Source organism: Bufo gargarizans, chromosome 2 (genome assembly GCF_014858855.1).
Source record: "Bufo gargarizans isolate SCDJY-AF-19 chromosome 2, ASM1485885v1, whole genome shotgun sequence".
NCBI classification, from domain to species: Eukaryota; Metazoa; Chordata; class Amphibia; order Anura; family Bufonidae; genus Bufo; species Bufo gargarizans.
In genome coordinates, this window is record NC_058081.1 from 239,311,505 (window position 1) to 239,599,862 (window position 288,358).

General features: G+C 43.9%; 1 long non-coding RNA gene across 1 annotated transcript; it reads left to right on the top strand.

The window, feature by feature from the left end:
• Positions 1 to 33,752: 33,752 nt before the first annotated feature.
• On the top strand, positions 33,753 to 235,013 carry LOC122926650. The gene is made up of 4 exons (XR_006387697.1): positions 33,753 to 33,821; positions 225,773 to 225,962; positions 234,463 to 234,790; positions 234,881 to 235,013. It is a non-coding gene; the product is annotated as an uncharacterized LOC122926650 (long non-coding RNA).
• Positions 235,014 to 288,358: the final 53,345 nt, after the last annotated feature.

Genomic DNA, 288,358 nt, shown 5'->3' on the forward strand with positions numbered 1-288,358 from the left:
TAAAACAGCCATAATCATGTTTATGTGAATCCTGATTTCACATAAGACATCCACAACAAACGAGTAATCAATTCGGAGAAAACAAGACAGGAGTCAGGAAACAACCGACTAGTTCTACCATGGTACGTTTCATGCAAAATGCTAAATCGATAGTGACCATTTTGCCCACATCATTCGCTCCTGCTTGAAAAATAATAATGTGAGGATCTGGATAAAGAGAACACTTTTCAAGAATTACATCCATCAAACCTTCCCAACGGAGCCCCCTAACCCCGTTCCAGTAAATCCAAAAGGTTATCACCGTATGATCTTTCCAACGCTCTTTGATGGGCCCAGTGCACAAAGGAATGGCTGACAATCCATATGGTGATCCCTGTGAAACAACATTAATGGATGAATATAAAGCTGAAAACGACTAGAGGACTACCTCACAATCTGTTTAATCAGTGACTTACTCAAACCCGACCGAGCAGCCGTAGTTGCAGCCCCGATCCTGAAGGAGTGTGAAATAAAATTAAAACTCTCTTAACCCAATTCCTGCAAACATTTGAAAAAACAGAGCGAAAATTATACTGCGTTAATGGCGATGAATCAGCATGAATAAAAAACAGGAAACCACCGGCAGACCTACAGTACCAATAGCGAGATACATACTTACCGGGCAGATGTCACCAGAACTGATTCTGCCCACACGGATCCATGAACCCCTACCCGACCGTTTTAGAGTTCGGAAGAAAAAACAAAACATATTTATCATAAATATGCACATTCCCCAAAAACAGACCCAACCTGGATCCCCTATTTCTTAGCAATAGTTCACTGATCCTAAAAGCTCCAAAAAAACATGCAAGTAAAAGCAGTGGAAAAAGCAGAGCCTCGTAATCATTAAAACATACCACAGACGTAACACGGCATAACATTGATAACAAACTAGGTGAAATAGGGCCTATAACCATTCAGCACTTGCTTAACCATAAAATAATCCAAAACTGCAGGAGCACCCAAAACCTTAAGAAAAAAGGAAACACCAGCTAATACCCGCACAACCATTGCATGGGCTAAATGATCCTTAAAAAGCGATAAACAGAAGGCTAATGACGAAACTTCGCTTCCTACAAAAGGAGACCAAACCCTATCTTCCGCAAACTGACACCACCTACCCCAGAAACAAACATAATTCCACCAAGTAGCAGGGGCCACAGAAGACCGCAGATATGACATACCTAAGACCAAATCAGATTCTAAAGATAAGGAGGGCACAATTCCCCTTCTAGGTCTGCCCCACTCTCAAACATACGAAATTCCTGAAACTGAAAGCGAGAAAGTGAGTCACCAATAGAGTTATTCACATCCGAATATACTGTGCCTTAACCCAAATATTAAATTTCAAACAAAGGAGAATGAAATGACATAGCAATTTAACAACACGGACACATGGACGACAAACAATGCATAAACACTTATTTATTATCAGTATGCAGAAAAATACGCTTATTAGAGAAAAACTTTCCCCCATAGAACTAATGACACCACAACTGGGAACAATTCCAATAAAACAATATTCCTTGTTACACCATTCTCTACCCATGATGGATGCCATTTCGAGGCACACCAATGGTCCTGCCAAAATGCTCCAAACCCACAAGAACCAGCTGCATCTGTAAACAACTCCAGAGAAGGAGCCAAAACAAACTCCTGCCAAAAGGAACAACCATTATATTGCTGAACAAATTCTAACCATATGGACAAATCCTCCTTAACTTCCTTGCACAGTCACACATGAAAAACCGGATTACGCACTCCAGAAATTTTTGCAGCCAATTGCCAACAGAAAACACGACCCATTGGCATAACCCTGGAAGAAAATGCCAAAATACCCAATACAAACTGAATGTCTTTTACTGTCGCTTTTCTTCTACCCAACAAATCAGATATGCTGTAGCAGAACGTATTTTAGCAACCTTTAGCAACGGAAGACGAAACTCGCCCTTCACCGAGTCAATGACAATGCCCAAATAGTCTAAACAATTAACCGAATAAAAAGTCTTATCAGCTACTAAAGGAACACTAAACTCTGAACAAATACCAAAAATTAATTTAAGAGATCTGAACAAGCTGACAAATCACCTGGACCGATAAACAAAAAATCATCCAAATAATGCGTTACGGCTCCCCACATGCACCGCACTGCAATGACCCACTAAAGAGAAAAAAAAACTTCCAAATAAAAAACAAGATAAAAAACACCCTATTGGTAGACACTTATCAAAATAAAAAGAACCCTGAATATGAAAACCAAGTGAACTAAAAGCAGAAGGATGTACAGGCAACAGGCGGAAAGTCGACTGAATGTCCGCTTTAGTTATTAAGACTCCTTTGCAGAAGGTACGCACTAGATCCACTGCAGAATCAAATGTAGCGTACGTAACAGAACACAATGCCTTATCAATCTCATCATTTAGCGATGCCCCATAGGCAAAAGACAAATGATGGATTAAACGATAGGCATTAGGCTCCTTTCCCGGTACCACACTTAGGTAAAAAAAAATTAAAGGAGGAAATGTGAAAGGACCAGCAATCCTATCCAATGCCAACTCCTTCAACAATTTTGTCTGCACTACCATTGGTAACTGTGCAACTGACAATAGATTATTTACCCACTCACAACCTACTCCAGAAAATGAGCACGCTTCTGCCACCCCTCTTCTTTTAGAAACCAAAGGAACAGGTAGGGAACCCTTTCTATCAGAGTCCTGGCCCTCCCTCTGCTCGGTCGGCCGATAAGCGTCCGCAAGATCACCCCCCAAAGCAGCCAGTTCAGTAGGAGGAGACATGGGGGGGAGGGGCTAAGCTTTGCAATGAGGCCAATACACCAGACAGGGACTCAATTACGGGGCTAGCCCATTTAGGCACTCACCACTAGTTGCTGCCCCAGTCCGAACCAGAGAAGGAGAAGAATCCCCAGGATGCAGGGAAGGATCCTCCTAGCACGCATCCGCCCGCTGCTTAACACAAGAGTGGAGCTGCTGGACTTGATGCTGCACCAGTGGAACCCGACTCCTATGCTGGCGTTTCTTCCAATAGTAGGATGCAGATGATGACCCTTTAGACACAGGACCCCCATGTGAGGCTGGCTGGGAACTCATCTGCAAAGCAGGAAAACCAGAACCCAAGATCTGTCCAAAGTTACCGGGAGACCCTTCTTTCTGCTGCACTTCTGGACGTGACGTCATCCCACTGATGCCACTTCCAGTTCGGGCATCAGACGTCGACAGCTTCTCTCCTCTGCGCCGCTCCGGGATGGACCTGCAAAGAGATGGAGAGAAAATTGTGCGCTGCCTCCTCTCATGCTGTTAGGAGCGCAGCGCATGGAACACAGAGGGAGCACCCGCGTCCATTGCCACATGAGCCACCAATCCGTCCTCATCCATTGCCACACAGGGCTCTAGCGCTTCAGACGAAGGAGTCGCCAGATCCCCCAAGCAAACCTCCAGCCAAGCAGTGGTATCCCCATCACCAGCGTGCATCCTGAGCTCTGTGACGATATCCTCCATGGTAAGTAGAAGACCGGAAAGACACAGGCAGCCAGGCAGCAGTCTTCACAAGGGGAACGACACGGGCAGGGCAGCAGTCTTCACAAGGATGGCAAGCAGGCAGCAGCTCCTCCAACATGACTTGGCAGACAGCCAGAATATGTCCACCACCGCACATATAAACCCTTTGGGCAATTACAATCCCTAACTCTGCATCCAATGCCCTAACTGTTGCTGGGTCCCCCAAACACCTTCGCCCAGCAACAATCCCACTATAGGACATCCCCCTAACCTATCCCCTGTTACCTGCACTAGCCTAGTAACCCAGGCTATTTTTTAGCCATCCTGACCACTGATTTTTGGAGGGAAATTTCCCGCCAAACCAGCTATAAACCACCATTGGGATAATCATAATCCAATGAGGATCCCTCCATATGGCATTTTTGGGATTCTGACATTATCATTATCAGTCACTGTCCTCATTGAGCTCACAATCTAAGTTCCCTATCATTATGTCTTTTGTAGTGTGGGAGGAAATCCATGCAAACACAAGGAAAACATAAAAACTCCATGCAGATGTTGTCCTTGGTCTGATTCAATCTATGACCCCTGCGCTGCAAGGCACCAGTGCTAACCACTGAGACACCGTGCCCGCATATCAGGTCAGGGATATCAGGTCTTACTAATGAAATTGTCCATCCAATCACAAGGATACTGTATTTCACTCATTCATAAAATGGCAAATATGTTGATTTGAAGTGCATTGCTCTTATAGCATAATTCTTTATGGCCTTATATCTGTTCTTAAGTACAGAATAAAACTGCCTGGTTCCTAGGTTACACATACTTAATAAATCACTTTATGTCGCTGTTTGTTTGTTACTCAGATATTACTATAGAAACCATAGCTCTATAAATCCACAGCTCTAAATATGAGCTACTGAGTACTTCCTAAACCCCCTCTGTGTACACATGAACTTTCATCTTTATAGAAATATTTCCCGGGTAACTGGAGTAAGAAATGATTTATTTCTGTTTGATATCATGTTGTTCGCCATTTATAGTTAAATCTGGAACAGCATGTTTAATCAACCATGGTTTGTCTAGAGGCTAGCTCAGAGTTCAAGTCTAACATCTAACCACTTCAATGGTAACCAGGTGCCTTAAAATTCAGTTCTGCAACCAGACTTTGGAGGTCACCATTCCTGTGCACCTTATTAAGTTATGGCATGTAGGAGATCCATATGTGTTATTGAGGTACATAGTCATGTAATGTGTGGGTCAGTTGTGCACAGAGGCCCCTTGAGACTCAGACTTCCAGGGCAATGCCCTAACTAAGAACACTATATGTAAAGGAAATGCATAGGCTTATGCACTTTAAGGATTAGGATCGATTTTTACTATGTATCAATAAAGGATCAGTTTTTATTTTCAAATTTGTGATATCTTCTAATATCACAAATTTGAATATGACCCCTGCCACTCATCACTAGTGATTATAATAAATGTGCCTATGCTGGGCTCCTTACCACCCGCCCAACTCTGCTCACATTTTGGAAAAGTCCCCGGAAACTTACTAACTTTTGCGTAAACGTAGCTTACTCCAAAACATGCACCGTTTTGACACAATAAAACTGGCATAGGAAAATGACATGCCTCCTACAGTATGTGCACCCTCCGCTGACCATGAGCCATTAGGCAGAGCCCAAATGTCCAGTCCACTGCTCACTGTAACCAAATCTCAGTGAAACAAATGTCACAGAACTTACTGTATCACATAATAAAATAAATGGGTATTATGGAAAAATTTTATTTGGAATATCTGTTGTCTAGCTCTTCTCTTCTCTATGATAAGTGTGACACAACTTCCATTATTTGTTTGAAAAAGGTGTATTTATAGCCTTCTACATGTAAAGGAAGCTACATGATTTAAAATGGATATAAGATTTCAGCAGATCAGTTTTACAGCTCAGAAATTCCATAGACACATTCTGCTGCACCTCACCAGTCCCACTAAACATACCCTTTTAACCATTTAATCAGAGGCGTTGCTAGAGTATCAAAAGATTCGGGGCCCAAGCCCCTATGCAAATGTGCCAAATTCTTTATCCAACTCCCCTCCTCCCCTCTACCCCAGTGCTATTGACATATTTGGATGGACATTACATTCAGGACTAACAAACATTAAGGAGTACAGAATATAGCACTACATACCTGTTACGTCCAGTTTTCAATTTTCATCTTCTCTATTCAGCCCAGGTTATTATGCCATCTTCTTCCAGTCATGTCTTGTCTCTGCAGAGCTTGCCACAATGACATCTTGGAATCCTCACTTTTCTATCATCCTCCCTGGTGCCAAAACAGTGTTATCCAGCTGTAACCCCAATGCTGTGCCCACTGTGCTCCCCAATGCCTCCAAAATGCAATTATGGAAGAAATAACAGTGCCATACAAATAGTCCCCCCATATTAATAGCACCCCCAAAAAGGCCCACAAATTGTAATCTTCTCCTAGAGTGCCCTCATTAATAATAGTTCCCCCTACAGTGACAACGCTCCCTGAGAGTGCCCCCATTAGTAGTACTGTCCTAGTGTCCTCCATATTATACCTAACAATAATAATGCCCCCACCGAACCGCCACTTATAATAATGCCCCATAGTGCTCTCAGTAGTTATAACTCTCCCTTCAAATTCACTGAGTAGTAATAAGGCCCCCCTGTATTGCCTCAATACTTACAATGTGCCCCTCTATACTGTATTACAGTTTGAATGTGCCCCCTCTATATTATACTTTGAATATGCCTCCTCTCTATATTTATAGTTTAAATTACATCCTCGCAAAGCATATTTCTTTGTATGTAGCAGGTGCAATGACGGGGAACAACCAGAAGCCTGGGAATGCAAGATTACCCATAATGCTGCGCATCCAGCCAATCCGTTGTTAGCCATCCCACTTTGGTGTCACAGCCCTATAAAAATCTCATCCCGCGTGGTCTCTGCCATTTCACTATGAGCTGAGCATAGAGAGAGATGTGGCAGGAGCTCATGCGCTAGGGATAATGTTTCTGAAAACAATTTAAAAAAGAATATTGGATAGGGAGAGTGCAGGGACAGTACAGGGAGATCATAGGGAGACAGCGGGGACACTGCAGGTTGAGTATAATCGCCGTGGCCATTTTGTTTAACTGCTTCAACATTCATAGTTAATCTGTTACTTTACAGATAGATTTACAGTGCTTCAGTATCTTAGAGCATTACTGCCCTCTACCAGGACTATTCTTATTTTTGAACTGCACTTTAATCACAATTTTTCTTTTTTGTGTTATGTTTTATAATTATGCTGTCAGCTCCTTTGATTAGGAGTGTAGCCAAAATTCTGTCATTATTGTAAGTAACTGTGTAACCTGTATGGTTCTCACTGTTTGTTTATTGTAAGACTCAATGCTGCTTGTACAGTACTGGTGTTGAAAAACTAATAACTCTTTGGAAATTAAAGGGCGGTCTAATATATCGCCGCATGGATCTTATTCAACAGGTGCGACATTCTTAGTTAATCCAGTATTTTACAAATAGACATATAGTGCCTCAGTAATAAAGGGCAGACTAAGGCTCCTTGCAGACGAGCATGTCCAGATTAGGTCTGGATGCGTTGCGTCTGTGATTAGGGAAAATCGTGAGAGTAGGTATCCAATTGCAGTCAGTTTTGACTGCGATTGCGTTCCGATGTTCAGTTTTTATCGCGCGGGTGCAATGCGCTTTGCATGTGCGTGATAAAAAACTGACCGTGGTACCCAGACCAAACCCCGAACTTCTTCACTGAAGTTCAGGTTTGGGAACGGTGTTCTGTATATTTCATTATTTTCCATTATAACATGGTTATAATGGAAAATAATAGCATTCTTTAATTCAGAATGCTAAGTAAAAGGTCCATTGTGGGGTTAAAAAAAAAAAAATGTAACTGACCTCACCCACTTGATTGTGCAGCAGGGCTCATCTTCTTTCTTCTTCTTGCAGGACCTGGCTGGAAAAGAACTTTCAGTGACGCGATCACTACGTGGTGAGCGTGGTGGCATCAGCGCAGGTCCTGCTGATTGAAGATAGATTCTTCTATCTTTATTCAGCAGGACCTGCGCTGACGTTACCACGCTCAACACGTGGTGAGCGCGATCACGTCACCGAAGGTCCTTTTCCAGCCAGGTCCTGCAAGAAGAAGAAGGAAGACAAGTCCGACTGCGCGATCAAGTGGATGACGTGAGTTACATTATTTTATTTTTTTAACCCCACAATGGACCTTTTACGTTGCATTCTGAATTAAAGAATGCTATTATTTTCCATTATAACCATGTTATAATGGAAAATAAAAAAGTAAATGGGGTCCCAGGTAACTCATCCCTCGTCTCCTTAGCAATCATGCATGAAAATCGCATTGCATCCGCACTTGCTTGCGGATGCTTGCGATTTTCACGCATCCCCGTTCATTTCTATGGCGACGGCGCTGCATGAAAAACGCAGAATATAGAACATGCTGTGATTTTCATACAACACACAAGTGATGCGTAAAAATCACTGCTCATCTGTCACGGCTGTTTAAGGGTAACCAGAGCATACACAGTAAGAAGAGCTACTGACCGGACCCAAACTAGGGAAGAGAAAGGGAGACCCCTGTCAGACCCTCAACACTCTCCCTATGCTGCTAAAGCACATGCCCGGATCCAAATGGTGGAACGAGGCATGCCCGCGTACCTTAGACTGATGAGCCCTGTAACCCCTACAATAGTGGAAGGGGCACGGCCACCGATGCCCTGCTCAGAATATGGAGGGAACCGTGGCCACCTCAGATCCAGTCAGGAAATCACCAGGTACACAACAAAGTCTGCACACTTAGCTGATGGAGCTGCAGCCGCAGAGAAGACGGATCCAAGGGCCGCTGGCAATATCCGGAGTGCTTGCAGCAGCAGAACACAGGTCCAGAGAACTAGTAGCTAAAGAAGTGAAGATACTCAAGGCAGCGCTACAACTGAAAAGAGAAATATAATCCACGCCCTGCAATAGGAGGAGGGGTGATTTAAAGGCAGGGAAATCAAACGCAGGAGAGACAGCTGGGAGTAATGACCTCATTACAGGGGCGGAGAAACAGAACAGTGAGAACACCTCCAAACTCTAAGTGACATCATCACAGGGGTGGAGACACAGAGCTGTGAGAACGTCTCAAAGCTCTGGTAGTGACAGTACCCCCCCCCCCTCTACGGGTGGACTCCGGACACCCAGGACCCACCTTCCCAGGATGAGCCCTATGAAATGCCCTGATAAGGCGAGTGGCTTTAATGTCCGACATCGGAACCCACATCCTCTCCTCAGGACCATAACCCTTCCAATGAACGAGGTACTGAAGAGAACCGCGGACAATGCGAGAGTCCACAATTCTGGAAACCTCAAACTCCAGATTGCCATCAACCAAAATCAGAGGAGGAGGCAAAGAGGAGGGTACCGTGGGCTGGACATATGGTTTTAAGAGAGATCTGTGAAATACATTATGTATCTTCCAAACCCGTGGAAGATCAAGACGGAAGACAACAGGATTGATGACTGACAAAATTTTATAAGGCCCATTAAACTTGGGACCCAATTTCCAGGAGGGAACCTTCAGTTTAATATTTCTTGTAGACAACCACACCAGATCACCCACATTCAGGTCCGGACCAGGCACACGTCTCTTATCAGCCACACGCTTATACTTCTCACTCATCTTTCTGAGATTACTCTGAATCTTTTGCCAAATGGTAGACAAAGACGAGGAAAATCTCTCCTCCTCAGGTAAACCAGAAAGAGCCCCTCCCGAGAATGTCCCAAACTGCGGATGGAACCCATATGCACCAAAAAATGGTGACTTATCAGAAGATTCCTGACGACGGTTGTTCAAAGCAAACTCAGCAAGAGGGAGAAATGAACACCAATCCTCCTGGTTCTCCGCCACAAAACAGCGCAAATATGTCTCCAGATTCTGATTGAGGCGCTCAGTCTGACCATTCGACTGCGGGTGAAAAGCAGAAGAGAAGGACAGCCGAACCCCCAGGCGAGAACAGAAAGCCTTCCAGAACCTGGACACAAACTGCGTGCCTCTATCGGAAACAATATCAGAGGGAATGCCGTGCAATTTAACAATATGGTCGACAAAAGCTTGCGCCAACGTTTTAGCATTGGGTAAACCAGGGAAAGGAACGAAATGAGCCATCTTACTAAAACGGTCCACGACCACCAGGATCACCGACTTCCCCGAGGAACGAGGAAGATCCGTGATAAAGTCCATGGACAGGTGTGTCCAAGGACGGGAAGGTATGGGTAACGGGAGAAGGGAACCTGAAGGTCATGAACGAGGGACCTTAGCGCGAGCGCACGTCTCACAAGCAGCCACAAAACCCTCCACAGACTTACGAAGAGCCAGCCACCAAAATCTCCGAGCAATGAGATCTACCGTGGCTCTACTCCCGGGGTGACCAGCAAGAACCGTATCATGATGTTCCTTAAAGAGTTTGTGACGTAGCTCAGGAGGCACGAACAACTTCCCGGAGGGACAACGGGCAGGTGCCTCAGTCTGGGCAGCCTGGACCTCGGCCTCCAAATCGGAATATAGAGCAGAAACAACTACCCCCTCCGCCAAAATGGGACCCGGGTCCTCGGAGTTTCCTCCTCCCGAAAAACAGCGAGAGAGAGCATCAGCCTTCACATTCTTGATCCCAGGGCGGAAAGTAACAACAAAATTGAATCTGGAGAAGAACAGAGACCATCTGGCCTGTCTCGGATTCATACGCCTGGCCGACTCCAAGTAAGTCCGATTCTTATGGTCGGTAAAAACGGTGATAGGGTGCCTGGCCCCCTCCAACCAATGGCGCCATTCCTCGAAAGCCAACAACTCCCTATCTCCCACATCATAGTTTCTCTCTGCCGGGGAGAGTTTTCTAGAGAAAAAGGCACAAGGTCGCCATTTGGCAGGAGAGGGGCCCTGGGACAAAACTGCACCCACACCCACCTCGGAAGCATCCACCTCAACAATAAAAGGTAAGGAAACATCGGGATGCACCAAGATAGGAGCAGACGCAAAACTCTCTTTAATCTTAGAAAAGGCTGCAAGCGCCTCCTCCGACCAAGAGGAAAAATCCGTCCCCTTTTTTGTCATGTCAGTAAGGGGTTTGACAATAGAGGAATAATTCAAAATGAACTTTCTGTAGTAGTTAGCAAAACCCAGAAAGCGCATCAATGCCTTCTGATTTTCAGGAAGCTCCCACTCAAGCACAGCACGGACCTTCTCCGGATTCATGCGAAAACCAGAAGCAGAGAGGAGAAAACCCAGAAATTGAATCTCCGATACCATAAAAAGACATTTCTCCAGCTTGGCATACAGTTTATTCTCCCGCAGTATCTGCAGGACCTGAAAGAGATGATCCTGATGGGTCTGAACATCAGGGGAAAAAATCTAAATATCATCAAGATACACCAATACAAATTTCCCCATTAAATGATAGAAAATACTATTAACAAAATGCTGAAAGACGGCCGGAGCATTCATCAGGCCGAAAGGCATAACGAGATTCTCGAAATGCCCGTTAGGGGTATTAAAGGCCGTTTTCCATTCATCCCCCTCTCTGACCCTGACCAGGTTGTACGCGCCTCTCAGATCCAATTTGGAAAACACCTTGGCCCCAACAATTTGGTTGAAGAGGTCCGGGATCAGAGGAAGGGGATAGGGATCGCGAATCGTGATACGGTTCAGCTCCCTAAAATCTAAGCAAGGTCTCAGAGAGCCATCTTTTTTTTTAACAAAAAAAAAACCCGCGGCAACAGGCGACTTTGAGGGACGAATATGCCCCTTCTCGAGACTCTCGGAGATATAGGTTCGCATTGCGAGTCTTTCCGGTTGTGAGAGATTGTAGAGGCGTGCCTTTGGCAGCTTGGCGCCGGGAATGAGGTTAATGGGACAGTCAAACTCCCGGTGAGGAGGTAGCTCCCGAACACCGCTCTCGGAAAACACATCCGAGAAATCAGAGAGAAATGATGGCACAGTTTTAGTAGACACCTCTGCAAAAGTCGCTGTGAGACAATTCTCTCTACAAAAGTCACTCCACTCATTTATTTGCCTTCCTTGCCAATCAATAGTGGGGTTATGTCTAGTGAGCCAGGGTAGCCCCAAAACTAGAGGAGAAGGCAATCCGTTAAGGACAAAACAAGATATCTCCTCCACATGAGTGTCACCTACAGCTAGCCGGATATTGTGAACAATGCCTTTCAGAGATCTCTGCGAGAGTGGAGCAGAGTCGATAGCAAAAACAGGTATATCCTTTTCTAATGTACAAACCTGAAAACCATGCAAGGCTACAAATTGAGTGTCAATATGTTTGACGGCCGCTCCACTATCGACAAAAATCTCACAAGGAATGACTTTGCTCTCTAGCGCCATCCTGGCAGACAGGAGAAAACGGGAACTGCAGGTCAGAGGAAAAGCATCAATTCCCACATCAACTTTGCCCAAAGTAGCAGATGAAGCAGAACTTGATGATCTACCTCTTGAGGTTTTTCTCTTATTATCGCTCTTAGTACAGTTCAGGAATCTCCTAGACGGACAAACATTTGCCAAATGACCTATGCCCCCACAACAAAAACACACCATATTCTGAGGACTAAATCCTCTTTTATCAGGGGCAAGTCGGCCTAGCTGCATGGGCTCCTCCTCAGAGGGGAGCGAGACAGGATGAGACCCCTGCATACTGAATGAGTCCGCACCATTGCCCCTAGACTGACAATGGCTGGACGGAGAGGTCTTGTTTCTTTCCCTTAGACGTCTGTCAAGGCGTACCGCCAATGACATGGCAGACTCTAAGGACGTTGGTCTCTCATGGAAAGCAAAGGCATCTTTCAAACCCTCTGAGAGACCATGACAGAACTGACTTCGGAGTGCAGCATCATTCCAGCCTGAATCAGCTGCCCATCTCCGAAATTCAGATCAATAAAGCTCCGCAGACAGTTTGCTCTGGCATAAAACACGTAAGTTCGATTCTGCCAGAGCAACACGATCCGGGTCATCATATATCTGCCCCAGGGCCCCAAAAAATCTTTCCACGGATCGAAGGGAGGGATCCCCTGATGACAGCGAAAAAGCCCAAGTCTGAGCATTACCCCTGAGCAGGGAGATGACAATCCTCACCCTCTGTTCCTCATTACCAGAGGAGTGGGGACACAAACAAAAATGGAGTTTACATGCCTCTCTGAAGCGAACAAAATTCTCACTGCCCCCGGAGAACGTTTCCGGAAGTGAGACCTTTGGCTCGCAACAGACTCCATGAGCCGGAGCAGAGCCCAATGTTTATAGCTGAGTCACAGATTGACGGAGATCCGCTACTTCCAAAGAAAGACCCTGCATGCGGTCAACCAAGCCAGAAAGCGGATCCATGTCAACAAGGATGGTTTTGGTGGATTATAATGTCACGGCTGTTTAAGGGTAACCAGAGCATACACAGTAAGAAGAGCTACTGACCGGACCCAAACTAGGGAAGAGAAAGGGAGACCCCTGTCAGACCCTCAACACTCTCCCTATGCTGCTAAAGCACATGCCCGGATCCAAATGGTGGAACGAGGCATGCCCGCGTACCTTAGACTGATGAGCCCTGTAACCCCTACAATAGTGGAAGGGGCACGGCCACCGATGCCCTGCTCAGAATATGGAGGGAACCGTGGCCACCTCAGATCCAGTCAGGAAATCACCAGGTACACAACAAAGTCTGCACACTTAGCTGATGGAGCTGCAGCCGCAGAGAAGACGGATCCAAGGGCCGCTGGCAATATCCGGAGTGCTTGCAGCAGCAGAACACAGGTCCAGAGAACTAGTAGCTAAAGAAGTGAAGATACTCAAGGCAGCGCTACAACTGAAAAGAGAAATATAATCCACGCCCTGCAATAGGAGGAGGGGTGATTTAAAGGCAGGGAAATCAAACGCAGGAGAGACAGCTGGGAGTAATGACCTCATTACAGGGGCGGAGAAACAGAACAGTGAGAACACCTCCAAACTCTAAGTGACATCATCACAGGGGTGGAGACACAGAGCTGTGAGAACGTCTCAAAGCTCTGGTAGTGACATCATCTGAACATCTCCATTGAAGTGAACAAGTCCGGATTCAGTGCGAGTGCAATGCGTTCACCTCACACATTGCACCTGCGCAGATTTTTCACCCGTGTGAAAGGGGCCTAAGGCCTTATTCACACGACCGCATGTATTTTGCGGTCCGTAAAACACAGATCTGCAAAAAATACGGATGACATCCGTGTGCATTCCGTATTTTGCGAACAGATGTCTCTTCATAGAACAGTACTATCCTAGTCTGTAATAACACTAATAGGACATGTTATATTTTTTTGCGGAACGGAAATACAGACATATAGAAATGGAATGCACACAGAGTAACTTCCGTTTTTTTTGTGGAACCTTTGAAATTAATGGTTCAGCATACGATCTGCAAAAAAAAGTAACGGAAACAAAAATATATATACGGTCGCCGCATGCATCCTGTACAACTGCTGTGACATTCATAGTTAATCCATTATTTTACATGTAGACTCACTGTGCCTTAGTATTAAAGGGTGGTCTAATATCTCGCTGTGTGCATCTTGTTCAACTGCTTCTACATTCATAGTTAATTCTTTACGTTACAGATGGACTTACAGTAGGCTTTATTCACACAGTCAATGTTTGGTCAGTGATTTCCATCAGTGATTTCGGCCAAAACCAGGTGTGGGTCTAAACACAGTACAGTTGCAGATCTTTCCGTCATACCTTATGCCTGTGGAGGCTCCAATCCTGGTTTTGGCTCACAATCACTGATGGAATTCACTGACCAAAACATTGACGTGTGAATGAGGCTTTACAGTGCCTCAGTATTAGGCCTCATGCACATGACCGTGGCCGTTTTTTGCGGTCCACAACCGCGGATCCACAAAAAACGGAAGCCGCCCGTGTGCCTTCCGCAATTTGCAGAACAGAATGGGCGGCCGTCAATATAAATGCCTATTCTTGTCCGCAAAGCGCGGACAAGAATAGGACATGTTATTTTTTTTTGCGGGGCCGCGGAATGGAGCAACGGATGTGGACAGCACACGGAGTGCTAACCGCATCTTTTGATGCCCCATTGAAGTGAATGGGTCCGCATCCAAGCTGCCAAAACGGTGGCTCGGATGCGGACCCAAACAACCGTTGTTTGCATGAGGCCTTAAAGATTGGTCTAATATGTAGCCCTGTGCATCTTGTTCAACTGCTGCCACATTCATAGTTAATACATTACTTTACAGATAGACTTAGGGTCCATTCACACGTCCGCAAAATGGGTCTGCATCCGTTCCGCAATTTTGCGGAATGGCTGCAGACCCATTCATTTTCAAAGGGGCCGGAACGTGTAGTCTGCATCCGCATTTGCGGATCCGCAATTCCGCATCCGTGCTTCCGTTTCCGCAAAAAAAATTGTGCAATTGTGGACAAGATTAGGCATTTTCTATTATAGTGTCGGCGATGTGCGGTCCGCAAATTGCGGAATGCACATTGCCAGTGTCCGTGTTTTGCGTATCCGCAATTTGCGTATCCGCAGAACACTTACGGATGTGTGAATGGACCCTTACTGTGCCTCAGGTTCAAGGACGATCTAACATATAGGCACGGGCATCTTTTTCAACTGCTTCGACATTCATAGTTAATGTTACATTACTGATACAGTTACTGTACACTATGGCCAACAGACAGTTGCCTGGGCACTCCAAAGGAATGGGCAGTGGCAAAAATGTTGCTGTAGCTGGCACAAGTAGCAACAGGCCAAAGCTGCCACTGTCATCCAGCTGTCGTGTTTTGACCAACAATCTATCTGTACTGGAATGGTTGACTTGCTTTTCAACATTATCTCAAATGACAACAGATACACACAGCCAGGAATTGGTGGGTTCCCCAGAAACCATGCTTAGTTGGCATGGCCCAGGAACTGACAAATTTGGAAAAGAGGTCCACTGCGATGAAGACAGACTGTGGCTATGCAGTGAGAGGGAGGCAGGAAGGACCTCCGAGTCTCTTGTGCAAATGACCAGATGCATACTGTCATGTTTGTGTAGTAACAGCAGCATTGTCACAATTCGGAAGATGGGTGACTACTGGCTATTGTTAGACCCTCGCTACTGGTGAAAAATGGGAGCGTTTTAAACTTTCTGAGAGGGATTCAAAAATGGACTTCTATAGAGATATGCTGTGTTAGTCGCTGTCTTCAAGCGCCATCACCCATCCTCAGGAAGGTCTGACCGGGGGGACTCTCTGCCATGCAGCAACTTTAATATGGAGTCTCTGATGGCACCCAGCAGCAGCAGGATAGGCAACATAACTTCAACCAGCAGGTGGTGGCATCCTTGGACTACATCCTGTCACCTCTAATCCAAGATCCCCTGGACAACTGGGCATGCAAACTTGAATTGCGACTGCAACTGGCTAGATTTTCCATGGGCATGCTTTCCTGCCCGGCCAGTAGCGTAGCATCAGAGCATCAAGTGTTCAGGGAGGCAGGGGCCATAGTTATCCCTAAGAGAACTTGCTTTTCCTCAAAAAAATGTTGAGAGACTTACCTTCATAAAGATGAATCAGGCATGGATCAGCCAGGATTTCCAGACAGAGGTACCTGATGCAACAGAATAGATCATTCTGCCACTAATGATCATACTGTAGTACGCTGGCACACCGGAATATTCTGCAAAATCGGCCATTACTTCTGGCCATGTGCTGCTGCCAGCCACCTGATGCCAGCCAACTGCTGCCTCTACCGCCATCCCCATCCCCACTCTGTTATCGGGCCACTATTGTCACTGACCAAATACTGACCTACTGAAAGAGGCCATTAAAGTCCAGCATGCATGACTTTCTTCCTTGTTAAAAAAAAAAAAAACATATTTCAGACATAATTGTAAGTAAATGGCGGGGCTCACACAAAATTTGTTTGGGAACCAAAAACCCAAACCACCAAAATGGAAAAAAAAATGTGTGATCAATATAATAGGCAAAAAATGTGTGATCAATAAAATAGGCACACCACCTTTTCCAGAAGGTGGTGTGTAGTGATGATCGAGCATGCTCGGCACATGGTGATATTCAAATTTTTTTTACCACCAAAACTTTTCAGAGACCCAAAAGTCCTTTTCAGGACTATTGTGTGTGGCAGCAGCAAACTATATTTTTTAGTGCAACCTGCGCTAAATTGCTAAAACTTTACAGACCCAAAAGGCCTTCTAAGGACTATTGTGTGTGGCAGCAATATCTATTTTTAGCGCATCCTGCGCTAAATAGCGTACAATAGTTAGGCTGCTACAGACAGCGACATTAGCTGCGCCACATCTCCAGTGTAAAGTGTGCACATCCCCAAAAATCTGTGACATCCAGTGTACTTTTTCCGTAGACGGTGTCCGCTGTGGACAGTGACATTAGCTGTGCCACATCTCCAGTGTAAAGAGTGCGCATCCAAAAAATATCTGTGACATACAGTGTACTTTTTCAATAGACGGTATCAGCTTCTGTTAGTGACATTACCAGTGCCACATCTGCAGTGTAACATGGGCGCTGAAAAAATGTATATGAGACATACAGTGTACTTTTTCAATAGATGGTGTCTGCTTCTGACAGTGACATTATCAGTAGTGATGAGCGGCAGGGGCAATGTTCGAATTCGCTATATTTCGCAAATATTTGGTAGAATATTCGCAAATTCTAAAGAAAAAAATATTGCGAAAAATTGGCGTGGGTCACTATAGCTGCATTTCTTACGCAGCTAGAAGTTTCCTGAGACTGGAGAAAATGGTTGGCACGGCAGAACATTACAATAGCTTTATATGCAGATGGGGTGCTCCAATATATTTGCGATTGCGAAATCAGCAATTAATGATGCAAATATTTTGGCGCAATACGTGCAACTTCACATTTTAACAGGTTTGACTACATATTAGTGATTGGTGCACTAAGTATTGTTGTGAACTTGTACATCACAGCACTATGTCTGGAGCATGTATGTATACAGGAGAACCTATCAGCTACACTCTATCAGGATATAACCTACACTGACTATCTCCCACTATCTGTATTATATATATAAGCTAACTAACTAACTATCTAATGTAATGACACGGGAAAGCAGAGACCACAGCAGGGGCGTAGCTAGAAATGACTGGGCCCCATAGCAAAAAAATGTATGGGCCCCCCTCCCGGATCTCCCACCCCCACATACCTCTCAGACCTCCCACCCCTTCCAGAGTTCCCACCCAAACACCCCTCCAGTACCTCCCACCCCAGCATCCCCACATTCCTCCAAGACCTCCCACCCCCACACCCATCCTAAATCTCCCACCGCCAGTCCCCAGATATAATGGTCCAGACATCAAGTGTCCTGCTCCCCCCACAATTTAATGGTTTAGACCTTGGAGATCCTGCAGCTCCCCCCTCAATAAATTGGTCAAGACCTCCAGGGTCCTGCTTCCCCCTAAATATAATGGTCCAGACCTCCAGGGTCCTGCTCCCCCTCCTCCCAAGATATAATTGTCCAGTGTCGTGTTCCCCCCTATATAATGGTCCAGACCATACCTCCAGGTCCTGCTCCCCCCTTCTCCTTAAATGTACTGGTCCAGACCTCCAGGGTCCTGCTCCCCCCCTCCCTAGATATAATGGTCCAGGACTCCAGAGTAAATTTTACCAGTCCCAGAGTCAGCTAGCCCTCACCTCACAGCCACTTGAAAGTCTGCGCGCCCACACTCCAGCAGTGCTGCCAGGCCCAGCAGCACGCAGCTTCGCTGTACGCTCCGCCTCTTCCACTTCTGGCCAGTAGAACTGCCGCCCAGACTGGGAGCGGGACGACTCCCTCTCCTCACTGCAGGTACGCCTCTCTGCCTCCAGCCGCCCCCTATCGAACTGCCCACAGCCTACAGGCCCTGCAGATAGTGCTTTCTCTGTCTGTCCTGGAGGGGCCTGCGACCCCTGTAGCTATACCACATGAATTTAAAAAATGATAATAATCCTCAGCAGGCAGCCCGGGCCCCCAGTGGTGTAGGGCCCCATAGCCATTGCTATGGCTGCTATGGTGATCCCTACGCCCATGGAGCACAGCAATAACACTGCTGTTACTTTCAGATCTGCAAAATACTGCATACAAGGTTCCTGTATAGTAAGGGGTAGGCAACTTTCCTATTGGTTGCCAGGGATCTTGCTAAGCTCAGACAAAGACATTGCAGCCTTCTCATTGGCCCACAAACAAGAAGGAAGGTTACTGTTAAAAATAAAATATAGAAAATTCAAAATTGCGAATATATAGCACTATATTCTAAATGTTTGCGAATTCTCAAAGTGCCGATATTCGCGAATAATATTCGCTATTTGAATATTCAAGCCCAACACTAATTACCAGCGCCACATCTGCAGTGTAATGTGTGTGCTGAAAAAATCTATCTGTGACATCCAGTGTACTTTTTCAATAGACGGTGTCCGCTTCTGACAGTGACCTTACCAGCGCCACATCTGCAGTGTAACGTGCGCTCTTAAAAAATGTATCTGTGACATACAGTGTACTTTTTTGCGTAGATGCTGCGGACAGTGACATTACCGTTGGACCTTTCCTGTAAATTGTTTCCACATCTCAAATACCTGTGACATTCCTTGTAATTTTTCATTAGCCTCTGGTGACAGCATTGACATTATCTGCGGAATATCTCCTGTGTGACGTTTCCACATCCCAAATACCTTTTTAAATTTGTTTGTGCATACACTTCCACATCCCACGCTACTGTACGTGTGACAGACTTTCAATCATATATAACATTTAATATGAAGAAGGCGAGCAGTAAATGACAGGGCAGTGGCCGTGATGCTGATGGTGCACGAAGAGGCCGTGGCCCTGGGCGCGGTGAAACTGTGCCTGCTGCCAGAGCACAAGAAAAACAAACATCCACGATTACTAGCTTCATGTCCCAGTTTGCAGGGCGGCGCAGGACACCACTCCTGAAGTCAGACCAGTGCGACCAGGTGGTCGGTTGGATTGCAGCAGATAATGCTTCCAGTCACTTAAGCACCACCATGTCTTCCACCAAGTCCAGTCTCAGTAGCCAAGAGTCTGCTCAACCTAATCCTCATAATATGAAGAAAAGGAAAAATATCAGGCACTGGAATGATATTCAGTAAATACTTCCTCTTTATTGAACGTAACATAAATCCAATTACAAACAGATCCTCGCACAAAGTGGTTGTTGACGAGTTTCGGACAGATGTCCTTAGTCGTAACATAGGTTGATGTTGGAATGGGAGATTTTATAAATCCACCAAAAACCCACCCCCCGAAATGGGAGGGGAAAAAGGGAGGAAAATCACCTCTCCAGCATCAACCTTCTGATGTGAATTACATGTAGGTGTGGTGCCAGGAGCGTGCAGTTGCCCAGCATGATGCAAAAACACACCCTCCTCGAACACAAACAAATCTGCATGGTGTAAATGAAGACATGAAAAACATAAAAAATGTGGGAATACATATAATAACAATAAAATCTAAAGTTAATTCACTAAATGGCATTCAAATGCGACCTCTAATGCAAAGTACAAAAGCAAAAGGCATACATAAGTGATGCAATCAGATCATTGATAAAAATACATCAACTCTTTTCTTTGATTTAAACCTGAAGGCATTCTAGTGTTTAATCGAAAAATCCAATAGACTTCTCTCAACAGAATCCTCTTCTTATAATCTCCTCCTATGGGGGAAGAAAATGCTTTTTCAATAGCAAAAGCACAAAAAGAGTTAACTCTATGATCATGTATATGTGCAGTGAGCCAGACCGACAGGGGAATTATGTTTGAGGTCATGGTGTGGGCCGAGGTAAATACAGTTCTGGTTACTCACGGTTATGTCGTCCCTGGGCAGGCCTGCACAAGTGAAGAGGAGAATGGCACAGGAATTCTCTGGGGCACACTCTGGTGAAAGGGACACAGGCCAGATGGTGATTCGAGGTGCCCTAGATGGTCTGTATTCATGTGCCTATGGCAAGGTCCCTTATAGTCATGACGCCAGTACCTTTTGTGGTGGTACAACCATTTACTGTAGTGTTAACTGAGGAATTAGAGACTGAGATAGGGATGGTGAAATCCAGCTTATAACTGTTACTGAACGTTGCTCCTGATAACGGTTACATCTAAGTATAGAACAGTCTCTATTACAACCAGATATGAAATGCAGTCTCTAGTACATCCAGATATGAAATACAGTCTCTCATGCATACGGAGTAGGATATTGTAAGTCCTCAGATAAGACAGGCTCTTTGTCTTTTATATATATGAAAGCTACTGCTTCAGACTAGGCTTTTAAAGTATAAAAAGTCTTAGGCTGGTATTAACTCTTGCCTTATTCTAACCTGAATTAAAGGTGGTTTTCAGAATCCTTGAATCTCTATTTCCAGTGCTTTTCTGACAGTTGGCCTAACTGTCCTCAGGGTTTAAACTGGAGGTGTGGATGCCGGAAGCTGTGTCCTACACCTAATTGCAAAGGTACCTGGGAAGTCTTTGAGTATGGCCGTTTGCTATCCTTTGACTTTAATAAAATACACTCACCTAAAGAATTATTAGGAACACCATACTAATACAGTGTTGGACCCCCTTTTGCCTTCAGAACTGCCTTAATTCTACGAGGCATTGATTCAACAAGGTGCTGATAGCATTCTTTAGAAATGTTGGCCCATATTGATAGGATAGCATCTTGCAGTTGATGGAGATTTGAGGGATGCACATCCAGGGCATGAAGCTCCCATTCCACCACATCCCAAAGATGCTCTATTGGGTTGAGATCTGGTGACTGTGGGGGCCATTTTAGTACAGTGAACTCATTGTCATGTTCAAGAAACCAATTTGAAATTATTCAAGCTTTGTGACATGGTGCATTATCCTGCTGGAAATAGCCATCAGAGGATGGGTACATGGTGGTCATGAAGGGATGGACAAGGTCAGAAACAATGCTCAGGTAGCCCGTGGCATTTAAACGATTGCCAATTGGCACTAAGGGGCCTAAAGTGTGCCCAGAAAACATCCCCCACACCATTACACCACCACCACCAGCCTGCACAGTGGTAACAAGGCATGATGGATACATGTTCTCATTCTGTTTACGCCAAATTCGGACTCTACCATTTAAATGTCTCAACAGAAATCGAGACTCATAAGACCAGGCAACATTTTTCCAGTCTTCAACAGTCCAATTTTGGTGAGCTCGTGCAAATTGTAGCCTCTTTTTCCTATTTGTAGTGGAGATGAGTGGAACCCGGTGGGGTCTTCTGCTGTTGTAGCCCACCTTTCTTTCCCATTCTGACATTCAGTTTGGAGTTCAGGAGATTGTCTTGACCAGGACTACAACCCTACATGCATTGAAGCAACTGCCATGTGATTGGTTGACTAGATAATCGCATTAATGAGAAATAGAACAGGTGTTCCTAATAATTCTTTAGGTGAGTGTATACTAGTCCCCTTTGAGTATGGCCATTTGTTATCCTTTGACTTGAATAAAATATACTAGTCCCCTTGAATACTTGCTGTTTGCAGCTTATCACTGGTCAGCCCGGAGGAGTGAGCTATAGAATTAGATTTCTCACCTCTAGGCTGAATCCTGTAGGATTTAACCCTGGACTGTGGAGCCAACAGGGAGAGAGCAGAGAGGCAGGAGGCCTCTCTCCAGTAGGCAGCTACATCATGGCTGCTCACTGACTAGACTTCAGGAAAGACTGCCCTCTGGGGAAGAACTGAACTAGACTACCTAACTAGGCCTGAGATAAGCTATTTATACACTGTAACACTGCCCCATCTAGTGGAGAAACTAGTGTAGTGCACACTAACTAGGCCTGTATAAAGGATCTTACACATAGAATCACATAGTGAGGAGATTATGACATGAGATGAAGTACAGCATACAGGCATAATATATGACAATAAAACACAATCAAACTAGTTTGCGGTGCGAACGATCACGAGTGGGACACTGAATATGAATAAAATGTTTGGCAGCATTAGAAACATTTATTGCCAAAGGGTTTGATATATAATTCCAATGCTCCAGAATCCTATTCTTAAATTTGCGCGAAGTTCTTCCGATGTACATTAAATCGCTAATATTGCAATGAATAACATAAATAACCCCTAGCACATCTATTGAATCTTTGATATAACCTGGTACTCTTTTGTCCATAGGATGGAGTAAAAAATCCAGCCATTCACCTAAATGTTCGAGAAGAGAACTAATGCCTGACATAATAGGACGTAGCGGGGGGGGGGGGGGGTAATACCCTTGTGGATTTTGTGTAGAGCGTGTATTATAGGCATGGTAGGATTCTCCACACACAGGAAATTGTATTGCTTATGATTGAAAAAATCTAGAGCATAACCTTTGCATAGAAGCTCATTATATAGTCCTGATCAAAAGTTTAAGACCACTTGAAAAATGGCAAAAAATCATATTTAGCATGGCTGGATCTTAACAAGGTTCCAAGTAGAGCTTCAACATGCAACAAGAATAAATGGGAGTGAGACAAAACATTTTTTGAGCATTCAATTTAATGAAAACAACAAATAAACTGAAACAGGCTGTTTTTCAGCTGATCAAAAGTTTAGGACCACACCTCCAAAAAAAAACTAAACCCCCCAATAAACAGAAATCCAACTTCCAAATATGAACTCAGTAATGAGTAGCTCCACAGTTATTGTTTATTACTTCAAAAATTTGTTTCGGCATGCTTGAGGCAAGCGTTTCCATGAGGTGAGTGGGAACATTTCTCCAAGTGGTGAAGACGGCCGCACGAAGGCCATCTACTGTCTGGAACTGTTGTCCATTTTTGTAAACTTCCCTTGCCATCCATACCCAAAGGTTCTCAATTGGATTTAGATCAGGGGAACATGCAGGATGGGCCAAAAGAGTGATGGTATTCACCGGGAAGAAGTCCCTTGTCCTGTCGGACATTGTGTACTGTAGCGTTGTCCTGTTGAAAAACCCAGTCGTTACCACACAGACGAGGGCCTTCAGTCATGAGGAATGCTCTCTGCAACATCTGGACATAGCCAGCGACCGTTTGACGCCCCTGCACTTCCTGAAGCTCCATTGTTCCTCTGAAGGAAAAAGCACCCCAGACCATTATGGCGCCCCCTCCACTGTGGCGCGTAGAAAACATCTCAGGGGGATCTGCTTGTCATGCCAGTAACGTTGGAACCATCAGGACCATCAAGGTTACATTTTTTCTCATCAGAGAATAAAACTTTCTTCCACCTTTGAATGTCCCATGTTTGGTGCTCTCTTGCAAAGTCCAAAAGAGCAGTTCTGTGGCGTTCAAAGAGACGAGGTCTTTGAAGACGTTTTTTGTTTTTGAAGCCCTTGAGTCTCAGATGCCGTCTGATGGTTATGGGGCTTCAGTCAGCACCAGTAAGAGCCTTAATTTGGGTCGAGGATTGTCCAGTGTCTTGACGGACAGCCAGTTGGATCCTCCGGCTCAGTGCTGATAAAAATTTTTGGGGGAGTTTAGTTTTTTTTGGGAGGTGTGGTCCTAAACTTTTGACCAGCTGAAAAACAGCCTGTTTCAATTTATTCGTTGTTTTCATTAAATTGAATGCTCAAAAAATGTTTTGTCTCACTCCCATTTCTTCTTGTTGCATGTTGAAGCTCTACTTGGAACCTTGTTAAGATCCAGCCATGCTAAATATGATCTTAAACTTTTGGTCTTAAACTTTTGATCAGGACTGTATTTTTTTTAGTACTTTGTAAAAGGATCTCGATCAAATTGTCTGTATGTGGAGATGTCCAACAAAATGTCCAGAATCTGTTGTTGATATACGCTCTTGTCCAAAATGACCAATGTACCCCCCTTATCAGCCATTTTTGATGATCACCTAATCTAAATTCGTTAATTCTTCTAAAGTTTTTTTTTTTTTGCATTGTTCAGATTGTTGCGATTTCCAGGATGGCAGCTTTGAGCATGCAGAATGGATAACTCTTTGGGTGGTGGATTTTTGGTGTATTCTGAAAATCTCCCATTCCAACATCAACCTATGTTAAGACTAAGGACATCTGTCCAAAACACGTCAACAACCGCTTTGTGCAAGGATCTGTTTGTACTTGGATTTATGTTACGTTCAATAAAGAGGACGTTTTTACTGAATATCATTCCAGCGCCGGATATTTTCCCTTTTCTTCATATTACCTGGATTACCTGTTCCTTCCATGCACGCTGAGTTTCATGGAAGGATATGTAACATTTTGGACAACCTAATCCTCACCCTGATCCTCCTTCCTCCCACCATGGAGAGTCTGGGCAAACAAGTGATCCCACACTCGGATATTCAGAGAAGCTCTTTCGAGCGCCATTCCTTGATTTGGCCCTCTAGCAAAGCACGCTTGAAGAGTGACAGATCTTGTGCCTTGATTCCCAAACTCTTGAGCATCCACAAGCACAAGAAGATGACGGTGGGGAATGGTAATTACTGTTTAATGAGGTGGATTATGATGAGGCACAGTTGCCAATAACTCAATGGCAATTACTGTCTCAAGAGGTTGATGAAGAGGATGAGACACAGTTGTCAATCACTAAGGTAGTGGTTAGGTCAACAAGTCAGGAGGATGAGCAGAGTGAGGAAGTGGAAGAGGATGTGGTGGATGATAAAGTCACTGACACAACCTGGGAAGGTGGAAAGCAGAGTGAGGACAGCAGTACAGAGGGGAGGGATCTTCTGTACTGCAACAGGCTTGAAGAGGCAGTGTGGTGGCAAAAGGGAGAAGGCTGACCACACAAAACAGGCCTGCAACTGTTCCCTGGAGCACACCCTTGCGGAAATCTTCCTTGCCAAGGGGTAGATATTCCGCAGTCTGGCGCTTTTTTGAGGAAAGTGCAGATGACAAAAGAATTGTAATTTGCAACTTGTGCCATACAAAAATTATCAGGGACGTGAACACTCGCACTACCAGCATAATCCGCCACATGGCATCAAAGCACCGTAATAGGTGTTCCGAACGCCTGGGTCCACAATCTGTGTCTGCGGGTCACACCACTACCTCTTCTTCCGCTGTGTTACATGCTGGCCAATCACCTGTCGAAGGCACAGGCCCGGATGCCTCCTGCCTCCCGTCCTGCACTTGGACCTTCGCAAGCATCATCAGCAACCACATCCACTTTCATGTCCCAGCGCAGCTTACAAATGTCCTTATCCCAGGAATTTGAACGCAAACGCAAATACCCAGGCACCCACCTACAGGCCATAGCACTAAATGCGCAGCTTTCCAAATTACTGGCCCTGGAAATGTTGCCATTTAGGCTTGTGGACACTGAGGCCTTCCGCAGCCTAATGTCGGCGGCCATCCCGCGTTACGCAGTCCACAGCCGCTACTATTTTTTAAGGTGTGCCGTGGCAGCCTTACACCAACATGTGTCCCGTAACATCACACGTGCCCTGACCAACGCAGTTACCAGGAAGGTCCATTTAACCACGGACACATGGACAAGTGCATTTGGCCAGTGACGCTACATTTTCCTGATGGCACACTGGGTGAATGTTGTGGAGGCCAGGAGCGAGTCGTACCCTGTGATGGCACAGGTGCTACCAACGCCAAGGATTGCAGGCCCTACATCGATCAGGGTTTCTGCCAGCACCTACGTTAGTGGCTCCAACCTCATCTTCTCCTCCTCCTCCTCCACTTCCACCTCCGAATTATCCACGTGGAGCACCAGTCAGTCATCAGTCGGTAGATGGAAGCAGTGTAGCACTGCAGTGGGGAAGCGGCAACAGGCCTGCTGAAGCTGATCTGCTTAGAGGACAAAAAGAAGACCACCGCAGAGCTTTGGCAGGGAATAAGAGACCAGACTGAGCTGTGTCTTTCGCCACTCAACCTAGAACCGGGCATGGTTGTGTCTGATAATGGCAATAACTTGGTGGCGGCTTTGGAGCTCGGCAAGCTCACACACATCCCATGCCTAGCCCATGTCTTAAACTTAGTGGTTCATAGGTTTCTCAAAACCTTCCCCAATTTGCTTGAGCTATTAGTGAAGCACATTTCCGCAATTCATCGACCGCTTCTGCCGGTATGTCGACGCTGCAGCAGCGCTTGAAATTGCCAGCTCACCGGCTGTTGTGTGACGTGAGCACACGCTGGGACTCCACGTTCCACATGTTGGCCAGGCTTTGAGAGCAGCAGAGGGCAGTAGTGAAATACCAGCTGCAACATGGTCGCTGCCTTTCTAGTCAGCTTCCGCTATTCACAAGCTAGGAGTGGGCATGGATGACTGACCTCTGTGAAATTTTAAGGAATCAACACAGATGGTTAGCGGCGATAACACTACTATCAGCGTAACCATCCCACTTCTGTGTCTACTCAAACACTCGCTGCTCACAATTAAGGATGCCGCTTTGCATGTGGAAGAGGTGGAAATGGTGGAAGACATTATACAGGGTGATAGCCAGACCACCTTCAGTTCGTCTTCTCAGCGCGACTTGGACCATGAAGAGGAGAAGGAGGAGCACTGTTGTCTCCGCTACAGAGGGTAGTGCCCATGGAAGTTTTAGTCCATCAGTTCAGTGTGGGTGGGCAGAAGAGGAGGAAGAGGATGAGGAGATTGAGAGTGATCCTTCTGATGACGACAGCAAAGTCTTGCCTTTGGTACTCTGGCACACATGGCTGACTTCATGTTAGGCTGCCTTTCCCTCGACCCGCGCATTATACGCATTTTAGACAACACGGATTACTGGTTGTTCACCCATCTCGACCCCCGCTACAAAAATAACTTCTCATCTCTCATTCCTTTGGTGGAGAGGATGAGCAAAACAGTGCAATACCAGAAGATCCTTGTTGAAAAATTGCTCCAAAAATTTCCATCTGACAACGCTGGTGGCGTTCCTTGGCCAACCGAGGAGGGGAGACAAGGAAAACACACAGCAGTTCCAATAGAGGCAGGGCAACACTCTCGAAAGCCTGGGACAGTTTCATGACACCCCACCAAGACCCTTACCCTGATGCGCGGCCTAGTGTCACAAGGAGGGAAAAAGTTTGGAAGATGGTGAAGGAGTACATAGCAGACCGTGTTAGCGTCCTCATTGATCCCTCAGTGCCTTACAACTACTGGGTGTCCAAGCTGGACACGTGGCACGAACTGGCGCTCTATGCTTTGGAGGTGCTGTCCTGCCCTGCCTCCAGCGTTTTGTCTGAGTGGGTATTTAGTTCTGCTGGTGGCATTATAACAGATTAGCGTATCCGCCTGTCAACTGAAAATGCTGACAGGTTGACTCTTATAAAAATGAACAAGGCCTGGATTGACCATGACTTCTCGACTCTACAGGAGGAAAGCTGATGAACATAAAGGCACTTTAAATGTGTTGTTAATAATGTACTGAATTCACTGTATTCCCATGCACCCCTTCCAGCACAAACAAGGGTATATGGTTGAATCTTCCTATTCCCATCCTCCTCCTCCTCTTTCATCATATCAACATGCTTATTCATCGCATATAATGCCCTCGCATATATGCCCTTCGCATATAATGTTTTACAGGGTCAGCTCAGCTGCAGGCCCTCACATATGTTTTACAGGGTCAGCTCACCAGCAGGCTCTTGCATATAATTTTTTACAGGGTCAGCTTACCAGCAGGCGCTCCCCTACAATCTTTTACAGGGTCAGCTTACCAGCAGGCCCGCACCTAAAATCTTTTACAGGGTCAGCTCACCAGCAGGCCCTCGAATATAATGTTTTACAGGGTCAGCTCACCAGCATGTCCTCACCTACAATATTTTACAGTGTTAGCTCACCTGCAAGCCCTTGCATATAATGTTTTATAGGGTCAGCTCACCTGCAGGCCCTCACCTACAACCTTTTAGAGGGTCAGCTCACCAGCAGGCTTTCACCTACAATCTTTTACAGGGTCAGCTCACCAGCAGGCCCTGGCATATAATTTTGTAGAGGGTCAGCTCAGCAGCAGGCCCTCAACCATAATTTTTTCGATGGTCAGCTCAGTAGCAGACCCTCACCCATAATATTTTAGAGGGTTAGCTCAGCAGTCCCTTGCTCCAAATGTTTTAGAGGGTCACCAGCAGGCCATCAATCATAATTTTTCAAGGCTGTGTATGATGCCCTCCTTTATGTGTAACAAAGGGTGTATTGGAGTGCCGGTTCCTTTTAGTGTCAGCCCTTTCACTTAGTGCATAGGCTTTATGAGTGTAGGAGTCCAACTACAAGAACTATTGTACCACAATGTGAATGAGACCTTCCTTTATGTGATATACAGGTTGTGTCGGAATGCCTCTTGCTTGTAATTTTTGGCAAACCTTGCACTTTATATACAAGTAAATATACAGGAAAGAATGTTTCCTAACAATTTTCCTCTAAAATCGATTTTCTTTGGCTTTGTGCATATTATTGTCAGTTTGTAAAAGTAGCGTACTACTTGGACAACATCGTTCCCAGCAGTGACCTGGGAGTCCAAAATGCATCTAGACATCCTCCCCATGTTGTTCCAGAACCATTTAGGTGGTGTTTCCATCAGTTCCTGACCTTTTCTAATGAACCAGGCACCCTCCCCTCTTCAGAGAGGGGGGGAGCCTGGTTTAATGCTTGGGTTCTCCCATTGACTTCCATTATACTTGGGTGCTCGGTTGAGCACCCGAGCATCCCGATGTGTTCGGCCAGAGCACCCGAGCACTTTGGTGCTCGATCAACACTAGTGTTGTGCCTATTATATTGATCACTTATTTCAGACATAAATGGCCGAAACGCATTAAAATTGAGCATAAGGCCTCTTTCACACGGTCAGTATTTTGCCTCAATATTTTATCAGTATTTGTAACCCAAAAGCAGGAGTGGGTCCAAAACACAGAGGAAATATAAATATGTCTGTTACATTTCATCTCTATTTTGGACAAACTGCTGTTTTTGGCTTACAATTACTGATCAAATTTTGATGCAAGATACTGAGCAAATACTGATCATCTGAAAGAGGCTTTATGGATGCTCAAAATAAAGGATCTTTTTTTAGTTTTCAGTTTTTCTGACAGATCAGTAGAACAGAAAAATTAACTGTGATGAGAACACAGCCTTACTACCATTGCTGCCTCCCTCTCCTCTCTGTCATGGGGCCACTATTGTCACTGTCCCTACTGCCGCCCCCCCCCCCACTCTTTCATGGGGCCACTATTGTCACTGTTACTGCTGCCACCCTCCCCACTCTGTCATGGGGACACTGTTGCCACGGTTACTGCTGCTGCTGCCACCCTCCCCACACGGTTAGGTCCATGCTTATTTTGCCAATTTGAGATTCTTGGCAAATGGTAAAAAGCAGAGTGGACCAAGCATGCATGTAGAACCTGCACTCCCTGAATTTTATGGTGGCCATTATGGCACATAACAGGTAGTATTTGGTTTTTTTCTTTATGTTTCTAGCCATGGCAGCGTGCACCTGCATATTGGGATGTGCTGACTGATCCCCTTTTTTTGAAGTTGTACTAGAGCTGGAGGTGTTGCTGACTCCTGTTGGTCTTGCACTCCTGACTAGCCTGTCTGCCCCATAGGCTGATTTTAATTAGAGTAAATATAAAGTCGTAGCCTGCTCTCATTGTATTTATTGCAAGTAGTTTATTAGGAGAAGTATATAGTGGGCTCAGCATGCATGTTGGTACCTGCATCCCTGGATTTAATGGAGGCCATTATGGCACCAAAAATGGTAAAAAGCAGAGTGGACCCAGCATGCATGTGGAAACAACACTTCCTGAATTTTATAGTGGCCATTATGACACATAACAGGTAGTATTTAGTGTTAGGTTCCCGTCTTATAGAGATCGATTTGACGTTTGGCAGACGGGCCCGAATAATTTTGTACAAAATGTATTTGCCAAGAATCTCAAATTTACAAAATAAGCATAGCATTATTGTACTTTATTTGTGTTTGCAGAGTGCTGTTGCGTTGTCTTTTTTTCTTTGTTTCTAGCCATGGCAGCGCGTACCTGCACATTGGGATGTGCTGACTGTCCCCCTTTTTTGCAGTTGAACTATATGTAACCATTAATTAGTCCCACAAGTGGACTATGACAATGTGGTTTTGGCCTCATGCACACGACCGATGTGTGCATCCGTGGCCATTGTGCAGTTTTCCGTTTTTTTTCGCGGACCCTTTTCGCGGAATGTAAGTCAATGGGGACGGATCCGTTTGAAGATGACACACTGTGGCTCAATTTTCAAACGGATCCGTCCCCCATTGACTTTCAATGTAAAGTCTGGACGGATCCGCTTGCCTCCGCACGGCCAGGCGGACACCCGAACATAACTTGAAGCGTCCTTATCACCATGGGAACACCTCTATGCTAGAATATACTGTCGGATATGAGCTACATCGTGAAACTCAGATCCGACAGTGTATTCTAACACAGAGGTGGCACAGAGGCTACTTTCACACTTAGAAATGTTTTAACAATATAATGCAGACGGATCCGCTCTGAACGGAGCCACCGTCTGCATTATATGAACGCAAGTGTGAAAGTAAAGGGACTCCTGACTTTACATTGAAAGTCAATGGGGACGGATCCGTTTGCAATTGCACCATATTGTGTCAATGTCAAACGGATCCATCCCCATTGACTTGCATTGTAATTCAGGACGGATCCGTTTGGCTCCGCACGGCCAGGCGGACACAAAAACTACTTTTTTTTCATGTCCGTGGATCCTCCAAAAATCAAGGAAGACCCACGGACGAAAAAACGGTCACGGATCACGGACCTACGGACCCCGTTTTTGTGGACCGTGAAAATTAACTGTTGTGTGCATGAGGCCTTACAGTAAAGCGTGCAGCGTTTAGACTGGGCTGCAGTAAAAAGCTAGCGGCCTAACCCAAGGCCTCTTAGTGACTGCTGTTAAAAGGTTTATTGGTGGTCACTAATGGGTTAAGGTTGTAGAGAACCAGCAGCAACTTCTTGGTATCAGCATGTCAGTGATTATGGAGTTTTAGTTTTGTAATTACTGACCCCTCTAAGCTGCGCAGCAGCATGGGTATGAAGCTCATAAGATGTCCCTACTCAGGAAAAGTGTACCCTTTGCTTTTTCCTTAATGATGAAGCATAATCAACAATCATTTTACTGTGTTTTTCAAATTCTTTAGAAAAGCCTATAGAAGAAAAGTGTCAGAAAAAACATGATACCTTCAGTATATTGTGTTTTGATCTCTGACCCCAACGATGCTGCTAAAATGACTCAAACCAAAACACTGTGGAGGTCATTTATTGCATTTATTGATCTGAAATATGCCTAAATTAGGTGTATTTCAGGCGCATACTTCTCCCTGCTCACGCCAGATCTAAAATTTTGGGGCATGGCATGGGCGGAGAAGGGGATGGTCTGACAGGCCCATCTCATTTACCATTTTCTACACCTGTTTTAGGTGTAGAAAAAGGTCTACAAGTAAGACAGCTCGGAAGCTGTCTTACATTTAGAACTGGCAGAGGATCCACTGAAGTTATCAAGAGCCCAATGACGTTACATAACTTCAGCGAATCCACCGCCAGCGCAGGGCTTTATTAAGACCAATATCTAAAACGCCGGTCTTAATAAATGTGCCCCTGTATGCATAGATATTTTCATATTTCACAATATACTCGTAGTAAAATCTGGATATAATGTTATGTCTATAAAATGCAACAAACACTTTGTAAAGCATTCCTAATTGTGTGTAGAACCATCCTAAAAAAAATGATTATTTTATTATTAAGTGTTATTCCCATTTGACATTTACAGGATATTGTGTGAAAAAGCGACTGGCACTCGCTATGTGGGTCACAACATCGGCAATTTATTAACATAAAATGATAAAAATTACAGAAATATAATTATATCAATATAATTAAAAACTCTCTATATCCAAGAGTCATTTCATAAAAGATATAAAAAAATATAAAAAAAACAATAGGGCCAGCAACAGCTGATCTGTTAGTCTTATATAAACAATATGGCCTGTCCTGGTGGCTAAATCCAGTTTCAATATCCGCTCAAGATGTTTGCGGATTCAAGACACTGTCCCTTTAAATCAAGGCAATGTATATCCGGATAGTATTTTCGATCCTAGAGTTCAGATCGCAATGTCCGCAAAGTCCACAAACTGTGGTGTCAGATTTCTCTTTCACTGTCGTTAACTAGTATTCAGTGGTCAAATGCTGTGGAGAGATGTCGCTTACCGGTATCCCCGAATGTCCGGCACTCTCGTTCCCCAGCTTTCCACACCACGCTGCTGCACTTGCTTCCGGCGTCCTCGCTCTCTGTTGTGAGTTACGTGTTGTTCCAGAGATATCGCGGGACTTGGTAATTCTGTTCCGGTGTTTCAATGCGATTGTACTCGCAGCGGGAGGAGAAAAAAATGGAGCGCTCCAAATTTAAAAAATGAATTAGATGATCTTAATCATATCCGGAATAGTAGTCAGGACAGGGATTTTACGCCAGACGCGTTTCGGGGACTTCACTCCCCTTCCTCAGTGGCTAAATCCCTGTTCTACATCACATCCTTTTATATCGCCGTAGGTCCATTGCAAACTCTGGACTGGAGTATGTATTATACACATTGCGGTATTCTTGCGTTTTGCATGCGTTTTTTATGTCACACATGCGGTTTTTCTGTATTTTCATCATGATGTTATAATCAATGTAAACAATGAAGGACAAGTTACTGCCAAGTTGCTTTTCAATAATAAATATAAAAATATATATAAAATATATAGAAGCTGTAGACACCCTTTATAAAATCAACATATAATATTTAAGAGGAAATTACTGTTCACTTCTAAGGTCTATATCAATATAGATGACTTATTTATAGAGCTAAAATGAAATAAATAACAGAGACATCATTGAAATCACATAATCTCGATTTTAAAAATTCATCATTGCAGACTAGTCTGATGTAATATGAGTAGATATAGTCTAGTATTGTATAGGTAGCTATGGGGAAGTGGGCCTATCACCAAGGGGGGTCACAGCGCCGATAAACGGCCAGACATGTGATCCCCCATTGGATGAGAGGCGCACCGCCAAAACTCATAGAAAGCCAAAGATCTCTAATTCTGCGTTGAGACCGACTGGCATCATACTTCCAAATATAATTTTGATATCTCTGGAACAACACGTGACTCACAACAGAGAGCGAGGACGCCGGAAGCAAGTGCAGCAGCGTGGTGTGGAAAGCTGGGGAACGAGAGTGCCGGACATTCGGGGATACCGGTAAGCGACATCTCTCCACAGCATTTGACCACTGAATAGTAGTTAACGACGGTGAAAGAGAAATCTGACACCACAGTTTGTGGACTTTGCGGACATTGCGATCTGAACTCTAGGATCGAAAATACTATCCGGATATACATTGCCTTGATTTAAAGGGACAGTGTCTTGGATCCGCAAACATCTTGAGCGGATATTGAAACTGGATTTAGCCACCAGGACAGGCCATATTGTTTATATAAGACTAACAGATCAGCTGTTGCTGGCCCTATTGTTTTTTTTATATTTTTTTATATCTTTTATTAAATCACTCTACAGAGTTTTTAATTATATTGATATAATTATATTTCTGTAATTTTTATTATTTTATGTTAATAAATTGCCGATGTTGTGACCCACATAGCGAGTGCCAGTCGCTTTTTCACACTTTTCCACTTTATTCGGACTGATTGGGTGATCAGTCTTTGACTAGAGCACCTCTAACACACTGAGAAAGGTGGTGAGCTATCCACAAATACTTATTCTTTACAGGATATTCCCAGTAGTTGTCATAAATGTCCAGAAGGTGTGGATCCCACATATGCGTCTCTCCATTTACGTCAGTGAATGGAGAGAGACACACATGCCTGGCTACCTTTCCATTCCCACCGGCATGAGACAGGGCTATGTTCTTGAGATTTCTGTGGGTGTCAGAGGTAGGACCCGCATCTATCAAACATTTATGGCATATTCTGTGGCTATGAACTAAATACCCAGATGGGAACATCATTTTAATATTTTGACCTGACCTATTTTCTGAATGACATCATCCTACACCAATGTTCCCATATTTCATGATCTCTGACCTTGAAAAAGTGTGACTAAACTTCAGCCTTTGCAAAGTCATAACTTTGGTATCACAGCTCAGCTCTATTCAATTGGGGTTTTCTGGTCATACTTACAGTGCCAAGGAATAGTTTTAGTTTATAAAAACATATTAAATATATTTGGATTTACAAAAGTTAGTAACTATAGTTTCAGATAAGTATGTTTTCTATCCAACTTGTGCAGCTGCAACTAATAAGAGAGGAAAAGCTTTTTTGTTTCCCCTTCCTTTTCCTGGTACAAGGAAAAAAAGCTATTGTTAGTGATATCTATTCTATACACTAGTAAAAAGATCTTTTTTTTTTATTAAATATGTCATATAAATGATCTTATTTGTCCTTTACAGTTTAGATTTTATTTGTAATTATCATACAAATTTGCAACGCTCTGCACTTCTGCAGATGTTATGACAAGGAGACATAATTGCGCCATATACAAACCATTACAGACATTATTATGCCATCTAGTGGTCTGTAGGATACATTGTTTGATGTTTCAGCGTTAGCAATGTGGGGCTGGGGTAAAGCTGGCTATAGTGTTCTTCAGTGTGATCAGTGACACAGTATCCAGGAAAATGTGTGCCTCTATAATTGTTTCTTTATTTCACACGTGTCCAGAATCATTTATAGACATGTGATGTATGGGAAATTAAAGTAGAAGCTCTAATTTACTTACATATTTTAGTGGCTGACATTATATTTAGTGATGTTTATTTTTATGTGATTTCTATGCCTGTAGACATTAGGCTGCAACACTGGAAATAACAACCTAATTGGTAATTATGGGTATGCACTTTCATGTCTTTGCCTATGTGATACATTTTTCACTAATGTGTCTGTTCTGTATTGTTTTTTAATGCCATACACATTTTTTTGGGTCCCTGGCTTTCTATAGAGAGTCTCTAACTGCTTCATTACCAGGCAATTTTCAATTGTTACATTACATTCCCTGCCTTTCCGGAGTTATATCCTAATTTTTCCTTTCACATAGCTGCATGAGAGATTGTTACTGCAGGACAAGTTGCACTTTCTAATGGCACCATTTAGTACTGCATACAATGTAGTGGGTAACTAGAAAAAATAATTAAAATTGGGGGCAATTAAGGAAAAAAAAGTGTGATTAGAGCAATACCACATTTAGCTTTTTTTGTATTAATACTTTGGCTATTTTGATTTTTTTTCCCCCATTATAGCATTCACTGTATGGGATAAATACATTTATATTTTAATATTATAGCCATTTTGGGACACAGCGGTGCAGAATATCTTTATTTATTCTTGTTTATTTATTTTTATTATGGGGAACAGGTGTGTCAATTTTTGAATTTTTAAAATATTTTTGAAAAGTTTTTTAACCTTTTTAAATCCCCTTAGGGGACTTCAATATGCAATCTTCAGAATATGGGATCTTGTTGTAACAAGGAGCCGTCGACGCGCTTCCTTCTTGCGGCGGCGCCGGCATCCGGCATCTGTGCAGGACCGAGGATGCGGCCTGTGGCCTGGTCTTCATGGGGACCAGGGGGCGGGGAGTACCAGGCCGCGCAGGCCTCCTGAGCGCGCCGGCATCCTCCTAGCTGAAAGAGGTACTGAGAGTCGATCACAATTTATCGTCGCTCAGATGATTTGGGCTGGACTTGGGTCACGTGACGCTGGCCACATCATGTGACCCACTTGTCCTGCTATTTAAACAGGCAGCCTGCTGGCCACAGGTTGCCTGTGAATGGTCTTGCTACCCTCACAAGCATTTTCGTATTGTGCCTTCTGTGTGTTTTTGACCTCGACCTTGTGACTTCCCTGGAATGGACGTGACCTCTTTGCTTCAGACTACGGATTGTGTTTTGACTTCGTTATCGGATTGCTCCCTGTGTACCTGCGTGACCTCCTGGCTTTGACTTTGGCTTGTCTGACTCTGTTACAGTACTTCTGTTATTTTCTTAGGCCCCTGCACATATCTAAGAGAGGAACTGCTGCCAAGTTGTACGCCATCGGTTAGGAGTGGGGTGGAGTTTAGGTGGGGTGGAGTTTAGGTGGGGTGGAGTTTAGAGCTGCACTTATCCCTACCGTCTGTCGTGACAGATTCACAAGCCTTACCTATACCATGGACCCTATGCGATTCCTCACGGACCAGGTACATAGTCTCGCCCAAATGGTGCAAGATTTGGTAGAGAGGCTACAGCAGCAGGAATTGCACCAGGCCCCACCTGTAGTGGCCTCCTCCGCTCCAAATCTTGAACCTCATGTCAAACTGCCTGACCATTTTTCAGGGGATAAGAAGTATTTCCTGACAATTATAGAATGCTGCAAGCTTTATTTTTGTTTACGTCCACATTCTTCGGGTTCCAAACAGCAAAGGGTAGGCATTATCATCTCTTTGCTGCAGGGAGTTCTGCAAGAATGGGCCTACTCCCTCCCCGTGGACTCCCCCTGCCTAACTATTGTTAAAGCATTTTTTCAGGCCTTAGTGGTACTGTCATGCCCTGGGGGGATGGGCTACTGAGTCAGAGTGGAATGACCCCGCGTTACGTAGTCGGTTTTGTCAGGGGTTATCAGAGAGATTGAAAGATGCCCTAGTTTTTCATGAGTACCCGGATACATTGGAGAATGCTATGTCTTTGGCAGTACGGTTAGATAGACGTATTAGAGAGAGGTGTAAGGTTCCCTCTGCGCAAGGGATCCCTTCTGTGAGTGGTTTCGTCTTACCTGCTCCCCAGGGTGATATGACATGTAACTCTGGGGTAGGGGAGGAACCCAGGCAGTTGGGTCAGGTATATATCCGTTCTGGTAGTAGGAACTTTAGGAGGTTGCATAAACTATGTTACTACTGGGGAAAAAAGGGTCATTTTATTTTTGCTTGTCCTTTTGTTAAACCGCATGTTGATGAGAAAGAATCACAAAGAGACACTGCCCCTGCATGCTATAACCACAACACGTTGCCTAGGGCAAGCATGGCAAAAGTGTCACGACGCACACAGCAAAGGCTGTGACACTGACACTTTAGAACAGACTATGACCCTAGCTGTCAGAGTAGATCGACGTATTAGGGAAAGACAGCGAGAAATTCTGACTTTTCCACAGGTTGTGGTCAAACCGGGCCTTGCGGTTCGCCCGGCGGTCTTTTCGCCGCAAACTTTGCTCGTTCTCGGTTCACCATATCCTTTTACATTGTGAAGAACTTTGACCCATGACACAGCCATCAGGTGGTACAGGACAGCCAATCGAGACGTTTCAGCACATGAACATACCCCTTACCTTATAAATAAACCTGATCTGGCCACCATTTTGCATTCAGTCTTTTGCCAGTGTTGCTGTGTGGAGCAGGAACAGATTGTTAGGGACACCAAACGCTAGCTAATAGGGCCACAAAAGTACTGACTCACACTGTAGCGCTGGCCAATCGCAGCGCTACAGCATGGGAGAATGAGACGCCGGCAGGTTCCCCTGGGTGGTGCCTAACATATGAAGATACCGGAGGCTATACCTGGGAGAACGGAGTGGCGCCCAGGTATAACACTAAGTGCAGGGAGATCCCTGGGCGCCGCTCTCCATGTCTGTATAGTTTAGATGTTTTATTCTAGTGAAAGGTCCTCTTTAAAGTCAACTTACTGTATTATTTTCCATTATAACATGGTTATAAGTGTTAGGCAAATTTATTTGCCAGATTTGTGGCAAGGGAGGCTGGTGAACGCCGCTATTTAGGGCTGTCCTCTGGCCCTACGAGTCGTCAGCCCGCTGACTTTTCACTTCCGGGTCTGAGTGTCGGCAGTCTCGGTCAGAACTCGTGACATCAGGCAGCAGCGGTGCTTCAAGTGCGACGCAAGGGGAGCGCTTTGCCGGTTCCAGCAACATCGACAGACTGGTAGTAGGATCGGGGTTGCTGGGGAGGGGGAACGACACTCATAACGCCAGCGCTGGTTGGAACATGTGGGCTGGCGGTGACGGTCCCGCTATGGTGCAGCGGTGCCTGTGCTCGTGGGGAGTCTGGCTCTCCCTGGTGCAGGGCCTTCTCTGTGGTGCCTACAAGCACAGTCATAACGCCAGCGCTGGTCAGAACATGCGGGCGGTGACGGTCCCGCTATTGTGCAGCGATGTCTGTGCTCGGGGGGAGTCTTGCCCTCCTTGGTGCAGGGCCTTCTGTGTGGTGCTCTACCATATGTTTCCCAGCGTTGCGTTTGCTCACGTTACAGGCATTAGGTAGCACGGGTTCATTAAAGAGGTCACGAGTAGGCTCTGGTTAAGGTCGGTCATTTCTCATTTAATGTCATTAATTTTGTTTTAGTTACCTAATGTCATACGCCTCCGACATCGAGGGAATATCTTCGTTACATAGCAGTGTTGATCTCCAATCTGAACAGGGTGCTGTTCCTTCAATGAGGCCTTGGACTATTCCTAAGTTGAAGGCGGAGTTGTTGAAGAGGGGGATACCTTCTCCAGCAACAGCTAGGAAGCAGAACTTTTCCGCCTCCTCTGCTTAGAGGTTACAGGTCCCAGTCAGGAGATGATGTCCATGAACACTATACAGACATCTCATACCCAACTTCATGCAGTGTAGAACTCAATGGCCACGTCCAGTTCAGACATCTAGGCTAGGCTGGAGACGGTGGAGAATAGGGATGTTTCGTCTAGCTTAGTGGTACAGAGACTTCAAGTAGCCTCAACATCACAAGCTAGGTGGCTGGTGGGTCGGTTAATTGTTCCCAACATAACACTGTCTCATTTTATTCCAGCTAACATTCGTCAGGACGTCTTAAGGGGAAAGGATGGTAATTTAGCTTCACTACTTGCAGCAGTGTATGAGGTCCCTGACAATAAGATCATAGCCCGTGGGGAAGTTCCATTATTCTCAAATCCCAAAACGTAAGACTTAATAGGAAGTTAAATGTTCTGTGTTCGTTCTAGCATTTAGTCTATTTTGCGATGTTATCTGTTTAGTCAGTCACATAGGAGGGTAGAGTTGGTCCGATATTTATATAAGGTGGTGAATTCAGGTCATTAATACGGGGGTACATCTTTTTATGACTACTACTGTTCGGTTCAGCTAAAGCAGCAGCTGTTCTCTCTCAGTTCCGGCACGTTACTGGTTGATCTTATATCAACACAGAATTGTTTTGTTGCCACTTCGCGGGTCTTAAGGCCCGGCTTGTACTATGGTACTATGTGTAATTCTTTCTCGCATACAGCTAAATGGTGTTCCACTCTTAATTTACTGCCAAGAAGCGACACAGATTAGGAATGTTCCAGGTCCATCACCTAGCAATAGCAGGGTCAGTTCAGGGGTTGATAAATCAGGCCGGCCGATTAAGTATCCCGGTAGATCACGAGTTTGTAATAAAGTTTAATCATACAGCATGTCACTATAGTCAGTGCAGGTTGTTACACTTGTGTTCCATACATTTTAGGGCCCATCCCCGTGTCGCTTATCAACGAAAGTACAACCACACAGCATGACTAAGCATGATAGACACTGTTCTTGACACTCATTTGAGGGACCATCCTGAGTCCGGCGGGGTTAAGGATGTACTGGACGGTGTAGCAAATGGTTTCCACACGAGTTTGGTCTTGTTACCTCAGTCATATGATGACTGTAGGTACCTTCAGTCGGCCTCAAAAACCCAAGGTCAGTTTCAGAGCTGATTCAGACAAAGTTAGATAAGGAATATCTGCTAGGACCATTGAATCAGCTTCCTTTTGACTGTAGGAGAGTGAGCCCTGTCGGGGTAGTAACCCCAAAAAAAAAATATATGAATAAATAAAATAAAGGGGACTGTCATACGATTTGTCAGCCCAATGTTCTTGGTCTATCCCTAGTCTGTACTCCTTGATACCATCAGAGGAGTTCTCTATGAAGTGTTATTCTGTTGACAAGGCCATTCGGATGATTCTCCTTTAGGTAAAGGTGCATGGCTGTCAAAATCAGACGTTACAGACGCTTTAAGTTACTCCCGTTGCTACCTGAGTTATGGCAGTGGCACGATATTAGGTGGGAAGGCCAATATTATTTTTCCGATATTCTTGTTCTGGGCAGATAATACTTAGAGTTGAGCGTACTGAACTTTAGGTTTTTCGGCACCCGGACCCGAACATTTACATAAAAATTTGTGTTCGGTGTTCGGCGCTTTCTTGGCGCTTTTTGAAAGGCTGCACAGCAGACAGTCAACAAGCGTCATACTACTTGCCCCAAAAGGCCATCACAGCCATGCCTACTATTGGTAAGAAAAAGGATTGCGCTGCAGGAGAAGATTCTTTTAAATGTTCCTTTTTTCTTCTTACATTCGAAAAAATCTTCAATCAAGGAGCTCTAGTTGTTAACGCCCCAGACGAAGCATTATGGTGAAACCCGGGTCGGGCAACATAAATTGTTCTCAATACGATTTTATTCCTGTAATTTTGTGAGTATATTAAACCATTTTTATCCGCAACTATTGGTACGTACTTCACTATTCCTGCGCCTTCCTTCCTTTCCGAGTTCCATGGAAGTGTGAGACGGGTGATATCTCAAAGTGACACTCTGCTGGTGGGATCGTGGTTCAGATTAAGATCCACTGAATCGACGGATCCTGGTTCATGCCTGCTCCACAGCTAGAGCTCCTTGATTGAAGATGCACATGAGGTCTCTTTCTATGCGCGTTACGAGTGGAATTTTGTGAGTATATTGCATGCACCCGACGCGACAGGTGTTCAGAACATACTACACCATAGTGCGTTTTGTTACTGCATTTCAGGTTTCCATGCCACTGTTGAGAATTACTGATTGAATGTGGTCCATCTAACTGAAGATTTTTTCGAATGTAAGAAGAAAAAAGGAAAATTTAAAAGAATCTTCTCCTGCAGCGCAATCCTTTTTCTTATCATTGTGTTCACCGGACTTTTTTTTCCCACATTGTCCTCGCTCCTGCACAGATGCGGGATGCCGGCGCCGCCGCAATAGGAAGCACGTCCCCGGCTTCCCGTTACAGTACCCCCCCTCCACGAGGGGCCACCGGGCCCATAAGTACTGGAGCGCGTTTTTCCGGGTGAGTAAGATGGAACTTTCTCACCAGCCTCGCAGCATGCATGTTACTACCCGGCAGCCAAGACCTCTCCTCAGGACAAAGCCCGTCCAATTGTCCAAATATTGCAGAGAGTTCCGGACCTTTCTCACATCAATAATCCTAGAGATCTTGATTTCTGGTTGACTGGCCACCTCCACTGGTGGTAGAGCTTCTTGTGAAGGGGATACAGGTGACACAAAAGGAGTCGGGTAATCTTAACTTAAAAGATACAGGATTAATAATGCCCACAATCTCATAAGGCCCAATGAACCATAGTGTAAACTTATTCGAAGGTACCTTGAAAGACAAATTCTTGGTGGACAACCACACTTTATCACCCAACCCAAAATCTACTTCTCGAGAGCGCTTTTATCTGTTACTTTTCTGAATCTCCTGGGCTTTTCTCAGATTCGACTGGACCCAGACAGTTCTCTAGCCATTACATCAGCCTCTAGAATTTGCAAAGAGGACGGCAAAAATGAACTAAATCGCGGAAAACCAAGATTACAGTAAAATGGAGACATACCAGTAGATGAATTCACCTGGTTGTTAATGGCGAGTTCAGCCAGAGGCAGATGTTTCACCCACAGCTGTTGGTTATCGGAGACATAGCACCTTAAATACTGCTCTATAGACTGGACTGGTTCAAACGTTCAGTTTGACCATTGGTTTCCGGATGAAAGGCCGAAGAAAAAGACAAAGATGTTACATTTACGACAAAAAGCCCTCCAAAACCTTGAAATAAATTGGATACCTCTATCCGAAACCACATTCTCTGGGATTCCGTGTAAAAGTATAACATTATCAACAAACAGGAAAGCCAGAGTCTTGGCATTAGGCAATTTTGACAGAGGGATGAAGTGTACCATTTCACTAAATCTATCCATCACCACCCACACAACTGACTTACCCTCAGAAACCGGTAAGTTGGTGATGAAATCTATAGAAATATGGGACCGCGGTCTATTCGGGATGGGCAGTGGTCGTAACTCACCCACAGGACGGAACCAAGAGTCTTTGACCTAGCACAAACCTCACATGCGGAAACACATGAGTGGATATCTCGCAACAAAGGAGGCCTTAATACCCGGATGGCCACTAAAAACAAAGTTGTGGCACTTACCCAACAGTCGGAGATGTAAACGACAAATAATTTATCACTAGGAGATTGTACCGGAGCCAAGTGTTCCTTAGAAATTTCAGTCGTCAAATCAGCGGAGACCGAAGCCACAATGACTCCTGCTGGCAATAAAGATTCAGGTGGAGTGTCAGGAGGTTGGAAAGCACAGAAACTTCAGGACAGCTTTAATATTTTTACTTACTGGCCTGAAAGTAATACAGAGATTAAAACGTGTAAAGAACAATGCCCATCTAGCCTGCCTGGAAAAACCTTCACATTTTTTTTTTTTGCTAGGTGGAGCGCTTAGCAGCGTTTGTGCAGAGTGTGAATGCGTCTTGACAGCTACTGACGTAGTGTCAGACAAGTGTGCTGTGCTGTGAACGTTCGTGTGTAGGAGCACAGTCACCTATTCCATTTGATCAGTTTTTGCGGGCAACTACAGGTAGTTTGCTTGCATTAGTCTATCCACACATTGCTCCCCTATGTTCAAACTCTGCAGATATAGTTGTGGTAAATAGGAGATAGCGCACATCTCCCTCACCCTGGCAGCAACTAAGTCATCAACTCTTTGGGGTGGAAACAAAGTGTTTTAATTGTTTGTTATGGCTCACAGCTGTTTTATCATTATGTCAAATTAAAAGTGAAGATTTAATACACACTTTATACCTGGGTCAAGATAGGTCTAGGCCATTCTTGGCATTAATATATATGTGTATACAAATACCTTTACCCAGGTAAGGTTCCGTCCCCCTTTTTTGTAAACAGTGAAGTGTTTCAAAAGCATTAGTGGCTTCGGGAGACCAATTCACTAAATCCTCTACCTTTCTAGTTAGGTCAGTGAGAGGCTTAACGACAACTGAATAATTTTTTATAAATTTCCGGTAGTAATTGGAAAACCCCCAAAAAAATTGTAGCGCTTTTAGAGAAGAGGGCCTCACCTATTCCAGAATCGCCTGCACCTTCCCTGGATCCCTCTTAAAGGATTGGGGAGTGAGAACATACCCAAAAACAAAATTTCCTGTACCCCAAATATAAATTTTTCACCTTTAGCAAATAGTTGGTTTTCTCAAAGAACCTCTAGTACCTGTCTAGTGTGGCTAACATGAGAATCCCAATCAGATGAATAAATCTAAATATCGTCTAAATAAACAATCAAGAGTTTTCCAATAAATTGCCTGAAAATATAATTGACAAAATTCTGGAAAATCGCTGGGGCATTGCTTAAACCAAATGGCATCACTAGATATTAGCAGTTTGCACCACCAAATTCAGCACATGAGCCAGGCAAGGAATGTGTGTCAAACCGGCTAGTCCCAGAGCTGCAACGAGATTTCGCCCATTATCGCACACCACCAGGTCGGGCTTGAGGCTCACTGGCAGCAACCACTCGTCGGTCTGTTGTTCTATACCGCGCCACAACTCCTGCGCAGTGTGGGGCCTGTCCCCTAAACACATCAGTTTCGGAACGGCCTGCTGACATTTACCCCTGGCTGTGCTGAAGTTGGTGGTGAAGGTCTGTCACTGACCGGATGAGGAGGTGGTAGAAGAGGAGGAGAAAGCCGAGTAGGAGGAGGAGGCAACAGGAGGCAAAGAATGATTCCCTGCGATCCTTGGCGGCGGAAGGACCTTGCCACAGATGGCATTGCGCAGTGCACACTTGATTTTATCCGATACTTGGTTGTGCAGGGAGGGCACGGCTCTCCTGGAGAAGTAGTGGCGGCTGGGAACGACTGTGGGACAGCAAGCGACATGAGCTGTTTGAAGCTGTCCATTTCCACCAGACTGTATGACAGCATTTCAAAGGCCAGTAGTTTAGAAATGCTGGCATTCAGGGTCAGGGATCGAGGGTGGCTAGGTGGGAATTTACGCTTTCTCTCAAAGGTTTGTGAGATGGAGAGCTGAACGCTTCCGTCTGACATGGTGGAGATGCTTGGTGACGGAGGTGGTGTTGTTGGTGGCACATTCTCTGTTTACTGAGCGGCAGGTGCCAACATTCCTCCAGAGGTGGAGGAAGAGGCCGAGGCAGCAGCAGAAGAGGGAGCAGGAGGGGCCTGAGCCCTTTCTTGGTTTTGAAGGTGCTTACTCCACTGCAGCCCGTGTCTCGCATGTAGATGCCTGGTCATGCAGGTTGTGCTAAGGTTCAGAACGTTAATGCCTCGCTTCAGGCTTTGATGGCACAGCGTGCAAACCACTCGGGTCTTGTTGTTGCACATTGTGTGAAGAAGTGCCATGCCAGGGAACTCCTTGAAGCTGCCTTTGGTGTGCTCGGTCGCTGGTGACAGTGGCCAGTAGCAGGTGAACTGTTTTGGCGACGGCTGCTCTGTTTTTGCACCCTGTTACCTCTTTTGCTACGCTATTGGCTCGGTCTCACCACTGCCTCTTCCTCCGAACTCTGAAAGTCAGTGGCACGACCTTCAATCCATGTGGTGTCTAGGACCTCGTCGTCCCCTGCATCGTTTTCCACCCAGTCTTCCTCCCTGACCTCCTTTTCGGTCTGCACACTGCAGAAAGACACAGCAGTTGGCACCTGTGTTTCGTCATCATCAGAGACGTGCTGAGGTGGTATTCCCATGTCCTCATCAGGAAACATAAGTGGTTGTGCGTCAGTGCATTCTATGTCTTCCACCCCTGGGGAAGGGCTAGGTGGATGCGCTTGGGAAACCCTGCCAGCAGAGTCTTCAAACAGCATAAGAGACAGCTGCATGACTTGAGGCTCAGACAGGTTCCCCGATATGCAGGGGGGTGATGTGACAGACTGATGGGCATGGGTTTCAGGCGCACCTGTGTGCTTTCTGCAGAAGACTGGGTGGGAGATAATGTGAATGTGCTGGATCCACTGTCGGCCACCCAATTGACTAGCGCCTGTACTTGCTCAGGCCTTACCATCCTTAGAACGGCATTAGGCCTGACCAAATATCGCTGTAGATTCTGGCGGCTACTGGGACCTGAGGTAGTAGGTTCAGTAGGATGTGTAGCTGTGGCTCCACCAATACCACCACCACGACTGCATCCCTTATTAGATGTTTGCCTCATAGTTAGCGTTTACAAAGCAAAGTAAAAAGTGGTTAAGTACTGTTAAAAATTATTAACCGCCAATAAAAACCCTGATGTAGGGTCTTGCTACCCTCACCAGCATTTTCGTAATGTGCCTTCTGTGTGTTTTGGACCTGTTTTTGACCTTGACCTTGTGATCTTCCTGGAATTGACGTGACCTCTTGGCTTCAGACTCCGGATTGTGTTTTGACTTCGTTATCGAATTGCTCCTTGTGTACCTGCGTGACCTCCTGGCTTTCACTTTGGCTTGTCTGACTGTTACGGTACTTCTGTTATCATCTTAGACCCCTGCACATACAGTTGCAAGAAAAAGTATGCAAACCCTTTGGAATGATATGTATTTCTGCACAAATTGGTCACAAAATGTGATCTAATCTTCATCTAAGTCCCAACAATAGACAATCACAGTCTGCTTAAACTAATAACACACAAAGAATTAAATGTTACCATGTTTTTATTGAACACACCATGTAAACATTCAGGTGGAAAAAGTATGTGAACCCCTAGACTAATGACATCTCCAAGAGCTAATTGGAGTGAGGTGTCAGCCAATTGGAGTCTGCCCTGCCCTATAAAAAATACACACCAGTTCTGGGTTTGCTTTTCACAAGAAGCATTGCCTGATGTGAATGATGCCTCGCACAAAAGAGCTCTCAGAAGACCTACGATTAAGAATTGTTGACTTGCATAAAGCTGGAAAGGGTTCTAAAAGTATCCCAAAAGCCTTGCTGTTCATCAGTCCACAGTAAGACAAATCGTCTATAAATGGAGAAAGTTCAGCACTGCTGCTACTCTCCCTAGGAGTGGCCATCCTGTAAAGATGACTGCAAGAGCACAGCGCAGACTGCTCAATGAGGTGAAGAAGAATCCTAGAGTGTCAGCTAAAGACATACAAAAGTCTCTGGCATATGCTAACATCCCTGTTAGCGAATCTACAATACGTAAAACACTAAACAAGAATGGATTTCATGAGAGGATACCACAGAGGAAGCCACTAAAAAAAAAAAAACATTGCTGCACGTTTACAGTTTGCACAAGAGCACCTGGATGTTCCACAGCAGTACTGGCAAAATATTCTGTGAACAGATAATACCAAAGATAATACCGAAGTCGAGTTGTTTGGAAGAAACACACAGCACTATGTGTGGAGAAAAAGAGGCACAGCACACCAACATCAAAACCTCATCCCAACTGTGAAGTATGGTGGTGGGGGCATCATGGTTTGGGGCTGCTTTGCTGCGTCAGGGCCTGGACGGATTACTAGTATTGAAGAAAAAATGTATTCCCAAGTTTATCAAGACATTTTGCAGGAGAATTTAAGGCCATCTGTCCACCAGCTGAAGCTCAACAGAAGATGGGTATTGCAACAGGACAACGACCCAAAGCATAGAAGTAAATCAACAACAGAATGGCTTAAACAGAAGAATATACGCCTTCTGGAGTGGCCCAGTCAGAGTCCTGACCTCAACCCGATTGAGATGCTGTGGCATGACCTCAAGAAAGCGATTCACACCAGACATCCCAAAAATATTGCTGAACTGAAACAGTTCTGTAAAGCGGAATGGTCAAGAATTACTCCTGACCGTTGTGCAAGTCTGATCTGCAACTACAGGAAACGTTTGGTTGAAGTTATTGCTGCCAAAGGAGGTTCAACAGTTATTAAATCCAAGGGTTCACATACTTTTTCCACCTGCACTGTGAATGTTTACATGGTGTGTTCAATAAAACATGGTAACATTTAATTCTTTGTGTGTTATTAGTTTAAGCAGACTGTGATTGTCTATTGTTGTGACTTAGATGAAGATCAGATCATATTTTATGACCAATTTGTGCAGAAATCCATATCATTCCAAAGGGTTCACATACTATTTCTTGCAACTGTATCTAAGTGAGGGACTGCTGCCAAGTTGTACGCTGCCGGTTAGGATAGGCCGTGCAAGTAGGCAGGGACAGAGGTGGGGTGGAGTTTAAGGCTGCACTTATCCCTACCGTCTGTCGTGACAGATTCACAAGCCTTACCTATACTATGGACCCTATGCGAGTCCTCATGAACAGGTACATAGTCTCGCCCAAATGGTGCAGGATTTGGTAGAGAGGCTACAGCAGCAGGAATTGCACCAGGCCCCACCTGTAGTGGCCTCCTCCGCTCAAAATCTTGAACCTTATGTCAAACTGCCTGACTCTTTTTCAGGGGATAAGAAGTATTTCCTGACATTTATAGAATGCTGCAAGCTTTATTTTTGTTTACGTCCACATTCTTCGGGTTCCGAACAGCAAAAGGTAGGCATTATCGTTTCTTTGCTGCAGGAAGATCCGCAAGAATGGGCCTACTCCCTCCCCGTGGACTCCCCCTGCCTAACTACTGTTGAAGCAGCATTTTTTTCGAACCTTAGGGGTACTCTATGACGAACTGGATAGGTCGATGGTGGCAGAGTCCCAGTTAAAGTAGCATTGTCAGGGGGACAGACCTGTTGAGGAGTACTGCACCTAATTCCGGAGATGGTGCGTTTCCTCTGGCTTGAATGACACAGCACTTAGGTGTCAATTCAGGAATGGACTCTCCGATGAACTGAAGGACATGTTGGTCTGTTATCCCACCCCTGACACTTTAGAACAGACTATGACCCTAGCCGTCAGATGAGATCGATGGATTAGGGAAAGAAGCCAAGAACTTCTGACTTTTCCACAGGTGGTGGTCAAACCGGATTCTTCACCCTTGAGAGTCAAGTTGGAAAGTAACCCAGAAGAACCCATGCAACTTGGGATAATCAGGAGGGATCTTAGACGTCAAATGGGTGCCTGTTTCTACTGCGGAGAATCTGATCACTGGGTATGACTTTGCCCCAAAATTCCTCCCTCCAAGAGATCATCCAGGCCTGATGATCAGAAGGATAAGGTTCTCCAAGAGGCAGTAAAATAAAAAGTATTGTTGCCAGTGATTATTTCTTTGGGCATGTGTAAAGGGTCTGGGAAGGCGTTCATTGATTCTGGGTCCACCTCTAATTTTATCGACTCTAATTTTGCCTTGTCATTGGGATTAACTATTTTTTTGTCTCTTCCTAAGCCTATACACATTATAGCTAATGATTCCACACCTTTTGTGGGCGGTACTGTGGTACGCCTGAGGTACCCTTGATGGTGGGTGTTAGCCATATGGAGAGTTGACCCTTTTTGATATAAAAAAATTTACCCGTGAAGTAGTTTCAGGTATGCCCAAGCTTCAAATTCATAATCCAATTATCAACTGGTCCACAGGTGAATTCGAGAAATGGGGACGAAAGTGTGAGTCATGTTGTTTACCAGTTATTCAAGCTGAAATTGCTTCTGAATCGAATAACCTGCCCCCGTAACATCAGTGACTTCAGTGATGTGTTTTCCAAGTCTGATGCTGAGTTCCTTTCCCCTCATAGACCGTATGATTGTGCTATTGAACTTATTCCAGGATCCAAGTACCCTAAGGCCCCTTTCACATGGGGCGAGAATTCCGCGCGGGTCAAATGCATGAGGTGAATGCATTGCACCCGCACTGAATCCGGACCTATTCACTTCAATGGGGCTGTGCAGAAGAGGGGTGATTTTCACGCATCACTTGTGCGTTGCGTGAAAATCGCAGCATGTTCTATATTCTGCATTTTTCACGCAACGCAGGCCCCATAGAAAGGAATGGGGCTGCGTGAAAATCGCATAGCATCCGTAAGCAAGTGCAATTTTCATGCATGGTTGCTAGGAAATGATGTTAGTAAATTGATTAAAGTCAATTTACTGTATTATTTTCCATTATAACTTGGTTATAAAGGAAAATAATAGCATTCTTAATACAGAATGCTTAGTAAAATGTTGCTTGAGGGGTTAAAAAAAAAAAAAATAACTCACATTCACTTGATCGCGCAACCGGCATCATCTTCTTTCTTCTTCTTTGAGGACCTGCAAAAGGACCTTTGATGACGTAATCGCGCTCACCACATGGTGAGCGCGGTGACATCAGCGCAGGTCCTGCTGAATGAGGATAGAAGGATCTTGTATCTTCATTCAGCAGGACCTGCGCTGACGTCACCGCGCTCACCACGTGGTGCGCGCGAATACATCATCAAAGGTAATTTTGCAGGTGCTCAAAAAAGAAGAAAGAAGCCATAAGAAAAATCCCTGACAAGCAAATGCCTAGTGGACCACCCAAAGCCCTTCTCATGGCCACTGGCTGGGCATATAATAATCTAAAGAACACTGGGAGCATTAGGTACACACATTAGCCACAAGTCTCCCTCCTGAATTACAATCCTCAGAATGATGCTACAGTTGAATACCTTAGGGGGGCATAGGAGCCAATAGATTCTTGCCATTTATCCTTATAGACTTCAGGCCTAGTGTCCTGTGGTCTATGAGAAGGAAGAAAGGCAGAAGGTTGTGAAGGCTGAACTTGTCTGTAGAGATTCAATTGGACATTTCAAGGAAAGCTATTTGTTTTATGTCAAAGTTCTCTTTAACTTCCTTGTGTCCTCGGATGTAGCTAGAAGGTTAATAACCATTTAAATGTTTTGGAGACTTTGTCAAACCCAAATCAAAAATATATTCTGTGGCAGTTACTGCAGCGTCCCACTCAGTCCACGTGGGAACTGCAAAATAGCTTTAAAACTGCTTTATCATATTGCATGTTATTTGCATTATATCCAGGGGCGTAGCTAAAGGCTCATGGGCCCTGGTGCAAGAGTTCAGCTTGGGCCCCCCTTCCCTCAGTGCTTGTTGGCAAGGGGCAGGGGAGCACATAGCCTTCCTGCTGCCAGAAGCAAACATTGAAAGGGCACCCCCCCAATCTAAATTCTTGACCTAACCCCTTTCCTCCAGCCAGAGGTGTAAATTGACCAGCATGCACTTTCTATAATGCCAGTGTCTTATGTGGCACAAGGGTTTTTGGGCCCCCTCAGGCTCCTGGGCCCGGTAGCGACTGCTACCTCTGCACCCCCTATAGCTACGCCCCTGCTTATATCACCTGTTGTATCCCTGTTCATAGGCTGGCTAGGTGTAATTTATACATCCCACCACTAGATGGGGATAGCACTACTCTGGGATATCCAGCCCAGCTCAGGTCTTATCTGCGGTCAGTTAGTCTGTTGTTGAGTTTGAGAGAGTGCAGATCTAGCATTTCTGCTCAGGTAAAGGTCTAGTCCAGGAAGGGACAAAGGAAAGAAAAGACTTAAAAAAACAAAGGATAAAAGCCATTATCCAGGCATCAAAGACCTTTGGGAATCCAGGTGAAGGATACTTTAGCCGCAGGCAACCTCACTAAATTACTCTGGTTTACAAGGGACCTGCAAGCAAAGTCACCTACCAGAAATACTTATACAGAACCACAGCCTGAGTCAAAATGCAGCCAAACCTATTAACAGTGGATCAACAGAATTCCTCTAAATTGCAAAAGACTGTATTCTGTCTGGCTGTATATGCCGCAACTAAAACCAACATCAGTAAAAGTTGTGAGTTGTATCCTACCACTGTCTACTTCATTCTTACAACTGGTTGTACCACCATTAACGGTACTGGTGTCACGACAAATAACACCAAGGGACCCAGCCGCCACAAGCACCCTAAACACCACTGCCATCAAGGGCACCTTAACCTCCATCTAGGCTGGAGCTTCCCTACTACAGAGTGTGCCCCGGAGGATTTCGTGCTGTCTTCCTCAACACTGTGCTGCCAGCCCAGGGAGGCTTTCTGCTAACCGTGAATAAACAGATGAACTGTTTTATTATTTGGCCCCTCATCGGCCCACCGTGCACCTCATGTGTTGCCCCTGCGGTTCTGGCTGGCTGCATATCTTTATTGGCGTCACAAACAGGATATTGACCCCTGTGCCATATTTGAAAGACTGTCGCATTAGAATAAGCCCCTTTACTTTTTTGAGAGACTTTTACTTATTGCACACTCTATTGGGCTACAGAACTGTTTAAACTGTTTGGGAATTACATGGAAGTGCTATACTAGTCATCAGCATAAAAATCACTGTGTTAAAAGTGAGAAAAGCAGACATTTGTGTGTTACTAAAACGGCTTGCTGTCATTGAATAGACTGTTTCTATACACTTAAGATGGCCGCCGGAGGCCTTCTTGTTTAAAACAAAAAAGTACAGTACTGCGCGCCATCACTGTGGATAAGTTAGTGACACCCCCTGAAGAGCGGGAAAGCCTAGTGCCGCCCATTTATGCAAAATTGTTCGGCCAGCCCGTCCTACCTTTGCTGTGTCAATTCCGAGAGGCCAACCCTGTATGCAAACGCAGCGCCGCCTCCTCTGCCTGTAGCCACATCAAAGTGAGACGACGCGAGGAGGAGAGTGTGACTTGCGTATATCCTAAACATCGCGAGATTTCACATGCGAGTTAACGGAGAGGATCGCATTGCTTGCCGTACCCCAAGTAGAAATCACAACCTGTGAGTACTCCGATTTTCCCCTGCTAACCATAAGGGAGCATCGATAGCTAGGAGCACTGTTCAAGATTTAAGCTAGCGCTGTTCAAACACTGTATTCAGCCGGCACCAAGTTCCTTAAAGGGCCATACACCCGCAAGATAGCGGTTGCCCATAGCAACACAGAGCAAGAAAAAAAGTGTCTACAGCCACATTTAACATACCTAATCATAATTCACCTGCTGTTACCATGTCTGTGCAGGAAGATAACGTGCAGCCTGACCTCCGCGGACCCCCTGAGGCAGCCGTAGCCGTTCCCAGCACAATACCAACTGCTGCAGCACCAATCTTAATGCCTTTAACCATGCCTTATTATTTTGGGGCCACCTGGTTCCAACGATATTCTGGAGAAGTTCATACTTTAAGGGACTTTAAAGAGAAAATTCTTGCTGTGTTCAGATTGTACCCTGTATCCCCAGAACAACAGATGGAGAGCCGCCTTGCGCGATTGGAAGGAGCTGCTTTTAGAGAAGTGAAATCCTGGCCAAGCTCAGAGAGGAGGACACTGGAGCAGATATTTGAACATCTCTACACCACCTTTGAACCCAGGACTGTGTCGGAGGTCAAGATGAGGTTCTTCAGCAAGAAACAGCAATCGGGTGAGTCACTCATAGACTTTGCATTATCTTTGCAGGCAGCCCTTAGAGCTGTTGTCCAAGTAGACCCCCGTGAGGCAGAGAATCAGGATAAAACTCTGAAAGAGCAATTTATTGAAGGTGTCAATACAGACAATTTAAAGAGCCAGCTAAGATTGTTAGCCGCTCAGCATCCAAATAATTAGCTATCAGTATCCCGGGGAAAAGTCCACCAACAGAGCCTGTTGGGTTTGCTCCAGTGCCAGTAGCACAGCTGGTCACCCCTGTAAAACCTTTACTTGTCGTCAGTCAGGCAACTCAAGCCCCAATTCCTGACGCAGTTGCTGCCCTTACTGAGCAAGTCCAATTCCTGACTAAAAGTCTGGAGAAAGTCCACCAAAAGTTGGAACAGTGGGAAAAACCATTATTGCTGGAGGATGAGAAACCTGTGTCCAGAAGGTTTATTCCAGAAATTCGGGTGGATGCCCACCTGACCGCACTAGTACCCCTAAGCGGCCTATCTGTACATACTGTCACAAGCCATGCCATACTGAAGCAACCTGCTGGCAGTTAAACTGGCAACCCCCGAGGCCAAGGACCACACCTCGGGGGGTAAATCAATAGGTCCAGAAGATCCCTATTGGATGCCAAGATATGAAGGATCCCGTCCAGAAGTAACACTTCAAATAAATTGAGTTCCTTCTGTTGCCCTAGTTGACACTGGATCCCAAGTCACTACCATCCAACAAACAGCATTTGAAAAATATTGGGACCAAAATCAGCTTACCCAGCCCCCAGAATCCTGGCTGAGTCTCATAGCCAGTAACGGCAAACCTGTACCAATACTTGGTTATTGAGAACCTACCATTCAATTAGGAGGAACTACACTATCCCAACAAGGCATTATTGTGGTACAAGTCAAAGAAAATAACAAAAACCCTCCAATAGTCCTAGGAATGAATGTCCTCAGGAACTGTTATGTTGAGATGCTGGAAGCAATGCACCAGTCAGTGCCTACTGCCTCTTCTGCTTCTAAGAAGGTGATCCAACAAACTATCCGTGTACTAAATGTGCAACAGAGATTCACCAGTGAAAAAGGAGAAATCTGCTGTGTCCTCATCCGAGATAATCAACCTGTGATTCTCAAACCCAACACCGAAACCCTCTTGTGGTGCAAAGCTGTAGTCGGAATTCAAGGTCAAGACTAGCAAGCCTTGGTAGAGCCGGTTGTTTTGGAAGACTATCCTCTAGTTAGAGCTGCAAGAAGCCTAGTAACCGTCTCTGAAGGTAAAGTGTCTATTTGTCTCCTAAACTTGAGTAATAACAGTGTAACATTAACAAAATATCATCCCATTGCACAGCTGATCCAAGTTACATTTCAAGATGTCATCAGTGTGGCTACAGATACCAAAGAGCAACTTACTAAGAAACAGCACCCACAGGACCAAAATTTAAGCACCCCCTGGTGGAAAGAACTTCATGTGGGAGATGCTTCAGCACCAGAACACCAATTGGAGGGAGTACTGAAAATCATGAAGGAGCATCACCGTGCCTACAGTGAGCATTCTCTGGAGACTATGGAGAAGTAGATATCATAAAGATCTCCATTCCTACAGGTTCACACCCACCGATCAAGGAAAGGTATCGGCCTATACCACCAACTATGTACCAATCCATAAAGCAAATGATCCAGGAGATGAAAGACTCCAATATCATCAAAGACAGCCATAGTCCATGGGGTGCACCACTAGTCCTTGCCCGGAAAAAAGATGGTAACATCATATTCTTTGTGGACTACAGAAAAATCAACCAAATCACTCACAAGGATGCTTACCCTTTACCACGCATAGAGGAATCCTTGACAGCTTTAGGATCTTCAGCCTATTTCTCTACTCTTGATTTAACCAGTGGATACTGGCAAGTATCAATGGCACCTAATGATCGTAAGAAGACTGCATTTACTTCCCCTATGGGCCTATTTCAGTTCAACTGCATGCCTTTTGGACTTTGCAATGCACCTGGAACTTTTCAAAGATTAATGGAGCGTTATCTGGGCCACAAACATTTTGAAACTGTCCTCTTGTACTTAGACGATGTCATCATCTACTCCAAATCTTATGAAGATCACTTGAAACATCTGGCCAAAGTTTTTCAAGTCCTCATTAAACATGGACTCAAAGTCAAACCATCCAAGTGTTATCTACTGAAGCTGGAAGTCAAATACTTAGGGCATCATGTCAGCTCTGAAGGTGTTAAACCGGATCCAGAAAAGATAGCCGCAGTCCGAAATTGGCCTACTCCTACTACGGTGAAAGAAGTGAGAAGTTTCCTCAGTTTTGCAGGATATTACAGACGCTTCATTTTTTTCACTTTGCCCAAATTGCAGAGACAATATTAGAACTTCTGAGAGGCCATCCTAAAAGGTATCTGAAATCTCCAATACCAGTTAAATGGAACACTGAAAGAGAAATTGCCTTCCTGAAAAAGAAGTTAACAGAACCACCAATCTTAGGCTATCCGGATTACCAACAGCCATTTCATCTTTACACAGATGCCAGTAAGAAAGGCCTGGGAGCTGTTTTGTCACAAATACAAGAAGGTAAAGAAAGAGTCATTTCCTATGCTAGTAGATATCTTAGAGATACTGAAAGAAACAACCAAAACTATAGTTCCTTCAAATTGGAATTCCTCGCACTCGTTTGGGCTGTTACAGAGAAATTTAAATATTACCTTGCCGCAACACCCTTTATGGCCTTCACAGATAACAACCCGCTAGCGCATCTTAACACCACCAAGTTGGGAGCATTAGAACAAAGATGGGCCTCACGCCTTGCTAACTACAATTTCACAGTGAAATACAGAACAGGAAAAGCAATTGAAAATGTGGATGCATTATCCCGTCTGCCGACCCAAGAAAACCCTACTTCACAAGAAGATGTTCGGGAAGAGGTAGAGATGCCATCCTTCTACAAAAACTTTTGCCCACCAAGACATTATCACCATCAAAGGGAAAAAGGTCCTTAACCTTCAACAACAAGTGGATCCAAAATCCCAAGTGGACAAAGAAAGATGGATCAAGTTGCAAAATGAAAGCAGAGTGTTGGGTGAACTGTAAGATTTCATTACCAGCGGAAGAACACCAGAAAGAATCCGCAGGAGAAATGCTGATCCAGAATTGTCAAAACTATGGAGACACAGAAAACACCTCTTTCTACAGAAGGGCCTACTATTAAGAAGGACTTTAGATCCAATGACCTGGGATCATCTGTATCAAATCTTAATACCACGCCGAGATGCAAGAATACTTCTTGAGATGTATCATGATCAATCAGGACACTTTGGCATGCAGAAAACAGAAGCCACCATCCGTAGAAGATTCTACTGGATCGGGATAAGAGGAGACATATAAAAATGGTGTCGAGAATGTTCCACCTGTGCTGTTGGAAGGAATGAAAAACATGACCAAAAAGCACCCTTACATCCCATTGTAAGCCGAACACCGCTAGAAATAGTTGCAATTGACCATGTGAAGCTGGAACCAAGTCGCTCAGTTTACACATATGACCATCATTGATCATTACACTAAATTTGTTGTAGCGGTACCTGTCAAGGACTTGACCGCCAAAACAACTGCAGATGCTTTCTGGAAACATTTCTTGTTGCAATATGGATGCCCAGAAAGAATCCTTACATATCAGGGATCTGCGTTTGAGTCGAAATTTTTTAAAGAATTTTGTACTTTTCACAACTGTCAGAAAATCAGGACCACAGCATACCATCCCCAAGGGAATGGGCTTTGTGAAAAAATGAACCAAACTTTAATTGAGATGTTAAGAGCGGTACCACCTGCTACAAGAAATGATTGGCCTACTCTACTGCCTCAGTTGATGTATACCTACAATAACACTATTCATTGTTCTACTGGGTATACACCCTATTATCTTATGTTTGGCTGACAAGGTACACTACCTGCTGATCATATTTTGGGCGTACAAGTGCCTGATGCAATCAAACCTCTACCAAAATCTTATTGGGTGAGTGAGCACCAAAGAAGTTTGATTGATGCAAAAGAAATTGTTCAACAACGCATGGAACATGCTAATGAAAAACAACAGAAAGATTATAATCAATCAGCCAAAGCAGAATCTCTAAAAATTTGTGCTCGTGTGTGTTTAAAAAACAACCATCGAAATACTACCTGTACCACGGGCCATACAAGAAAGGCAGAAGGAGATTAGGGAGATTAACAAGTGGCTCAAGAACTGGTGTAGGAAGGAGGGATTTTGTTTCCTGGAGAACTGGGCCGACTTCTCTATCGGCTACAGGCTCTATCGTAGGGACGGGCTGCACCTCAATGGGGAAGAAGATGGCTAGAAGGTTGGAGGAGTGTTTAAACTAGGGACTGGGGAGGTTAATTATGTTATAGGAGGGGAAGATAGTGAAGATAGAGACCGGGGGCAAGGTAGTGGGACGGGGGGGGGGGGGGAATGGAACAGTTCAGAAGAAAAGGTGTATGTATACTAATGCCAGAAGCCTGACTAATAAAACTGGGGAACTGGAATTAGTGATGTATTTCGTCGTCGGGGCTCAATGCCGGAAGAATCCGGATCAGTTTTATCCTAATGCATTCTGAATGGAGTGAAATCCATTCAGGATGCATCAGGATGTCTTCAGTTCCGGAACGGAACGTTTTTTGGCCGGAGAAAATACCGCAGCATGCTGCGCTTTTTGCTCCGGCCAAAAATCCTGAAGACTTGCCGCAAGGCCGGATCCGGAATTAATGCCCATTGAAAGGCATTGATCCTGATCCGGCCTTAAGCTAAACGTCGTTTCGCGCATTGCCGGATCCGACATTTAGCTTTTTCTGAATGGTTACCATGGCTGCCGGGACGCTAAAGTCCTGGCAGCCATGGTAAAGTGTAGTGGGGAGCAGCATACTTACCGTCCGTGCGGCTCCCAGGGCGCTCCAGAGTGACGCCAGGGCGCCCCACGCGCATGGATCACGTGATCGCATGGCACGTCATCCATACGCATGGGGCGCTCTGACGTCACTCTGGAGCGCCCCGGGAACCGCGCGGACTGTAAGTATACTGCTCCCCCGCTCCCCGCTCCTACTATGGCAACCAGGACTTTAATAGCGTCCTGGCTGCCATAGTAACACTGAAAGCATTTTGAAGACGGATCCGGCGTGTAATTCCGGCAAGTGGAGTACACGCCGGATCCGAACAACGCAAGTGTGAAAGAGGCCTTAGAGAATCTCAATGGAAATAAGCAAATAACGCCATATCAGAATGGCTTCATGAGGGATCGGTCATGCCAAACTAATTTAATCAGTTTCTATGAGGAGGTGAGTTCTAGACTTGACAGCGGCGAATCAATGGATGTCGTATATCTGGACTTCTCCAAAGCATTTGACACTGTACCACATAAAAGGTTAGTATATAAAATGAGAATGCTCGGACTGGGAGAAAACGTCTGTATGTGGGTAGGTAACTGGCTGAGGGATAGAAAACAGAGGGTCGTTATTAGTGGTACACACTCAGATTGGGTCACTGTCACTAATGGAGTACCTCAGGGGTCAGTACTGGGCCCTATTCTCTTCAATATATTTATTTATGATCTTGTAGAAGGCCTGCATAGTAAAATATACATTTTCGCAGATGACACTAAACTGTGTAAAGTAAATAACACTGAAGAAGACAGTATACTACTACAGAGCGATCTGTATAGACTGGAGGCTTGGGCAGATAAGTGGCAGATGAGGTTTAACACTGACAAATGTAAAGTTATGCACATGGAAAGGAATAATGCAAGTCACCCGTACATACTACAGTTGCAAGAAAAAGTATGTGAACCCTTTGGAATGATATGGATTTCTGCACAAATTGGTCATAAAATGTGATCTGATCTTCATCTAAGTCACAACAATAGACAATCACAGTCTGCTTAAACCAATGACACACAAATAATTAAATGTTACCATGTTTTTATTGAACACACCATGTAAACATTTACAGTGCAGGAGGAAAAAGTATGTGAACCCTTGGATTTAATAACTGGTTGAACCTCCTTTGGCAGCAATAACTTCAACCAAACGTTTCCTGTAGTTGCAGATTAGACGTGCACAACGGTCAGGAGTAATTCTTGACCATTCCTCTTTACAGAACTGTTTCAGTTCAGCAATATTCTTGGGATGTCTGGTGTGAATCGCTTTCTTGAGGTCATGCCACAGCATCTCAATTGGGTTGAGGTCAGGACTCTGACTGGGCGACTTCAGAAGGCGTATATTCTTCTGTTTAAGCCATTCTGTTGTTGATTTACTTCTATGCTTTGGGTCGTTGTCCTGTTGCAACACCCATCTTCTATTGAGCTTCAGCTGGTGGACAGATGGCCTTAAGTTCTCCTGCAAAATGTCTTGATAAACTTGGGAATTCATTTTTCCTTCGATGATAGCAATCCATCCAGGCCCTGGCGCAGCAAAGCAGCCCCAAACCATGATGCCTCCACCACCATACTTTCCAGTTGGGATGAGGTTTTGATGTTGGTGTGCTGTGCCTCTTTTTCTCCACACATTGTGTTGTGTGTTTCTTCCAAACAACTCAACTGTGGTTTTATCTGTCCACAGAATATTTTGCCAGTACTGCTGTGGAACATCCAGGTGCTCTTTTGCAAACTGTAAACGTGTACCAATGTTTTTTTTGGACAGCAGTGACTTCCTCTGTGGTATCCTCCCATGAAATCCATTCTTGTTTAGTGTTTTACGTATCGTAGATTCGCTAACAGTGATGTTAGCATATGCCAGAGACTTTTGCAATTCTTTAGCTGACACTCTAGGATTCTTCTTCACCTCATTGAGCAGTCTGCACTGTGCTCTTGTGGTCATCTTTACAGGATGGCCACTCCTAGGGAGAGAAGCAGCAGTGCTGAACTTTCTCCTTTTATAGACAATTAACCGTGGACTGATGAACAGCAAGGCTTTTGGAGATACTTTTATAACCCTTTCCAGCTTTATGCAAGTCAACAATTCTTAATCGTAGGTCTTCTGAGAGCTATTTTCTGCGAGGCATCATTCACATCAGGCAATGCTTCTTGTGAAAAGCAAACCCAGAACTGGTGTGTGTTTTTTTTATAGAGCAGGGCTGCTGTAACCAACACCTCCAATCTCCTCTCATTGATTGGACTCCAGTTGGCTGACACCTCACTCCAATTAGCTCTTGGAGATGTCATTAGTCTAGGGGTTCACATACTTTTTCCACCTGCACTGTAAATGTTTACATGGTGTGTTCAATAAAAACATGGTAACATTTAATTATTTGTGTGTTATTAGTTTAAGCAGACTGTGATTATCTATTGTTGTGACTTAGATGAAGAACAGATCATATTTTATGACCAATTTGTGCAGAAATCCATATCATTCCAAAGGGTTCACATACTTTTTCTTGTAACTGTAAATGGTAAAACACTCAGTAACACTGACATGGAAAAGGATCTAGGAATTTTAATAAACAGCAAACTAAGCTGCAAAAAACAGTGTCAGGCAGCTGCTGCCAAGGCCAATAAGATAATTGGTTGCATCAAAAGGGGAATAGATGCCCGTGATGAGAACATAGTCCTACCACTTTACAAATCATTAGTCAGACCACACATGGAGTACTGTGTACAGTTCTGGGCTCATGTGAACAAGGCAGACATAGCAGAGCTGGAGAGGGTCCAGAGGAGGGCAACTAAAGTAATAACTGGAATGGGGCAACTACAGTACCCTGAAAGATTATCAAAATTAGGGATATTCACTTTAAAAAAAAGACAACTGAGGGGAGATCTAATTACTATGTATAAATATATCAGGGGTCAGTACAGAGATCTATCCCATCATCTATTTATCCCCAGGACTGTAACTGTGACGAGGGGACATCCTCTGCGTCTGGAGGAAAGAAGGTGACTAAAATAATAGATGGAGGAGGTGCAGTAGACATCGCTTATCTAGACTTTAGTAAGGCTTTTGATACTGTCCCACATAGAAGGTTTATCAATAAAGTGCAGTCTTTGGGCTTGGACTCCCATATTGTTGAATGGATTAGGCCAGGGGTGGCCAACCTGTGGCTCTTGAGCCGCATGTGGCTCTTTGCTTCTTCAAGTGCGGCTCTAGCTGTGGAACCGGGAAGCAGTCAGGCCGGCTCATTCTCCACCCCATGCTCAGATCTCTTTTCCTGATCGGGCACTGTTGCTACTTTGCAGCTCCAGCTCACTCTCCACTATATCCTGATGCATATAGTGTGAGAACGTAGTACCTGGAGACATGCACTATGACCTGACGTTGTGCTCATCAGGTCACAGTGGAGAGCGTGTCAGACCTGCAGAGTAGCAGGTGCCTGAGCAGGAGCCCAGTGCCTGATCAGGAGAGGGAAGAGATGTTTTTAAATTATAGAACTGAGCATTGGGGTCTGATCTAAGCATGGGAGGTTCTGATCTGTGCATGGGGGGTATGTCCTGATATGGGCAATGGGGGTCTGATCTGAGCATGAGGGGGTCCTGATCTGAGCAATGGGGTTCTGATCTGAGCATGGGTGCAGATCTGAGCATGGGGTGTCTTGTTTGAGCATAGATCTGAGAAAGGGGGAGATCTTAGCATTGGAGGGAGATCTGTGCATAGGAGGGCAGATCTGAGCATTGGGGGGGGGATCTGAGCACTGAGGGTCTGTTACTGGCAGTATGATTTGCTTTGTCTGATCCGAGCATGGGAGTCTGATTTGGAGGTCTGATGAGGTTTGGGGATCTTATTTTAGGTAAGATGAGGATTGGGGATCTGATTTAGGAGTCTGATCTGAGGTCTGATAAAAAATATATTCTTTCTCTTATTTTTCTTTGTTAAAACCTAGGTGCATCTTGTAGGGTGAAAAGTGCGGTGACTCGTGTAAAAGTGTAGCTCGTGGCTCCTCATAGTCATACAGTAGGTGTTTTTTTTTGGCTCTTTGTGTCTGTAAGGTTGGCCACCCCTGGATTAGGCAGTGGCTGAGGGACAGGCAACAGAGGGTTGTAGTCAATGGAGTATATTCAGACCAAGGTCTTGTTACCAGTGGGGTACCTCAGGGATCTGTTCTGGGACCCATATTGCTTAATATCTTTATCAGCGAAATTGCAGAAGGCCTCAATGGTAAGGTGTGTCTTTTTGCTGATGACACAAAGATTTGTAACAAGGTTGATGTTCCTGGAGGGATACACCAAATGGAAAAGGACTTCGGAAAACTAGAGGAATGGTTAAAAATCTGGCAACTAAAATTTTATGTTGATAAGTGCAAGATAATGCACCTGGGACGAAAAAACTCAAGAGCAGAATATAAAATCAGTGATACAGTCCTAACCTCAGTATCTGAGGAAAGGGATTTAGGGGTTATTATTTCAGAAGACTTAAAGGTAGGCAGACAATGTCATAGAGCAGCAGGAAATGCTAGCAGAATGCTTGGGTGTATAGGGAGAGGAATTACCAGTAGAAAGAGGGAGGTGCTCATGCCGCTCTACAGAGCACTAGTGAGACCTCATTTTGAGTATTGTGCTCAGTACTGGAGACCATATCTCCAGAAGGATATTGATACTTTGGAGAGAGTTCAGAGAAGAGCTACTAAACTGGTACATGGATTGCAGTATAAAACTTACCAGAAATAATTAAAGGACCTTAACATGTATAGCTTGGAAGAAAGACGAGACAGAGGGGATATGATAGAAACTTTTAAATACATAAAGGTAATCAACAAGGTAAAAGAGGAGAGAATATTTAAAAGAAGAAAAACTGCTACAAGAGGGCATAGTTTTAAATTAGAGGGGCAAAGGTTTAAAAGTAATATCAGGAAGTATTACTTTACTGAGAGAGTAGTGGATGCATGGAATAGCCTTCCTGCAGAAGTGGTAGCTGCAAATACAGTGGAGGAGTTTAAGCATGCATGGGATAGGCATAAGGCCATCCTTCATATAAGATAGGGCCAGGGGCTATCCATAATATTTAGTATATTGGGCAGACTAGATGGGCCAAATGGTTCTTATCTGCCGACACATTCTTTGTAAGGTTTGTACACAAACATAGAAGAGGATTCTTTACGGTAAGAGCAGTGAGACTATGGAACTCTCTGCCTGAGGAGGTGGTGACGGTGAGTACAATAAACGAATTTAAGAGGGGCCTGGATGTATTTCTGGAGTGTAATAATATTACAGGCTATAGCTACTAGAGAGGGGTCGTTGATCCAGGGAGTTATTCTGATTGCCTGATTGGAGTCGGGAAGGAATTTGTTATTCCCCTACAGTGAGGAAAATTGGCTTCTATCTCACAGTTTTTTTTTTTTTTTTTTTGCCTTCCTCTGGATCAACTTGCAGGATGACAGGCTGAACTGGATGGACAAATGTCTTTTTTCGGCCTTATGTACTATGTTGCTATGTAGAAGAACCAATACAGTCTTTTGGAAAAACGTTATTAGACTCTGATCCTTTACAATGGTTCTTAACTCCCTGGCTCAACATCTTAGTGCCTGCTAAGACCAGCACCACCGCACTTCAACCAGAGGTTGTAACTACTACAGCTCAGGAAACCCCAAGTTCCCTTGAAACAAGGCCCGCAGAGTCTCAGCCGCTTCGTAGATCCATCAGGATTACAAGAGAACAACCACCTGTCCGTTATAGAGATTTCCTGCCCCAGCAGCCGAGAAGACAGCTTCCAGCTCTGCCGATTCAACGTTGAGTACATCCTTACATTGTCAGGAGTTCCAGAATTTAAGAAAGAGACTAATCTACATTTATTATGTTCTATTTTGCTTAAAGGACTTTTTAAGGGACTATTTGCCTTTCATCCATTTTGCAACGTTCAAGCCTGCTCCCGGATATAGACTATCACGCACCTGAGCCTCCGTGATATGCTTCTTTTGACATTTTCCTGTGCCCAGGGAACGGACTCATACCCTGTGAGCCTCCTTAGATGTTATATATTTTTTTTATCATTATGGACTATTCTGGCTTTTTCAATACATCACCAGACTTCAGAGGAAATTGCTACCCCATTTGTCACATTTCGTTTTTGCCTGAGATATGTTTGCCTAACCCATTTCACTTACAGATACAAGGAGTACAAGAATTATGGTATTATTTCCTATGCATGCATGCTTTTCCCTTTTCTTATATCTTACAGGAAGATACAACATCGAGTCCAGAATGTGTCAAGGTCGACTCATGTTTTACCATGGGGGTATGCAGCATCCCACTCAGGACACGTGGGAACTGCAAAATAGCTTTAAAACTGCATTATCATATTGCATGTTATTTGCATTATATCACCTGTTGTATCCCTGTTGATAGGCTGGCTAGGTGTAATTTATACATCCCACCACTAGATGGGGATAGCACTACTTTGGGATATCCAGCCCAGCTCAGGTCTTATCTGCGGTCAGTTAGTCTGTTGTTGAGTTTGAGAGAATGCAGATCTAGCACTTCTGCTCAGGTAAAAGTCTAGTCTAGGAAGGGACAAAGGAAAGAAAAGACTTAAAAAAACAAAGGATAAAAGCCATTATCCAGGCATCAAAGACCTTTGGGAATCCAGGTGAAGGATACTTTAGCCACAGGCAACCTCACCAAATTACTCTGGTTTACAAGGGACCTGAAGCAAAGTCACCTACCAGAAATACTTATACAGAAACACAGCCTGAGTCAAAACCCAGCCAAACCTATTAACAGTGGATCAACAGAATTCCTCTAAATTGCAAAAGACTGTATTTTGTCTGGCTGTATATGCCGTAACTGGAACCAACATCAGTAAAAGTTGTGAGTTTATTGCAGTTTATTTTTCAATGCAGCATATGGTTTTCATGTTGTTTCTTAGTGAAGTTTTTTCTCGACAGCTTTGTAAAACATGTTGCCTTTTGAAACAAAAGCCAGAGACCCAAAACATGCTATCTAGTAGCAAAAAATTATGAGGCACACTTTTTAACCACCTCCCGACCGCCTAACGCGCCGATGCGTCCGGGAGGTGGTTGATTTGTTCCTCCTGGACGCATCGGCGCGTCATCTCGCGATACCCGAGATTTCCCCGGAACCCGGAACAGAAGGTAAGCGAGTGGATCTCCAGCATGCCAGCGGCGATCGCTCTCTGGCAGGCTGGAGATGTGATTTTTTTTAACCCCTAAAGGTATATTAGACGTTGTTTTGATAACAGCGTATAATATACCTACTACCTGGTCCTCTGGTGGTCCCTTTTGTTAGGATCGACCACCAGAGGACACAGGTAGGTCAGTGAAGTCGCACCAAACACTACACTCCACCCCCCACCCCCCCTGTCACTTATTAACCCCTTATAAACCCCTGATCACCCCATATAAACTCCCTGATCACCCCCACTGTCATTGATCACCCCCCTGTCATTGATCACCCCCCTGTCAGGCTCCGTTCAGACGTCCGTATGATTTTTACGGATCCACAGATACATGGATCGGATCCGCAAAACACATATGGACGTCTGAATGGAGCCTTACAGGGGGGTGATCAATGACAGGCGGGTGATCACCCATATAGATTCTCTGATCACCCCCTGTCATTGATCACCCCCCTGTCATTGATCACCCCCCTGCAAGGCTCCATTCAGACGTCCGTATGATTTTTACGGATCCATGGATACATGGATCGGATCCGCAAAACACATGCGGACGTCTGAATGGAACCTTACAGGGGGGTGATCAATGACAGGCGGGTGATCACCCATATAGATTCCCTGATCACCCCCTGTCATTGATCACCCCCCTGCAAGGCTCCATTCAGACGTCCGTATGATTTTTACGGATCCATGGATACATGGATCGGATCCGCAAAACACATGCGGACGTCTGAATGGAGCCTTACAGGGGGGTGATCAATGACAGGCGGGTGATCACCCATATAGATTCCCTGATCACCCCCTGTCATTGATCACCCCCCTGCAAGGCTCCATTCAGACGTCCGTATGATTTTTACGGATCCATGGATACATGGATCGGATCCGCAAAACACATGCGGACGTCTGAATGGAGCCTTACAGGGGGGTGATCATCCCATATACACTCCCTGATCACCCCCTGTCATTGATCACCCCCCTGTAAGGCTCCATTCAGACGTCCGCATGTGTTTTGCGGATCCGATCCATGTATCCATGGATCCGTAAAAATCATGCGGACATCTGAATGGAGCCTTACAGGGGGGTGATCAATGACAGGGGGTGATCACCCATATACACTCCCTGATCACCCCCTGTCATTGATCACCCCCCTGTAAGGCTCCATTCAGACGTCCGCATGTGTTTTGCGGATCCGATCCATGTATCCATGGATCCGTAAAAATCATGCGGACGTCTGAATGGAGCCTTACCAGGGGGGTGATCAATGACAGGGGGTGATCACCCATATACACTCCCTGATCACCCCCTGTCATTGATCACCCCCCTGTAAGGCTCCATTCAGACGTCCGCATGTGTTTTGCGGATCCGATCCATGTATCCATGGATCCGTAAAAATCATGCGGACGTCTGAATGGAGCCTTACCAGGGGGGTGATCAATGACAGGGGGTGATCACCCATATACACTCCCTGATCACCCCCTGTCATTGATCACCCCCCTGTAAGGCTCCATTCAGACGTCCGCATGTGTTTTGCGGATCCGATCCATGTATCCATGGATCCGTAAAAATCATGCGGACGTCTGAATGGAGCCTTACCAGGGGGGTGATCAATGACAGGGGGTGATCACCCATATACACTCCCTGATCACCCCCTGTCATTGATCACCCCCCTGTAAGGCTCCATTCAGACGTCCGCATGTGTTTTGCGGATCCGATCCATGTATCCATGGATCCGTAAAAATCATGCGGACGTCTGAATGGAGCCTTACCAGGGGGGTGATCAATGACAGGGGGTGATCACCCATATACACTCCCTGATCACCCCCTGTCATTGATCACCCCCTGTCATTGATCACCCCCCTGTAAGGCTCCATTCAGACGTCCGCATGTGTTTTGCGGATCCGATCCATGTATCCATGGATCCGTAAAAATCATACGGACGTCTGAATGGAGCCTGACAGGGGTTGTGATCAGTGACAGGGGGGTGATCAATGACAGGGGGGTGATCAGGGAATCTATATGGGTGATCACCCCCCTGTCATTGATCACCCCCCCTGTAAGGCTCCATTCAGACATTTTTTTTGGCTCAAGTTAGCGGAAATATATATTTTTTTGTTTGTTTTTTCTTACTAAGTCTCATATTCCACTAACTTGTGTCAAAAAATAAAATCTCACATGAACTCACCATACCCCTCACGGAATCCAAACGCGTAAACATTTTTAGACATTTATATTCCAGACTTCTTCTCACGCTTTAGGGCCCCTAAAAAGCCAGGGCAGTATAAATACCCCACATGTGACCCCATTTCGGAAAGAAGACACCCCAAGGTATTCCATGAGGGGCATATTGAGTCCATGAAAGATTGAAATTTTTGTCCTAAGTTAGCGGAAAGTGAGACTTTGTGAGAAAAAAACAAAAAAAATCAATTTCCGCTAACTTATGCAAAAAAAATAAAAATTCTATGAACTCGCCAGGCCCCTCATTGAATACCTTGGGGTGTCTTCTTTCCAAAGTGGGGTCACATGTGGGGTATTTATACTGCCCTGGCTTTTTAGGGGCCCTAAAGCGTGAGAAGAAGTCTGGGATCCAAATGTCTAAAAATGCCCTCCTAAAAGGAATTTTGGCACCTTTGCGCATCTAGGCTGCAAAAAAGTGTCACACATCTGGTATCGCCGTACTCAGGAGAAGTTGGGCAATGTGTTTTGGGGTATCTTGGTCAAATGCCAACTTTGTATAAAAAAATGGGAAAAGTTTTCTTTTGCCAAGATATTTCTCTCACCCAGCATGGGTATATGTAAAATGACACCTCAATACACATTCCCCAACTTCTCCTGAGTACGGCGATACCAGATGTGTGACACTTTTTTGATGCCAAGGTGGGCAAAGGGGCACATATTCCAAAGTGCACCTTTCGGATTTCGCAGGCCATTTTTTACACATTTTGATTGCAAAGTACTTCTCACATATATGGGCCCCTAAATTGCCAGGGCAGTATAACTACGCCACAAGTGACCCCATTTTGGAAAGAAGACACCCCAAGGTATTCCGTGAGGGGCATAGCGAGTTCCTAGAATTTTTTATTTTTTGTCGCAAGTTAGTGGAATATGAGACTTTGTAAGGAAAAAAGAGAAAAAAAAAATCATCATTTTCCGCTAACTTGTGACAAAAATAAATAAATTCTAGGAACTCGCCATGCCCCTCACGGAATACCTTGGGGTGTCTTCTTTTCAAAATGGGGTCACTTGTGGCGTAGTTATACTGCCCTGGCAATTTAGGGGCCCATATGTGTGAGAAGTACTTTGCAATCAAAATGTGTAAAAAATGGCCTGCGAAATCCGAAAGGTGCACTTTGGAATATGTGCCCCTTTGCTCACCTTGGCAGCAAAAAAGTGTGACACATCTGGTATCGCCATACTCAGGAGAAGTTGGGGAATGTGTTTTGGGGTGTCATTTTACATATACCCATGTGAGGCAGCGGGGCTGAAGTGGTTAATAAACCCCTAATGCTAAATTAGAAATATTTCTGGTGCAGATCTGTAACTTCTGGTGCAGATCTGTAACTTCTCCCCACAGGTCTAAAAAAGTGGGTGCGGCGTGGGCGCACAATTTTCTATGCCTGTTTTAGGCGTAGAAAATGGTCTAAAGGTAAGACAACTAGGAAGCTGTCTTAAATTTAGAAGCAGTGGTGGATCAGCTGAAATTATGAAGAGGCCGGCGCCTCTTTAAAACTTCAGCGGTTCCACCGCCAGGTATAGGGCTTATTAACACCGACTTCTAAAACGCTGGTCTTAATAAATGTGCCCATTAATCTCTTTGTTTTTTGTCCTAATTTTTGTTTCTGTTACAGTAAAAAATATTTTACACCTTTAAATTGGTAGGCATGTTGTGTAAATCAAAAAGTGCAAACTTCCGAAAAATCTGTGAAAAAAGTGATTTTGGTCTGGCATTTTTTTGTTCACTAAACCCCCTGGTGTTTCTTAGTGAAGTTTTTTCTCGACAGCTTTGTGAAACATGCTGCCTTTTGAAACAAAAGCCAGAGACCCAAAACATGCTATCTAGTAGCAAAAAATTATGAGGCACACTTTTTAATAAACCCCTAAACTGGCAGTGGATCTTCCACTGTTATGAAGAGGCATCAGCCTTTTAATAACTTTGGCGCATCCTCCGCCAGTTCTAAATGTAGGACAGCTTCCAACCTGTCTTACATTTAGACCTTTTTCTGCACCAAAAACAGGGGTAGAAAATAGTAAATGAGATGGGCCTGCTGGCCCGTTGTTATGCAAGTGGGTGTGGACCCACTGCACCACTGACCGGCTATACCCTGGAAGGGCATGGCTAAGTAACTACCCGGTCTTCACTAGAGCCTCTGATGGTGAGGATAGGCTTGGGCCATTAGGGTAGTTACCAGGTACCACTCCAGAGCAATCCCTTTGCCAGTGGCAGCTGACCAGGGGGTCAGAGATACTGGTGCAAGCACTGAGGGAAAGACATAGTCAGGAAGTCCGAAGTCAGGGCAGGCAGCTGTCAAGCAAAGTCTGTAATCTAAGTCCAAGGTCAGAGGCAGGCGGCAAACAAGCAAAATTCGTTAACTCGAAAAGCATAAACTTCCAAACACCTTCAAACCAGGAACTAGACAAGCTAGTGACCAACATTGCCCCCTTACTAGGGCAGGAAGCAACTTTAAATACTTCCTGCAACCCAGCCATAGGTTGGGGAGATAGAGGGCATGTATGTGCTGCCTCACAAGGGAGGAAAGACACGACTGTGCACGCCCTAACAAACAGTACAGGACTAACGCAGGAAGTAAGCACTGGCACTGAGCACAGATACAACAGTTTAAGCTACCTGCTGCACATGCTTGTCAGCACGGCGCAATGCAGGAGGAGGGAATGAGGGAGCAGTGAAGGCACAGAGTATTGGGCTGACACCCATCTCCTTTCCCACCCACGCCACGTCCACATGAACAGGAAGAAGTCGTAGATTTGCGCCTAATAGACGTATTTCAGATTAATAAATGACCCTCTCTCTCTCTCTGTGTATATATATATATATATATGTCTATCTAAAGAAGGTAGGTACAAAAAACGCCACTAAAAACCTATGTGTGTGAACCCACCCTAACTCCAGGTCTATCTATCTATCTACAACAGAAAGAAACAACGGCACTTGTCAAAATACGTGAGGTGTGGGGGCAATCCCTTCAAGTCGAGAGCATGGTTTATTGACCAATGAATATTTACTATTAGCTGGTGGTCATAATAATGTGACTCGACTGTGTAGATAGCTGTAAAGATGAAGAATGAGGCAGCACTCCAAAATAAGGTGGAACCACTTTATTAACCCCAAAAGCAACTTTTCAGCTGAACACAATGTGACCTTTCACAAGTCAGAGCTGTGTAGTTCTGACGCCAAGGTGCTGCAGAACAGCTAATCGTCAGGCGTACAGGTTGTCAGATCCCCACTGATCAGATATTGATGGCCTATCCTGAAGATAAGCTATCAATATAAAGTGACTGGAAAACCCCTTTAAAATGTATATGCATGCTTTAATGTGATATAGTTTTTACTTTTTTTAGTTTCAAAGTTCTGTGCTGATTAACTTCCTAATTTATATTTCTAAGGGTCTGAGTGCCCTTTTCTGACATAGAGCTCCAAATTCTCTACATAGACATGAATATAAGGGCTCATGCACACAAACGTATTTTCTTTCTGTGTCCGTTCCGTTTTTTTTGCAGGCCGTATACGGAACCATTCATCTCAATTATTCCGCAAAAAAATAGAACATGCCCTATTGATGTCCACATTACGGACAAGGATAGTACTGTTCTATTAGGGGCCAGCTGTTCCGTTCAGCAAAATACGGAATGCACACGGACGTCAGCTGTATATTTTGCGGATCCGTTTTCTGCGGACCGCAAAATACATACGGTCGTGTGCATGAGGTCTAAGACGTATGATTCTGGAATGTACTGCATACAGTTATTATTATTCTCTCTCTTTTGTTTTTAATTAGGCCCTGGGAGCAATGAGGGCTTCACCTATGCTCTTATTGCATCCAAGCTCCACCCCTTTGTGGGGCCAGCACATTCCTGGCTGCTTCATTGACAGGGCCAGAAAGTAGCAAAGCAGCGGAGGAGGGGCTGGCTGCAGAAATGAGTGGAACTTGCGCAAAAAGAGCAATGATAACACGCTTATTGCACCAAAAGCCTAATTTGCATATTAAGAAAAAGTATAACTTGGGAATGGAGCCTCATTTCAAAAAAATAAAAACTGCTTTTTAATTAGGTGAAACACAGCTGGCTCGGCTATTTCTATCGACCCCATAGAAATTAATGGGAGTGCTGGCCGCACAAGTGCAGTGTGCTCACATTCACTTATATGGGGAGAGCTCTATGTGGTGACCGGACCCCAGAAAACCAGGGAATCTCAGTCCACCATCTTCCCCGCTCCATTCTCGGTGTAGGTGCAGGTCCCAGAGGTGGGTCCCGCACCTATCAGACAATGGGGGCATATACTAGTGATATGCCCCCATTGTCTAAGATGGGTATACCCCTTTAAAATCTATATCTAAGCAGGGGATTTGAACTCTGTTACAGAAGACCAAAACTATGACTGCTATTAAGTTATACATTATCAAATTAAAGGGGTTGTGCAGTGCTAGTATACTTATATCCTCTGGATAGGTCATCAATATCAGATCGGTAGACATCCCAGGATCCTCCAGTCTGCTCTTTGAAGAGGCTGTAGTCTCTTCACTTTTTAACTGCGCTAACTTTCACTTGAATTGGATGAACAGTTGTAGCTACACTGTGCCACTGCTATGATCTAGACACTGGCATGCCAATTGGGATGGGGTACGGTCCATCCTGGGTGCCCTCTGTCAGGGGGGAAGGAAAGCAAACCAAATACAACAAAAGCAACAAAACACCAGGCTAGGCCCCAAAGCTAGGGAACAGGGAAATGTCACCGCCTGACAATCCTTGAGCCTTTCCCTGACTGCTGACAACATGAGCAAATCCTTAGGGTGGAAGTGCTCATGCGCTGGACTGTCAGCCTAGCTGAAACTGAAGCAAACCCTCAGCTAGGGAGCTGGAGATAAGACACCCGGTTCTTAGCGCAAGGTGCAGGAACCAGTGTCTTCCTAAAACCTAGCCAGAACACACAACAAAAGGGAAGGAGTAGGACTTAGCTTAAGATGGACGGGGAGCAGTAGATCTACCAAACACCAGCTGAAAACTCCAGAAGGAAATATAAACCGCAAGGGCTAAAGTGAGAGGCGGGTATAAATAGTACCACTAAATGGCTAATGAGCAGAACCTGTGGGGAGGTGGGATCCACAACAAATAGAAACAGAACAATCTGTCAGATAGACTCACATGTAGCAAGTCTGTCAGATCTTCTCAGGCCTCTCACAGGGCAGGGCGTGACAGTACCCACCCCCTTCAACGGGTGACCTCTGGGCACCCAGGACCAACCTTATTCTAGTGTGCCCTGTAAAAGGTCTTCACAAGGCGACTAGCATTGACATCAGTCGCTGAAACCCACATTCTTTCCTCAGGGCCGTATCCCCTCCAATGCACGAGGTACTGAAGGGAGCCACGAAGAACACGCAAGTTGAGTATTCTGGAGATCTGAAACTCCAGATTACCATCTACCAAGACAGGAGGAGGTAGCAAAGGAGATGGTTCAGCAGGTTCAACATACTTCTTCAACAAAGACCTGTGAAACTAATTATGGATCTCCCATGCCTGCGGAAGTTCCAGACGAAACGCAACCGGATTAACAATGGCCAAGATTTTTTAAGGATCAATAAATCTTAGGCCCAACTTCCAAGAAGGCACTTTCAACTTAATGTTCTTAGTGAACAACCACACCAAATCGCCCACACATAGGTCCTGGACCAGTCATACATCTCTTGTCAGCCATTCGTTTATATCTTTCACCCATTTTTTTCAAATTAGTGTGAATCTTCCGCCAGATAGAAGACAATGAAGAAGAGAATCTCTCCTCTTCAGGTATACCAGAAGATTCAGTTCCAGAAAAAGTACTAAACTGAGGGTGAAAACCATATGCATAAAAAAATGGTGACTTATCAGTAGACTCCTGTCTACAGTTATTCAAGGCAAACTCAGCCAAGGACAAAAACGAAGACCACTCTTCCTGATTCTCAGCGACAAAACACCTCAAATAAGTCTCCAGGTTCTGGTTAGTGCGCTCAGTTTGGCCATTTGACTGAGGATGGAAATCAGAAGAGAAAGACAACTGAATACCCAGACAAGTACAAAACGCCTTCCAAAACCTGGAAACAAATTGCGTCCTCAAATCAGACACAACATCAGAGGGGATGCAGCGTAATTTCACAATGTTATCAACAAACACCTGAGCGAGAGTTTTAGCATTGGGCAGACCCGACAATGATACAATGTGAGCCATCTTACTGAAGCGGTCCACCACCACCAAAATCCCAGTTTTCCAAGAGGAACTCTGTAAAGCAGTGATGATGAAGTCCATGGACAAATACGTCCAAGGACAAGACGGGATGGACAACGGAAGGAAGTGATCCTGAAGGCCAAGCCACCTTAGCACGTGCACAGGTCTCACAAGCTGCTACATAGCCCTCAACACATTTACGCAAACCTGGCCACCAGAATCTCTGGGAAATAAGATCCACCGTGGATCTACTCTCAGGGTGTCCTGCAAGGAAAGTATCATGATGTTCCTTAAGCACCTTGTGTCGAAGTTCAGAAGGCACAAACAACTTCCCTGAAGGACGGGAATCAGTTGCCTCACCTTGAGCCCCCAACACTTTCGCTTCCAGTTCGGGATAAAGAGTGGATACAACCACCCCATCAGCCAAAATCAGAGCGGGATCCTCCAAATCTCCTCCCCCAGGAAAGCTAAGTGACAAAGCATACGCTTTGACGTTTTTGACACCAGGGCGATAGGTGACCACAAATTTAAATCTGGTAAAAAACAATTACCATCTGGCCTGCCTAGGGTTCAGACGCTTTGCTGATTGCAGGTAAGCCAGATTCTTATGGTCAGTAATTACCGTAATCAGATTAATCGCTCCTTCTAGCCAATGACGCCACTCCTCAAAGGCCAATTTAATGGCCAACAACTCTCTATTCCCAACATTATTTATTTCGGCAGCAGAAAGTTTCTTTGAAAAAAAAAAGCACACGGGTGCAATTTGCTAGGAGAGGGACCCTGCAACAAAACTGCTCCGACTCCCAATTCTGATGCATCAACATCCACAATGAAGGGTTGAGACAGCTCGGGTTCCATAAGAATGGGAGCGGAAGCAAAACATTCCTTTATAGCAGAAAAAGCCTGTAATGCTTCTTCCGACCAGACTGAGAAGTCCACACCCTTCCTAGTCATATCAGTCAAAGGCTTGACAATAGTGGAATATTTCAGGATACATTTTCTGTAGTAATTAGTAAAACCCAAAAAATGCATCAGAGCTTTCTGATTCTCTGGCCGATCCCTTTCCAGTACCGCACAGACCTTTTCAGGATCCATGCGAAAACCTGAGGCAGAAAGTAAGTAACCCAGGAACTGCAGCTCCCTGGACAGCAAACACACATTTCTCCAACTTAGCATACAATTTATTCTCCCGAAGTATCGATAATACTTGTCTTAGATGATCTTGATGAGTCTCCATATCGGGTGAGTAAATTAGTATGTCATCGAGGTAAATAACAACAAACCTCCCCACCAAATGATGAAAAATGTCATTGATAAAGTGCTGGAAGACTGCCGGGGCATTAGTCAAACCAAAGGGCATGACCAGGTTCTCGAAGTGGTCCTCAGGGGTATTGAAGGATGTCTTACATTCATCCCCTTCCTTGATTCTTAGCAGATTATAAGCCCCTCTTATATCCAACTTAGAAAACAACTTTGGCTCCGAAAATCTGATCAAATAAATCTGGGATCAAGGCAAGAGGATAAGGATCACAGACAGTAATCAGATTCAGTTCCAGGAAATCTAGACATGGTCTAACGGTCCCATCTTTTTTTTTTTAGCAAAACAGAAGCCAGCTGCCATAGGTGACTTAGATGGCCTAATATGCCCTTTTGACAAACTCTCGGCAATATACCCTACTCTTTCGGGTTGGGAAAGATTATATAGCCGAGATTTGGTCAATTTAGCTCTGGGAATAAGATTGATCGGTCAATCATACTCTCGATGAGGGGGTAACTTCTGATCTCCACCCTCAGAGAAAACGTCAGCAAAATCAGAAAGAAACAAAGGTAACACCTTAGTGGAAACCACAGAAATAAATGCACCAAGACAGTTGTCCATACAAAAATCACTCCAATTACTGATTTGTCTAGTTTGCCAATCAATGGTAGGGTTATGTTTAATGAGCTATGGTAAACCAGAGGAGCAGGCAAACCTTTCACAACAAAACAAGAAATGGACTCAACATGAGAATCGCCCACCCTCAAATGAATATCCTGCACAATATGAGTTAAATACTTCTGCGAGAGAGGAGTGGAATCAATAGCAAATACTGATATACCTTTGCTTAATGCGCTTGTTATAAAACCATGACTCTGAACAAATTGATAATCAACAAGGTTAATCCCTGCACCACTGTCCACAAATACTTCTAACTCCATATTTTCAGAGTCTAGCGCCACCATGGCAGGCAGGAGAAATTGGGTACTGCAGGTAGAATACAAATATACCTTTTCTGACTCCCCATTCACGCTACCAAGGGAACTCGTTTTATTGAAAAGAACCCCCTTTTTTTTTTTAACTTTGAAGCTTCCTAAAAGGACACACATTAATAAAATTTCCTTTTTTACCACAGAAGAAACAGAATCTTCTCTGACCCCTAGAGTTCCCATCACCAGGGCAAGAAGAAACCTGAGCTAAATGCATAGGTTCATCCCTAGGCATTGGTTCAAGTGTCACTGTGCCCCCGAGGGACAGGAGGAACAATTTCCCCACATGATAGTGCATCCTGGTTGAGGGGAACCTTGCACCTCTCCCTCAGACGTCTATCAATCCGTATGGCTAGGGACATGGCCGCCTCCAAAGAATAAGGGTTTTCATGAAATGCAAGGGCGTCTTTTAGTATCTCAGACAGCCCCTGACAGAACTGACTACGGAGAGCTGGGTCATTCCACTCTGAATTAGTCTCCCATCTTCTAAATTCAGCACAATATGACTCAGCAGAACGTTCTCCCTGACTCAAGCTACGCAGCTTAGATTCAGCCAGAGAGACCCGGTCTGGATCATCATAAATCAGGCCCAGGGCTCTGAAAAATTAATCCACCAATCGGAGGGACTGAGAACCAATAGGCAGAGAAAAGGCCCAAGACTGAGCATCACCTTTTAGCAGAGAAATGATAATCCCCACTCTTTGATATTCGTCTTTCAGATGAGATTGGACGTAGACGAAAATACAATCTACAAGATTCCCTGAACTGAACAAAGTTATCACTTCCCCCATAAAACCTATCTGGGAGAGCGACCTTAGGTTCAAGGCTGGCCTGGTTCCCACCAGCGGAGCCAGATGCCAGGAATCTCTAACACAGTATAACAGATTTACGGAGGTCAGCTAGCTCCCAAGATAATTTCTGCATGCGATCCACCAGTGCATCAACAGCTTCCATTTTGCACAGAGCAAGAAAAAAAATAAGTATGGGCGGTTTATAATGTCACGTTAGGTGAGGGAAGGAAAGCAAACCAAATACAACAAAAGCAACAAAACACCAGGCTAGGCCCCAAAGCTAAGGAACAGGGAAAGGTCACCACCTGACAATCCCTGAGCCTTTCCCTGACTGCTGACAACATGAGAAAATCCTTATGGTGTAAGTGCTTATGCGCTGGAACCTAAGCCTAGCTAAAACTTAAGCAAACCCTCAGCTAGGGAGCTGGAGATAAGACAACCGGTTCCTTACGCAAGGTGCAGGACCTAGCATCTTCCTTAGGCCTAGCCAGAACACACAACAAAAGGGAAGGAGCAGGACTCCAAACACTAGCTGAGAACTCAGAAGTAAATATAAACGGCAAGGGCTATAGTGAGAGGTGGGAATAAATAGTACCACTAAATGGCTAGTGAGCAGAACCTGTGGGGAGGTGAGATCCTGCCCAAAACCACAACAAAGAGAAACAGAACAATCTGTCAGATAGACTCACATGTAGCAAGTCTGTCAGATCTTCTCAGGCCTCTCCCAGGGCAGGGCATGACAGGCACATAGGGCATTACTACTGTGAAGGGGACACAGAGGGCATTACTTCTGTGAAGGGGCATAACTGTTATGGGGCATAGAGTGGGCATTACTACTATGAAGGGGGCACAATGGGCATAACTACTGTGAGGGGGGCACAATAAGGACATAACTACTGTAAGGGGGGCACAATGAGGGCATAACTTAACTACTGTGAAGGTTGTACAATGAGGGCATAAATACTGTGAGGGAGCAGAGTGTGGGCATGACTACCACAAGGGAGTACAATATGGGCATAACTACCGTGAGGGGGCACAATGTGCATATTGTTAGGGGGAACATATTTGGACTTAACTACTGTTAAGGTTCTACAATGATGGCAATACTACTGTGACTGGGCACAATTTTTTAAAGTATTGGGGGGGGGGGGGGCAGAAAAAAGATCCGCCATGGGTTCCAAATACCTTTGGCAAGCCACTGGATCTAGACAGGATGCATTTAAATGGCACGAGTGTCTCAACGTCTTCAAGTAGCTAATCAGTAGTGTTGAGCATGAATATTCAAAAAGCAAAATTTTATCGCGAATATCAGCACTTTGAGAATTCACGATTATTTAGAATATAGTGCTATATATTCGTAATGACGAATATTATTATTATTTTTTTTAAACACAGTACACATCAGGTGATCATCCCTCCCTTCTTCTATCTTGTGGGCCAATGAGAAGGCTTTGTCACAGCTTAGCAACATCCCTAGCAACCAATAGAAAAGTATTTAGCACGCATTACGCGAATAATACATTGGCGATTTTTGCAATCAAAAATATAATCTCGAATTCACGAATATATGACAAATATTCTACAAAATATTCGCAAAATATAGCGAATTCGAATATTGCCCCTGTCACTGATCACTACTAATCGGCGAGGGTGTCAGGAGGTTGCTGATCTGATATTTGATGACCTATCCTGGGGATAGGCCATCAATATACCAGGGCTTCACAAATAGAACATCGTTCTGTTCAAGAGTGGACATTTACCTCCCCACTGGATTCTTATGTGGCGTTTAGATGAGGCTTTCAGTGGGATCTTAGTTTGTTGTTTTGTTTTTTGTTTAAAAGGCAGTGGAGAGGTGTTTGCTGCATTCAATATCACACCTAAATAATACACTATGGCTACCTAAATATAAAATATGTGAAAACTGCATTTATTCAGGAAATAATTAATCAAATATAGTAAAATCAGTACAATGTAAGCTGGTTTACCACACAGCGTTTTTCTGAAAAGCAACCAATTTATCGTAGAATTTTATTGGTGTATCTTTATTGCAATAAAATCTTTAAGTAAAAAAATAGCAGGCACTCACCATCTGTGTTCAATATATATATATATATATATATATATATGGAACACAGATGGTGAGTGCCTGCTATTTTGTTACATAAAGATTTTATCTCAAGGAAGTGACCGGGTGAACCACTTTAAAGCACTATTGCCATAGTGTTAGGAGGGGTGAGCCACTATAAACAGGTTATACTAGCTATTAATAGTATTTTTATTGTATTATTTTGTTGTGGCGTTTTGTTGGTGTTTTTGGGCTTTTCTTTGGTCAGTGTTTGTTCAAAATGAAGCAAATGCTACAAATATAGAAAAAAGGAACAAAAATGCTTGTACAAACACACTATTAAACAGACTTGAAATCTATGTTTGTTGTTTTTTTACAAGCAAAACCAAATACAGGGAATAAACGGCATGTATGAAGGGGGCACTTTAATCAGAGTTTCTAATTATTAACAATTGTCTATTGTTTTAAATGTATATTCATGCAGCCTATTTATGTACCTGTATTGCAGTCTCATACAAAACTTAGGGAAGAGGAAGTTGACCAAAAGCACATTTCCAGGAAATGACCTAATGGGAAATATATTATACAGTTGCCAGAGTGAAACAAAACTGGTGAATCTGTTCAGAAGTCCATTAGGTTAATGCAGGATGCAAAACATCTGTTTTTATTAACTTGCGCAAGGCAGGAAATGTTTACATCATGCTATCTAATTAGTCAACCTGAAACAGTCAATCTGACAAAGAAATAATGGCTGAAGGGAAATCTATTGTGCTTACCAATTTGCTGTATACCCCAAAATGTACTGAATTTCTGCATCTTATAGTTCCCTTTAGAAGTGAATTTATGCAGTAATATTTTAGCAGGTGGATTATATATATATATATATATATTATTTATTTATATATATATATATATATATATATATATATATTCGGTAGAATCTTTCCATAAGTGAATTTGTGAGCTACTTTTTTTTTTTTTTTTGCTAAGTTTGTGAGTAAAGTAAAAAAGAGTGAGAAATGTCGAGTAGAAGTAGATCTTCCTCGGGTAGTTTTGGTTGTATATCAGTTTCATTCTTTATGACCATTATCACTCACCTCTGATATCACCTTTTTGCCACCCTGGTCCAATTCCCCAGGTCCTGTCCAATCATCATCATTGTCTTCTTCATCATCCCCACCACTTTTCTCAGACTGTGAAATATCTTCATGGTCTCCTTGCCCCATCACAACTTCCACTTCTGTATTCATTCAGAATGCTACTAACACCACAGCTACCAATGCTCCTATCATAACCACTATCATGGCTTCAAAGTCCACTACTACCACCAACGCAGCTTTGCATTTTAGTTTTGCCTCCATCTGCTCATCGCAGTCCAATTGCTGATTCTTCTCACACAATCTAACAGAAAGACTTGAATATCTTCCTTGCACCCACTAGGAATCCTATTTGGGAACTCCATTCCATAAATATTCAAGTAATGCAGGTATTTGTCATGCCCCACTCTGACGATGTACGGAGGTCGGCCAGGATAGCAGCACGAAGTTAGTGGTTGCTTTGGAGCCGCACTGGATCCGCCTCTCATCAGGTGCACTTGGTGGAGTCATTAGTTTAAATAGCACACTGCCCAGTGCCCTGAGCGGATTATACTGTTCATTCTGTCTGGGAAGTTTGGAGAGAAGGTTGGCTGTCTGTTCCTGCTCTCAGAAATAAGTGTAATTGCTTGTTCGGTTGTTTGTGTCTTCTTGTCCATCCAGGTTCTGTGCGAGCAGACTGCTCCTATCTCCCCACTTCACCATCTTAGGGAGTTCAGGGTTTTTGTTAGCCCAGGCTGGAGGACACTAGTACACCTACCTTCAAGGTCTGCTGTGGGCTGAGCAGTGCAGGGAAAGAGGTCAGGGATAAGCTAGGAGGTGACCCTTCCCCTGTCTCTCGTCCAGAGCCTGGTTGGTGTGTTATCTTTGATACTAAGTGTACGTCCGTCGTGACATTATAATCCGCCATACTGTGACGGCCATTGCTCAGCGCTTTTGTGATGGCGTCAATTGATGCACTGGTTGACCGCATGCAGGGTTTATCCCTAGAGGTTGCGGATCTGCGTAGTTCGGTCACACAGTGTCAGAAGGTGCTGGCAACAGGTACAGGTCAAATTGTTGGGGAGCCTAAAGTCGCTCTTCCTAAGAAATTTGCAGGGGGTACTGATGATTTTTTTCGCTTCAAAGAATCATGTAAGTTGTACTTTAGATTGTGCCCATTTTCTTCAGGTAATGAAGATCAGAGGGTGGGTATCATCATGTCTTTGCTTAAAGGGGACGCGTAATCCTGGGCTTTTTCTCTGCCGCCCGGTTCTCTGGCCCTCCGGTCGGTGGAGGAATATTTTAAAGCCCTGGGATTGATTTACGATGACCCAGATCGAGTTTCGATGGCAGAATCAAAATTAAGTAACTTACTACAGGGTAAACATACTGCTGAGGTTTACTGCACAGAGTTTAGGAGGTGGGCTACTGAGTCGAGGTGGAACGACCCCGCGTTACGTAGTCAGTTTTGTCAGGGGTTATCTGAAAGGTTGAAAGATGTCCTGGCTTTTCATGAATACCCAGATACTTTGGAGAATGCAATGTCTTTGGCTATACGCTTGGATAGACGTATCAGAGAGAGGTGTAAGGGTCCCTCGGTGCAGGGGATTCCTCCCGTGTGTGGTTTTGTTTCACCAGCGGCCCAGGGTGATATTGCTTGTTACTCTGGGGTAGGGGAGGAACCCATGCAGTTAGGTCAGATTTCTGGCCATTCTGATAGTAGAGACTTTCGAAAAGTGCACAATCTATGTTTCTATTGTGGGAAGAAGGGTCATTTTATTTTTTCTTGTCCTTATGTTAAACCACAGGTAGAAGAGAAAAAGAAAAAAGAAAAAAAAAAACTCCCCTCACACTTGGTTGTATGAATGGTGTGGTGGAGCAGATGGGTATGCAAGCTCCCTGCAGTTCCAGTTTTCTCCTTTCAGCTATGGTGGCGCTAGAGTCTAGAAATGTGTTTGTTGATGTTTTTCTTGATTGTGGTGCTGGGGTGAATTTAATTGACTTTCGTTTTCTTCAGGACCTGGGACTAAGTACTTGCACGTTAGAGATTCCTGTTTTTGCAATTGATTCTTCCCCTCTTTCTCAAAGGAGCGTTACTCACATTGTTCATGGTATTTATTTAAGGGTGGGTGATTCACATGCTGAGATTATTTCTTGTTTTGTCATGAAGGATTTGTCAGCGCCAATAGTGTTGGGGTTGCCATGGTTGTCTAGACATAACCCAATTATAGACTGGCAAGCAAGACAAATCATTGGCTGGAGCAAGTTTTGTTCGGATAATTGTCTTGTCACATCTATCGCTGCAGTGTCCATTACGGCCTTGCCTCAGTATCTCTCGGATTTTTCGGATGTCTTTTCGGAGGGTGGGGCTCAGGAATTGCCCCCTCATGGAGACTATGATTGTTCAGTGAATCTTATTCCGGGGGCTAAGTTGCCTAAGTCTCGGCTTTACAACCTCTCTCAACCCGAGAGAGAGGTCATGTGAAAGTATGTCGCCGAGAGTTTGGCAAAGGGTCATATCAGACCATCTAAGTCTCCAGTGGCAGTACTTTTGTTCTTCGTGAAGAAGAAAGATGGATCTCTGAGACCATGTTTGGACTTCCGGGAGTTGAACCGTATTACAGTCCGGGATCCATATCCCCTGCCTTTGATCTCTGATCTTTTTGATCAGATTGTTGGAGCCAAGGTGTTCTCCAAGTTGGATTTGAGGGGAGCATACAATCTGATCAGGATCAAGGAGGGGGATAAGTGGAAGACGGCCTTCAATACGCACGAGGGTCATTTTGAGAACCTGGTAATGCCTTTTGGGTCAATGATATTTTTCATCACTTGGTGGGGAGGTTCGTAGTAGTTTGCCTAGATGACATCTTAATTTATTCTCCTGATCTGAAGACCCATCAGGATCATGTGAGACAGGTTTTGACGATCCTTCGGGAGAATAAGTTATATGTTAAACTGGAGAAATGTTTGTTTGCGGTGCAAGAGCTTCCGTTCTTGGGATACATGCTTTCTGATTCCGGTTTTCGTATGGACCCCGAAAAGGTCCGGGCAGTTCTGGAGTGGGACCGACCGGAGAATCAGAAAGCTTTGATGCGGTTCTTGGGGTTTACGAATTATTATAGAAAATTTATTTTGAATTATTCCACCCTAGTCAAACCCCTTACTGATATGACCAAGAAGGGCGCTGATGTCTCTGTCTGGTCGGATGAGGCATTGCAGGCCTTTTCGACTATTAAGGAGCGTTTTGCGTCTGCTCCCATTCTGGTGCAGCCGGATGTATCTTAGCCATTCGTGGTGGAGGTTGATGCATCAGACGTGGGGGTTGGGGCGGTGCTTTCGCAGGGTTCTTCTCCTGGCAAGTGGGTCCCGTGTGCCTTCTTCTCCAGGAAGCTCTCGGTCGCCGAGAGGAATTATGATGTTGGAGATAGGGAATTGTTGGCTATCAAGTTGGCCTTTGAGGAATGGTGTCACTGGTTAGAGGGGGCGTCCCATCCCGTTACGGTGTATACAGACTGTAAAGGGGGAATATTAATCACCAATATTATGCGGCTATCGGTAATTAATATTCCTAAATAGGAGGAGCCGTCTAGTGAAGACTCCGCCTATTTATACCTTTATATAACAATAACAACAATATTTTCGCTATGCTTACACTGATCGCTACACTAGCTGCATGCGCCTTACTCACTACCGCTAACAAGTACACACTACCCAAAGGGTACAAATATAACGGTATTTAATACACCAAGCACGCAATACAGTAATTACACAACACTACACATATACAATCCTAAACTACACTACACGTTCCCAATTCCACCCACAAACTAACTATACAATACACACATACAAGTATAACAACCCACCCACCTAGCTCTATACTGTCCCTACGGGGTTACAAGAGGGTTACACACAACAATGGCTCTGCAGGGGTTAATACCTGCAGGCCATGAAATATTGTTTGCAGAGCAGCTGCATGCTCAACAGTCTTAGGTTTGTTTGCAGAGCAGAGGCATGCTTTACAGCACAGCAATGCAGGGGTTCCACCAGGGTGTACAGTAGGTTGTATACAGGGTGGCGATAGGGGGTCACAAAGGTTTACCAGAGGATCAGAGGTGTAGGAGAAGGGGTACAGCTGGGACCAGGGAACAGAGGACTGGCAGTGAGGGGGTTATCTGCCAGGGCCTCAGCAGGGGTTAATACTGCCCGTGCATTCTGTGCTGCAGGGCAGCAGGACCAGGGGTGTAGGAGAAGGGGTACAGCTGGGACCAGGGAACAGAGGACTGGCAGTGAGGGGAACCAAACGGTGGTCTTACAGGGGTGTAAGCCGACCACAAACACAAAGGATTAACAATGGGGTGAGATACAGAGGGGGTCATCAGGGGGGAACCAGTGGGATCAGGGGTACAAACAAGGATACAATAAGGCAAGGGTTTGGGGGGTCAGGGTGTAATCAGGGCCCAGGGTACACATCAGGGGCAAGGGTAATAAGGCAGGGCCCAAGGTGCACATCAGGGGCAAGGTTTATAAGGCAGGGCCCAAGGTGCACATCAGGGACACAAATATAGGGGTTACAGGACCAGGGGTGAGAGATATAGCGGTGGGGGTCAGGGGATATACTTAATCCTTCCAGCGTTAGTAGGCCTCTTCCAGACGGTCATCATGGAGCCGCTCTCTCCCATGTGTCTCTGAATCTAGTCTGGTTGCAAGAGGCCCACCTCTGTTCGGTTTGGGTTATTATAGCCCCAAAACAGCCCCCTCCTCCTTCCTCAGGCATGTGACATCATAGTGTGGTTTTTGATGTCTCTGGTTAGAAGGTCCCCTCACAAATGGTGCCAAAGAGTCTGATTGCTTTGGGCCTGAACAAAAGGGGACTAGATGCTAATCAGCTGTTATCCTACAGGCTATCAGCAACAACTCTGTTGATAACAGTTGGAATTGAACCGGGGGTATGAATGGGCAGCAATAAGCCCACATACATACTGTCATGCTGACATAAGTGTATATACATAGACACGTGTGCAAATACATACACACATATCTATATATACACACACCCTCGCATATATCTGGGGCATCACATACAGGGGACATGCATATATCCCCACTTGCCATACAGGGCCAATATATACACGGTCATACAGGAAATATATACTAACTATAAGGGGACACATATAAGGGGGCACATATATACTAATATAAGGGGGATTATAAGGGGGCACAGCTTCCAGGGACCACATATTTCCCACAGGGGCCACCATGAGCCCCTGGGGATCACCATGGGCAGACGTGCGCAGATGCTGGGCACATCTGCGCACATCACCCCATGATGCGGTGGTTAATGTATGCATATATATACCATACATGCCCGCACGTGTTTGCAGGCATGCATGGATATATATGCATACGTCTCAACCCTTCCTCAACACAGACCATAAGAATTTGGCCTACCTGCAATCTGCCAAGCGTCTGAACCCTAGACAGGCCAGATGGTCATTGTTTTTTTACCAGGTTCAATTTCGTGGTTACCTTTCACCCAGGGGTCAAGAACGTCAAGGCAGATGCCTTGTCTCGCAGCTTCCCTGGGGGAGGTGATTCAGAAGATCCAGCGCCGATTTTGGCGGATGGGGTGGTGAGCTCCGCTCTGTACCCTGAATTGGAGATGGAGGTATTGGGAGCTTAGGAGGGGGCTCCTGGTTCGTGTCCTCCAGGGAGGTTGTTTGTTCCTGAGGGCCTACGATACAAGGTGTTCAAGGAACATCACGATACTGTTCTCGCTGGACATCCTGGTGGTAAGTCCACCTGTAATCTGGTGTCCCAGAGGTTCTGGTGGCCAGGGTTACGTAAGAGTATTGCGAATTACGTGACAGCTTGTGAAACCTGCGCTCGGTCAAAGGTTGCTCATACTCGACCGCCTGGTTCACTTCTTCCATTGTCTATTCAATCTCGTCCTTGGACGCATTTGTCCATGGACTTTATTATGGACCTGCCGAGTTCCTCCGGGTGATTTTGGTGGTAGTTGACCGTTTCAGTAAAATGGCTCACTTTATACCACTAACGAGTCTGCCTAACGCTAAGAATCTTGCGCAAATCTTTGTGGATAATATTGTGAAATTGCACGGTATTCCTTCGGATGTGGTCTCTGATAGGGGCTCGCAGTTTGTCTCCAGGTTTTGGAGGGCATTCTGCTCTCGGCTTGGCATTCAACTTTCTTTTTCGTCGGCTTTTCATCCACAGTCGAATGGTCAGATGGAGCGTACCAATCAAAACCTGGAGACCTACTTGAGGTGCTTTGTGGCTGAGAATCAGGAGGACTGGTCCTCATTCTTGTTCTTAGCAGAATTTGCGTTGAATAACCGTAGGCAGGAGTCCACGGGTAAGTCGCCATTTTTTGGCGCATACGGTTTCCATCCTCAGTTTGGTACCTTTTCTGGGACTGGTTCCTCTGGGATGCCAGAGGAGGAGAGATTCTCTTCTACCTTATCCTCCATCTAGCGGAGGATTCAGGGGAATTTGGAGAAGATGGGTGAGAGGTATAAACGAATGGCTGACAAGAGACATGTGACTGGTCCGGACCTGTGTGTGGGTGATCTGGTGTGGTTGTCCACTAAGAATATCAAATTGAGAGTGCCATCTTGGAAACTGGGTCCAAGATTTATTGGTCCGTATAAGATTTCTGCGGTGATCAATCCGGTGGCGTTTCGGCTGGATCTTCCGCAGACTTGGAGGATCCATGATGTCTTCCACAGGTCTTTGCTAAAAAAATATGTTAAACCGGTGGTACCATCGCCATTGCCTCCTCCTCCTGTTCTAGTCGAAGGAAACTTGGAGTGGATTAGTGCCCCCCAGTAATAGTCATGCCCCCATTAGTGCCCCCAGAATTAATAATGCCCCTATTAGTGCCCCCAGAATTAATAATGCCCCCTATTAGTGCTCCCCAGTAATAGTAATGCCCCCATTAGTGCCCTTCAGAATTAATATTACCCCCATTAGCACCCCTAGTAATAGTAATGCCCCCATTAGTGCCTCCCAGAATTAATAATGCCCCCAGTAATAGTAATACCCCCATTAGTGCCCTCCAGTAATAGTCATGCCACCATTTGTGCCCCCCAGAATTAATAATGCCCCCATTAGTGCCCTCCTGTAATAGTCATGCCCCCATTAGTGCCCCCAGTAATAGTAATACCTCCATTAGTGCACCCTAGTAATAGTCATGTCCTATTAGTGCCCCCCAGAATTTATAATGCCCCATTAGTGCCCCCAGAATTAATAATGCCCCCCATTATTGCTCTCAGTAATAGTAATACCCCCATTAGTGCCCTCCAGTAATAGGCGAGTTCTTTTTTTTTTAACACAAAGGGTGTACTAATGAGCGTTCCACAATGGAAGCACTCAATAGTAACAGTTCATATAGGGAAATTCCAGCAATTATTATTGCTGGTAGAAAAAAAATTACAGGCACTGATAGGGGCACTAAATTACCAGCTTGGCCGGTGTGTTAACAGCCGGGTGGCAACCCTACTCGCAGCCCCATCCTAAACCATTTCCACCCCCAGAGCTGAAGGGTTTAATTACGAGCTCATGCAAAGGACTACTAGTTGATTTTAAGTATTGACGAGATCTCCAGGATTCTCGACTCAAGAGTTCTTCGGGGCTCCCTCCAGTACCTGGTGCACTGGAGGGGATACGGTACTGAGGAGAGGATGTGGGTTCCGGCGTCAGATGTCAACGCCAGCCGACTGGTGAGGGCCTTTCATAGGTCCCATCCGGATAAGGTTGGTCCGGGGTGTCCGGAGGTCACCCGTAGAAGGGGGGGTACTGTCATGCCCCACTCTGACGATGTGCGGAGGTCAGCCAGGATAGCAGCACGAAGTTAGTGGTTGCTTTGGAGCCGTGCTGGATTCGCTTCTCATCAGGTGCACTGGGTGGAGTTATTAGTTTAAATAGCACACTGCCCTGAGCGGATTATACTGTTCATTCTGTCTGGGAAGTTTGCAGAGAAGGTTGGCTGTCTGTTCCTGCTCTCAGAGATAAGTGTCATTGCTTGTTCGGTTGTTTGTGTCTTCTTGTCCATCCAGGTTCTGTGCGAGCAGACTGCTCCTATCTCCCCACTTCACCATCTTAGGGAGTTCAGGGTTTTTGTTATCCCAGGCTGGAGGACACTAGTACACCTACCTTCAAGGTCTGCTGTGGGCTGAGCAGTGCAGGGAAAGAGGTCAGGGATAAGCTAGGAGGTGACCCTTCCCCTGTCTCTCGTCCAGAGCCTGGTTGGTGTGTTATCTTTGATACTAAGTGTACGTCCGTCGTGACAGTATTATCAAGCTGTGCTATTATTATGGATTTGAGCAGTATCTATCTATGTGGTTGTAAACTGCTGTATGAGCATAATGTGGGTTCATAAGGTAAAGAGCGCCGTATGGTTTTTGGAGGGCAGATTTGGATGGAATAATTTTACGTTGCCATGTCGCATTTGATGAGCCTCTATGATGCACCCTACAGTAGAAACTCACAAAAAGTAACCCAATTTTGGATACAGGATAAGGTAACAGTTTTACTGGTACTATTTTGGAGTACATATGATTTTTGATTGCCCAATATTACACTTTTTGTGAGACAAGGTAGCCAAAAATGGCTGTTCTGGCACAGTTCTAATTTTTGGGTTTTTACAGGGTTCACCTGACAGGATAGATCATGTTTTATTTTTATAGAGCAGGTCTTAACGGAAGCGACAATACCAAATATGTGTATTTATATATATTTTTTTGTTTCAGTTTCTTTTTTGTTTCAGAATTTTTGAAAAAGAAATCATGTTTTTGTGTCCCCATTTTCTGAAAGCAATATTATTTATTGTGGGAAGATCAGTAGATGTTTTTCTTGGTATAATTTTTGGGTAAGTATGATTTTTGGATCATTCAATATTGCACTTTCTTGGAGCAAGGTGACCAAAATATGGCTGTTGTATTTTTTACAGCATTCACCTGAGGGGGTAGATCGTGCGATATTTTTATAGAGCAGGTTGTTATGGACGCAGCGATACCTAATATATCTACTTTTTAACATTTATTTCAGTTTTGCACAACAAATATTTTTGAAAAAAAATCTTGTTTTTGTATCTCAATTTTCTGAAATCCATATTATTATTTTTTGGGTGATTGTCTTATGTAGAGGCTTGTTTTTTTTTTGGGGGGGGGGGGGGGATCAGGTTATAGTTTGATTGGTATCATTAAGGGTACATACGACTTTTTGATCAAGTGATATTACATTTTTTGTGAGGCAAGGTGGCCAAAAAAATTGCTGTTTTTGCACAGTTTTATTAGATTTTTTATGATGTTCACCTGATGGGTGGATCATGTTATATTTGTATAGAGCTGCTCATTATGGATGAGGCAATACTGAATATGTCTGTTTTTTACAATTTTATATGTCTTTATTATGGGAAAGGGGTGTTTTGTTTTTCACTTAATACTTAGATTTTTTTATTATAAAAAACTCCATTTTTTTACTTTTTATTTTTGTCCCACTGTAGGACTTTTGGGGGTCTGATCCCCTCTGTAATGTATTACTATAGATCCGGTATTGTAATGCAGTGCCTGCCAGTGTATTACACTGACATCATGCCTATTAAACACAGCCTGGGGGCTGGATCTCATAGGTTTCCGTAGAAGGCAAGCCCTGATGCCTGTGCAAGGCATCATGCTGCCTTCTCAGCTATCGGGTCCCCATCACCACAGCGCGGGGACCCGATGGAGACGGGGAGGGAGCCCGTACTCTCCGCAATCCCTGTAAATGCCATGGTCAGAGCTGACTGTGGCATACAAGGGGTTGATACGACGTATACAGCAAGGATTCGGCTGTAAGGAACAGCTGGGTCCCTGCTGCTGATCGGTGGGCCATACCTGTACAGAGCTGGGACTTGTCACGTCCTGCAGTGCCGTACAGTGCTGGCATGCGGGTTAAACAGTAGGAAAGAGATTTGGGGTCATTTAGAAGCTGATCTTAATGAGTCCCTGCACTGGCGGTGGATCCGCCAAAGTTATGTAGAGGTGCAGTATTTGTAGAAGTTATGTAGAGGCGGGTATTTCTGATTGTAAATTACCCCCATGTTTGCATCAGCTCCTCAGACCCTTTATACAGCTGATTGGCTGGGGTGTGAGAATCAGACACCCACCAATGTGATATTTATGACCTACTTTGAGGATAGGTCATCAATATCAAAAAATCGTAATGCCTATATAAGTTGGGACCCCTTCTGGACGTTTGCTATGGGGTCTTTTAATTTTTGTGGGAGCCCCTGTATTTAAAGGGCTTCTGTCACCCCCCAAAACTAATTTTCCCAAACTAATTTTTCATTTTTGGGCATATTAAAATCCTTATTGTACGACTATTCCCTATATAGGGCTCTTACCTTGTTCTGTGGCTTTGTTTCATTAAAAATCGATCTTTTAAAATATGCAAATTACTTTACTACCAGCAAGTAGGGCGTCTACTTGCTGGTAGCCGCCGTATCCTCCTTTTAAAAAAACGCCCCCTCCTCCAGTTGATTGACAGGGCCAGCGAGTGCTCTCCTCCTCCAGCTGGCCCTGTCTGCAATTCAAATCCCACGCCTGCACCTGCACCTGCACTTCCTCAGTGCGCCTGCGCCGATGACGTCTTCTCTTTCGGGTTTAGAGGTGACGTCATCGGCGCAGGCGCACTGAGGGAGTGCTGAGGAAGCGAGCGTCCTTCTCTCAGAGTGCCTGCGCCGAATGAAGACACATAAGGTGCAGGCGCGGGATTTGAATTGCAGACAGGGCCAGCCGGAGGAGGAGAGCGCTCGCTGGCCCTGTCAATCAACTGGAGGAGGGGGCATTTTTTTTAAAGAAGGATGCGGCGGCTACCAGCAAGTAACCTCCCTACTTGCTGGTAGTGAAGTCATTTGCATATTTTAAAAGCTTGATTTTTTATGAAAAAAGCCACAGAACAAGGTAAGAGCCCTATATAGGGAATAGTCGTACAATAAGGATTTTAATATGCCCAAAAATGAAAAATGAGTTTTGGGGGGTGACAGAAGCCCTTTAAGCTTTTTTAGTTGGTTTAGTTAGTGAGATAAAGGGATATAGAAGAAATAATGTTTACGGTCTCTTTACCCCTTCTCGATATCCACCGTACATGTAAAGCAGATATTTAGCCTGTAAAGATGACAAGTGCTTAGGAGCTGAGCAGTCACCATAGCCGCTGAGTGCTTGCTGTTTACTTGGTGGCCGTGATTGCTAAACGATTACTTCTAAACCCTCAGAAGCTGTGATTAGTTGTGACCACAACATCCGAGCTGGGACAGAATGGCTCCCCCGTGATGAGATTTTGGGAGCTGGTCGGTTGTTATGGCAGCCTCAGGTCTTCTGGAGCTCTGAAGTTCTTATCAAGCCCTGCCTGTGCAAAGAAAAAAATTATTAAGTGTTTTTTTTTTAAGTATTAAAAAACAAAAAAATATATAAAACTGTGGTATCCCTGAAAATCTGTTAACCCACACAATATATTTAACATGCCATTCTTATCACATAGGAAATTCCTTAAAATCAAAACCCTTAAAACTTTTGCTTTTCACTTCTACTCCATTTATATATTTTTTTTCTAGCTTTCTACTATATCATATACAATATTAAATGGTGCAATTAGAAAGTACAACTTATTCAGCAAAAAACAGGCCATCATACAGCTATATGAACTGAAAAATAAAAAAGTTATGGTCCAGGCAAGGAGTAAATAATAAAAACAAGGAAACAAGGACATCACTGCATCAAGAAGGGGTTAATTCAGCAAAAACTCATACCTGAATGGTGTCACTTCTTTAGGCTACGAACACATCCGTGTTGTGAACTCCTGAGCAGTGATGGCCGGTTCGCAGCGTTCGCCCGCGAACACATGCGATCTGCCATCTTAACTGACAAGTCCAGCGAGGCACAGGTAAGTCCTTACCTGTGCCTGTGCGCGAGCCGGTCTGAAATGAAATGCGGTCTCCAGGAGCAGGCAGTTCCTCCGGGGGCCGTTCTCGGAACTGCCTGCTCCCGGTGACCACATTTCATTTCAGACCGGCTCGCGCACAGGCACAGGTAAGGACTTACATGTGCCTCACCGGACTTGTCAGTTAAGATGGCAGATCGCATGTGTTCGCGGGCGAACACTTCGAACTGGCCATCTCTACTCTTGATTTCAACGTATCTGGCATAGAGTACCATGCACTGCTGGATCCCTATTGACTACAATGGGATCCGCTGGGGATCCAGCCACTGTCCAGTAGAAATGACAGCTTTTGGCCAGCAATTATGCTAGTAGCGTCCGGATACCTGTAGTGAGCGGGGATCCGGAGGTTCCCAGTATTATCCGATGGCAGGACAACCTGTCGGATTTGTAAATGTGAACGAATGTGAACATAGCCTTAGTAATCACAGTGATTACTCTACATGGATTTCAAGTTTGATTTAAATTTTACACATGTAATAACCTCTTCAGCCTGTAGATGGCAGCATGTTTCCTTGATTGAAATCCCTTTTCTATGGAACAAAATACTTTAATCTCATAAATGTAATATGCCTGGATCTATAAGAGAAAAAAAGATTGGCGAAACCTCTACTGAATGTAAAGTATTTCATTCTTGATTTCAGAAAGTTACTGCTGTGAAAAAGGAGTTTATAAAATGTAGACCTTCTGTTGGCATAAAAAAAACATAGCTGAGTTTGAATCTGCATTTACTGCTGCAATAAGGAGTTGGGGAATATTTCTGAATATGTTACATATTTACTAGTAATGTCGCTCCTAAAAATGAAAATAGTTGACCAGTAAAAATGTTCATTTCTGATACTGCATTGCAGAGGAATGTCAACCTTATGCAGCTACAAGAGACCCAGCAAGTATGGAGACTTTACAGCAATGGTCCCTGGGAAAAGTCTGAAAGTTAGGCCTCATGCACATGACCGTTGTTGTGTTCCGTTCCGCAAAATGGGGTTCCGTTGTTCTGTGATCTGTTTCTGTTTTTGTTTCCGTGTGTCTTCCTTTATTTTTGGAGGATCACCAGACATGAAGGAAAGTAAAAAAAAGTCTGTCAAGTTTGCCATGCAAATGATAGGAAAAAAACGGATGCGGATGACAATCTTGTGTGCCTCCGTGTTTTTTCACGGTCCCATTGACTTGAATGGGTCCGCGAACCGTTTTCCTTGAAAAAAATAGGACAGGTTATATTTTTTTGACGGACTGGAACCACGGATCACGGACACGGATGACAAATGGTGCATTAGCCGAGTTTTCAATGGACCCATTGAAAGTCAATGGGTCCACAGAAAATCACGAAAAAACGGAACAACGGACACGGAATGAAACAACAGTCATGTGCATGAGGCCTTATACTGTGTCAGCAAACCAGAGACTCCAAAAGGAGGAGTGACTCATCTGTAGATAGCTGTTTTGGGGTTTTGCCCCCTTCTCAGTACTGAGTAATGTACTGGTTGACTGGGTGTGATTCCTATACAGCTTAGGGGGTTACAGGGGTACCCAGGATCCAGCTCTGTATTGCTAAGGGGCAAGAACCCTGATGGGTCAAACTTTCTTTTGGAGGAGTCTGAATTAATGTTCATAATTATTTATTATGGAGCATTGCCTGAAAATAAGGCCTCCATATGTCTGCTGGGTCTCTTCAATGACTTCAGCCCCCTTCACACCCTAGGGCAGGTCAGATATAGTCATATAATGGGCAGAAATAGTGCTAGTACTACACATTGTTAAAGTAATCTCAAAGTTTATACTTAAGGGGTTAATTATTTAAAAAAAGAATTGTACTACAATATAGATTGAATTTGGATAAAGATACAAGCTAGTGTCCTTTAGATACTTGCTGAGACATTTTGCTACGGGCCAAAAGCACAAAAGATAATCATGCACGGTGCTGCCAGAGCAATTCTTTGGACATTACAGTCCCAATGATATTATTTTAGCTAAGGTTGCATTCACATGAAGAACAGCCGCAGACAAGCTTGGAGCTTTCTCAGCAGATACGCCAGGCATATTGAAATTTCAAGGTCTAACTGATTAAGGTGCTCTCTCCCTAAGGAGAGTTAGTTCCCCCCTTGCTCGGACACAGGCCTCCTACCCAGTTAAGCCAGTACTCTCTGCTCTGCACTGATGGGGGGTAATCACCCTAAAAACAGCTGTCTGCAGATGAGGTGCTGGGTCATTTAATATCAAAGTCATGTCTCAAGGCTTATTTTAAGAGCTGAATATTGACTTATAGGATAGCTGCCTTACATCTGGTGGTATTAGAGGCAAAGCTTGTTAGGAGCTCATTTGCATTTCTTCCCTCCCAGAATTCCAGAGGAGCATGTATGGGCTATAAGTCTCCTCACAGTGATTAAGGTGCTCTCTCCCTAAGGAGAGTAGTGTTGAGCGGCATGTCCCATATTCGAATTGGCGAAATTTCGCGAATATTCGAAAGAATATTCGTAAAATATTCGCGAATATTCGAATTCGTTATTATTTCGCATATGCGATAATTCGAATTTTCGCATCGCATAATACATATTATGAGATGCAAAATTCGCATGTGCGCTAATGAAATCGCCTTACGAAGATTCGCAACTCAATTCAATCACTAATGTAAGAATGCAAAGCCCTTTGCCTCTGTTCTGGAACAAGTGCCGATATTCGCCTGTGCGCTAATAAAATCGCCTTACAAAGATTCGCGCCTCAATCACTTTCTAGGCAATGTGAGTAAGATCTGAGCTTTTGGACTTTTGGGAATCAATCGAGAAACAGTGGGGGGTGATAACAGTAGTTGACAGAGTACAGATCAATGTCATCTGTAAGGTGGAAAGTAAAATAAAAAATACGAATATTCGTAAATCGAATTTTACGAAGTTCTACGTATTCGCGAATATGGTGCTATACTATATGAATGCACAGGCCTTTGCCTCTCTGTTCTGGGGACAAGTGTAGATATTCGCATTTGCATTAATAAAATCGCCTCACGAAGATTCGCAGCTCAATTCAATCACTAATGTAAGAATGCAAAGCCCTTTGCCTCTGTTCTGGGACAAGTGTAGATATTCGCATGTGCGCTAATAAAATCGCCTTACGAATATTCGCGCCTCAATCACTTTCTAGGCAATGTGAGTAAGATCTGAGCTTTTGGACTTTTGGGAATCAATCGAGATACAGTGGGGGGTGATGACAGTAGTTGACAGAGTACAGATCAATGTAATCTGTAAGGTGGAAAGTAAAATAAAAAATATGAATATTCGTAAATCGAATTTTACGAAGTTCTACGTATTCGCGAATATGGTGCTATACTATATGAATGCACAGGCCTTTGCCTCTCTGTTCTGGGGACAAGTGTAGATATTCGCATTTGCGTTAATAAAATCGCCTCACGAAGATTCGCAGCTCAATTCAATCACTAATGTAAGAATGCAAAGCCCTTTGCCTCTGTTCTGGGACAAGTGTAGATATTCGCATGTGCGCTAATAAAATCGCCTTACGAATATTCGCGCCTCAATCACTTTCTAGGCAATGTGAGTAAGATCTGAGCTTTTGGACTTTTGGGAATCAATCGAGATACAGTGGGGGGTGATGACAGTAGTTGACAGAGTACAGATCAATGTCATCTGTAAGGTGGAAAGTAAAATAAAAAATACGAATATTCGTAAATCGAATTTTACGAAGTTCTACGTATTCGCGAATATGGTGCTATACTATATGAATGCACAGGCCTTTGCCTCTCTGTTCTGGGGACAAGTGTAGATTTTCGCATTTGCGTTAATAAAATCGCCTCACGAAGATTCGCAGCTCAATTCAATCACTAATGTAATGCAAAGCCCTGTGCCTCTGTTCTGGGACAAGTGTAGATATTCGCATGTGCGCTAATAAAATCGCCTTACAAAGATTCGCAACTCAATTCACTAATGTATGAATGCAAAGCCCTTTGCCTCTGTTCTGGGACGTGCCGATATTCGCATGTGCGCTAATAAAATCGCCTTACGAAGATTCGCGCCTCAATCACTTTCTAGGCAATGTGAGTAAGATCTGAGCTGTTGGACCTTTGGGAAACAATCAATTATATGTGTACTGTAATTTTGTGAAAAAACAAAACAAAAAAAAAACGAATATTCGTTTTTACGAATATATAGCACTATATTCGAAATATTCGCTTTTCGAATATTCGCGCTCAACACTAAAGGAGAGTTAGTTCCCCCCTTGCAAGGTCTAAAAAGAAACATACAAGTCCTAAAGCTATTCCCAAATGGTGATTCCCACAGCAAATGGACTTGCTTCAGTGTAATAGTCCTCTATTAGCTAAAAGCAATAGCTGTTGAACAAGTCTCTTTTCCATCATGGACTCTAGGTTGTCAGTCCATATTTCTGCTGTTACTTATACAGATAATGGGGATATTTATCAAAATTTGTGGGAAGGACAACTGGTTTAATTGCCCATAGCAATCCATCAGATTCCATTAGAGTTAAATTCTTATCAAAATGATTAGAATATGGCTTAAATAAGTGTTCTTGGGGTCAGGCGATCAGAGCTACACAGGAGCTGTCACAGCACGGGATGGAAAGAAAAAAGACAGTTAAATCCTCCAAACAGACTGGAGCGAGACATATTGTGAATACAATGAGGGGAGCCATGATATCATGACACCTATCATTGTATATTTAATATTCCGTAAATTTATATACACTTACCTGTTATAAAGGATGAGGTGGTACGCTCCAGGGAACTGTAGTAATTGGCAGGTGGTAATTCAAAGCGTCTGGATTGGTGGAAAAGATTTAACGGCTTTTCGGATCCTATAAAAGAAGAGGTCCAACTGTTTATGCGCATTCACGTAAGTATATTGATCAAATTACCCTTCCCTCCCTCCCTTAAAAAATATAATAAAAATTGTCGCTTTGCTTATTGATGAGGGGTTAAGTCACTCCGTTGAGTGGACTTTGTGATTACTTGGTTATATTTACAAGATTGAATTATTATATGGAATTGAGAATTAATAAAATTAATTAATAGTTTATCATAATAAGCATTGGGGCCTAAAAATCCCAACAAAGTTTAATGTTCAGGTTATTCAATAAAAAGAATTTGATTTACAAATTATGATGTTTGTTTGTTATTAATTTAAGTATATTGTGGTGTATATGACATCATGATTTTTAACCCTTGTAACTCTGAAACGGATGAACATTTTTAATATAAAATGATTTTAGCCCAAAATGAGTAAATTCAATCATAAAAAGTGTGCATAGCCTTTAATTTTCCAAAGTAGCTATGAAAAATAAAAGGTGGAATCTGATTGGCTACTTTGGGCAACTAAGCCAGTTTTTCTTTACACCAGGTTTGATAAATCTCCCCAAGGAGTTTTTGCCTTTGTTTTAAATCTTGAACATTTTAATTCATAGTGGTCAAGCAGAGAATTTGAGGAAAGGTTGAGGAATTAATACACAAATAATTATTACATCAAAGTTATATAACTTTCTGGCAGTATTGGCATGCATAGATCAGTGCACATGGCCACCTCTACTGTACTTATGGGATCCAATGAACCTATTTACTGTTATTTAAGATATTTCTTTATACAGTTTTTTTTTTTTATGTATGCGGGTAGAGGCGAGAAAATTGATTCTAAACTAATCAAATTCTAGATGAATTTTCAAAAAATTTGGGTTAAATTGGAATTTTTGGCAATTCGTTTTGGGCACATTTCTACAAATAGCATCAACCATTTTTCAAATCAGAAGACAGGAAAGATGGAGGAACCATTTTTTTTAAAGCATAAAAATCATACAGTGCCACCAGCAATCATGTGTTTACCCATTCCTGCATAATCAAACACAATCATGGTATATATTGTGGGGATTCGCTCTGGTAGGCAGATTAGCGGACGCATTACAGAGGTAAAAACAAAGTCTTTGAATTAAACAGTGCTTTACTTTGGCTGCTCCCGGTAAGAGCCGGCCCCGGCCCCCGGTAACAGCCACACTAAATAACCAATAGTGTCAGTCAGCACTAGCTGCCGCTGACACATAAAATTACTGGCTCTTACCTCACCAAGGCCAGGAACCTCGGTGACACATATCTTCCGTCAATGACGGCCCCTTGCGCTTACCTACAATATATATATATATATATATATATATATATATCTTGAATTCTGTTAGTAACTCCACTTTATTATGTGCTTTTTTCCTCCACACTCAATTCCCTGTCACCCTCTATTTTAGTACAGCTCTTATGCACTATTCACCTTTGTGAATCAACTTAAGCCAGCATGTCCCAGTGTGCAGCACAAAAAACACTCTTGCAAATCACTCAGCTATTTGCTGTTTCTCTCTATTCTTTTGCTTTTAACATCAGGGGATATTTTGTCTAACCCTGGTCCACCTTCTTCAGATACTTGTAACTCCTTCCCCATCTCGCATAGATATTCTGTGAACCTCACCAACATTCATTGTACGTCTTCTCTAACATCTTTTAACTGTGCACTCTGGAATTAACGTCCAGTGTACAACAAATTCCCCTACATTTCTGAGTTTTTAGTAATTTTCTTAACCAGCTGTCTCTCATGGAAACTTGGATTCTGTAATCTGACACTGCTTCTGCTGCTTCTCTTTCTTATGGTGGCTAACAATTTTCTCATACCCCCAGACATGGAGGTGGAGTCAGTGTATTTCTTTCCACACTATGCACTTTCCAGGTTATTCCTCCAGTGCCATCACTCTCTTTTCCTTCTTTTGATGTCCACACCTCAGACATTTCCACCCACATTCCCTCAGAGTGGCGGTTGTATACCACCATCTTGGCTCACCCACCCAGTTCCCGGATCACTTCACTGCATGGTTTATACATTTTCTGTCTGTACGAAGGTACAAGGAATCATCGTGGATGATAGGTACGTGTCACCGAGGTTCCTGGCCTTGGCGGAGTAAGAGCCGGTTTTTCTGTGTCAGTAGCAGTTACTGTTTGACACCTTGATACTTAGTATGGCTGTAATAGCTGATCCGGGATGGCTCTTACTGGGAGTAGTCAAAGTGCTGGGTGGGTGACTACTTCCCATGTTCCAGGCCGGATTTTGCCAGGCATAAAAACCAGCCCGCACTGCCAGGTGGGGAGAATTACCTCCGACTGACAGTGGAGCTCAGGAGGTCTGTGTGCTGTGATCTGAGGGCTGTGTTGGGATCTGCGGCTTGAGCCGAGCTGGAGGGCTCAGGCCCCTATGAGGGTGAACAGGCCGCCTATTGCCTGCCTGTGGACTTGACAAAGCAGAACTTCCAACAGGATGTGAAGTAACACCCAGGAGAAAAGGTGACTGTTTTCGCCAAGCAACTTGCATTTTTGTCTTGCTTGCACATGTGAATAAACACTAATGTTTTGAACCAAGAACTTATACTTTACCTCTGTGTTGCAACCGCTAATCCTAACTACCAGAGTGAGACCCCACAGACCTTAGAAGTAAGAACCCTTATTTTAGGCATCTTTAGCACCCCCATAGACAACTCAATCTCCCCATTTGCCTCCCAGCTCCTATTTCTAACCAACTCTCTTGACCTTTCACAACTTTTTAATATTCAGACACATAAAAACAGTAACACTCTTGACCTGGTCTTCCTCCGGCTCTGCTACGTTTCTTTTTTTTTTTTACTAACCTTCCTCTTCCACTCTCTGACCACAGTCCTCTCTCTCTCTTTCAGTGTCACAAATCCTCATCCATCCCAGCACACTCCTTATCACACATTCAGAAATCTACACGCCATTGGCCCTAAAAAAAACTTACAGACACCATAAAGTCTTCATTGTCCCCAGTGTCCATTCTCTTTCCTCTGGCAGCAAAACAGTACTCTGATATCCCGAGAAGTAACCTAAATGAAGTAGCACCCCCTACAACTGCTTTCTCCAACAGTGCTCCAGGAGTGCTGAATGCCTATGGGTACTTTCACACTAGCGGCAGGACAGATCCGACAGGCTGTTCACCCTGTCGGATCCATCCTGCCGCTATTTCGCTGTGCTGCCGGACCGCCGCTCTGTCCCTATTGACTATAATGGGGACGGGCGGAGCTCCGGCGCAGCATGGCAGTTCGCTGTGAGAGGCCGCCAGACTAAAATGTCGGACATGCAGTACTTTTAGTCTGGCGGCCTTTCGCTGTGCACTGCCGTGGCACGGCAAAATAGCGGCAGGACGGATCAGACCCGTCCTGCCGCTAGTGTGAAAGTAGTCTATGGAGAAAAGTTCACACACCAGAATATTTCTTCCATGCACTACTGACCCTATTCTCTCACACCTCCTCTAGTCTCTCACCCCAGTTGTCACTACTTACTAACTAAAATCTCTCTTCTGATATTGCCAGGCATAAAAACCAGCCAGCACTGCCAGGTGGGGAGAATTACCTCCGACTGACAGTGGAGCTCTTACAAACATTAGATCATATCCTCATTACTAAAGAAACAATCTCTTGGCCCATCCTGTGCAACTAAGGCTACTTTCACACTCGCGTTTAGTGCGGATCCATCATGGATCTGCACAGACGGATCCGTTCAGATAATACAACTGTCTGCATCCGTTCATAATGGATCCGATTGTATTATCTTTAACATAGCCAAGACGGATCCATCTTAAGTGCCATTAAAAGTCAATGGAGGACGGATCTGTTTTCTATTGTGCCAGATTGTGTCATAGAAAACGGATCCGTCCCCATTGACCTACATTGTGCATCCGTTTGGCTCAGTTTCGTCAGACGGACGCCAAAATGCTGCAAGCGGAATGGAGGTAGAAATATTCATATGCAGTATACCTAGGCCTTTATATCCCTATAAGGCCCTGGAAAAAGGTTAGGACCAGAGACAACCCATTCCTCCCCAGATGGACGAATAGAAGTCTGTCTCAGGCTCAGATACAAACAGGGAATATAACAAACAAAGGCGACACTTAACTTCTGTAGAGACGGACAAGCAGGAACACCAGAGACAAACTCACACCAGCTCAACCAAACCCAAATGAAGCTATCTACCGCATAGTCAGAAGGTTGGGGTCAGATTATAAAGGGTAGAAGTGACGACCACTGAGCAACAGCTAAGAAAAGGGAAGTGGTCATTAACCCTATCAACATTCAATAAAGAGAAATCAAGGAGGCTGTTAGATTCCTCCAAGCTCAGCCAATCTCCTTGATTTCCTGACATCAGTCACCTGAGGGACCGTGACAAACAGTTAGATAGATGATCCTGACAGGCAGAGGCAGGCCACCCCGCAGGGGCCGTCGTGGTCGTGGTGCTGTGATTTCCTTTGGCCCTAGAATAATGCCCAGTGTTCAGAGGCCACGTACCCTGAACTCGAAAATTTCTGAGGACATAGTTGACTGGCTAACACAGGACACCCAATCTTCTACAGCTTCCGCTCGGAACCTTTACACACCATCCTCCTCCAGCTCAGCTTCGGGCACCTCTCAAGTTACCACTCGCTCGCCTGGCGCCACCACCAACACTAGCACCACTGCTGTTTCACTTGATCTGTCAGTTATTTACACATCAGTTGGAAGAAATTAGTGATGCGCAACCATTATTGCCAGAGGATGTAGATAACAGGGATAAGTCAGGGAGCATTACACACATGGACGTACGGTGTGATGATGATGATGTTGTACCCGCTGCTGCTTCCTTTGCTGAGTTGTCAGATACAAGTGAAGCGGTTGATGATGACGATGAGTCAGTGGATATCACGTGGGTGCCCGCTCGAAGAGAAGAAGAACAGGGGGAAAGTTCAGATGGGGAGAAAGAGAGGAGGAGGAGACGAGTTGGAAGCAGGGGGTGGTCATCGCAAGGAGCTAGTCAGTCAGACAGCATGTATCGGCACCTGGGGTCAGCCAAACAGCACACCAATCAACGCATGTTGTTACCACCACCAGAATGCCATCATTGCAAAGCTCAGCAGTGTGGCATTTTTTTTTGTGTGTCTGCCTCTGATAACAGCGATGCCATTAGCAACCTGTGCCAAAAGAAACTGAGTCGTGGGAAGTCCAACACCCACTTAGGTACAACTGCTTTGCGAAGGCACATGATCTCACATCACAAACGCCTATGGGATCAACACATGAGTACAAGCAGCACACAAACTTAAAGCCACCATCCTCCTCCTGGTCCAGCATCTTCAGCCACGTCAACCACTGCTGTCCTCCTTGCCCCCTCTCAACCACCCGCCACTCCGCCTCTCGCTTTGAGCAGTTCCTGCTCATCTGCCCACAGTCAGGTATCTGTCAAGGACATGTTTGAACGTAAGAAGCCAATGTCACAGAGTCACCCCCCTTGCCCAGCGTCTGACAGCTGGCTTGTCGGAACTCTTAGCCCGCCAGCTTTTACCATACAAGCTGGTGGAGTCTGAGGCGTTCAAAAAATTTGTAGCTATTGGGACACCGCAGTGGAAGGTACCCGGCCGAAATTTCTTTTCACAAAAGGCAATCCCCAACCTGTACTCTATTGTGCAAAAGGAAGTCATGGCATGTCTGGCACACAGTGTTGGGGCAAGGGTCCATCTGACCACTGATACCTGGTCTGCAAAGCACAGTCAGGGCAGGTATATCACCTACACTGCGCATTGGGTAAACCTGCTGACCTAGGGACCACCAGTAAAATTTATTTTGGGGGCCAACCGTATGGATACATTCAAATATAATAATCAAACATTTTTTTTATATGAACATAAGCTGGTGGATGTGCTGTACATTGAATATATGTATGTAGTGTACTAAATTCAATGTAATATGTGCCACTTGTGCAGGGGGTGGGAGACTAGGGGCCCACCTTGCTCAGGGGCCCACCGGGGCATTCCCCTGTACCCCTGTGGGCCAGTCCGAGCCTGCTGCTACAGCATCAGGGACTGGAGTTTGAGCTGCCTGGCTGGTTACCGGTCAACACTTGGAAGGGGTAGTGTCACGGCTGAGGATGGGGAAAACCCTCAGCCGTGCGATGCCTGAAGATGTTAAGCACTGCTTGGCCAGGACGACAGTATTAGGGAGCAGGTCACCTCCTATCGCGTCCCTAAACTGACCCTGACTTCTAACCATAGGAGTCAACCCTGAAGGTGGGAGGACTCATACACCGGATGCCTTGGGGTCCCTGCTAGCCCTCAGGATTGCCCTGGAAAAAGGAGCAGGGTAAGACAACCTGTTCTTCCTAGGCACGGAGGAACAGGAGTCTCACTAGCCAAGCTGCAAAGGGAAGAGAACATAAACGGCCTATGGATATGGCAGGAGGATGAAAAGCACTTCCACACCTACCTGCCACAGACACACAGACTGGATCCCATGCAATACAGCAAGTGTCCACACCCAAACACCAGTGGACACAGCACACACACAAACACACAGGAACCCAGATCCATAGGTGCATAACATCACAAAGGAAAACATCAAGTGGACATCAACATAAACCTAAGAGTCACAGTTTGTTTATGACCACAAGGGTGGCCCCTACTGGCAGATGGAAAAACCAGGAGGGTATCTCCAGGAAAGCATGGCTGAAGCACCCCTCAGCTACTGATCTCCAACTAGGCTTTATAGGGCCAAGTAGTCACACCCACATAGAGACACACCCAGTGTTCACACACACAGAAGGGAATTAACCCTTCCAACACCAGGGAAGGGAAGACAGCAACTTAAAGGGGAATACACACAAATAAAGCCCCGTGCACACCAAACAAGGAAAGTGCAAACATACAAACCAAGTTGCCAAGTACAACCGCATGCACTTACAGCAAGCTGCCTAGCAACAGCTCAGGCTGCTATGCTGCAACAGTACAACATAACTTGTTGCCCGCGGAAACCACAAGTGAGGCAGCACACTAGCGGCCCTCACCTGTGGTTGAACACCTAAATACAAACCGCAGGCAACAGCTTGCGGTTCAAGAGTCACGACCATGACCATGGCCGTGACAGGTAGCAGGCGTAAGTACAGGAGCTTCAGCAAATTTAGCAGGCTCTGGCTGCTTTTCCCAGAATGCTAATGGCTAGCTCTCTAAAGTCTACTAAGGTGACACTTGGGTGTTGTGCAGCTAACATTCTCAACTGGCTTTTTAGATTGTCAGTGTTAACACCTTCAATGAATTGTTCCTTTAAAGTTTTGTCTTGGTTCTCTGCCTCACGGGAGTCTACCTGAACCACAGCTCTAAGGGCTTCTTGTAAAGACAATGCAAAGTCTCTGAGTGACTCACCGGTTCGTTGTTTTGTGCTGAAGAACCTCATTTTGACTTCTGACAAGGTCTTGGGTTCAAAGGTGGTGTAGAGTCTCTCAAAGATCTGTCCCAGTGTTCTTCTTTCAGAGCTAGGCCAGGACTCCTCCTCCCGGAGTGCTGTTCCCTCTAATTGGGCTAGAAGTATTTCCATTTGCTGCTCTGTGGAGACAGGGTACAATCTGAACAAGGCACACATTTTCTCTTTAAAGTCTCTTAGGCTGTGAGCTTCCTCAGAGTATCAGGGGAACCAAGGGGCCCCAAAGTAGTAGGGCATGGTTAGTGGCATCATGCTGGCTGCTGCAGCGGCTGGCGGTGTACTGGAGCCAGCTGCGGCTGCTGCAGGGGATCTGCTGAGGTCAGGCTGCGTGGCTTCTTCCTGAACACACATGGCAATGACAGTTAATTTAAATGCTGCAGGAGAAATGTTACTTTATGCAATTTTTGAATGGGGTTGCTATAGGCAACTGTTGCAGGTGTATGGCCCTTTAAGACTAGCGATCGGTGCAGGCCGGAGGTTTCTGTTGAGGTAAATTCTTATTAAATGTCCCCTTATTACTGATAGAGGGTTTTATTTCAGGCTGAGGGGGTGTAACTTGGTTTTTCCCGGCAGGCTGCTCTGTGATGGCGCAGCAAACAACTACAAGTCTCTTAGGCGGTCATTTTAAGTGCAAAACAGTCCATTTAAATACAGCAAGCAGTGCTACTGAGTCTTGAAAAATCCACAATTTTGCAGTTTTAACGATGCGGTTTTGTAGTAGAAGGATAGCGCAATACATGCAGACAGTCTCTAAGCAATCTGAACAGTCTTTTGGCCCAATAAAAGCAATAAACAGTTGGGGCTCATTCACAATAGGCAGTCTATAATGATGAAGGGTTTTGCAAGTGCTGTTCGCACAGTTCATTAAAGGCACATAGGAATAAATCGAATCCTGTTCGTAGTGGCGCCAATTTTAATTATGCGGTGTGCCAGACCAACAGGGGAATTACACGTGAGGTCACGGTATGAGCAATAGGTGGGCCGAGGTAAATACAGTTCTGGTTACTCACGATTACGTCGTCTCTGGGCAGGCTCGCATAAATGAAGAGGAGAATGGCACAAGAATTCTCTGGGGCACACTCTGGTGTAAGGGACACAGGCCAGATGGTGATTCGAGGTGCCCTTGATAGTCTGTATTAATGTGCATATGTCAAGGTCCCTTGTAGTCGTGACGCCAGTACCTTTTGTGGTGGTACAACCATTTACTGTAGTGTTAACTGAGGAACTGAAGACTGAGACGAGCACGGTGTAATTCAACTTATAACTTTTACTGAACGTAGCTCCTAGTAACAGTAACATTCAAGTATAGTACAGTCTCTCTCTAAGATGGACAGAGGTAAAGATGCTAAAGGTCCACTGCTGACAGATTTAGTGTCTCTTTAGCTCTAAAATTATACAGATTTATGTGCTTACTGGTAGAGGACTGCTTATGCTGGTCCTTGCTATCCCAGTTCAGGCTAGTGAGGCTGCCAGAGGCTGGTGAATCCTTCACTTTTGAATCCAAAGGTCCTAAGGCACTTGTGGAGATGGCCACAACCCTTTAGAGGTCTCCTTCTTTAGGATTCTTTGAATTTATATCCTGCTGAGTGTATGGAGCACTTCCACTCAGAGATCAAAACTCCAGACTCAGCCTGAACTGGAACTGACACACCCAGACTGGACACTCAGCTAGACTCAACTGGTCAGGAACAAACTGAACTAGAGACTCCCTGACTAGGCCTGAGCTGGACTATATATATGGGAGGTGTTATCTCCCCTTAGGGCTGTTTCACACGAGCGGATGCCGTGCGTGACATCCGCTGCGTGAATGACAGCCAAGACCCGATGCAGACAGCAGAAGCACGGAGCATTAACATGATTCATAATGCTCCGTGCCTCTCTGTGATCTCTTTACTACGAAATCACAGCGAGATAAAGTTGTCACTGTGATTTCGTAGAAAAGACATCACAGAGAGGCACGGAGCATTATGAATAATGTTAATGCTCCGTGCTTCTGCTGTCCGCATCGGGTCTTGGCTGTCATTCATGCAGCGGATGTCACGCACGGCATCCGCTCGTGTGAAACAGCCCTTAGTGGTAGGCTCAGTGAATGCGATCTAAATACACCTGTAAGCAGGGATTATACATAAAGATGCATTGCAGCATGAAACAGACTATATAAGAAATGCAAAGCAATACTGTCACGGCTGGGGATGGGGGAAAACCCTCAGCCGTGCGATGCCAGAAGATGGAGTCACTGCAAGGCCAGGGCAGAGATCAGGGAGCAGGTCACCTCCTATCATATCTCTAACTCTGACCCTGACTCCTAGCTGTATGAGCCGACCCTGATGGTAGGAGGCTCATACTCCTGAACCTTGAAGTCCCTACTAGCCCTCAGGGTTGCCCTCAACTAGGAGCAGAGTAAGACGACCTGTTCCTCCTAGGCACGGAGGAACAGGAGTCTCACAGGCCAGGCTACAATAAAGGGGAAACATAAACAACTTATGGCAATGGCAGGTAAATGCAACAAGTATAGCACCTACCTGCCACAGACACAAAGCCTGGAACCCATGCAGACGCACTGCTATCCAAAGAACACACACGGACACAGCACACACCACACAACACACAGGAACACAGGACCATAAGCTGCAATAAACAAGCATACCAAAAACACACCTTCATAACATCACTGTGTGACATAACTTATGACTACAAGGGTGGCCCCCACTGGCAGATGGCAAATTACCAGGAGTCTGTCTCCAGCAAAGCATGGCTGAAGAACCCCTCAGCTTCAGGTCTCCAAAGAGGCTTTATAGCCCAAAGTGGCCACACCCACAGGAAAGGGAATTAACCCTTCCAACACCAACCAGGGAAGTGAAACCACTTAAAGGGGAATACACACACAAACACACTGGAGCTGTTACCGCCGGCAACGACATGCGTGGCAACCTTGTCCTGGGAGTCAGCCAAAAGACCGCGACACTGCCACCACATGTACAATATAGAACACATTGCCACGGGCAACCACCAGTGAAGGGAAGTGTCACAGTGCACACACCTAAACCTCGTGCACACCAAACACATAAAAGGCACACCTACAAAGACAGGTAGCTAGGTGCAACTGCATACACAAACAGCAAGCTGCCACATAAAAATGTTGCCAGCGGCAACCACAGGTGAGGCAACATACTTCAGCCCTCACCTGTGATTGACAGCACAACCAAGACCGCAGGCAACTGCATGCAAATACATCAACAATTTCTGACATTTTCTTATGAACCAGGCACCCTCACCTCTTCAGAGCGGGGGGTACCTGGTTTAAAGGGATTCTGTTACCTCGTTTTCGGTTATAGAGCTGCGGACATGCACGGCTAGATCGCCGCTAGCATGTCCGCAATATACCGGTCCGATAGGGCTGTGTCCTTTTATTTTTAGATATGTAAATGAGCTTTGTAAGGATCCCAAGGGGCTGTATGAACCTTCCTGGTGCCCAGCCACGCCCCCCTGTGAAGGAGCCCAGCACCGCCTATGTCCTCCGAATCTCCTCCTTTCGTCACAGTTAGATTGCTGTAATCTCGCGCTTGTGCAGTTCCTTCCCTGAGGCTGATGCCAGCACAGGGAAGAAACACTATACCGGCACTGTGCCTGAGCGCGCATTGTGAGATTCCGGCAATCTAACTGTGACGAAAGGAGGAGATTCGGAGGACGCAGGCGGTGCTGGGTTCCTTCACAGGGGGGCATGGCTGGGCACCAGGAAGGTTAGTACAGCCCCTTGGGCACCTTACAAGGCTCATTTATATAGCTCTGACATCATTTTTTTTTTACAAAATAAAAGGACACAGCCCTATAGAACAGGTATATTGCGGACATGCTAGCGGCGATCTAGCCGTGCATGTCCGCAGCTCTATAACCGAAAACGAGGTGACAGAATCCCTTTAATGCTCTGGTTCTCCCATTGACTTCCATTATACTCGGGTGCTCGGTCGAGCACCCGAATATAATGTGTTCGGCCTGAGCCCACGAGCACTACGGTCCTCGATCAACACTAATGCTTATGTATTCATGTTCGTTAACATTTTATTATCACGAGATATCAAAGTAAAATAGTACAGACATACTTGCCCCATATCACTGCCTTTCCATTTACTGTAAAAGTGGTCTTATGTTTGGTTGATGAGCTAAGGGAAATCTTCCTGCAGTAGTATGAAGGCATAGTAGGTTTGTGACACTCTTTCTTTGATAACCTGCTGCTTATTGCAGATGGCAGAACATGTCTTTCATTTTACACTTCGATATCCGAATAAGATCTGAGAAGATGAAAGACTTTTCTGAAGTCTCTGAATATGCAGGACACCCATAGACCAGTCACTGTCAGGAGCTGTAGGTCTTGAGCATCTCTTTTGTGCATTTTCTTTGTGCTTCCTTAAAAGGAAGGAATATGAGCGGAGAAAAAGAGACCAGCAATGATTCCCTACAGCCAACAGTTGGATTATTATCTTGAAATGCTTGTGGATTATGACCATATAAATATATTACACATACTACTGATGTTTTCATGGTTATTTGGTTCATAAATGGGAAAAGGCTCTTACATAGAAACTCTAAAATCCAGACTTCCTAAAGACGGTTAGAGTTTGAAATGAATTATCTTAACTTTCGGTATTATAGCTGCTATTAAGTCCAATGGACGAGCATTACTTCTTAAAATAAAAGCGCATTGTATGAGATTTTGTCATGTGTACAATAGTATAACTTACAGGCTACATTAACATCTGTGTTGGAAGCTCTGCTAGGAGTCTCCTTTGAGGATACCATAAAACTGTGCAGAATGTTGTGCTATTTTGTCCAGTAAAATGACAAACCCCATGGCAGAGCTTTAAGAAACAGTGGCTGTGTGTACGGCATAAATATTCTATAAGCAACAATAGGTTTTTATCTTCATCATGAGACTTTTTTTTTGGGGGGGGGGGGGGGGGCAGAAATCTTATATATATAAAAAAAGGAGCACAAATCGCTTAGAATTTTAATATTCATTCTGTTGATATCAATTTTACAACATCAAGAAAATGTGTGGTTAGGGCAACTTTGGTCGTGACACACAAAAATCACTGTGTAGCTCTATATATACCCGATGTAATTGCAACTAATGTAAATGACTATTAATCTCAAGAGATCCAACACTAATAATTTTTTTGAGACTGTTATGTTGAGGTTACAGCAACTTGCGGGACGTAATATGACCCCATATACTTACTTTAGTTGTGATTATATGCAAAGTACACAGCACTACACTGTGATCTTTGGCCATGCGTGTGTCCCCAGCCTAAAACATACACTGCCAAAAACTACCATATCACCAACAGGCAATGAAACAAACTATACTAAGTCAAATGTGGAAAACACGTGGCTGAATATAACAGCATAACAGATGATTCTTTGCTGTCTATTGCTGTGTCTCCGTAAAAAAAAAATTGGGACAACTTAGGTCTCATGAACACAGAAAGTCATGTGCCTAGAGCCTGTAAAATAGTAAAAAGGGTTCAGTTTAGAGCTCATGCACACGACTGTTGTGTGTTTTGTGGTCCGCAAATTGCTGATCCGTAAAACACTGATGGCATCCATGTGTGTTCTGCAATTTGCGGAACAGTGCGGACAGCCATTAATATAACTGCCTGTTCTTGTCTGCAAAATGGACAAGAATAGGACAGGTTATATATTTTTTTGCGGACCACAGAATGGAGCAACGGATGCAGAAAGCACACGGAGTGCTGTCCACATCTTTTGTGGCCCCATTGAAGTGAATGCGTCCGCATCCAAGCCGCAAATGCTAGGAGTCTCCATTGACGATACCATAAAACTGTGCAGAATGTTGTGCTATTTTGTCCAGTAAAATGACAAACCCCATGGCAGAGCTTTAAGAAACAGTGACTGTGTGTACGGCATCAATATTCTATAAGCTACAATAGGTTTATCTTCAGACAGATTTTATTTTTGAAGTGAATGGGTCCGCATGCAAGCCGCAAATGCTGCGGCTCGGATGCGGACCAAAACAATGGTCGTGTGCATGAGGCATTATATGGAGTCTCTATACAGCACCATATTCTCACCTAGAAGCAATGCAAAGGGATATGTCCTTATTTTTTTCCACATAAATTACATATAAACCAATTAAAACCTATGTGAGTTTCCCAGAAAGTAAATGTTTGTCATTATTAGAATTCAATTCAAATAACTAGATTATAGTTCAAAATGTTGTCCGTCCTTGGAGCCAACAACCCCTATGCTATGGACCTATGCCCCTGAACATAAAAAAGAAAACTCAAATGTTTGCAGTCTCGCCTTTGATCCATTCACTGCTGCTTCTGGCCCCCATGTGACCAGGAAGTGGTGGGATTCTGTGATTGCTGTGGCCAATCACAGTCCTCAGTGGTCACAGAGGCTTGAATGGTATTTCACCAGAGATGTAGTGATCAAGCCTCTGTTCAGATATTGGGGTTAGGGGTTGTAGGAAGGCACAGGGGGCCATCATTGATGGAAGGTATGTGTCACCGAGATTCCTGTCCTCGGTGAGGTAAGAGCAGGGTAGTTTTAACTGTCAGCGGCAGCTAGTGCTGACTGTTTTTTGCTAGTATGGCTGTAAAGCAGATCCGGGCCGGCTCTTACTGGGAGTAGCCAAAGTGCTGGGTGGGTCGCTGCTCCCCACGCTGCAGGCCGGGTGTTTTTGGCCTATAAAAAAAAACTGCCAGCAATTTCTGCTCGGTGTGGTTTATCCTCCATCTGACAGAGAAGCTGGGGAGTCTCTGTGTTTTGGGACCTGTGAAGTTGTGCCGTGCTAAAGGGCTGAGATCCGCATGCCGGGAAACAGGCCCCTAAAGCCTGCTGTGGACTGCGGGTGGAAAACTCCTAAACCAGGTGAAGATTTTGTTCTATGGACATTGCATGGTGGGAACAAACACTGAACGGTCATTTTTGTTTTTCCTTATCTGTGAATAAACAACAAACTATTTAAGTTAAAAACTTTGTGATTGCCTCTATACTGCATCCGCTAGCCTGTCTACCAGAGGAAAACCCCACAATTGGTGTTGAATGCGGGCAAAATCAGTGAGGCAGGCCTGAAGGTCGAAATCTTTTTTGTTTTTTTCTGGGCACAAGTGCATGTCCTATATTGAGTCGTCAAGGTTATGACCCGTGTCCCCGGATAAAATGGAGGCGGTCGTGAAAGCCCCCGTGGAGGCTAATTTGCAGCTATTACAGCATGTGATGGCGTTACAAGTGGCCGGAGTGTCCCAGAACGTCCATGATGCCCGGAAAGCTGTCGATCCCTAAGATGTCCCCCTTGGATGACGTCGAGACATATCAGGTGATGTTCGAAAAGGTGGCTGTGAGGGAGAAACTACCCCGAGACCATATATCCTTGTATGTGGTAGAAGGGGTGCATGGGAATACAGTGTATTCAGTACATTATAATAAGCACATTTAAAATGCCTTTATGTTCATCAGTTTTCCTCTGGTGGAGTTGAGAAATCATGGTCAATCCAGGCCTTGTTCATTTTTATAAGAGTCAACCTGTCAGCATTTTCAGTTTAAAGGCGGATACGCTTATCTGTTATATTACCACCAGCAGCACAAAATACCCGCTCAGACAAAACGCTGGCAGCAGGGCAGTTCAGCACCTCCAAGGCGTAGAGCGCAAATTCGTGCCACGTGTCCAGCTTGGACACCCAGTAGTTGTAATGCATTGAGGGATCACTAAGGAAGCTGACACGGTCTGCTATTAACTCCTTGACCATCTTCAAACATTTTTCCCTCCTTGTGACACTGGGCCGGCACCCCACCAGGGTGAGAGTGCTGGCGGGGTGTCATGAAACTGTCCCAGGCTTTGGAGAGTGTTGCTCTGCCTCTGTTGGAACTGCTGTGTGTTCCCCTTGCCTCCCCTCCTCGGTTGGCCAAGGAACTACGGACTCTGCTGCCAGCGTTGTTAGATGGAAATTTTTGGAGCAATTTTTCAACAAGTACCTTCTGTTATTGCACCGTTTTACTTGTACTCTCAACCAGAGGAATAAGAGATGAGAAGACTGACTGAGGGTGTTATGGCTATCACCCTGTGTAATGTCTCCCCCCATCTTCTACATGCAAAGCATCGTCCTTAATTGTGAGCAGTGAGTGTTTGAGTAGACACAGAAGTGGGATGGTGACGCTGATAATAGTGTTATCGCCGCTCACCATCGGTGTTGATTCCTGAAAGTTGCGTAAAACCTCACAAAGGTCAGACATCCATGCCTACTCCTCGCTTGTGAATAGCGGAAGCTGACTGGAAAGGCGACGACCATGTTGCAGCTGGTATTCCACAACTGCCTCTGCTGCTCACATAGCCTGGCCAACATGTGGAACGTGGAGTTCTAGCGCATGCTCACATCGCACAACAGCTGTCGGTGACTTGCGGAAATGTGCACAGACGAGGCACACCGTCACCCGTAGCTAGGGCAAATTGGATTATGTTTTTAGAAAACGCTGAACCACAAGGTTGAATACGTGGGCAAGGCATGGGATGTGTCTAAGATTGCCCAGCTTCAAAGCCGCCACAAAGTTACGGCCATTATCAGACACAACCATGCCTGGTTCTAGGCTGAGTGGCGAGAGCCACAGCTCAGTCTGGTCTCTTATCCCATGCCACAGCTCTGCAGCAGTGTGCTGTTTGTCACCTAGGCAGATTAGCTTCAGCAAGGCCTGTTGCCGCCTCCCCACTGCAGTGCTACACTGCTTCCAGCTACCGACTGATGACTGACTGGTGCTGCACGCGGATAATTCGGAGGTGGAAGTGGAGGAGGAGAAGGAGGAGGAGAAGTGGGGGTTGGAGCCACTAACGTAGGTGGGGGCGGAAACCCTAATAGAATTGGGGCCTGCAATCCTTGGCGTCTGTAGCACAGGTGCCATCCCAGGGTACGAGTCGCTCCCGGCCTCCACAACATTTACCCAGTGTGCCGTCAGGGAAATGTAGCGTCCCTGGCCGAAAGCAGTTGTCCATATGTCCGTGGTTTAGTGGACCTCCCCAGTAACTGCGTTGTTCAGGGCACATGTGATGTTAAGGGACACATGTTGGTGTAAGGCTCGCATGGCTAACCTTAAAAAATAGTTGCGTCTGGGGACTGCGTAACGAGGGATGGCCGCTAACATCAGGCTGCGGAAGGCCTCAGTGTCCACAAGCCTAAATGGCAACATTTCCAGGGCCAGTAATTTGAAAAGCTGTGCATTTAGTGCTATGGCCTGTGGGTGGATGGCTGGGTATTTGCTCTTGCGTTCAAATGCCTGTGGTAATTACATTTGGACACTGCACTGGGACAGGGAAGTGGATGTGGTTGCTAATGGTGCTTGCGAAAGTCCAGGGGCAGGACGGGAGTAATCCGGGCCTACATCTTGGACAGGGGATTGGCCAGCACGTAACACAGGAGAAGAGGAGGCAGTGGTGTGACCCGCAGACACAGATTGTGGACCGAGGTGTTCAGCCCATCTATTAGGGTGCTTTGATGCCATGTGGCGGATCATGCTAGTGGTGGTGAGGTTGCTAGTGTTCACACCTTTCTATTCTTTTGTCGTCCGCACTTTCCTAAAAAAAAGCGCCATACTGCCGAACACCTACCCTCTGGCAAGGGAGATTTACGCAAGGGTGTGCTCCATGGAACAGTTGCGGGCCTTTTCGGTGGTGCCCGCCTTCTACCTTTTGCCACCCCACTGCCTATTCCAGCCTGTTGCAGTGCTGCAGATCCCTCCCCATCTGTACTGCTCTTCTCGCTCGGCTTGTTGCCACCTTCCCAGGTTAGGTCAGTGTGCTCGTCGTCCAGCACCTCCTCTTTCACTTCCTCACTCTGATCATCCTCCTGATTTGTTGACCTAACCACAACCTCAGTGATTGACAACTGTGTGTCATCCTCTTCCTCAACCTCTTGAGACACTAATTGCGGTTGAGTCATTGGCAACTGTGTCTCATCATCATCCACCTCATTAAATACTAATTGCCATTCCCCACCGGCATGTTCTTGTGACTCTGGATGCTCAAGAGGTTGGGAATCGGGGCACAAGATCTCACGTCCCTCTTCAAGCATGCTCGGCGAGAGGGCCAAATAAATTAATGGTGATGAAAAGAGGTCCTTGGAATATCTGAGTGTGGGATCATTTGTTTGGCCAGACTGTAAATGGTGGGAGGAAGGAGGATCAGGGTGAGGATTGTGTGGAACAGACTCCTGGCTACTGAGAGTGGACTTGGTGGAAGACAGGGTGGTGCTAAACCGTCTGGAAGCACTATCTGATGCAATCCAACTGACCACCTGCTCGCACTGGGCGGACTTCAAGAGTGGTGTCCTGCGCCGCCCTGCGAACTGGGACATGAAGCTAGGTATCTTGGATGATTGTTTTTTTTTGTGCCCAGGGCCACAGCCTCTGCGTGCGCCATCAGCATCACGGCCACTTCCCCATCCCTTAATGCTCGCCTTCTTCATATTAAATGTTATATGCATGCTTGACACACAAGTTGTGGCACGAATGTCACAGTTCACAGCAAGCACAGTATATGGAAAAAGTACGTAAAAGTATGGAAAAAGGAAAATAGATTTCACTTATATTTTTACTATCTCTTGTCCTGACACACACACGCTATTGCAGCGCAGATGTGACAATTCACTGCAGACACCGTTTATAGGAAAATTATGGATAAATTATGGAAAAAAATCTTTGTTGTCACTAATATTTTTCCCAATATCTGGGCCTGACACACACACGCTGTTGCAGCGCAGATGTGACAATTCACTGCAGGGACCGTTTATACGAAAATTATGGATAAATTGTGGAAAATATATATTTGCTGTCACTAATATTTTTCCCAATATCTGGCCCTGAGACACAGACACTATTGCAGCACAGATGTGACCATTCACTGCAGGGACTTTTTATAGGAAAAATGTGAATAAATTATGGAAATAATATAATTGTTTTCAATTATATTTTTCCTATCTCTGGCCCTGACACACAGAAGGTATTGCAGTACAGATGTCACAAGTCACTGCAGACACCCTCTATCGAAAAAGTAAGGCAAAGTATGTAAAAAATAATTCTCTGGCTATATTAATTTGCTACCAGCCTGCCAACACACACAATAGTCCTTAAAAGGACTTTTTGGTCTTTTAAAACATTTTTCTATTGAATATATTGCAATCACACTCCCTACACTATCTTTCCCTACCTAAGCGCAGCTCTCCCTGACTCACAATGAGCCGAAACTGCATCATCGGGTGTGATCAGTGGCGTAGCGTGGGGGGGGGGGCAGGGGGGCCGTTGACTCGGGCGCCAAATTGCAGGGGGGCGCCAGGCAGCAGAAATTTCAATGAGGGCCATGGGAGCCTATGGCTCCCATCCCCTCTGTTATACCTCATAGACTTCAGGCCACTAGGCCTGAAGTTTATAAGGCAGTAGAGCGACGCAGGACTTGGTCACAAATCTATTACCTAACTGTGACCTCCTGCGTTGGATCTCGTGAGATGACGCGATGACACAGCGCGGGAAGGCACAGTGAGGCATTCGTGACTGCCTGCGCCGCGATGCCATAAGCTGTGATGGAGAGAGGTAAGTATTAATATATATATAGTTTTTATGTACCCTTCGCTAATTGCAGAGGCACTAGGGGCACTATGGGGGTGGGGGAGGAGCAGAAAGAGGAGGACCACTGAGGATATCATACTAATAAGAGTGGCGAGGCGGCCATTACATTAATAACAAAGAGGGGGACATTACACTAATAATAAAGAGGGGCCGGGGGACGTTATATTAATAATAAAGAGGGGGCCAATATATTAATAAAGAGGTGGCCAATACATCATTATTATTAATATAATGGCCCCTCTTTATAATTAATATAATGGCCCCCTCTTTATTATTAATATAATAGCCCCCTCTTTATTAATAATATAATTGCCCCTCTTTAACAACATAGAGGAAGCCATTATATTCATAATAAAGAGGGGGCCATTATATTCATAATAAAGAGGGGGCCATTATATTAATAAGAGAGGGGCCATTATATTAATAATAAAGAAGGGGCTATTATATTAATAATAAAGAGGGGGCCAATACATTATTATCAATATAATGGCCCCCTCTTTGTTATTAATATAGTGGCCCCCTCTTTATTATTAATATAATGGCCCCCTCTTTGTTATTAAAGAAGGGCCATTACATATATTAATAACAATACTAATACAGATGGGGCCATTATATTAATCATAAAGAGGGGTCATTACATTAATCATGAAGAGGTGGGCATTATAATATAAAGGGGGAATAATATTATGGGGAATGGGTGACTATCTGTATGGCTGTAGCACAGTATTGGGGGGCAGCAGGATGACAGTGTTGAGACACCAGGAAGGAGAGGTTTATAGTAAAGTGAGGAACCTAAAAAAAAAAATCTGTGAAACTCTGCAGAGACGAGAAGCAGCTGAACGAAGGTGTCATGGTGGTCTTATCTCTAAATGAAGACATTGAGGAAAGTCTACATCACAGGAGACGTCACTGGATGTAATAGGCATGTGGTGCTGTATTCTACTGTATATAATAATGTCCATGCACATATCTGTTTCACGGTAGGGTTGGGGGAGGAGATTGAGAGTTTGGCCCACCCTGCCGCATCCTGACCCCAGACTTCAGATCACACTGTGCGTGTTCTGAATTCTGGGGACTCACACTCATCTACTATGTTATCTGTACTCAGAGAGTTATCACTGTGTTATCTGAGGTGTTACATAGGACTGCAGGTGAATTTACTATAGGTGAATCTACTACATTATCTGTACTTAGAGAGGTATCACTGTGTTATCTGTGGTGTTACATAGGACTGTAGGTGACATCTACTACATTATCTGTACTCAGAGAGGTATCACTGTGTTATCTGTGGTGTTACATAGGACTGCAGGTGACATCTACTACATTATCTGTACACGGAGAGTTATCACTTTGTTATCTGTGGTGTTACATAGGACTGCAGGTGAATCTACTACATTATATGTACTCAGAGAGTTATTACTGTGTTATCTGTGGTGTTATATAGGACTGCAGGGAACATCCATTACATTATTTGTACTCAGAGTTATCACTATGTTATCTGAGGTGCTACATAGGACTGTAGGTAACATCTACTACATTTTCTGTACTCAGAGTTATCGCTGTGTTATCTGAGGTGTTACATAGGACTTCAGGGAACATCTATTACATTATCTGTACTTAGAGTTATCACTGTGTTATATGTGGTGTTACATAGGACAGCAGGTGAGTCTACTACATTATCTGTACACGGAGAGTTATCACTGTTATCTGTGGTGTTACATAGGACTGCTAATGATCTACTACAGTATCTTTTAAAAGTAGCGTGCCCGGGGTAGGGGGGGGAGTAATTTTTGGCTTGCCCTGGGTGCTGGCAACCCACGCAACCTACGCGTTCTGGCCAGCCAATCACTGTAATGCCAGTAGCCAACATGGCTACTGGCATTACAGTGATGGCAGTACTTACCTGCTCATTTATTGGCTGCTTAACAGCAACGAAACGTGCGGGGAGGAGACTCGAGCATGGCGCTCAAACACATGCGGTACTCGGCCGAGTGCCACCATGTGCTGAGCATAGCGATGCTCGAGTCGAACAGGTATTTGGCCGAGCATGCTCGCTCAACACTAATAAGCATATCTTACTGTGTACTGATTCTGTGTGTACACAGAAGAGACAACTGTACTAGTAACCTACAGGCTGATTGATACCCATATTGCAGCAACTTGCAGGTGGAGTGCTGTGAGGAGAATGAGAATGATAGCAGCTGTGATAGTAAATTCAGTCCAAAAAGTATCCCTGATGTACCAGGAAAGGCTATTAAAGTTTATTACATTTGTAATAGAGAAGGTTTTTGTATAATGTTTTCAAAAAATGAACAGGTAGCAACCTATTAGACAGAGAAGATATTGAGCTTTGACCCATACATAACTGTTTGTTAAGTCCTTTCTCTCACTACAGTGATCACTCTATATCTTTGTAAAATTCAGGATATGAGACGAAAATAAGTTTTAGTATTTTTCCTCAGATTTAAAGGGAAACTACTCTGACATACCGGTGGCACAGATAGGCGTAGTAGTGGTTCACTGTGGCTGTCCTCACTCTGGCTCTCCCTGGGCTGTGCAGGAGGGCATACCTTTCTTCCTTTTGGGCACACCCTAGGCCTTTTGGAGACTTCCATCTGGTGGTAGTTGGGGTGCCCTTGATGGTGAATGATTGGCATGATGCAAGGCAGGAGGGCAAGTGCGGGACTGAATATGGCAGCCGAGTTAAAAAATCCAGTATTCTTTACTGATCTAGTTTAGGCTAGGTACATAGGTACGTTTGACAGAAGAACAATTGCACTTGCTGTCTGTATTTTCCATCAGTCCTCTAAATTGTTCCTTGACAAGTCTTTATATTTTGTACTTCTTTCTCTTTCAGAGGACAGTGGTAGTTGTTGGGATGAAAGGATGAGGGTTACTTGCAGCAGGTCTCACTTCTGCACAGACACATGCAGATAAGTCCTTTCTCTTTGACTGCTTGAACTAACAACTTAGCTACTGAATCAGAGGAGATGTGCCCACATAATATAGAAAAAGTGCACTAACATTAATAATGGACATTTACCCATTAAGTAGCAAATTAATCAATTTGCAGTAGTCCTCTGGGTACGTACATACACTTGTTTTTGTACCTGTTCTTGTTTCCTAAAAAAAACAAAAACAAAAGTGTGTATTGTATCTGCGAAAGGAAAAAAAAATTTTTTAGCAAAGCTGATGGCGAGTAAACCCCTTGAATTAATTGGGCCATTAAAATGAACCTTTTCCTTGAATTTTCTGTAAAAGCAAGTTATCAGAATAAGGCTCAGTTCACAATGCTGTCATGATTTGCATATATACAGGAGCCATAGTGGATGTGACAGAGCCATCCGTTTGGCTCTCTATAGACTTATAATAGATAGGGTTTTTTTGCTGGATACAATATTGCATCATTCTAATACTATTCTGACTTTCAAAAAACAAGTTAAGCCTGATGAAAATGCGCTCCTTGATTTTCAGTTTTCTGCTCCTATACCCCAGGTCAGAACACAAAGTTATTGGGTTTTCTTAGTCATGTAGTGGTTTATAAACTGCTTGCAGTGTTATAAAATGATTTGTAGAAGGGGTACATCCCTGAAATGTGTTATTGGATTGATTTTCAATTGCTCGTAGACAGAGCTGTATCCAAGATTCTTTTATCTTTTCCACTGCCACATCTACGTCTGGTTACTCCATTGGAAAAACTCCTAGACAGTGATCCTTGAGCTTCAGCAGAAGCTCTACAAAAGGCCTATGAGGATTAACATGTTTGTCTAGTTGTTGTGGCTTAACACAATGTCATCATTGCAAATTAAAGATAATAAAAGAAGTGATACCTTACCAAACCCCAACGCTCACTTTCTAATCATTGGTGAGGGAGTTGGAAGTACAAAGACCAGCAAGGATACGGGAGGCAGTGGAAAGATGGCAGAGGAAATCAGAAAAGTACAACTTTTTTACAAATTTTAGAGACATTATAATCAGGTTTCAAAAACAAATTTTACATGGCTGGACAACCTCTTCTTTATATAGAACCCAGATGAGACCCCAAAATTAATACAGTCTCCCAGACCAGTCCCTCAAATTAATAAATACAGACCTCTAGACAGATCCCAAAATTAACAGAACCCCAGACCATACCCAAAAAAGAATACAGACCTCCAGACAGATCCAAAAATTAACATAGACCCCTAGACCCCAAAATTAATAATGACTTAACCCCAAAATGGATGCAGACACCAGTTCAGCCCTCAAATTTACACTGCCCCCAAATAAGACCCCAGATCAGACATCAAATTTATACAGACTTGCAATTTCTTACAGACTGCAGATCAGCAGTGGTGTACCGCCAAAAGAGGCAGACCACACAGCTGCTATGGGGCCCATGGGGGAAGGGGGCCCGGCTATGAATGGACCCGGCCCATAATTAAACTAAATAAACTAAATAAAACTAAATAAAAATGATTGCTCAGAGTTCCTGTCTATGGTTTGGGTCATTTTTTGCTCCCTGCTTCCCCTGTGTTCAGGTGGTCCCCTTAACACAGTCCATGTTCTGCTGGCAGTCACAGTCCCTGCTTGCAGCCTAGAATGCTCTGTCTGCTGGGTGCTGGTTGATTCGCCAATCAGCATTTAACAGTGCTGTGCTAGCAGTAGCAGAGCATGCTGCTGATTGGCTAGCCTAGCGGTGTCCCCAGAAGGGGAACTTGAGCCAGCTTTGCTGTGGGACTACTGTAGCTGCTGGCCTTGCTGTGACCTGACCTGACTGCCGGGAACCAGCATCACCCTCCAGACAACAGTTATCCTGCAGAGAGAGTGACTTATCGTCTCCTCCAGGATTCAGTTTGTTTGAAGATCTACTCTGCCTGCCGCTCTGCCACACAGTGACAGCAACAGCAAGTGCACAGTAAGTTAGCAGCGGTGTGCACTGAAATACCAAAGTTCAGAGTTGGGGGGCAGTCTTCACTATAAGCACCAATAGCAAGCGCAGTTCATTTATAGGGGTCGGGGCTATGGTTGCATACATAAGCAGCAGAGCAGACAGCAGGCACAGTCCATAAGGAGGGGCTAAGGTGGCACCTGCACAGTTCATAAAGGGGGGCTATGTGTACAGGTGCTTTCATTTGTTTTACATTACCTAATATTTTTGTTTTTATGTTGAGCCCAAGGATATAAATTTTGAAAGAAACAAGCACTTACAGTGCCTTGCAATAGTAATTATGAATACTTGATTTAACAATTATCTCAGTATATTGTTTTTTTTCCACTTTCAATTAAGCTGCCAAAATGTTCTTGTATCTTAGAAGAAACCTTTTCATTTCATAATTACAGTACTATATTCTTTTAATGGGGTTAATTCTGAAATTATTGTTTAACTTACTGTAGTGATAGCTACCTGCAGTCAATAAGGGTTTAATGAGCAATTTATTTGTATAAAATGACTGCTTGTTCAGCTTAGTAAATGATTCCACAAAAAAAAACCAGAACAAAGTAAAAAAAAGTAACGTCTACAGGAGATAAAGTCAAACTTCTAATACATGCATTATTATTAATGAGTTTATAATGTAAAACCTTTTCCTTCATTGAAGGTTTTGTAATAAAGTGATTCATGTATATAATTATTTTCCTCAGAAGTCTTGTCAACTAGCTATGAATTTATGAAAAAGAGGCTGAAACCGATAACCCTTATTTGCAATAAAGCCAGCCGACTGCTGCAAGTCTGGCTTCTCTCACCCCAGCTATCAGCTGTTATAGCCAGAGGAAGCCTTCTCTAATAAGTAGAGAGCAGGAGGTGGGTCCATGCCACAGGGACTCAGAAACCAGGGACTGGGGAGATGACCAGTGGTGGCCTTGGGTCTAGTACTGTATTTGTGGTATGTACAAATGTGTCATTACATGACATCTATTCAAACTGGGACTGCAGAGCACACGTACGGGGATCCTGAGCTGGGGGCTCCTTTCTATGACATCTCCATGGCCTTTTGAGGCAAGGGTTGTTGTTCTGCATATATAGTTACATTGTACAAGTAGGTGAACAGCCAACTTCATTAGACACATGCTTGACAGAGTTGCCAACTGTCCAGAAATTCCTGGAAAGTCCATGAAAATAGGGGACTTTTTTCCAGTATCCGTGAAAGAAAATTGTTGGTTATTTTTCTTGAGACCACTGTGAATGTAATTGTCATCAGTTTACTATTCAGGACAAATAATGGTAATAAGTAGTGTTGAGCGAGCATGCTCGGCCTAACTGCTGTTCGGCTCGAGCATCGCTATACTCGGCCGAGTACCGCATGTGCTCCAGCACCATGCTCGAGTCTCCTTCCCGCACGTTTCGCGGCTGCTAATAAACATGCAGGTAAGTACTGCCCTCACTGTACAGTCCCTGACAAAAGTCTTGTCGCTTGTGTACATATTGGCCTGAAGTGCCGCTAAAATATATTTCTAATCAAGATTTTGTTACAAGAAATGGGTCATTTTAATCCCAACAGCTTTTGTAATAATGTTTCAGTGCAAAACGAAACTGACAAAAAGTATTCTAATTTTCACAGCTTGGTAAAGCCCATTGAGTACATTTTTGCCAAGCCATAAGTGTTGTCGCCTTGTCATATTAGCTTCACCTGTGACTAATAATGGATCAATTAGGTCTCAGGTGTATATAAAAAGAACCCCAGTACACTAGACCTTCACATCAACTGCAACTAGACCTCTGCAAACATGCCTAAGATTCACCCGGAGACTAAAGTGTTGATTATCAAGAGGCTGAAGACCAGATCCACTGCTGATGTGGCAGACACCTTCAATGTGTCTCAGCGTCAAGTTCAGAGGATAAAAAAAAGATTTGAAGAGACTGGAAACGTTTTGGACAAGGCCCGGTCAGGCCGACCCCGCAAGACAACTGCTTGAAAGGACAGTTTGTTGGCTCGAAAATCCAAGGCCAGCCCATTTTCCACTGCAGCAGAGCTCCACGAGACCTGGTCACCTGAAGTCCCTGTGTCACCCAGAACAGTTTGTCGGATTCTGTCTCGAAATGGCCTCCATGGTCGAATCAGTGCCCATAAGCCAGCACTAAACAAAAGACAATTGAAAAACCGTGTGGCATTTGCCAAGGGCCACAGCCTGCTAAAAGGATGGACACTGGAAAAATGGCAGAAGGTGGATTTTTCAGATGAATCTTCTGTTGAATTACACCACAGTCGCCGCATATATTGCAGGATACCTACTGGAACCCGAATGGAGCCGAGATTTACCCAGAAAACAGTGAAGTGGTGGACGATGAGGTCAGTGACCCAACCTGGGAAGGTGGAAAGCCGAGCTAGAACAGCAGTACAGAGGGGGAAGGATCTGTAGCACCGCAACAGACTGTAAGAGGTAGAGAGGTGGCAAGAGGGAGAAGGCGAGCCACACCAAACAGGCTCACAACTGTTGCCCAGAGCACCCCCTTGTGTAAATCTCCCTTGCCAAGTGGTAGGTGTTCTGCAGTATGGTGCTTTCTTGAGGAAAGTGCAGACGACAAACTAATAGTAGTTTGCAACCTGTGCCACCCCAAAATGAGCCGGAGCGTGTACACTGGCAACCTCACCACCACCAGCATGATCCGCCACATGGCATCCAAGCACCAAAATAAGTTGGACGAACGCCTGGGTCCACAATCTATGTCTGAGAGTCACACCCCTGCCTCCTCTTCCCCTATGGTACATGCTGGCCAATCGCCTGTTGAAGGCACAGGCGAGGATGCCTCCCGCCCTGCACCTGGACCTTCGCAAGCACCATCAGCGACCACATCCACTTCCCTGTCCAATCGCAGTGTCCAAATGTCATTACCCCAGGCATTTAAATGCAAGCACAAATACCCAGCCACCCACCCAGAGGCCATAGCACTAAATGCGCACCTTTCAAAAGTACTGGCCCTGGAAATGTTGCCATTTGGGCTTGTGGACACTGAGGCCTTCCGCAGCCTGATGTCAGCGGCCGTCTCACGGTACTCTGCCCCAGACACCACTATTTTTCGAGGTGTGCCGTGCCCGCCTTACACCAACATTTGTCCCTAACATCACACGTGCCCTGACCAACGCAGTTACTGGTAAGGTCCACTTAACTACGGACACACGGACAAGTGCTTTTGGCCAGGGACGCTACATTTCCCTGATGGCACACTGCATGCACATTGTGGAGGCCGGGAGGAGTCGTACCCGAGGATTGTGGGCCCTAATTCCATCAGGGTTTCAGCCAGCACCTATGTTAGTATCCAACCCCAACTTCTCCTCCGCCGCCTCTTCCACCACAAAGGCACTTTAAATGTGTTGTTCAATGTACTGAGTACACTGTATTCCATACACCCCTGCCACCACATAAAAGGGTATATGGTTAAATCTTCCTTTTCTCCTTCCTCCTCCTTCTCTTCCATCATATCAACATGCTTATTCGTCGCATATAAAGCCCTCGCATATAATTTTTTACAGGGTAAGCTCACCTGCAGGCCCTCACATATAATGTTTTACAGGGTCAGCTCAACTGCAGGCCCTTGCATATAATGTTTTATAGGGTTAGCTCACCTGCAGGCCCTCGCATATAATGTTTTACAGGGTCAGTTCACCTGCAGGCCCTCGCATATAATGTTTTACAGGGTCAGCTCAACTGCAGGCCCTAGCATATAACTTTTTACAGGGTCAGCTCAACTGCAGGCCCTCGCATATAATGTTTTACAAGGTCAGCTCAACTGCAGGTCCTCGAATATAATGTTTTACAGGCCCTCACCTACAATCTTTTACAGGGTAAGCTCACCTTCTGATGATGACAGCGAAGTCTTGCCTGTTGGTACTCTGGCACACATGGCTGACTTCATGTTAGGCTGCCTTTCCCATGAACCGCACAATGTACGCATTTTGGACAACACGGATTACTGGTTGTTCACCCTTCTCGACCCCCACTACAAAGAGAACTTCTCATCTCTCATTCCTCTGGTGGAGAGGACAAGCAAAACGGTGCTATACCAGAATGTACTTGTTGAAAAATTGCTCCAAAGTTGATAGGGCAGGCATCCAAATGGATCATCGCGGTCACAGGGACATGCGATCACCTAAAAGTTATCTAGAGTCAACAAAGCGGCAGCAGGCCATCACCTACAAGTGCAATCTCAGTAGCCAAGAGTCTGGTCAACACAATCCTCATAATAGCACACTGGGTGAACGTTGCGGAGGCCGGGAGCAAGTTGGCTGATGGCACCAGACTTGCCCTGCAATAGATCCTCGTTAACGGAAAGTGTACTTATTCCAATAACAGGGCCACTTTGGAGTGCTGTATTGTTATTTATCGTCACTACCTCTCCGAGTCGGGAGTGGGCAATTGACGCGTGCCTGCTGCCTTCCTTGGATGCTTGTGCTTTAATAACTTGACCCACCCTCTCTGGGTGGTTCACAATTAGGAAAAAAAGGGGCAAGGCAACAACAGCCAATCAGATTTTAGCCATTGACCTTCCTTGGATGTGGTAGCCCTTTCTCAAGCTCCCTCTCCGGCATCGAACCCTGATTGCCCGTTACCTGTGATCACCATGGTAGGCGTAGAAAAGAACATCGAAAGTTGATAGGGCAGACATCCAAATAGATCGTCACCATCACGGGGACGTGCAATTGCCCAGAGGTTATGTAGAGTCACCAATGCAGCAGTAGGCCGTCGCTCCTAATGTTTTAGATGGTCAGATCAGCAGGACCTTGCTCCAAATGTTTTTGAGGGTCACCAGCAGGCCATCAATACTAATTTTTCAAGGGTGTGTATGATGCCCTCCTTTATGTGTAACAAAGGGTGTTTTGGAGTGCTGTTTCCTTGTAATTTTTGACAGTCCTTTCACAGTGCATAGGCTTTATGAGTGTAGGAGTCCCACTACCTGAAGCATTGTACCACAATGTGAATGAGGTTCTCCCTTATGGTTATATACAGGTTTTATCGGAGTACCTCTTCCTTGTAATTTTTGGCAGCATTTGCACTTTATATACAAGTAAATATACAGGAAAGAATGTTTTTTAACAATTTTTCCTCAAATTTTTTTTGTTTTTTTGTTTTGTGCGTATTGTTGTCAGTCTGTAAAATTAGCATACTACTCAGACAACATGGTTTCCAGCAGCGACCTGGGAGTCCAACATGTATCAAGACATCCTCCCCATGCTGTTCCCGAACCATTTCGGTGGTGTTTCCATCAATTTATGACCTTTTCCTATGAACCAGGCACCATCCCCTCTTCAGAGCAGGGGGTGCCTGGTTTAATGCTCGGGTTCTCCCATTGACTTCCATTATACTCGGCTGCTCAGCAGAGCACCAAAGCATCCCGATGTGTTCGATGGTTTGGGAACAGCATGGGGAGGATGTCTGGATGCATCTTGAAGCTGGGAACGAGTCCGAGTAGTACGCCACTTTTACAGACTGACAATAATACGCACAAAACCAAAGATAAATCGATTTCAGAGGAAAAATTGTTAGGAATCATTCTTTCCTGTATATTAACTTGTATATAAAGTAAGTACTGCCAAAAATTACAAGGAAGAGGCACTTCGATACAACCTGTATATAACATTATGGAGGGCCTCATTCACATTGTGGTACAATTGTTCAGGTAGTGGGATTCCTACACTCATAAAGTCTATACACTAAGTGAAAGGGCTGCCATAAATTACAAGGAATACTACAATACACCATTTGTTACACATAAAGGAGGGCATCATACACAGCCTTGAAAAATTATGATTGATGGCCTGCTGGTGACCCTCAAAAACATTTGGAGCCAGGGCCTGCTGATCTGACCATCTAAAACATTATGGGCGAGGGCCTGCTGCCGCTTTGGTGACTCTAGATAACCTGGGGCCGATCACACGTCGCTGCAATGGCAATGATCCATTTGGATGTCTGAACTATCAACTTTCAATGTTATTTTCAGCCCAAACCATGAAGACCATGGGTAATGGGGGAATCATGGTTCAATTCCGGAGAGGGAGCTTGAGAAACAGCTACGGCTACCACATCCGTAGCATGCACGCAAATTACCTATTAGGTATAAATAGGTGAGCTGATCCTGTAAAAGATTTTAGGTGCGGGCCTGCTGGTGAGCTGACCCTGTAAAAGATTGTAGTTGAAGGCTTGTAGGTGAGCTGATCCTGTAAAAAATTATATGCTAGGGCCTGCTAGTGAGCTGACCCTGTAAAAAATTATATGCAAGGGCCCGCTGGTGAGCTGACCCTGTAAAAAAGATTTTAGGTGTGGGCCTGCTGGTGAGCTGACCCTCTGAAAGGTTGTAGGTGAAGGCCTGCAGCTGAGCTGATCCTCTAAAACATTATATGTGAGGGCCTTCAGGTGAGCTGACCCTGTAAGAGATTGTAAGTGAAGGCCTGCTGGTGAGCTGACCATGTAAAAGATTGTAAGTGAAGGCCTGCTGGTGAGCTGACTCTGTAAAACATTATATGCAAGGGCCTGCTGGTGAGTTGACCCTGTAAAAGATTATATGCAAGGGCTTGCTGGTGAGCTGACCCTATAAAACATAATATGCGAAGGGAATATATGCGAGGGCATCATATGCAATGAATAAGCATGTGTTGATGATGGAAGAGGAGAAGGAGGATAAGAAAGGGAAGATTTAGCCATATACCCTTGTTTGTGGTGTAAAGGGTGCATGGGAATAGAGTGCATTCAGTAAATTATAAACAACACATTTAAAGTGCCTTGATGTTCTTCAGCTTTCCTCTGGTGGAATTGAGAGGCCATGGTAAATCCAGGCCTTGTTCATTTTTATAAGAGTCAAACTGTCAGCATATTCAGTTGATAGACGGATACGCTTATCTGTTATAATACCACCAGCTGTACTAATACCCGCTCAGACAAAACGCTGGCGGCAGGGCAGGCCAGCACCTCCAAGGTGTAGAACGCCAATTTGTGCCACGTGTCCAGCTTGGACACCCAGTAGTTGTACGGCAATGAGGGATCATTGAGGATGCTGACACGGTCTGCTATTAACTCCTTCACCATCTTCATTTTTCCCTACTTGTGACACTAGGCCGAGCATCAGGGTGAGGGTGCTGGCAGGGTGTCATGAAAATGCCCCAGGTTTTGGAGAGTGTTGCCCTGCCTCTGTTGGAACTGCTGTGTGTTCCCCTTGTCTCCCCTCCTCAGTTGGCCAAGGAACTACGGACTCTGTTGCCAGCGTTGTCAGATGGAAATTTTGGGAGCAATTTTTCAACAAGGATATTCTAGTATTGCACCAGAAGAATAAGAGATGAGAAGTTCTCTTTGTAGCGGGGGTCGAGAAGGGTGAACAACCAGTAATCTGCGTTGTCTAAAATGCGTATAACACGCGGGTCGCTGTAAAGGCAGCCTAACATGAAGTCAGCCATGTGTGCCAGAGTACCAACGGGCCAGACTTCGCTGTCATCATCAGGAGGATCACTCTCAATCTCCTCATCCTTTTCCTCCTCTTCTGCCAACCCACGCTAAACAGATGGAATAAAACTTCCATGGGTACTAGCCCCTGTAGTGGAGGTAACAGTCTTCTGCACCTCCTCCTCTTCATCGTCCAATTTGCGATAAGAAGACGAACTGAGGGTGGTTTGGATATCACCCTGTGTAATGTCATCCCCCATTTCCACCTCTTCCACATGGAAAGCGTTGTCCTTAATTGTGAGCAGCGAGCGTTTGAGTAGACACAGAAGTGAGATGGTTACGCTGATAATAGCGTTATTGCCACTCACCATCTGTGTTGATTTCTCAAAGTATATTAAAACCTCACAGAGGTCAGACATCCATGCCCACTCCTTTCTTGTGAATAGCGGAAGCTGACTGGAAAGGCGACGACCATGTTGCAGCTGGTATTCCACTACTGCCCTCTGCTGCTCACAATGCCTGGCCAACATGTGGAACGTCGAGTTCCAGTGCGTGCTCACGTCACACAATAGCCGGTGAGCTGGCAATTTCAAGTGCTGCTGCAGCGTTAACAGACTGGCTGAAGCTGTCGATGACTTGCAGAAAAGTACACATACGCTGCGCACCTTCACCAGTAGTTCAGGCAAATTGGGGCAGGTTTAGATAAACCGATCAGCCACAAGGTTGAAAACGTGTTATAGGCATGGGATGTGTGTGAGCTTGCTGAGCTCCAAAGCCGCCACCAAGTTACGGACATTATCAGACACAACCATGCCTGGTGGTAGGTTGAGTGGTGAGAGCCACAGCTCAGTCTGGTCTCTTGTCCCCTGCCATAGCTCTGCGGCGGTATGCTGTTTGTCACCTAAGCATATCAGCTTTAGCTTGGCCTGTTGCAGCTTCCCCACTGCAGTGCTACACTGCTTCCAGCTACCGACTAATGGCTGACTGGTGCTGCACACGGATAATTCGGATGCAGAAGTGGAGGAGGGGGCGGAGGAGGAGAAGTGGGATTTGGAGCCACTAATGTAGGTGCCGGCAGAAACCCTGATCGACGTAGGTCCCGCAATCCTTGGCATCGGTAGCAGCTGTGCCATCCCAGGGTATGACTCACTCCCGGCCTCCACAATATTCACCCAGTGTGCAGTCATGGAAATGTAGTGTCCCTGGCTGAATTCACTTGTCCATGTGTCCGTTGTTACGTGGACCTTCCCAGTAACTGCGCTGGTCAGGGCACGTGTGATGTTACGGGACACATGTTAGTGTAAGGCGGGTATGGCACACCTTGAAAAATAGCGGCAGCTGGGGACTGTGTACTGCGAGACGGCTGCCGACATCAGGCTGTGGAAGGCCTCAGTGTCCACAAGCCAAAATGGCAACATTTCCAGGGCCAGTAATTTGGAAAGCTGCGCATGTAGTGTAATGGCAAGTGGGTGGGTGGCTGGGTATTTGCGCTTGTGTTTAAATTCCTGGGGTAATGACATTTGTACGCTGCACTGGGACACAGAAGTGAATGTGGTCGCTGATGGTGCTTGCGAAGGTCCAGGTGCAGGACGGGAGGCATCCGGTCCTGCGCTTTCGACAGGGGATTGGCAAGCATGTAAAACAGGGGAAGAGGAGGCAGTGGTGTGACCTATAGACACAGATTGTGGACCCAGGCGTTCGTCCCATTTATTAAGGTGCTTGGATGCCAGGTGGCGGATCATGCTGGTGGTGGTGAGGTTGCTAGTGTTCGCGCCACTGCTCATTTTTGTATGGCACAGGTTGCAAATTACAATTATTTTGCCGTCCGCACTTTCCTCAAAAAAATGCCAGACTGTTGAACACCCACACCTTGGTAAGGTAGATTTCTGCAAGGGTGTGATCGGGGAACAGTTGCGGGCCTGTTTGGTGTGGCCCGCCTTCTCCCTTTTTCCGCCCCACTGCCTCTTCAAGCCTGTTGCGGTGCAGCAGATCCCTCCCCTTCTGTACTGCTATCCTTGCTCGGCTTTCCACCTTCCCAGGTTGGGTCATTGACTTCTTCATCCACCACCTCCTCTTCTACTTCCTCACTCTGTTCATCCTCCTGACTTGTTGACTTAACCACAACCTCAGTGATTGACAACTGTGTCTCATCCTCTTCATCAACCTCTTGAGACAGTAATTGCCATTGACTTATTGGCAACTGTGTCTCATCATCATCCACCTCATTAAACAGTAATCGCCGTTCCCCACCGTCATCTTCTTGTGAGTGTGGATGCTCAAGAGTTTGGGAATCAGGGCACAAGATCTGTCCCTCTTCAAGCGTGCTTGGCGAGAGGGCCAAACCAAAGCAAGGCGCTGAAAAGAACTCCTCGGAATATCTGAGTGTGGGATCGCTTGTTTGCCTAGACTCTCCATGGTGGCATGAAAGAGGGTGAGGATTGTGTTGAGCAGACTCTTGGCTACTGAGACTAGACTTGGTGGAAGACAGGGTGGTGCTTAATCAACTGGAAGCATTATCTGCTGCAATCCAAACGACCACCTTGTCGCACTAGTCTTACTTCAAGAGTGGTGTCCTGCAACGCCCTTCAAACTGGAACATGAATCTAGGTATCGTGGATGATTGTTTTTCTTTTGCTCTGGCAGCAGGCACAGTTTCACCGCACCCAGGGCACGGCCTCTGCGTGCACTATCAGCATCACGGCCACTGCCCCGTCTCTTACTGCTCGCCTTCTTCATATTAAATGTTATATAATATTGAAAGTCTGTCACACGCACAGTAGCGTAGGATGTGGAAGTGTATGCACAAACAAATTTAAAAATGTATTTTGGATGTGGAAACGTCACAAGGGAGGAGATATTCCTCAGATAATGTCAATGCTGTCACCAGCGGCTAATGAAAAACTACAGGGAATGTCACAGGTGTTTGGGATGAGGAAACGTTATACAGGACCGTTATACGTTATATGTCACAGGTAAATCTTTGAAGCGCACACGTTACACTGTAAACGTGGCCCTGGTAAGGTCACTGTCAGAAGCGGACACCGTCTATTACCAAAGTACACTGTATGTCACAGATAAATTTCTTAAGCGCACCCGTTACACTGCAGATGTGACCCTGGTAATGTCACTGTCAGAAGCGGACACCGTCTATTGAAAAAGTACACTGTATGTCACAGATACATTTTTAAGCACACACATTACACTGCAGATGTGGCCCAGGTAAGGTCACTGTCGGAAGCGGACACCGTCTACAGATAAAGTACACTGTATGTCACAGATACATTTTTAAGCGCACACATTACAAAGTACACCGTCTATGTAAAAAGTTATAAAAGTATCTCCAAAAGCCTTGCTGTTCGTCAGTCCATGTCAAGACAAATTGTTTATAAATGGAGAAAGTTCAGCACTGCTGCTACTCTCCCTAGGAGTGGCCCTCCTGTAAGAGCACAGTGCAGACTGCTCAATGAGGTGAAGAATAATCCTAGCGTGTCAGCTAAAGACTTACAAAAGTCTCAGGCATATGCTAACATCCCTGTTAGTGAATGTACGATACGCAAAACACTAAAAAAGAATGGATTTCATGGGAGGATACAACAAGGGAAGCCACTGATGTCCCAAAAAAATTGTTGAACGTTTACAGTTTGCACAAGAGCACCTGGATATTCCACAGCAGTACTGGCAAAATATTCTATGGACAGATGAAACTAAAGTTGAGTTGTTTGGAAGAAACACAAAACACTATGTGTGGAAAAAAATAGGCACAGCACGCCAACATCAAAACCTCATTCCAACTGTGAAGTATGGTGGTGGGGGCATCCTAGTTTGGGGCTGCTTTGCTGCATCAGGGCCTGGACGGATTGCTATAATCGAAGGAAAAATTAATTCCCAAGTTTATCAAGACATTTTGCAGGAGAACTTAAGGCCATCTGTTCACCAGCTGAAGCTCAACAGAAGATGGATGTTGCAACAGGACAACGACCCAAAGCATAGAAGTAAATCAACAACAGAATGGCTTAAACAGAAGAAAATACGCCTTCTGGAGTGGCCCAGTCAGAGTCCTGACCTCAACCTGATTGAGATGCTGTGGCATGACCTCGAGAAAGTGATTCACACCGTACATCCCAAGAATATGGCTGAACTAAAACAGTTCTGTAAAGAGGAATGGTCAAGAATTACTCCTGACCGTTGTGCACGTCTGATCTGCAACTACAGGAAACGTTTGGTTGAAGTTATTGCTGCCAAAGGAGGTTCAACCAGTTAGTAAATCCAAGGGTTCACATACTTTTTCCACCTGCACTATGAATGTTTACATAGTGTGTTCAATAAAAACATGGTAACATTTAATTCTTTGTGTGTTATTAGTTTAAGCAGACTGTGATTGTCTATTGTTGTGACTTAGATGAAGATCAGATCACATTTTATAACCAATTTGTGCAGAAATCCCTATAATTCCAAAGGGTTCAGATACTTTTTCTTGCAACTGTATATAAAGCTGGTTTGGATTTTGGTTCTTTACTTACCTACTGAGCACACGTGCGCTCACCTCCTGGGATGTAAAGTTACATCTGTCACTGCGCTAAGTCGGGGGGCGTGTCAGCTGACGCACCCACACTTCCGCATGGATAGTGGCGACAGCATAAACCTCCGGGGGAGGGACCTACATTATATCAGCTCGGCGTTCTGCTGGCCGCGCACGGCCTTCATAGTGCCGGTTCCTGCTCAATACAGTGCAGTCACACAAATGTAATAACTGGCAGCACTTTTGTTAATCGCTCCTGAGAAAGCGCGTTAGCACATCTCCACGCAGAAACGCGTTGAGCGAGTGTTTTCTATCTTAAACCTTTAGCATAATAGGTAAGGCAGGGGAAAATTGTGCTGATACTGTCACGAGGTGCCGCTTCACGTTTCCCCCTCTCAGTGCCGCCTGCGCCTTGCAGCTAGTGCGGAGCGAGGGCGTACGCTGCGTCCTCGTCTCCACAACAACGGGGGGCAGGGAGGATCCGACTGAACTCACCTCCTTAGCGCGGTCGGCGTCCTCCACTCCCATGGCAACTGTAAGGAGTCCTGGTTGCAGTGGTGGCTGGTTGCAGGGGAATGAGTCATGTGGCGTTGGACACGTCACATGACTCCTCTTGCTGGGAATGAGTCATGTGGCACTGTCCAGGTCACATGACTCCTCTTCCCCACTATATATACAGGCAACCTGCTAGCCACAGATTGCCTGTGAATAAGGTCCTATCCAGTGTTCCTTTGTGTGATTCCGTGGCTTTTGAGTCCTGACTCGTTGATCGTGTCCGTCCTTGCTTTCTTCTTGTGTCTGCTTCGCTTCTCCTGGTTTATGACTTTGGCTTGTTTTTGACCCATCTTTTGCTATTTATCTTGTACTGTTGTTACCTCCAGGTTCTGACTCGGCTTGTTGACCATTCTATGTTTGTTTGTCTTGTTTGTCCCTTTGCACTTACCAAGGCTAGGGAAAGCTGCCTAGTTGTGGTCCATTACCTAAGACGGATAGTGAAAATAGGCAGGGACAGGGGTGTGGGTGGAGTCAGTGGTGCACCATCCCCTCCCCCTCTTTGTGACAGATACAGTACATTGTAGCACATTTTTCTATGTGCCAGGTCACGGCTCCCGTGTTTCCAGGTTTAATAGACAGGAATACTAATAGGCTCAATCATTAGGTGACCTGTTGACACTGTATAGACCTGCCTCTACTGGCTATCGGACTACACTTGGGGGTGACAAATACTCACAGAGATACCAAAACGAGAGTATTAGTGGGTTTATTTTACGAGTGTGCACCACAGATTCTTTATCAGGCTGCAAGGCATGTAGATGGCATACATGCAAGTCCCTCTATACATTCATGGTATCTAGTGTTGATCGAGCATGCTCGGCCGAACACTAGTTCGGCTCGTGCATTTCGATGCTCGGCACATGACGATATTTGGCCAAATGCCGCATGTGCTTGAGCGCAATGCTCGAGTCTCCTCCCCGCACGTTTCTTGGCTGCTATGCAGCCAATAAATGTGCAGGTAAGTACTGCCCTTACTGTAATGCCGTAGCCATGTTGGTTACTGGCATTACAATGATTGGCTGGCCGGAACGCATCATCGGGTGCTATATAGAAATCCACATCCTACGCTACTGTACGTGTGACAGACTTTCAATATTATATAACATTTAATATGAAGAAGGTGAGCAGTAAGAGACGGGGCAGTGGCCGTGATGCTGCTGGTGCACGCAGAGGCCGTGCCCTGGGCGCGGTGAAACTGTGCCTGCTGCCAGAGCAAAATAAAAACAATCATCCACAATACCTAGATTCATGTTCCAGTTTGAAGGGCGTCGCAGGACACCACTCTTGAAGTCAGACCAGTGCGACCAGGTGGTTGGATGGATTGCAGCAGATAATGCTTCCAGTCGCTTAAGCACCACCCTGTCTTCCACCAAGTCCAGTCTCAGTAGCCAAGAGTCTGCTCAACACAATCCTCATCCTGATCCTCCTTCCTTCCACCATGGAGAGTCTGGGCAAACAAGTGATCCCACACTCGGATATTCAGAGGAGCTATTTTCAACGCCATTACTTGATTTGGCCCTCTCGCCAAGCACGCTTGAAAAAGGACATGAGATCTTGTACCCTGATTCCTAAACTCTTGAGCATCCACAGTCACAAGAAGATGTCGGTGGGGAACAGCAATTACTGTTTAATGAGGTGGATGATGATGAGCCACAGTTGCCAATAAGTCAACGGCAATTACTGTCTCAAGAGGTTGATGAAGAGGATGAGACACAGTTGTCAATCACTGAGTTTGTGGTTAGGTCAACAAGTCAGGAGTATGAGCAGAGTGAGGAAGTGGAAGAGGAGGTGGTGGACGAAGAAGTCAATGACCCAACCTGGGAAGGTGGAAAGCCGAGCGAGGGCAGCAGTACACAGGGGGAGGGATCTACTGCACCGCAACAGGCTTGAAGAGGCAGTGGGGTGGCAAAAGGGAGAAGGCGGGCCACACCAAACAGGCCCGCAACTGTTCCATGGAGCACCCCCTTGCGGAAAACTCCCTTGCCAAGGGGTAGGTGTTCCGCAGTATGGCGCTTTTTTTAGGAAAGTGTAGACGGCAAACACCACATGGCATCCAAGCACCAAAATAAGTGGGACAAACTGCTGGGTCCACAATCTGTGTCTGCGGGTCACACCACTGCCTCCTCTTCCCCTGTGTTACGTGCTGGCGAATCCCCTGTCGAAGACGCAGGCCCGGATGCCTCCCGCCCTGCACCTGGACCTTCGCAAGCACCATCAGCGACCACATCCACTTCTGTGTCCCAATGCAGCGTCCAAATGTCCTTAACCCAGGCATTTGAACACAAGTGCAAATACCCAGGCACTAACTCACAGGCCATAGCACTAAATGCACAGTTTTCTAAATTACTGGCCCTGGAAATGTTGCCATTTAGGCTTGTGGGAACTGAGGCCTTCCACAGCCTGAGGTCAGCGGCTGTTCCAAGTTACGCAGTCCCCAGCCGCCACTATTTTTCAAGGTTTTAAGCACCAGGTCCATTGGGAAAAAGTAGTGAGCTATCCACTATTGTCTTACTTATTTTTCAAGGTGTGTTGTGCCCGCCTAACACCAACATGTGTCCCGTAACATCACACGTGCCCTGACCAACGCAGTTACTGGGAATGTCCACTTAATCATGGACACATCAACAAGTGTATTTGGCCACGGACGCTACATTTCCCTGACGGCACACTGGTTGAACCTTGTGGTGGCCGGGAACAAGTCGTATCCTGGGATGGCACAGTTGCTACCGACGCCAAGGATTGCGGGACCTACTGTACGTTGATCAGGGTTTCCGCCAGCACCTACGTTAGTGGCTCCAACCCCCACTTCTCCTCCTCCTCCACTTCCACCATCCGCGTGCTGCACCAGTCAGCCATCAGTCGGTAGCTGGAAGCAGTATAGCACTGCAGTGCAGAAGTGGAAACAGGCAGTGCTGAAGCTGATATGCTTAGGGGACAAACAGCATGCCGTCGCAGAGCTGCGGCAGGGGATAAGAGACCAGACTGGGCACTGGCTCTCGCCACTCAACCTAGAACCAGGCATGGTTGTGTCTGATGATGGTCGTAACTTGGTGGCGGTTTTGGAGCTCGGCAAGTTCACACACATCCCATGCCTAGCCCACATCTTAAACTTAGTGGTTCAGTGGTTTCTCAAAACCTACGCCAATTTGCCTGAGCTACTGGTGAAGGTGCACCGCCTGTGGGCACATTTACGCAAGTCATCGACAGCTTCAGCTTGTCTGTCAACGCTGCAGCAGCGCTTGAAATTGCCAGCTTGTCGGCCGTTGTGCGATGTGAGCACACGCTGGGAGTCGACGTTCCTCAGGCTGACCAGGCTTTGTGAGCAGCAGAGGGCAGTAGTGGAATACCAGCTGCAACATGGTTGTCACCTTTTCCAGTCAGCTTCCGCTATTCACAAGCGAGGAGTGGGCATTGATGTCTTACCTCTGTGAGGTTTTAAGACAGTTTGAGGAATCAACACAGATGGTTAGCTGCAATAACGCTATTATCAGTGTAACCATCCCACTTCTGCTTCTACTCAAATGCTCGCTGCTCACAATTAAGGACAACGCTTTCCATGTGAAAGAGGTGGAAATGGGGGATGACATTACAGAGGGTGATAGCCAGACCACCCTCAGTTCTTCTTCTTATCGCAAATTGGACGATGAAGAGGAGGAGGAGCAGGAGACTGTTAACTCTACTACAGGGGCTAGTACCCATCTGTTCTGCATGGGTGGGCAGAAGAGGAGGAAGAGAATGAGGAGATTGAGAGTCATCCTCCTGATGACGACAGCGAAGTCTTGCCTGTTGGTACTCTGGCACACATGGCTGACTTCAAGTTAGGCTGCCTTTTTCAGCGACCCTTGCAATATACGCATTTTAGACAACACGGATTACTGGTTGTTCACCCTTCTCGACCTCCACTACAAAGAGAACTTCTCTTCTCTCATTCCTCTGGTGGAGAGGACGAGCAAAAATGTGCAATACCAGAAGGTCCTTGTTGAAAAATTGCTCCAAAAATTTCCATGTGACAACACTGTCGGCAGAGTCGGTAGTTCCTTGGGCAACTGAGGAGGGGAGACAAGAGGAACACACAGCAGTTCCAACAGAGGCAGGGCAACACTCTCCAAAGCCTGGGACAGTTTCATAATACCCTGCCAGCACCCTCACCCTAAGGGTCCATTCACACGTCCGTTGTTTCTTTCCTGATCTGTTCAGTTTTTTGCAGAACAGATCTGGACCCATTCATTTTCAATGGGTCCTGAAAAAAAACAGACATTGTGCTGTCCGATTTTTTCAGGACCCATTGAAAATGAATGGGTCCAGATCTGGTCCAGATCTGTTCCGCAAAAAACGGAACAGATCAGGAAAGAAACAACGGACGTGTGAATGGACCCTTATGCGCGGCCTAGTGTCACAAGGACGGAAACATTTTGGAAGATGGTGAAGGAGTACATAGCAGAGTAACCATGACTTCTCGACTCCACCAGAGGAAAGCTGATGAACATAAAGGCACTTTAAATGTGTTGTTTATAATTTACAGAATAGTATACACTGTATTTACATGCACCCCTTCCACCACAAACAAGGGTATATGGTTGAATCTTACTTTTCTCATACTTCTTCTCCTCTTCCATCATATCAACATGCTTATTCGTTGCATATAATGCCCTTGCATATATGCCCTTGCATATAATATTTTACAGGGTCAGCTCACCTGCAGGCCATGACCTACAATCTTTTACAGGGTCAGCTCACCTACAGGCTCTCGCATATCATTTTTTAGAGGGTCAGCTCACCAGCAGGCCCTCACCTAGAATCTTTAACAGGGTCAACTCACCAGCAGGCCCTTGCATATAATTTTTTACAGGGTCAGCTCACCTACAATGTTTTACAAGGTCAACTCACCTGCAGACCCTCGCATATAATGTTTTACAGGGTCAGGTAACCTGCAGGCCCTTGCATATAATGTTTTACAGGGTCAGCTCACCTACAGGCCCTCGCATATAATGTTCTACAGGGTCAGCTCACCTGCAAGCCCTCACTTACAATCTTTCACCGGGTCAGCTTACCTGCAGGCTCTCACTTAAAATCTTTTACAGGGTTAGCTTATCTACAGGCCCTCGCCTACAATCTTTAACAAGGTCAGCTCACCTGCAGGCCCTCGCATATGATTTTTTACAGGGTCAGCTTACCAGCAGGCCCTCACCTACAATCTTTTACAGGGTCAGCTCACCTACAGGCCCTCGCGTATAATTTTTTAGATGTCAGCTCACCTGCAGGCCCTCGCATATAATGTTTTACAGGGTCAGCTCACCATTAGTCCCTCACCAACAATCTTTTACACGGTCAGCTCATCTACAGGCCCTCACATATCATTTTTTAGAGGGTCAGCCTCACCAGCAGGCCATCAATCACAATTTTTCAAAGGTGTATGATGCCCCCCTTTATTTGTAATAAAGGTTGTATTGGAGTGCCGGTTCCTTGTCATTTTTGGCATCCCTTTCACTTAGTGCATAGGCTTTTTGAGTGTACTAGTCCCACTACCTGAACAATTGTACTACAATGTTAATGAGGCCCTCCTTTATGTAATATACAGGTTGTATCGGAGTGCCTCTTCCTTGTAATTTTTTGCAGCACTTGCACTTTATATACAAGTAAATATACAGAAAAGAATGTTTCTTAACAATTTTTCCTCTAAAATCAATTTTATGTTTGGTTTTGTGCGTATTATTGTCAGTCTGTAAAAGTGGCATACTACTCGGACAACATCGTTCTGAGCAGCGACCTGGGAGTCCAACATGCATCCAGACATCCTCCACATGCTGTTCCTGAACCTTTTCAGTGGTGTTTCCATTAATTTCTGACTTTTTTATGTGAACCAGACACCCTCCCCTCTTCAGTGCCTGGTTTAATGCTCGAGTTCTCCCATTGACTTCCATTGTGCTAGGGTGCTTGGTACAGCACCCAAGCATCCCAAGGTATCCGGCCCGAGCACTTTGGTGCTCGATCAACACTAATGGTATCCTGTTGGCCTGATGTTAACCGTAGTGGCTGTTTAGGCCCCCATAATTATATTTTAGACAAGTATTATCAATAAAATTTATTATTTTGTTTTTTAAAGTTTTCAGGCTGAGATTTAATATTTAACAATTGAACATATACCCTACAACAAAGTTTTGTTAGTATGTTCAGAATTGCTGTGTTTCAAAGTAAATGGTTTACAGTAAATATGCTAATGTGTACTTTAATTAGTCTTGTGAGATATAGACACTGTCATCATTCATTATGGTTTTCCAGTTTGGCTGTAAAAAATTAGTTGTTATGATTTTTGGTTTTATTATAAAAAAAACAAAAAAAAACCTGGTGTTTAAAAACCTCTCCTATGCAACCACTTTATAGCTTTGGCAAATGATTTACTTGAGCAGGAAGGAGTGGCCATTAAATCTTCACATTGCTAAAACCAGCACCAGCATTTGTTGCATTTTTCGTATCATTCCTTAGTATTGGTCAATATTAGTGTTGAGCTAATCGAAGCATCTGAAACTGAATTCTGTCTGAAGTTTAGGAAGACTATGATTTGCAACGAAGCCGAATTTCCTTGCGATTCGTGGAAACATATCAGTTTTTCCTGAAATCTGTACAAAGTCAAAGTAAGAAGCCCGGGAATGCAATATAACCCACAACGCCAGGCAGCCAGCCAATCTGCTGGTAGCCATCCCTTGTGATGTCACAGCCCTATAAAAAACGGATTCTGTGAGATCACCACCATTGTCCTGTGAGCTGAGCATAGGGAGAGAGATGTGGCAAGTGCTCATGTGTTAGTGTTGTTGCAATAATCCAGCCGGTCATGTTTCATCGATACACCATGTTCGGCCACTTGTTCTTAACCCTAATAATTTAAAAAGCAGTAAGGAGGGATCCTGGATTTTATGTAGGGATCCACATGGTCACCCCAGTTATGGATACCTCAATTGTATTGCTTTAATGAAGGTTTTCCCACATCAGTGCGGTGTACCATCTCTAGTACCATAACATAGGAGGACAGAGGCTGCTGCATACATGATCTGGCTCGCCCAATTCCCGCGGGGGGAGGAGCCGGAGCACAACCAGAGGACCAAGACATCCGAAGGGTTGAAAGTCAGCGAAAGGCATTATCGCTGGTCAGGGACATTAGTGCCAGGTATCTGCTGCACGTGCCAGCGGGTACCATTTTTAAATGCTTGGCTGCCAACGTAATTTTACTGTTGGCAGTTGGGAAAAGGTTAACTTCCAATCTTTCACACTGAGATTGGGCCACCAAGTGGGAAGAATATGATTAGACAGCGTGGCTTGGGTATCCCTGATTTATAGTGGTTCGTGGCGAATGAATTCATAACAAATCAAATTTCTTGGCAATCTTCAGCAAATCAGCAGAATCTAATTTTTCAACACGTTGCTCATCTGTAGTCAATATTTTCATGTTAAAACTGCTCATTTTAGAGAACGTAGCAAAACAGTGAACAGTGCCCACTGGAAAAAAAAAAAAAGTAAATGAATAATTTCATGACATTAAAGAATGTGTGATAACTTCTAGCTTTTGACTGCTGTGTGTGCCATCTTTGTCCGTATAATGTTCCCTCAGAATTCAGGAAAAGTAAGCACGGCCTAAAACTATAAATCAGTTATGAATCACCTATAATCAATACTCAGTGTCAATTTTGGGGAATTAAGGTTTGATTTATAAAGATTAGAATAGAGAAAGAACAATTCAGTTTCTATAAATCTTTTGGTATACTGTGACTTATACACCTCAGAAAGATGTGGTCACAGGGAACATAAATTGGATGCTAACTGTGAAAACAAGGCTAAAAGCATAACTGTTTTTAAAAATTGTATTCCCATAAATTACAACCCCAATTCCAAACAAGTTGGGTTGCTGTGTAAAATGCAATGATTTGCAAATAGATCCATATTTTATTCACAATAGATCATAGAACACATATCAAATGTTAAATAGTGTTGAGCGCGAATATTCGTATTATGAATTTTTATCGCGAATATCGGTACTTCAAGTATTTGTGAATATTTTGAATATAGTGCTATATATGACGAATATATATATATATTTTTGTTTTGTTTTTAACACAGTACACATCAGGTGATTATCCCTCCCTTCTTCTAGCTTGTGGGCCAATAAGAAGCCTTTGTCACAGCTTAGCAACATTCCTAGCAACCAATAGAAAAGTTGCCTACCCCTTAAGACACTCCCCAGCAACCATTTTGTGGAGTTTCTTGTGAGAGAGAGGAGCTTGAATACTGTGCTGTGCTAAAACTGCAGTAAACTGCATGGCCTTACCAATCAGCCTTAGGCCGAATGCACTATACTAGTGTATTACTGTCCAGCAGCGGCTGCATGAAGCGCACGGCCTCATAGCAATCCATGACGCCGTGCGCTCCAGCAGTCAACAGGAATCCCGGCAGGGTTTTCACGGCCCGCTCTCGGCCGCAAACACGGCCGTGTGTATTCGGCCTTATATACATGTCCCATGGGTGCAGCAGAGAGGCCACACCCATGGAGAAGACAGAGAGGATTAACTCCTAATAGGAACACAGGGGAGTTAACCCATACAGAACCACAAATAACACAGAAACGAAACTTCAGCGAGGAGCGCCGAACGAGCAAGGACGGAAGGTCACAGCCAGAGATAGTGGCTGTGACATGTGACACAGATGCAGCAAATACTTTGCCAAAAAAGGGAGGTTTTTTAATTGTAAAATTGTGTATTTTAAGTGTTTATTTAATACCAGAATAGCACAGCAGTATGTAAAGGGTGTATCTCACAATGACAGATGTAGCAAAGGCTGCAAAATAAAGATTTTTGTCCTAAATGGGTGTTTTTTTTAACACCAGAATAGCACAGGAGTATCTAAAGCGTGTATCTCACACGTACAGAATTTTCTGGGTTTTCTAAAACCCAGAAAATTATAGCTGTATTTCTTTAATTTCACACTGACAGATGCAGACAAGGCCGCAAATTAAGTATTTTGAATAACAGAATATGACAGCAGTATATAACGCTTGAATTTCACACGTACAGATGCAGCAAGGGCTATAAAATTGTGTATTTAGCCTAAAAAGCGTGTTTTTAAAACCCAGAAAATGAAAGCTGTATTTCTAGCTTAAATTGCACACTGATTAATGTGGCAGAGGCCTCAGATGGAGCGTATTCCAAAAAATGGGTGGTTTTTAAAACCCCAAAAAATATTTAACACCCAAAGGCTGCAATATTAAGTACTTTGCCCAAAATGGGTCTTTTATTAATAACAGAATATGACAGCAGTATATAACGCTTGAATTTCACACGTACAGATGCAGCAAGGGCTGTAAAATTGAGTATTTTGCCCAAAAAGGGTGTTTTTTTAAAACCCAGAAAATTATAGCTGTATTTCTAGCTTAAATTGCCCACTGACTAAAGCGGCAGAGGCCCCAGATGGAGGGTATTGCCAAAAATTGGTGTTTTTTTAAAGCTAGAAAATTATTGATTTCAAACTTGTTTTAACAATAACAGATCCAGCAAAGACTGCAATATTAAGTACTTTGCCCAAAATGGAGTTTTTTTAATAACAGAATATGACAGCAGTATAGAAACGCTTAAATTTCACACGTACAGAAGCAAGAGCTGTAAAATTGTGTATTTTTCCCAAAAAGGGTGTTTTTTAAAACCCAGAAAATCTTAAATTGCACACTGACTAATGCAGCAGAGACCCCAGATGGAGGGTATTGCAAAAAATTTGTATTTTTTAAAACCCAGAAAATAAGAATTTAAAGCTTGTTTTAACAGTACCAGATGCAGCAAAGGCTGCAATATTAAGTACTTAGCCCAAAAAGGGTGTTTTTTTTAAATAACAGAATATGACAGCAGTATATAAAGCTTGAATTTCACACTGAAAGATGCAGACAAGGCCGCAAATTAAGTATTTTGCCCCAAATGGGTGTTTTTTTACTAACAGAATATGACAGCAGTATATAACGGTTAAATTTCACATGTACAGATGCAGCAAGGGCTGTAAAATTCAATAATTTGCCCAAAAAGGGTGTTTTTTTAAAACCCAGAAAATTATAGCTGTATTTCTAGCTTAAATTGCACACTCACTAATCTGGCAGAGGCCAAAGATGGAGGTTATTGCCAATAATTGATGTTTTTTCAAAGCCAGAAAATTATTGAAGTATTTCAAGCTTGTTTTAACAATAACAGATGCAGCAAAGGCTGCAATATTAAGTACTTTGCCAAAAAAGGGAGGTTTTTTTAATAACAGAATATGACAGCAGTATATAATGCTTGAATTTCACACGTACAGATGCAGCAAGGGCTGTAAAATTGAAAACCCAGAAAATTATAGCTGTATTTCTAGCTTAAATTGCACACTGACTAATGCTGCAAAGGCACCAGATGCAGGATATTGCCAAAAATTGGTGTTTTTTTAAATCCAGATTATTATTGCAGTATTTCAAGCTTGGATTTCAATGTCACAAAAGCACATATGCAGTGCTGGTGCACTGAGCTTGCATAAAATGGCCAGCGCCGCCCATCTAACTAACAGACGGATATAAGTTCGTTTTCTCTGTCACTGGGGCAGGGTAAAAATATTGTGCATTGCACCCACGCAACAAAATCTATGTAGATCGCTCAATTCAATTGCGGTTCTGATTAAAGTTTCTCCAGCTTATATACATGACTCTAGCTTATATAGAGGCTGGGTCACATGCTGCACTGGCCAATCACAGCCATGCCATTAGTAGGCATGGCTGTGATGGGTTCTAAGGGCACAGAGTTAAACACTTGTTGATTGGCTGCTTTGCAGCCTTTCAAAAAGCGCCAATAAGTCGCCGAACACCAAACCTAAACTTTTACTGATATGTTCGGGGTCCAAAAATCCTAAAGTTTGGTACGAACCCGAACTTTACAGTTCGGGTTTGCTCAACCCTAAGAACCTCCCCAGCAGCCCTTGTATGCAGTATTTTGCAGATCTGAGAGAGACAGCAGTATTATTGCTGTGCTCTCTGCTTTCCTGTGTCATTACATTAGATAGTTATTTAGTTAGCTTATATATATATAATACAGATAGTTAGTGGGGGATAGTCAGTGTAGGTTAGATAGTGATATAGTGTAGCTGTCCATACATACATGCTACATACATAGTGCTGTATGTATGTATGTATGCTACATACATACACAGTGCTGTGATGTCACAAGTTCACAACAATACTTAGTGCACCAATCACTAATAAGTAGTCAGACCTGCTAAAATGTGAAGTTGCACGTATTGCACCAAAACATTTGCATCATTAGTGCCAATTTTGCAATCGCGAATATATTGGAGCACTCTATCTGCATATAGCTAGAAGCTACAAGCTATTGTAATGTTCTGGCATTCTAACCATTTTCTCCAGTCTCAGGAAACTTCTAGCAGCTTAAAAATTTTTGCTACATTGACCCACGGCTGTATTTTGTGCGCCTTATGCGAATATTACATTGCCGATTTTTCACGATCAAGAAAATTATCGCGAATTTGCGAATATATGACAAATATTTTACCAAATATTCGCAAAATATCGCAAATTCGAATATTTCCACTGCCACTCATCACTACTGATAACAAGCTGAATGGTCCCTCTCCTTTGAGTCCAAAGGGCATGGCTTCCATTGTTTCCAAAAATTATTTCACATTTTGATTAATTTGACTGCAGATTGATTTGCCATTTTGCCTCAGTCCATATTTGGTTTCATGGCTTCTTCTTTGCATGATACAGCTTTAACTTGCATTTGCGGATTGCACTTAAACTGTGTTCACAGACAATGATTTCTGAAGTTGTTCCTTGCAGTTATTTTCAGTACAGAATCATGCCTGATTTAATGCAGTGCAACCTGAGGGCCTGTAGATCACGAGTATCCAGTATTAGGCCTCTTTCACACTACCGTATGACTAGTTCAGTGTTTTGCAGTGCGGTCCGTTTTTCACAGATCTGTTGTTCAGTTTTTTTGTTTCCGTTGTGTTTCCGTTTCGGTTCCGTTTTTCCGTATGGCATATACAGTATACAGTAATTACATAGAACAAATTGGGCTGGGCATAACATTTTCAATAGATGGTTCCGCAAAAAACTGAATGGATACGGAAGACATACGGATGCATTTCTGTATGCATTCCTTTTTTTTGTGGACTCATTGACTTTGATGATGCCATGGAACTTGATTTGCGGCCAAATATAGGACATGTTCTATCTTTGCACGGAACAGAGATCCGGATACTCATAAACAGAATGCATACGGAGTACATTCAGTTTTTTGGACAGACCTATTGAAATGAATGGTTCCGTATACAGACCATATACGGAACGCAAAAAACGGCCCACAAAACTGAAAAAAAAAAAACGGTACTGTAAAAGAGGCCTTAACTGTTGGCCTGGTTCCTTGCACACATGGATTTCTTCAGCTTCTCAGAATCTTTTGATGGTATTATATACTGTAGATGGTGGGATATTAAGTCTTTTACATTGACAATTGTACATTAAGGAACATTTTTCTGAAATTGTTCCATGATTTTTTGAAACAATTTTTAATTAATTGGTGAACAGTGATGGCCAGTTCGGTCTGAAACAAATGCGGTCAGCGGGAGCAGGCAGTTCCGGGAACAGCACGATGAAGGCCCCCGGCGGCTGTTCCCGGAACTGCCTGCTCCCGCTGACCGCATTTGATTTCAGACCGGCTCGCGGCGCAGGCACAGGTAAGGACTTACCTGTGCCACACCGGACTTGTGAGAAAAGATGGCAGCCCGCATGTGTTCGCGGGCGAACAATGCGAACTGGCCATCACTGTTGGTGAACCTCTTCCCATTATTGATTCTAATGTATTTTGCTGTCTGCAAAAAACGGATCTGCACAAAATACAGATGACATCTGTTTGCATTCCGTATTTTGCGGTACGGAACAGCTGGTCCCTAATGGAACAGTACTATCCTTGTCCGTAATGTGGACAATAATAGGACATGTTCTATTTTTTTGAGAAACGGACCGACGGAAATGGAATGCACACAGAAATGAATGGTTCTGCATACAGTCCAAAAAAACAAACAAAAACAACGCACACGGAAAGAAAACATTTATGTGCATGAGCCCTTACCAGCAAATTGCTCTTTCATGTGTTTATCAGTACAACCTTTTGTTGTCCCTTTTCCAACATTTTTGAGATGCATTGCTACCATCAAGTACTAAATGAGTTAATTTTTTTTAATGACATGCTAAAATGTCTCACTTTCAACATCTAATATATATTCTATGATCCACTGTGAATAAAATATGGACCTATGAAATTTGCATAAGCATTTTGATTTATATACATTTAAATATATTTTACGCAGCATCCCAACTTTTTTAGAATTGAGCTTGTAATAATACAAATGGAGATAATTTGGAATAAAGTACATCTGAATGAATGAACAATTTCTGCTGTGTAACTTAACCCAGTAGATTATCTTTGTACTGTGATATCTGTGCACAAGTCCTATGCTGTAATTTCCATAACCATTGAATTTGTGCCTCAATGTTGTCCACAACTAGTGTTGAATGAATCAAAGTTAACCAAGTGGACCTCGATCCGAATTTCAGGAAAAATTTGATTGGCCGCAAAGCCAAATTTCCTTGTGCTTCATGGTAACAAATCGATTTTCCCTGAAATTGCAGTAAAAAAAATAATAATCATACTTACCTATTCCATTTAAGCGTGAAGAGGCCACGGCGGCCATCTTGCTTGAAGATCCAGCACAAAATCACGTCGGCCAGTGTAGTGACATCATATATCACCGTTCACGAGACTTCAAGCAAGATAGTTCCGGCGGCCTCTTCATGCTGAAATGGATGCTGTAAGTACAATAAAAAAAATATTTTTATGAGCAACCACTTAAATGCTTTAATAATGATCTCAGATGCCGTGATCAGCAATGAACGCGGCATCTGAGGGGTTCAATGATGGGGAGCGGCGCAATTACCATTCCCTATCATTGCACATGCTACTTACAAGAAAATGCACTTTATGCTGAAGTAATTTGTCACCAAGTGAAGTTGTTTGGCGGGCGGTGATCGGAACTCGGTGCCTGCTCAATGCGGTCGCCGCAAACCGCAGGTTTTTTTGTCACCTTACATCACAAAAAGTACAACAGTAAGCGATAAAAAAGGCGTATGCCCACCAATCTAACCATCACCTCATCCCACAAAAAATGAGCCCCTACCTAAGACAATCGCTCAAAAAATAAAAAAAACATTGGCTCAGAATATGGAGACACTAAAACATCATTTTTTTGTTTTAAAAAAGCTGTTATTGTGTAAAACTTGAGTAAATTAAAAAAAAGTATACATATTAGGTATCGAAGCATCCTTAATAGCCTGCGCTATAAAAATATCACATGACCTAACCCCTCAGATGAACACCGTAAAAAAGCCATTTTTTGTCACCCTACATCACAAAAAGTGTAATAGCAAGCGGTCAAAAAGTCATATGCACCCCAAAATAGTGCCAATCAAACCATCATCTCATTCCACAAAAAAGAGACCAAAAACTCAGAATATGGAGAGTCTAAAACATGATTTTTTTTGTTTAAAAAAAATTATTATTTTGTAAAACTTACATAATGTTTCTGTAAACTACAGAATCAGGGCCATAAATATTGAGTTTTGTTTGGCTGTTAACCCTTGCTTTGTAACGGGAAAAAAATATTAAAATGAAAATCTGCCAAAAACCTGAAATTTTGAAATTGTATCTCTATTTTCCATTAATTCTTGTGGAACACCTGAAGGGTTAACAAAGTTTGTAAAATCAGTTTTGAATACCTCGAGGGGTGTAGCTTCTAAAATGGGGTCACTTTTTTGCAGTTTCTACTCTAGGGGAGCATCAGGGGGGCTTCAAATGGGATGTGGTGTCAAAAAACCAGTCCAGCAAAATCTGCCTTCCAAAAACCATATGGCATTCCTTTCCTTCTGCGCCCTGCCGTGTGCCTGTACAGCAGTTTACACCACATATGGGGTGTTTCTGTAAACGACAGAATCAGGGCCATAAATATTGAGTTTTGTTTGGCTGTTAACCCTTGCTTTGTAACTGGAAAAAAAAAATATTAAAATGGAAAATCTGCCAAAAAAGTGAAATTTTGAAATTGTATCTCTATTTTCCATAAATTCTTGTGGAACACCTAAAGGGTAAACAACGTTTGTAAAATCAGTTTTGAATACCTTGAGGGGTGTAGTTTCTAGAATGGGGTCATTTTTGGGTGGTTTCTATTATGTAAGCCTCACAAAGTGACTTCAGACCTGAACTGGTCCTTAAAAAGTGGGTTTTTGAAAATTTCAGAAAATGTTTAAGATTTGCTTCTAAACTTCTAAGGCTTGTAACATCCCCAAAAAATAAAATATCATTCCCAAAATGATCCAAACATAAAGTAGACATATGCGGAATGTAAAGTAATAACTATTTTTGGAGGTATTACTATGTATTATAGAAGTAGAGAAATTGAAACTTAAAAATGTGCAACTTTTTCTAAATTTTGGGAAAATTTGGTATTTTTTTATAAATAAAAATGAATCTTTTTTACTCCATTTTACCAGGTCATGAAGTACAATATGTGACGAAAAAACAGTTTCAGAATGGCATGGATAAATCTAAGTGTTTTAAAGTTATTACCACATAAAGCGACACTGGTCAGATTTGCAAAAAATGGCCTGGTCCTTAAGGTGAAAATGAGCCCGGTCCCTAAGGGGTTAAAAATGCAAACAAATTTATGGCACAATTGCTGTTCCCTGTCATTGAACCCGCTAATTATGAAAAAAATGTGCTTTTTGACAGAGTAATTTGTCACAAAGCAATTATTTTTTTTATTTGGTGAAGCAGCCAAGTTGAATTTTAGAGAGGTTCTCTCATCTCTAACTATAATGTATATTCCAGAACTACAATAAAGAGATACAATGTATTAGAGTAGATGATTTGTTGTATATTGCGATGGATCTGTACATCCTTAAATGGAACCTGTCATCAACTTTATGCTGACCTCACTGAGGGCAGCCTAAATTAGTGACAGAACTGCTGATGTCAGCGGTGTGTCACTCATCAGCTAAAACAAAGTGTTACTGAGAACCAGCATAATCATTGCAGCCCGGGCCTTGAAAAGAATCAAATCTACCTGAGAAGAGTCCTGGTTATCCATAATCTCCTGCTCTCACCTATCTGCTGATGACTGGCAGTTCTCTCCTAGACAGAAAGGGAGAAAACTATGTAGAAGGCTGTCAGTCATCAGCAGGTGGGCAGGAGAGCAGGAATTCATGAATAACCATGACTCTTCTCAGGCGGCCGTGACTCTTTTCCAGGCCCAGTCTGCAATGATTGTGATGTTGGTTCTCGGCAACCAGTTACTTTTAAATTTGAAATGACAGACCTCTGAAATAAACTCACCTTTCTCTACTTTATTCTGCCGTTAGTATGGGCAACATAAAATTGCTGACAGGTTTCCTTTAACTTTATTATATTCAAGCTTATTGCTGAAAAATCCCAAGCTATGACGCACACAGCAGTAAGCTGCAGATGGATATATGTGTTTATCATACAATAGACTAGTGCCTTTAAACTTATAGAAATGGAGATTTGATTTAACAACTTTTCATATAGTCATTTTGATGTGCTCAGCTATCCTTTTTCAGCATGAATTTAGCAGTTTTATTTCTGATAGCTAAAACTGCTGATCCAAAGAAAAGGTACATATTTAATTCAAGCTCTGGTCATATGACAGTTGCAGTCATAGAATGTACTTAGTCAGCCATTATGTCATTATTTGTGAAAAAAATCTAAAAAATTGTAACTAGCTGCTGGCTCTTCTCTGAGGATTTTATGGTGTTGAAAATATTCACAAACTGATGTTTTCCTTTAAAGGTCATACGTTATTATTTACATATGTCATCGTTTGATATAGCCCCTTTCTTGAGGTCAGATAATTATAGTAAATTATCCATTGATTTAATGAGTGAGCACTTTACTTATTAAGTATGTAATTGTTTATTAACCTTTTCTATGCTACAATTTATTTTTAGTTTTCTTTTCTATTCCAGAATTCTAGAATGCCAACATATCCTGCAGAGCTGTACAAAGAATGCAATCCCTTAGATCAATATCAAGGATTTATTGTGCCACTTACATTTTGTGCATTCCTATAAGTTATGTGCAGTGCACATGACTGTCACGCCATAGCTTACACAGTGCTCAGTAGTGGTACTTTCTCCTGCCAGTGTTTCCTGCCCTGTATCTAGTGTTTCCTGTTTGTAAATGACTAAATGTTAATTGCTCTTCATCATTATGGACCCCAACTCTCTCTAACTAGGATTCCTGTCTCTTAGTGATATTCAAAGGAAGTCATTCAGCATTATATCCAATCTTTTCATTCAGTCTTCAGTGTATAAGCACCATGTGAAAAATTAACATACTGCCATCTCCTGGACCAAAACAGGAGAGCCCTTTTTTGAAGTAGGTCATGGGCCAATCACTGTCTGAATGCTACAAAAAGTAGAGTTGATCTGGATCCATCTGGTTAATTTTCATCCAATATCAGATATGCAGTAAGCTGTTGTCCTGGTAAAAGGTTCTTTATGCAAAAAAACACTCTATCCTATATTCAAATATAATTAAGTTGTAATATGGAACTATTATTTTATCATGAGGGGTCACTACTAGAGTTAAGCGGACACATGGATGTTCGGGTTCGGCCGAACATCACAAAAAAGTTTGAGTTCGGGACCCGAACTTGACCCAAACTAGACCCCGAACCTCATTGAAGTCAATGGGGACCTGAACTTTTGGGCACTAAAATGGCTCAAAAAATTTCATGGAAAGGGCTAGAGGGCTGCAAATGGCATAAAAATGTGGTTAAGAACATGGCAAGTGCTCTGCAACCAGATGTGGAGTAGGAGGTTGAGGAGGTAGTGGATGTGGCTGTGTAGGTGGAAGCGGAGGTAGCCTACACTGGTTTTTGGTTTTAAATTTATTTAAATTTTTTTAAATTAGGGTACACCTTAAAACATTGGGAAGTATAACCTGTGATAACCCCCTCCAGTCGTGCTAAACATACGTTCAGACAATACACTGGCTGCAGGGCAGGCCAGCACCTCCAAGGCACAAAGGGCAAGCTTAGGCTATGTGCCCAATTTGGAGACCCAGAAGTTGAAGGGGGCAGACCCGTCATTCAGTACGTGTAGGCATGTGCACACATACTGCTCCACCATGTTGCTGAAATGCTGCCTCCTGCTAAGATGTTCCATATCAGCTGGTGGTGCTGGTTGTAGGGGCGTGCTGAAAAAGCTTTCCCACATTTCGGCCATGCTAACCCTGTCTTCTGAGATGCTGGTGGTGCCCCAGCTGCGTTGGCGACCTCTTCCTCCTCCTCTGCCTTCGCCTTGTGCTTCCACTGAGCACCCGCTGTCAGGTGGGAATGCCACCGGCAGCACGTCTACCAGCGTGAGTTTGAACTTGCGCATCTTACGATCACACTCCAGTGAGGGAATTAAGGACTGTACGTTGTCCTTGTAACGGGGATTCAGCAGCGTGGCCACCCAGTAATCAGCACAAGTTTGAATGTGGGCAACTCAGCGGTCATTGCAGAGACACTTCAGCATGTAATCGCTCATGTGTGCCAGGCTGCCCAGAGGCAACGTAAAGCTGTCCTCTGTGGGAGGTGTATCATCTGTGTCCTCTGTATCCCCCCAGCCACGCACCAGTGATGGCAATGATCTGGTTTGGGTGCCACCCTGCTGTGAACACGGTTCCTCCTCCTCCATCTCCTCATCCTCCACCTCGTCATCCTCCAGAACTGTGCCCTGGTTGGACAATTGTGTACCTGGCGTTTGTGGGTACAGGACCCCACCGTCGGAGCCACTTGTGAATGACTGTCCGGAAAACCTATGAAATGATCCCTTTTCCTCCTCCTCCTCCTGTGCCACATCCTCTTTCATCATTGCCACCAGCGTTTATTTCAAGGAGGCATAGAAGTGGGATAGTAACACTGAGAACGACGTTATCGGCACTAGCCATGTTGGTGGAGTACTTGAAACAGCACAACAAGGAGGCCCAGTCATTGGTGATGAAGTGGTGCTGTTCCGCAGAGCCACTCACCCGTGCGTGCTGCAGCTGAAACTCCACTATCGCCTGCTGCTGCTTGCACAGTCTGGCCAGCATGTGCAAGGTGGAGTTCCACCTTGTGGGCATGTCGCATATGAGGCGGGGAGCAGGAAGGCCGAAGTTACGCTGCAGGGCTGACAGGCGAGCAGCAGGGTGAGAACGCTGAAAGTGCGCACAGATGGCCCGCACTTTATGCAGCAGCTCTGACATATCGGGTTTATTTTTAAGGAAACTCTGCACTACCAAATTCAGCACATGCGCCAGGCAAGGGATGTGCATTAAACTGGCAAGTCCCAGAGCTGCTACGAGATTTCGCCCATTATCGCACACCACAAGGCCGGACTTGAGGCTAACTGGCACCAACCACTCATCGGTCTGTTGTTCAAGGCCCATCCACAGCTCCTGCACGGTGTGGGGATTGTCCCCCAAACAGATAAGTTTTAAAACTGCCTGGCTGTGCTAAAGTTGATGGTGAAGGTGTTACGCTGACCGGATAAGGAGCCGGTATAGGAAGAGGAAGCAACAGGAGGCAAACTGAAGCGCCCTGCAATCCTCGGTAGTGGAAGGACATGCACCAAACTGCTATCCCCCTCAGACCCAGCTGCCACTGCATTTACCCAGTGTGGCTGTTATGTTGATTGTGGTAATGTGAGCAGTGCTGGAAGGTGTGTTGTCCCACTTCAGGTACCTCAGGTGGGTGAGACAGATAAAATCCAGAGAGTGGCAGTAGTCTCAGCAAAGCATAGTTTGCTGAGACATTCCTGTATACATTTTCTGGGCGGGATTTTACTTGGACTGGTGACTAGGCTTGGTGGAGGGAGTTCCCAGTCCACACCCTTCCAGTATGGGTTTTCCTTTCTACCTGAGGTGATTGCAGGTGAGGCCTGCTCTAATCAGGCTTGCATAAAGCGCCTCAGAGTAGGTCAGTCTGGGGAGGGAGAGCGAGACTGTTGTAAAGCAGAGTCTCTGTGTGTGGTCTCAGTCAGGAGGACTGAGGGGCCACGAGGCTTTGAAAAGCCTGAGGTTTGGAGGACCTAGCGACACCTAGAGAACGAGGGTTGCACGCCCAGCATCTGGAGGACTACTTGGCCACACTCCCCCAAAAGGTACTGGAGTTGCCACAGCCTTGAGGCTGCAGTATTGATGTTGGCTGAGGAAAGCTGCATATGTTGTCCATGTGTGAACTGAGCTCTATGAGTGAGGTAGGGACATATTGTGTTTAGGTAGCGCCTAGACGGGCAGGAGTTTATTTGTGTTTTAAGTGTTGGCGTTGCGGGAACCTCACCCCACCCAGTGATGTATAACTGGACTATCCTTTATAAGAAGACTGTCAAAATAAATGCACAGTTTGGACATGAAAATCCGTTGTCTGGTGAGATATCTGTGAGTGTGACCCCCTGAAAAGAGACGATCCCTTACATGATATAACGTCCCTGACCGTGCGTACTGGTCCACGTATCAGTAGTTAGGTGGACCTTGCCACAGATGGCATTGCGCAGTGCACACCTGATTTTGTCCCCCACTTGGTTGAGCAAGAAAGGGATAGAAACTCTCTGTCTCCACCAGACAGAATGACAGCATTTCAGAGGACAGTAATTTTGAAATGCTGGCTTTCAGGGCCAGGAATCACGGGTGGGTATGGGGGTACTTCCTCTTCCGCTCCAGTATTTGGGAGATGGAGAGCTGAACGCTTCCGTAGGACATTGTGGAGATGCTTGGTGACCCAGATGGTGGTGTTGCTGGCAGATCCTATGTTTGCGAGGTGGCACTGTCACTCCAGAGGTGGATGAAGAGGTCGAGACTACAGCAGAAAAGGAAGCAGGAGGAGCCAGAGACCTTTCTTCATTTTTGAGGTGTCTACTCCACTGCAGCTCATGCTTTGCACTTAGATGCCTGGTCATGCAGGTTGTGCTCAGGTTGAGAATGTTTATGCCTCGCTTCAGGCTCTGATTGCACAGCGTGCAAACCACTCATGTCTTGTCGTCAGCACATTGTCTGAAGAACTGCCACGCCAGGGAACTCCTTGGAGCTGGCTTTGGTGTGCTCGGTCCCTTCCTGCGGTGGGCAGTAGCAGGCGTACTGTCTAGGGGACGGCCGCTCCGCTTTTGCACTCTGCTCTCTCTTCTGCTGTGCTGGTGGCTCTGTGCGACCACCGCCTCTTCCTCTGAACTACACAGGTCACTCGCATGATCTTGACTCCATGTGGGGTCAAGGACCTCATCGTCCTCCACATCATCTTCCACCCAGTCTTCACCCCTGCCCTCCTTGTCGGTCTGCACACTGCAGAAATCCACAGCAGTTGGCACCTGTGTTTCGTCATCATCCAAGACATGGTCCTCCCATGTACTCATCTTGAAAGATAAGTGGTTGGGCATCGGTGAACTCAATATCTTCCACTTCTGGGGCAGGGCTAGGTGGATGGCCCTGATAAACCCTGCTAGAAGAGTCATCGAAAAGCAGAAGAGACTGCTGCATGGCTTGGGGCTCAGACTGCTTGGCTGATTTGCAAGGGGGTGAGGTGAAATACTGAAGGACATCGGCTGCAGGTGGGTTTTTTAAAACCCAGAAAATTATTGCTGTATTTCTAGCTTAAATTGAACAGTGACTAATGCTGCAGAGGCTCCAGATAGAGGGTATTGACAAAAATTGGTGTTTTTAAAAACCCAGAAAATTATTGAAGTATTTCAAGCTTGTTTTTAACAAACCCAGAATATAATTGCAATAGTTCAAGCTTCTATTTAACTGTCACAAATGCACATATGCTGTGCTGTTGCACAGAACTTGCATAGAATGGCCGCCGCTGCCGCCCACCTAACAGACAGATAAAAGTTATTTTTCTGGGTCACTGGGCCCACAAAACAAAAGCTAGGTAGATCACTGAGTTAACAAGCACTTCTGATTAAAGGGCTTCTGTCACCCCACTAAAGTCATTTTTTTTTTGGGCTAGTTACATAACTTATAGCGCGATATATGAGAATATAATGTTGTCACTTACTTTCATTCGGCCGTTTCTTAAGAAAACAAAGTTATATAATATGCAAATCGGGTCTCTACCAGCAAGTAGGGCGTCTACTTGCTGGTAGCCGCCGCAAAAAACCTCCCCCCTCGTCGTGTTGATTGACAGGGCCAGCCGCGATCTCCTCCTCCTGCCGGCCCTGTCAGTATTTCAAAAATCGCGCGCCTCTGTTCATTCGGCGCAGGCGCTCTGAGATGAGGAGGCTCGTCTCCTCAGAACTCCCTCAGTGCGCCTGCGCCGATGACATCTTCTCTTTCGGTGATGTCATCGGCGCAGGCGCACTGAGGGAGTTCTGAGGAGACGAGCCTCCTCATCTCAGAGCGCCTGCGCCGAATGAACAGAGGCGCGCGATTTTTGAAATACTGACAGGGCCGCCCGGAGGAGGAGATCGCGGCTGGCCCTGTCAATCAACACGACGAGGGGGCGGTTTTTTGCGGCGGCTACCAGCAAGTAGACGCCCTACTTGCTGGTAGAGACCTGATTTGCATATTATAAAACTTCGTTTTCTTAAGAAACGGCCGAATGAAAGTAAGTGACAACATTATATTCTCATATATCGCGCTATAAGGAATGTAACTATCCAAAAAAATGACTTTAGTGGGGTGACAGAAGCCCTTTAAAGATTCTGTTCTATTCTCTCCCTCACAGCAGCAGCATCCTATCCCTACACTAATCAGAGCAGAGTGACGTGCAGTGCTATGTGACTCCAGCTTATATAGAGGCTGTGTCACATGCTGCACTGGCCAATCACAGCCATGCCATTAGTAAGCATGGCTGTGTAGGCTTCTAAAGGCACAGAGTTAAACACTTGTTGATTGGCTGCTCTGCAGCCTCTCAAAAAGCGTCATAAAATAGCTGAACACCGAACCCGAACATTTACTGAAATGTTCGGGTCCGGGGTCCAAAAATCCTAAAGTTTGGTACGAAGGTTCGGTCAACCCTATGCTGGTCTTTGAAATCTCTGAACATGCCTCACCATTAATTAGGAACATTTCTGACTTTCTGTACTAGATAACTGCCGCAAATGAAGGAAAATTTGTTGGGCCAGCTGGCCCTACCCCCTCTCTGCCTTGCCCCCTTTTTGTAAAGTGGCAAGGGTCATGTTTCAAAAGTCACAAACTCAGTTTAGATGCACTGACAGCTTGAGGATGTGCCTAATGATGAGGAGTGCACTTATGGGTATAGATGTCCACTGTTAAAGGGGCATTCCCATCTGAGACAATGGGGGCATATCGCTAGGATGGGACCCACGCACCTATATCAAGTATGGAGCGGGGAAGGTGGTGGCTAGAGGACCTCAGGTTTTCCTGGGTCTGGCCACAATCAAGGGATCTCCCCATAGTAGTAAATGGAAGTGCACCATGTTTGCACGGCCACCGCTCCCATTAATTTATGTGGGGCTGATGGAAATAGCCAGCACTTGGCTATTTTCAGTGGCCCCATAGAAATGAATGGATGGTGGCTGCGCATGTGCAGTGCGTCCTCCACAACTTTCAGGGCTTCGTTCTTGGTGTAGGTGTGGGTTCCAGGAGTGGGACCCGCACCTATCAGATTGTGGGGCATATCGTAGCGATATGCCTCCATTGTCTGAGATGGGAAAATCCCTTTAAGTTCAGACTTGAACTTAATCTGGCCTTGTGATAATTTTAGATAATGAGTGTCTGAGCCATAGTCCCTCACATTGCATCACTGTCTATAAAATCGTTTTCTAGTGATCACTCTGCTGTCTGGTCTCTCTGGTGTTTTCTTGGAGCTGTATGGTGTTGCTCTCTCTGGAGAATCTTGTATCAGTCCAAGGAACAGGAGCTCTGCAGTGTGCTTGTCATGGTACCTTCTGTGACAGATGTTAGAAGACCAGAGAGACTGGCTGCACATGAGGTTAACTGACGGTCTCTTGATTCTCAGTGTTGTTGTTTGCTAATGTCCACACCTCTTGTCAGGTGCAGCTGGCGGTCATTACTGCTTCCCGATTTAGTTTGGTTTCACACTTTATACCATGCGGTTCATATTCTCTGCTTGGATTTGGAGGAGTTGGTGTGTGGACCTTGCTTGTGTTCCTGCTCATCCATTTTCTATAAGATAAGTTGTACTGCTCTTGTTTTTGGTTGTTCCCTTGTGCTTTTTGTTACTAGGCCTCAGGGAGACGCTGGTTCGTTCACCTGGGAAGGAACCAATAGTCTCATTCCCTTTCACCACCTTTAGGCATCTCAGGGCTCCTAGGGTTTAGGTGTAACGAGGGGTCGGCAACGCGTGCTTCCTTCGCAGCGCCGCCGGCTCCCTGCGCAAGGAGATGGTCAAGAACGCAGCCTGCGTACTCGTCTCCATGGCAGCAGGCGAGCAGCAGAGGAGCTGAGTGCCTATAATGATGATCGGTGCTCAGCTGTGTTGGGCTGTGTACTGTGAGTCACGTGATGCTGGCCACGTCATGTGACTCACCAGCCAGGGCTATTTAAACAGGCAGCCTGCTGGCCACAGGTTGCCTGTGATTGGTCTTATTTCATTCACCAGCATATCGTCTGTTAGTGTTTGCTGTGTTTTGACCTCGGCTCTGTATTTTGACCTCGCTCTTGCTACCTCCTGCATTTGACGTGACCTCTTGTCTTTGACCCCAGTGGGAGTTTGACTTGATCTTGCTTTTTCCTTTTGTAATGTTGTTCCTCCTGGCTCCTGACTAGTGATGAGCGGCAGGGGTCATATTCGAATTCGGAATATTTCGTAGAATATTATGCGAATATTCACGAATTTGAATATTCGTTATATTCTACAATTTTTTTTACTCGAAAAATCGGCAAGATAATGATCATATAATATGCGCATTTTCGTAATGCGAATTTTTCGTAATGCAAATTTTGCAATTGCCGAACAAAAACATGATTCCTCCCTGCTTCTTGCTTGTAGGCCAATGAGCCATAGCACTATATCGAATATATTAGTTTTTTGGCATATTCGTAGCACTATATTAGCTAAATTGCTCTATATTTGTTTTGTTTTTTTCCGAATATTTGCTATATTGCTATATATTCTTGTTTTAGAATATTACGAATATTCGAAAAACAAATATATTCGATATAGTGATATATATTCATTTTTTTTATATTCTGCATTTTCCCATTTAACCCCTTAGGGACACAGCCTTATTACACCTTAGGACCAGGCCATTTTTTGCAAATCTGACCAGTGTCACTTTAAGTGGTAATAACTTTAAAACGCTTTGACTTATCCAGGCCATTCTGAGATTGTTTTTTCGTCACATATTGTACTTCATGACACTGGTAAAATAAAGTTAAAAAAAATATATTTTTTTTGCATAAAAAAATGTCAAATTTACCAAAAATTGGGAAAAATTAGCAAATTTCAAAGTTTCAGTTTCTCTACTTCTGTAATACATAGTAATACCCCTAAAAATTGTGATGACTTTACATTCCCCATATGTCTACTTCATGTTTGAATTATTTTGGGAATGATATTTTATTTTCTGGGGATGTTACAAGGCTTAAAAGTTTAGAAGCAAATCTTAAAATTTTTCAGAAATTTTCAAAAACCCAATTTTTAGGGACCACTACAGCTCTGAAGTCACTTTGAGAGGCTTACATAATAGAAACCACCCAAAAATGACCCCATTCTATAAACTACACCCCTCAAGGTATTCAAAACTGATTTTACAAACTTTGTTAACCCTTTAGGTGATGCACAAGAGTTATTGGCAAATGGGGATGAAATTTGAGAATTTCATTTTATTGCCTAATTTTCCATTTTAACCAATTTTTTCCACTAACAAAGCAAGGGTTAACAGCCAAACAAGACTGTATCTTTATTGCCCTGACTCTGCCGTTTACAGAAACACCCCATATGTGGCCGTAAACTACTGTACGGCCACACAGCGGGGCGTAGAGTGAAAGGTGCGCCGTTTGGTTTTTGGAAGGCAGGTTTTGCTGGACTGGTTTTTTGACACCATGTCCCATTTGAAGCCCCCTGATGCACCCCTAGAGTAGAAACTCCATAAAAGTGACTCCATCTAAGAAACTACACCCCTCAAGGTATTCAAAACTGATTTTACAAACTTTGTTAACCCTTTAGGTGTTGCGCAAGCGTTATTGGCAAATGGGGATGAAATTTGAGAATTTCATTTTTTTGCCTAATTTTCCATTTTAACCCATTTTTTCCACTAACAAAGCAAGGGTTAACAGCCAAACAAGACTGTATCTTTATTGCCCTGACTCTGCCGTTTACAGAAACACCCCATATGTGGCCGTAAACTACTGTACGGCCACACAGCGGGGCGTAGAGTGAAAGGTGCGCCGTTTGGTTTTTGGAAGGCATGTTTTGCTGGACTGGTTTTTTGACACCATGTCCCATTTGAAGCCCCCCTGATGCACCCCTAGAGTAGAAACTCCATAAAAGTTACCCCATCTAAGAAACTACACCCCTCAAGGTATACAAAACTGATTTTACAAACTTTGTTAACCCTTTAGGTGTTGCACAAGATTTAATGGAAAATAGAGATACAATTTCAAAATTTCACTTTTTTGGCAGATTTTCCATTTTAATATTTTTTTCCAGTTACAAAGCAAGGGTTAACAGCCAAACAAAACTCATTATTTATGGCCCTGATTCTGTAGTTTACAGAAATACTTCATATGTGGTCATAAACTGCTGTACGGGCACACGGCAGGGCGCAGAAGGAAAGGAATGCCATATGGTTTTTGGAAGGCAGATTTTGCTGGACTGGTTTTTTTGACACCATGTCCCTTTTGAAGCCCCCTGATGCACCCCTAGAGTAGAAACTCCATAAAAGTGACCCATCTAAGAAACTACACCCCTCAAGGTATACAAAACTGATTTTACAAACTTTGTTAACCCTTTAGGTGTTGCACAAGATTTAATGGAAAAAAGAGATACAATTTCAAAATTTCACTTTTTTGGCAGATTTTCCATTTTAATATTTTTTTTCCAGTTACAAAGCAAGGGTTAACAGCCAAACAAAACTCATTATTTATGGCCCTGATTCAGTAGTTTACAGAAACACCTCATATGTGGTCGTAAACCGCTGTACGGTCACACGGCAGGGCGCAGAAGGAAAGGAATGCCATACGGTTTTTGGAAGGCAGATTTTGCTGGACTGGTTTTTTTGACACCATGTCCCATTTGAAGCCCCCCTGATGCACCCCTAGAGTAGAAACTCCAAAAAAGTGACCCCATTTTAGAAACTACGGAATAGGGTGGCAGTTTTGTTGGTACAAGTTTAGGGTACATATGATTTTTGGTTGCTCTATATTATACTTTTTGTGCGACAAGGTAACAAGAAATTGCTTTTTTGGCACCGTTTTTTTTTTGTTATTTACACCATTCATCTGACAGGCTAGATCATGTGGTAATTTTATAGAGCAGGTTGTCACGGACGCGGTGATACCCAATATGTATAAAATTTTTTTTATTTATGTAAGTTTTACACAATAATTTCATTTTTAAAACAAAAAAAATGTTTTAGTGTCTCCATAGTCTAACAGCCATAGTTTTTTCAATTTTTGGGCGATTATCTTAAGTAGGGTCTCATTTTTTGTGGGATGAGATGACGGTTTGATTGGCACTATTTTGGGGTGCACATGACTTTTTGATTGCTTGCTATTACACTTTTTGTGACGGAAGATGACAAAAAATGGCTTTTTTTACACCGTTTTTATTTTTATTTTTTTACGGTGGTCATCTGAGGGGTTAGGTCATGTGATATTTTTATAGAGCCGGTCAATACAGACGCGGCGATACCTAATATGTATACTTTTTTTTTATTTATGTAAGTTTTACACAATGATTTCATTTTTGAAACAAAAGAAATCATGTTTTAGTGTTTCCATAGTCTAAGAGCCATAACTTTTTCAGTTTTTGGGCGATTATCTTGGGTAGGGTATGATTTTTGCGGGATGAGATAACGGTTTGATTGTTACAATTTTGGCGTACATGCGACTTTTTTGATCACTTTTATTACCTTTTTTGGGAAGTAAGGTGGGCAAAATTCCAATTTCATCATAGTTTTTAATTTTTTATTTTTATGGCGTTCACCGTTCGGGTAAAGTAACATTACCATTTTATAGATCAGGTCGTTACGGACGCGGCGATACCAAACATGTGTAGGGAATTTTATTTTTTTCATTTTTAATCAGTGATAAATGTGTTTTTTGATTTTTACTTTATTTTCACTTTTTTCACTTTTTTTTTGACCCAGACCCACTTGGTTCTTGAAGATCCAGTGGGTCTGATGTCTGCATAATACAGTACAGTACAATATATATTGTACTGTACTGTATTTTACTTACACTTTGTCTGAACAGATCTATGCTTTCAGGACAGATCTGTTCAGAACCATGGACAGCAGGACGCCTGAGAAGGCGTCCTGTTGCCATGGGAACCTTCCCCGTCTGCTCAGTAGTGGTCAGAACTGCGCAGACGGGGAAGGGGAAGGACGGGGCTCTGGGGGGGCTGCCTGGAAGCTCTCTCCCTCTCCATTCGGGGGGCTGCAAAGGCACAACAGCCCCCCGATGGGAGAGGGAGGGAGCTCCCTGAGCTGTTAACCTTTTCCATACAGCGGTCCGTACGGACCGCTGTATGGAAAGGGTTAAACGGCTGACATCGCATCACCGATGTCAGCCGTTTATACCAGGGTGCCAGCAATGTGCTGGCACCCTGGTATACCCACTAGACGCCAACGATTACGCAATGGGAGGCGGGCGGGGGATCGCGATCCCGCCTACCGCACCGCCTGCCTCCCGCACCGCCCGCAACCCTCCCCCTGCACCTCCCACCATGCTCAAATAACTCAGGGGTGCAGGGGGGAGGGATACTGGAAAAAAGTTTTAATCCTAAAGTTTCTGATCCCCGCGGTCCCGATCAGATACTGCAGAAATCGCAGCAAACCGCAGGTCTGAATTGACCTGCGGTTTGCCGCGATCGCCGACATGGGGGGGTCACGGGACCCCCCCGCGCATTTAGCCTAGGTGCCTGCTCAATGATTTGAGCAGGCACCGGGTTCTGATCACTGCCAGCCGCACGGCAGTGATCGAAAATGCACAGGGCGTACATGTACGCCCTGTGTCCTTAAGTACCAGGGCACAAGGGCGTACCTGTACGCCCTGTGTCCTTAAGGGGTTAAAGTCATGATTCCTCCCTGCTTCTAGCTTGTGGGCCACAGAGTCATTGGCCCACAAGCAAGAAGCAGGAAGGAATCATGTTTTTACTCGGCAATTGAAAAATTCACGATAAAAATTAGCATTCCGAAAATTCGCATTCCGAATATTCTCAATAAAAAAAATCTTGATAATTCAAAATTACGAATATATATCACTATAGTCCAAATATTTGCGAATTTTCAAAGTACCTATATTTGTGATAAAAATTAGCAATTCGAATATTCCTGACCTCGGCTCTTATTGACTTTGATTAACCCCTCAGTGCCTGCCTGTGACTTTGTTTGTTGTTTTCTCCTTTATTGTATTCTTACCTTTAAGGCCCTGCACGTACTCAGATTAGGGACCGCCATCAAGTTGTACACTGTCGCCTAGGGCGGACCGTGCAAGTAGGCAGGGACAGAGGTGAGGGTGGAGCTCGGGGCGGCTAATGTATTTTCCCACCTTCAGGGTCTATTCATACTGACAGGAGTTAGGGCCTAGTCTAGAGGTTTCCTAGAAGGTGACCTTTCCCTTCTCCCTAGCCTTGGGGCCTAGTTCTTTGTCCTCTCCCTTCTGTTGTCTTTCTGGTGTCCCTCCTCTTCCCATTATTCGTGACAGTGCTTCCTTTAATCACTTTCGATACTCTCCAACTCCCCTTCTGTCAGGAATCAGGACCAGCTCATTCCTACTAAGAGGGGAGGTCAGCCCTGTTCCTACCAATCTTTTGCCATCCATACCTCTTCTGGCTGGTATTTAGGGCCAAAACATAAAATACATAACATTACAATATATAACTGTAGAACAATTGCAGATACCCCCAGGTCTGGGGTACCACACAATGCATAAAATCACATAATATAAAAAAACAAAACAATTTCCAAGTGCCCCCTACTCTGGAGTACTGCATTTGATAAATGACCCCTCTTTTTGTGCCTCTAATTTCTGTTTCTCTGCTGCTGATTAGTCAATTTTTTTTTTACCTTATTGTAAGAATACGCTTCAGCAAGAATGTTTTACAGAGCTTACTAAAGAAAATGGTGTGCAGGTACTTTATCAAATAACAGTCTCATGTCTGTGGCATTACAAAATCTGGGAAAGGTTTCCTGAACATTGGCACCAAACCAGGGAAAATGTATTAGGATCCAGAACATAAAATCCCTCAGGCATTCTCTGGCATACAAGTATATTTCAAGCAGCTGACTGCCACAAGTATTGCTATTAATCTATATAAAGCCCACATTTCATGTGATGCAAATTCATGCACATAACCAGCAAAAACTTTGCTCAGATAAGACATATTTAAAGGTTTAAGGAATATTAAACATAAACACTAGTTGATTGAACACGAAACACTCTGTATTGGCACAAACTTATCTGACCCCTTTATTTCTCAACACATTTATCATTTATTAAACTTTAACAAAGAAGCTGTGAAAAATGAAAGGTGGAATCTGATTGTTGCTATGGTCAACTAAGCCAGTTCTACTTTACACAATTTTGACAAATGACCCCAACAGTTTTTTCAGCATTATTTGCTTTTAAAAAATGCTTTGAATTTCAGTTGTTTTTCAGAGCATTTTGGGCAATTTTTTTTCAATTCATTGTATTTGTAGCATGTATTTTTCTAACTTTTTTACAGGTCCAACAGAGGAACTAATAAAAAAATATAGAGGGTGGTCCCTCAGGGGAGCAAAGGTGCAATGGCACCCACCCCCCAAAACTGTTCGGTAATTAGAACTATATGAAACAAAAGGGGCAGTAACGTATTAAAACCTAACTTTTATTGTCAAAAATTAAGATCCCAGAATTGGGAGAGAGGACCCCTTACAGACAAACAATACAGACAACGGCAGGGAACCTGGGGTAACAGGTCACTTTTTGGTCAAGTCGGCATAACCGCCTCTGGGCAGGGAGGAAGTAGGACTAATGGACCAATAAACATGAATGGAATTAAGACCACCACGGTGTGTAAGAGGACTATAGACATGCCATTAGGCAAAAGAAAAGGGTTGGTCTTACCGGTGGTGGACGATCAGAACCTTCTAGTCCAGTACCCAAGCAGAGGATGTTCTCACGCCTGAATACGTCCTCCAGTGGCCAGTGGGTGGTTACTATATGCAGGAGGGCCACAGGGAAAGTCTGTCCCTGTTTATGCCCTACTTGGCCTATTATGCCCTAAAGTAAACCTCCTAACACAGGGCCCTATCCCCGCAAGGGGCAGCCCTGTCCGGAACCTAACCCTAAATAAATTACGCTAGGTGACCCTGAAAGTGGCCCTATTAGGGGCAAGGAAAGTAACCCAGGGTGTATCAAGAAGGTAGAGGTAGTGAAGAACTAATGTGGAGATATACTCAACGCCCCTACACGTTTCATATGAGAATATATCCTAATCTAAAGGAAAAGGACCTCTACTTGTGAAAGACCCCTTAACTCATCAGGGGACATGGGTCTTGGGTAGAGGAAGAGCCCCCACTCCAAAAGCAGCTGTGTAATTATAACAGATGGGGGGGTGGGAAATGGAATTGTAGTGGCGCAGACTTCGAAGGACGTTTTTAGTCCTATTCAACCTAGATACCTGTAAAGTGGAAAACATCAAGAAAAATCCAATCAGGGTGAGGAACTAACTGCGGCTCAATCTAGTAGCATGTCGGGATGGTTACTCACTATTTTCCATGGAGCGCGTGTGGCCTTTACCAGGAGGTGCGGCAGGGCAGAGGAGCATACTGCCAGTCTGCCGGTGTTTGACAGCGCGACTAAGCGCGCTGTGGAGTTTAAATAGAAGGGGAGGGGTGGCTGTGCGCATGCGTGATAGGCGTAGCCGCCCATGTGACTATGTACAGTACAGACCAAAAGTTTGGACACACCTTCTCATTCAAAATGTTTTCTTTATTTTCATGACTATGAAAATTGTAGATTCACACTGAAGGCATCAAAACTATGAATTAACACATGTGGAATTAAATACATAACAAAAAAGTGTGAAACAACAGAAAATATGTCATATTCTAGGTTCTTCAAAGTAGCCACATTTTGCTTTGATTACTGCTTTGCACACTCTTGGCATTCTCTTGATGAGCTTCAAGAGGTAGTCACCTGAAATGGTTTTCACTTCACAGGTGTGTCCTGTCAGGTTTAATAAGTGGGATTTCTTGCTTTATAAATGGGGTTGGGACCATCAGTTGCGTTGTGGAGAAGTCAGATGGATACACAGCTGATAGTCCTACTGAATAGACTGTTAGAATTTGTATTATGGCAAGAAAAAAGCAGCTAAATAAAGAAAAACGAGTGGCCATCATTACTTTAAGAAAGGTCAGTCAGTCCGAAAAATTTGAAAAACTTTGAAAGTGTCCCCAAGTGCAGTCACAAAAACCATCAAGCGCTACAAAGAAACTGGCTCACTTGCGGACCGCCCCAGGAAAGGAAGACCAAGAGTCACCTCTGCTGCAGAGGATAAGTTCATCCGAGTCACCAGCCTCAAAAATCGCAGGTTAACAGCACAGATTAGAGACCAGGTCAATGCCACACAGAGTTCTAGCAGCAGACACATCTCTAGAACAACTGTTAAGAGGAGACTGTCTGAATCAGGCCTTCATGGTAGAATATCTGCTAGGAAACCACTACTAAGGACAGGCAACAAGAAATGGACATTAGACCAGTGGAAATCTGTGCTTTGGTCTGATGAGTCCAAATTTGAGATCTTTGGTTCCAACCACCGTGTCTTTGTGCGACGCAGAAAAGGTGAACGGATGGACTCTACATGCCTGGTTCCCACCGTGAATCATGGAGGAGAAGGTGTGATGGTGTGGGGGTGCTTTGCTGGTGACACCGTTGGGGATTTATTCAAAATTGAAGGCATACTGAACCAGCATGGCTACCACAGCATCTTGCAGCGGCATGCTATTCCATCCGGTTTGCGTTTAGTTGGACCATCATTTATTTTTCAACCGGACAATGACCCCAAACACACCTCCAGGCTGTGTAAGGGCTGTTTGACCATGAAGGAGAGTGATGGAGTGCTGCGCCAGATGACCTGGCCTCCACAGTCACAGTCCTGGCCTCCAGTGGAAATCTGTGCTTTGGTCTGATGAGTCCAAATTTGAGATCTTTGGTTCCAACCACCGTGTCTTTGTGCGACGCAGAAAAGGTGAACGGATGGACTCTACATGCCTGGTTCCCACCGTGAATCATGGAGGAGAAGGTGTGATGGTGTGGGGGTGCTTTGCTGGTGACACCGTTGGGGATTTATTCAAAATTGAAGGCATACTGAACCAGCATGGCTACCACAGCATCTTGCAGCGGCATGCTATTCCATCCGGTTTGCGTTTAGTTGGACCATCATTTATTTTTCAACCGGACAATGACCCCAAACACACCTCCAGGCTGTGTAAGGGCTGTTTGACCATGAAGGAGAGTGATGGAGTGCTGCGCCAGATGACCTGGCCTCCACAGTCACAGTCCTGGCCTCCAGTGGAAATCTGTGCTTTGGTCTGATGAGTCCAAATTTGAGATCTTTGGTTCCAACCACCGTGTCTTTGTGCGACGCAGAAAAGGTGAACGGATGGACTCTACATGCCTGGTTCCCACCGTGAATCATGGAGGAGAAGGTGTGATGGTGTGGGGGTGCTTTGCTGGTGACACCGTTGGGGATTTATTCAAAATTGAAGGCATACTGAACCAGCATGGCTACCACAGCATCTTGCAGCGGCATGCTATTCCATCCGGTTTGCGTTTAGTTGGACCATCATTTATTTTTCAACCGGACAATGACCCCAAACACACCTCCAGGCTGTGTAAGGGCTGTTTGACCATGAAGGAGAGTGATGGAGTGCTGCGCCAGATGACCTGGCCTCCACAGTCACAGTCCTGGCCTCCAGTGGAAATCTGTGCTTTGGTCTGATGAGTCCAAATTTGAGATCTTTGGTTCCAACCACCGTGTCTTTGTGCGACGCAGAAAAGGTGAACGGATGGACTCTACATGCCTGGTTCCCACCGTGAATCATGGAGGAGAAGGTGTGATGGTGTGGGGGTGCTTTGCTGGTGACACCGTTGGGGATTTATTCAAAATTGAAGGCATACTGAACCAGCATGGCTACCACAGCATCTTGCAGCGGCATGCTATTCCATCCGGTTTGCGTTTAGTTGGACCATCATTTATTTTTCAACCGGACAATGACCCCAAACACACCTCCAGGCTGTGTAAGGGCTGTTTGACCATGAAGGAGAGTGATGGAGTGCTGCGCCAGATGACCTGGCCTCCACAGTCACGGGACCTGAACCCAATCGAGATGGTTTGGGGTGAGCTGGACCGCAGAGTGAAGGCAAAAGGGCCAACAAGTGCTAAGCATCTCTGGGAACTCCTTCAAGACTGTTGGAAGACCATTTCAGGTGACTACCTCTTGAGGCTCATCAAGAGAATGCCAAGAGTCTGCAAAGTAATCAAAGCAAAGGTGGCTACTTTGAGGAACCTAGAATATGACATATTTTTAGTTGTTTCACACTTTTTTGTTATGTATATAATTCCACATGTGTTAATTCATAGTTTTGATGCCTTCAGTGTGAATCTACAATTTTCATAGTCATGAAAATAAAGAAAACTCTTTGAATGAGAAGGTGTGTCCAAACTTTTGGTCTGTACTGTATATGTCACGTGATGCGGCGAGTTTCGTGCCCACTAGCGCATGCACGCCTGCCTGTAGGGCAGCCCATTTGCGGCGCAGCCTCACCGACGTCACGGCACACTCATCAACGTCATGACATGAGGGCATAATCGGGGCAGAGCGCAGCGCCGGCTGTCCAAAGAGGGTAGCTAGAGTGGGAGGGGCCAATGGTTAAAGCAAAACAGCTCCTACAACTACACTCATGCTGGTGCTGGAGAGGATAATAGGCATCACCTCCTGCATGGGACCCAGAGAGGGACATTATTGGCAGTCAGACCTATGAATCTAGATAGGGTGAATGAACTTTTATAAAACATGATGATAACAGATAGGAGAAAAGACAGGGAAGAGCTCAAAAAGGAAGGGGTGAATAAATAGTGAAACCGGGGCATATAGAGATGATATGTTTGCCCCTTAATCCGCTCAATTAATCACCCCATCCTGTACATGGGCAGGAAGTACTATTGGGTAACGGGCATCAATCTGGGTCACAGAAAACAGCCAAATTGTAGCTGATCATTTAAACCGTGGGGGTTGGTGGTTTTCAGTTTGAATATCCACCAACACTCTCTCTTTAGAATCCGTTTATCCCAATCCCCCCCCCCCTCGTCGTGGCTTCCTGATTAGTTCTATGCCTGCCTAGAAATGTGACGGCTGATGCCTGCTCACCGTGGGCAGAGTGAACGTGTCTCGCCACTGGGGTGTCCCTGTTGATACGTATGTCGCCAATGTGCTCGCCCATATGTACCCATAATTCCCTACGGGTTTTACCTTCATATCTTATTCTGCACTCACAGGTGAGGAGGTAAATAACTCCTGCGGTGCGACAGTTGATAAAATCACGTATGTGGTGGGTAAAGCCCGTGGAGTCCAATGTCAGTGATTTGGTCTGAGTGACAAACTTACAAAAGCTACAACGACCACACTTGAAGCATCCAATGACTGGTTTGTACAACCATGTCCTTTTTTTGGGGGGACTATAGTGGCTATGGACAAATTGGTCTCTGAGATTGGTCCCTCTCCTGAAGGTCACTGATGCATGAGGAATGACTACATCGGCCAGATCCGGATCCATCAGGAGGGTATCCCAATTACGTCCCAGGATCTCTTTGATTTGTGTGGCCACTGAGTCAAATGTACCAATAACTCTTAGTCTTTTTTGTGGCTCGGTTTTGGGGGCCCCAGTAGGATGCAAAAGTGTAGTGCGTGTCTCCTCTCGGGCTCTCTGGTAGGCCTTTCTTAATGTGTTGTCAGGGTAGCGTCGTGCCCGGAAACGTTTTCTTAGCTCGTTTGCCTGATGTTTGAACTCCCGTTGCTCCGAGCAGTTATGTTTAAGCCTTAAGTACTGGCCCACGGGGATCCCCCGTTTCAATGGGACAGGATGACAGCTGTCCCATCGAAGTAGTGAGTTCGTCGATGTCTCTTTCCGGTATATCGTAGTCTTCAAACCCCCCTTGATGTCCCTGTATATACATATATCCAGGAATGGGAGATTATTGCGTACAATGAGCGAGGTAAACCTAAGGTTGATAGTATTATGATTATGCTCCTCCACCAGCCTCTTAAAGTCATCCTCTGTGCCTTTCCACAGAATGAAAATGTCATCTATGTAGCGGGCCCAGAGGATGATGTATTCGGTGTACCAGCTGGGTGCATCACCAAATACGATGGTCTCTTCCCACCAGCCCAGGAGCAAATTTGCGTAAGATGGCGCGCATGAGCTGTTCATCGCGGTGCCTCTGAGCTGGTGGTATATCCGACCGTTAAAAAGAGAAAGCAATTGCTAGATAGCACGAAGTTCAGAAGAGGGAGAACCAGCTCGTTATGTGCGGAGAACTGTCATCCCCTGGCTCTCAAGAAATGTGCTGTAGCTAGGAGACCCTTTTCATGGGGGATGGAAGAGTACAGGGCCTCAACATCAATTGATGCCAGGAACCAACTAGGTTCTAGGCAAAGGTTCTCTAACTTAGAGAGTAGATCACCTGTGTCTCTCACATAGGAGGGAAGTGATTGCACAAATGGACCCAGTATCCGATCCACATAGATTCCGCTGTTCTGCGGCAGACTGCCTACCCCTGATACAATCGGCCGACCCTTAAGGGGCAATGTGCCCTTATGGACCTTGGGTAGGCAGTAGAAAGTTGCCATTGTCGGATGTACCGGGTAGAGGAACTCAAACTCTTCACTGCTAATGAGCCTGTCCGTCTTGGCTTTTTTCAGAATCTGTCTCAATTCCAGCTGGAATCTTGGGGTAGGGTCAGATGGTAATATCTCGTAACCTTGTCTGTCGCTGAGTAATGTAAGGCACATATCACGATAGGCTGGGATGTCTAAGATGACCACATTTCCCCCCTTGTCAGAGGGTTTGATCATGATATTAGTGTCTTTCGATAGCTCCTTTATCGCCTGCCTCTTGTTCCTACTACAGTTAAGCCTTGTTGGATTTGAGATTATCCCAGTTAATTCGGTGATGGTTTGTTTTAAAAAAACGTCAATGCATGAGATATCTCCCACTGGAGGCATTTTAGTACTTCTGTTTTTAGTGCCTTCAGGATTATTAGGCCTAGCATCAAAAGAAAAATATATTTGCCGTTCAGCGGTGCAGTTATATGTTTTAAAGCCTTTTGTGGAGTGTATAAGTGGAAAAAATAAAAATATATTTGCCATTCAGTGATGCAGTTATATGTTCTAAAGCCTTTTGTGGAGTGTATAAGTGGAAAAAAGAAAAATATATTTGCCGTTCAGCGGTGCAGTCATATCTTCTAAATCCTTTTGTGTTGTGTATAGGTAGAAAGAAATAAGGGCCTATTTGCCATTCAGAGGTGCAGTTATATGTTCTAAAGCTTTTTGTGTCGTGTATAAGTCGAAGAAAATAAGGGCCTATTTGCCATTCAGCTGTACAGTTCTATGTTCTAAATCCCCTTTGAGGAGTGTATAAGTGGTAAAAAGAAAAATATATTTGCCATTCAGCGGTGCAGTTATATGTTCTAAAGCCCTTTTGTGGAGTGTATAAGTGAAAAAAAGAAAAATATATTTGCTATTCAGCGGTGCAGTTATATGTTCTAAAGCCTTTTGTGGAGTGTATAAGTCGAAAAAAGAAAAATATATTTGCAGTTTAGCAGTGCAGTCATATGTTCTAAATCTTTTTCTGTTGTGTATAGGTGGAAAAAATAAGGGCTTATTTGCCGTTTAGCGGTTCATTTATTTGTTCTAAAGCCCATTTGTGATGTGTCTAAGTGGCAAAAGAAAAATATATTTGCTGTTCAGCGGTGCAGTTATAAGTTCTAAAGCCTTTTGTGGAGTGTATAAGTGGAGAAAAGAAATATATATTTGCCGCAAAGTGGTGCAGTTATATGATCCAAAGCCTTTTGTGGAGTGTATAAGTGTGAGGGATGAGAATCCATTTTGTATAAACATGTCCTCCATCTTGTGTATATGGAAGATTTAGGTCAGGTCCTAAATGGAGCTTACAGGGTTAAATAGACAGATAATAATAAAACTAAAAACAAGGTCAAAAACGTGTGTTGATTGCACCCACACACTCTTCCCACCTCCCCACAGTTTCCTCTCTAGCAGAGGTATAGTCTAAGCCTCAGGAAGTGCGGGGGGGGGGGGGGAGAGGAAAGAGGAATGGAAACATACGTATGGTCTTATATGGTCTTGTATGTTCTTATGATTTATATCTTGTAACTAGGGTTGAGCCGAACTTTAGATTTTTTTGGACCCCGGACCCGAACATGTCAGTAATAGTTTGGGTTTTGGTTCGGTGTTCGGCGATTTCTTAGCACTTTTTGAAAGGCTGCAGAACAGCCAATCAACAAGCATTTAATTGTGTGACCTTAGAAGCCATCACAGCCATACCTACTAATGATTGGCCAGTGCAGCATGTGACCCAGCCTCTATATAAGCTGAAGTTACGGAGCGCTGCACGTCACTCTGCTGTGCTTAGTGTAGGGAGAGAATGATGCTGCTGTGAGGGAAAGAATAGGACAGAAACTGTTATCAGAACTCCAATTGAACTAAGCGATCTATATAGAATTAGTTGTGTGGGTGCAGTGCACAATATTTTTACCCTGCCCTGAACCCAGTGACAGAGAAAAAAAACTTTCTCTGTCACTGTTAGGTGGGAGGCGGCGGCCATTTTATGAAAGCTCAGTGCACTAGCATTGCATCTGTGCTTTTGTGACATTCAAATCCAATCTTGAAATACTGCAATAATAATCTGGCTTTGAAAAAACACCCATTTTTGGAAATATCCAACATCTGTTACCTTTGCAGGATTAGTCAGTGTGCAATTTAAGCTAGAAATACAGCTATAATTTTCAGGTTTTTTTTAAAACACCATTTTTGGTCAAAATACACTATTTTACAGCCCTTGCTAAATCTGCACGTGTGAAATTCAAGTGTTATTTACAGCTTTCATATTCTGTTAGTAAAATACCCTTTTTTTGCAAAATACTTAATATTGTAGCCCTTGCTGCATCTGTGATTGTTAAAAACAAGTTTTAAAAACGTCAATAATTTTCTGGCTTTGAAAAAACACACATTTTTGTCCATATCCAATATCTGGTGCCTTTGCAGGATTAGTCAAAGTGCATTTTAAGCTAGAAATACAGCTATAATTTTCCGGGTTTTTAAAAACATCCTTTTTGGGCAAAATACACTCTTTTACAGCCCTTGCTGCATCTGCATGTGTTAAATTTAAGCGTTATATACAGTTTTCATATTCTGTTAGTAAAAAAAACGCCCATTTTGGGCAAAATACCTTAATTGCGGCCCAGTCTACATCTGTACGTGTGAGATACACCCTTTACATACTGTGCTTCTATTCTGTTATTAGCAAAACACCCATTTTGGGGAAAAGTCTTTAATTGCGGCCTAGTCTACATCTCTACGTGTGAGATACACCCTTTAGTTACTGTGGCTCTATTCTGCTATTAAGTAAACACCCAATTTTGGGTAAGATTCTAAATTTGGGAACTATGAGGAGACCTTCAAATAAGGGACGTGGCTCAGGTCGTGTTGCTGCTGGTGCAGGGAGAGGACGTTTTCAATCTGTGCCAGCTAAACGCACAAGTGAAACTCCTTCCTCAGGTGCGAGTAGGCGACATAACCTGCAGCGGTATTTGGTCGGGCCAAATGCGGCTCTACGAATGGTGAGGCCAGAACAAGTACAGGCGATAGTAGATTGGGTTGCTGACAGTGCCTCCCGTTCCTTCACATTGTCTCCCACCCAGTCTCCTGCTGAAAGATCAGAGTTGGCACCTGCAGCCCATGTCCATCTGTCTTTTACCTCACCCCCTTGCAAATCAGCCAAGCAGTCTGAGCCCCAAGTCATGCAGCAGTCTCTTCTGCTTTTTGATGACTCTGCTAGCAGGGTTTCCCAGGACAATCCACCTATCTCTGCCCCACTGATGCCCAACCACTTATGTTTCAAGATGAGTAGATGGGAGGACCATCGCAGCACGTCTCGGATGATGACAAAACACAGGTGCCAATTTCTGTGGCTTTCGAAAGTGTGCAGACCGACACGGAGGGCAGGGGTAAAGACTGGGTGGAAGATGATGTGGAGGACGATAAGGTCCTCGACCCCACATGGAATCAAGGTCATGCGAGTGACCTGTATAGTTTGGAGGAAGAGAAGGTGGTCGCACAGAGCTACCAGCACAGCAGAAGAGGGAGCAGGGTGCAAAGCGGAGCGGCCGTCCCCTAGACAGTACTGTCTGCTACTGCCCACCGCAGCAAGGGACCGGGCACACCAAAGCCAGGTCCATGGAGTTCCCTGGCGTGGCAGTTCTTCAGACAATGTGCTGAAGACAAGACACGAGTGGTTTGCACGCTGTGCAATAAGACCCTGAAGCGAGGCATAAACATTCTCAACCTGAGCACAACCTGCATGACCAGGCATCTAAGTGCAAAGCACGAGCTGCAGTGGAGTAGACACCTCAAAAACCAAGAAAGGTTTCTGGCTCCTTCTGCTTCCTCTTCTGCTACAGTGTCGACCTCTTCATCCAATTCTGGACTGACAGCGCCACCTGCCACCCCGCAAACAGAGGATCTGCCAGCAACACCACCATCTGGGTCACCAAGCATCTCCACAATGCCCCACGGAAGCATTCAGCTCTCCATCTCCCAATCACTGGAGCGCAAGAGAAAGTACCCCCGTACCCACCCGTGATCCCTGGCCCTGAATGCCGGTATTTCTAAATTACTGGCCTTTGAAATGCTGTCATTCTGTCTGGTGGAGACAGAGAGTTTTAAAAGCCTTATGGCGGAGGCTGTCTCACAGCACGTCGTGCCCAGGCGCCACTACTTTTTCAGGCGAGCCATCCCTTCCCTGCACAACCAAGTGGGGGACAAAATCAGGTGTGCACTGCCCAACGCCATCTGTGGAAAGGTGCACCTCACTACGAATACGTGGACCAGTAAGCACGGTCAGGGACGTTATATCTCCATAACAGCACACTGGGTGTATGCAGTGGCAGATGGGCCTGAGGCGGATAGCAGTTTGTGGCATGTCCTTCCACCACCGAGGATTGCAGGTCGCTTCAGTTTGCCTCCTGTTGCTTCCTTCTCCTACTTCGCTTCCTCATCCTCTACCGGCTCCTAATCTGGTCAGCGTAACACCTTCACCACCAACTTCAGCACAGCCAGGGGTAAACGACAGCAGACAGTTTTAAAACCTATCTGTTTGGGTGACAAACAGCACACCGCACAAGAGCTGTGAACGGGCCTTGAACAACAGACCAATGAGTGGTTGGTGCCAGTGAGCCTCAAGCCTGGCCTGGTAGTGTGCGATAATGGGCGAAATCTCGTAGCAGCTCTGGGACTAGCCGGTTTGACGCACATCCCTTGCCTGGCGCATGTGCTGAATTTGCTGGTGCAGAGATTCCTTAAAAATTACCCCGAAATGTCAGAGCTGCTGCATAAATTGCAGGCTGTCTGTGCGCGCTTTCGGAGTTCTCACCCTGCTGCTGCTCGCCTGTCAGCGTTGCAGCCTAACATCGGCCTTCCCGCTCAACCCCTTATATGCGACGTGCCCACAAGGTGGAACTCCACCCTTTCACATGCTGGCCAGACTGTGTGAGCAGCAGCAGGCGATAGTGGAGTTTCAGGTGCAGCAGGCACGGGTGAGTCGCTCTGCGGAACAGCACCACTTCACCACCAATGACTGGGCCTTCATGCGAGACCTGTGTTCCTTGTTCCGCTGTTTCAAGTATTCCACCAACATGGCCAGTGCCGATAACGCAGTTCTCAGTGTTACTATCCCACTTCTATGCCTCCTTGAAATAAATGCTGCTGGCGATAGTGAAAGAGGCTGTGGCACAGGAGGAGGAGGAGGAAGAGGGATCATTTTGTAGGGTTTCCGGCCACTCATTCACAAGTGGCTCCGAGGGTGGGGTCCTGCACCCACAAACGCCAGGTACACAATTGTCCAGCCAGGGCACAGTTCTGGAGGATGACGAGGTGGAGGATGAGGAGGAGAAGATGGAGGAAGAGGAACCATGTTCACAGCAGGGTGGCACCCAGACAAGCTCATGGCCATCACTGGTGCATGGCTGGGATACAGAGGACACAGACAATACACCTCCCACAGAGGACAGCTTTTCGTTGCCTCTGAGCAGCCTGGCACACATGAGCGATTACATGCTGCAGTGTCTCCACAACAACCGCTGAGTTGCCCACATTCTAACTTGTGCTGATTACTGGGTGGCCACGCTGCTGGATCCCCGTTACAAGGATAACGTACCGTCCTTAATTCCCTCACTGGAGCGTGAGATGCGCGAGTACAAGCGCATGCTGGTAGACGCGCTACTGGTGACAGGAACATAAATTTTAAAAAAATCGTCTGTTACATTGTCAGGTGACATTTTTGAAATTTTGACTGATAGAAACCCCTGCTCCGCATAGTTAATAGGGAATAACATTTTATAAATTCTTTATTAATTGATGCGCCCACCTCCTTTCATTTAATGCTTAAAGGGAACCTGTCATGTGGATATTTGATTATAATCTAACTAATTATATACAATCATTAACTACTAAAAAGTACCTTCGATGTATTCACTTACTGGTGTGACAGATAGTTACCTCATAATATACACACAAAGATGCCGCATGCTAATGTCCAACGTGATGTCATGGAGTCCAGCGTATATTTAATTCAGAGCTATAGCCACTCCCCTGCCCACCTACTGCTGATTCATATAGAAAAAAACTGTCAATCAGCAGCCGGTGGGCGGGGAGAGTCAGGAGCAAATGAATATATATGACTCATCATTATCAGCTGGAGATTTTCAATACAAGATATTGGCAGATTGACTGGGTCAATTAAAGAAAGTGACCCAGCATTGTGCTAAGCGAATTAGTCACTTATTTATGTTGCCCTTAAGTTAGGACACCATAAAACTGGTGACAGGTTCCCTGTAAACTTTAACAAGTTGTCCCTTATTTGCACTTTAATACTTTGTCCCATATTTCCACTCTATCATATTTAATTTGAAACAATTAACCTCCCTTGGATGTGGTCTCTCTTTCTCATGCTCCCTCTCTGGGTGATTTTTAAAACAAAAAAACTGTGTAGGCTAACTCCTCCTCCTCCTCCTCCACCGCCGCTTCCACCTTAACCGCTACATCCACCGCCCCCTCAACCTCATACTCCATATGGACCTCTTCCTCCTAGATCACGATAATTATTTTTTATTTGTACGTATTTTATGTTATTTAACCACTTCAACCCCGCTAGCTAAAACCCCCTTAATGACCAGGCCACTTTTTACACTTCTGCACTACCCTACTTTCACCGTTTATCGCTCGGTCATGCAACTTACCGCCCAAATGAATTTTACCTCCTTTTCTTCTCACTAACAGAGCTTTCATTTGGTGCTATTTCATTGCTGCTGACATTTTTAATTTTTTGTTATTAATCAAAATGTAACAATTTTTTTGCAAAAAAATGACATTTTTTACTTTCAGCTGTAAAATTTTGCAAAAAAAAACGACATCCATATATAAATTTTTCGCAAAATTTATTGTTCTACATGTCTTTGATAAAAAAAAAATGTTTGGGCAAAAAAAAATGGTTTGGGTAAAAGTTATAGCGTTTACAAACTATAGTACAAAAATGTGAATTTCCGCTTTTTGAAGCAGCTCTGACTTTCTGAGCACCTGCCATGTTTCCTGAGGTTCTACAATGCCCAAACAGTAGAAAAACCCCACAAATGACCCCATTTCGCAAAGTAGACACCATAAGGTATTCACTGATGGGCATAGTGAGTTTATAGAACTTTTTATTTTTTGTCACAAGTTAGCGGAAAATGATGATTTTTTTTTTTTTCTTACAAAGTCTCATATTCCACTAACTTGCGACAAAAAATATAAAATTCTAGGAACTCGCCATGCCTCTCACGGAATACCTTGGGGTGTCTTCTTTCCCAAATGGGGTCACTTGTGGCGTAGTTATACTGCCCTGGCAATTTAGGGGCCCAAATGTGTGAGAAGTACTTTGCAATCAAAATGTGTAAAAAATGCCCTGCAAAATCCGAAAGGTGCACTTTGGAATATGTGCCCCTTTGCCCACCTTGGCTGCAAAAAAGTGTCACACATCTGGTATCGCCGTACTCAGGAGAAGTTGGGGAATGTGTTTTGGGGTGTCATTTTACATATAACTATGCTGGGTGAGAGAAATATCTTGGCAAAAGACAACTTTTCCAATTTTTTTATACAAAGTTGGCATTTGACCAAGATATTTATCTCACCCAGCATGGTTATATGTAAAATGACACCCCAAAACACATTCCCCAACTTCTCCTGAGTACGGCGATACCAGATGTGTGACACTTTTTTGCAGCCAAGGTGGGCAAAGGGGCACATATTCCAAAGTGCACCTTTCGGATTTTGCAGGCCATTTTTTACAGATTTTGATTGCAAAGTACTTCTCACACATTTGGGCCCCTAAATTGCCAGGGCAGTATAACTACGCCACAAGTGACCCCATTTTGGAAAGAAGACACCCCAAGGTATTCCGTGAGAGGCACGGCGAGTTCCTAGAATTTTTTATTTTTTGTCACAAGTTAGCGGAAAATTATGTTTTTTTTTTTCTTTTTTCCTTACAAAGTCTCATATTCCACTAACTTGCGACAAAAAATAAAAAATTTTAGGAACTCGCCATGCCCCTCACGGAATACCTTGGGGTGTCTTCTTTCCAAAATGGGGTCACTTGTGGCGTAGTTATACTGCCCTGGCAATTTAGGGGCCCAAATGTGTGAGAAGTACTTTGCAATCAAAATGTGTAAAAAATGCCCTGCAAAATCCGAAAGGTGCACTTTGGAATATGTGCCCCTTTGCCCACCTTGTCTGCAAAAACGTGTCACACATCTGGTATCGCCATACTCAGGAGAAGTTGGGGAATGTGTTTTGGGGTGTCATTTTACATATAACCATGCTGGGTGAGAGAAATATCTTGGCAAACGACAACTTTTCCAATTTTTTTATACAAAGTTGGCATTTGACCAAGATATTTATCTCACCCAGCATGGGTATATGTAAAATGACACCCCAAAACACATTCCCCAGCTTCTCCTGAGTACGGCAATACCACATGTGTGACACTTTTTTGCAGCCTAGATGCGCAAAGGTGCCCAAATTCCTTTTAGGAGGGCATTTTTAGACATTTGGTTCCCAGACTTCTTCTCACGCTTTAGGGCCCCTAAAAAGCCAGGGCAGTATAAATACCCCACATGTGACCCCACTTTGGAAAGAAGACACCTCAAGGTATTCAATGAGGGGCCTGGCGAGTTCATAGAATTTTTTTTTTGGCATAAGTTAGCGGAAATTGATATTTATTTTTTCTCACAAAGTCTCACTTTCCGCTAACTTGGGACAAAAATTTAAATCTTTCATGGACTCAATATGCTCCTCAGCAAATACCTTGGGGTGTCTTCTTTCCAAAATGGGGTCAGTTGTGGGGTGTTTGTACTGCCCTGGCATTTGAGGGTCTCCGCAATCATTACATGTATGGCCAGCATTAGGAGTTTCTGCTATTCTCCATATATTGAGCATACAGGTAAGGGAGGGGAAAGGCGTCTGCCAGGACATAGGAGCTCCGCCCAACATCCATACCCACTTAGCTCGTATGCCCTGGCAAACCAGATTTCTCCATTCACATCAATCGATGTGGATGAATAAATCATTGCCGGGAATTTTTATTTATTTTTTTATATACAAAGTGTTTGCTAAAGCATAGGAACGCCGCCTCCTCCTCAGCTCGTATGCCTTGGCAAACGTATCTGTTACTGCAGAGTAGAAATCTCGTCTTGCAGCGCCGCATACACCGACTTGCGTGTAATCTGACAGCAGCGCAATGCTTCTGTCAGAATGCACATCAGTGCTGCAGCTAGTCGATCGGTTGGTCCACCTGGAAGGTAAAAAAAAAAAAAAAACAGGCCGCAACGCAATAATTTTATTAACTTTGGAACAGAACATATAAACTTTAACTTTTTGAACTAAACATTAACCTTTTTGCTTACTGGTGTTTTTTTTTTTTTTTTTTTTTTTTTTTAACCTTTATAGAACAAACCTCTCCTTCCCCATGGGTCAATGTGCAAAGCGCAAATCGCCCAAAGATGTGGCGAAGTGCATTATGCACTTTGTCCCAGGTGAAAGGAGACGTTTGCAGCAGCTGTGAGTGAATGGGCCCTAATAGCCCTATGTGCCTGTCCTGGTGAGATGTGATCCCTATGCTAGGTGTACCTGTGTGTGGTACTTCCGGAAACACTCCCCTAAGCATAGGGCAGGGTGGTCAGGACAGTCAGGACAGAAATAGCGGGTGTCACGCCTTATTCCACTCCTGCTACAGACACAACATCTTTTTCGGGGTGACTGTTGGGTTGAGGTACCAGCAACGACATTGGGGAAATGTCGCTCGTGTAGACGGCTAACTACATTGGTGAATGGGGCCACGATGATCTCTTCCTGAAATTTGAGGAAGGATCGTGTTCTCCCAGCCGTAGAGAACAAAACTATTATACAGAGCCAATTGAATCAAATATACAGACACCTTCTTATACCAGCATCTGGTTCTGCGGGAAACTAAATACGGAGACAACATCTGGTCATTGAATTCCACCCCTCCCATGTGAAGGTTATAGTCGTGGACTGAGAGAGGCTTTTCAATGACACGGGTTGCTCGCTCAATTTGTATTGTCGTGTTTGCGTGAATGGAGGAGAGCATGTAAACGTCACGCTTGTCTCTCCATTTCACCGCGAGCAGTTCTTCGTTACACAGTGCGGCCCTCTGCCCCCTTGCAAGACGGGTGCTAACGAGCCGTTGGGGGAAGCCCGCGTGACTAGTTCGCGCGGTGCCACAGGTGCCAATCCGTTCTAGAAACAAATGCCTAAAGAGGGCCACACTTGTGTAGAAATTGTCCACATAAAGATGGTACCCCTTGCCGAATAAGGGTGACACCAAGTCCCAGACTATCTTCCCACTGTGTCAGAACCTCCCAGGGAGCCAGTAGTGGGATGAGGAACCCACTGGCAGTAAGCAGCTGACAGCCCAGAATGCGGTACAAGTTTAGGGATAATCCAAGAGAGGTAGTCAATGTCCTATCCGGGTCGAGGCAGGCAGCGAAGGTTCAAGGCGGAAGACAGTCCAGGGGTCAGTAGCCGGGAAGGATACAAAGAAACAACAGGCAATAGAAGGATCTGCAGGGAGGCTAGGTGTTCACCATAAGGTGGAATAACTCAGCAATGAACCAGAGCTCAGGCCAGGTCTTTATAGCCAGGGAAGGTAGGAACCACCCTCCCCAGGAACCAATGGCAGGCGAGGAAGGTGGAAGGTGTGTACTGGGAATCTCCCTCAGCAAGGCTCACACCTGACAGCCGGATAATGCAGGAACTCTATGCACCCGGAAATGTGCGAGCAGCCTGTGTACTGCGCACACGCCGTGCACCCGCACCTCGGGCACCAGGTGTTCTACCGAGCTGAAGGGGAACCCGTGCCCTGCGCCGTGCCCGTGGTCCCAGAGTAGGGGTAACACCCCCTGCTTCCTGACAGAGCCCCCCACCAAGGAGCGGCCTCCGGACGCGACCCTGGGAAGGCCTCTCGGGGTGAGCCCGATGGAACGCCCGCACCTTGGCGGCCGCATGGACATTCCCCAAGGGCTCCCAGGAACGCTCCTCGGGACCGTACCCCTTCCAGTGGATGAGATACTCCAGGACCCCACGCCGGCGGCGGGAGTCCAGGATCTCCTGGACTTCATACTCATCATCGTTATTCACCTGGATGGGAGGTGGTGGAGCAGGTGCCCGGTCCGGGAACGGGTTGGCACGGTGTGGTTTCAACAAGGACACGTGGAATACCGGGTGGATTCCCAGGGAAGAAGGCAACTGGAGCTTGGCTGCAACGTTGTTGACCATACTCACGATCTCAAAGGGACCAAGGTAACGGGGTCCCAGTTTTCGGGAGGGACAGGACAGCTTGAGGTGCTGTGTGGAAAGCCACACCTTGTCCCCGTCTTTGTACCTGGGGAATTCTGTGCGTCTACGGTCTGCCTGCATCTTGTGCCGCTGCTGAGCGGCCTGGAGTTGTTGCGTTAGGGTCCGCCTCAGTTCTCGTAGGAGCCGGAGCCGTTGAGCCACTTCAGGCACTGGGACATCAAGGGGGAGATCCGGGAGAGTTGCGGGATGATAGCCATAGTTGGCATAGAATGGTGAGAGCCCGGTGGAGGAATGAAGCTGATTGTTGAAGGAAAATTCCGCGAAGGGGAGATGGCTCACCCAGTCGTCTTGTAGATGGGATGTGTAACAGCGAAGGAACTGTTCGAGGGTTTGGTTGGTCCTTTCGGTCTGCCCATTGGACTGGAGGTGATAGGCAGAAGACAGGCTGCGAGTGATATGAAGGCTACGGCAAAACTGGGTCCAAAAGGTGGTGAATTGTGAGCCCCGGTCTGAGACGATGGAATCAGGGAGCCCGTGCAACCGGAACACGTGTTGGAGGAACAACTCTGAGGTTTTTTGGGCCGTCGGGAGACCGGAGGTCGGAATGAAGTGGGACATCTTGGTACATCTGTCCACCACCACCATGATGGTGGTACAGGCTTGTGAAGGCGGTAAGTTCACAATGAAATCCATGGCTATGTTGCGCCATGGAAGGGTTGGCACTGGCAGAGGCTGTAATAACCCAACAGGTTTTGAGGTGGGACGTTTGTAGAGTGCACACACGGAACAAGACTCTATGAAGGAGCGTACGTCGGCTGCCAAAGAGAGCCACCAAAACTGACGTAGGATGCATTCCGTGGTGTTGCGCCTACCTTGGTGGCCTGCTGTGGGGTGGTCATGGTGATGCTGTAGTACAGGCAGTCGCTGGGAGACTGGGACGTAGATCCACTGTTGGTGGTAACAAAGCCCCTGCTTCATTGGCAGATGGGCTGCCTCCTCTGGAGCTGGCATGCTGGCCCGTCGGATCCTCTCGATCAAGGAGTGTTGGGTGGCTAGAAAGTATGCGGCTGGCAGGATCGGTTCCGGAGGTGCAGGATCGGCCTCGGAGGAGCACATACGGGACAAGGCATCAGCCTTGCCGTTCTTGGATCCCGGTCGATAGGTAATCTGGAGGCGAAAACGGGAGAAAAAGAGAGCCCACCTGGCTTGTCGAGGACGCAGTCGCTTGGTACTGCGGAGATATTCGAGGTTGCGATGGTCACCACCACAGGGTTTTCGGCTCCTTCCAGCAAATGTCTCCATTCCTCCAGGGCGTCCTTGATGGCGAGCAGCTCCCTCTCAACCACATCATAGTTACGTTCGGCCCCGGTGAGTTTGCGGGAATAAAAGGCAACGGGATGGAGAAGCTGCTTCTCCCCTTGGACCTGGGAGAGAACAGCCCCGATAGCTCCCTTGGAGGCGTCGGTCTCCAGAAAAAACGGGCAAGAGGCGTCCGGTTGTACCAGTATAGGTGCCTGTGTGAACAGCCTCTTAAGGTGCTGGAATGCCTGTTGGACCTTCGGGGTCCATTCAAACAGGGTGTTGCTCCTGGTCAGAGCAGTGATGGGAGCGCAGATCGCTGAAAAGTTCAGAATGAATCGGCGGTAAAAATTGGCAAAACCAATGAACTGCTGCACCATCCGCCGATTGCGGGGGACAGGCCAATTCTGGACGGCCTGGATCTTCCTGGGGTCCATCTCCACTCGACCTGGGGATAGGATGTAGCCCAGGAACTCAATGGACGAGACTTCGAAGGTGCTTTTTTCAAGCTTGCCATAGAGACTGTGGGTCCGCAGACGCTGGAGCACCGATTTGACATGCTGTTCGTGTTGTGGCAGTGATCTGGAGAAGACAAGGATATCGTCCAGATATACCACAACATGGGTATCCAACAGGTCACGGAAGACGTCATTGATGAAGCACTGAAATGTGGCAGGGGCGTTACAGAGCCCGAAGGGCATGACAAGGTACTCGTAGTGCCCAAACCGTGAGCGGAATGCTGTCTTCCACTCATCCCCCTCCCTGACACGAATCAGATTGTAGGCCCCACGGAGGTCGATCTTGGTGAAGAAACGGGCATCCTTGACTCTGTCCAGCAAGTCGGGAATGAGAGGGAGTGGGTACCGGTTCTTCTTGGTGATGTCGTTCAGGGCCCGGTAATCGACACAGGGCCGGAGACCCCCATCTTTTTTCCCCAGAAAGAAGATGCCGGCCCCAACTGGAGAGGTCGAGGGATGGATGAACCCCTTCGCTAGGCTCTCCTCTATGTAGTCCTTCAGGGCCCTGGTCTCGGGTTCGGACAGATTGTACAAGCGCCCGTACGGCAGTGGGGCTCCAGGGAGCAGGTCAATGGGGCAATCATAAGGCCTGTGTGGCGGCAAGGCGTCTGCTCCTTTTTTTCCAAAAACGTCTGCATAGTCCCGATATTTGTCTGGTAGTCTGTGTTCAACGGTGCCCAGAACCGTAGGAGGGCTTGGAGCCGGAGACGCGTGAACAGGAGAACCGGAGGGGGGCGTGAAGGTGATGGAGCCAGAGGTCCAGTTAATCGTGGGGTTGTGTCTCCTAAGCCAGGGGATGCCTAAAATCACTGGAAACAAGGGGGAAGACACGATATCCCACACGATCTTCTCGGAATGGTAAAGGCCGATGCGGAGGAACAAGGGATGTGATTCCATGGCGATAGGTCCTGTCTTTAGGGTGCTGCCATCCACCAGATGCAGCTGGGATGGGTTCTTCTTAGGGCGCAACGGGATGCCTAGTTGGGAAGCCAGATCCTTGTCCATAAAACAGCTGCTTGCGCCCGAATCAATGATGGCAGAGAGATTAATATTGTTGTTGCCCAGCTGCAGGGAAACAGGGATGGTGAGATGAGACGAGTTGTTATACAAGGTAGGTTAATGCATACCGTGGGTGTCTCCGGCCTACCTTCGGGAGGTTTGATGGGACAGTCCTTCAGGAAATGGCCCGGTTTTGCGCAGTATAAACACAGATGCAAGGTTCTTCTCCTGGTTCTCTCCACCGTGGACAGGGGACCCTGAACAGCCCCGATCTGCATCGGCTCCTCCTGGTTACCGTCTGCTGCCACAGGAACAGGAAGCCTTAAGGGTTCCGACTGGCGATCCGTTAGAGGCGGGGTCTGTTGTCGCTCCTGTCGTCTTTCCCGGAAGCGGCGATCCAGGTGGGTTACTGAGTCCATCAGACCCCCCAAGGAGCCCCACACCCCAATGCGGGCGAGCTCATCCTTGAGCTGCTCGGACAAACCGATGCGGAACTGGTCAATCAAGGCCACCTCGTTCAAGCCCGTATCCGGGGCTACCTCACGGAATTCCATGATGTAATCCTCCACTGGACGTCTGCCCTGGCGGAGGGTGCGCAAGGTACCCCTGGCGGTTGAAGAACGCAGGGGGTCATCATAAAGTCTTTGCATAGCTGCGGCAAAGGACTTCCAAGATGCCAGCACTGGGTCATCGGCTAGTAGGAGTTGGTGCGCCCAGGTCTGGGGAGGCCCTGAGAGCAAGGAAATTGCCGTGCGTACCTTGACGATGTCCGTGGCATATGTACGTGGCTTCAGGGAAAACAACAGCTCGCAGGAGATGATGAAGGAGCGGTACTTCCTCCGATCTCCTGAAAACCGCTCAGGGAGGCTGACTGACGGCTCGCTAGAGACCACTTCCAGGGTGCGCGCGGGCGTAGGGGGAGGCGAGGGTGGTAGCGCGGTGCGCTCTGCGATGCGCTGCTCCTGTGTGGCAACCCTCTGCAGCAGGTGCTCATGACTCGCTTGCATCTCCTGGAAGGCCTGCGTCATGAGGTTAAGTTGCTGGGTCATGGCCGTCATGGGATCCACTGCTTTTGCGGGTTCCATGGTGAAGGCTGAGTTATTCTGTCAGAACCTCCCAGGGAGCCAGTAGTAGGATGAGGAACCCACTGGCAGTAAGCAGCTGACAGCCCAGAATGCGGTACAAGTTTAGGGATAATCCAAGAGGGGTAGTCAATGTCCAATCCGGGTCGAGGCAGGCAGCGAAGGTTCAAGGCGGAAGACAGTCCAGGGGTCAGTAACCGGGAAGGATACAAAGAAACAACAGGCAATAGAAGGATCTGCAGGGAGGCTAGGTGTTCACCATAAGGTGGAATAACTCAGCAATGAACCAGAGCTCAGGCCAGGTCTTTATAGCCAGGGAAGGTAGGAACCACCCTCCCCAGGAACCAATGGCAGGCGAGGAAGGTGGAAGGTGTGTACTGGGAATCTCCCTCAGCAAGGCTCACACCTGACAGCCGGATAATGCAGGAACTCTATGCACCCGGAAATGTGCGAGCAGCCTGTGTACTGCGCACACGCCGTGCACCCGCACCTCGGGCACCAGGTGTTCTACCGAGCTGAAGGGGAACCCGTGCCCTGCGCCGTGCCCGTGGTCCCAGAGTAGGGGTAACACCCCCTGCTTCCTGACACACTGCTCCCCAGGTAGTCAGGGCAACCGACCGGCTCCAGGGTCTGATCTTTTCCCTCATAGACACGAAATTTGTGGGTATAGCCTGTGGCCCTTTCACAGAGCTTATACAATTTGACCCCATACCGGGCGCGCTTGCTTGGGATGTATTGTTTGAAGCCAAGGTGCCCGGTAAAATGTATCAGGGACTCGTCTACGCAGATGTTTTGCTCTGGGGTATACAAATCTGCAAATTTCTGGTTGAAATGGTCTATGGCTTGTCATAGTTTTTTTTAAAAATCAGCAACCTGCCAGCCGCGATCATTGGCTGGCAGGTTGCTGACGAAATGCTACTTGAACTTTTGCCGGCCCGCGATGCGCATGCGCGGGCCGTCTGTGACCGAAATCTCGCGTCTCGTGAGATGACGCACGGATGCGTCCAGGAGGAGTAAATCAACCACCTCCCGGACGCATCCGTGCGTTATGCGGTCGGGAGGTGGTTAAAGTCATTTCCCTATCTACTTTTGTTTGCAGAGCACTTGCCATGCTCTTAACCACATTTTGATTAGTGTTGAGCGGCATGTCCCATATTCGAATTCGCGAAATTTCGCGAATATTCGAAAGAATATTCGTAAAATATTCGTGAATATTCGAATTCGTTATTATTTCGCATATGCGATAATTCAAATTTTCGCATCGCATAATACATATTATGAGATGCAAAATTCGCCTGTGCGCTAATAAAATCGCCTTACAAAGATTTGCGCCTCAATCACTTTCTAGGCAATGTGAGTAAGATCTGAGCTTTTGGACTTTTGGGAATCAATCGAGATACAGTGGGGGGTGATGACAGTAGTTGACAGAGTACAGATCAATGTCATCTGTAAGGTGGAAAGTAAAATAAAAAATACGAATATTCGTAAATCGAATTTTACGAAGTTCTACGTATTCGCGAATATGGTGCTATACTATATGAATGCACAGGCCTTTGCCTCTCTGTTCTGGGGACAAGTGTAGATTTTCGCATTTGCGTTAATAAAATCGCCTTACGAAGATTCGCAACTCAATTCAATCACTAATGTATGAATGCAAAGCCCTTTGCCTCTGTTCTGGGACGTGCCGATATTCGCATGTGCGCTAATAAAATCGCCTTACGAAGATTCGCGCCTCAATCATCATCTGATAAGTATCTCATATGTATTTTATATGGTGTATACAGCATTATTAGTTCATATATTCTATGTTGCATTGTGTTTGCTTGTACTTTTGTATTTTCAGCCATGTTCACCTGCACGTTCACATCATTTTACAGAAGGTACTGACTAAATGTTTCCTTTGTTTTTCAGGATGCATTTGGAGCTGTCTCTATTTTGGCCGTGTACTCTTTTATTTTCCTCAGGCAGATTTTAATTAGTGCAGTATATAGCCGTAGTGTTCTCTCCCTGAAATCATTTGAGGTAATTTAACACAAGGACAGGTATCATCTAGGGTACATTCAGTGTACATGTGGACCCTGATCTCCCTGAATTCATTTGAATATATTTGCAAAGTACCTCATATTCATTTAATATAGGGAATACAACATTAGCTTATATTTTCTTTGCACTCTACTGTTGCATTGTGTTTGTTTTTACTTTTTCACTTTGAGCCATGGAAATGTATACATGTGCATGTGTTTTATTTTATAAGATGTGCTGTCTAAGGCCTCTTTCACACTTGCGTTGTCCGGATCCGGCGTATACTCCACTTGCCGGAATTACACGCCAGATCCGGAAAAACACAAGTGTACTGAAAGCATTTGAAGACGGATCCGTCTTCAAAATGCGTTCAGTGTTACTATGGCATCCAGGATGCTATTAAAGTCCTGGTTGCCATAGTAGGAGCGGGGAGCGGTATACTTACAGTCCGCGCGGCTCCCGGGGTGCTCCAGAGTGACGTCCGAGCGCCCCATGCGCATGGATGACGTGCCATGCGATCACGTCATCCATGTGCGTGGGGCGCCCTGACGTCACTCTGGAGCGCCCCGGGAGCCGCACGGACGGTAAGTATGCTGCTCCCCCGCTCCCCGCTACACTTTACCATGGCTGCCAGGACTTTAGCCATGGTAACCACTCTAAAAAAGCTAAACGTCGGATCCGGCAATGCGCCGAAACGACGTTTAGCTTAAGGCTGGATCCGGATCAATGCCTTTCAATGGGCATTCATTCCGGATCCGGCCTTGCGGCAAGTCTTCAGGATTTTTGGAACTGGAACCGAGTGGCAGGGAGCAAGTGTGTGGATCTCTTTCTTTAGGTACAGTGCAGTACTGGACAAAAGTAAGATAAAGATGGGATAAGAGAGCAGGATATCCACTTTTATATGTTTGCTCTATATGGGAGCAGGGACGGACTGGCCATAGACCCTACAGGGAATTTTCCTGGTGAGCCGATGCCCATAGGGTCACCCGAGCCCTCCTCACTGCTGCTGGCTGGGTAAATACCACTTGGGGAACTACAGGGGTCATTATTAGAGGCAGTCCAGGCAGCATTTTGAACGTAGGACGGACTTGGTGTTGTGGCCCACATCTCACCTTCTAAGCCCCCTGATCCATATCCATATTAGAGACAATTGGATGAGGAGGACAGAACGTGACAGCTATTGATGGCCACCACAGAGGGACAGCTTCTGGGGAAGTATGCTGTGCTGTTTTGTTGTATTTGGTCCTGTTGGATGGTATTTTGTGCTGCCAACTTGTATTGACTCATTTACTTGTGTGCCCAACCTTCTGTCAATTTGGACCCACATACAACATTGGGGCCACATTTAGGTTTTGTCCACGGCCACTTTAAGTTCCCAGTCCACCCCTGTATTGGAGACATTCTAGCAGCTGATTCCCCAGGTAGGGTGGAGACTTCATCTGGAGTATACACTGTGGTAAAACTGCTAAAAAATGTCAGATACAAGTCATATAAAGGCAAGATATATTGTTATTTCTCATGTATAGAACAACTGATTCAGAAATTTCACCTGAAACGATTAATAAATAACTTTACATAACTGTGATATGATGTATATTTGTAGTCTCCCCATAGAAGTTAATGCAGTCATATGTTCCTCTCCTAAGACTTATTTTTGGAAAATATGAATCTTTAGTACACATTTGCTACTTGGCAGCAAAGTGAATTGTGGGTCAAATATTCAAAATCAAAGCAAATTCAAAAAATTGTCCTTATCACGCCATATAAGACATCTTGTGAATAAATAGCCATTAAAAAATAAACTGGATCTCTGTGATTTCCTCATTGTTTGTAGAGTTACATAAGGATGCAAACTGACTATAGATGAGCCTAATCACTCCTGCAGGCACTATGCATCAATCGTTTACAGAGCAGCAGGAGGGAGTGGAAACCTGATGTCATAACTGCTAATAGCAAGAGAAGCTTTAAAGAGATTTCTGGCAAAGCTGTATGTAACATATAGAAGCTTATTTTGTACTACCGTACAACTTTGATCTTTTTCAGTTGATCTAAGGGAAATGAATGAGTGTTTACTGTAGCTTAATACTTACCCATGCATTTATGCTACTAAGGTGAACAGCAGGTCAGATTTTGTAGCTTAACGAAGATTAAATTTAAATCCATTGCAAATCTTTATTCACCTTTCAGCGTCCAGTATTTCTAGGCTGCTTATACTAGTGTAGATTTGTTTATCATTGGCAGCTGATGCAGTAGTAACACCATCTAAATTAAATTCAGACTATAAGGAGAAACCAGAACATTTTTTGTATTGAATCTTGATCATGTGTTGCCATGCTTTGTTCATGCAGTAGAGAGACCCCCATAGTAGATTTTAAAATGGAGCCTCAGTTCTTATAAAGGTTTACATCATCACATACCCATATCAAGGGTTTAGGCTCACCGTCTTTATAGTGTAGAAGAAGAGCTTTTGGCATTTGTTTTTCAATACTGCCATTTCAATGGAGAGATAGTGTCTTTGTCAGGTTCCTGGCAATAAAATGGTACTAGGATGCAACTGCCTAGAACTGGGGCTGCATGACCTGCCTCTATGGAGTGCATGTCTATGATTGTTAAGATCTCATCCACTTTGCTGCTATCATAATACATGGTGGATACTCAGGGCATTCCATATCTCACAGAACACAGATCTGGAGACCATTAGAGACAATATGGATTTTTAATATGGACGTCTAAATCAGGCCATTATCTGAACATACTGTAGTCTTTGTTAGAGTTATGTGGTAATTGTATTTTTAGCCATAGTTTTTAAAGCAGCAGCTAGTAACTGCACAAATAATATGACTTCTTTTTAGTTCTTGCTTAAAAGTTTATTAATATACATGACCTTGATTGTGGCAAGATTCATCAGAAGCCTTCTTAGTGCCTCCCCACACATATAATGCCCCTAAGTGTCCCCTCACCGAAGGATGATCCTTTAAGTGCCTTTCACACAGAATGAGGCCCCCTTATGTGCCCCTAAAACAAAATGATGTCCCCTAAGTGCCACCAACACAGTATGGGATGCCCAATTCAATGCACCCAACACAGTATGATTTCCCCTTAAGTGGATCCCACACAGAATGATGTCTGTCTTTAAGAGGACCTTTTTTTATTAGGTCCAAACATTGTAAGATAACTATAAGGATGTGTAGAGCGGCGCCCTGGGATCTCACTGCACTTACTATTATTCCAGGGCACCGCTCCGTTCTCCCGCTAGGTCCCCTGGTATTTTTGCTGATTTGGTTATACTGGGAGGAGTCTGCCCTGTTTCTCCCTGGGGGTTCCTTCTCTCAGGCTGTAGCGCTGTCCAATTGCAGCGCAGAGCTCACAGCCAGGGAGAAAAAAAAAATGCTTTTGGTGTACAGTACAGACCAAAAGTTTGGACACACCTTCTCATTCAAAGAGTTTTCTTTATTTTCATGACTATAAAAATTGTAGATTCACACTGAAGGCATCACAACTATGAATTAACACATGTGGAATTATATACATAACAAAAAAAAGTATGAAACAACTGAAAATATGTCATATTCTAGGTTCTTCAAAGTAGCCACCTTTTGCTTTGATTACTGCTTTGCACACTCTTGGCATTCTCTTGATGAGCTTCAAGAGGTAGTTGTCATGGTCTTACCTTCTTGCTGTTCTCCTTCGTTTGACATGTGCTGGCGGCCATCTTGGTTTCTGGGTTTCTTGTAGCCTCCCACCCTGCGGCTTCTCCTTCCCACTGGGAGGAGCTGGATGCCTAGCTCATATATATAGGAGGTCTGTGGCTTCAGTTCCTTGCTTGGTCCTCCTGTGTTCACATGCTTCTAAGACTGATGCTACTTCTGGTTCCTGATCCTGGCTTCGTCTGACTACCCTGCTGGTTCCTGATCCAGGCTTCGTCTGACTACCCTGCTGGTTCCTGATCCAGGCTTCGCCTGACTACCCTTCTGGTTCCTGACCTCTGGCTTCGCAAGACCCTGCTTCGGTTTAGCCATCCGTTTGGACTTTTGCCTTACAGCTTGATTTTCAATAAAGCCTTCTTATTTCCACTTATCTCTTGTTGTACGTCTGGTTCATGGTTCCATGACATTAGGACCAAGCCATGAATTCTGACGGTACAGGGCCATCCTCGCTACCTACGCTGGTTGCCAGACTTGATCAGCAGGATCACCTGTTGGGTCGGTTCGCTGTGGCATTGCAAACCCTGCTTGAACGCACGGCTCATTTAGCTTCCGTTGCCGATGGGTCGGTTGTCGCTCCTGGGCCCGCTCCTACTGCCGCTCCGGTTGTTGCGCCAGAGTCTACCCCGACACCTGTTGCTGCGCCTGCGGTGTTTCGGGGTATGACCGGTTCTGCCCCCCTTCCACAGCGCTTTGGGGGAGAGCCAACTCAGTGCCGAGGTTTCCTTAACCAGGTGGGCATTTATTTCGAGTTGCTGCCACATGCCTTTCCTACTGAGAGATCAAAGGTGGGCTTCTTGATCTCGCTGCTCTCGGACAAGGCCTTGGCCTGGGCCAGCCCTTTATGGGAGAACAACAATCCGGTGGTTGCCGAGTTTTCCGGTTTTGTTGCTTCTCTTCGGAAGGTATTCGATGTGCCGGCTCGTGCTGCCTCTGCTGCGAAGCTCCTTATGTCCATCAGACAGGGTTCACGATCCGTAGCTGAATACGCCATTGAGTTTCGTACCCTGGCAGCAGAGGTGGGCTGGAATAATGAGGCTCTGGTCGCTGCTTTCTCTCATGGTCTCTCGGATGCCTTGAAGGATGAGGTTGCAGCTAAGGACCTACCAGTGGAGCTCGAGTCTCTTATTTCTTTCCTGATTTTGATTGACACCAGACTCAGGGAGAGACCTTCCTTTAAGGAGAGCCTGCGGAGGCCTTCTAACAGATTGGCGCCTACGTTTGCTGTCCCACCCGTGCCTCCCTCTCCTCCCACGCCTCCTCGGGATGACTTGTCTGGGGGTGAACCCATGCAGCTGGGGTTTGCTCGCCTGTCCGAGGGGGAGAGGGTACTCCAGAGACGCGAGGGCCGATGCATGTACTGTGGTCTCGGTGGGCATTTTCGGTTGGCATGCCCGAACCGTCCGGGAAACGCTCGCACCTGAGATCCTGTCGGGGGCAGATCTTGGGTGGAGTCTCCTCGTCCCCGGTTTCCCGTGTTGACAAACCACTGATTACTGTTGTCCTCTCCTGGGTCGGGGGCTCGGTGACGACCCAGGCGTTGGTGGACTCTGGTGCTGGTGGTTTGTTCATTGATAGTGTGTTCGCTGCCGCCAATTCCATTCCTCTGCAGCCTCGAGGTTCCCCACTGGCTCTTGAGGCGATAGACGGCAGACCCCTTCTGCCGCCACACGTGACTCATGAGACCCTTCCAGTGGGGATGGCCATTGGTGCCGTTCACAGAGAGTCGGTCTGTCTCCAGGTTATTTCGTCTCCACACTACTCGGTGGTCTTGGGGTATCCCTGGCTCCAGAAGCATAATCCGACTTTCGATTGGAGATCGGCCGAGATCCTCTCGTGGTCACCGCAGTGTGGGGCTAGTTGCATCCATGGGTCTGTCAAGTTGCTGTGTACTTCCTCGGACTCTCTGTTGCCTCCTGAATACGAGGAGTACCGGGATGTATTCGATAAGGTGCGTGCGGTTGCCCTACCTCCGCACCGCCCATACGATTGTGCCATAGAGTTACAATCTGGTGCCGTTCCTCCTCGTGGCAAAGTCTATCCACTGTCGGTAGCGGAGAATGAGGCCATGGAGAAGTACATGAGGGAGGTGCTTTCACACGGACATATTCGCAAATCCTCGTCCCCCGTCCTCGGCAGGGGCTGGATTTTTCTTTGTGAAAAAGAAGGGCGGTGAGTTGAGGCCTTGCATCGATTACAGGGGTCTCAATCGCATCACGATCAAGATAGCTTACCCGATACCCTTGATTTCCGAGCTGTTCGATCGCCTCAAAGGGGCCACGGTCTTTACCAAACTCGACCTGAGGGCGGCATATAACCTGGTAAGGATCAAGGCGGGCGATGAGTGGAAGACCGCGTTTAACACCAGGACCGGTCATTATGAATCCTTGGTTATGCCCTTTGGGTTGTGCAATGCGCCCGCAGTCTTCCAGTAATTCATCAACGATGTTTTCCGTGACCTGTTGCAGCAGTGTGTGGTGGTCTATTTGGATGACATCTTGGTATATTCTGAATCCATGGAGGCCCACATTCTGGATGTCAGACGAGTGTTGCAACGGTTACGAGAGAACAAGCTGTTCGGTAAGCTTGAGAAATGCGAATTTCACCGATCCCAGGTAACCTTCTTAGGTTACATCATTTCCGCTGAGGGGTTCTCCATGGATCCTGAGAAGGTTTCGGCTGTCTTACAGTGGCCCCAGCCCAGTGGTCTTCGTGCCCTGCAGCGCTTTTTGGGCTTCGCCAATTATTATCGGAAGTTCATCAGGGACTTTTCCATGCTAGCCAAGCCTCTCACGGATCTGACCAGGAAGGGCAGTAATCCCCAGGTCTGGCCGCTCGAGGCCATCCAAGCTTTTGAGGCTCTAAAGTCCGCCTTTGTGTCGGCTCCGATTCTGTCGCATCCCAACCCTGGGTTGCCTTTTGTCCTCGAGGTGGACGCGTCTGAGACGGGAGTAGGCGCCCTTCTGTCTCAGCGTAGAACACCAGAGGGTCCTCTGCTTCCTTGTGGGTTTTACTCCCGGAAACTGTCTTCCGCGGAGTGCAACTATCAGATTGGTGACAGGGAGTTATTGGCCATCGTGCAGGCCCTTAAAGAATGGAGGCACTTGCTCGAGGGCTCGGTGGTTCCGGTTCTCATCCTGACGGACCACAAGAATCTAACCTACCTCTCTGAGGCCAAGAGATTGACACCACGTCAGGCCAGATGGGCTCTGTTCTTGTCACGTTTTAATTACGTGGTCTCCTACCTACCCGGTTCCAAGAACATCAGAGCGGATGCCTTATCACGGCAGTACTCCGAGCTGTCCGGGGAGGAGTCGATTCCGACTTCGGTCATACCTCCGAATCAGATCCTGGCCGCCATTCACACCAGCCTGACCTCTCCCCTGGGTGAGCAGATTTTGGCGGCTCAATCTGGTGCTCCCTCTGGGAGACCCAACGGCAGATGTTTTGTGCCTGAGGAGTTGCGCACTCGGTTGTTGCGAACCTACCATAACTCCAAGGCCGCGGGGCATCCTGGAAAGAATCAGCTGTCCTGGGCTGTTTCACGTCTGTTCTGGTGGCCTTCTCTACATTCCGACATCGCCGCATACGTAGTGGCATGCTCCGTTTGTGCCCAGAGTAAGTCCCCTCAGCACCGTCCGTTGCCAGGGAGGTCTTCCGGTTGCACGGTTTGCCCAAGGAGATTGTGTCGGATCGGGGGAGTCAGTTTGTGTCCAGGTTCTGGCGCTCCTTTTGCTCCCAGTTGGGGATTCATCTCTCTTTCTCCTCGGCCTACCACCCTCAGTCCAATGGGGCCGCAGAACGATCCAATCAGGCCTTGGAGCAATTCCTTCGTTGCTATGTCTCCGATCACCAAGACAATTGGGTTGACCTCCTGCCTTGGGCTGAGTTTGCCAGGAACACGGCGGTGAACTCTTCCTCTGGGACGTCTCCCTTCATGGCCAATTATGGGTTCCAACCTGCCGTGTTACGGAGGTATTCTCTCCCCAGGATATTCTGGCTGTGGAGGATCACCTTTCCGTCCTACGTGCTTCTTGGGTACAGATCCAGAGGTCCCTTGAGGTCTCTGCGCAGCGCCAGAGACTCCAGGCTGATCGCAGACGAGCGCCCGCTCCTTCCTACCAGGTCGGAAACCGCGTATGGTTGTCCACCCGCAACCTCAACCTTCGAGTGCCCACTCCCAAGCTGGCGCCTCGCTTTGTTGGTCCCTTCCGAGTGCTTTGCAGGGTAAACCCGGTAGCCTATGCCCTTGCGCTTCCTCCTGGCATGCGGATCTCCAACGTGTTTCATGTCTCCCTGTTGAAGCCACTGGTGTGTAATCGTTTCACTTCCTCGGTTCCTCGGCCTCGTCCGGTCCAAGTGGGCAATCGTGAGGAGTATGAGGTGAGCAATATCCTGGACTCACGCCTGGTCCGCGGTCGGGTGCAGTTTTTGGTCCATTGGCGTGGTTATGGTCCAGAGGAGCGTTCCTGGGTTCCCTCCGCAGATGTCCATGCTCCTGCCTTGCTCCGAGCCTTCCACGCACGCTTCCCTCAGAAACCGTTCTTTACTCCGCGGAGGAGGGGCCCTTGAGGGGGAGGTACTGTCATGGTCTTACCTTCTTGCTGTTCTCCTTCGTTTGACATGTGCTGGCGGCCATCTTGGTTTCTGGGTTTCTTGTAGCCTCCCACCCTGCGGCTTCTCCTTCCCACTGGGAGGAGCTGGATGCCTAGCTCATATATATAGGAGGTCTGTGGCTTCAGTTCCTTGCTTGGTCCTCCTGTGTTCACATGCTTCTAAGACTGCTGCTACTTCTGGTTCCTGATCCTGGCTTCGTCTGACTACCCTGCTGGTTCCTGATCCAGGCTTCGTCTGACTACCCTGCTGGTTCCTGATCCAGGCTTCGTCTGACTACCCTTCTGGTTCCTGACCTCTGGCTTCGCAAGACCCTGCTTCGGTTTAGCCATCCGTTTGGACTTTTGCCTTACAGCTTGATTTTCAATAAAGCCTTCTTATTTCCACTTATCTCTTGTTGTACGTCTGGTTCATGGTTCCATGACAGTAGTCACCTGAAATGGTCTTCCGACAGTCTTGAAGGAGTTCCCAGAGATGCTTAGCACTTGTTGGCCCTTTTGCCTTCACTCTGCGGTCCAGCTCACCCCAAACCATCTCGATTGGGTTCAGGTCCGGTGACTGTGGAGGCCAGTTCATCTGGCGCAGCACCCCATCACTCTCCTTCATGGTCAAATAGCCCTTACACAGCCTGGAGGTATGTTTGAGGTCATTGTCCTGTTGAAAATAAATGATGGTCCAACTAAACGCAAAACGGATGGAATAGCATGCCGCTGCAAGATGCTGTGGTAGCCATGCTGGTTCAGTATGCCTTCAATTTTGAATAAATCCCCAACGGTGTCACCAGCAAAGCACCCCCACACCATCACACCTCCTCCTCCATGCTTCACGGTGGGAACCAGGCATGTGGAGTCCATCCGTTCACCTTTTCTGCGTCACACAAAGACACGGTGGTTGGAACCAAAGATCTCAAATTTAGACTCATCAAACCAAAGCACAGATTTCCACTGGACTAATGTCCATTCCTTGTGTTCTTTAGCCCAAACAAGTCTCTTCTGTTTGTTGCCTGTCCTTAGCAGTGGTTTCCTAGCAGATATTCTACCATGAAGGCCTGATTCACACAGTCTCCTCTTAACAGTTGTTCTAGAGATGTGTCTGCTGCTAGAACTCTGTGTGACATTGACCTGGTCTCTAATCTGAGCTGCTGTTAACCTGCGATTTCTGAGGCTGGTGACTCGGAAGAACTTATCCTTTGCAGCAGAGGTAACTTTTGGTCTTCCTTTCCTGGGGCGGTCCGCATGTGAGACAGTTTCTTTGTAGCGCTTGATGGTTTTTGTGACAGCACTTGAGGACACTTTCAAAGTTTTCCCAATTTTTCGGACTGACTGACCTTCATTTCTTATGAAATGATGGCCACTCATTTTTCTTTACTTAGCTGCTTTTTTTCTTGCCATGATACCAATTCTAACAGTCTATTCAGTAGGACTATCAGATGTGTATCCACCTGACTTCTCCACATGCAACTGATGGTCCCAACCCCATTTATAAGGCAAGAAATTCCACTTATTAAACCTGACAGGGCACACCTGTGAAGTAAAAACCATTTCAGGTGACTACCTCTTGAAGCTCATCAAGAAAATGCCAAGAGTGTGCAAAGCAGTAATCAAAGCAAAAGGTGGCTACTTTGAAGAACCTAGAATATGACATATTTTCAGTTGTTTCATACTTTTTTGTTATGTATATAATTCCACATGTGTTAATTCATAGTTTTGATGCCTTCAGTGTGAATCTACAATTTTCATAGTCATGAAAATAAAGAAAACTCTTTGAATGAGAAGGTGTGTCCAAACTTTTGGTCTGTACTGTATGTATATATATATATATATATATATATACAGACGTGGACAAAATTGTTGGTACCCTTTGGTCAATGAAAGAAAAAGTCACAATGGTCACAGAAATAACTTTAATCTGACAAAAGTAATAATAAATTAAAATTCTATAAATGTTAACCAATGAAAGTCAGACATTGTTTTTCAACCATGCTTCAACAGAATTATGTAAAAAAATAAACTCATGAAACAGGCATGGACAAAAATGATGGTACCCCTAACTTAATATTTTGTTGCGCAACCTTTTGAGGCAATCACTGCAATCAAACGCTTCCTGTAACTGTCAATGAGACATCTGCACCTCTCAGCAGGTATTTTGGCCCACTCCTCATGAGCAAACTGCTCCAGTTGTGTCCGGTTTGAAGGGTGCCTTTTCCAGACTGCATGTTTCAGCTCCTTCCAAAGATGCTCAATAGGATTGAGGTCAGGGCTCATAGAAGGCCACTTTAGAATAGTCCAATTTTTTCCTCTTAGCCATTCTTGGGTGTTTTTAGCGGTGTGTTTTGGGTCATTGTCCTGTTGCAAGACCCATGACCTGCGACTGAGACCAAGCTTTCTGACACTGGCTAGTACATTTCTCTCTAGAATTCCTTGATAGTCTTGAGATTTCATTGTACCCTGCACAGATTCAAGACACCCTGTGCCAGACGCAGCAAAGCAGCCCCAGAACATAACAGAGCCTCCTCCATGTTTCACAGTAGGGACAGTGTTCTTTTCTTGATATGCTTCATTTTTTCGTCTGTGAACATACAGCTGATGTGCCTTGGCAAAAACTTCGATTTTTGTCTCATCTGTCCACAGGACATTCTCCCAGAAGCTTTGTGGCTTGTCAACATGTAGTTTGGCATATTCCAGTCTTGCTTTTTTATGATTCGTTTTCAACAATGGTGTCCTCCTTGGTCGTCTCCCATGTAGTCCACTTTGGCTCAAACAACGACGGATGGTGCGATCTGACACTGATGTTCCTTGAGCATGAAGTTCACCTTGAATCTCTTTAGAAGTCTTTCTAGGCTCTTTTGTTACCATTCGGATTATCCGTCTCTTAGATTTGTCATCAATTTTCCTCCTGCGGCCACGTCCAGGGAGGTTGGCTACAGTCCCATGGATCTTAAACTTATGAATAATATGTGCAACTGTACTCACAGGAACATCTAGTTGCTTGGAGATGGTCTTATAGCCTTTACCTTTAACATGCTTGTCTATAATTTTCTTTCTGATCTCTTGAGACAGCTCTTTCCTTTGCTTCCTCTGGTCCATGTCGAGTGTGGTACACACCATATCACCAAACAACACAGTGATTACCTGGAGCCATATATATAGGCCCAATGGCTGATTACAAGGTTGTAGACACCTGTGATGCTAATTAGTGGACACACCTTGAATTAACATGTCCCTTTGGTCACATTATGTTCTGTGTTTTCTAGGGGTACCATCATTTTTGTCCATGCCTGTTTCATGAGTTTATTTTTTTACATAATTCTGTTGAAGCATGGTTGAAAAGCAATGTCTGACTTTCATTGGTTAACATTTATAGAATTTTAATTTATTATTACTTTTGTCAGATTAAAGTTATTTCTGTGACCATTGTGACTTTTTCTTTCATTGACCAAAGGGTACCAACAATTTTGTCCACGTCTGTATATATATTTATACATATATATATACAGTTGCAAGAAAAAGTATGTGAACCCTTTGAAATTATATGAATTTCTGCACAAATTGGTAATAAAATGTGATCTGATCTTCATCTAAGTCACAACAATAGACAATCACAGTCTGCTTAAACTAATAACACACAAAGAATTAAATGTTACCATGTTTTCATTGAACACACCATGTAAACATTCACAGTACAGGTGGAAAAAGTATGTGAACCCTTGTATTTAATAACTAGTTGAACCTCCTTTGGCAGCAATAACTTCAACCAAAAGTGTCCTGTAGTTGCAGATCAGACGTGCACAACGGTCAGGAGTAATTCTTGACCATTCCTCTTTACAGAACTGTTTCAGTTCAGCAATATTCTTGGGATGTCTGGTGTGAATCGCTTTCTTGAGGTCATGCCACAGCATCTCAATCAGGTTGAGGTCAGGACTCTGACTGGGCCACTCCAGAAGGCATCTTTTCTTCTGTTTAAGCCATTCTGTTGTTGATTTACTTCTATGCTTTGGGTCATTGTCCTGTTGCAACACCCATTTTCTGTTAAGCTTCAGCTGGTGGACAGATGGCCTTAAGATTTCCTACAAAATGGCTTGATAAACTTGGGAATTCATTTTTCCTTCGATTATAGCAATCCGTCCAGGCCCTGATGCAGCAAAGCAGCCCCCAACTATGATACCCCCACCACCATACTTCACAGTTGGGATGAGGTTTTGATGTTAGTGTGCTTTGCCTCTTTTTCTCCACACATAGTGTTGTGTGTTTCTTCCAAACAACTCAACTTTGGTTTCATCTGTGTACAGAATATTTTGCCAGTACTGCTGTGGAACATCCAGATGCTCTTGTGCGAACTGTAAATGTGCAGCAATGATTTTTTTTTTTGGACAGCAGTGGCCTCTACTGTGGTATCCTCCCATTAAATCCATTCTTGTTTAGTGTTTTACGTATTGTAGAATCGCTAACAGGGATGTTAGAATATGCCAGATACTTTTGTAAGTCTTTAGCTGACACTCTAGGATTCTTCTTCACCTCATTAAGCATTCTGTGCTTTGCTCTTGCAATCATCTTTACAGGACGGCTACTCCTAGGGAGAGTAGCAGCAGTGCTGAACTTTCTCCATTTATAGACAATTTGTCTTACCGTGGACTGATGAACAGCAAGGCTTTTGGAGATACTTTTATAACCCTTTCCAGCTTCATGCAAGTCAACAATTTTTAATCATAGGTCTTCTGAGAGCTCTTTTGTGTGAGGCATCATTCACATCAGGCAATGCTCCTTGTGAAAAGCAAACCTAGAACTGGTGTGGGTTTTTTATAGGGCAGTGCAGCTGTAACCAACACCTCCAATCTCATCTCATTGTTTGGACTCCAGTTGGCTGACACCTCACTCCAATTAGCTCTTGGAGATGTCATTAGTCTAGTGGTTCACATACTTTTTCCACCTTTGCTGTGAATGTTTACATGGTGTGTTCAATAAAAACATGGTAACATTGAATTCTTTGTGTGTTATTAGTTTAAGCAGACTGTGATTGTCTATTGTTGTGACTAAGATGAAGATCAGATCACATTTTATGACCAATTTGTGCAAAAATCCATATCATTCCAAAGGGTTCACATACTTTTTCTTGCAACTGTATATATATATATATATATATAAATATATACGCGCAGTGTGTGTGTGTGTTTGTGCTTTAGGGTGCACACCCTAATGCAATAGGCTGCGCAGCGCCTATGTTGTGCTCATTGTGTGCCAGTGAAAAGTGAGTCCTCTTATTATTATGCAGGCTTCCTGTTTTAGAAACACCCTACATGTGGCCCTAATCTTTTGCCTGGACATACAACAGGGCTCAGGAGTAAAAGAGAACTATGCCCAATAGAGGCACATTCTGGTGACTTACGCGTCTCGTGCTGATAAATGTAGAGGCTCTTGGGTAAAATAATAAATGAAACCCCTCAGAAGTGACCCTTTATCGAAATTACACTCCTCAAGGTATTTATTGAGGAGTGGACTAAGCATTTTGACCTCACAGGTGTTTTATAGAAATTAATGAGCACGGATCTGTGCAAAATTAAAATGGCATGTTCTCCACAGATATAGCATTTTAGTGCCCAATATATTGTGGAGGTAAACTGCTGTTTACTCTGCAGGGTTCAGAAGTGAAAGACCGCCATTTGGCTTTTGCAGCGCAGATTTTGATGGATTCATTTACGGGAACCATGTTGCTATTAAACAGCCCCTGGGGTAGCAGTACAGCCATTTTCTGCCATCCATACATTTATGAACCATTTTTTGACAACCATGCATATATATTTTGAGGGCTTATTTTTGATGCAATTAGTTTTACTTTTTATTTTGCCTTTTAGGAAGCAGAATAAACTGCTTTTTGGGTTTTGTTATTGTGGCATGCACCATTTGGGAAAAATGACATGTTATCTTTATTCTGTTGGTCAGTATGATTAAAGAAATACCAATTTTATATAGTTTTTTAATGTTTTACCACTTTCACACAAAGTAATTTTTTAAAACAAAGACATGTCAAATCGTCAGATTTTTTTGTCAGATGAGGAGATGATTTCATTGGTACCATTTTGGGGTACTTTTTGATCGCTTGATATTACACGTTTGTGAGAAAAGGTGAACAAAAAATTGTTTTGGCACAGTTTTTATTTTTCATGGTGTTCAACTGATGGAGAGGATGATGTGATATTTTTATAAAGCCAGTCGTTACAGATACAGCGATACCTAATATTTCTGTTTTTATATGACTTGATTATCTTTCTCTTTTTTACTTTTTATTTTTGTTGTATTTCAACTTTTGGGGATCTGATCCCCTCTACATTGCATTACAATACATTGTGTATTGTAATACATTGCCTATAAGTGTCTACACTGACACAGTGCCTATGAGATGGATCCTGAGTTCTGGATCTCACAGGCTTCTGTACCTGGCAGGTTCCAAAATGTCACGGCGGACAGGATATCAGATACACCGATAAATAAACCAACAAGTATCTAGACGAGAAGCTGGGGATAAGGTCACCTCCTAGCAAATCCCTAACAGCTCTCCCTATACTGCTATGCCCACATTTAGACCCTTAAGGTGGGAATAATGTGTCCTCGTGCATGGGCTGAAAATACCTGAGATGGTGAAAGGGAAATAGGGGCAGCCTGTTCCCTCAGAACCTGGAGGGGACAGACATAACTCAAACACCCTAGACAGCAAACAACAAGAAATCAGAAACCAACTTATCTTATCTGAGCAGGAACAGCCAATCCTTCCTTCCTTGCTTCCAAAGCCAGACAGAAGCTATAACCCGCACGGAACACTGGGAGTGAGAGTAATTTAAACTAATGGCCCCACCCAGTGCACCTGAAGGGAGGCGGATCTAGCACGACTCCAAAACAAAACAAAAAACTAAACAAGTGCTGCTAATCTGGCAGACCTCCGCACATAGTCAGAGCAAGGCATGACACAATGAATGTGTAAGGCATCAGCCATAACCTACACAAACCTCGTATATGCCATGATCAGTGTTAATAGCTGCTGCATATAAGAGGTTAATGCGCCAGCATAGGTGCATTCATCAATGTCAATGTATTATTATTATTTATTATTAAAGCGCCATTCATTCCATAGAAACATATGAAGAGGGGTATACATACATAATACAGACAATTGCACTAAGCATGTACAAGACGAGTTTCACACTGGTACATAAGGAGAGAGGGCCCTGCCTGTGAGGGCTTACAATCTACATGGTATGGGAGAAGGACACAGTAGGCAAGAGTAAAGTTGGTCATAGTGGTATAGAGGCAGCAGGGTCACTGGTTGTAGGCTTGTCTGAAGAGGTGGGTTTTCAGGTTTCTTTTGAAGGATTCCACTGTAGATGAGAGTCTGATATGTTGGGGTAGTGAGTTCCAGAATGTGGGGGATGCACAGGAGAAATCTTGGAGGCCATTGTGGGAAGAGGTGATAAGAGGAGAGGAGAGAAGGAGGTATTGTGAGGATCGGAGATTACGTGTGGGGATGTATCAGGAAAGTAGCTCAGAAATGTAGGGAGGAGACAGGTTGTGGACAACCTTGTATGTATTTGTTGGTATTTTGAACTGAATTCACTGGGCAATGGGGAACTAGTGAAGGGATTCGCAGAGGGGAGAGGCAGAGGAGTAACAGGTTGAGAGGTGGATTAGTCGGGCAGCAGAGTTGAGGATGGATTGCAGGGGTGCAAGAGAACTATATGGAAGGCCACAGAGAAGAATTTTGCAGTAGTCTAGGCGGGAGGTGATGAGGGCATGTACAAGCATTTTCACAGACTCAATGTTGAGGAAATCATGGATGCGGTAGATGTTTTCGAGTTAGAGCCGGCAGGTGGTGGAAAGGGCTTGGATATGTGGTCGGAAGGAGAGGGCAGAATCCAAGGTCACTCCAAGGTAGTGGACTTGGTTGACCGGGGAGAGTGTGCAGCCATTGATCGTGTTAGATAGGTCTGTTGGGGGGTTGAGCAAGATGGGGGAAAAGATGATGAGTTCTGTTTTATCCATGTTAAGTTTTAGAAAGCAAGAGGAAAAGAAGGAAGATTTGGAAGATAGGCATTTTGTGATTCTGGATAGAAAGGTGGTGATGTCTGGAACAGAAAAGTTGATTTGTGTAGATAGAGAGGAGCAGGGGTCCTCGGACAGAGCCTTGCGGGACACCAACAGAGAGGGAATGTGACAAGGGGGTGGTGTGAGAGTGGGAGAAGCTAAATGTCTGGTCTGTGTGGTATGCTGTGATCCAGGAGAGGGCCAGATCAGTGATGCCAAGAGATGAGAGAGTTTGTAACAAAAGGGAGTGATAGACAGTGTCAAAGGCAGAGGACCGGTCAAGGAGAAGGAGGTGTATACAGTAGGTGCTCGATTTTCAGTAACAACTGGGCCCCTGATGCTAATCGAGCTGTTGCAGCTCCTGCACCCACCTATGGAATACAGAGAACTAACCCAGAAATTGGAGAATTGGTGCCAGGAGAACCACCTTAGGATCAATTCCGGGAAGACTAAGGAGATGGTTGTGGACTTCTGCAAGCACAGACATCCTCCTAAACCAGTGGACATTCAAGGGATGGACATTGAGATAGTAAACACTTATTAGTATTTGAGTGTACTCCTCAATAATAAGCTAGACTGGACAGAAAACATGGAAGCACTATACATAAAGGGCCACAGCAGGCTTTACCAGCTTAGGAGCTTTTGGAGTGCAGAGGGCACTTCTTAGGGCCTTTTTCAACTCTGTGGTGGCATCAGCCATCTTTTTCAAAATAGCCTGTTGGGGTAGCAGCATCTCAACCAGGGAGAGAAAGAGACTTGACAAACTTATTAGAAGGTCCAGATCCATCCTGGGGAGCCCCCTAGAACCAGTGCAGATTATAGGTGAGAGAAGGATGCTATTCAAGTTGATCTCCATGCTGGAGAATAACTCCCAACCCATGCATGGGACGGTGATGGCAATCTGCAGTACCATCTGTGACCGACTGCTTCACCCCAAGTGTAAGAAGGAGCACTATTGAAGTTATTCCTCCCTTCTGCTGTAAGGCTGTACAAACAACATTGACCCAAGCGGAGATGTACTGCACTCATTGCCTACGGGTTCCTATGTATTTCATTCCATCCAGAGACTGAATTCTATAAGCTGTGATATCTATATCCCTTATATTTTTCCCGTATCTTTTTGTACTTTTTTTTCCCTGTAATCTACTGTCACTGTAATGCCTTTATTCTGGAGTTTTTTTATTCTCTGTGATGTTGTAACACTGTAAATTTCCCCATGGTGTGACTATTAAAGGATTATCTTATCTTATCAGAGCGCTGTACATGTATTTGTACTTTTTTTTTTTTTTTTTTTAGAAACACAGATAATTGATTGCAGAAAAGGGTGATCTATCTAGTCTTATCTTATCTAGATATATATTTATCCCAGGCATGTTGATTTTCCAACCACATCTGCTGGAAGATTGTTTTTCCAAGCATCTAGTACTCTTTCAGTAAAATAATATTTTCTGTCGATGCTTCTAATCTGCCCCCTAAATAATTTCAGATTGTGCCTCCTCGCTTTTGTTCCATTTTCTAGTTTTTATTTTATTTTCTGATTGCAGATTTCTAACTGTATTTTATTTACATGACTAGCAGAAGGACCCGGCTTTGCACGGGTATATTTCATCTATTTAATATTTGTGTGTTTTGTTAAAAGATATCAACAGTATCGCCAATAACAGTGAACTTTACAGCACCCCACCCCTTTAACAGTGAACTCCACAGTCCCCCACTGCTTAACAGTGACCCCCCCACAGTGACCTGTCACCTTAAAATGGGACCTTCACAGCAGCCCACCCCTTTAACAGTAAGTTTCACAGCACCCCACTTCCTTGACAGTGACCTCCTCAGGGGCCAGCCCCTTTAACAGTGACCTGTCACCGCCAGATATCTGAGAAGCTCTGACAGACATTCTTCAGAACCTCCTGCTTGAGGTTCTTTTGTTTTGCTTTCGTTTTGTCATCTCGTTTCCCCCTCTCACCTGTCATCTAGTTGCACTGATTGCTTCCCTTTAAATCCCCTCCCATACTGCATCACTTTGCAGTTTATACAACCTCCTGGAGTGTGCCCATGCTGGATGCTGCAACTGATGCTTCTACAGATAAGTTTTTTCCTTTTTTTGTGTTTTCCTGTTTACTTGATCCTAGGTGACCCTGACTCCCTCTGTATTAAGTGTAGGGAGCCTGTGGTCGTGTCCCCTCACTATTATAGGGTGTTCAGGTGTCATACAGTAGGGCACGAGGGCATGCAATTATCTATCATAGAGATCTTTGCATGGGCTGAGAAGTCAGGGAGTGCTCTAGGGCTTTTACAGGGCTCACCCTTATGTTCCTTAGTTTGAGATCAAGTCAGTCGGATCTTCATTTGTTGTCTTCTAGTTTTCTACAACACCATCCGTGACATGACCTCCACAGTACCCCGCTCCCTTAACAGTGACCTCACAGTACCCTGCTGCCTTAACAGTAACCTACACAGCAGTTGCCCCTTTAGTAGTGGCCCCTGCCCCCTTAGCAGTGACCTCCACATTGTCTGCCCCTTTAACAATGACCTCCATAGCGGCCTGCTGCCTTAACAGTAACATCCACAGTGAACGCCTCTTTAACAGTGACCTCCAAAGTGCCCACCCCTTTAACAGTGACCTCCACAGCGCCCTGCCCCTTTAATGCTAGGGCTACATGACGACATGTGTCATGCAACATTTTGTCCAAACAATTTTTATAATGATAGGCTGCGACTGCGACACGACAGTGGCAAAGAAATCAAAGATGGATTTTTCTGCGACTGTCACAGTGGCAGCATGTCACATGTCGCAGTGGAACACCATAGACTATCATTATAAAAATTGTCCCGCGACATTGATATTTAAAAGACTTAATTTAAATAATAAGACAAATGATAGATTTCCTTTAAAGATGTAGTCATTAAATACTGTATATCAATGACTAATCTTTTTTCATAGCATTGTAAATTATAACCTATTAAGATTTGGCATTACAAAAATAAAAATGTGATTTTGCTGAAAAATTCTAACATGCAATAAGGAGAAACTTTAGTAAGAAAGTATTGCTTTACCATGTACATGAAGGGTTATACAGTTTCTGTTAGTAAATGGGTAGCCAAGGAATTTTTCTGTACATTGTGATTAGAGATGAGTGAAGTATTCAAAAAATTTGTCTGCTTCAACACATTTTATTTAAAAAATTTGCTTTGTGACAAATTACTTCATCATTCTTCAAAGACAAAGGAAACACTGCAGCGCTCACCTGTGTAGTCTGTTAAGGGAGGCACAGATGAAAGACCTAGACAGGGTCAGACAAATCCTTAAAAGACGCAGATACAGCTTCCCATAAAATAAATTCTTTATTTATAGCATATAAAATCCAAACATCAGTGTAGTCTACGCGTTTCGGACCCTAGACATGTTGGTCCTTCAGCATCATGAAGGACCAACATGTCTAGGGTCCGAAATGCGTAGACTACACTTATGTTTGGATTTTATCTGCTATAAATGAATAATTATTTTTATGGGAAGCTGGATCTGCTGCTTTTTGGAATTACTTCATCATGAAGCATATTTCTTTAGTGGTGATTGCTCCACCTGATGGCTACAATGACTCCCTGTTATTGTACCCATTAGATGCTGCGTTCATAGCTGATCGCAGCATCTGACAGTAATAACACAGTGTAAAATAAAAACTAAAATGTTTTAATCATACTTAACTCATCAATTTACTCGCGACGGACCAGCCACTGCCATCTTGATTAAAGATTTGTCGCAAAATAAACTTTTTACCCCTGATTTTCAAATCATGGGAAGCTGAAGATGTAATATTGTGAGATTCACAAAGATAAGCAATATTTTCACCTCTATCTAAAGTTCAGTTTTACATATATTATCACTTTGTATAATATGGCTGTTCATTTCAAGGAAACCATGTGAACCCTGACACTAACCTTTGTCTTAATGTGGTTGATGTTCTTGAACATAATACAATTGAATTTGGTCTCCTCTAAATTCATAACAATATTTAGTGTTCATCACTATGGAAGTTTAGCAAGCCTCACAAAAGCGTCATTAGCCCACTTTAAATCTTCTTTGGCTTTTTATCTTTGAATGTTAATAAGCAAGAACTATGTCTTCTTTGGCATTTATCGAAGTTCATAAGACTATTTGGTCTTTGCAGAAGAAGTTCAGACAGTAAAGCATAACAGATGATTTACAAGTCTCATTTATCAGACAGAACATCTATGCGGCTAAAATTATCTTACAAGGTCATAACACACTGTTAAATCCTTATGGAGCTGCCAAAAGGGTGCTATTTCCTTTAGCTCTATAGTGGCAGAATTTTATATAAAAAAAATATTTTTCTCTTTATATTTAAACATTAAAGTTTTATTTTTTTTATTTGGGCAAAAAAATAGTTCAGATGGTGGAAATTTGATAAAATGATGAAAGAAGCATTGCTTATCTATTTATTCCCCCTTTGTTAAAGTGTTGTTGCTCCAGTCCCACCTTTTAGTCACAGTTGGCTACAATGGTAATATGACCATAAACCCACATGACCAATTGTCATGCCGATGGTCCATACCCACCAATGTCTTGCTGTTCTGGGCAGGCATGGACGTCATTCTGCTCTCCATGTGTGAATTTAGATTAGTGATCTGTGAACATTCCTTCAGCACGGTGAGAATGAATCCCTTCCTCCTGCCCCTAATCAGTCTCCTTATTTAGCTGGGCTGTAAAATCACCTCGCTTGAGCTTTGAGGTTTTCTAGTCGCTAGTAACCAGCAAAGGTGATCTCTTGTCTGAATATTGGAGTCTGAATACTGTAAAGTTCGGGTTCATACCGAACTTTAGGATTTTTGGACCCTACATCTGTGGCCTTTGCAGCATTTGTCTGTGTGCAATTTAAGCTTGAAATACAGCAATAATTTTCTAGGTTTAAAAAAGCATTCATTTTTGGCAATACCCTCCATCTGGGGCCTATGCAGGTTTTGTCAGTGTGCAATTTAAGCTTGAAATACTGCAATCATTTTCTGGGTTTCAAAAAACACCCTTTTGGGCAAAAGAATACATTTTACAGCACTTGCATCTGTGATATACAAGCGTTATATACTGCTGTCATATTCTGTTATAAAAAAAACACCTATTTACGGTGAAATCCTTATTTTGCGGCATTTGATGCATCTGTCATTGTCAAATACAAGCTTTAAATACAGCAATAATTTTGGGGGTTTAAAAAAGCACCCCTTTTTGGCAATACCCTCCATCTGGGGCCTATGCAGCACTAGACAGTGTGAAATTTAAGCTTGAAATACTGCAATCATTTTCTGGGTTTTAAAAAACAACCTTTCTGGCAATGAAAACCTACTCTGCAGAGGTGACAGGGACTTAAATTTCTAAAATTTGTCTTTAATTGGCCCTTTCATTCGATCCTTGTGCTTTAATAACTTGTCCCACATTTCCGGTCGATCACATTGCAGCCATTGACCTCCCTTGTATGTGGTCTCCCTTTCTCCCGCTCCCTCTCCGGCGTGGATACCTGATTCGCCGCTAACCGTGATAAACATGGTGGGAGCAGAAAAGAACATCGAGAGTTGATAGAGAAGATATCCAATTGGAACGTGGACTTCACGGGGACGTGCAATCAGGCAAAAGTTATCTAGAGTTAACAAAGCGTCAGCGGGGCCTCTCCTGTCTAATGTTTCCAAATCCAAAATACCCCAGTGACATTCCCTATAATTTTTTATTAATCATTCCAATAACAGGGCATCTTAAGAGTCCTGTATTGTTATTTATCATCACTACCTCTCCGAGTCGTGAGTGGGCTATTGCTGTGTGCCCCCTCCTTTCATTCGATCCTTCCGCTTTGATAACTTCTCCCATATTTCAGCTCGATCAGATTTAACTTCATACATTGACAGCGGCCCGAGGAAGCGCGATCCGACGCACGAAACGGCCGTCGTCGCTTGCAACAGTGTGTCCGCCCCTGGATCCTTCATGTATTGTCTTCTAAGGAAGCTTGAATAAAGTAACCACTACTTATCTACTCCGGTGAGTGCAGCGACTTCTTCCTCTTCTCCCTACCCATCGCATACTTCGTCTTAACTTCTGTGTCGCTGAGCACCACAGAGTGGAGTATATCGTATCACATTAGCGGTTTCTCATTACTGCAGGCTACATCAGTACAGGCAGTGCCGCCGTGCACTTCTTTCCTCACACGTAGGCTCCCTTTCTCACATTCCCTCTCTGGCGTGGAACCCTGATTCGCCGCTAACCGTGATCAACATGGTAGGCGCAGAAAAGAACATCGAAAGTTGATAGAGCAGATATCCAATTGGATCGTATGTGTGCACACGCCTACATGTACTGACTGATGGATCTGCCCCCTTCAACTTCTGGGTCTCCAAATTGGACATATGGCCTGAGCTTGCCATTTACACCTTGGAGGTGCCTGCCTGCCCTGCAGCCAGTGCATTGTCTGAACGTTTGTTTAGCACGGCTGGAGGGGGTTATCACAGGTTATATTTCTCAATGTTTTGAGGTGTACCCTAATTTAAACAATAAAATAAATAAATAAAACCAAAAAGCAGTGTAGACTACCTCCTCATCCTCTACCGCCGCTTCCACCTACACCGCCACATGCACCGCCTCCTCAACCTCCTACTCAATATGGACCTCGTCCTCCAAGATCAAGATTAGTATTATTTATTTTTACGTATTTTATGTTATTTTATGTAATTTTTGGGATCAAGTTCGGGTCCCAAACTCGAACTTATTTGTGAAGTTCGGCTGAACCCGTCGAACCCGAACATCAGGTGTCCGCTCAACTCTACTCGTGTACCATACTTTGCATACCAATTCTGCTCATTGCCCAAACCTTGGAACAGTGACCTGGATTATGCATGTATTCTGCCTGTACAGACCTTGGACTTGTTATTTGGAATACGCAAGTACTCAGCCTGCCCTGACTTTGGACTGTGTTCATACTATACTTTTTGCCAGAGTCCTTGGTGCTTCTCAACGGCATCCCACAAGGAGCAGCCAACTATACCAGGACTGCTCCAGGAGGTAACGGCCTGGTTGGTTCCCTGCAGTGAAGTCCAGATCCCTGTGTAGGGGTTAAATGGTGCATACCAGGGAACCACTCTTACAATACCCTTTGGGCTAAACCTAAGTCAAACTGGTTAGCTGGTATAGTGGGTCCACACCAAATGTACATTACATTAATGCAGCCACTCAATGGTCTCAGTTGTCCTGTGCCATATTCCACTGAGGTCATTGATTGACTGTCGCTGTTATTTGGGTTATGGACACAGAGACCGGCAAATAGGAAAGGAGTGGCAGCACTGAAATAAATAGCTTGGTAATGCTTATTTTATCACTTTACATCACTATATTTCTATCCGCTATAGAGATGTACTATTTTATCATGATATTCAGAAAACCCTTTATAAACTGAATGATGATTTAAGATTGATTCCATATTCCATTCTTGACAAAAACCTCTTTAGCTCAAAATGTTTAATTTTTTTATCCTGTGGAACATGCTACAAAAAATATTTTTTTCTGGAATTAATTTGGATGCTGTCATCATATTTTCATCTGAGTATATTTATCTGGGAGTGAGATTAACCTGCATTTGTAACTTTGCATCCAATGAAGATTACCCTGCATCAAGCGTGCAGTCAGTATTTGTCTGTTTTTCAAGAATCCATATGACTTGCACTTTTAATTTATACTGTAATGCCACATTACTTAAGTAGCAATCAATGGTCTCTTCAGTGGAAGATAATAGTGTATCTCTGTAACTGACACTAATGGACTCTCTAGCACATCATTCCTCTAACCCTTCACGATGCCTTGCAAAAGTATTCAACCCCCCTTCACTTTTTTCGTATTTTAGTGCCTCACAAGCTGGAAGTTCAATTTTAGTCTCATCAGACCAGAGCACCTTCCTCCATACATTTTTGGAGTCTCCCACATGCCTTTCGCAAACTCACAACGTGCCTTTTTGTTTTTAGCTGAAAGTAATGGCTTTCTTCTGGCCACCCTGCCATAAAGCCCAACTCTATTGAGCGTACTGCTTATGTACAGATAGTCCAGTCTCTGCTGTGGAACTCTGCAGCTCCTCCAGGGTTACCTTAGGTCTCTGTGCTGCCTCTCTGATTAATTCCCTCCTTGGCTGGTCCGTGAGTTTTGGTGGGCGGCTGTCTCTTGGCAGGTTTTCTGCTGTGCCATGTTCTTTCCATTTGGTTATGATAGATTTGATGGTGCTCCTTGGGATCATCAAGATTTGGATATTTTTTTATAACCTAACCCAACATTGTGCCTTACTTGTTTGGAGAGTTCCTTGGTCTTCATGGCAGTGTTTGGTTAGTGATGCCTCTTGCTTAGGTGTTGCAGACACTGGGGCCTTTCAAAAAAAGGTGTGTATATGTAATGACAGATCATATGACACTTAGATTGCACACAGGTGGACATTGTTTCACTAATTATGTGACTTCGGAAGGTAATTGGTTGCACCAGAGCTTTTTATGGGGGTGAATACATATGCACATACCAATTTTGTGTTTTCTATTTCTGAACAATGGTTTTATTTATATATTTTTCTCATTTCACTTCACCAACTTAGACTATTGTGTTCTCAGCCATCACATAAAATTCAGATTAACGAAACATAGAAGTTAGGGCTGTAATTTACCAAAATACAAAAAAAGTCAAGGGGGGGGAATACTTTTGCAAGGCACTGTAATGGGTTTATTCATAATGTTCAGTCCTAAGCCTTGCTTTCTCCTATAGCTTGGAAAACACCAGGCCCTAGTGGTTTTACATTACTTCTTGTATCCTGCTCATATAAAACCTTTAACCAATGATTAGAGTTGAGCGAACCCGAACTGTAAAGTTCGGGTTCGTACCGAACTTTAGGTTTCTCGGCACCCGGACCCGAACCCGAACATTTACGTAAAAGTTTGGGTTCAGTGTTTGGCGCTTTCTTGGCGCTTTTTGAAAGGCTGCACATCAGCCAATCAACAAGCGTCATACTATAGTACTTGCCCCAAAAGGCCATCACAGCCATGCCTACTATTGGCATGGCTGTGATTGGCCAACTGCAGCATGTGACCCAGCCTCTATTTAAGCTCGAGTCACGTAGCGCCACCCGTCACTCTGCTCAGATTAGTGTAGGGAGAGGCTGCAGCTGCTGTGAGGGAGAGATCAGGGAGAAATCTTATGAAGAACTGATTTTTTACTCAGCAATCTACAGCAAATATGTTTTGTGGGTGCAGTGCACAATTTTTTTAAGCCTGCCCTGAGCCAACTACTGCTGAAAACGAACTTTTTTTACTTCAGTTTGTCAATATAAATACATAATCGGCAGCCATTTTATGCAACGATAGTGCATCAGCACAGAATATCTGCATGTCTGCAAGTCCAGAAAAACAGCTTTTTGCTTACTGGGGTTAAAAAAAAACTTTTTTTTCATATAGTGCACATCTAGGATTTGACGTGCATAAGTGAGTGTCACATTTAGACCAGAAATACAGCTTTTTTCTTACTGGGGTAAAAAAAAAACATCTGTTTCATATAGTGCACATCTGGGATTAGACATGCATGAGTGTCACATTTAGGTCAGAAATACAGCTTTTTGCTTACTGGGGTGAAAACCCCCCCATCTGTTTCATATAGTGCACATCTAGGATCAGACATGCATAAGTGAGTGTCACATGTAGGCTAGACATACAGCTTTTTGCTTACTGGGGTTAAAAAAAAAACTTTTTTTCATATAGTGCACATCTCGGATTAGATGTGCATAAGTGAGTGTCACATTTAGGCCAGATATACGGCTGTCATATAGAGTAAAAAAAAAAAAAATTGAGTGCAATACCCTACATCAGGGTTTTTATTGGCGGTTAATTATTTTTTTAACAGACTTAACCACTTTTTACTTTGCTTGGTGAACGCTAACTATGAGGCAAACATTTAATAAGGGACGCGGTCATGGTTGTGGTGGTGATGTTGGTGGAGCCTCTGGTGCAGGGAGAGGACGTGGCCGTTCTGCCACAGCTACACGTCCTACTGAACCTACTACCTCAGGTCCCAGTAGCCGCCAGAATCTACAGCGATATTTGGTCGGGCCTAATGCCGTTCTAAGGATGGTAAGGCCTGAGCAAGTACAGGCGCTAGTCAATTGGGTGGACGACAGTGGATCCAGCACGTTCACATTATCCCCCACCCAGTCTTCTGCAGAAAGCACACAGGTGGCGCCTGAAACACATTCCCATCATTCTGTCACATCACCCCCGTGCATATCGGGGAACCTGTCTGACCTGCCCAGACCTTGGAATTGTTATTTGGAATATGCAAGTACTCAGCCTGCTCTGACTTTGGACTGTGTTCATACTACACTTTTTGCCTTTTTGCTTTGCATCAGTGTCCCACAAAGCAGCAGCCAACTACACCAGGACTGCTCCAGGAAGTAACGGCCTGGCTGGTTCCCAGCAGTGAATTCCAGATCTCTGTATAGGGGTCGAAAGGATGCATACCAGGGAACCTCCCCAACAACACCCTTAGGTTTATCCCAAAGTTACATCATTGCAGCCAATCAATGTCCTGCGCCATATACCACTGAGGTTAATAATTGGCTGTAGTTGTTTTTTTCGGTTATGTGTGTTATTGACACAGAGATCGGCAGATAGGACAGGGGTGCATTAGCTGCTTGACTAATGTGCTAATCAGCTCTACTGTAGGCTGTTTGTCCTACCCTTTGCCCGGGCAATAGGTTTCACTAGCTTGCTAGATCCTGCAAAGGTGTTATAATTCTCTTGCCCGCCCATGTATTGGCCTGCTTGGCCTGTTCCCACATACGTGTTTTGCCTGATGCTTGGGTGGTTCACACCGGTGTCTCTGGCCCCTGCAGGTTAGCAGCTAACTACATAAAGTGGTAGCAGCCTGATGTATCCTTTGTAGCGAAAACCAGGGAAGATAATGCTCTTAGTTTTAGGCCTAAACCAAATCCATTAGCCCCACAGTTCCACAACCACTATCCATAACATGCATATTTTTCACAATGATGCAGTGGGAAAACTATTTTTTTTAACACTTGACAAATGCTTGACACTCTATTGTACAGTGTATATGCAGAGAGAAGGTTGAATTGGTAACTTTTGATAGCATAACCAGTACTTCAACCAGCCCACTTATCATAGTATCTTCATTGACTGTAAATGCCATGCTAAGCATTACATAGTGTTTTAATAGTTAAATTTTATAGTTTAGAACTATACTAGAATGACACAATATTCAATAAATGTAATAGAGTTAAATAACAGTTAGTAAATAGTATCTGAGGAAATGTAGTACAAAATTTCCCCCAAAAATTCAGATTCTAGTAAATCAAAACTTTTGCAATATGTTTCGGACAAATTTGTTGGCATCCACCATTTTTGGAGCTCACCAAGGGATAATTTTTTGACCTTTTTTTAATTAATTAATTAAAATCTGAGTGCACCGTGTTATTAAACAGGCTGTTTGTTGTTACCACCAGTTATCATGCGTTTATCCACAGACATATATTTCACTGTCACTTTGACATTACTAATGCTGTTTTCGAATTAACCTCTTCATAACATCCTCCATACAAGAATGCCATAGCCACTTGGTTTATGCTGTTTTAACACAGCAGACACTCGGGGATAATATCTGCGAATGGCGATAATGCAGATCGCAACATTTGACCCCCCAGATGCAGTGGTCAATTGTGACTGTAGCATTTGAGGCTGCTAAGTTTGGGGATGCCGTTCAATCGTGGTGATAAGCTACCAGATGGCAGAGCTCCATAAAAATATACAGAATTTCCTATACACTACTGTATTAAATCACAGTAGCGCATGGGAGAAGTGATATAAGGATTTTCCAGTCCCCTAGGAGGGGCTTTAAAAAGTTTAAAAATATACAAATTCTAATTAGCCCCAATTTACTAAAATGCTAAACTAATAAGATATAAATGCAATTTTCCTGTATGGTTGCAACAGAAAAAAAAAGACTGATTTGCCTTTTTTATCACTTCACCTACCCCCAATTTTTTTTATAAAAAGTGATTAAAAAGTCATTCACATCCTAAAATGATATCACTAAAAACTAAAAATTGCTCCACAAAAATCACCCCTCACATACCTCCATATATATAAATATAAAAAAGTTATGGGTTCAGAAGATGCCAATAAAAAAAACAATTATGTTAAAAAAAAACCTTTTTTTTTTTCAAGTACTAAAGCACAAGAAAAATTTGGGGCGTGGCGAGCATCTGCTCCCCACTTGTGGAAAATACCACCTCTGTAACTGAATCACTAATGCGACACTTGTTGACCTATCTGAAAATGGCAATTCAGCAAGACTTCAGGTTGGCTATATAAAGGAGATTTCTTCTTAGGTAATTACACTGCTGATATAGAATCTAAAATGGCAGAGTTTACTGCTGCCCACAAAGGGATTGTTGATGTGGCCAATACGCTGGAGGATGAGGTTGCTGCACTTAAGAAATGATTACAGACATGGAGGATCGCTCAAGGCACAATAATGTCTGTTTTAGGGGAATATGAGAAGAGGTAAAGCAAGAGGAATTGCAAGAATATCTCACAGACCTGTTTGCTGTCTTGCTTCCTCAAGCCAGCACTACGGACTTTCTTATAGATAGGGCTAATCATTTGCCGAAATCCAAATTGCCATCAGCAGATAACCCTAGGTATGTTATAGCTGCATACATTTCTTTCACATAAAGAAAAAACTATTGGGGGCCATGTGCAAAGAAAGTTCCAGCACTTCCTAAGATTTAAGACTATCTCCTTAAATGCAGATCTCTCAGCAGCCACTCTGGCTAACAGGTGGGAAAACAACGCAATCACAAAATTACTACGGGATCACAAAATCCCTTATAAGTGGGGATTCCCTGTCAATTTAGTTGTCTCCAAAAGAGGAGGGAAACTGTGCTAACATCTCCAGGATCTGCTTTGCAAAGGTGTTGTGAATGGAATTTGCTGCTGGATGAAGCCACGGCGAGTCCTGGCAAGAGACAATATCACAGAACCATCCTGTAAGAATGGATCATGGTTACACAGAAAACGCTGCACAGTTTGAATATGTCTGAAGAAGACTGCCACCACTCCTAAATGTGTTCTTTCTTTACTTGTTGCATATAGCATCCTCACAGGAACTGATTATTTTCTTTTCTATTATTACACCTTAAGGGAGAGTTTATAAATTGCCTTATCTTACTCCATAATGTGGGCTGACCCTAGCTCATGGTATTTATACCTCGTATTCCATTGATCCGAACCCCCCCATTTGATACGCAACTCGTATCTTTCTGAGACTGTTTGAACTTTTTGTGTTGGGCCTGAGATGGTCTGTTTGTTCAAGTTCTGGCTTTGCTTTGTTTTTGCTACTCTTTTTCTTTTTCTTGCCTTCTACATGCCTTAACGTCTTTGCCTAGTAAGACAGTGAAATGCTTAATTTTTTATTTTATGGAAAGGTCGTTACAAAGGTACTTTATGTGGTAATGCCTGCTCCTCGTCATCCACTATGCCACAAGTAGTATCGTAGTTTCACTGAATGTTAAGGTATTGAACTCTCCCTTCAAGCAAGCTATGCTATAGAAGGAAGCTAAGTCCCTTGGTGGGGATATATTGTGTATTCAAGAGACGCATTTGCGATCAGAAGATCTTTGTTGCTTGAAAAACAAACATTACTCTCATATTCTGTATATTCGGCGGCTGCACCTAACAAAAAAGGAGTTGCTAGAAAGAATACAGTGGCATTTACTTTACACAAAGGCATGCTCGATGATGGGGGCAGAATAGTTATTTTACATTGTACCATTAATAATGAACAGTACACTTTAGTCACACTATGTGCTCCCAGTAGAGGTCAGGAAACCTTTCTTAAGGCAGTTTTAACTAGAATTTCCCAGAACATATTTGGATCCTTAAAACTGATGGCAGAGTTTAACAAACCCATCTGGCTGTCAATAGATTCGACCTCTGTGGTGCCCCACCCTTAAACATCCTCCCTATACTCTTTAATACACAAATACGGCTTGTTTGATATTTGGAGCATTCAACATCCCTCAGAGTGGGACTATACATTTTTCTCCATTTCCCATAAAATATACATTACAACAGATAATTCCTTATTGCACCGAGTTAGCCAGTTAAGTATACAGACTATATCCTGGCCTGACCATGCCCCTATCAATGACTGAGCAATTCTGTTCTGGTCCCTTCCTTCCTACTATGGCATCTAAATAACTACATTCTTACCCATAGTACCTATATGCCGCAGATAGCATTTAAGACTTTTTCCTTCAATGCTAATGCAGGGCCGTAGATAATTTTTTTTCCTGGGGGGGTTCAGCTTTCTCAAATTATAAGAGTCATCATCCACATCCACAGATATCTCCCCCCCCCCCCCCCCATAACAGTGTCCCTATTGTAAGACGGACCCGCCGTTCCTTATGTAAGTGACTAAGTGAGCTACTTGTGCAAAGTATATGTACTACTACTATCTAATAATCTATCACTAACTTAAAATACCCCAAATTGGGTCCTAAACTAAAAAATTTGGTCGCCAAATTTTTAAATACATATAATTGTAATAAAAAAGACATGGAGGAGAATACAGCACCACATACTTCTTACATCCAGGGACATCTCCTGTCATGTAGACCTTCTCTTTCCTCTTCTCCTCCATTTGACTCAGACCACCATGGCAAATTCTTTCAGCCGCATCTCGTCTCTACAGTTTGTAACACAGACACGTTAGAGTTCTAAATTTTTCCATCAACCTTCTCATCCTGGTGTCCCCACAGTGTCATCCTGCCACCCCCAATACTGTGCCCGTTGTGCTCCCCAATGCCCCAGGAACTATACTGCTGAAAAAATAGTGACCCTAATAGACATAATTGGGGTAATTTATCAAACTGGTGTAAAGTAGAACTGGATTTCCAAAAGAGCTGTCAAATATGAAAGGTGGAATCTAATTGGCTGCTATGGGCAACTAAGCCAGTTCTGCGTTACACCAGTTTGATAAATTACCCCAAATGTTCCTATGGTGTCCACAGCAGCTATAATGTCCCCTAGAGTGCCCCCAGTAATAAAACTAACCCTCTATTGTGCTCCAGGCAATAATCCCTGTATAGTGTCCCCAGAAATAATAGAATTTCCCCTACAGTGCCTCCCCAATAGCAACACCCCCATATAGTAATTTCCACCACACTGCTCCCACATAGTAATCCCCCATAGTAATTTGCCCCACACAGTAATTTGCCCCACACTGCCCCACATAGTAATTTCCACCACACTGCCCCACATAGTAATTTGCCCCCACATAGTAATTTGCCCCGACATAGCAATTTCCCCACACTGCCCCCACATAGTAATTTCCACCACACTGCCCCCACATAGTAATTTGCCCCCACACTGCCCCCACATAGTAATTTGCCCCCACATAGCAATTTCCCCACATAGAAATTACCCCACACTGTCCCCACATAGCAATTTGACCCCACACTGCCCCATATAGTAATTTGCCCCCACATAGTAGTCCCTCTCATAATAATTTGCCCCCACATAGTAATTTGTCCCCACATAGTATTCCCTCCCATAATAATTTGGCCCCATACAGCCCCCACATTCCCCCCCCCATGTACTCGATTTATCTTCCCTAATATGTCCTCCTGTGTGCCCCCCCCCCCACATGTCCCCCAAAGTAGGCACATGAAATAAAAAAATAAAAAATGAACAAAAAATGAAAAGCTAAATACTCACCTATGTCCAGGGCCAGGCGCTTGCTCGCAGAGGAAGGCAGGATGAGTCAGGCGCGTCACAGTGCTGCATCCCGGCACAGGTGCGCGATGACGTCATCACGCACGCCTGCGCCGGGATTTCACTACAGCATAGGCCTCAGGCCTACTAGGCCTGAAGCCTATGGCGGTGATCGGCGACGGGACAGGGAGCTATGCGCTCCCGTGCCCCGCCGCAGTATGTGGGCGTTCAGGTCAGCGTTGGGCCCCCAGCGGTGCTGGGCCCGGGGCTGCCGACCCGAACGTCCCTATTGTAATCCGGTTCTGCCACTGATGCTGAGGACACTCTGGTCTCTGGAGGGGGTTTAAACCCCCTATCCCCCCCCTTATCTACGCCCCTGTGCTAATGACATGAAATCCAACAGTGCCCTATGGTGTGCTTTGAAAGCTAGGAGATGTTTTATTCAACAGTCCTCATCTGATAAGAAATGTGGACAAGCTAAGCAGCTTGATGCAAATACAACTGGCAGAGTTAGGCTTCAATCACATCACCGTTCAGCCTTTCCGTTCTCCTGCTCCGTTTAGGATCGTTAGGGGGAACAAAAACACATCCCAGGTTGTCAGTCTGAGAGAGTTATGCCTGTAAAAGTCTAGGAAGCTGGCTGCCTTGCAGGATAGAGATGCTGGATTCTCTGTGTGCGACCTACGCTCAATAAGTGAGCTAGAAACTAATTTGTATTAGTTAGAGCCCAGAAGGGGGGGAGTTTATTTTGTTTGGTTTATGTTTTGTGGTGCTGGAACTTCAGCGTACCTTGTGAATTATAAATAGGCTTGCCTGTAAATTGAGAGAGTGTCATAAAATAAAGCATCAATTTGGACTGTAATCCTGTTGTCTGCAAAGGAATCTGTGACCACCGACCTGCTTGAGAGAGCAATCCCTTGCACTACCAATATGATCTTTTATGACGGCTCTGACTTAAGCATTGTTGGCAGGACAATAAATCCGGGGCCCATTTAGCTCAACAGCTCAAATACCAAATTCTAGAATCCCCTACTTACACAGCCCAAACGAATCTAAAAGTATGGACCCACAAGGAATTGCAAATTCCTTTGCCACTATTATAACACCTTATACAACTTAAAAGAGCACACCTTTACTCACAACCCAAGTTTCCCTACTTCAGATATCTGCAGCTCACCTACAATTGTCAGCAGAGATTATTGAACAAGAAGTAATGAAGGCTATTGATTCGCTACCCTTGCATAAATCCCCAGGTCCACATAGGATGACAAGCGAATTTTTCTAAGACGCATTAACTTTTGCTTACTCCATATCTTACTAGAGTATATATAGATGCGGCCAAAACAGGCTCTTTGCAACACCTAAGCAAGAGGCATCACTAACCAAACACTGCCATAAAGACAAAGGAACTGTCCAAACAAGTAAGGGACAATGTTGTTGAGAAGTACACAGCACAGCACAGAGATATAAGTTAACCCTGGAGGAGCTGCAGAGTTCCACAACAGAAACTGGAGTATCTGTACATAGGACAACAATAAGCTATATGCTCCATAGAGTTGGGCTTTATGGCAGAGTGGCCAGAAGAAAGCCATTACTTTCAGCAAAAATTGTGAGTTTGTGAAAAAGGCATGTGGGAGACTCCCAAAATGTATGGAGGAAGGTGCTCTGGCCTGATGAGACTAAAAATTAAACTTTTTGGCCATCAAAGAAAACGCTATATCTGGCGCAAACCCAACACATCACATCACCCAAAGAACACCATCCCCACAGTGACACATGGTGGTGGCAGCATCATGCTGTGGGGATGTTTTTCAGCAGCCGGGACTAGTAAACTGGTCAGAGTTGAGAGAAAGATGGATGGTGCTAAATACAGTGATATTCTTCAGTAAAACCTGTACCACTCTGTGCGTGATTTGAGGCTAGGACGGAGGTTACCTTCCAGCAGGACAAAAGCAACACTTGAGTGGTTTAAGAGAAAACATGTAAATGTGTTGGAATGGCCTAGTCAAAGCCCAGATCTCAATCCAATAGAAAATCTGTGGTCAGACTTAAAGATTGCTAAGAGCGCAAACATCCAACTTGAAGGAGCTGGACCAGTTTTGCAAGGAGAAATGGGCAAAAATCCCAGTTGTAAGATGTGGCAAGCTCTTAAAGACTTATCCAAAGCGACTTGGAGCTGTGATTGCCACAAAAGGTGGCTCTACAAAGTATTGACTTTAGGGGGGTTAATAGTTATGCACATTGACTTTTTCTATTATTTTGTCCTATTTGTTGTTTGCTTCACAAGAAGAAAAAAAAAAAACATCTTCAAGGTTGTGGGCATGTTCTGTAAATTAAATTACGCAAATCCTCAAACAATCCATGTTAATTATAGGTTGTGAGGCATCAAAATGCAAAAAAAAGTAAAGGGGGGTGATTACTTTTTCAAGGCACTCTACTTGCCCACTTTAGTATGGGTTAGTTATTACAAACTTAATGCCACAAAGTCCTTAATCCTGGGGAGGGGTATTACAAAGGAAGTACAGGCACACCTAGAACAGTGATACCCCTGGACTGACAAGGGAGTTTCATACTTGGGTATTACTTTGTTAATTCCACCTACAAATTTTCAATTAGTGAATTACCATAAATCATACAATGCTAAGAAATGCTAGTGAGTCTGTACATGTCATACAGTATTACTTTTATACCCAAAGCACTATGGTCTAAAATGTGTTGATTAAACAACCCCATTGAATACATTATTACATTTTTAAACCTGTTAGAAAATTAGGCAATTGACCTATTACATGAAGCATAGTAATATGCAGTACAGAACTGTATACACTTCTTATTATCTTTTTTTTTTTAAAACTAGTAGTGCTAATGCTGTCAACAATATGATAGATAACTTCAGCTCCAGTGTATTCTATTTAGTAATTTGTTATTGCCACAGTACATTAAATCACAACTAACAATGACATTCAATTTTAGATATGCAATTAAATGATTAGTAGTAACAGAGAAGCAGAGCAGCAATGGTAGCAGTAATACCAGTAGCCATGTGCCTATAGAATAATCAATGAAAAGTGTCCACAGTGTAACCAATTATTTCAAACACTTTGAGAAGAAAAATCTGATTACTTCATTACAATGCAAAGCAAAGGACATATTTGCTGGGTTGTGGACGGATCTCAGTGGGTCCCGGGACAGAGACTTTCAAACTTTCTGCCAGAGTGCAGAGAGAACCGACAGGCTGTTCCCGACAGCCTACTGGACCTCTAGCACTGGTGTGAATTTAGCCTTAGTCTGAACCCTCCAAAATTATATCAAATTTAAATCCGCTATAAGCTAGTCATAGACTAGCCATAGACCCCACAGAGAAACTTCCGGGTGGGACGATGCCCAGGGACCAGCCAGGTAAGTAATGATCTGATGCTCCCCTCCTCACTGAATTCTTGCCAACCTGGGGCAAATGGAGTGACATGACAGAACATGGCAGCTGGCACTGGCCATCACCGAGTGGCAGTTTTTGGTGAGATATTTAGTGCTGCAGGTCAGTATTTTGTGATGCACTGTGGTATTTGGCTAAGCTAAGGTGGTATAATGTGCTGCACTATGGAATTGCTTGGCCCGCCTATTTGTCTTAACTTAGCCTTCTGTCAATTTGGATCTGACTACAAAATGGGGCCACAGTTTTTTTCCAGTAATATACAAAATAACCTTGGAGCCCCAGTTATGGATCTTCAACAAAGTGATCACCAAATTCACCATATTAAGTAGTCCCTATGTCAAAATCCAGCTCTGTTACAACTCTTAAGGATGTGACAAGAGAAAAATGCCTAAGCCAGTTATCCATTTGTAATGCCCTAGAGTGGCTTTACCACTTCTTCACCCCGCTACTGTCTTTAATGGGCTAATATAATGTCATCTATGCATTTTATTCCAGGTCCTATACACTGTGCATTCCTAATCTGTTTGCAACTGTTATGTTCAAATGCAATGTGCCTGGTTCACCAGCAGGTGGCAGCAAACATCACAGAGCTACAGTTATGTAGAATGGAGCTTTCCATTCCATTCTAACCCCCCCCCCCCCCCCTCTGTGGAGGAGTGGGCGAGTCCTACTTCCTGCAGGAAGGGTGGGGACCAGAGTTAGTGAGTTCCAGCTTAGCCCCTGACAAGGGAGGGTGTATTTGGCATGCATCTGCTGGACGTGCCCAAGCTAAGTGAAGCCAGCCAGACCACCCTCAGCTCTGCTGGACATGGAGGCTAAAGCTTGATGCCTCAGGAGCCAGAAGGAGTATTCCCTGACCAAACTTAGAGTCAGTCTACAAAGTGTTGTTCAGCATAAAGAAGAAGCAAAGTCATAAGGCAGCCTGTCAGTACAGCAGAGCCAGAGAGCAACAGATGTAGCAGAGATGAGTTTGCCTGCCAGAGTTTTAATGTTAAAGCCTGCTGGGACCAAGACAAGGTAGGAAGATTGTGTCTGATGAAAGTTTACCAAAGTGAAGCCGCTTTTCAACTGCATCTTAAGGTCTGGACTCAAGTTATTCTTTTATCCCTCAATAATCCCCCCTATTTGTTTGCTTCGGAGCCAAAGCCTGGGGTCCAGCCGTATCCAGGTAGGAGCACCGTGACACACATAAAGAGACATTTTAGGCATCATTATGTCACTCTGCATTTTCTACACCTGGGACGCATCATTACATCTATTAAGGGCCCAGAGGGAGGCGCCCATTGCACATTCACAGACAGCTGTTTTTAGGTGATGCCCCTCATCAGTGATTCTGGCTAACCAGGAGCAATGCCTAGGAGACTACTTGTTTGAGTCAGAACTCAACTCCCAGTTAGTCAGAACCCTACTCCACACTGATGAGGGACAACACCCGAAACATCTGTCTGTTGATGGAAAACTGGCTTAGGCATTTTCACTTGTCACATCCTTAAGACTTGTAACAGAGCTGGAATTTGGCATAGGGACTACTTAATATGGTGGATTTGGTGATCTATAAAATGGGGACACCCTTTCCCTGGAGGGATATCTGTATTTGAAGACCCATAACTAGGGCTCCACTGTTATTTTGCATATTACAGTTTTCCCGGGAGCTTTGCACTTTGGATTTCTGCATTGAGGCTCCGCAGTATTTTTGTTGCTGTTCTCCCCAAGATTTGTTATTGTTTTGCTTTAGCTTTTTTTTCCAAGTCCACTTTAAGTTTTCAGTGCACCCGTGGCTATAAGGGCTCGTTCACATGAACGTTTTTTGTGTTCCGTATATGGTCCGTATACGGAACCATTCATTTCAATGGTTACACAAAAAAATGGAATGTACTCCATATGCATTCTGTCTCCGTATTTCCATTTTTCCGTTCCGTTGAAAGATAGAACATGTCCTATTATTGCCTGCAAATCACGTTCCGTGGCTCCATTCAAGTCAATGGGTCCACACAAAAAAACGAACAAATACAGAATGTACTCCGTATGTCTTCTGTATCTGTTCCGATTTTGCAGAACCATCTATTGAAAATGTTATGCCCATCCCAATTTTTTCTATGTAATTACTGTATACTGTATGTGCCATACGGAAAAACCGAATGGAAAAACGGAACGCAAAACACTGAAAAAGATATATGGTCGTGTGAACAAGCCCTCAAAAGTAAAAAAAAATCACTGCTTATTAGTATAGACAAGAAATCTGATTCATTGCAAATTAATTAGTCACAAATAGGGTTGAGCGAACCCGAACTGCAAAGTTCAGGTTCGTACCGAACTTCGTGAGTTTGGGTACCCAGACACGAACACTGACTTTTTCACTTAAGTTCGGGTTCAGTGTTCGGGTGATTTTATTATTTTTCATTATAACATGGTTATAATGGAAAATAATAGCATTCTTAAGTCAGAATGCAAAATAAAATGGACATTGAGGGGTTAAAAATAATTTAAAAAAAACTCACCTCATCCACTTGATCGCGCAGCCGGTATCCTCTTCTTTCTGCTGAATAAAGATAGAAGGACCTGTGGTGACGGTGATGCAAACCAGCAGTACACCCAATACCGTCCCGTCACTTCACTAGACAAGTACATCGCAGCTTAGCCGGCCAATATCCGATTGCTCCCTCAGACCCCACACACATAGAATCGCAATACAATCTGATCTTATAACTGTACTATTCAATCTAATATTTCCCCTTTAAAGACGTAACTACTTTTTGCAGGTTTGTTGAGGACATACGTTTTAAAATTTAAATGTAAAAAATTGGAATTATATGCTTGCATCTTTATCTTGCAGCGTTTGTTGGTGCGGGGATACGACCATACCAGGGAGAGAGAGGAGAAGGGGGCCATCCTGAGGTCTCTCCGTGCCAAGTTGTTCTTGAAATTCTCCTTGTGGCACAAATACAGAGAACTACAAAAGAAGTGTGATATAAAGAGGTTTAAGCCCAATCTTTTAAAGGAGATGAGCGAACGATTATGTCCAGGTAAAATATTTACATGACTTTTGTATCTCTCTTTACAACACTATGTAATGTATATATTCAGTTATGCTGGTAATCTGTACAGATGTAGTTGGGATAACACACAACCTCTTAACTCATTGCGTTATCTAGAAACAAAAGCCATTGTAAAAAAATTGGGTAACGCATTTAACACCTCAGGACCTTGGACGAGTATACTCGTCCTGGAGCAAGGGTACTTAGTGCACCAGGACGAGTATACTCGTCCTCGCATTAAACCGTCACCATGTCTGCATGGTGACAGCGCTGAGTGCCGGCTGTTACACACAGCCAGGCACTCAGGCTCAATTTTTTAACCCCCCCCTGCACCCCTGAATTAATTTATGTGGCGAGGTGCAGGGGGGCGGTTTGTGGGCGGTGCGGCAGTTGCAGTGCGGTAGTTGGTGATCCCCCACCCGCCTCCCGCTAAATTTTCATTGGTGGTCAGTGGTACCAGAGTGTCAGCACATTGCTGACACTCTGGTATAAACTGCTGACATCGCTGCGATGTCAGCCATTTAGCCGTTTCACCCTTTCCATACCGCGGTCCGTACCGACCGCGGTATGGAAAGGGTTAAGTCAGGGAGCTCCCCCCCTCTGCCATCGGGGGGCTGCGGTGCCTTTGCAGCCCCCAGATGGATGGGGGGACAGAGGGAGGGAGCTCCCTCAGGCATCCTGCTGTCCATGGTGCTGAACAGATCTATGCTAAAAGCATAGATCTGTTCAGTGTAAGTAAAATACAGTACAGTGCAATATACAGTACAGACCAAAAGTTTGGACACGCCTTCTCATTCAAAGAGTTTTCTTTATTTTCATGACTATGAAGGCATAAAAACTATGAATTAACACATGTGGAATTATATACATAACAAACAAGTGTGAAACAACTGAAAATATGTCATAGTCTAGGTTCTTCAAAGTAGCCACATTTTGCTTTGATTACTGCTTTGCACGCTCTTGGCATTCTCTTGATGAGCTTCAAGAGGTAGTCACCTGAAATGGTCTTCCAACAGTCTTGAAGGAGTTCCCAGAGATGCTTAGCACTTGTTGGCCCTTTTGCCTTCACTCTGCGGTCCGGCTCACCCCAAACCATCTCGATTGGGTTCAGGTCTGGTGACTGTGGAGGCCAGGTCATCTGGCGCAGCACCCCATCACTCTCCTTCATGGTCAAATAGCCCTTACTTTCAAAGTTTTCCCAATTTTTCGGCTGACTGACTGACCTTCATTTCTTAAAGTAATGATGGCCACTCGTTTTTCTTTACTTAGCTGCTTTTTTCTTGCCATAATACAAATTCTAACAGTCTATTCAGTAGGACTATCAGCTGTGTATCCACCTGACTTCTCCTCAACGCAACTGATGGTCCCAACCCCATTTATAAGGCAAGAAATCCCACTTATTAAACCTGACAGGGCACACCTGTGAAGTGAAAATCATTTCAGGTGACTACCTCTTGAAGCTCATCAAGAGAATGCCAAGAGTGTGTAAAGCAGTAATCAAAGCAAAAGGTGGCTACTTTGAAGAGCCTAGAATATGACATATTTTCAGTTGTTTCACACTTTTTTGTTATGTATATAATTCCACACGTGTTAATTCATAGTTTTGATGCCTTCAGTGTGAATCTACAATTTTCATAGTCATGAAAATAAAGAAAACTCTTTGAATGAGAAGGTGTCCAAACTTTTGGTCTGTACTGTATATTGTTCTGTACTGTATTATACAGACATCAGACCTACTGGATCTTCAAGAACCAAGTGGGTCTGGGTCCAAAAAATGTTTAAAAAAAAGTGAAAAAAAGTAAAGATAATAAATCACATTTATCACTGAATAAAAAAATAAATAAAAATACACTACACATATTAGGTATTGCCGTGTCTGTAACAACCTGATCTATAAAACGGTCATGTTACTTTCCCCGCACGGTGAACGCCATAAATAATAAAAAATAAAAACTATCAGGAAATTGAAATTTTGCCCACCTTACTTCGCAAAAAAGGTAATAAAAGTGATCAAAAGAGTCGCATGTATGCCGAAATAGTACCAATCAAACCGTCACCTCATCCCGCAAAAAATGAGCCCCTACATGAGACAATGGCCCAAAAAATAAAAAAACTATGGGGACACTATAACATGATTTTTTTTTTTGTTTAAAAAATGTGTGCCCGTACAGTGGTTTACGACCACATATGGGGCATTTCTGTAAACTACAGAATCAGGGCCATAAATAATGAGTTTTGTTTGGCTGTTAACCCTTGCTTTGTAACTGGAAAAAAAATAGTAAAATTGAAAATTTGCCCAAAAATTTAAATTCAGAAATTTCATCTCCATTTGCCAATAACTCTTGTGGAACACCTAAAGGGTTAACAACGTTTGTAAAATCAGTTTTGAATACCTTGAGGGGTGTAGTTTCTTAGATGGAGTCACTTTTATGGAGTTTCTACTCTAGGGGTGCATCAGGGGGATTCAAATGGGACATGGTGTCCAAAAAAACCTGTCTAGCAAAATCTGCCTTTCCAAAACCGTATGGCATTCCTTTCCTTCTGCGCCCTGCCGTGTGCCCGTACAGTGGTTTATGACCACATATGGGGTGTTTCTGTAAACTACAGAATCAGAGCCATAAATATTGAGTCTTGTTTGCTGTTAACCCTTGCTTTGTAACTGGAAAAAAAATATTAAAATGGAAAATATGCCAAAAAAGTTAAATTTTGAAATTATATCTGTATTTTCCATTAATTCTTGTGGAACACCTAAAGGGTTAACAAAGTTTGTAAAATCAGTTTTGAATACCTTGAGGGGTGTAGTTTCTAGAATGGTGTCATTTTTGGGTGGTTTCTATTATATAAGCCTCACAAAGTGACTTCAGACCTGAACTGGTCCCTAAAAATTGGGTTTTTGAAAAGTTCAGAACAATTTCAAGATTTGCTTCCAAACTTCTAAGCCTTGTAACATCCCCAAAATATAAAATATCATTCCCAAAATTATGCAAACATGAAGTAGACATATGGGGAATGTAAAGTAATTAATATGTTTGGAGGTATTACTATGTATTATAGAAGTAGAGAAATTGAAACTTGGAAATTTGCAATTTTTTATAATTTTTGGTAAATTTTGTATTTTTTTATAAATAAAAATTTATTTATTTTACTTTATTTTACCAGTGTCATGAAGTAAAATATGTGCCGAAAAAACAATCTCAGAATGGCCTGGATAAGTTAAAGCATTTTAAAGTTATCACCACTTAAAGCGACACTGGTCAGATTTGCAAAAAATGGCCTGGTCCTTAAGGTGAAAATGAGCCGGGTCCTTAAGGTGTTAATTGCATTTTGTTTACATAACATGTCTCATAAAGCATCTGTGTTAAATCTACTACATCCATATTTCATCCCTTTAAAAATGACTACGGTACTTAATACCCGGTGTGACACGTACAAAATCATCCACTTACATCATACATCTCTACCTCGCTGAGAATGTATATATATAGTTATACACACAGTACAGATGTATGATCTCACCGGATGATTTCATACGTTTCACAGACACACACACAGACATAAATATATATATATATATATATATATATATATATATATATATATATATATATGTCTTTTTGTTTATACAGTCATGTGAAAAAATTAGGACACCCTTTGAAAGCATGTGGTTTTTTGTAACATTTTTAATAAAAGGTTATTTCATCTCCGTTTCAACAATACAGAGAGATTAAAGTAATCCAACTAAACAAAGAAAACTGAAGAAAAGTCTTTTCAAGATCTTCTGTAAATGTCATTCTACAAAAATGCCTATTCTAACTGAGGAAAAAGATAGGACACCCTCACATGTATTCCCTCTTAAATTGGCTCAGATCTCACACAGGTATATCACACCAGGTGCACATAATTAGTAGATCGTTACTCTGCATGTTGAATGAGGCTTGCCCTATTTAAACCTCAGACATTTAGTTTGGTGTGCTCCTGACTGTTGAAGTGAGAGTGAGCACCATGGTGAGAGCAAAAGAGCTGTCAGAGGACTTCAGAAAAAAGATTGTAGCAGCCTATGAGTCTGGGAAGGGATTTAAAAAGATCTCAAAAGATTTTGAAATCAGCCATTCCACTGTCCGGAAGATAGTCTACAAGTGGAGGGCTTTCAAAACAACTGCCAACATGCCCAGGACTGGTCGCCCCAGCAAGTTCACCCCAAGAGCAGACCGCAAGATGCTAAAAGAGGTCTCCAAAAACCCTAAAGTGTCATCTCGAGAACTACAGCAGGCTCTGGCTACTGTTGATGTAGAAGTACATGCCTCTACAATCAGAAAGAGACTGTACAAGTTTAACTTGCATGGGAGGTGTGCAAGGAGGAAACCTTTGCTTTCCAAGAGAAACATCGAGGCCAGACTGACATTTGCCAGAGATAAAGTTGACAAAGACCAGGACTTCTGGAATAATGTTCTTTGGACAGATGAGTCCAAAATTGAATTATTTGGACACAACAGCAGAGGACATGTTTGGCGTAAACCAAACACAGCATTCCAAGAAAAGAACCTCATACCAACTGTGAAGCATGGAGGTGGAAGTGTCATGGTTTGGGGCTGCTTTGCTGCAGCAGGACCTGGTCAGCTCACCATCATAGAATCCACGATGAATTCTACTGTGTATCAGAAGGTGCTTGAAGAACATGTGAGACCATCAGTTAGAAAATTAAAGCTGAAGCGGAACTGGACCATGCAACATGACAATGACCCAAAACATACTAGTAAATCAACCAAAGATTGGCTGAAAAAGAAGAAATGGAGAGTCCTGGAATTGCCAAGTCAAAGTCCAGATTTGAATCCCATTGAGATGCTGTGGGGTGACTTGAAAAGGGCTGTACGTGCAAGAAACCCCTCAAACATCTCACAGCTGAAAAAGTTCTGCATTGAGGAGTGGGGTAAAATTTCCTCAGACCGATGTCGAAGACTGGTAGATGGCTACAAGAACCGTCTCACTGCAGTTATTTCAGCCAAAGGAGGTAACACTCGCTATTAGGGGCAAGGGTGTCCTATCTTTTTCCTCAGTTAGAATAGGCATTTTTGTAGAATGACATTTACAGAAGATCTTGAAAAGACTTTTCTTCAGTTTTCTTTGTTTAGTCGGATTACTTTAATCTCTCTGTATTGTTGAAACGGAGATGAAATAACCTTTTATTAAAAATGTTACAAAAAACCACATGCTTTCAAAGGGTGTCCTAATTTTTTCACATGACTGTATATACATAAAATGCAAGCATCATTCAGAATTTTGTTGAAAGGCCCCATCCATTTCATACATCCCCCACGCAATTTGCATGGGATTATAGATTATATATATATACAGTAAGAAAAAATATGGGGGATTCAGCCCGCACAACCCTATGCAGGTGCAGATTGCTATGGCGAAATACAGATACAAACGCAAAAACACAAATGTAATCGCACTCTGCAACCAGCACTCTGCCCTGCCTTTATGCTGGATAAGGCATTGGTGTACATTTTGTACAAAGCGTAATAAGCCACTCACCACGTCAAGGTCGCCTTCATGAGTGGTCCCTAACACTAGTTCCTACCTGTTATGTGCCATGACAGCCACACAAAGTCCAGGGAGTGTAGGTACAGCATGCATCTGATCAAAAGTCTAAGACCACTTAATAAAATGGCAAACAATCATATTTAGCATGGCTGGATCTTAACAAGGTTCCAAGTAGAGCTTAATCAGCATGAAACAAGAAGAAATGAGAGTGAGACCAAACATTTTTTGAGCATTCAATTTAATGAAAACAACAAATAAACTGAAACAGGCTGTTTTTCAGCTGATCAAAATTTTAGAACCACACCTCCAAAAAAAAACTAAAAAAAACCAAAACAGAAATCCAACTTCCAAACATGAACTCAGTAATGAGTAGCTCCGCCGTTATTGTTTATCACTTCAAAAATTCGTTTCGGCATGCTTGATGCAAACGTTTCCATGAGGTGAGTGGGAACATTTCTCCAAGTGGTGAAGACGGCCGCACAAAGGCCATCTACTGTCTGGAACTGTTGTCCATTTTTGTAAACTTCCCTTGACATCCATCCCCAAAGGTTCTCAATTGGATTTAGATCAGGGGAACACACAGGATGGGCCAAAAGAGTGATGTTATTCTCCTAGAAGAAGTCCCTTGTCCTGCGGGCATTGTGTACTGTAGCGTTGTCCTGTTGAAAAACCCAGTCGTTACAACACAGACTAGGGCCCTCAGTCATGAGGAATGCTCTCTGCAATATCTGGAAATAGCCAGCAGCCGTTTGACGCCCCTGCACTTCCTGAAGCTCCATCATTCCACTGAAGGAAAAAGCACCTTATGGCGCCACCTCCACTGTGGCGCGTAGAAAACATCTTAGGTGGGATCTGCTTGTCATGCCAGTAACATTGGAAACCATCAGGACCATCAAGGTTAAAATTTTTCTCATCAGAGAATAAAACTTTCTTCCACCTTTGAATGTCCCATGTTTGGTGCTCTCTTGCAAAGTCCAAACGAGCAGTTCTGTGGCATTCAAGGAGACGAGGTCTTTGAAGACGTTTTTTGTTTTTGAAGCCCTTCAGTCTCAGATGCTGTCTGATGGTTATGGGGCTGCAGTCAGCACCAGTAAGGGCCTTAATTTGGGTCGAGGATTGTCCAGTGTCTTGACGGACAGCCAATTGGATCCCGCGGCTCAGTGCTGATAAATTTTTTTTAGGTCTTCCACTATTTTGTTCCATAACCCTCAGGATCATTTAAGAAATTCCAAATGACTGTCTTACTGCGTCCCACCTCAGCAGCGATGGCGCGCTGTGAGAGACCCTGCTTATGCAGTTCAACAACCAGACCACATACAAAAAGGGAGAGTTTTTTTGCCTTTGCCATCACAACGTGTGACTACCTGACAGAAAATGACAATGAATCCACATTTTTGCACAGATTTGGCCTTTTAAAGGCATGTGGTCCAAAACTTTTGATCAGCGGAAAAACAGCCTGTTTTAGTTTATTCGTTGTTTTCATTAAATTGAATGCTCAAAAAATGTTTTGTCTCACTCCCATTTCTTCTTGTTGCATGTTGAAGCTCTACTTGGAATCTTGTTAAGATCCAGCCATGCTAAATATGATTTTTTGCCATTTTTCAAGTGGTCTTAAACTTTTGATCAGGACTGTATATACACACACACACACCCCAGTTAATTATTAACCACATAAACCACTGTAGCGGAGCCATAATGCGACATAGTCTTAGTCCGCCGGTAATAAAAGGGTTTATTTTGGGATTAAGTAGTTCAAACAGTAAGGAAGCACATCATCATTAGTAAATAAAACCATCAAAGAATATCCTATCACTCTTCCCAATAACTGGACGACAGCAGGGGCGTAGCTATAGGGGGTGCAGAGGTAGCAGTGGCTACCGGGTCCAGGAGCCTGAGGGGGCCCAAAGTCCCTTGTGCTGCATAAGAAGACTTACAAAGCACTGAGGGAAGGGGGGCCCAAGCCTAACTCTTGCACCAGGGCCCATTAGCCTTGATACAGACAGTATCAGGAGGAGGACTCTGTTTAATGCCACATACCCTACTTTTATGCCCCTCTCCCATGCAAGGGAAACATCTACAGAAAATTATCCATTCTTTAATTACAGACTAATTGCAGGCCACACATCCCCTCCCCTCAGTCTGCAAAGTAATTTAATATTCAACAATCCATTTGAGACATCCATTGTAGCCATTATGTTTCTACCGCACAACCAGACAAATGCTCAGCAGGTTACATACTGATTAGGTAATTAAACCTAACATTGTAAATCTATTCTACAGTACATATGAAACATCCATTGTAGACGAAACGCAGTCCGCTACAACCACTAATGAAATGCAATCTTAAGCGAGATCTTTATCTTTTAGTTCTAAAATGATGGTTTTACATGAAAGACTGCCTTTAAACACTGAATATACCAACGATAAACTCTGCTTAAATAGCATATTACAATCTATTCCTCTCTCCGCCTTTCTGCAAGCGACTTTAGCCCTCCGTCTAATAATCAATTGACTGTGAATACTAAATCAACAGAGGGGGAGGGCGTGCTGGCAGCAGATCTTCAAAATGCGACTTGGCAGACAGTGTAACGCCGGCAGACACAAATATTATATACCCAACATAACAACATCCAGTAACCCCTTATCTAATTTCCGAACAGTTGCATGTTTTCAATAAAAGTCAATGACCCAGCCGCAATACCGTAAAGGACACCTTCCTAATAAATTCCGTGTTACCTCATCCTACCTTGTAAATTTGGCTAGTTTTACCCATCTGGAACACTGGTTTTAGAATGTTAGATAACGCCAAAAAGAGGCAAATACACTTTGTGGTTTATTATAATCCCATGCAGATCCCTCCATACAGTATATGAATTTCTAGATTTTTAACTTTGTTATGATTTATGATTTCATTGTCAAAATTCGTAATATTCTGTGATTACAGGGGTTCCCGTTCCTACTATAAAGAGGAGAGGACCGTGAAAAGAGAGAAATCATCCGCTAAATGTGGTGATGATGGAGGTCTCCACCACAGATGAAGAGGATTCCCAAGAGCAAGCAGGACCCTCAGAGAAAGTAGTGGCCCCTCCACCACCTGATGTCCATATGATGGCTCCTATTAAAGCTCATGAGCCAGGACCCTCCCAGGAGCTTCAGCGTGAGGTGACTGACACACCTGATGTGGGAGAAGAGGTGGAGGTGGAAGACGCTGGAGCCACCACAAGAACCCCCCACCACTCCAGAGGATGTTGTAACAAACCCCCGCCAAGAGGGTAAATATGTGCACATAGCAATATAATTCTATATCGATGCCACGTAATCTGAATTGCAAGTAATATAATTTTATTTTCTAATCCTAACAGTACTGCTGTTTTTGGGGATTTTTTTTTTAACTTAATCAGCAAGTACATGATGCCAGCATGCGCCAAATGCAGAGGCTGATGGCCAAGCTGAAGGAACAGCACCTGAAACAAAAGAGGGACATGTTGATGGTTTATAGCCAAGTTAAAAAGTTGCCATAGAGGCATGTTTGTTATTTTGTTAATAAATATTTTTGGGTTCTGTTCTAATGTCTAACTGCATTCTTTCATATTGTTCTGTGTTAGCATAATATCTGTCTGTCCTGATCATATTGAGTTTAGTGTAGACCGTACCCTCCACTGTTACCTTAACCTGCTGCTGCTGTTTGTCCTGATCCGTATGACTTGGCACTAGGACTCAAGGGGCCTTCCTGCAACCTGATAACTTCAAATATATATATAAAAGGATGTATGTGTGTATATGTATGTATGTATGTATGTATGTATGTGTATGTTCCGCAAAAACTCCAAAACGCAACCATCAAATTCAATGAAACTTGGTATACACATCCCTTTCTACCTGGAAAGAAATCTTGCAGGGGTCTCAGCTCTCTAGGACGTACCATTCCCGAGATATGCCCAAAACATCACCTGCATTAGCCAATACAAGCCTGCCAGCCTTTCACTTAAATCCAAACTGGCAACTGACGAGCACTGTGGAGTTCACAGTTAAAGGGCTGGTCACCGTGAAACTCTCTGTTAAATGCAGGGGTGTTGCTAGAGTCTAAAGCGATCCGGGCCACGCCCCGACCCCATGAAGCCACCCCCTCATCACCACCGGGGGGGAGCTTCACAGTAGTTATTAACCCCTTTCAGCAGTCCCCATTCAGTGAATGAGAACTGCTGAATGGGGTTAATAACTACAGTGAAGGGTTTAATCCTTGCGCCTGAATACATTACCCTAATTAATCTACTTTTTAAAATTTTGGTTTCATATAACAAAATAAAAGCATTTTTGAACCCAAAAAATCATGTTTTAATCTGAGAGCCGTATTTTTTTAAAATTTTTGGCCATTTGTCTTAGGCAATGGCTCATTTTTTGCGTGATGGGGGGCATAGCTATAGGGGATGCACAGGTGGCAGTCGCTACTGGGCCCAGGAGCCTGAGGGGGCCCAATGACCCTTGTGGTGCCTACAAAGACACTTGTATTAAAGAAAGTGTATGCTGGTCAAGTTATACCTCTGGCTGGAGGAAAGGGGTTAGATCAAGAATTTGGCATGGGGATGGCGGGAGGAGGTGCTGTTTTAATTTTTGCCTGAGGCAGCATGAAGGCTATGTGCTTCCCTGTCCCTGACCACTAAGCACTGAGGAAAGGGGACCCAAGCTTAACTCTTGCACCAGGAGTCATGAACCTTTAGCTATGCCCCTGGGGCATACACCTTTTGGATCGCTTAGTGTTGCACTTTTAGTGATGGCACTTCTGTAAGGTGACAAAAATATTTTTTTTCTAACAAATATTCTTTTTTTTCCAGTCTTTATCAGAAGCGATAGGTCATGTGATATTTTTATTGTGCCGGTTGATACGGGCGTGGTGATACCTAATTAATGTTTTCATTTATTTTTAACTATTTCTTTCTTTTTGCTTTATTTGGGAAGACAAAAATTACACTTAAATTTTTTTGGGTTGGAAAAATAATTCTTTAAAAGTTTTATTTTCAATGTATTTTGGGTCCCACTCTGGGACTTCAACTTTTGGGATCTGAACCCCTTTACAATGCATTCAAATACAAACTGGATTCCAAAAAAGTTGGGACACTAAACAAATTGTGAATAAAAACTGAATGCAATGATGTGGAGATGGCAAATGTCAATATTTTATTTGTAATAGAACGTAGATGACAGATCAAACGTTTAATCCGAGTAAATGTATCATTTTAAAGGAAAAATACGTTGATTCAAATTTTCACAGTGTCAACAAATCCCCAAAAAGTTGGGACAAGTAGCAATAAGAGGCTGGAAAAGGTAAATTTGAGCATAACGAAGAGCTGGAAGACCAATTAACACTAATTGGGTCAATTGGCAATATGATTGGGTATAACAAGAGCTTCTCAGAGTGGCAGTGTCTCTCAGAAGCCAAGATGGGTAGAGGATCACCAATTCCCACAATGTTGCGCAGAAAGATAGTGGAGCAATATCAGAATGGTGTTACCCAGCGAAAAATTGCAAAGACTTTGCATCTATCATCATCAACTGTGCATAACATCATCCGAAGATTCAGAGAATCTGGAACAATCTCTGTGCGTAAGGTTCAAGGCCGTAAAACCATACTGGATGCCCGTGATCCCCGGGCCCTTAAACGACACTGCACCACAAACAGGAATGCTACTGTAAAGGAAATCACAGAATGGGCTCAGGAATACTTCCAGAAACCATTGTCAGTGAACACAATTCACCGTGCCATCCGCCGTTGCCAGCTGAAACTCTACAGTGCAACGAAAAAAACATTTCCAGCAGAGGCAGGGCAACACTCTCCAAGGCCTGGGACAGTTTTATGACACTCTGTCGGCACCCTCAACCTGATGCGCAGCCTTGTGTCACAAGGAGGGAAATATTTTGGAAGATGGTGAAGGAGTACATAGCAGACCATGTCAGCGTCCTTAGTGATCCCTGTGATCTCTGTGCCTTACGACTATTGGGTGTCCAAGATGGACACGTGGCACGAACTGGTGCTCTAGGCCTTGGAGGTGCTGAACTGCCCCGCCGCCAGAGTTTTGTCAGAGCGTGTATTTAGTGCTGCTTAGGGCATAATAACTGATAAGTAGGGTTCGTACGGAACTTTAGGATTTTTGGACGCCGGACCCAAACTTTTCAGCAAAAGTTTGGGTTTGTTGTTCGGTGAGTTAATGGCGCTTTTTGAAAGGCTGCAGAGCATCCAATCAACAAGCGTTTAACTTGTGTGCCCTTAGAAGCCATCACAGCCATGCCTACTAATGGCATGGCTGTGATTGGCCAGTGCAGCATGTGACCCAGCCTCATTATAAGCTGGAGTCACATAGTGCTGCACGTCACTCTGTTTAGTGTAGGGATAGGATGCTGCTGCTGTGAGGGAGAGAACAGGACAGAATCTTTAATTTGAGTGCTTGTTAACTCAGCAATCTATCTAGATTTTGTTTTGTGGGTGCCGTGCACAATCTTTTTACCTTGCCCTGAGCCAGTGACCCAGAAAAATAACTTTTATCCGTCTGTTAGTTAGGTGGGCGTCGGCGGCCATTTGTGACATATGTGCATTTGTGACAGTCAAATAGAGGCTTGAAATACTACAATAATACCCTCCATCTGGGGCCGATGCCACATCAGTCAGTGTGCAATTTAAGCGTCAAATACAATAACAATTTTTGGGGTTTTAACCCCTTAAGGACTCAGCCCTATTTCACCTTAAGGACTTGGCAATTTTTTGCAAATCTAACCAGTGTCACTTTAAGTGCTGATAACTTTAAAACGCTTTGACTTATCCAGGCCATTCCGCATAATAATCATTCAGGGGTGCAGGGGGGGGTGAAAAATCTATAGTTTACGCACATTAAAGTTTCTGATCCCTGCGGTCAGGGACTGCGGGGATCAGAAACTGGAGAAAACGCAGCAAACCGCAGGTCTGAATTGACGGTTTTTGGCATTTTGACAGGATGCCGGCTGAATGATTTTATCAGGCATCCTGTTCGGATTAACTCCCGGGGCGCCGCAATCGCGATTTAAACTTAGGACGTACCGGTACGCCCTGAGTCCTTAAGGATTCAGGAAATAGGGCGTACCGGTACACCCTAAGTCCTTAAGAGGTTAAATAACACCCTTTTTGGACAAAATACTAAATTTTACAGCCCTTGTTGCATCTGTCAGTGTGAAATACAAGCGTTAGATACTGCTGACATATTCTGTAATTAAAAAAACAACCATTTTAGGCAAAATGCAAAATTTGCAGCCTTGGCTGCACCTGTCAGTGTTAAATACATGCGTTAGATACTGCTGACATATTCTATTATAAAAAAACACCCATTTTTGGCAAAATACTAAATTTGCAGTCTTGTCTGCATCTGTCAGTGTGAGATACAAGCTTGAAATACTGCAATAATATTCAGGATTTTAAAAAACACCCTTTTTGGGCAAAAGAATACATTTTACAGCCCTTGTTGCATCTTTCAGTGTGAAATACTAGTGTTAGATACTGGGGCACACTGTGAACGTGCGGTTCACGAACATTTTGATCGCAAACGTGCATTTGCAAATCGTACTGGATGATGTTCGTCCATCACTAGAAATCACCCATAAATGTCTTCATTTTAGAACCTACTCCCTTCAAATTATTCAAAACTAATTTTAAAAACTTGTTAACCCATTAGGTGTTCCATAAGGATTAAAGGAAAATGGATGTGACATTTCAAAATTTAACTTTTTTGCAGATTTTTCCATTTTTATCATTTTTTTTCCTGTAACACAGCAAGGGTTAACAGCAAAACAATACTCAGTCTTTATTACCCTGATTCTGCAGTTTACAGAAACATCCCAAATGTGGTCAATAAACTGCTGTATAGTCACACGGCAGGGCGCAGAAGGGAAAGAACGCCATATGGATTTTGGATGATGGATTTTGGATGATATACAGTTGCAAGAAAAAGTATGTGAACCCTTTGGAATTATATGGATTTCTGCACAAATTGGTCATAAAATGTGATCTGATCTTTATCTAAGTCACAATAGACAATCACAGTCTGCTTAAACTAATAACACACAAAGAATTGAATGTTACCATGTTTTTATTGAACACACCATGTAAACATTCACAGTGCAGGTGGAAAAAGTATGTGAATCCCTAGACTAATGACATCTCCAAGAGGTAATTGGAGTGAGGTGTCAGCCAACTGGAGTCCAATCAATAAGATGAGATTGAAGGTGTTTTGGTTACAGCTGCCCTGCCCTATAAAAAACACACACCAGTTCAGGGTTTGCTTTTCACAAGAAGCATTGCCTGATGTGAATGATGCCTCGCACAAAAGAGCTCTCAGAAGACCTATGATTAAGAATTGTTGACTTTAAAGCTGGAATGGGTTATAAAAGTGTCTCCAAAAGCCTTGCTGTTCATCAGTCCACGATAAGACAAATTATCTATAAATAGAGAAAGTTCAGCACTGCTGCTACTCTCCCTAGGAGTTGACGTCTTGTAAAGATGACTGCAAGAGCACAGCGCAGACTGCTCAATGAGGTCAGCTAAAGACTTACAAACGTCTCTGGCATATGCTAACATCCCTGTTAGTGAATTTATGATGCGTAAAACACTAAACAAGAATGGATTTCATGGGAGGATACCACAGAGGAATCCACTGCTGTCCAAAAAAAACATTGCTGCACAATTACAGTTTGCACAAGAGCACCTGGATGTTCCACAGCAGTACTGGCAAAATATTCTGTGTACAGATTAAACCAAAGTTGAGTTGTTTGGAAGAAACACACAACACAATGTGTGGAGAAAAAGAGACACAGCACACTAACATCAAAACCTCATCCCAACTGTGAAGTATGGTGGTGGGGGCATCATGGTTTGGGGCTGCTTTGCTGCGTCATGGCCTGGACTGATTGCTATCATTGAAGGAAAAATGAATTCCCAAGTTTATCAATAAATTTTGCAGGAGAACTTAAGGCCATCTGTCCACCATCTAAAGCTCAACAGAAGATAAGTGTTGCAACAGGACAACGACCCAAAGCATAGAAGTAAATCAACAACAGAATGGCTTAAACTGAAGAAAATACGCCTTCTGGAGTTGCCCAGTCAGAGTCTTGACCTCAACCCGATTGAGATGCTGTGGCATGACCTCAAGAAAGTGATTCACACCAGACACCCCAAGAATATTGCTGAACTGAAACAGTTCTGAAAAGAAGAATGGTCAAGAATTACTCCTGACCGTTGTGCATGTCTGATCTGCAACTACAGGAAACGTTTGGTTGAAGTTATTGCTCCCAAAGGAGGTTCAACCAGTTATTTAATCCAAGGGTTCACATATTTTTTTCCATCTGTACTGTGAATGTTTACATGGTCTGTTCAATAACATTTAATTCTTTGTGTGTTATTAGTTTAAGCATACTGTGATTGTCTATTGTTGTGACTAAGATGAAGATCGGATCACATTTTATGACCAATTAGTGCAGAAATCCTTATCATTCCGAGGGTTCACATACTTTTTCTTGCAACTGTATTTCACTGGAATAATTTTAAGTTGCCATGTTGCATTTGAAGACCCCCTGATATACTCCTAGTGTGGAAACCCTCAAAAAGTGACCCCATTTTGGAAACTACAGGATGAGATGACAGTTTTGTTGGTACTATTTTGGTGTACATATTATTTTTATCAATAAAAATTCAATATTAATATTCAATATTAGCAATTGATTTTTTTTTATTATTATTATTATTATTATTATTATTATATAATTTTTGTGAGGCAAGGTAACCACAAAATGACTGTTCTGGCACCATTTTTATTTTTTGTATTTACAGAGTTCTTCTGAGGATAGATCATGTGTTGTTTTTATAGAGCAGGTAAATATGGACGAGATGATACCAAAGTATTTTTATTTGTTTTGTTTCAGTTTTTCATACGAAAGTGTGTTGTTTTTTCATTTTCTGACAGCTACATTTCTTTTATTTTTCTGCTGATCATCTTGTATATGGGCTTGTTTTTATAGGAAGAACTGATGTTTTTATTGGTGCCATTTTTGAATACATATGATTTTTTGATCATTCAATACTATACTTTTTTGGGGCAAGGTGACCAAAAAATGGCTATTTTGGCACAGTTTTGTTTAAAAAAAGCGTTCACCCTAGTGGGTGTGATTTTTGTTTAGAGCAGATCTTTTTGTTTCATGTGATTTTTATTTTTTTTGTTTAGAGCAGATCATTAGAGATGCAACAATACCTAATATGTCAATTTTTTTTTTACTTATTTCAGTTTTATACAATAAAAGCATTTAAAAAAAAATGTTGTGTCTCCACTTTCTGAAAGCTATATTTCTTTTCTTTTATGTCGATCGTTTTGGTAGCGAGCTGATGTTTTTGGTAAAATTTGTGGGTACATATGATTTTTTGATTAATTTAGTATTACAGTATTTTTTTGCCACAGTTATTTTTTTTAACAGCATTCACCTAATGGGGTAGATCATGTGACATTTTTATAGAGCCAGTCGTTACGGATGTGGTGATAGCTAATATGAGTTTTTTTTTTCTATTTTTGTTAAGTTTTAAGTAAGGGGATGGCTATCTGCTGATTGGCTGGCTGCACAGAATTATGGGTGATCTTGCATTTTACTTTCACATTGTAACACAACTGCAACAGCCATTTTAGAAAAAAAAATATTTGTTACCATGAAGCGCCAGTTTTTCCTAAACTTTGCATAACATTTCACTTTGGATGCAATTTGCTCAACATTACTGACAACATTTACAGAAATGAAGATTGTACCTGGAAAATTAGTGCAACTTTTTTTTTACTTAAGGTAATCACTAACTTATATAACCATCATTTTCCACATGTCAATGTTGTCCTAGCCTTTAAAGGGATTGTGCCATGAAACATATTCTACAGTTTTTAAACCAGCACTTGCATCTGAATACTTTTGTAATAAAAACAAAAAATGTTGAGTTATTCAATCAAATGTTTCTGTCAGGCGATCACTAGCTAAAAGTTTTACTGTAGGCCGGTACAGGCACCAAAAATTATGCATTCACCTGACAGAAAAGAACTTGTGATGATGTAGCTGGAGGTACATTAGGTGGTCACTGGATAATAATTTTACGCCGCTGTATATACCTAAGACAATGACCATTCTTAGTTCTGGGTGGTGGCGGACATGTGTGGGCTGGCATGAGGAAATTCAATTGCACATGGTTGTCACAGGTGTTGAATTGCTCCGAGATCCATGCCTCATTTATTTTTAGAAATGCGAGGTAGTCCACACGTGAGCTAGGTGAGTGCACTTAACGGTCACAATCCCCCCCCTGCTGTGGTGAACGTCCTTTCAGACAGGACACTCGACTAGGGGCAAGCCAAGAGTTCCATTGCAAATTGTGCCAGCTCTGGCCACAGGTCAAGCCTGTACACCATATAGTCCAGGGGTTCCTTGCTTCTCAGAGCGTCCACATCGGCCGTTAACCCGATGTAGTCGGACACCTGTCGGTGTCCCCAAGGGGGGCTCTCGATGGATTGGCTGCAAGAATGATCTCATATCTGAAGTCACCAACACATCTTTAAATCGGATAGGATTGGTATCTGTAACAGTTTTGCTGTGGGTGGAAATTACTCTACCAGCACCCGCAACAGCAGAATGCAGCATCTCTCGCAGCAAGGCCTGGAAATGCTGCATTCTGACAGGCTTCTGTGATGCTTGTAGCATGTCCGCCATTTTGTGTTTGTATCAGGGGTCTAAGTACGTTACCACCCAGTACTGGTCCTTGCCCTTTATGATTTTTATACGGGGGTCCCTCTTCAAACACTGGAGCATAAAGCCCCCCATTTGCACTAAATTGGAAGTGGTGGAGTGCCCTGGCTCCTGCTCATCGACCAGGAGAATGTCGTCCTCGGTCTCCTCCCCCCAGCCATGGACAACACTAGGGATCCTCAAAACGTTTATAGTCCCCCTCAAAGCCTACTCTTCTTGCTCCTCCTTCTTCTTCTCCTCCCCCCAGCCACCATCCTCCTCTGACTCCTGCTAACTTGTTTCAGATAAAGTAGCCCCCCTGGGAATTCATTCAGCATTGCGAATTACTCATCTTCCAGCTCAAAAACCTTGAAGGCTTGATCAATGACACAAGGCAATGCACGCTCCAGATATAAGGCACAAGGTACGATGTCACTCATGGCGCCCTGGCTGCAGAAGTCTGCATGCGTCGCGCATGAGCAGCCACTGGCACGGTAAAAAGAAACCAAGCTCCCCAGAACCTGTCCTGCTGCAGAGTTCATACAGGTAGTTGTTAACAGCACGTTGCTGCTGGGGCAGCCTATCAAGCATATACAAAGTAGAGTTCCAGTGCATCGGGCTGTCACAAATCAGATGTCTGACGGGCAAGTGGTGTTGCCGCTGAAAGTCAGCAAGGCGAGCCATGGCCATGTAAGATCTTCTAAAATGGCCAGAGATTTTCCTGGCCTGCCGCAAGATGTCGTGGACCCCGGGGTATTTGGCAATGATTTGCTGCACGACTAAGTTCAGGATGTGTGCCATGAACGGCACGTGTGTCATTTTGCCCCATTTCAGCACGCTCAGAAGATTGGCACCGTTGCCGCACACCAGTTTACCAACTGTCAAATTGGGCAGTGTAAGCCACTGATCGGCTTGTGACCGCAGAGCTGAAAGCAGTGCAGGACCGGTGTGGCTCTTGGCTTCCAGGCATAACAGCCGCAGAACAGCATAGCAACGTCTCACCTGGTTAACTGACATTGTTAGTTTAATAATTCTTACTATTTGGTGTATATTGTTCCACATAGTTACGTGGGAGTTATGCTGTGCATCGTATATTGAATAATATAGTAGTCGTACAACATACTCCCCTATTGGGGTAGGTGATATGTATCACTACTTTGGTTGTTATATATATACTCCCTAATTTTAGGAGATTTATGATCCTCTATTGTGAGACATATTTCAAGACACAGCATACAACCTGTTAGCCAGAGACAGGTTGTTATCCGAAGACAGTTCTCCAGAGGTACATGGCCGCCCAGTGAGTTGTTGCCCCTCGCTTCTCAGTATATCCTTTGTCAGCTTGCCCTTTTTTTCTCCAGTTTATATATGCATTATTGAAATAAAGTTGGTATATTTTGTGATAATTGGTTCCACTGTTTGGAGGTGGAGTGTAGAGCTGTCAACGTCAGACAGAGAGGTTTGGGCTGATCTGGGTACTGTCGTCAGACCGCTGTGTGGCGGCCGTTGCTACCTCCTCTTCCTCATCGGATGTCAAGAATGGATGCGCATCGATAAGGTCTGGGAATGGATGGGAAAATAATTCCTCTGACTTGAGTGGAGGGGCTATGGTGGTGGTGTATTTGGGGGTGCACACAGCAGAGGGTGAAGAGGGTGCAGATACAGAGGATGAGGAGGGTGCAGAATCGGAAGACTGAGTGAGCCACTCAACCAACTCTGGTGCTCACTTTGAAGAAATTGAACGCGCCATCTCCAACTTCACACTTAGTCTCCGGCATGGTGCACTTGCCCGACCCCTACTACTCCTGCGCAACGTCCTCCCTCTTCCTCTGCCTGTCATTTTCAAAATGACCCTGTGCCTAAGTCCCTAGAGAAGAGGAGTATTTGTGGAAGCAGGTATATCGCACCCCTCAATCATTATTTGGTGGAAACAGGTATATCGAACCCCTTAATCGCTATTTTGTGGAAGCAGCTTTATTGTAGGCCTCAATCAATATTTAGTATAAACAAGTATATCGAACCCCTTAATCAATATTTTGTGGGAGCAGGTATATCACAGCCCTCAATCAGTATTTTGTGGAAACGGGTATATCAAACCCCTTAATCGGTATTTTGTGAAAGCAGGTATATCGTAGGCCTTAATCAATATTTGATGAAAAGAGGTATATCGAACCCCTTATTCAGTATTTTGTGGAAGCAGGTATATCAAACCCCTTAATCAGTATTTTGAGGAAGCAGGTATATTGTACTCCTCAATCAATATATGGTGGAAGCAGGTATATCACACCCTTCAGTTATTTTTTTCCCACAACCGGTATATCACACCACCCTTTTTATTTGGGGAAACAGGTATATCGCAGACCTCAATCAGTATTTTGTGGAAGAAGGCATATCACACCCCTCAGTTTTTTTTGGAGGGGGGGCAACAGGTATATCACACCCATTGCAATTAGTTGTTCCAATAACGTTTTTTCCTCTATATAGCTGCAGTATCGTAGCAGAACCACTCACAACTGCTGCACAATGCAAATGCACTATAATATACTTTCTATGTTAGAAAGTATATTAAAAGTATCTCACACCCCTCAGTATATCACACCTATCGATAGCACACCTATACCAGTCCTTAAAATGACTTTTGTGGCCCTATTAGCTAGCATTTGGTGCCCCTAACAGCCTGTCCCTGCTCCACAAAGTAACCTCTCCCTACGCAAAACATAGATTGCAAAATGTCTGCCAGATCAAGTTCTTTTATAAGGTGGGGGTGTGTCCATGTGCTGGAACAACTTAATTGGCTGTCCTGTCCCACCTGATGGATGTGTAATGGGTCAAAGTTTGGCACAATGCAAAAGGATATGGTGACGGTGGACATCGCCTTAAGTTCACATGTTTGGCAAATCGCGAACGCGCAAATTTCACCGTGAAGCGATCGCCGGGGCGAACCGCAAGGCCATCTCTACTGAGGTATAGTTCTGATTCTAGCTTTATTAGAAAGAGATTGTCATGTAATATATGATGTCTGATTTTTATTTTGTACATTATTTGTGGGATAACTCTTTTAAAGCCTTAACACCTATATTATTCATCAGAAGAGTAGGAATGTCTATAGAGTTGTGCAATTAGATTGATATACCATCAGTCCTTTACATTCCCCATTTATAGCAGTAGTATTCTCCTGTGTGGCTGAAGGATCCTTGTGTCTTCGCAAAGAACAGGTGACAGATGCTACTACACCCACTTTAACTAGAGTTTGCTTGTGGTTTGGCACCTTTTAGGTCCCAATAATGTCCTATTGAAGGAATTTGACTGCAAATTTAAGTTGCTCAACCGTTTCTTCTTTAAGTAATAATAAAAATTATGCAATTATCATACCATTTTCTTATGGTCCTTAGCCACTTAATGGATATTAATATCATACTTTTCATCCCATCATATTTTATTTAATGAGATTACCACACTGCTAAATTAAAGAAGTTAAAATACTTTTGTAAATTGGGAAATAAATAAATGACATTCAGTTTCTACTAATGAATTTGCCATATTTATTGCCCTAAAGAATCATCTATCTATAACTCATGCAGCATTGCTGATTTATTAAACTCAATTTCTGCTACATTTTCTATTTTATCAAATGATGAATTCTTTCATTATAGAAAATTTATTAGAACTGCTCAGTACAATTTCCACTTAGACATTTTGCAATAGATTAGGGATAATGGTCAAAAAAGAAATCAATAATGAGACCTACCGTTTGACAATCATTTCAGTAGTGACCCTCTCATCCTTGACATTTAGTACTACATTTTCAATGTCCTAGTTCAAAATCTATTCGTCATACAACCATTTTTAAAGCCAGAACACACTGGGCAGATTTAGTAATCCTTTTCATAATATGGACAGTATAAACTAAGACAAGCAGTCTTAAAATGCCCCAAATTTATCACAGAGGCTCATAGCGGTTGATAAATTTTGACGACCAGACTCCATTGGTTAGGTGCAGTCTATTTCTATTTTTGGCACATTTGCTTCATAACTAGTTTGAGCACTTGATGCAACGTTATGCAAAAGAAATGTGCCAGAATGTCAGACAGACAGAGAGCTCATTCTTCCTCCTCCCTTTCCTCTCTCCCAAGATTTCTATGGGCAGCAGTTGTAACCTGGTCTCTCAGTAAAGGTGAAAATCTGTCTTTTCTCTGCCTCTAGTGAGACTTTTTACCAGTGAAGTAAGATTGACTGATCAGTGTAGGCATGGAGGATCAGAAGTTGCTAAGAGACATTTTTCTCTAAAAATATATATTAGGCTGGGTTCACATATGCAAATTGTGTCTGGCCAGTTGTTTTATACCTTAGTCTTGCACAACTGATGACTTTTTTTGTCCCCTTTTTGCACCAATCTGGTGTCTATAGGTAAAAAATAGAAAAACCGTGAATGCTGCATTTTTATGTTCAGTACAAGGAAATATCTGGCCTCTCAAGTGATGTACAGTATGGCAGAAACATTACAGAAAACAATTTTATAATTTCCCCTGCTGCAGAAAACTGCTGCCAAAAAGTTGCAAACTGTGGCACACAGTGTAGTTTCAGAAATGTTTGTGACTTTTGGGGAGTTTTAGGCACTGCTCAGAACTTTTTAAAGTGAAGATCCAGAGTAGACAGCCCATCACATTTATTACAAACCGGATTCCCAAAAAGTTGGGACACTATACAAATCGTGAATAAAAACTGAATGCAATGATGTGGAGGTGCCAACTTCTAATATTTTATTCAGAATAGAACATAAATCACGGAACAAAAGTTTAAACTTAGAAAATGTACCATTTTAAGGGAAAAATATGTTGAATCAGAATTTCATGGTGTCAACAAATCCCCCAAAAGTTGGAACAAGGCCATTTTCACCACTGTGTGGCATCTCCCCTTCTTACAACACTCAACAGACGTCTGGGGACCGAGGAGACCAGTTTCTCAAGTTTAGAAATAGGAATGCTCTCCCATTCTTGTCTAATACAAGCCTCTAACTGTTCAATCGTCTTGGGCCTTCTTTGTTGCACCTTCCTCTTTATGATGCGCCAAATGTTCTCTATAGGTGAAAGATCTGGACTGCAGACTGGCCATTTCAGTACCCGGATCCTTCTCCTACGCAGCCATGATGTTGTGATTGATGCAGAATGTGGTCTGGCATTATCTTGTTGAAAAATGCAGGGTCTTCCCTGAAAGAGATGACGTCTGGATAGGAGCATATGTTGTTCTAGAACCTGAATATATTTTTCTGCATTGATGGTGCCTTTCCAGACATGCAAGCTGCCCATGCCACACGCACTCATGCGACCCCAATCCATCAGAGATGCAGGCTTCTGAACTGAGCGTTGATAACAACTTGGGTTGACCTTGTCCTCTTTGGTCCGGATGACATGGCGTCCCAGATTTCCAAAAAGAACTTTGAATTGTGACTCGTCTGACCACAGAACAGTCTTCCATTTTGCCACACTCCATTTTAAATGATCCCTGGCCCAGTGAAAACGCCTGAGCTTGTGGATCTTGCTTAGAAATGGCTTCTTCTTTGCACTGTAGAGTTTCAGCTGGCAATGGCGGATGGCACGGTGGATTGTGTTTACTGACAATGGTTTCTGGAAGTATTCCTGAGCCCATTCTGTGATTTCCTTTACAGTAGCATTCCTGTTTGTGGTGCAGTGTCGTTTAAGGGCCCGGAGATCATGGGCATCCAGTATGGTTTTACGGCCTTGACCCTTACGCACAGAGATTGTTCCAGATTCTCTGAATCTTCGGATGATGTTATGCACAGTTGATGATGATAGATGCAAAGTTTTTGCAATTTTTCGCTGGGCAACACCTTTCTGATATTGCTCCACTATCTTTCTGCGCAACATTGTGGGAATTGGTGATCCTCTACCCATCTTGGCTTCTGAGAGACACTGCCACTCTGAGAAGCTCTTTTTATACCCAATCATGTTGCCAATTTACCTAATTAGTGTTAATTGGTCTTCCAGCTCTTCGTTATACTCAAATTTACTTTTTCCAGCCTCTTATTGCTACTTGTCCCAACTTTTTGGGAATTTGTTGACACCGTGAAAATTTGAATCAACGTATTTTTCCTTTAAAATGATACATTTACTTAGCTTAAACGTTTGATCTGTCTTCTATTACAAATAAAATATTGACATTTGCCATCTCCATATCATTGCATTCAGTTTTTATTCACAATTTGTTTAGTGTCCCAACTTTTTTGGAGTCCGGTTTGTATAATCTACATCAGAAAACTGGCATAGATTATGGTGGGAATCTACACCAGACTTCTTGCTTTGGTGCACGGACCTGCACAGATTCGCCACACATATTAAAGGGCATGTGCCTCTTAATACAGTGCTTTGAAAATTCATTCACACATTTTTTTTACGTTACACTCACAAACTTAAATTCATTTGATTGGTATTTTATGTGACAGACCAACACAAATATTTGTGAAGGGAAAATCTAATTATACATGGTTTTCAAAATTGTTAGTAAATAAAAATCTGAAAAGTCTGATGTGCATTTGTATTCAGTCCCCTTTACTCTGATAGGCTACTTTCACACTTGCGGCAGGACGGATCCGACAGGCTGTTCACCCTGTCGGATCCGTCCTGCGGCTATTTCACCGTGCCACCGGACCGCCGCTCCGTCCCCATTGACTATAATTTAGTCCGACGGCTTTCGCCGTGCACTGCCGTGCTGCGCCGGAGCTACACCCCCGTCCCCATTATAGTCAATAGGGACGGAGCGGCGGTCCGGCGGCACAGCGAAATAGCCGCAGGACGGATTCGACACGGTGAACAGCCTGTCGGATCCGTCCTGCCGTAAGTGTGAAAGTAGCCATAACTCTAAATACCGTACAATGTGACCAATTGCCTTTAGAAGTTACCTAATTAGTAAATAGAGTCCCCTTTTGTTTAATTCATTCTCAGAATAACTACAGCAGTTCTGTGAAAGCCTTAGACGTTTGTTAGTGAACATTAGTAATAAACAGCATCATGAAAAGGAACACACCAGACAGGTCAGTAATAAAGTTGTGGAGAAGTGTAAAGCAGGGTTACAGTAGGTTATAAAAAATATCCCAAGCTCTGAACATTTCATGGAGCACTGTTCAATCCATAATCCGAAAATGGAAGGAGTATGGCATAACTGCAATCCTACCACGACATGGCTGTCCACCTAAACTGACAGCACAGGCAAGGACAGCACTAATTAGAGAAGCAGTCAAGAGGTATATGGTCACTCTAGAGTAGCTGCAGCGATCCACAGCTCAGGTGGCAGAATCTGTCCACAGGAAAACTATTAGTCATGTACTTAAAATTTTTGAACACCATGTATAATATTATTTTCACATACTGTACTTGCAACTTTGTGTTAGTATAGAACATAAAATCCCCAAAAAAGACATTTAAGTTTGTGGGTGTAACATGAAAAAATGTGGAAAAGTTCAAGGGATATAAATACTTTTTCAAGGCACTGTTCTAAAGTAAGCAGGGGAGAGATAAAGATGGCGTGTAAAATGCCGATCTTAATAAATGTCCCCCCCAAATCTTTATTTCTACATGTGCTGGGAACAGAAAAAAAGGAGTTAGTGATTCACTGTTATTCACCGATAGATTGATTCTTGTTTATTTGCTTTCTCTTTTACTTCTAGCCCAGCTCTCTGTTTCCAAGATAGGCAGTGATGGAGGGTCATGTAACCAGTCCCATGCATTGGTAGCCTCCATTAACTAACTCTTAGCACATAAACTTCTATAAGGAATTGCACAACATACAGTTGTATGAAAAGATGTTCTGGAATTGTTATGAGGAATGCATATAGTTAATAAACCTGTCAGGAGAGGTGACAGGTCCTCTTTAATAAAGGTGAATCCTTTACTGCCTTCCGGTGCTTTTAGAGCAGATGTGTAGAACTGAAGACATTGTGACCAATCCCCTCAAGGCAGTAAAGGCCACAATACATTTTACAGTATTGTTGCCAAACCAGCCATATTTGGAAGCTCCCAACATTCCCCTGACAGATTATCTGCAGAGAGAGAAGTATTGAGTATACTGGATTTCAAATACTGATCCTTTTGTTTTTCTGGAAGATAAGCAGTCACCAGGGGTGCCTGGCAGCAGCTTTTTCCTTCCTCCCATTGAATGCACATACATGCTCAGACAAACCGAGTATGTATGTGTATGGATTTGGGAGAGATAGTCGGTCAAACCAGAATTCGTCCAACAGTTATTGAAGGTGTATGGGCACCTTAATGGGGTTTTCCTGGATTACTATGCTTTTTAACAGATATGCTCATGTAGTTGCTTATCTCATGTACATCATCCCCATGCCTTTGCTTTTGCAATTTGGACTCTTCTGACCTATTTTCTCCATGTAAACAAATCGCCCTGGTTTCTTTACATCCTGTATGTAGAACTTCCTGTTGCTGTATCCAACTGAACCCATGATGCACTTCTTTGTCTGCCAAAGATCCAGCCCGGCCCAAACAAGTAGTTTATAGCTCCTCCCACCCAGCCAATTACATAGACACTGCCCTATCGCTGTTCCTGGTGCTGCTTTCACATGCCAATGGACATGACATCACAGGAAGTAAGAGCTGAATGGCCCAAAACAGAAGATAGGAGCAATAAAGGCAATAGAAATGCATTACAGAATTACAACAATTTTCAGAAAGGATAATTTTACATGATTTTGATGCAAACAGGAAAACCCCTTTAAGTCTCAATGACTAGCAGAACAGGTTTCAAAAATGTTTGGAATTATGTTTCCTGAAAATGCACAGAACACTAATGATAGTTTATATTAACACCACATAGCATTGTCCTAAAACACTAATAGGGCATATCCTTAGGGTATTATTACATATGAGGCTACGCTGGGGTAAAGCACACATATTGCCAATAAATGGCAGGTTACATCTATACTTGCAGCCGGAAATCACCGCAAGTACAGAAGCTGAATGGAAATTAGCAGTAATCCGCATGGGGTACCTATGGCTAGGCTGTGAATGTGTAATAGCACCCTTAGAAGTTCTCACTTCAACAGAAAAGTAATTTGAATTATGCGTGTGACCTTCTAAATGAGGTGTTTCTCGTGCCTCCATCTGGACTGTCACGTGCATTAATTAGACAATGGATGTGTTACATTATAGCTATAGATTTGTACTGAGAACTGAGAAGCACTTTATTATCACAATGGTGCCAAAACTCACACTGTGAAGATTATAAATCACACTGTGCTACTTATAACAGTACATCAATGCTATGAAACTGAAGCTTTGATGTTACTGCTGAACAGGAATGTATTGAAACTTTAAAAAAAATAAGTCTCTCAAATGAAAAGATCATTTTTAGGCCTAGTTCACGCGAATGTTTTTTTTGCGAGTGTACGGGCCGTTTTTTTGTGTTCCGTATACGGAACTATTCATTTCAATGGTTCTGCAAAAAAAAACTGTGTGTTCCGTATGCATTCCGTTTCCGTATTTCCGTTTTTCCGCAAAAAAAAACTGAACACATACGGAAATGCATCCGTATGTCTTCCGTATCTGTTCCGTTTTTGCTGAACCTTCTATTGAAAATTTTATGCCTAGCCCAATTTTTTCTATGTAATGTATACTGTATATGCCATACGGAAAAACGGAACGGAAATGGAAACGCAACGGAACTCAAAAACGGAACAACGGAACCGTGGAAATGGACCGCAAAAAACTATAAAAGCCATACGTTCGTGTGAACTAGGCCTTAGGCTCCATTCACACGTCCGCAACATGTTTTGCGGATCCACGGAGCCGCGGATCCGAAAAACACGGACAGCGGCAAAGTGTGTTCCGCATTTTGCGGACCGCACATTGCCGGCACTATAGAATATGCCTATTTTGTCCGCAATTGCGGACAAGAATAGGACATGTTCTATTTTTTTCAGGAACGGAATTGCGGACCCGGAAGTGCGGGTCCGCAATTCTGTGTCCGGGCAGCACAGCGTGCTGCCCCGTAGGAATGAATGGGTCCGCAATTTCGTTCCGCAAATTGCGGAACGAAATTGCAGACGTGTGAATGGAGCCTTAGAGCTACAAGTCGTAAAACCTAGTTTAGCAACTTTTTAAACACTGTTGTGACTTAATTTAGTCTTAGCTGGTGTTGCAGGGGGCATGACAAGGGTGGCTGTCAGTCCCCGACAATTTATCACCATTTACACCAGAAACTGGCATAAATGATGGCTGAGTAGTCTTAGTACAGTGGTCATGACCACCATGTACCCATCCTCTGATGGCTACTTCCAGCAGGATAATGCACCATGTCACAAAGCTGGTTAACTGATATCCTGCATTCGGAGTATTTAATTAGACGGACTTATGTGATACAATAAGTGATACAATCAATGGATACCACTTGTACATAAATAGTTGCTATGTGCTCCATAGGAATTGTATCCAACTGTGAAAAAAACATATCATACATAGTGCTTCAACAGTATAGTCGCCACACTTCGTGAAAAATTGGTGAGGTAAAAGATCCACAATAATATAAGTCAGTGAAAAAATGTAAAAAATATAAAAAAAAATGGCACAGATAATGAAAAAAAAGAAGAAAACTATTGCAGTGATAGTCAGTACCAATTTAATGCTCCCAGTCAGTTAATAGTATAGCTCTAGATTCCCTGCGGGCTAGGTATTAGTGTTGATCACGAATATTCGAATTTCGAATTTTTATCGCAAATATAGGTACTTCGAAAATTTGCGAATATCCTTTTTTTTTTTATCCCTTCCTGCTTCTAGCTTGTGGGCCAATAAGAAGGCTGCAATATACTTGACTTTAGGAGTAGTGATGAGCGGCAGGGGTCATATTTGAAAATGCCCGATTTTTTTTTTCTTGAAAAAATCGGCAAGGTAATGATTGTGTAATATGCGAATTTTCGTAATTTGAATTTTCGGATTCGAATTTTTATTGCGAATTTTCAACTTTTAGACAAAGAAGATTATAGCACTGTATTAGCTAAATTGCTCTATATTCGTTTTTTCCGAATATTCGCTATATTGCTATATATTCTTGTTTTAGAATATTACAAATATTTGAAAAAACAAAGTTATAGCAATATAGCGTATTCGCTATATTGCTATATATTCTTGTTTTAGAATATTACAAATATTTGAAAAAACAAAGTTATAGCAATATAGCGAATATTCGAAAAAAAAAACGAATATAGAGCAATTTAGCTAATATAGTGCTATAATCTTCTTTGTCTAATAGCTGTAAGTTGAAAAATTCGCAATAAAAATTGGAATCCAAAAATGCAAATTACGAAAATTCGCATATTACACAATCATTACCTTGCCGTTTCCGGCAAAAATATTCGCGAAATATTGCGAATTCGAATATGACCCCTGCCGCTCATCACTACTAGGTATTAGTTATAGGGCTAGCAACTGGGGCATCCCCCTAATGCGCACCCTCTTACGTTACCTTTCCCACGGTATTCTTCAGATAAGATTGTTCAGTTTCCACAGGCTTGGTTCTTCTGTCTTTCGATGTCTGTTGTCAGATACAACGTGGGATATCCCCCAAAACTCAATGATAAGTTGCAGTCGCTCCGGACTGTATTATGCGTAGGTCTCGGCGTCTCATGTGATCTTTGCCCTGAGATCTCCGGACCTTGCCATGCGTGAGCTTCAGCGTCCCAGCAACTTAGCGTTGTCACGTGATGTTCCACATGAGACAGAGCCAGTCAGGTGATGCCGTTTACGCTCCAGTGAATCTTATAAGCTCAGTCTTTATAATAAAAGACAGTAAGATGGTAATATTGGATAGTCTGTATAGGGTTTTAGGTGGGTAGTCTTTAGTTCCGAAACAGCCAGATGCATTTCGAGGTATCGACCTCTTCCTCACTGTCGGGTATATAAAGCAAATGCTTTATATAAATATTTTTAAAAAAATTATCGGGTCAAAAGAAAAATTATGCAAACTATATTGACCCAGTTAGATGGACATAAACATCTTAAAGAGTTCAATCAAGAACCTGATTATTTTGTGCAATCAGTAAAACAGGGTACAAGCGTCTATGCAAAAATATAAATGGTTTATTATACAATAGGTTAAAATACAAACAAAAATGAATCAACCTAAATTTCAATAATATACAATGATATGCAGTACCCAGAATTCACCACTATATGATACCAACAAAACACTACTCAACCAACACAAGAATATTATGCAATACAGCTTTAAATTTGTGAGAGATATACAATCAATGGATTATGCGGAAAACTCAATCAAGAAGATGACAGATACGAGCCCTTGCTCCGCCCAAAAATGATGACCAATCTTTCAGATAATGGTAGTATTGCAACAAAACGTATAAATTATTGGCTTGATATAAAACTAGGGAATTCAAAGATTCCCAACAAAGAGTTTCTCCAATATTATCCCCTTCTTTCAGTTATATGCATCGTAACTGAAATCAGAGAAAATACGGATGTAGCAACTAACGTTACACGTCCGCAAATGAGCGGGTATCTGGCTAAGTATCAAGCCAATTAATTTAGATCAATACTACATAAAATAAAATATACATTACCCAAGGGTCAAGTGATGTGCAGAGTCTTGGGGCAGCCAGCTCTCAAGAGTTTTTCCCGATAATCCAAATGATTTTCCAGAGATCTATAATCCAAATGTTTGTTTCTCTTTTTTTGTAACATCACTGACTGGGAGCTTAAATTGGTAATGACTATCACCGCTATTACCGCGTTTTCTTCGTTTTCTTCATTATCTGTGCCATTTTTATTTTATTTTTTTAAATTTTTTCACTGACATATTATTGTGGATCTTTTACCTCACCAATTTTTCATGAAGTGTGGCGACTATACTGTTGAAGCCCTATTCATGATATGGTTTTTTTCACAGTTGGATACAATTCCTAATGAGCACGTAGCAACAATTTTTGTACAAGTTGTATCCATTGATTATATCACTTATTGTATCACATAAGTCCATCTAATTGAATACTCCGAATGCAGGATATCAGTTAACCAGTTAGCAAGAAGGTAGAAGTTAGAGGTTATATGATTTTATTTTCTACGTTTTTTATTGATCTATAGTGTATTGACATTTTATACATATAGATATTATGAGTCAATACTAATCCTATCTTATTGAGTAAATCAACTATTTATACATCCTGTCAGATGGTGAGTGCCTGCTTTTATTTTTGTATTTTTGAATTCTTGCAATATTTGTGGATGATTAGGTGAACCATCCAAAAAACAGAGCACCTTAACCCTAAATTGGATACGGGAGAGCCACGACATATCTGTCCTATTTGTTTGAAAAACTACAGCTTGCCCTGCAAAAAATAAGCCCTCACACAGCAAAATCAACAAAAATATAAAAAAGTTATGGCTATTTAAAAAAATTTAAGCAAAGCCCATGTTAGAAAATCCAGATGCCACTCCTTCCCTTCTGAGCCCTGGTGTATCCCCAAACAGCAGTTTACGACTTCAAATGGGGCGTTACTGTATTCAGATAAAATGAGTAGCAAATTGTGGGGTTATATACTCCTGTTATCCCTTTTGTAAAAGAAAGAAACAATTCTATCATATATTTTTTCCTATAGTGTGCGAACACGACCACCACTGATGGATGTCAGTGCAGGGTGGTCTGTAACCATGGAAACGAGAAGTGTACAATGTGATGGGAAAATAAATCCAGTCAGCAAATGAAGCAATATGGAATCACAATACATTAGTAAGTGGCTTTTATTAACTTTCTCTACATGATAAATGCAACTTACTGAATAGAGACAACCTTTTTAACAACTAGATAGAGGCATCGCTATCTGTGTTAAAAGCAGAGAAATTCAAATGTAGAAAATAGTGAACTTCTCAAAATTTTTGGTAAATTTTAGATTTTATTTTATAAATAAAAAAAGTATTGATTCAAATTTACCATTAACATGACATACAATGTGTCGTGAAAAAACTATCTCAAAATGGCTTGGATAAGTAAAAGCATTCTAAAGTTATTACCACATAAAGTGACAGATGTCAGATTTGCAAAATTAGACTTGGTCAAGAAGGGGGTAAATGGCCTAGTATGGAAGTGGTTAAACAGAGACCATCAGGTGAACTGGGAATTGAGAAGAGTTAAACAGTTTTTAAAAAAAATGGCCAGAAAATCCCTTTAACCTTTATTACATACACATATGCTGGAAAAAGAGGGAGAGGCATTTAGCTGGCGAAATGCTTTATACCTATGCCAGATGTAGGAATCCTTGAAGAAAAGTGCACTGCCAAAATAGCCCCTGTTTTACAGATGACGACATTTCTTCTCTGGATTGTGATTATGATAGAACAGAGCTCCAACAATATACTGTACATTCTCGCTGCGTTCCACCACCACTAAGGGCTGCTTATGAGCTTACTGCTTACATAAGCTGCTGATTTGGACCCTGTGTATCAGAAAACAAACAAAGTGCCAACTATTTAATGGTAACAGAATGTTGGACCTATTTAGATTTAAAAACTGAAAAAGGTGTTGAGTGATGGATTCTATTCTAATGTAAGAGCACAATAGCATTAGCTCTCTCATGATCGTAACAGTAGTCATGGATTTTTATGTAAAATAATTATCTATCCCTTTCAAGTGATTCTTTAAAAGGAACATCAATATGAGTTTTGCCATGCTTAAATCTGCTTAATACATTCACAGAAGACTCCAAGGGAACAGCCAGATATGTTAATACAGTTAGCATTGATCATGTCATACTTTGTTTCAGACTACTAATTGCAGAGAAAGTGTTAATATACAGTAAGTATTCCATAAGACAATGCAATGGTTAAGAAGCATGTTAAACTAAAGCATGAGTTTCCCTGTAGATAATCAGTGGCAAATTGCAGGGGTTATTTGAAATGCATTGTTCCATATGTTGTTAAAAACATCCCAGTAAAATACTGTAAATAGTGTAACTCTCCTTGTCCTTTTCTTTTCCTACAAGAACAATCGTAGTGTGTAATTTTGAAGTACGTAAAGCATGCAATTACTTTTTAACACCATTTTACAGCTAACACATGGTGAATAAGTAGTCTACATAAAACATTATGTAAATACTTTGCTTTACCTATCTTGTACTGATCCTGAGTTAAACCCTACATTGTAGCCTAGAGCCCCATTGAGAGTTCTAGTGAATTGCCGACAACGGTTTGCAATCAACAGACAGTTCCCTAACCTCTTTGCTCAGTTTCTATAATGCTGTGAGGAATTTATTAGATTACCCTACAGTGCCTGGTATAAAGACCACACTTTCCAATTATCAGAGTGCTGTAAAAAAAAAATAGATAATAAATGTTTCCTGGAAGAAAAATATAGATAAATATTGAATAGTGATTGATAAATAGGACATTACTGGCCTAGTGCAGCAGACTTTTCCCTTGATTGGTGGGGGTTCTGGGGGTTGGATACCCACCTATCAGATATTGATGGCCTATCTTGAGAATAGGCCATTAGTATTAAACTCCTGGAAAACCCATTTGAACCAGGAATTCTGGAAGATTTCAGCTCTGGAGACAAAATTGTAAACGCATCTGTAGACTAAGTGTTGATCTCTGAGTTTATCTGTGTGGTGTGGCTATACAGTAAAATAAGGAATTAACAGAATTATAAAGGGTCACTCTGAACCTTCCTAAGCTTCAGATTTTATTACAGAGCTCTTTGTGAAGTTAGTTTTGCAAACCTTTGCTTCCTATACAACTCATGAAACCCATAACTGCTTCTCTGTCTATTCTAACGATGACTATATTTCCCTTTTATGTTTTTGTTCTACTGTAAAATGTTAGTTGAAGTAACTATTCCCAGGACAACCCACTTCCATCCCTCTGGCTCTTGGCTCTCCTTGATGCTTGATGCTCTCATTGATGCTTATTGCCATAAGAGGAGAACTGTCAATCAGCCGCAATGGGCAGGAGAGCCAGAAGCCCATAAATATTAGGACTCCTGAGCTCATGCAGTGTATTGAGTGGTCTCCGGCATTTGGTTCACTCAAAACTCCTCAACAATGACTTTAGCAAAACAACCAGACTAATTCAAGAAAATGACCCTGCATTTTATTCAGGTTCTTTGTCACCAGTTTATGCTGCCCTCAGATAGGCAACATTAAACTGGTGACAAATTTGTCTGAAATTTTATGTATTTTCATGTTTTTTATTTCTTTGTTTTAATTTGATTTTGGATGAGATATTTCCCTTCAGCATAAATTACCCTTCAGCATCAATGCCATCCTCATTGTAACATCATAATAGCTTGTTGGTACATTATCATCCTTCATCTGAGCACATCACATTTTAGATGCATATAACCTTTATAAGATGTCCTTTTGTATTTTAGATGGTACCAAATTATTATGCTGCACATTTCCAAATCTTTCAGATATCAAAGAGAATTTTAAAATCCTAGCCTGTCACTGAATATTTGTATCTTTTGCAGCTAGTGAAATTGTATATTTAAAGTACACATGCATAGATTACTGTGGAGCTTGGTAAAAGTGCACAGAAAAGACCAGGACAACATGAGGTCAGTTATTATAACAGATACAGTGTATACATATATTTGCAGTGTATATATTTTTGTTTTTGTTTTTTTAGAACTGAACAAAATCCTTGTGATTTGTTTTGGGTCAGAATCGAGTCTACCCGAATAAAAAATACTCCAGTTGGCCTAAATATTCACATTTGATACTCCCAAGACTCCTATTTATTCTCTCTTGTCTTTCTTGCTCCAATGGCACAATGGCATATGTAGCTATGGGTAAACGCATGGGTACCGGTTTTAAAAAACATATGTATGAAGGAAAACTCCAGAAAAATCATTATAAACGGTGGTTCCGTAGAAATATGCTTTACTTTTATTGAATCTGCGGCCAATATTGATGTTACGTATCAAACTGGTGCCGTTACGAAGAAGGAGTAAAGATAATATCGCAAGCATGCTCGATTACAGGCGTGCATCCGCACGGCAAGAGGATATTAAATGGAATTCAAAAACAGCATGTTTAAAAAAAAAATCTGCACCATATATTTTTCTTTTTGGGGACAGATGATAGACACCATCAGCTATGGCAGAACTCTTCATTGGTCTCAGCTGGAGGACCCATGCCTAGAGATGAGCAAATCGAAGTTGACAAAGTGGAATTCAATCCGAACTTTAGGAAAATTTCGATTCGCACCAAATCCGAATTTCCTCACGTTTCGTGGTAACGAATCACATTTTTTTTTAACTAAAATGGCTGCTGCACATGTGAGGACATGGAGTAAGGAACTCTGGAAACGTGGGATCACCCATAATACCATGAATGCAGCCAGCCAGCCCTGTGATTTCACAGCCCTATAAATGGTCTCAGCCATCTTGGATTCTGCCATTTTCCAGGGTACTTAGTGCAGGGATAGAAGTCAGCAGGTGCTAGGAACAGTACTAGGAAATACATCTTCTAAAAAAAAACGAGTTACAAGTTCAGGGAAAGATTATTCAAGGTGTAGGAAAAGGATAGGGAGTAATCATTCCACAGCATTTATGTAGATCAGTGTTCAGTAGGGGAGGTTACAGCCTGGGTAATAGAAACAATCCTATTACACCTTGCTGCACTGACTGCGGATCCAAATTGCCATTATACAGCTCTGTAATTCCAGCAAACCATTCTTGTTATTGGGGTGCAAGTGCAGATTGATACAGGCATTAACAGAGTTTATTACAAGGAAATATTTCTATATCTTATTTACCCTTGTGCGGTGCAGTTACATGGTTGTTAAGCATTTTTTGGCTTATATTAGTGGGAAAAAAATGGCTTATTAGCCGTTGTGTGGTGAAGTGCAAAAATTACAGCCCTTTTTGGTGTCTATTAGTGGCACATAAAAAAATATTATAGGCTGTACAGTGGTGCAGTTATATGTTCTAAAGCCTTTTTTGTTGTGCATTAGTGGCAAAAGAAAAATATATTTGCCGTTCAGGGGTGCAGTAATATGTTCTAAAGCCTTTTGTGGAGTGTATAAGTGGAAAAATAAGGGACTATTTGCCCTTCAGCGGTGCAGTTATATGTTCTAAAGCCTGAGTTGTATAGGAAGCAAACGTTTGCAAAACGAACTTCACAAAGAGCTCTGTAATAGAATCTGAAGCTTAGGAAGGTTCAGCGTGACCCTTTATAATTCTGTTAATTCCTTATTTTACTGTATAGCCACACCACACAGATAAACTCAAAGATCAACACTTAGTCTGTAGATGCGTTTACAATAGCTCTTCAAGAATGACAAGACAACTAAATGGCATGGCAGAAACTGTACCACCAGCAACTTGGCCATGTGGGAGTTCAGCTTGCTCAATTATTAATGCCAAGAACACTGTTTTGGTTGTGGATCATGTGTGATACTGCCTGCTGAGCTGCATAGCTAATCCTACCATGTGTGATACTGTCTGCTTATCTGGGTATCTAATACTACCATGTGTAATACTATGTGCTGAACTGTGTATCTAATCCTATCATGTGTGATACTGTCTGCTCAGCTGTGTATCTAATCCTATCTTGTGTGATACTGTCTGCAAAGCTGCGTATCTAATCCTATCATGTGTGATACTGTCTGCTAAACTTGGTATTTAATCCTATCATGTGTGATACTGTCTGCAGAGTTGTGTATCTAAGCCTATTGTGTGTGATACTGCCTGCTGAATTGTATATCTAATCCTATCATGTGTGATACTATCTGCTCAGCTAAGTATCTAATCCTATCATGTGTGATATTGTTTGCAGAGTTGTGTATCTAATCCTATTCTGTGTGATACTGTCTGCTGAGCTGTGTATCTAATCCTACCATGTGTGATGCTGTCTGCAGAGTCGTGTCTATGCCTATTGTGTTTGATACTGTCTCCTGAGTTGTGTATCTAATCCTATCATGTGTGATACTGCCTGCTCAGCTGCGTATCTAATCCTACCATGTGTGATACTATCTGCTGAGCTGTGTATCTAATCCTTTCATGTGTGATACTGTCTGCTGAGCTGTGTTTCTAATTCTGTTTTGTGTGATACTATCTGCTGAGCGTTGTGTATCTAAACCTTTTATGTGTTATACTGTCTGCTGAGCTGTGTATCTAATCCTATTAGGTGTGATACTGTCTATGAAGCTATTATATGTACAGTACAGACCAAAAGTTTGGACACACCTTCTCATTCAAAGAGTTTTCTTTATTTTCATGACTATGAAAATTGTAGATTCACACTGAATGCATCAAAACTATGAATTAACACATGTGGAATTATATACATAACAAAAAAGTGTGAACCAACTGAAAATATGTCATATTCTAGGTTCTTCAAAGTAGCCACCTTTTGCTTCGATTACTGCTTTGCACACACAAACTATTACCCCTATTTTCCTACACTGCCGAAAAACCCCTGCACCCAGCAAGGAACTTCTTATCTCTCCCTCCATCTCCCTCTGTTCCGGAACATAAAACCTTCCTCTCTAGAGGGAATTGTAAGAATTATAGAGACAGAAAAACCTGGGAATGTAAAATGGGCAACTGTATCACACATAATAGGATTAGATATGCATCTTAGCAGACAGTATAACACAGAATAGGATTAGATACACAGCTCAGCAGGCAGTGTCATACAGGATAGGATTAGATACACATCTTAGCAAAATGTATCACACATGATAGTATTAGATATGCAGCTTAGCAGACAGTATCACACATAATAGGTTTAGATACACAGCTCAGCAGAAAGTATCACACATAATAGGATTAGATACAAAGCTTAGCAGACAGTATTACACATGAAAGGATTAGATCCGCTGCTTTGCAGACTGTATCACACATGATAGGTTTAGATACACAGCTCAGCAAAAAGTATCACACCTGATAGTATTAGATACACATCTCAGCAGGCAGTAGCACACATGATATGATTAGATACACAACTCAGCAGGCAGTATCACATACAATAGGCTTAGATACACGACTCTGCAGACAGTATCACACATGATAAAATTAGATACACAACTCAGCAGACAGTATCAGACATGCTAGGATTATATACAAAGCAAAGCAGACGGTATCATACAAGGCAGAATTACAGAGGTACACGGCTCCGCAGACAGTATCACACATAATATGATGAGATACACAACTCAGCAGGAAGTGTCACATTCAATAGGCTTAGATACACGGTTTTGCAGACAGTATCACATATGATAGGATTAGATGCACAGCTCAGCAAAAAGTATCACACCTGATAGTATTAGATACACATCTCAGCAGGCAGTAGCACACATGATATGATTAGATACACAACTCAGCAGGCAGTATCACACACAATAGGCTTAGATACACGACTCTGCAGACAGTAGCACACATAATATGATTAGATACGCAGCTAAGCAGGTAGTATCACACATGATATTTGGATTATGGATTTAGTGTTCCTTTATTCTCATGTGTTTGAATTTCGCACATTTCATATTCTCAATAGATCTCACCAAATCTAGCTAGGTCTGCTGCTAAATATCTTATATTTGGGCCTAGCTTCTCTGCAGCTTAAGCAATAAGCTAAATGTGGAGCACTCACTGCCCAGTGGTTGTGATTTGTATTGCAGGTTTTTAGAGTTTAGTTACAATCTCACGATATGATGTTTTGCTGTCAGGACAAAATTTACACCACTTTGAGTTTGGACGTCAGGTAAGAGAGGACGCATCTGTATTGCCTCTGCTCTTTATTACCACAGCAGCCACCACCCTCCTCCTTTGATATAACTTTATCCTCATCACCGCAGTCAGGCTCCTAGATCCTGTCCAACACAAGCATCATCACCACTTTTATCAGACTGTGATTTGCCAACGTGTGGTGTTTGCCCCCTCCTGAGTCCCTCCTCTGCATTTGCCCCTAAGTGCCACTGTCATCATGGCTACCACTGCCCCTACTACCACAGTGGCTACAAGTATAACTACCACCAACACAGCTATGCATCGGGTCCCCTGCCTCCTCCTGAACCTCCTCCTAATTGCAGACCAAACACTGATGTTTATCACATGCTTCTCACAAAAGTCAACAGGAAAACTATCTTGAGTGTCTTCCATAGAACATGGGATGTTGTTGCTTCTTCTTTATGAAAAAAGAAGGGGCCCTACTAGGCAGACAGAGATAATACAAGCATAAGACATGGTGTCTGACTCAGAGGTCACATCAACATCATCCTGCTGTGACTGAGAAGATGTGTGAGACAGCCAGTCAATAATATCATCCTTTTTGTTATCTGGCGCTTACCTGAAGCGAGAGAGAACTGTGTCTTGCTACTATTACTACTTGCTGGACTTGTGGTGCTGACTGTGCTGCTACAGCTGTTTACACTACTACAGCCATCCACATTCTGACTCGCGGATGACAAGGCAAAGGTCTTTCATTTACCAATTTTATTAAGAGACCTATTTCAACAATGCTAAGTTACTGGTTTGGTACACTGCTTCCGCTTGTAAAATTGCAAGTGTTTCTCCGTCATTGACAGAGGCACAATTAAACAACCCTCCCATTCTACGAACACACTGCACATTGATATTAACAATTTACTATGGTACAGTATATATTTCATTATAGCAGTGGTCTTTTTCAGCAGGATAATAATGTACCACATTGCAAAAAATGTGGCACAATAATTTGAAAAATGTGGCACAAAGTTTGAGGTGCTTACTCAAAATTCAGCAGATCCTAACCTGATCAAGCATCTGTAAGAGGTGCTGGGAATACATATCTAATCGATAAAGACCCCTACCTCTCAACTTACAGGACTTAAAGGGAGCGTGCCACCAAAAATTTTATTTGCCAATTAAAACCAGATGGCAACACATTTTCTTTTTTCTAATCTGTTTTTATTTTCTGATTGCAGATTTATTTATTCTATTTCCTGAACAGGATTATGGGGGTAGCCATCTTGTCTGGGTGTCACGAGGGTGTCAAGAGCCACGTCTGACTCCGTTATACCCGGGGTCAGGAAGTCGCAGCGGGTGGCTGCGCGCTCTATGTCTAAAGATCACGTTGTTTCTTAGTGATTGTTTTCTGTGTTTGCCTTGCAATCCTTTTTGTCTCACTCAGGGATCCGTAGCTTCTCCTCCTCAGCTGTTTCTTGTCTGCCACTCCCAACCTCCTTATATTCTCCTCTCACACTTCTCTAGTTGCCAGTTATAGAGCTTCCTGCCTGGACTTCTATACTGACCCACTGGAGCTGTGAATCCTGGTTGTTGTTCCAGAGTGCTACCCTCTGGATCCCTGTTGGGCTTTTTGTTGTCTCCTGTTGTCGCCCACCTGGGATTATATGTTTAGTCTGTATTGTCTGTCCTCCCCTTGGTGTTTTCCTTTAGAGCTAGTGGTGCGGACTAGTGTTCCCACCACCCTGTTCACTATCTAGGGCTCATCTTACGGAAAGCCAGGGTTTTAGGCACGTGATCGGCGTACGGGTGAGGAACCCGTCTAGGGACGTCAGGGCAGCCAGGTGCCAGCCGCAAGGTGAGTCAGGGGTCACCACTTTCCCTCTCACTTGGGCAGGGCCTTCCTCTTTCCCTCCCTCTGTGTCACGTATGTGATAGTCACGCCAATCGTGATACTGGGCTGTTTTTAACAGCATTTACAAAGTGGTAAAGGAAAAAAAAGAAAAAGAAAAAAAAAAGCAGCCCCATGGTCTATAGACATAATTGTCAAGAGGGGACCTCATTGACTTCTATGGGAGAATTTTCTAGGCATGCTCTGTGACCTGTGCAGAGGTCATTGTACAAGGAATGAATAGATAAGCTGTGATATCACCTATTGTGAGTGGTAGATCCTAACTTTATCTATACACAGATGTGAAATCTCCTTTTCATTACAGGCGGCAGGTTTAGAATAATATACAACTGCAGTGAAGTCATCTATAAAAACCAAGAAGTGGTGGCTATTGTTAGGCTTAGGGGCCAGTACAAAAACTGCCAGAATGTTTTAATATAGATATTAACATGGAAAATTAAAAATAACATAAAAAATTATTTAAAAATATGTTAAACATAAAAACGTTATTTAAACAATAGGTAATTTTTTGATGACCTGTTCCATTTAAAGAGGCTGTTTTATCAGGGACATTTATGGCATGTTGACAGGATCCCAAGGACAGGATTCTCGTTCGAGTCCAACCACGAATAGAGTGCATGAACGGCTCCCTACATTAACTTTAACAGCACTTCCAATAATAGCCAAGTATGCTGACTACCCTTTTAAAGGATATGATGTTAGATCAATGCCATGCTGAAGTACCTTGTTCCTGATTTATGGTGTCCCATCACATGCAATTTAATATGTAAAGCATATAAATGAAACTTTAGCACACTGGATTGTGAAAGGACTGGTTTTGTAATATATTACCTGTAATATATCTGTTAGCAATAAAACACCCCCAAACTAGAGTAAGCGGTGTATAGTGTAAGTGAGGCTGAGTCTGTCTGTCACGGATGAAGTTAGCAGATAGCTGGAACATATAAATAAACGAGTGACTGGCTTGATCCTAAACTAAGGAGCTTATAGATGAGCCCTATAAAACCCTAAGAGCTCTCCCTGACTGCTGTGCACATGCAAGGGTCTGTATAGTGGACGATTGCATGCCCACGTACTTAAGACTGTGACACCTTAAAACCCTTTAATAGTGAGGGGACACGACCACCGGCTCCCTGCACTTAATATGAACAGAGTCAGGGTCACCTAGAATCAAGCCAGCAAGGAAACACAATAAAGTAAAATACTTATCTGAACAAACAGCAGACGCAGCCTCCAGCAGTGAACACTTCATCCAGGAAGTAGTATGAACCGCAAAGTGAGGCAGTATGGGAGGGAATATAAAGGAAGACGATTAGTCGAAATAAGTGACACCTGGCAGAAGGAAAGGAGATGATAAAGTGAAACTAAAACAAAGAACATCATACAGGAGGTGGAGAAGACCGTCTGCCAGACCTTCTCACAGAACTGGCGGTGACACTGTCATTTTCATCTTCATATTCACTTGTATTCCATTGCTGTGCTCTACCAAACCAGAAATAGATTAGTAAACATAATGGAGAGGACTCAAAGAGGAGTCCTCGGAATGCATTTTTCTACCAGTTTGGGGGTTGCTTTTGAACTGACAGATTGCTTTCAATATAAAGTACTCTTAGACTCTTGGGAAGGAACCATTTTCTGTTCTAACTTTTAGGAGTAAGGAAATTAAAACCTTTCTCAAAATTCCTGGTTTTCCCATGGTAAGAATAGGGGTCTCTGACCCCAGTCACCCCTGGATAGTCTGACATACACAGGAGCAGTAAGAAGGAGGCCATGTACATTTACAGCTCCCTCCATTCACTGGGAGATGACTACCAACCAAGCATGCTCTAATTAAGAGAGCAGCATTCATTTGTTGCCTATTCTCTCTGTTTCTGCATGAATTTTTAGGTGGTGGGATAGCTTTCAGGGGACTCTAATTCTCAACAAAGGTGCAAGGACCACATTTATCAGACATTTATAGCATATCCTGTAGCTGTGCCATAAATGTATGAAATAAAAATAACTCTTTAATTATACACTGCATAGGCTATATAATACATAATATAATAATCTTGTCTGCTGACTTTTCTATGAATATCTATTAGAAACTTCTGTCCTTTTAACAGGTAAAGAAAAATGTTTTCTCATGGTTGCAATTAGCTAGTCACATTGCATATCATATATTCAAGTATAGAATCCTTGACAGCTGACCAGAATCCTGTCTCTACTATATGCCATTGCATCTTAAAGGGGTATTCCAGTTGTAGCACAGGATTAGGGATAACCATTAGATAGGTGGGAGTCCTACTGCTGGGACCTCCAACGATCACAAGAACAGGGCCCGTGAAATGAACAATGTCATGAAGAAAATGCCCTCCTGCCACAATATTCATCTCTATGGGGCTTCCAGAAATAGCCGAGCGCTGTTTACTTCTGTCTCGGGAACTCCCATAGGCTAAGGATAAAACTAGTAAACTAAGGGCCCTTTTACATGGGCAGATATTTTGCCTGGTTATGAGAGGCAGTCAGCATGTCAGTTGCTGCTTGTTCCCCAAAATTTATATTCAGCAAATATCAAACTGTGAGAAACAACAGTTTGTAAAATGATCAGTCGTCCTGGTGCCATATTCAACAATAACCTTTTAATAATTGATAATACAACTCAAACTTCAAATGGATGAAAAGGCTGCGGTCTTTATTAAATTCTTGGGGGGTTACATAACTCAACCACTTTAAACTAATATAAAACCATATAACAAAACAATAACAAATACAGGTGCACTCTGCAGTCTCACTAAACCCTCAAACTGATTTTAAAATTGAGAGATTAGTCAACATGTCCTACGGTGTAGAACATGTCTAAGCCCGGGCACCACATCAAGGTTTCTCAAGTAGCCCGAGACCTAACACTCTCCTACCTGAGCCGTATGGGCAATACCAGGAGCCAGTGGGCAAATTACAGGAGCATGAGGCCGACTCACAAACAGATCACCAGTTACCTCCAGCATGTAACCATGCTTGAAATGGGAGGAGAGAGGAGTCTGCGAGTCCCACTCAAGGCTGGCTGATATGGCCCAGGCCTCACAGGTGCACCTAAATGTGGCCTGTAGATGGAAAACAGGCACATTTAAATTCGAGTTTATACACCTCCAGGAATCTATATATACAAACTAAAAAGACAGGGTGGCATTAGCAGGAGGTGCTCAAACCCACATGCAGTCGTGCATATATACAGGGGAGCAAATCCTGCACTTGTGGCCCGTTGCTAATGGCGATCCCCAGCAAAATGCATACGGTGGAGGATGCCCGCGGCGAACCACAAGTACCACAATAGACATCTCACACAAGGTAACAAGTGCGTATGTCATAATCAATATATCAATATAACAAAACAATAACAAATACAGGTACACTCTGCAGTCTCACTAAACCCTCAAACTGATTTTAAAATTGAGAGATTAGTCCACATGTCCTACGGTGTAGAACATGTCTAAGCCCGGGCACCACGTCAAGGTTTCTCAAGTAGCCCGAGACCTAACACTCTCCTACCTGAGCTGTATGGGCAATACCAGGAGCCAGTGGGCAAATTACAGGAGCATGAGGCCGACTCACAAACAGCTCACCAGTTACCTCCAGCATGTAACCATGCTTGCAATGGGAGGAGGGAGGAGTCTGCGAGTCCCACTCAAGACTGACTGATATGGCCCAGGCCTCACAGGTGCACCTAAATGTGGCCTGTAGATGGAAAACAGGCACATTTAAATTGGAGTTTATACACCTCCAGGAATCTATATATACAAACTAAAAAGACCTGGAGGTGTATAAACTCCAATTTAAATGTGCCTGTTTTCCATCTACAGGCCACATTTAGGTGCACCTGTGAGGCCTGGGCCATATCAGTCAGTCTTGAGTGGGACTTTCAACCAAATATATCTAGCAAGGCAACATCTAACCAAAACCTGTAATAACTTAACTACTAGCTTATTATTAGATGACAAGCAATTTACCGCAAACATCACACCCTTATTATCCGTATGTAATAAAACCCTCTTGTTTGCCAGCTCATAACTCCAAATAACCAAAGACACTACAACTGGAAATAACTCTAACAAAACCAAATTCTTCGTAAGCCCAGCTGTTCTCCAAGACTCTGGCCATGGCTCTACTGACCACTGACCGTTCAGAAAAGCCCCGTAACCCCATGAACCTGATGCGTCTGCCACCACAAAATCACCCTGACAAATACTAGCTCCATTAAAATTAACTAAAAATTCCTCCCACATTCTAAGGTCATCCTTTAGTTCTTTATTCAAACTAACATGAGCTCCCGGAAATTTCAAACCACTTGTAGCCATATATAACCTCCTAGAAAAAATCCTGCCCACAGGAATTACTCTAGACGCAAAAGCAAACAATCAACAAACTTTATAATTCCCTTAGCGTCGTCTTTTTAACAATCAACATTATTTTTATTATTGACAGTAACTTATCAATTTTCTCCCCTGGCAACCTAAACTCCATTTCAAGTGTCAATAGTTATGCCTAGAAACTCTATAGAACAACAAGGTAAAACTGTCTTCTCCTCCGCCAAAGGAACACCAAAACACCTACAAACTTCATAAAAACGACCTAACAAACTAGAACAAACCTCAGAACCTGCTGGACCGATAAACAAAAAATCATCTAAATAGTGCAATAAACCACCCACTTTAACATCATACATGCAAACCCAATGAATAAATGACGAAAATGATTAAAAATAAGAACATGATAATGAGAAACCCATGGGCAAACACATATCATAGTAAAATCTCTCCTCAAACTTGAAACCTAAAGAATTAAAACCCTCAGGACATACTGGTAATAATCGAAAAGCAGATTTAATATCCGCTTTTGCAACTAAACAATTCCTACAAAATTAATTCAACAATTTTATAGCATCGTCAAAAGAACTGTAAGACACTGAACATAACTGATCATCAATTTCTCTGGAAAAGATAAATGATGAATGATCTTAAATTCATTACTAGCCTTCTTAGGCACTAAACCTAGCGGGGAGACACGCAAATCTTCAAAAGGAGGATCAATAAAGGGGCCTGCTACTCTGCCTGCTAACACTTCTTTATTAATCTTCTCTCTAACAATCCCCATATTCACTGAAACTGAATTCAAATTCTCGCTCAAAAGACAACCTGGCCCTTTAAATTTTGGAACGAAAAAAAAAACCAACAGAAAAATCATTAATTAACAGATCGGCTTTCTCCCTGTTTGGGTAAATTTCTAGCCATGGCCGCATGTTTTGCAAGCTCACCGGAGTCAGTGCTTTTTGAATACTCCCTGTTACCGCCAACCTGCTGAGGTCCAAAGGGCCTTTTAAAACACCTAAACATTGGATGCGGGCCCGCACACACAGAGCATTCATGCCTATACCTACACAAACTTAACCACTTGCACGCTGACTCGTTAAAAGCAAAACACAAGCCCTTCTTAATTACATTCTGTGTACCGACCTGCTGCCTATTAGATGAAACCATCCTTTGAGGTAGCATAAAGCTTAACCACAACCCCACATCCTTGTTACCCCATTTCAAACAGGGATGAACCGCTAGCTTTTGCTTAAAAGTATCATCATAATGAAACCATGAAAGCCCACCGAAATTACGATAGGCTTCCAAAATGGTATCAACATGCTGAAACAGACCCACTCCCAGCTGAGGATATTTAGAAACAGAAGCATAAATTTAAAAAGCCTGCAACCAATTGTTAAAGCATTTAACAATACCTCTCCGCCTTTCCTCATCTGACTTTTCATCCGTCTTTTTATCCACTTTAAAAACCTCTTTGGCCGACGGTAGTAATGACAAAATATCCACATACTCATGTCGCCAAATTTTTTCTTTTACTACATTAGACAGATGAAAACCCAGAGGAGAAGCCTCACACGACAGTGCTTCTTTCAAGCAAACTTCGTTAACCCCAACTGCATTTTCAAAAACCGGACCCCCTCTGCCAGTAGCCAAAGTAGCCCCTGGCAAAGCGAGATCCGTCCACGCCACAGATGGCGATTCTACTGACTGCTCAGCCCTCACTCTACTACCTTTAGCTAACTCATTAAACAATACTACTAAATCCTGCAAAAAAGAAATGTTGGGGTTAACAGACAGCAAAGCCTGCCTGTCAGAAATCTCACCTCGGGGAGGCTGGATTGGGTCTTCAGGCGGCAAAACAGCTATCCCCCCTAAACCAGGCTGCGAGACCGCCGACCTGGAAGGAGACTGCTTGTGCCTGCTCAGATTAGAGCTCCTCTGCGGCGAAAAGGCCCTTCTGGGACTTTTCTTCCTGCTTTAATTATAGTGGATGGCACTCCATATACGGCTGTTGGTGCTCAGTGGAGATAATCAATGAGATTTATGAAGTAACCACGGCACTCATTCAGATGATCAATGGTAATTCATTTATTTAGTTATCCATCCCAAAATGATCTTTTTAAGTATGGCCAACGTTTCGGTCCATCAGGACCTTGTTCACGGCCTAAGTGTAAATACATACTCTTTAGAATACAAACTTAACTTCCGGGATAGGTAAACAGTATTATATCACAAAATATGGATATAAAATTATACTAAATACAAAGAGAGCATAGAAAGTCGAAATTATAAATTCTATAATATCATATAGACATGTAGACATAATCCTCTAAGTAGAATGATTCCAGACATTTTTCTTCAGTCCGAGTTGTATTATTATAGGACCTATGTAAAAGGGTAGTAATCGATAAGCGTAAAATATGACGATATATAAATATATATAAATATGTATATATGAATATGCACTAACAGAACGTTAAATAGAATATATGTAGATATGCGAATGTGTACATAGATATACATATATACATATATACATACTAACAATACGTAGAGACATATACATGGAGGAGATTTCTTATGTTCAATTGCTTGTAGTCGACTATTTAACATCTAACCGGAAGTATAACGTTAGCAGACAGTCACCATTGGAGAGATAATATAATGATTCGGTCTGTAACAAGTTCAAGAGGAGGAGGCAAAAGGAGAGGTCAAAAGAGAAAGCAAAAGCAGGAAGAGAAGACAATATCCCATAAGGCATATCTATGTAGAGCATAATCGCGGAATGGCAGAAGGAGAAGCAATAATTCATTCATACACTAAGGTACAGACCTTGTCTTAGTAGATCCGATAGTATCGGGGGGACTGCTAGCCGGCGCTGAAGTCAGTGTGGTTTTAAACTATCGCCCTGGAATAGGGATGTGAGTACGCATGCGCCGGCGTCGTCCAGCTGATGCAGAGATATCACGATGACAAGTACGTCATAGGCGCATGTTCCCTGGCTCTCCGTCACGGACTTAGAATGTCCAGAGATCGGGGTCCAGGGCGCAGTCGCTGGAGTGTGAAAGCTGCGCTTGCGTGATAGCAATATTATGCCACATGATATCCAAAACATTGGGATAATATAAATGACCAAACACTATGTGAATAAATAAATAATAACACTAAAGGGGAACATTATTAATACTAAATTATGTGACAGTATACTACCTGATATGGTGAGACTATAGAGGGTCATTTTTTTCTGTAAAGGATAAAAGAAAAGAAATTAGTAATCAAGAATATAGATAGGTATATATATATATATATATATATATATATATATATACATACATATACACATATACATATACCCACAACACACATGTACATATCTCTATCAGAGAGGAATACTGGCATTAATTTAACAATCTTAAGTATAGAAAATGAAGTACAAGCATCAAATTGACTAATCGGTTGTATAGAAGAGGGTACAAAAATCTGATGCGAAAATCAAATGCGAAAATTAAAGTCCCTATTCATTCCATATGGGGACAAAGTTCTAAGTTCAAAGATCCAAAAAGCCTCAAGTTCCTTAAGGCGTGCGATCCGGTTTCCTCCTCGTCGTGCTGATGGAACATGTTCTAGGACCTGAAACTGGAGCTGACTGATTTGATTTTTTGTAGATATGAAATGATAAGGGACTGGAAGTTCCGTTTTCTGGCAACGGATGTCGGACTTGTGTTTTGAAATACGATCACGTATACATTAGGTCGTTTCGCCAACATAGGCCAAGCCGCAAGGACATTTAATCAGATATACCATGAAGGAGGAATTACACGTGAAAAAATCTCTGGGGTGATATATTTTGCCTGAATGGGGATGTATAATCATATTGCCCCTGATAACATCAGTACACTGGGCACAGTGAAGGCATGCATAAGTTCCTGGTTTAGGTGGAGCTAGAGTGGTTTGTTTAAGTTGTGGTTTAAATGAACCTATGTCGGCATGCACTAGTCGATCTTTCAAATTAATTGAACGTTTGTAGCACATACGGATAGAATTTTGGAATTCTGGTACATTGGGATAGGAACGTGTTAGTATCGACCAATGTTTTTTGATTATGGTTTGGATCTTTGGTGTAAAGGGGTGATAGGTAGTGATAAATGGAATGCGTAGGGCAGGCGTGGGCCTGGTGGATTGTGGGGCAGCCTGTTTAGCCAAAAGAAGTTCATCTCCCAATAGTTTGGTGGGGTATCCCCTATCTTTAAATTTGTTCGCCATTTCATAAATGCGTTGATCTCGGAGAGATGGATCCGCCACTTTCCAAGTCACACGTTTGAACTGCGATCGAGGTAGAGAATGTTTCGTGTTATGGGGATGACTACTAGAATAATGTAACAGTGTATGATGGTCGGTTGTTTTTGTGAAGAGATCAGTAGTTAATGTTCCAGCTTGTGTCTTACATACAGATGTATCTAGGAAACTGATTTTGTCTCGGTCTATGTGAGAGGTAAAAGAAAGGTCTGGGTCTTGTTTATTGATGTGTTCAATGAATTGAGACAGTGAATCAGTGTCTCCAGTCCAGACGTAAAATATATAGTCTATGTAACGATGCCAAATCAGTGCAAACTGTTGAAAGAGGTGATGAGGGTAAATCTTATCTTCATCAAATTTTGCCATGAAGGCATTTGCGTAAGGAGGCGCTAAATTCGCACCCATCGCTGTACCGCGTTTTTGAATATAATAGTCATCCCCGAACATGAAATAATTATTTTGTAGAACAAATCGTAGAAGGGTTGAACAGAAGGCCTGTGCATTTGCTGAATAATTGGAAATGGAGAGAAGAGAAGAAACTGCTTCAAGACCCTTTTCATGGGAAATAGAGGTATACAGACTGTTTACGTCAAGTGTCACTAGTAAGCTCTCAGTGGGAATATTCTGTAATGAAGAAATTATGAATAAGAAATGTGTAGTATCAAGCAGAAATGACCGAGTGTTTTTGATTAGTGGAGTAAGTATTCTTTCTAAGAAGATCGAGAGTGGAGAAAGGATTGAGTCTGTAGATGCAACTATAGGCCTACTTGGAGGATTAGTAAGGTCTTTGTGGATTTTAGCCAGTATATACAAAACAGGAGTAACTGGATGATCATTAATTAAAAAAGTGTAGGTGGGGTTAATGGACACTTTTAAATAGGTCTCAGTATCAGATAATTGTCGTTTTATCTCTGCGATATAAGCTATGGTGTCCATAACTACAATAGCCCCACCCTTGTTGGCTGGTTTTATCGTGATGTTTTTATCTTCTTTTAACATATTGAGGGCAATCCTTTCTTCGCTTTTAAGATTATCCGATATGTATAGGGATTTATCTTTGGGTTTCTTTAAGGTGGTATCGAGATCATGTTTGATAAGATCGATAAAGGCCTCAGCTGCATGATAGTTCTTTGGGGGCATAAATTTACTCTTATTCTTAAGTTCAAGGGAGCTGATTGATAATTCGGGGACCGAGGTTAATATGTGGGATGATGGTTCTGCTTGTAGAGCGAAACTTGCTTTAAGTCTAATAGATCTATAGAACCTTTGTAGGTCCTGTTCCAAAGAAAAGGAGTGGAGAGGACCAGATGGGCAAAAGGACAGTCCTTTTGATAAAACATTAAGTTCAGCCGGGGATAATGTGTGTGACGAAATGTTCACTACTATGTTCGTACCTGTGAACGAGTTTGTATCCCCGGTTGATGTCGATCGGTGCCGTCCTCTTCCTCGGCATATGCGGGTGCGGGTGGTCTTCTCCTTCCCGGGCGATATCCATGCCGTTGAAAAAAACGCTGGTTGCGATAGCCGGTCGATCGTTCGCTCCCTGAAGAGGATGAGGCGTATCCTGTGAAGGTAGAATAGTCGTTGCCCATATTTTGCCACTGCCATCTGTAGACACGTTTTAATTGGTAGTCCTCAGAGTCACGAATAAACTTGTTCCGTTTAGTGGTTTCAAGATATTTCCGATGGTCATTCAGGATTCGGTCGGTCTTTTGCTTGAGGTCAGTCCACTCCTCTGCTGGGATCATAGAGATCAGTTGTGTTTCAATTGCGGTAAATTTTTCTTTAGATTCTGTGATGGACTTCTGTAGAAATTCTATACTTAAGATGATGATATCTAGAGAACACTTATTAATGATCGACTCAAATTTATTGCAGTATTCGCTATTGTTAGGAAAGAGAGTCGGACGAAGATGGACCCGAAGACCCCTCGGGATCTTCTTTTGTTTAAAGTACTCCGCGAGGGTAGTGCAGTGCAGTTCTGTTGCAATGAGCTTCTTAGATTCACATTCCCAATCCCGAGTCCGGAATTCACTGGGTAATATATGTAAGAAGTTGCTTGATGTGTGCACTTGTGACACTATCTCCTCAGCGGTCGAGTTTCCGTATGAAAAGGTGGACGACATCGAGAGGGTGCTCAATCACACAGGAAATTGATCCAACGTATGCTATAATTATAGTGGATGGCACTCCTTATACGGCTGTTGGTGCTCAGTGGAGATAATCAATGAGATTTATGAAGTAACCACGGCACTCATTCAGATGATCAAAGGTAATTCATTTATTTAGTTATCCATCCCAAAATGATCTTTTTAAGTATGGCCAACGTTTCGGTCCATCAGGACCTTGTTCACGGCCTAAGTGTAAATACATACAGAGAGATTTCTTTAGAATACAGACTTAACTTCCGGGATAGGTAGACAGTATTATATCACAAAATATGGATATAAAATTATACTAAATACAAAGATGTCAAAGAGAGCATAGAAAGTCGAAATTATAAATTCTATAATATCATATAGACATGTAGACATAATCCTCTGAGTAGAATGATTCCAGACATTTTTCTTCACTCCGAGTTGTATTATTATAGGACCTATGTAAAAAGGTAGTAATCGATAAGCAAAAAATATGACGATATAGAAATATATATAAATATGTATATATGTATATGCACTAACAGAACGTTAAATAGAATATATGTAGATATGAGAATGTGTACATAGATATACATATATATATACATACTAACAATACGTAGAGACATATACATGGAGGAGTTATCAGGGGCAATAGGATTATACATCCCCTTTCGGGCAAAATATATCACCCCAGAGACTTTTTCACGTGTAATTCCTCCTTCGTGGTATATGTATGTGTATATATATACAGACGTGGACAAAATTGTTGGTACCCTTTGGTCAATGAAAGAAAAAGTCACAATGGTCACAGAAATAACTTTAATCTGACAAAAGTAATAATAAATTAAAATTCTATAAATGTTAACCAATGAAAGTCAGACATTGTTTTTCAACCATGCTTCAACAGAATTATGTAAAAAAATAAACTCATGAAACAGGCATGGACAAAAATGATGGTACCCCTAGAAAACACAGAACATAATGTGACCAAAGGGACATGTTAATTCAAGGTGTGTCCACTAATTAGCATCACAGGTGTCTACAACCTTGTAATCAGCCATTGGGCCTATATATATGGCTCCAGGTAATCACTGTGTTGTTTGGTGATATGGTGTGTACCACACTCGACATGGACCAGAGGAAGCAAAGGAAAGAGCTGTCTCAAGAGATCCGAAAGAAAATTATAGACAAGCATGTTAAAGGTAAAGGCTATAAGACCATCTCCAAGCAACTAGATGTTCCTGTGAGTACAGTTGCACATATTATTCATAAGTTTAAGATCCATGGGACTGTAGCCAACCTCCCTGGACGTGGCCGCAGGAGGAAAATTGATGACAAATCTAAGAGACGGATAATCCGAATGGTAACAAAAGAGCCTAGAAAGACTTCTAAAGAGATTCAAGGTGAACTTCATGCTCAAGGAACATCAGTGTCAGATCGCACCATCCGTCGTTGTTTGAGCCAAAGTGGACTACATGGGAGACGACCAAGGAGGACACCATTGTTGAAAACGAATCATAAAAAAGCAAGACTGGAATATGCCAAACTACATGTTGACAAGCCACAAAGCTTCTGGGAGAATGTCCTGTGGACAGATGAGACAAAAATCGAAGTTTTTGCCAAGGCACATCAGCTGTATGTTCACAGACGAAAAAATGAAGCATATCAAGAAAAGAACACTGTCCCTACTGTGAAACATGGAGGAGGCTCTGTTATGTTCTGGGGCTGCTTTGCTGCGTCTGGCACAGGGTGTCTTGAATCTGTGCAGGGTACAATGAAATCTCAAGACTATCAAGGAATTCTAGAGAGAAATGTACTAGCCAGTGTCAGAAAGCTTGGTCTCAGTCGCAGGTCATGGGTCTTGCAACAGGACAATGACCCAAAACACACCGCTAAAAACACCCAAGAATGGCTAAGAGGAAAAAATTGGACTATTCTAAAGTGGCCTTCTATGAGCCCTGACCTCAATCCTATTGAGCATCTTTGGAAGGAGCTGAAACATGCAGTCTGGAAAAGGCACCCTTCAAACCGGACACAACTGGAGCAGTTTGCTCATGAGGAGTGGGCCAAAATACCTGCTGAGAGGTGCAGATGTCTCATTGACAGTTACAGGAAGCGTTTGATTGCAGTGATTGCCTCAAAAGGTTGCGCAACAAAATATTAAGTTAGGGGTACCATCATTTTTGTCCATGCCTGTTTCATGAGTTTATTTTTTTACATAATTCTGTTGAAGCATGGTTGAAAAACAATGTCTGACTTTCATTGGTTAACATTTATAGAATTTTAATTTATTATTACTTTTGTCAGATTAAAGTTATTTCTGTGACCATTGTGACTTTTTCTTTCATTGACCAAAGGGTACCAACAATTTTGTCCACGTCTGTATATATATATATATGCCTATCTATATTCTTGATTACTCATTTCTTTTCTTTTATCCTTTACAGAAAAAATGACCCTCTATAGTCTCCTATATCAGGTAGTATACTGTCACATAATTTAGAGTCATTAATAATGTTCCCCTTTAGTTGTATTATTTCTTTATTCACATAGTGTTTGGTCATTTATATTATCCCAATGTTTTGGATATCATGTGGCATAATATTGCTATCACGCAAGCGCAGCTTTCACACTCCAGCGACTGCGCCCTGGACCCCGATCTCTGGACATTCTAAGTCCGTGACGGAGAGCCAGGGAACATGCGCCTATGACGTACTTGTCATCGCGATATCTTGACTAGGAATGAGCGAACTCGAACTGTATAGTTCGGGTTCGTACCGAATTTTGGGGTGTCCGTGACACGGACCCGAACCCGGACATTTTCGTAAAAGTCCGGGTTCGGGTTCGGTGTTCGTCGCTTTCTTCGCGCTTTTGTGACGCTTTCTTGGCGCTTTTTGAAAGGCTGCAAAGCAGCCAATCAACAAGCGTCATACTACTTGCCCCAAGAGGCCATCACAGCCATGCCTACTATTGGCATGGCTGTGATTGGCCAGAGCACCATGTGACCCAGTCTCTATTTAAGCTGGAGTCACATAGCGCCGCCCGTCACTCTGCTCTGATTAGCGTAGGGAGAGGTTGCGGCTGCGACAGTAGGGCGAGATTAGGCAGATTAACTCCTCCAAAGGACTTGATTAACTGATCGATCTGCAGCTGTGGATCATTGAGCTGCTGATCCTCAATTGCTCACTGTTTTTAGGCTGCACAGACCGTTTGTCAGTCACATTTTTCTGGGGTGATCGGCGGCCATTTTGTGTCTTGTGGTGCGCCAGCACAAGCTGCGACCAAGTGCATTTAACCCTCAATGGTGTGGTTGTTTTTTGGCTAAAGCCTACATCAGGGTGAAGCTGTCACACCAAGTGCATTTAACCAGCAATAGTCTGTTTATTTTTTGGCCATATCCCAGTCTAATTCTGTCACTAAATCCATACCGGTCACCCAGCGCCTAAATACTAGGCCTCAAATTTATATCCAGCTAAATCTGTCCCTAGTGCTGTAGCTGGGCGAGTTATTTAGTGTCCGTTCAAGCACATTTCTTGTTCTGGGTTGAAATACAATTCCCAATTTAGCAATTTCATAATTTAGTGGTTTCTGCTATATCAGAGCTATTTGAAATCTATCCCTAAAAGGGTATATAATATTCAAGGTGCACATTGGGTCATTCAGAATAACTTCACACACACCCGCTACTGTGTATTTCCAAGTCTAATTCTGTCACTAAACCCATACCTGTCACGCAGCGCCTAAATACTAGGCCTCAAATTTATATCCAGCTAAATCTGTCCCTAGTGCTGTAGCTGGGCGAGTTATTTAGTGTCCGTTCAAGCACATTTCTTGTTCTGGGTTGAAATACAATTCCCAATTTAGCAATTTCATAATTTAGTGGTTTCTGCTATATCAGAGCTATTTGAAATCTATCCCTAAAAGGGTATATAATATTCAAGGTGCACATTGGGTCATTCAGAATAACTTCACACACACCCGCTACTGTGTATTTCCAAGTCTAATTCTGGCACTAAACCCATACCTGTCACCCAGCGCCTAAATACTAGGCCTCAAATTTATATCCCGCTAAATCTGTCCTTAGTGCTGTAGCTGGGCGAGTTATTTAGTGTCCGTTCAAGCACATTTCTTGTTCTGGGTTGAAATACAATTCCCAATTTAGCAATTTCATAATTTAGTGGTTTCTGCTATATCAGAGCTATTTGAAATCTATCCCTAAAAGGGTATATAATATTCAAGGTGCACATTGGGTCATTCAGAATAACTTCACACACACCCGCTACTGTGTATTTCCAAGTCTAATTCTGGCACTAAACCCATACCTGTCACCCAGCGCCTAAATACTAGGCCTCAAATTTATATCCCGCTAAATCTGTCCTTAGTGCTGTAGCTGGGCGAGTTATTTAGTGTCCGTTCAAGCACATTTCTTGTTCTGGGTTGAAATACAATTCCCAATTTAGCAATTTCATAATTTAGTGGTTTCTGCTATATCAGAGCTATTTGAAATCTATCCCTAAAAGGGTATATAATATTCAAGGTGCACATTGGGTCATTCAGAATAACTTCACACACACCCGCTACTGTGTATTTCCAAGTCTAATTCTGGCACTAAACCCATACCTGTCACCCAGCGCCTAAATACTAGGCCTCAAATTTATATCCCGCTAAATCTGTCCTTAGTGCTGTAGCTGGGCGAGTTATTTAGTGTCCGTTCAAGCACATTTCTTGTTCTGGGTTGAAATACAATTCCCAATTTAGCAATTTCATAATTTAGTGGTTTCTGCTATATCAGAGCTATTTGAAATCTATCCCTAAAAGGGTATATAATATTCAAGGTGCACATTGGGTCATTCAGAATAACTTCACACACACCCGCTACTGTGTATTTCCAAGTCTAATTCTGGCACTAAACCCATACCTGTCACCCAGCGCCTAAATACTAGGCCTCAAATTTATATCCCGCTAAATCTGTCCTTAGTGCTGTAGCTGGGCGAGTTATTTAGTGTCCGTTCAAGCACATTTCTTGTTCTGGGTTGAAATACAATTCCCAATTTAGCAATTTCATAATTTAGTGGTTTCTGCTATATCAGAGCTATTTGAAATCTATCCCTAAAAGGGTATATAATATTCAAGGTGCACATTGGGTCATTCAGAATAACTTCACACACACCCGCTACTGTGTATTTCCAAGTCTAATTCTGGCACTAAACCCATACCTGTCACCCAGCGCCTAAATACTAGGCCTCAAATTTATATCCCGCTAAATCTGTCCTTAGTGCTGTAGCTGGGCGAGTTATTTAGTGTCCGTTCAAGCACATTTCTTGTTCTGGGTTGAAATACAATTCCCAATTTAGCAATTTCATAATTTAGTGGTTTCTGCTATATCAGAGCTATTTGAAATCTATCCCTAAAAGGGTATATAATATTCAAGGTGCACATTGGGTCATTCAGAATAACTTCACACACACCCGCTACTGTGTATTTCCAAGTCTAATTCTGGCACTAAACCCATACCTGTCACCTAGCGCCTAAATACTAGGCCTCAAATTTATATCCCGCTAAATCTGTCCTTAGTGCTGTAGCTGGGCGAGTTATTTAGTGTCCGTTCAAGCACATTTCTTGTTCTGGGTTGAAATACAATTCCCAATTTAGCAATTTCATAATTTAGTGGTTTCTGCTATATCAGAGCTATTTGAAATCTATCCCTAAAAGGGTATATAATATTCAAGGTGCACATAGGGTCATTCAGAATAACTTCACACACACGCTTCTGTGCATTTCCAAGTCTAATTCTGTCACTAAATCCATACCGGTCACCCAGCGCCTAAATACTAGGCCTCAAATTTATATCCAGCTAAATCTGTCCCTAGTGCTGTAGCTGGGCGAGTTATTTAGTGTCCGTTCAAGCACATTTCTTGTTCTGGGTTGAAATACAATTCCCAATTTAGCAATTTCATAATTTAGTGGTTTCTGCTATATCAGAGCTATTTGAAATCTATCCCTAAAAGGGTATATAATATTCAAGGTGCACATTGGGTCATTCAGAATAACTTCACACACACCCGCTACTGTGTATTTCCAAGTCTAATTCTGGCACTAAACCCATACCTGTCACCCAGCGCCTAAATACTAGGTCTCAAATTTATATCCCGCTAAATCTGTCCTTAGTGCTGTAGCTGGGCGAGTTATTTAGTGTCCGTTCAAGCACATTTCTTGTTCTGGGTTGAAATACAATTCCCAATTTAGCAATTTCATAATTTAGTCGTTTCTGCTATATCAGAGCTATTTGAAATCTATCCCTAAAAGGGTAGATCATATTGAAGGTGCACATAGGGTCATTCAGAATAACTTCACACACACGCTTCTGTGCATTTCCAAGTCTAATTCTGTCACTAAATCCATACCGGTCACCCAGCGCCTAAATACTAGGCCTCAAATTTATATCCCGCTGAATTTGAATACAATACATTGGGCCAAATAATATATTTGTTGTTGTGGTGAACCATAACAATGAGAAAAACATCTAGTAAGGGACGCGGACGTGGACATGGTCGTGGTGGTGTTAGTGGACCCTCTGGTGCTGGGAGAGGACGTGGCCGTTCTGCCACATCCACACGTCCTAGTGTACCAACTACCTCAGGTCCCAGTAGCCGCCAGAATTTACAGCGATATATGGTGGGGCCCAATGCCGTTCTAAGGATGGTAAGGCCTGAGCAGGTACAGGCATTAGTCAATTGGGTGGCCGACAGTGGATCCAGCACGTTCACATTATCTCCCACCCAGTCTTCTGCAGAAAGCGCACAGATGGCGCCTGAAAACCAACCCCATCAGTCTGTCACATCACCCCCATGCATACCAGGGAAACTGTCTCAGCCTCAAGTTATGCAGCAGTCTCTTATGCTGTTTGAAGACTCCGCTGGCAGGGTTTCCCAAGGGCATCCACCTAGCCCTTCCCCAGCGGTGAAAGACATAGAATGCACTGACGCACAACCACTTATGTTTCCTGATGATGAGGACATGGGAATACCACCTCAGCATGTCTCTGATGATGACGAAACACAGGTGCCAACTGCTGCGTCTTTCTGCAGTGTGCAGACTGAACAGGAGGTCAGGGATCAAGACTGGGTGGAAGACGATGCAGGGGACGATGAGGTCCTAGACCCCACATGGAATGAAGGTCGTGCCACTGACTTTCACAGTTCGGAGGAAGAGGCAGTGGTGAGACCGAGCCAACAGCGTAGCAAAAGAGGGAGCAGTGGGCAAAAGCAGAACACCCGCCGCCAAGAGACTCCGCCTGCTACTGACCGCCGCCATCTGGGACCGAGCACCCCAAAGGCAGCTTCAAGGAGTTCCCTGGCATGGCACTTCTTCAAACAATGTGCTGACGACAAGACCCGAGTGGTTTGCACGCTGTGCCATCAGAGCCTGAAGCGAGGCATTAACGTTCTGAACCTGAGCACAACCTGCATGACCAGGCACCTGCATGCAAAGCATGAACTGCAGTGGAGTAAACACCTTAAAACCAAGGAAGTCACTCAGGCTCCCCCTGCTACCTCTTCTGCTGCTGCCGCCTCGGCCTATTCTGCTGCTGCCGCCTCGGCCTCTTCCTCCGCCTCTGGAGGAACGTTGGCACCTGCCGCCCAGCAAACAGGGGATGTACCACCAACACCACCACCACCACCTCCGTCACCAAGCGTCTCAACCATGTCACACGCCAGCGTTCAGCTCTCCATCTCACAAACATTTGATAGAAAGCGTAAATTCCCACCTAGCCACCCTCGATCCCTGGCCCTGAATGCCAGCATTTCTAAACTACTGGCCTATGAAATGCTGTCATTTAGGCTGGTGGACACAGACAGCTTCAAACAGCTCATGTCGCTTGCTGTCCCACAGTATGTTGTTCCCAGCCGGCACTACTTCTCCAAGAGAGTCGTGCCTTCCCTGCACAACCAAGTATCCGATAAAATCAAGTGTGCACTGCGCAACGCCATCTGTGGCAAGGTCCACCTAACCACAGATACGTGGACCAGTAAGCACGGCCAGGGACGCTATATCTCCCTAACTGCACACTGGGTAAATGTAGTGGCAGCTGGGCCCCAGGCGGAGAGCTGTTTGGCGCACGTCCTTCCGCCGCCAAGGATCGCAGGGCAACATTCTTTGCCTCCTGTTGCCACCTCCTCCTTCTCGGCTTCCTCCTCCTCTTCTTCCACCTGCTCATCCAGTCAGCCACACACCTTCACCACCAACTTCAGCACAGCCCGGGGTAAACGTCAGCAGGCCATTCTGAAACTCATATGTTTGGGGGACAGGCCCCACACCGCACAGGAGTTGTGGCGGGGTATAGAACAACAGACCGACGAGTGGTTGCTGCCGGTGAGCCTCAAGCCCGGCCTGGTGGTGTGTGATAATGGGCGAAATCTCGTTGCAGCTCTGGGACTAGCCAATTTGACGCACATCCCTTGCTTGGCGCATGTGCTGAATTTGGTGGTGCAGAAGTTCATTCACAACTACCCCGACATGTCAGAGCTGCTGCATAAAGTGCGGGCCGTCTGTTCGCGCTTCCGGCGTTCACATCCTGCTGCTGCTCGCCTGTCTGCGCTACAGCGTAACTTCGGCCTTCCCGCTCACCGCCTCATATGCGACGTGCCCACCAGGTGGAACTCCACCTTGCACATGCTGGACAGACTGTGCGAGCAGCAGCAGGCCATAGTGGAGTTTCAGCTGCAGCACGCACGGGTCAGTCGCACTACAGAACAGCACCACTTCACCACCAATGACTGGGCCTCCATGCGAGACCTGTGTGCCCTGTTGCGCTGTTTCGAGTACTCCACCAACATGGCCAGTGGCGATGACACCGTTATCAGCGTTACAATACCACTTCTATGTCTCCTTGAGAAAACACTTAGGGCGATGATGGAAGAGGAGGTGGCCCAGGAGGAGGAGGAGGAGGAGGAGGAAGAGGGGTCATTTTTAGCACTTTCAGGCCAGTCTCTTCGAAGTGACTCAGAGGGAGGTTTTTGGCAACAGCAGAGGCCAGGTACAAATGTGGCCAGCCAGGGCCCACTACTGGAGGACGAGGAGGACGAGGATGAGGAGGAGGTGGAGGAGGATGAGGATGAAGCATGGTCACAGCGGGGTGGCACCCAACGCAGCTCGGGTCCATCACTGGTGCGTGGCTGGGGGGAAAGGCAGGACGATGACGATACGCCTCCCACAGAGGACAGCTTGTCCTTATCCCTGGGCAGCCTGGCACACATGAGCGACTACATGCTGCAGTTCCTGCGCAACGACAGCAGAGTTGCCCACATTTTAACCTGTGCGGACTACTGGGTTGCCACCCTGCTGGATCCACGCTACAAAGACAATGTGCCCACCTTACTTCCTGCACTGGAGCGTGATAGGAAGATGCGCGAGTACAAGCGCACGTTGGTAGACGCGCTACTGAGAGCATTCCCAAATGTCACAGGGGAACAAGTGGAAGCCCAAGGCCAAGGCAGAGGAGGAGCAAGAGGTCGCCAAGGCAGCTGTGTCACGGCCAGCTCCTCTGAGGGCAGGGTTAGCATGGCAGAGATGTGGAAAACTTTTGTCAACACGCCACAGCTAACTGCACCACCACCTGATACGCAACGTGTTAGCAGGAGGCAACATTTCACTAACATGGTGGAACAGTACGTGTGCACACCCCTCCACGTACTGACTGATGGTTCGGCCCCATTCAACTTCTGGGTCTCTAAATTGTCCACGTGGCCAGAGCTAGCCTTTTATGCCTTGGAGGTGCTGGCCTGCCCGGCAGCCAGCGTTTTGTCTGAACGTGTATTCAGCACGGCAGGGGGCGTCATTACAGACAAACGCAGCCGCCTGTCTACAGCCAATGTGGACAAGCTGACGTTCATAAAAATGAACCAGGCATGGATCCCACAGGACCTGTCCGTCCCTTGTCCAGATTAGACATTAACTACCTCCCCATAACCATATATTATTGGACTCCAGGGCACTTCCTCATTCAATCCTATTTTTATTTTCATTTTACCATTATATTGCGATGCTACCCAAAGTTGAATGAACCTCTCCTCTGCCTGTGTGCTAGGCCTAAATATATGCCAATGGACTGTTGCAGTGGTGGCTGACATGAAGCCTGATTCTCTGCTATGACATGCAGACTAATTCTCTGCTGACATGAAGCCAGATTGTCTGTTACGGGACCTCTCTCCTCTGACTGGGTGCTGGGCCTAAATTTATGACAATGGACTGTTGCAGTGGTGGCTGACGTGAAGCCTCATTCTCTGCTATGACATGCAGACTGATTCTCTGCTGACATGAAGCCAGATTGTCTGTTACGGGACCTCTCTCCTCTGCCTGTGTGCTAGGCCTAAATATATGCCAATGGACTGTTGCAGTGGTGGCTGACGTGAAGCCTGATTCTCTGCTATGACATGCAGACTGATTCTCTGCTGACATGAAGCCAGATCCTCTGTTACGGGACCTCTCTCCTCTGCCTGTGTGTGTGCTGGGCCTAAATATATGCCAATGGACTGTTGCAGTGGTGGCTGACGTGAAGCCTCATTCTCTGCTATGACATGCAGACTGATTCTCTGCTGTCATGAAGCCAGATTGTCTGTTACGGGACCTCTCTGCTCTGCCTGTGTGCTAGGCCTAAATATATGCCAATGGACTGTTGCAGTGGTGGGTGACGTGAAGCCTCATTCTCTGCTATGACATGCAGACTGATTCTCTGCTGTCATGAAGCCAGATTGTCTGTTACGGGACCTCTCTGCTCTGCCTGTGTGCTAGGCCTAAATATATGCCAATGGACTGTTGCAGTGGTGGGTGACGTGAAGCCTCATTCTCTGCTATGACATGCAGACTGATTCTCTGCTGACATGAAGCCAGATTGTCTGTTACGGGACCTCTCTCCTCTGCCTGTGTGCTAGGCCTAAATATATGCCAATGGACTGTTGCAGTGGTGGCTGACGTGAAGCCTCATTCTCTGCTATGACATGCAGACTAATTCTCTGCTGACATGAAGCCAGATTGTCTGTTACGGGACCTCTCTCCTCTGCCTGGGTGCTGGGCCTAAATTTATGACAATGGACTGTTGCAGTGGTGGCTGACGTGAAGCCTGATTCTCTGCTATGACATGCAGACTGATTCTCTGCTGACATGAAGCCAGATCCTCTGTTACGGGACCTCTCTCCTCTGCCTGTGTGTGTGCTGGGCCTAAATATATGCCAATGGACTGTTGCAGTGGTGGCTGACGTGAAGCCTCATTCTCTGCTATGACATGCAGACTGATTCTCTGCTGACATGAAGCCAGATTCTCTGTTACGGGACCTCTCTCCTCTGCCTGTGTGTGTGCTGGGCCTAAATATATGCCAATGGACTGTTGCAGTGGTGGCTGACGTGAAGCCTCATTCTCTGCTATGACATGCAGACTAATTCTCTGCTGACATGAAGACAGATTCTCTGTTACGGGACCTCCCTCCTCTGCCTGGGTGCTGGGCCTAAATATATGCCAATGGACTGTTGCAGTGGTGGCTGACGTGAAGCCTCATTCTCTGCTATGACATGCAGACTAATTCTCTGCTGACATGAAGACAGATTCTCTGTTACGGGACCTCTCTCCTCTGCCTGGGTGCCGGGGCCTAAATATCTGAGAATGGACTGTTCCAGTGGTGGGTGACGGGA